Here is a 288,358-nt window from a genome sequence, read left to right as displayed (position 1 = left end):
TTTTAATGCGACCTTTTATTTATATACAGGGCCAATACGTGGCAGGGATTTTTCCCTTATAAAAACACAGCGGACGATGGATATAAAACATTAGCACCGGTAGATTCTTTCAAACAAGGATCCCTCGGATTGCACAACATTATTGGTAATCTTTGGGAATGGACTAACGATTTCTGGACCACGAAGCATTCCAAAAAGTTGCAAATTAACCCTGTAAGTATATCACTATTTCGCTCGTAATTTCACCCTTGTTGAATTGCGGTAATCATTATTGGTGGTTTGTTTTACAGCAAGGACCTAAAAATAGCACCGATAAAGTGAAAAAAGGTGGCTCTTTTATGTGTCATAAAGATTACTGTTTCCGATTCCGATGTGCAGCTCGCAGTCAAAACACACCGGATTCTTCTTCGGTTAATATCGGCTTCAGATGTGCTAAATCAATCTCTACGTAGTTTGTGATTTATTGTTGTTGTTTTTGTTTTTTTTTTTCGTATGCGTATTTTATAAAACTTTGGTATTTTTTTTATAGATGAGTGATATTTTGCCATTTGCCTATTTTATTTTAACATTAAGGGGTTTTTCGAATTTTTGGGTATTTTATTATTATTAATTTGTATTCCATGTTTTATTTTTGTGCTCTTTTGAGCTTTTCAATCTCTTTTGTATATTTTTATAAGTTATTAGTACGAACGTGATTTAGTTTATTACTTATTTTACCATTTTTTTTCTCGTGTTCCTCTTTTGTTTGTGAATAATTATGTCGATTAAATTTTATGTATCGTTTTCATCTCATTTCAACTTCGAGTCTTATTTTTATATTTTTATTTTTTTCACCAATGCCTTTTTGAGAAAAATTGCCACTTCATAGCTATTTAGACGAAAAATGAGACTTTTTGTGCAAATTTGGCAAATGAAAAATTACCCCAATTGACAATTATTGACAAAAATTGACACTTTCTGACTTTGGACTTTTTTTGAGACTTTTGAGAATATCGCTCTTCTCGACAACTTTGGCAAAAATTAGGACCTTTGGCTTTTGGCCATGTTAACAAATAGTGAGACTTCCTGACATTCTATGCAAGGAATTAGGACTTTTTGACGATTTATGCAATAAAATGAAATTTTTATACAATGTAGGTTAATAAAAAAAACAGGACTTTTTTAGTTATTTCGGTAAAAATTAGATGCTTTTACAATCTTTACAAAAATTAGAACTTTTAGACTTTTTTGACAAGAAAACAGGACTTTTTTTTTGACAATTTTGCCAAAAAGATCACTATTTTAACAATGTTGGAAAAACTTGTCATTATTTGACAATTTTGGAAAAACAACGGAATTTTTAAAAAAATGTTGGTTGAAAAAAGAAAAAACAGAAAAAAACAGGGCCTCTGTGGTTATTTTAGTAGAAATTAGACTCTCACAATTTCGATAAAAATCAGGATTTTCTGACAAGAAAACAGGATTTTTTTTGACAATTTTGCCAAAAGTCACTTTTTTAGTTTGTTGGAAAAAACAAAAATTTAAAATTTACCACTTTTATGACAATTTTGCCAAAAAATGTCACTTTTATTATATATATATGTAATGTTAAAAAATCTTGGCACTTTTTGAAGTTTTTGACTATTATGGCGGTAAGTTGAGACTTGATGACCCTTTTTGACAAAAAAGTGGGACTTTATAATTGATATTTTGTGGAGCTTGTTTACATGTAACGTCACTTGTCTTAGACCTGTATTATTTTTCATTTTTTTTAAAGGTTTCCCGTTTCCCGCCATTTTTTGAGAAGACAAGAACACTTGAGTGAATCGAAGTTCAAACTTCAGAATTCAGATCAGAATCACAAAATTCAGATTATTATTATATGTGAAGAATTGAACCATTTTCGCTGATCAGATTTTGAAACCGGTTCATTAATTTGCAACCAAAAATCAAAAATCACCCAAAAATTGTAGATAGAGAAAAAAGCTTGAAACAAAAGTTGCAGAGCGTAAAAAATTACACAATTCTGTCTAATCACATTTTGAAACCGGTTCATTGGTTAGCATTTAGCAACCAGTTTTTGACAATCACCTAAAAATTGGAGATAAATAAAAAAACTTGAAACAAAAATTTATTGTAGAGCGCGAAAAATTGAACTATTTTTGCTGATTGGATTTTGAAACCGGTTCATTAATTTGCAACCAATTGAAAAAAATACCCAAAAATTGTAGATAGAGAAAAAAGCTTGAAACAAAAGTTGTAGAGCGTGAAAAACTACACAATTCTGTCGAATCAGATTTTGAAACTGGTTCATTGGTTCGCATTTAGCAACCAGTTTTTAACAATCAACTAAAAATTCGAGAAAGAGAAAAAAAATTGAAACAAAAGTTGTAGGGTGTGAAATATTGAACCATTTTCGCTGATCAGATTTTGAAACCGGTTCATTAATTTGCAACCAGTTATCAAAAATTACCTAAAAATTGGAGATCGAGAAAAAAGCTTGAAACAAAAGTTGTAGGACGTGAAAAATCACACAATTCTGTCCAACCACATTTTGAAACCGGTTCATTGGTTTGCATTTAGCAACCAGTTTTTGAAAATCAAATAAAAATTGGAGATAGAGAACAAAGCTTCAAACAAAAGTTGTAGGGCGTGAAAAATCACACGTAATGCTGGCTAATCACATTTTGAAACCGGTTCATTGGTTCGCATTTAGCAACCGGTTTTTGACAATCAACTAAAAATTGGAGATAAAGAAAAAAAAACTTGAAATAAAAATTGTAGAGCGCGAAAAATTGAACTATTTTTGCTGATTGGATTTTGAAACCGGTTCATTAATTTGCAACCAGTTGAAAAAAAATACCCAAAAATTGTAGATAGAGAAAAAAGCTTGAAACAAAAGTTGCAGAGCGTGAAAAATTACACAATTTTGTCCAATCATATTTTGAAACCGGTTCATTGCAATGAACCAGTTTCAAAATATGGTTCGCATTTAGCAACCAGTTTTTGACAATCAACTAAAAATTGGAGAAAGAGAAAAAAGCTTGAAACAAAAGTTATGAAGCGTGAAAACTTGAACCATTTTTGCTGATCAGATTTTGAAACCGGTTCACTAATTTGCAGCCAGTTATTAAAAATTTCTCAAAAATGGTGGATATTGAAAAAAGCTTGAAACAGAAGTTGTAGAGTGTGAAAAATAACACAATTTTGTGTAATCACATTTTGAAACCGGTTCATTGGTTTGCATTTAGCAACCAGTTTTTGACAATCACCTAAAAATTTAAGATAGAAAAAAAAAATTGAAACAAAAGTTGTAGGGTGTGAAAAATTGAACTATTTTTGCAGCTCAGATTTTGAAAATGGCTAGTTAATTTGCACCCAGGTAACTTTTGATGGCTTGCTGCGAATAAATGAACTGGTTTCAAGATCTGATTAGCGAAAATAGTTCAATTTTTCACACACTACAACTTATGTTTCATTTTTTTCTCTATCTTTGATTTTGAGGTGATTGTCAAAAACTGGTTGCTAAATGCGAACCAGTGAACCGGTTTCAAAATGTGATTGAGAATAGAATTGTGTAATTTTTCACGCTCTACAACTTTTGTTCCAAGCTTTTTTCTGTACCTACAATTTTTAAGTATTTTTTTTCAACTGGTTGCAAATTAATGAACCGGTTTCAAAAATTCATATCACGTTTTTGTCGCCTTAGTGTGTAGAATACATCGCGCCAATAAAAACCGGTTTGAATTTTTTGACCAAACCGGGTTTTAAATTTGTGGACACCCTGTGCATGGGCCTGAAATTTTAAAGGTCGTTTTTGAAAGCCCTTATTTTTTCCTACTCAATGCCACTTCATTCATCTCTCTAGCTATTTCCACTCAAAAATAAAAGCCATCCCGAGCACTACTTTTGTGTCATACTGTACAGTATACTATTTAGTTCCTTACAGTATACTACACTGGTTTTCAGCTTATGGTGAATTTTCAATCTCTTGTTTCAAATATTAAAGTCAAAAGTGAATAGTTTTGATTTTATGGTAATTTTATGAACCATTGATGATTAAAAAATGGCCGAGTTTATACCAATAATAACTTTAGAACCTATGCTAAACCATTAGTTTTCGAAATAAAAGCACGAATTTTATAGAGCATCGTTTATCTAAGAGATATAACATGATGAACTCAGATAGGCATAAAAACATGAATCACCGCTCGTTATGAGTAATCCAGCAGATAAAAAGTTGATCCACGAGTAAACCTGAACTCAATAAAAACCGAACACTTTGAAAAATATTTAATCTAAAATAGAAACTTGTCCACAAAATCCGCAGTCTATTCGATAGCCAGGTAAGGTACATTTTAACATACAAAGAGAAAAAAAACTGAAATAACACGCTAATAAAAGACAAATTTTTATTCAACGGTAACCATAAAAATAATTCCTTGTATTTATCGTAAAAATTCATTACAATGATTGATGCGTTGTACTAAATTTTTTATAAACGACACACGCGAAATGTAGGTAGGTAGATACTTGATCATACTATATAACAAATATAAAAACTTTTCCAAACGTACATAGACATACATGTTTTTTAAAAAATAAATAAATAAATAAACCTAAAAACAAAATAGGTAATATGAAAAAAAGAAACTAAAAAATACACAATATATCACTCGATAAAGAAGTTATAAATGAGATTTTAAAATAATCTTGGTCTTCATCGTACAGCGATCAGTTTCCATCTGAGGAAGATGAAAGCTGCTATTCTTAGTACTAAGAAAATAATTATCAAAGCGATGATATCTAATTCGAATTTCGAGTCAACCATGTCCAATTCTTTCAACGTGGTCGTCGGATTACGGAAATGACAATATTGCTAAAAAAAAATACCCATATCAATCAACAATAAATTCCAAAATTAGAACACAAGAAATTTTTTTTCCCAGTACCTGGAAGCAGTTCAGTTTTGTTCTATTGTATCCATAGGTGGCTATCGCAGTACCCTCGAAACCGTATCTAATATAACTGAGATATGTTATCCACCGCAGATACACTGGAATTGCATCGAAACTGACGAAGAATCCGGAGAAGAGTAAGAACGGAACCGACATAACTGGTGCCAAAAATACTCCATTCTATAAACATATACAGAAAAGAATGTGTATAAGTATAAAGTGAAATTTTGCCAATTATTTCAACAACTTCATCGCACACATTGCCTTATGTGTGACTCAAACTTACTTGTACGTTCATGGCAGCTCCAACCACCAATCCAACACTTTGAGCGACGAACGATATGAGTAAACAAGCGGATATGAACATACCGAATCTGAACATTTCCATTGGTTGAGAAGTCAGCCAGTAAACTATACTTGCATACATCACACAAAATATAGCCTATAACATTAAAAAAAAAAAGATGAATTAGAACGTGAGAAATTTCTTCAATTTTTTTTCTGTGATGAGGAGGAGGGGAGGGAGGAGTTTTAATACTTACTTGGAACGGTATGTCAGAAATGGTGATAGCCAAATAGTAAGCTCTTAACGAGTACCATCTGTTGAAATGCTCTTTTACTAAAACCGGCATTTCCAAAGGAACTAGAAAAAAAAAATCACAAAATTTAATTCGGCTCTGTAATTTCTCAGGGAAACTAAATTTCAAAAAAAAAAAAAAATAGCAAATTGAGAATCACTTACAAGATAAAATCGTGATTGTCATGGAGGTGTACATTAAAAATAACATATTGAAAAACAGGAATCCTAAATTACTGAGAACCTTCGCACCATCGTTACCAATATCGTAGTAAAGAGCTCCGATTAAAAATCCGACCAAAATGTGAGCAAATAATCGCAAGTACATAAGCGTCTGAAAAATAAGAGAAAAAAAATTAATCATCTGCATTTGAACCTCCGAGAGTTGCACGAAAAACACCTTAAATTTTTCCTTAATCATGGAAGGGGAAGAACAAGTTTTTTTTTCAATTTTTCAATTTTTATCAAATGTGCCCAACTTTGATAGAATCTTTTGAAGTATATTGAGTTGAGATTATTCATGAAAATCTCAGGAAAAGTTTTCAAGTCCTCATTTGAAAATTTGTAAGAGAACTTAATTTACTAATTCTATTACAGGAGTAAGAGACCAAGATTTTTGGAAAGAGTATGGCCTGACTCCTCCCCCCTCCCTCAAATTTCTGCTGATTTTTTGGCAAATTTCTAAAAATCTAAAATAAAACATTTTTTTTTGAATTCATGTTTTTTTTAAAACTTACTAAACTTATTACAAATGATTGGAATTAGTCCTGAAGTATTGAATATCAATTTCTCCGAGTCAAATTTCATTAGGTAGTTCAAACCATTTTGGAGCCTCCAGACTGGTTTCTGATTTTTTTTTAGAATCTTTGGATTTCTCCAGAAGGCTTTTAAATTCATTTGGGCTTATTCTCGAATTGTTAAACGAGTTTATCTACGTTTGAGTCGATTTCTAGGTGGACTTTAAGGGTGTTTTTTTTTACCAAAATATTAAGCAAAAAATTCAAAAAAAAATTCTATTCGGAGGAAAATTTATAGGAAATTTGGACGAATGGCTGTATTTTTTCTATGACCTCCCCCCCCCCCACTTTCACAGGTCCCGATATAAATTTTACCATTTCCGGCCATTCTGGAGCCTCCAACACGATTTTCAATTCCTCCAGAAAGCATTCAGAGGTCTCCAGCTCAATTTTCGATTTCTTCGGTATTTTTTAATTTCTCCAGAAGGAGAAGAAATCAATTACGGGCGACTGAAAATTGAGTTCAGGCTTATTCTCATCGATCAAATTAAGACGTTTATCTACATTTGGGTCAATTTCCAGACGGAGACCTCGAGATGTGTCCAAATGTAGATAAACTCGTTAAACAACTCAAGAATAAGCTACAACTTGATAATTAGCAGCCCAAATTTCATTTTCGCACCTTCTGGAGAAATATTCAAAAATTCTGGAGAAATCGAAAATCAAGCTAGAGGCTCTAAAAATGGCGGGAAATGGTGATTTTCATAATTTTTATTGAATAAAAATACAATAATATCAAAAATCGTCGAAAATGATCAATTTGGGTTTCTCAAAAATTCGTAAAAAATCTAAAAATCGATTTGGGCAACTGAAATTCTGATGGAGGAAGTTTCAGACAATCCTATTTCCAAAAATCGCGTTCCTGCACAAATCTGAGGGGAACACCTCGAGTTGAGTCCAATAGTCGGGGGGCCCGCTTAAGGATCACTTGCACCCCCCTGTCAATCCTCCGGGACAACTTTTTTCTTAAGGGGGGAGTCCTAAGGAACATTTCTAGGCCTTGTCTTCAAAAAAAAAGTGGCCCTACTTACAAAATGGCGGCCATTTTGAGTGACAAGTCAGCCAAAATCGCAGATTTTGCGTTCCAACATAGGACTAGCATAAAAAATTATAAACCGTATAAAGGTGGATCGAAAGAGCAGGCAAAAATTCATCACCTGTCAAAACTTCAAGTGCTAAAGTGCCTTCTTCGATTTTTGGTGAATTTTCAAAAATCAAATTTTGGACAAAATGTGAGAAAAAAATCAACAATTTACCAAATTGACCTAGAAAGCTGAAATTTGGGATATACACTATTTTCGACCTGCCAAATCGATTGGAAACTGTTTCAAACCGTTTTGAGCAGTTCTGGAGCCTCCAGCAGATTTTTGAAAGTCGAAATTCCCATAAAATTTCATCAAATGGAGGTGGAAAGCCAAAATTAATTTTGCAAACTAATTTCAATACGCTGTGAAGTCGACTGCAGGTGAATTTCGAGTCGATTAGGAGCCTCCAGCAATTTTTTGATTGAAAATTACTGTAGCCTCCAGTAAATTTCTGAAACTTGAAATTTCCCCAAAATTTTAAGTAGCTGGAAGCTTCAAAACCACTTGAAACCACCATGCAGTTGACTTCATATTATTGTATTAAAATTATTTTGCAGAAAAAATCTACTAGAGGCTCCAGTTATTTTCAAAAAATTGCTGGAGACTCCAAATCGACTTGAAATTTACCTGCAGTCGACTTCATAGCGTATTGAAATAAGTTTGCAAAATTAATTTCGGCTTCCAACTTCATTTGATGAAATTTTGTGGGGATTTCGAGTTTCAAAAATCTACTGGAGGCTCCAGTAATTCTCAAAAAATCGATGGAGGCTCCAAAACGACTTGAAATACACATGCAGTCGACTTCGTAGCGTATTGAAATTAGTTTACAAAATTAATTTCGGCTTTCCAATTTCATTTGAAGAAATTTTGTGAGAATTTCGAGTTTCAAAAATCTGCTGGAGGCTCCAGAACTGCTCAAAACGGTTTGAAACAGTTTCAATCGATTTGGCACGTCGAAAATAGGGTATATCCCAAATTTCAGCTTTCTAGGTCAATTCGGTACATTGTTGATTTTTTTTCTCACATTTTGTCCAAAATTTGATTTTTGAAAATTTACCAAAAATCTAAAAAGGCACTTTAGCATTTGAAGTTTTGACAGGTGATGAATGTTTGCCTGCTCTTTCGATATACCTTCGTCTAGGGTACTGAAATAGGGGGTATGCTGATAGGCCGGCCATGTTTGTTTCTTGAAACAAAGTTTTCGGGTGGAAACGTCGAGGGGGGGGAATGTGAATTTAGAAAATCAACATCCCCCCCCCCGACGTCTTCACCCGAAAACTTCGTTTCGAGAAACAAACATGGCCGGCCCATCAGCATACCCCCTATTTCAGTACCCTACCTTCGTCCCTCTCCCTCTCCCTCCCCCCCCCCCCCCTCCCTCCATCCTATCACAGAAAAACAATGAAGGTTTGCCCATCAGCAGGCAGTTTTTTTGGATGAAACAAAAAAAATTGGAGAGCATATTAAAACACATCACCAAATAATTGGGATAGAAAACTTGAATTTGGTTTGAAAGTACACCTTTTTGATCTCCCAAAATGATTTACGATTGTTTCGAACCCTATTAGACCTTGCAGCATATTTTTGGATGCTGAAATCTATCAAAAAATCTACTCGAGGCTTCAAAGAGTAGCAAAATTACCACTAATCGATTCGATGAAACGAAAATAGAAAAGGGGCCAATTTTCAGCTTTCTTTTTTGATCCTCGTTACAAAAAACAGACACTAGAATTAGTATTTTTCAAAAATTCGCTAAAAATCGTAAAATAAAATTCAATTTGTAAAATTTTATTTTACTTGGAAATGTACGTATTTTTGAATGTTCTTTCAATTTTTCTTCTTCATTTCGTTCAAAAAAATTTCCATCTGTGCTGAAAATTTATTCGAAAAATGAGCGAATAAAAATTTGAACCCTAAAATCAAAAAAAAGATTAGAAGTTGAGAGCTGATGCCCTCTTTTTAAATTTTAGTGCGAATAACTCCTTCAATTTCAAGGATTAATTATGAAAATAAGATTATAAAATTCATTTTTTTTTCGCTATTTTTAGGAATTGAGAATATTTTGCACAATTAATTTCCAAAGTCGACGTTTCAAAAAAAAAAAAAATCCGAGATAAAGAATGCAGTATTTTTACGACTCGAAAAAACTAATTAGACAGACTAACATCTTGATCAAGATCAAACATGTACATACATTAAAATATTAAAATCAAATGCAACAATCCTTCGTACGTTTGCTTTATGAAAACGTACCCCAAAATCTTATCTGCTGTTTTAAAACCAAGACCATACCAACCATAACAACGAACAAAAAAAATATTCTATTTAAAAAATATTACTCACCCAATCACGACGACTGAATAGTAAAGCTCTTTTTAAAACAATCCACATCTGAGTCAATTCGGACGTAGCGTATCTTCTTTTAACACCAGATTGTGTTTTAAGTAACGATTGATTAGCTTTGTCTTTCTGTTTTTGTTCTTTTTTCTGTTGTTTCTCAAATTCTTTCTGTTCTTTTTTCAGTATTTTATCGCCATTTTTCGTCGAATCAATAGTGATTGAAACATCCTTTTCGTTAGCTAAATGAAAAAAAAAAAAATCGATATTACCTACTGTTTAAACAGAATGGGAAATGTTTTGAATAAGTAAGTATACGATGAATAAGAATACGTACCTTTGTCATTATGAACTTTGACAAGTTCGCCTGAAACAAAAATAAAACAATAATTTCATTAATTTACTACTTCAAAGTACAAGCTACCGACAATTTTCCCCAACTTTTAAAATAGAAATTGAACCCTAGTTTTTACCTCCTCACACATACCTAATCATGTTTTTTGATTCATTAAATAAATTTATACCTATTGATCATTTTTTAGATCAAGCACCGAATTTCATTCAAAAAAAAAATCCAAATAGAAATTCCAAGAACTCGATTTATAATTACTCCAATATTAGGTAGGTATACTCGTAGATCTCTCATTACTTTAAAACGTCTACGTAACGTAACCATACTAACAAGTTGTTCGAGCTCGTACATCGTAATTTACAAAGAAAATCAACGTTAATAACATCTAATTTCGCGACTTGGCATTGAGCAGTTGAAAGAAAGAAAAAAAACTACTGACAAAATCACCGGGTAGGTAAGTCTAAGTACTACGTAAGTAGCACTTATAGCAGTTAAATCATCTATATAGAAGATGGTTTCGTTTCGTTTATAAAGGAAAAATATTTACCATTATTTGGAACAGTATCGTTGGCAATTTGATTATTTAAGGGTTGTGCGTTCGAATCTTCGTTCGGGAACGGTTTATTATTTTGAACGTTATGTTTACCATTATCAATCGCAGTTACTAACGTTTTAACATTATCTCCGTATTCTCCGCAGGCCACTTCGATTACTACACAAAAAAATCAGGAAATTAATTCGAGAACCGAGCTTTATATTTAAAGATTATAGTTCGTCGATTTCGAAGCAACAGATATGAGTAGGTACTTACAAAATGAAGCAGGGTTATGGTAACTCGGACATTTCAGTCCCAAAGTACCCAAAAATGGTACCAATTGTTGGATCGAGCCTTGATACACGCATTGGCCTTCGGCTAAGGTGTACAAATGGTCGAACATTTCGAATAAACGAGCACTAGGCTGGTGAATGGTACAAATAATGGTACGTCCACCGCAGCTAAGAGATTTCAGTAATGAGATACATTGAAAACACGATGAACTATCTAAACCACTGTAAAATAAAACCGTATTAGTTTAGAATTAGTAAATTCTCCGTTACTAGTTACATTGGGAAGAAAATTCTCAAAAACCGTACCTAGTTGGCTCATCGAAAAACATAATAGGAGGATTATTTACTAGCTCCAAAGCGATCGATAAACGTTTTTTCTGACCTCCCGACAGATTACTAGTTAGCGTTTTTTTATGATCTTGTAGCCCCAAAGTTTCCAATATCTCTTGTATCTGGAAGAAGAGCAAAAAGCAAAATGAAAGTTGGTTTATTTTTTAACACGAGAAATAATTACTCGATATGATTTATGATTTCAGTAATAATATTTGAGTCTGTTCGAGTTCGACGCAGGTACAACTACAATAATACAACATCATTTACGATGATTACATCGCAAATAATGAGTCTTAAACCTTCATTACTCGTTATATGTAGACTAAATATATTGGCACTTCGTAATACCAACTACAAAAGTGAAATGTAAATAAATGTACATTAGATGAAGAGCGCAAAAAAGAGAGATACTTACAACTTCTTCTTTATGTGTTTTCGACAAAGTTGAACTAAGCTTAAGAGATGTGGCAACTTTCATGGCTTCTTCAACGGTCAAGTTTCCATGTAATTGATTATCTTGCATGATGTAGCACGATAATTTTCTGAAATGGCTTAAATTCCTTTCGAATCCATTAATCGTTATAGATCCTTCCATGCCAGAGGTTCTGAAAATCACAATTCGCGTTTAGTTTTTTTATTCGTTGAAAATTTTTGAATCGTATGTAAAATTGAACACGATCGAGTTCCAGAAATACAGCGAGGAGAATTATTCTCATTCTTTACTGGTGATAGTTCAAAAAATCATCGATTACAGAATTAAAATTATTTAAAAAAATGAACTAGGTAAAGATGCATCGAATATTTATTTTCTAGATTCGATTTCGATTTCAAAACGGAGCAGTTTGATTGGGAGGGGGAAGGAGGAGGTGAGATCTGATATTAAACAAAAAAAATGTTCTACTCGAGATTTCCTACAAAAAAGGTTCCATTCAAGATTCAGGTAAGGACGCGAACTTTTGCACTTTGAGCCCAGCCCCTTCAAAGACTCAAGTTGAACTTTTCAAACTCATTATCCCATATTGAAAATTCAAATGGTACTGATATGTAGTTGGAGGCTCAAGCGATGGCATAAAATTAAAATCAAATCTTTCAAACCAAATCTAGACTAACCCCTCGAAACTGGGCGTAAAAATCCTGGCAATTATACACGCCCAGTATAAAAAAAATGTCAAAAAAAAAAAAACCTGTTTAGAAAAATGGCGCGAAAATTCGCTTTTTTGCAGCTAAAAAGAGACGTAGAGAGGATGAAATGTGGAAACACTCAAAAGTCAAATTTAGTGTTACCCTCCAGAAATAGGTAATAATGTAAAATTTCAATCTCCCAAGTCAATTAAGAGGGGTAGAGGCGCGACACAAATTCTTCAAAGTACAAAAAAAATTAAAAAATCAGAATACATCATTTAACTTTAGATTTTGAGATTTTTTTATTTCCGATTTTAAACTTTTGGATTTTGAGATTGAAGATTTTGATACTTACTTCAGATTTTGAGTTTTGGAATTTGAGATTTGAGATTAACAGATTTCAGATTTTGAGATTTGAGCGAAAATTTGAGATATTGATATTTCATCTTTTGAGCTTTTGAATTTGAGATTATGAGATTTAGGTTTTTGAGATTTGAGATTTTAAGCTTTTGGATTTTGAGATTTCGTAGTATGAAATTCAGATTTTGAACTTTTGGATTTTAATATTTCGGATTACCTATGAGATTTTAGATTTTGAGATTTGAGTGAAAATTTGAGATATTGATATTTCATCTTTTGAGCTTTTGAATTTGAGATTATGAGATTTTGGTTTTTGAGATTTGAGATTTGAGATTTTAAGCTTTTGGATTTTGAGATTTCGTAGTATGAAATTCAGATTTTGAACTTTTGGATTTTAATATTACGGATTATGAGATTTCAGATTTTGAGATTTCAGATTATAAGAATTCAAAATTTTAGATTTCAGATTTTGAACTTTTGGATTTTGAGATTTAGGATTATGAGATTTGAGATTTTGAGATTGAAGATTTTGATACTTATTTCAGATTTTGAGATTTTGAGATTTGAGAGAGGATTTAAGATATCAAGATTTCATATTTTGAGCTTTTAAATTTGAGATTTCAGATTTTGCACTTTTGGATTTTAATATGTATTTCGGATTATGAGATTTCAGATTTTGAGATTTTGGTTTTTGAGGTTTGAGATTTTTAGATTTCAGATTTTGAGATTTCAGATTATAAGATTTCAATATTTGAGATTTCAGATATTCAGATTTGAGATTTTGAAATTTGAGATTGAAGATTTTGATACTTTTTTCAGATTTTGAGCTTTTGAATTTGAGATTTCAGATATTCAAATTTCAGATTTTAAACTTTTGGATTTTGAGATTTAGGATTATGAGATTTGAGATTTTGAGATTGAAGATTTTGATACTTATTTAAGACTTTGAGCTTTTGAATTTGAGATTTGAGATAATGAGATTTCAGATATTCAGATTTCAGATTTTGAGATTTGAGATTTTCAGATGTGAGATTTTAAACTTTTGGATTTTGGGATTTCAGAATATGAAATTTCAGATTTTGAGATTTTGGATTATAAGGTTTCTGAATTTGAGAGTTCAGATTTTCCAAATTCAGATTTTGAACTTTTGGATTTTAATATTTCCGATTATTAGATTTCAGATTTTGAGATTTGAGATATTGAGATTTCATATTTTGAGCTTTTGAATTCGAGATCTGAGATTATGAGATTTCAGATATTCAGATTTTGAGATTTTGGTTTTTGAGATTCGAAATTTTGAGATTTCAGATTTTAAACGTTTGGATTTTGAGATTTCGGAGTATGAAATTTCAGATTTTGTGATTTTGGATTATAAGGTTTCAGAATTTGAGAGTTCGGATTTAGCAAATTTAGATTTTGAAATTTCAGATTTTGAACTTTTGGATTTTAATATTTTGGATTATGAGATTTTAAGATTTTGAGATTTTGGTTTTTGAGGTTCGAGATATTCAGATGTCAGATTTTGAGATTTTGGTTTTTGAGATTTGAGATTCTAAACTTTTGGATTTTGAGGTTTTGGAGTATGAAAATTCAGATTTTGAGATTTTGGATTACAAGATTTCAGAATTTGAGAGTTCAGATTTTCCAATTTCAGATTTTGAACTTTTGGATTTTGAGATTGAAGATCTTGATACTTATTTCAGACTTTAAGATTTTGAGATTTGAGAGAAGATTGGAGATATTGAGATATTATATTTTGAGCTTCTGAATTTGAGATTTCAGATTTTGAACTTTTGGATTTTAATATTTTGGATTATGAGATTTCAGATTTTGGTTTTTGAGGTTTGAGATTTTTAGATTTCAGATTTTGAGATTTCAGATTATAAGATTTCAAAATTTCAGATTTCAGATATTCAGATTTGAGATTTTGAGATTTGAGATTTTGAGATTGAAGATTTTGATACTTATTTCAGATTTTGAGCTTTTGAATTTGAGATTTCAGATATTCATATTTCAGATTTTGAACTTTTGGGTTTTGAGATTTGAGATTTTAAACTTTTGGATTTTGAGGTTTTGGAGTATGAAATTTCAGATTTTGAGATTTTGGATTATAAGATTTCAGAATTTGAGAGTTCAGATTTTCCAATTTCAGATTTTGAACTTTTGGATTTTGAGATTGAAGATTTTGATACTTATTTCAGATTTTAAGATTTTGAGATTTGAGAGAAGATTCGAGATATCGAGATATTATATTTTGAGCTTCTGAATTTGAGATTTCAGATTTTGAACTTTTGGATTTTAATATTTCGGATTATGAGATTTCAGATTTGAGATTTTTAGATTTCAGATTTTGAGATTTCAGATTATAAGATTTCAAAATTTCAGATTTCAGATATTCAGATTTGAGATTTTGAGACTTTGAGATTGAAGATTTTGATACTTATTTCAGATTTTGAGCTTTTGAGTTTGAGATTTCAGATATTCATATTTCAGATTTTGAACTTTTGGGTTTTGAGATTTAGGATTATGAGATTTGAGATTTTGAGATTGAAGATTTTGATACTTATTTCAGATTTTGAGCTTTTGAATTTGAGATTTGAGATTATGAGATTTCAGATATTCAGATTTCAGATTTTGAGATATTGGTTTTTGAAATTTGAGATTTTCAGATTTTCAGATTTTCAAATTTGAGATTTTAAACGTTTGGATTTTGAAATTTCGGAGTATGAAATTTCAGATTTTGAGATTTTAGATTATAAGATTTCAGAATTTGAGAGTTCAGATTTTGAGATTTCAGATTTTGAACTTTTGGTTTTTGAGGCTTGAGATTTTTATATTTCAGATTTTGAGATTTGAGAGAAGATTTGAGATATTGAAGTTTTTCTTTCAAAAAATTGACCATGATGTTAATTTTTAAAATAAATCCGGTAAAAAAATCATTTTTCAAAATTTCCTATTTTCTCTCAAAATTGTCTTCTCGAAAAATGTGAAATAATTATTACAGACTTTGACACGGATGATTTTTTTGAAACACGAACTCAATTTTTCGAAATGCTTTCAATATCTGCTGATGACATTCGAACATCATGATACAAAAACGTGATCTTATAATTATCATGATTTTTTTTAAATTTCAAATGAAATTTCATTATTTTACAGGAAAATTCAGAAACTCATTCTTAGAATACCTCAATTTATAATATGAGAATCAAGTTGACCAATATTTTTTCTGAAAATCACTGTTCGAGTTTTCAATTATGCCCCTTGCAATTAGATGAAATTTCCGAAAAATCTATATAAATTCGCCCACTCTAACATGTACGTATTTCAATAAGTTAATCTAATCAGCCAAAAAATGATTCATTTTATTCATCAAAAACCTCGGCTCAAAAAAACATCCACCTTTCTTTTACTCTTATAAACCTCGTTATTTTATTTTTCGCATTCGAATTCAGCAAAATACGATTTCGTCGCAGAAAAACACCACATTTTTCGATTAACGTCACGCCGCCGAAGAATTTCATCAATGGTCCTTAAACCATATTCCCTTATCAGTATCAAGATCATCGTCATGCATCCATTTCACACGTTTTTCTCGCAAGTACATACATACGATGAGATATGAAATTCTTTGGCCTAAACCTTATCATATTCGTCATCGTTTAAGAAACCTTAACGTATAAGTACATACAAAAATAGTCAGTTTTTTTTTAAAGAACCTTTTCCGATGATCGAGCGTTTCAAGGTAATAATGAAATTTCATCGTAAATTGTAATGAGGTCCAAAGTCTCTATACTTGTACGAAGAACAGCATCGTTGTTCAAATATGTACACTTATATAATATCAAGTACATCACAACTTGACAAAGAAAAATATGTACTATTTTTCATATTGTATAAATGTACTCGATATTTTTGTATACTTTTTCGAACTTTAAACCTATTTTTTCCAATGGCGGAGAAAACAACGTGCTTTTCCAACTTGTACTGTATGTAGTTGATAACTACACCTAATTTACATACAGTAGGTAGGCTAACCTAAGTATGTACACTGATACATTCGTACAAATGTACCTAAACCTATTTCCTTCTCAAACTCATCCAACAGGTTACATTGCGACAATTTTATGTGAACACATAGGTGCTATAGTACTTTGAGACACGAATACGTAAAAAAAAAGTAGTCAATGTCATTGAATTCGCAATCCTGCGACGATTAAATTTAACAAGAATCTTCGCAATGCGAGAGGGAAAAAAGTAGTCTTAGTTTATATAGTGCCTGCTACCTACCTACTTGATAAATATACACTATACAGATTTTCATATAGATATTTTTAAATAAGGAAATACACATTCGATAGGTAGTATAAGTGCGTATACATTCAACAGGTATTCAGGTACACGCAGGGAAATATTAACAAGTACGACAACTTTTCAAAACCGATATGCATTTTTATCATTAAATCAAACGTCTGAATAATTACGAATACGAAGACCTTCCCAAGTAGGTACTAGGTGTAGGTACAGTGATAACAAAATTTTCAAGACAGTTTCGTATTCGTATCCATAAACCTATAGTACACGTTGGTTAGATTCTCGTACAGGTGGTAGATATATCGTATAGTATTTTTGGGTCATTGAATTTTTATACTAACTTATTTAATCGGGTCAATGTTAGTGGAAAAAATACACCGCTAAGTACACAAACACACGTCCGTGTTTATCCTCATCGCCAAATCATTATCAATAGAGATCTAATTACCCCCGATGCAAGGTTGTATAAGACGAGACGTCGCAAAACGTTTCTATAAATTATTATTATTTCACGACGATCCAACGTGGCTCAGGTTTCCTTCTTCCATTCCAACTTCCAAGTGAGTAGGTATTAGTCCGGCATATGACAATAGGAGTAATTGCACCCCCCCCCCGCCGATCCTCCAGGACAACTTTTTTCTTAAAGGGGACATCCTAAGGAACATATTAAAGCAAACTTGCCAAAAAAAAAGTTGGCCTTACTTACAAAATGGCGGCCATTTTGAGTGACAGGTCAGCCGAAATCGCAGATTTTGCGTTTTAACATAGGACTTGCACGAACTTTTTCAAACTTTACAAAGTTAGATCGAAAGATCATGCAAAAATTTATCACCTGTCAAAATTTCAAGTGCTAAAGTGCATTTTTCGATTTTTGGCGAATTTTTGAAAATCGAATTTAGGCCAAAAATGGGGGAAAAAATTAAAATTTTACCAAATTGACCAAGAAAGCTGAAATTTTGTATATACCCTATTTTCGACATGCCAAATCGATTGGAAACGGTTTCAACTCGTTTTGAGCAGTTCTGGAGCCTCCAGCAGATTTTTGAAACTCGAAATTCCCACAAAATTCCATCAAATTGGAGTTGTAAAGCTAAAATTTATTCTAAAAACTAATTTCAATACGCTACGAAGTACTGCAGGTAAATTTTAAGTCGTTTTGGATCCTCCAGCCACTTTTTGAAAATTCCTAAAGCCTCCAGCAGATTTTTGAAACTTTAACTTTTCACAAAATTTCATCAAATGAAGATGGAAAGCTGAAATTAACTCTACACTCCAATTTTAACACCCTCTAAAGACGACTTCAGGTGGGTTCAAGTCATTTTAGAGCCTCCAACGACTTTTTTGAAAATTACTGGAGCTTCCAGTAGATTTTTGAAACTTTAAATTTTCACAAAATTTCATCAAACCAAGATGGAGAGTCGAAATTCATTCTGCAAACTAATTTCAATACGCTACGAATTTGACTGCTGGTGAATTTCAAGTCGTTTTGGAGCCTCCAGCAACTTTTTGAAAGGTTGAACGACGTTTTTTTGTAAAATTGAAATTTCCTTAAAGTAGCTGGAAGCTTCAAAATCATTTTAAACCACCATGTAGTCTGCGAAGTAAATGTCAGCTTGCCAACTCTATTTGATAAATTAATGTTGGGGAAATTTCAAGTTTCAAAAATCTATTGGAGGCTCCAGTAATTTTCAAAAAAGTCACTGGAGGCCCTAAAATTACTTGAACCCACCTGAAATCGTCTTCAAGGGTGTTAAAATTGGAGTGTAGAATAAATTTCAGATTTCCATCCCCATTTGATGAAATTTTGTGAAAATTTAAAGTTTCAAAAATCTACTGGAAGCTCCAGTAATTTTCAAAAAAGTCGTTGGAGGCTCTAAAATGACTTGAACCCACCTGAAGTCGTCTTTAGAGGGTGTTAAAATTGGAGTGTAGAGTTAATTTCAGCTTTCCATCTTCATTTGATGAAATTTTGTGAAAAGTTAAAGTTTCAAAAATCTGCTGGAGGCTTTAGGAATTTTCAAAAAGTGGCTGGAGGATCCAAAACGACTTAAAATTTACCTGCAGTACTTCGTAGCGTATTGAAATTAGTTTTTAGAATAAATTTTAGCTTTACAACTCCAATTTGATGGAATTTTGTGGGAATTTCGAGTTTCAAAAATCTGCTGGAGGCTCCAGAACTGCTCAAAACGAGTTGAAACCGTTTCCAATCGATTTGGCATGTCGAAAATAGGGTATATCCCAAATTTCAGCTTTTTTGGTCAATTTGGTAAAATTTTAATTTTTTCCCCCATTTTTGGCCTAAATTCAATTTTCAAAAATTCGCCAAAAATCAAAAAATGCACTTTAGCACTTGAAATTTTGACAGGTGATAAATTTTTGCATGATCTTTCGATCTAACTTTGTAAAGTTTGAAAAAGTTCGTGCAAGTCCTATGTTAAAACGCAAAATCTGCGATTTCGGCTGACCTGTCAATCAAAATGGCCGCCATTTTGTAAGTAAGGCCAACTTTTTTTTGGCAAGTTTGCTTTAAAATGTTCCTTAGGATGTCCCCTTTAAGAAAAAAGTTGTCCCAGAGGATCGGCGGGGGGGGGGTGCAATTACTCCTACTGTCATATGCCGGACTATATAGGTACTTTTATGCATGATGGGATTTTTCACCCGATTTTTTTTTTGCTGCCACCTCCTCAAGTTGTAAGCTCGAGTGAGAAAAGTGAAAAATATGTGGCGCCAGTGAACCCTCACAATTTTACCTTAAACATGAAAAAAAAAATCAAAATATTGGACAAAATTTTTCAAATTGAAATTTTTTAAGTTTCAGTATTTCGTTTGATCTCTACCAAGATAAAATCAACTCATCTATCAATTTTAGCCCCTTTCCCCACCCATGACCAACAAGTGAACAAAAATAATTTTTAGAAACATATTAAATGATCACAAAAAAAAATATATATATAGATATATCCATTCTTGTGAATTTCCTCATGCTCTCATGCCCTAAAGTGAATAGCTTTTATGAAAAATTTTTAGAAGGTAAAATTCAAAGTCTCGTCGAAAAGCCCCTCCAACTTGACCCTCCCAGCTCTCAAAATATAAGAAAAATGAAAAAATGAAATTGTCACGTTTTCATATTTCATTCTTGAATTTGGTTCATCTTCATTATAAAAGCACAATTCAACGACGTCCCCCCACTTCCACCATCTAAAAGATGAAAGAATCAAACTTGACCTCAAAATTTTAAAAAAAATGTATCTTCATTTTTAAAATTTTAAAATTTATAATTTTTCTCAAAATTTCAAAATGAAAAAACAGGATTTTTGGAAGGACATTTTTCAAAAATTTTATGATTTTTTTGAAAAGGGAAAAGGGAACGTTCAAAATTTCACACTAAATTTTTTACTTTTAAAATGGGTTTGGACATTCAATTTTTTTTTTTTGAGAAAAGAGTGTCAAAGATACCTTTATCATTTCAATATTTCATTGGCAGAGTATTCTACAAACACTTCGTGACTTTTTTTTGGAGGGGAGGAAGGTCATAAATTCACATGTCAATACGTCAATTTTTTGTTTTACCAACGTTTTTGGATATTCCAAGTTTTTTTGGGAGGGGATGTCAACAATACACAGACTATTTCAATTTTTGGTTTTTAAAATTTTTAAAATTCTTTTGGACATTTTCAATGACATTTTTATATACTGTAATAGCTACTCGTAGGTACATTTTCAACGTACTTATTTGTTTTTGAAAAAATGCAAATCAATTCTCTGGAAGTTGATTTTTTTTTAAAAAGAGAAGCGAGGCTGGAATATTTTTTTAATTTTTGTAATTTTTCACTTGCTAAACTTGAAATTTTAAAAAATTGACAAATTTTGAATTTGGAGTTTCAAGTTGGCAAATGAGAATTTCGCAGCGAAATTTTCCCAAAATTTTACAAAGGAGGGTATATGAATTGAAAAATTCAACGTTTGATTAGAAAAAAAAAAAGGAAAGCAGGATTTTTTGATAAACACCAGGACAAAAACAGGATTAGTAGGAATGTTGAATTAACCTCAGTCATTTCATAACTTGATGAATTAGGGTAATAAAAATTTTATAGGGAGACTGAGGGAGGTTTTTTTCTCGAAAAATGGGCAATATTCGAATCAACTGTAAAACAGAAAATTAAATTTGAAAACAATTACAAATTTCATTGCATTTAATTTTTTTGATTTTTTGCAACTTTAGAAGCCCATAAAAAAAAGATGCAACATTGCAAGGAAAAAAAAGACGTATTCAAAAGGGCAGTAATCAGAAACGAGAAACTTTGTAAAATTTTTCGGACTTCAATTTTGTACCTATTTTTGGATTTTTTCCAACTCGAGGCTTCTATTTAAAAAAAGACCAACATTGAAAGAATCCACCCATAGTTGAAAATTTTACAAATGTAGTTTTATATCTTTTATTTTTTCCACATATTTTCCACTTGAAGGGGGTTCATACAAGAGGATCAAAATTATACGGGAGTCGATGAAATTTTCTACTCGAAAAAATGAGGGTATTTAGAAAAATTCTGACACAGAATAGGAATTTTCAAAAAACTTTTATCTTTGATTTATGTATTGTATTCCATTTTTTGATTTTTTTTTTTCAAACACCGCCCCTATATAAAAAAGTTTCCTGGAAAAAAGGGTGTTACTCAGAAATGTTTTGACCAGAAATGGAAAATTTTTCAAACATTTTTACAGATTTTCATTTTTTATTGATTTTTTTTAAAATTTTGAGGGTCTCTAAAATGAAGTAGTCACATTGTTCGGATTGGGAGGCCGAGAGGGCTCCTTGAAAAGGGTGTTACTCAGAAATGTTTTGACCAAAAATGGAAAATTTTTCAAACATTTTTACAGATTTTCATTTTTTATTGATTTTTTTTAAAATTTTGAGGGTCTCTAAAATGAAGTAGTCACATTGTTCGGATTGGAAGACCTAGAGGGCTCCTTGAAAAGCGTGTTACTCAGAAATGTTTTGACCAGAAATGGAAAATTTTCAAAACATTTTTACAGATTTTCATTTTTTATTGATTTTTTTCAAAATTTTGAGGGTCTCTAAATGAAGTGGGCACATTGTTCGGATTGGGAGACCGAGAGGGCTCCTTGAAAAGTGTGTTACTCAGAAATGTTTTGACCAGAAATGGAAAATTTTCAAAACATTTTTACAGATTTTCATTTTTTTATTGATTTTTTTTTAAATTTTGAGGGTCTCTAAATGAAGTAGTCACATTGTTCGGATTGGGAGACCGAGAGGGCTCCTTGAAAAGGATGTTACTCAGAAATGTTTTGACCAGAAATGGAAAATTTTCAAAACATTTTCACAGATTTTCATTTTTTTATCGATTTTTTGAAATTTTGAGAGCCCCTATACATATAAAGGGATCACATTGTTGAGAGGTCGAGGGAGTTCCTTGAAAATGTACTTCTGAAACATTTTTAAAAATTTTCCTTCGAGTTTTCAATTTTTTCCAGCTTTAAGGGGCTCCAAGTAAGGCGTTCAAAATAATGGAGGGGGGAGGAAAAATTTTTACTGCACAAGGGTTATTCAAAAGAATCGTGAAACAAGTTTTTTTTTCTAGAAAAGGGGATTATGTATTTAGAAAAATTCTGACGTAAAAATGTGGAATTTTAAGTACCTAAATCCGGTTTCTTTCATTTTTTGATAATTTTTTTCAATTTGGGAGGTGATGACCATGTTCAGTAGGTACCTATAGACTTTCATTTCGAGTGGAAACTCGCTCAACATTTTTTTTAGCCCCGGAGGTGTTCCTGGAAGGAAGATATGAGTCCTTAAATAGGCGGTATTTTCAAAAAATCATGACTTGGAACGCAGTGTTGCCACTTTTTTGGTAATAATGTTTCTCCAGTTTCAGAAATGATATCTTATGAAATATTTTGGGAGGAAAAATTTTACAAAACACGAATTTACCCAAAAATAAGCGATTTTCAAATTTTCAATAGCTTAGTGGAACCCTAAAAGAGGTCTTGAATTTATAATATGTTTAGGAACTGGACCATTTTTCCCAAAATAGGTTGAGAAAGGGATAGAAAGCTAAAAAACTGCGATTTTCTTGAAAATACCATCACTTTAGGGACCCATATCTCCACTTTAGGAGCACAAACCTCCGAGGAAAAAATTTTCTCTGAGTGACTTTCAACTCAAAATAAATATTTGCAGCGAATTTGGTCAAAATCCTTCAACATTCTTCTTTCTTGATCCACCCTAGTGTTGTATGGAACATCATAGTCCATAGATAGGGTGCTCAAAAATATTGAGTATCTCACAGCAAAGTTCTTTTCTAAAAATTTAAATTGGCAATCGTGGCATAGACAGCCACATACGAATTGTTATCGCATCAATCATGACTCATGAGTCACCATTCCTACCATGCATTCATTATTACCTACCAATTTACATTTTCACACAAAGAAATTGTTTTAACGACGCTCGATATTTCTGAACACCCTGTAGTAACATCAATTTATTCCAATATTTTGTAAATACTTCGATACTACAATTTTTTTTTTCAAAAAAAGCTGGGATTTTTCAACATAATAAATGCGTTTAATTTCTCGAGCGATAATGTGTTTCAAACACCAACACAACTCATGCCAAAATAATTTCAAACTTCGTTAACATTCTGATTAATTATTCAGGAACTCGAACGTGTATTGAATACGTCTACGTCTATGAAAACCTATTAGATTATAAGACCTACGTCATAGATTCGATTAGTAAAACTCACTTGTATCCAGTAAGAATATTCAACAAGGTGGATTTTCCGGCTCCGGAAGGACCCATAATGGCGGTCAATTCGCCGGAGCGTAAACGACCGCTGACAGACTTGAGGATAGTTTTTTGTCCTGCGAAAAAAAATCAAACAAAAAAAATAATTAAAATGAGCAAATAGGTACGCTTTATCACGTCGAAATAGGTAGTGTTAAAATATTCTCGTACGGTGAAAACATAATAATAAATTTTCTTGATTTTCCATCGAATTAGCAAGTTCATTCATTACGTAGGTATTTACAGTGTTTTGCCATATAGCCATTAACGTTCCATAACAAGAATACTACATAGAGCGACGTGTGTCAGCAAAAACCTAAAATTCCATTCTCCACTTACAATTAGTTAGCACCGTAGTGTGAGACGACATTGATTACGTAATAACAATATTCCGTCGAGATGTTCGGTTTTATCAAAACAAGTGTCCCAGCCCAGCCACTCAGCCAGTTAGCTACCACATTAACAACTGTGTCAACAACCTAGTTTATTAATTTATTTGCCTCTCGCTAATACAAGACAACTTCGAGATACTCGAACAATGTAATTATATGTGGAATAAAACGGCGAAGAAACTGGAAAATGGTCCCAAAATAACCGATATCGACAGTGTCTCTGTATACGAGTTTAAAAATACCATGGATACAAACGAGACACACGTCGGATCAATACCCAGCATAATTTTTAAAAAATTCATACCCATATCCAGAAATACACTCTAATATACTCGAATACAAAATAATCCATCATCAACTTAATCCCCTTTCTTTAATAATTTTCCACAAAAAAAAAAGATGAAGCTCGCAGCCAGCTCAACTGGCTCGAAGCATAAATGGAATTTTCAATTCAAGCTGACATGACGTTTTCATCATCATTTTTTAAATTTAATCGTTCGTCCGCCGCAAAAAGAAGTCGACCTTGTTGCGAATAATAACCAGTTGTTTTCACTCGGTTTGAAAAAAAAAAATACCGGTTTATCTATTAAAGATGGCGGTCATGAAAATGCTATAACAGCTTTAATGTTTGGCTGCAGTACGAGTACGAGTACAATTTTACGTACAAAACTCCATGGTAGATGCCTTGGGACTCGGAGTTTTACGTCAATATATAATGTCTGATGCGTGAATTTGCTTGAATTTTATAATTAACAAGAGAGCAAGACGCCAGCAAAGCCAAAGCTAACACAAATTGTACGTACTATGTACCCATACCAAGACACTTACGAGTAGGTAAATTGCGGAAATGTGTGTTTTTTCCAGCTTAATAAAATTCTGTTTCTTTTTTTTTTACAACTTATTCGAGAATTCGACGGTCGAGCATGACCAAGATCTATCCGCATTTTTGGAATTACAACGTTGATTTTATTTCAGTCAATGATCAAGAGAGCTTGTTATTGCGCCAGGAGAGAAGAATTCGAGAAGAAATTCTTGCCAAATACAAGTACTTACACAAACTAACGCCATTTTTTCTGGCTGAAAATCGTTTGAATTGGGTGTTTGAAAAATTCAACCAATGCATTGATCATTAATCGTTGCATAAGATTTTATCGAAGATCGAAGTATTTCGATATTATGCATTTTTTTTTCTACTCGCAATGAGGAAATACACAGAAATATTTCAAAACGAGAAAGCTGGAAACAAATTCAAAATCTTTACCACGTCGATGAAAAAGAACACACAAAGAAGGTCCTCGTAAAATAATTTTCTATGAGGATGAAAGTCCATGAACAACTGTCTATATACATATGAAAGAAAGCAGCTCGGGATAATTTTTATTCAAAAATTAGGTAGATTGATCAATTTTTGAATACTTTTTGCTCAATTTTGATAAAACTTCTTCTCTCGAAAGATTTTTTTTTTATTTTAATATTTTAAAAAAAAATGTTTTTATATCATTTTAGGAAGTTTTTGACACTTCGTCAGCACATTTTGTCAACTTTTATTAAAAATTTATCAATTTTGGAGCTTGATTAAGATTTTTAAGTAATTTGAAATATGTTTAAAACCGTTTTGGCTGCATTTTGTTTTTACATCATTTTATTAGTAATACGTTTTTCAACTCTTTTTCATGCATTAAAATATCAGAAAAATGTAGTTGAATTTTCTCAATTTTTTGGCGATTTGCAGTTTAGAAGTTTCAGCGATGTTCTGTGCAATTCTTGCTCAATTTTGTCATATTTTTGGCAAGTTTCAACATAATTTAAGGGATTTTGATTTTTTTAAGGGTTTTTACAACATATTAACACGTTATTCAATACTTTTTCAACTATTTTCGACTAATTACTTTTGGGTAATTTTCATGATTTTGGATCTTTTTGACATTTTGTACCTATTTGATTAAAATTTGCAAGTTCAGCCAGATTGAGGGAAAAATGCAACAAATTATGGCAAAAAGTAGAAAAAATTCTGAATTTTTCATGCAAAAATTTCCACAGCTAAGTATATCTTTGCACGTTCATGTTGATTTTTAGAATTTTAGACCATCCATAAAAAAATTGTTGATCTTTTCACTCGCACATTTTATTATGGCTGGAACCTGTTCTAATCAACAAAATAAGGTCAAACTTGGGAAATGGGGTTCTTTTGGGAGCTAGAGTTGACCCTTGCAGTGGAGAGAGTCAAAGTTGAAAATTACAGAAAGGTCATTTTTTGGAGGGGCATAATATCTATCTACCAGCTACCTATCGTCCCAAATGGATGAAAAAGGTCCAAAATCATACCATTGGTCAGTACCCCCATTGTGATCAACATATCCAAATTTCAGCTTCCTAGGTCATCCCCACCCCATTTAAGGTGGGAAAAACCACATTTGACCCCTATTTTTGACCCCTCCCCCCACCAAATTGTTCTAGAGGGTTCAAATTTTCAACATACAATGGGAGGATGCTACATGAGTGATTATTGCAGGTTTCAACCTTCCAACCCTATTTGACCTCTCTCCAGGGTTAAAAAAGGTGGATTTTTGGTCTATTTTACGTGTTTTTCGACGTTTAGGAGAAACCCTACAGCCCCTCCAAATTGACCTAGAGGGTTCAAATTTTCACAGTGCAATGAGAGGATGTATCCGAAGTGCCTTTTGCAGGTTTCAACCTTCCAACCCTATTTGACCTCTATCTCGGGTCAAATGTGTTTTTTGACGTTTAGGAAATCCTACAGACCCTCCAAATTGGCCAAGAGGGTCCAAATTTTCACAGTACAATGAGATGATGTACCCAAAGTGCCTTTTGCAGGTTTAAACCTTCCAACCCTATTTCACCCTTTTCTGGATCAAAAAAGGTTTGTTCACATAGTTTTTTGAAGGGGGAAGAAGAGTGTTGGGCAAAGTCCGGAATTCCATTAATCTTTAATGGCAAAAACATGGGTACAGTTTTTCTTGTCCAAGGAAAATATGCGATGAGAATAGTTACTTGGCAGGCTAGGGTTATTTGGGCAACATTTTGAGCACTTTTCATATTTTTACTCATTTTTAAAGATAGGTACTAGTGGTCTGTGCGGGTTGGGCAAGCCTGCGGGCTTACCCAACCCGAAAGCCCGAAACAAGCCCGACGGGCCCGAGCCCGACCCAACAATGATTTTTCAACACTTCTGATAAATTTTGTTGAAACGTTGGTGTGATGCGACGAGATGGTTTTCCCAACAATAGGCATTGTTGTGACGTGAACATGGTGCTACACTTCTTTATTTACGAGTACTCACAGCGCATGCGTTGAGTACCAGTTACTTACTGAAACCCAAGCCCGAGAAAGCCAGACAAGCCAGCCCGACCCGACCTGACTTTTATCGGGCTCGGCCCGCGGGTGCAGACCACTAATAGGTACATGTCATCCCACAAAAATTGCAGAATACTCATGTACCTCGTTACTTATTTGATATTATCAAATCATTCTTATCAGTTATCACTTATCAGACTGTTACTTCCAGATTCGCATCAACAATTCACTTTTGGACCCTGAACCTATCTTCAGAGGCATACCTCAAGAAGCTGTAAGCCCTACGCTTTTCAACATCCACTGCAACGACATCACAACTTCATCAAATGCTAAAATTCTTCAATTTGCAGATGATACCTGCCCAATCTCGGAAAATCTCAGAAAATACTGTTTTGATTCTGTTTCATAGAGGAGAAAAGCTACTGTATTGATACCAACAATTTATTTTGGTTTCAAAACTGTTTTGAAACAGTCTTGAAACAGTTTTGAAACGGTCTTGAAACAGTCTTGAAACATAATTACCTTGAAGCACAGCGTTTTCCAACCATTTTAATACCAAATGTGTGTTTCAAATATGGTATCAAAACTAAACTGTTTCAATACTGTAGTTTTTTTCCTCTGTGAAACGGTTTCATTATAGTTTCATAAAATACTGTTTTGATATTGTTTCATAGAGGAAAAAAACTACTGTATTGATACCAACAATTTGTATTGGTTTCAAAACTGTTTTGATACGGTCTTGAAACAGTCATGAAACTCAAATACGTTATCAAAACTGTTTCAATACTGTAGTTTTTCTCCTCTGTGAAACGGTTTCATTATAGTTTCATTTTCCAAGATCAGGTGTATATGCACTCAAAGTAATAATCTCTCCGGTGCGATCGACGAGCTCGAACAAAGTATCAACACCACTAACTCCTGGCTAAAATCCTGGAAACTTGCACTCAATCCAAACAAAACAGTTACAAAAATCTTCATGCTGAGACATCACTGTAAACTGTAACCCTGCCAGAAACATTAATATCGAAAACACTACAATAGAATGGAGTGATGATGCCGTTAAATATCATGGAGTATTCCTTGACAAAGGACTCACTTTCACAAGTCACATCTCACAGAAAATGAAAGCTACCTACTTCAAACTCAAAACACTTTTCCCAATAATCAACAGAAGTTCGCACTTGAAAATCCAAATAGCATTACTGATCTACAAGACTATTCTTTGTCCTACATTTACATATGCGGCTTCAGTATTGTACATATGGTACCTCCAAAACAAACAAGAAAAAACTTCAAATATTCCAAAATAAATTTTGTCGAATCGCCACTAACGCTCCATGGTTTTGCCGGAATACCCAAATACAACGGGAGCTCAAAATTGAAACGATCGACGACTTTCTGAAAACTGTAACTGAAAAATACCTGAACAAATTATCTGAAAACACTCTCGCTTGCTGCTTCGATATCAGCCCTGACTTCTTTTCTTTCTCAAGTTTTTTTTTCAAGTATCCTATTTGTAGAATTCGTGAATAGCGATAAATTGTGCTGAACCGAATAATAATAAAACTTTCATTCATTCATTCATTCATAAAGATAGGTACAAAATGTTTTGATCAATTCTATTTCAATTTGTAGGTACTAAGCACTGCAAGATTCATTTATTTTCATGAAATTTCAAAAACTGTGCCAAGAAAATATTCTATTTGTGTTTTCATCATTTTCAACGATTTTTCAATCATTTCGCTGAAATTTTATCGACCTAAATTCTGTTGGGTAGCAGTTTTTTCGACTTTACAATCAATTTTGCAACATTGAGCAAAATTTTTATTTTCAAAATTTTATTTTAATTCATAATTTCCAGACCATATTTCCAACATTTTTTTAGTGGGTAGAATTTTAGACAATTTTATACAATTTTGAACTATTTTCAATTCCGAAAAAAGTAAGTACCTAATCTTAATTGGAAAATAATCAAAATATTTTTCAACGAAAACTCCGGTAAAGTGCACAACACAAAACAAAACACATCAAGGTTGAAAACACATGCATCAGAAGAATGTCCTTAGCACTCCACAATCCATTCAATTATTCACCATCATCATCGTCATCATCGATATGCGTAATTTCGTAATTTTTCAAATACTCGTTCGTACAATATACTACATACATAGTAAGTCAAATTTTACTTCAATGTTTCGTTCCGCGTTCATTTTTCAAATTCGACCCTGACCATGGGACATTTTATATTAATCTCAATTTATCAAATAGAAAATTTATGATCCATCAAAAAATCGCTACTACCCACCATGAACTTTGGTTTCACCTCATAAAGGTTATTTCACTGCAAACGAGCCAGCTTTAAAGGTTATAAAACGACGTTCTTAGTACTCGTATTACACAGATAAAAATGGATGAGCTATAACGTAATAATAATACATACACTACATAAGTATAATCAGCAATCAGCGAGAAATTGCATTTTACAGATAATCTAATCAACTTCGTGTAACGGTGAATAAAAATTTTCATGTATGAGAAATACATAAACGAGTTCGGAGATTTTTTTTACGAACAAAGAGAATGACTCGTCTTTGTTTATTTCTACACCTGCATAAGTATCCAAGCACTTAATTACCATTCATTTTTAATCAAATAATATTATCCAGGTAATCTTTCGGTTGCCTCGTTTTATTCGACTAGTTAAATCACGTCAGTTTCAATTGCCCATCATCTTTAAAAAAATCTAAAATACTCCATAGTAGGTAAGCAAGAATACGAGTCATACGTAATTCGATAAGCACTAAGCAGCCATGAAAAACATGTTTTACATATCGAGAGTACACAAGCGGTGTATTTTAAATTGCAAATATCATTCGACGAATTGAAATGTGTCATTTTTGGTTGATTAGGTATCACGTCTGTCGTCTTAGGTACCTATAGGGCCTATGTAAGATACACAAACTGATAACTGGAGCATCAAAATCTCAATATGAAGTTCCATTTGACTGGAATTCAACGAAAAAAAATTCACAACGTATTTCTATAAGCTCAGATCCAACATAATACCTTCTTTTAGGCAACAACTGAAAAGAAAAACTCCCTAGTGACGTGAAAATGACGCACATCCCAACACCTTACAATTATCATCAAAATGAGAGTCTATAATACATATGCAGCGAACAATTTTTAATTTATCGAATTAAAACACGAATAGATACGTCGTGTAATTAAAATAAAAATGCAATAAGAAGATTATAGGAAGGTAATAAATTAACATTTTTATACGCGGTCTTTCTAAAGCATATGAATTAGCTATATAGCTATCGCCATTATTACGTTTCGTCCATAATTATTCGACTGAAGACGTATTAGAGCCTACTTATAATATAATTTCAACAATGACTCGTTCCACTAACATCACTACGTCGAAGAACGCTGTGTGATCAAGATAATAACGCTTTATTGCTAACAGACCATAAGACCCGATTCATTTAATAATTTCACCGCCAATATACGTACAGGTGATTTGCGAAAAGAGCAATTTTTCCGAGCATATCGCGAAAACCTTGGTAGCCATAGCCACTATAGCCACAGACAGATTCAAGTTATCTGATAAAGCTTATTTCGAATAGAACGTACTTGTACTCAAATTAGTAATCATTTGCGACATGTGTCGAGAGAAAGAGGCCTTTTATCACGTTTTTATATTTCGATGTTTATTTTTCCCAAGTCGATACGAATATGTGTAATCTCAGCAATGAACTTTACATATACGAAGTGATAATAATCGAGGTTTGTTTGTTACACAACAAGTACATATTTCTCTCCCTCATCACCCTGGTTAAGATTGCAAGAATAATGAAAAAATCTGCTGCACGAGTACCTTTGATTTGTCCAAAGACGTCATCGTGTCGAAAGCTGATAACACACGAGTGAATATAATTGATGTCTCATAATCGCAAAAGTACTTACGTAGACATACAAAAATAAAACTCCGCTGTCCGGATTATAAGTAGTAATTTTCCGTCCAAGATTTGTTTTACGTGTACTAAAATTCGAAGAATTGGATCGAAATTTGACCTTTTGATTTGCTTCAGGAATAAAACGACTCTCGGAGTTTTCTTTTTTCAAATGTCAAAATCAATTTTCTTTCAAAGTTACATACTTTAATTTGTTACTCTTTTTAGGTCATGGCCAAGAAATTGGTAAAATTATTTCATGGATTTTCCTATTTTTGTGAAAAAATTCAAAGACGATAAGGAATCGCCCCAGAGATTGGATAGTGACAAAAGTAAGCAATTACTACCTATCTTTGGGAAGAACCAAAGATCTTACAATATTGCTAAGAAGTACATAATTTCTTCCCACTGGAGCTGTGTGCAAAATGCTTTGAGACGTTGAAATATATTTCTGGATTAGTTCATAAATCTCGTCAGAATTTAAATTCCAAAAATTTGCTATACACTTTTTATAGATGCCAGAACCATGTTTTCCAAAAATCTGGAGCTGCTTCGAATAAATTTTAAAGTAAGGGGGGGGGGAGTCAAAAATAGACAGCATGCGAATCTCAATCCAAAATTGTTTTTCAAAATTCTCAGTAAAATTCAGAAAATGAATTTTGGGATCTAAAGTAGGTGTCCAGGTGTCCACTATTTTGAAAAATTATTTTCCCTATGACTTTTACCAGGTTTTCTGGCCTAATTTTTCCTATGTATTCCAGACACTTTAAAAATATCAACTACACTCAAATAGGACGTAGAAGAGGGAGGGGGGGGTAACATTTTTCAAATCTGCGAGTGGCAATAATTGATAAACAAGTACTACAAGATGTTTAACAAATAGGACAACATGTATAAAAGAAACACAGAAGCAGGACTTTCGCAGAAGATGTTTTCAAATGTTTCAATTTGGCGGGGGGGGGGAGAGAAAAGCTACAATTTATTCGTGACAGAATTTTTTGGGTTCAAAATGTTTCCATTTTTAGAGAGAACTAGAGAATTTTTTTTTCAATCTGAAAAAATAAAATGGGCATGTTTTGCTGACTCTAGCTTAGGTGACTGTGAGGAGACTAAAAGATCGACATCTGGCATTCTAATTAGAGTATATGGCGATTTAGTGTACTGGAGTAGTAAGAGGCAGTCCACTGTTGCCATATCTACTTGCAATGCAGAATATAATGCCATGAATGCGGCTACTGTTGAAGCAATAGTCTTGAATGAATTTGTTAGAAAATGTACTGAAATCGATTACAAACCGATTGAAATAAGATGTGATAATACATCAGCGATTGAGTGTGCTGCTAAGCCAGGTTGTGGAAAATTGAAATATTTGACAGATAAAAGGCACTTTGTGTTGGAGTGTAATTTGAATGGATTGATTAACATAAAATATGTGCATTCTAAAGAAAATGAAGCAGACATTTTCACAAAACCACTGGCTAAGCCAGAATTCGAATACTTGAGATCTAAATTAATCTAAACTGTTTTGGATTGATAATTTTGTTTTCAAAGATGTGATAATACATCAGCGATTGAGTGTGCTGCTAAGCCAGGTTGTGGAAAATTGAAATATTTGACAGATATTAAAAGGCACTTTGTGTTGGAGTGTAATTTGAATGGATTGATTAACATAAAATATGTGCCTTCGAAAGAAAATGAAGCAGACATTTTCACAAAACCACTGGCTAAGCCAGAATTCGAATACTTGAGATCTAAATTAATCTAAACTGTTTTGGATTGATGATTTTGTTTTCAGATATCGAAAGAAGTGTCGAAGAAATAATCATGAAAGTGAAATCGTCGGTTTTGGGAGATGGAGATGAAGAGATGGACACAGATGAATAATAATTATGATTTACAAATAATTTTTATTTTCAGAAACCTCCTGTGAAGACACTTGATAAATGAATAAAATTGATTTTGATAATAATGATGTTTTCTTTTCAGAAATTTGGTTTTGTTTGATGGTAGATATTATAATGTTGTCTTTTGCAGGTTTTGCTGTAAATTTGGAGGGAGTGTTAAAGTATGGTGACTAAATTTACACCAAACCATCTCGACATCGTGCGTATATAGCAATGTGGCATTTCTTTGACGCGCGTCTAGAGTCTGACGGGCTACGAAACGTTCCCGCCAATCACAGCGCAGAGGGGCGGTTCTATGGACTTGCAAATTTTTTCAGTTTTTATTTTTCGTTGAAAATACGATATAATAAAGAGCTTTTGCGATTTTACTAATTAAAACAGAAAATTAAACGACTTTTTTCTTCAAATTGGTTGGTAATCTAATCTTTAACCTACGTACGACAGTACTGTAACTTTACATTTACAACTTTACTGAATGAATACCAAAAAGGAAAAGTCATTCTTGTTTTCATTTCAAATCCATCATAATTTACGATAATTACATCAATAAAAGCAATCGAGATCGATAACTTCAAAAAGAAATACTTTGCAGTTGGAGCTAGTGAAAATGAATGTACAGATTAGCTAGCTGCATAACTAGCGTGAGCCTACGTATCTCTAGACTCTATCTATTTAGATACCAGATTTTACTCATTGATTTTCATTTTTCTCCGCTGAAATGTCAAGTATTGAATTTACTGATGAGATCTTATTAATTTGTAAAAATAGTAAAAATACATGAGTGTGTGATAATTGATAGTTCTTTCTTATCAGATTACTTCATTCTTGCCAGGGAATGCCGCCTGCCGGTGCTGAATGATAAAGTTAATCTGAATAGCTAGTTAGCTACCTAGGACTTGTACGTACTTTATTTCTGCATTGCGACAGTGTTTTATTTAAAATAATATGCAAAACGTCCATTTACACCTAAATTACTTTGTTTTTTCAATATTGTGAGAATGAATACAACACTTGAACGTCAGTGATAACGGTGATAAACATAACCCTGCGCTGTGATTGGCGGGAACGTTTCGTAGCCCGTCAGACTCTAGACGCGCGTTTTCTTTGACAATATTTTATTACCTATTCATGGTTAGCCGGGACAAGGTTTTTCCTATTGTCGGCAGTGATAGGTTTTTTAGCCCAGTCTCAACCAAGCCATCATATACTCGCGATGTGTTGTATGTGTGGATCTAGAGATCCTGTGTACCTAACTATAGTACTGTCATGTATAAAGAACAATACATTTGGTTTTCGTTTTCGATCATATTGGTGTTTTAATTAATTAATTGAGTATCTACGAATTGAGAAATGCATCAACGAATAATTTATCAGGGCACTTGAATGAAAAATTACAAGGTTTGATTGAAGACATGAAAAAAAAAGAAAAACTAGCAATGTTGGCAAAAACAGGACTTTTAATGACAATCGATTTAAAAATGGGACTATTTGACAATTTTTGCAAAAAACGAGCTTTTTTTCATTTGGCATGTAATACAAATCAATTTTGGATAATAACAATACACAAAAGAAAAGTCAACACTCTTAAATTTTAAATAATCTTTTTCTTTATTTTAACAAGAAAACAGCAGACACCTATTCTGGAAATTTTGGTAAAAATTAGGACCTTTTTGACGATTTTAGCAACACATAGTCTTTCTGCAATTTGTGACAAAAAGGGGCCATTTTTGGGAAATTTTGGCAAAAAAAAAACGTAACCTTTGAAGCAATTTTTTTTGAAAAAAAAAAGGATTTTTGTTTGTCAATTTTGGAACAGAAAGAGGTTGTTTTTGGCAGATCTTCCCAAAACCAAATGCTTTTTGAATATTTTGACAAAAAGGATGGAATTTTTTCAGCAATTTCAGCAAAAATTATGACTAACATAAGTCAACATTTTTATTAAAAAATGGCTTTCTGATAATTTTAACCAAAAAATGTAGAGAATATTTTCGATAATTTTGGCAACCAAAAAAACACTATTTTTCGGAAATTTAGGAAGAAAACTGGAATTTTATGGACAGCAGAACTTTTTGATAGCTTTGCAAAAAATGAGACTTACGGCCAATTTTGGAGAAAATGGTACTTTCTGACGATTTTGATAAAAAATGTCGGACTTTTTTTGACACTTTGGGCTTCTGGCAATTTTGGCAAGAAAATATAACTTTTTAAAGCAATTGCCAAAAAGCAAGATTTTTGGGCAATTTAAAAAAAAAAAAAAGATGTAAAAATCAATTCTGTTTGGATGTTTTGGCCAAAAAACAAGTAAATGAGGAAAACAGTTTTAAAACATTCTCGAAATAGGGAATTTTAATTCAAGTTCAACGCATTCAGACACTTTACCAGGTTAGAGGGAAGAGGGGGGAGGAGTCGCTTTACCATTTTATTGCGTGGCCAAAAAATAATGATGAAAATTCATTCTTGTATGATTTAGCTATGTTTGGAGCCAAAATTTTCGCCTGTTCGAGCATTTTTTTTGTCTACAGGATGTCTAAAAACAAAATCTCAAAACCAAAAAAACGACCTTGAAAGGACCTTTAGAAGTACACACACTTACATTCTCAAAATGAAAAATGTGCAAAATATTACGCCCTCCCTCCCCCCTTCCAACACACAATTTAAAAAATCACTAAAACAAATTTTTGAAAATTCATAATTTTTAAAAAAATATTATTTTTTTCAATTTTTCCCATTTTAACGTTTTAAAAATGAACACAGAGATTTTTCAAGGCACAATCATTGATTAAAAATGACGATTTGGAAATTCTGAAAAAAGTGGGGCTTATTCCTGACCTTTTTGATCCTATTTCTATAAATAATCATTTTGTAAATTTTCATCGTGAATTTTCCAATTTCCAACAATACACATAAAAAAGCTGTAAAAAGTTTTAAAAAAATGTCAATAGTTTGAAGGTTCGATTTTTGTGTTGTACGTTTTATGACAAATCGATAAAGGACGCCAGAAATTTACCCAGTTTTAGCCCAATTTTGACGTTTCAATTTATTATTCTTGCGTCAATTGAAGTTGTCCAAAAATAAATTAAATTCGATATTTCGAGGCATTAATTAATGTACCCTTTGCGAGACCTGGAGGAATTTAGGGAGGGTGGGGGAGATTGGCATTTCAAATTATTGTACCGATAAATTTTGACTTTTCTATTCGGTTGGAATTTTTTCAAGTTTAGTTTTGGAAGTTCACATATAATCATTTGAACCCCTCGATCTCCGAAATGAACAATGGTTCAAATTTTTTTGACAAAAATAAATCACAATGTACGTTTCTTGTGGAGAAAATTCTCGAAGTTGAGATGTTGGTGAATTTTCCCCAATCGCATAAAAGCTCACCAGATGCAAATTATCAATAATTTCACACTTCTCCTTCAATAACATTGCTTTGTTTTTGTTTAGGAAAAGGTTCAAGTAACTTCTCCCTCCCCTCCCATCAACAAAAAAAATGTCTTTTGCCCTTCATCTTCTCAAGGTTTCACGTCGTCGAGTAAGTAAGTACTCGTAAAAATAAACTCGCAAAGTCCCGATTCCTAGAGCAAGAGGCTGAACAAGAGGTGAGGTCTACGAGGAAGGTAGTTGACCTCTGATACGAGTGTAATTTCCATATCATTAAATGATTTCATCATGTACCTACATAAATACCAACGTTTCTAAAAGAATTCACAATAATTTTTATCTTATAGATTAGGTCGATTTAAATTCATTTATACCTATATGTATTTTTAAACACCGTGCCGATGCACTTTCAAGTAGGTACCTATACGGAGGATTATCTTCAAAAATAATAACGCAAGTTTTAAATCATCTTCGAAAGGAAGGAATGAATCTTGTTTGAAAAATATAAGCCTAAAGGGTCGGAAATGAATAATTTTTAGGTCATCACTCCATCCATAACTATACCTTCATTATTCATATATCTTTAGCTTTATTATTTATGGCTACCATACATGACTAAATTCAAGGAGACCAAGGACCAAGCAAAGACAACTTTTCATCCAAATCGTGTACTCGAGATGAGAACTTGAGCCTCAAATAATCACTCATTCTTCTCGTCTGTATCTCGACCTACAACGAGATTCGAATTAAAACGTGATTTTTGCACGTCCATTCGATTAGACACCTCTATAAATGTGTGTAGCAAAATTAACTGGAGGAAAAACCGTAAAATCTACATTACGTCACCAACCGGACAGGCACAAGCCACACTCACATTCACCAAAATACCTGCAGGGTACGTCATTTCCACGGTGGCAGAGAATGAATAAAAGTGCAAAAATGCGAATGCATCGAGGTCCATAAATAACCATATCATTTAATCTCAAAGATTAAGTACACATAAACGAATTATGTTTATAAGCACTTTGAAAAGCATACGAATCAAATTCTCTGATAAAAATCATGGTAAACAGGGGATAACAGAACATCTACTATAAGTACTTTGCACCGAGCATTGTTTTGATGAAAAATTCACAACCTTTTAATCGTACCTTACTCGTAATTATTACAAGGAAAAATTTCGTCAAAGGCTGATGACGTCTCCTCTTATAACCTTCTCATTTCTGCAACTCGAGAATACCCATACGTTCAATTTACCTAAGTATAGATTGATTAAACTTGTCCTAGGGCTATACAGTATGACACAAAAGTAAGTCTCGGTGGCTTTTATTTCTGAGTGGAAATGAGCTAGAGAGATGAATGAAGCGACGTTGAGTAGAAAAAAATAAGGGCTTTCAAAAGCGACCTTGAAAATTTCAGGCCCATGCACAGGGTGTTCACAAATTTAAAAACCGGTTTGGTCAAAAAATTCAAACTGGTTTTTATTGGTGCGATGTATTCTACACATTAAGGCGACAAAAACGTGATATGAATTTTTTGAAACCGGTTCATTAATTTGCAACCAGTTGGAAAAAAAATACCCAAAAATTGTAGATAGAGAAAAAAGATTGAAACAAAAATTGTAGAGCGTGAAAAATTACACAATTCTATTCAATCACATTTTGAAACCGGTTCACTGGTTCGCATTTAGCAACCAGTTTTTGACAATCGACTAAAAATTGGAGAGAGAGAAAAAAGCTCGAAACATAAGTTGTAGAGTGTGAAAAATTGAACTATTTTCACCAATCAGATTTTGAAACCAGTTCATTAATTCGCAGCAAGCCATCAAAAGTTACCCGGGTGCAAATTAACTAGCCAGTTTCAAAATCTGATCTGCACAAATGGTTCAATTTTTCACACCCTACAACTTTTGTTTAAATTTTTTTTCTGTTATCTCCAATTTTTAGGTCAAAAATGTGATTACACAAAATTGTGTTATTTTTCACACGCTACAACTTTTGTTTCAAGCTTTTTCAATATCCACAATTTTTGGGAAATTTCAATAACTGGCTGCAAATTAGTGAACTGGTTTCAAAATCCAATCAGCAAAAATTGTTCAATTTTTCACGCTCTACAATTTTTGTTTCAAGTTTTTTTTCTTTATCTTCAATTTTTAGTTGATTGTCAAAAATCAGTTGCTAAATGCGAACCAATGAACCGGTTTCAAAATGTGATTAGACAGAATTGTGTGATTTTTCACGCCCCACAACTTTTGTTCTAAGCCTTTTTTCTCGATCTCCAATTTTTAGGTAATATTTGATAACTGGTTGAAAATTAATGAACCGGTTTCAAAATCCGATCAGCGAAAATGGTTCAATTTTTCATGCTCTACAACTTTTGTTTCAAGCTTGTAATATTCTGGCTAGATTTCAGCATTTTCATCCACTAACTTTAATTGCTCACTAATCAATTCAATTCGTTCATCCCCTAATTCAATTAAAACTCTAAATCAAAATATTTACTCACGCTTTCAAAGTTCATTAAGTGTTGTAAATTTAAAAATCAAAACACTTACCCACAGTTTTCGAGCCAATTAATTAACATTAAAAATTTATAGCTGTGGGTTCTTTGATTCCCACAGCCAACCCGATTCAAATGATAATTTGGTTCTCATTTATGGCTTCGGGCTCACATTTTTGCCCTCACACTCACAACCATTTTCAATATGATAAAACCAAAATTTGAATAACATTAATATTTCTCATATAAAAAGTTGACATAATTGATAATTTGTACAAGAGCTAATGAGCTCTGGTACTTTTTAAACCCCTTTAAAATTAACCACAAGTACATTCAAAACATTGACATGAAATTTATGACTTTTTTATCACTTACTAATTATTCAGAATTGTAACCCTTTTTCATTTGTCACATGCACTCACCCTCCAAATTGAAATTTTACGATGTCATAAATGTCACTCTCATTTTGAAATCACACATCCTTTTTGATCCTTTCCCAAAATAAATTTAAATCAAACTGTCTTACCAATTTGCCCAATTCGAAGCCCTCCCTCTCAAAAATGAACCAAATTTTATTATAAATACAATTAGGGTGAGTTTACAAATCCTCAGTTGTTTTTCAGACTTCCAAATAGATACTTCAAGTTCTGTTTAACAGTTCGTTTCTCGACTACTTTGCAATTTTAAGTTCATTATTGAATTATCGAGTTCGCGGTTTTTATTTATTTTGTTCATTAATTTTCAAGTATCATTTTTTTGGAGATGCACTGAATTTATTAGCATATTAATTCATTGGTCAATTAATTTTTTTATCCTTGAATTAATAAACATTTTTTATCGCACATTTTATATTTTTTTGCGAGATCATTTGAGAATTTTGATTTTTGGTTCGCAAATCCATTTTACGGGACTAGAGATTTCCTGTATATTTTACTAGTTCAATTTATTCAACAGTTGAGGGGTAGAGAGTCAAAGTGGGAACTGTGCGACGAGCACTTTTTTTCAGGAACCACAAAAAACTGTGGCGAAGCCGCGTGTGGACCGAATGAGTCGAATATGCCTTTAGGTTGTTCACTGATACAAGCTCTATCAGACCCCCCAGAAATTTCCACCTCCCCTCCCCCCAATCAAAAGTTACAAGCATTTTAATTTTGGATAATTCTGGTTTTCATTCTACTTTTTTTTCGCTTATTTTGGATAGTTCTATACGGTTTGGAAGACTGACACAGTGCGCAATGTATTTTTCAAACGATTTTACATTAGGAGGTACCCTTTTTTTCAAAAAAATTCATAACAGGTAGGTTTTTGGAAAATTTTTGTACTAAAAAACTGCAAATTTCATGAAATTGTTAAAAAAAAAGCTGAGTGGAATGATTCGAAAATAGAAAAATTATTTATTATGAATACACAATTGAAATCACTTCTTCAGTACTCAATGTGCACTATTTACATTATCAGTCACATTGAGTGCAAAGGTTGAGTCAAACCCATGCGGATAATGTCGTATATGACTCCACCTACCATCGTTGGACGCCCCTAACTATATCAGTTAAATAGGTAGGTAAATTCTGTTTACACCATTCAATGTGCCTACCTTAACTGTACCCAAAACCATCAAAACCTCATTTTTCATTTTCATGGCACAGGTCCCACTTTGACTCTCTACCCCTCAATTGGTAAGTCTCCTTTTAGAGTTTTATTTATTTATTTATTTAAATTTTACTTAGTTTATTTTTCCTTACTTTGCCTAAACTTAATTTCAAATGTTTGTAAATAACGATTTAAACATTTTCTGAATTTAATTGTAAATTTAGATTTTTATATACCTACTTAATTAAATTTTTAATAGATATTTTTATCCAAAATTTTGTAAATTTTTATCTTGAATTAATCAAATTAAATTTTGAAACTTGAATTTTCAATTTTATTAAATTAAAGTTTAACCAGCTCTTTTCTTTATCTCCAATTTTTAGTTGATTGTCAAAAACCAGTTGCTAAATGCGAACCAATGAATCGGTTTCAAAATGTGATTACACAGAATTGTGCTATTTTTCACACTTTACAACTTTTGTTGCAAGCTTATTTCTCTATCTACAATTTTTGGGTATTTTTTGTTAACTGGTTGCAAATTAATGAACCGGTTTCAAAAATTCATATCACGTTTTTGTCGCCTTAGTATGTAGAATACATTGCGCCAATAAAAACCAGTTTGAATTTTTTGACCAAACTGGTTTTACAATTTGTGGACACCCTGTCCATGGGCCTAAAATTTTTCAGGTCGCTCTCATTTCCACTTACAAGAAATAAAAGCCACCGAGCTTTACTTTTGTGTCATACTGTAGGTGTATACTTTGCACCGAGCATCGTTCTGATGAAAAATTCACAACCTTTTAATCCCACCTACTTAAATTATTACAAGGAAAAATTTCGTCAAAGGCTGACGTCTCATCTTATAATAACCTTCTCTCATTTCCGCAACTCGAAAATACCCATCCGTTAAATTTACCTATAGATTGATTAAACTTGTCCTATGATCCCGAAATGAGCCTCGAGAAATTTATCGATTAAATCATGGAAATACCTAATCATATAGTATTCGCACAGCTGCTCTTTTATACGTCGTTATTAATAAAAAATACCACACTTGGAACATTTATATAGGTATAGGTAGGTATTATAGGTATAGGAATCGTACCTACAGTATATCAAAGCCAGACATATTACATCGTGTAATTTCTCTTCGGTGGTCAATTTATAATGTACATTTATACAACCTAATTTGTTATCGTTCCAAACAATCGAATAACGTCATAACAAAACCTAACACGTTATAATGTCACACACAGTGAGAATAATCAGAGCGAGAATACACTTCGTGGTGTGTACACTGCAGTTGACCAATTTATCAAAACAAGAAAATAACACCATCTTCCCGAATCTCGAAACTTCGACATCATTATTAAATAATATGTATCTGGCGCGTTAAGAGATTTGTCAACGACCTTCGTCGAAATGATAATTATAACTACATTAGGTTTCCTATATTATAGTACCTATGTTATTCTAATTATCTAAAAAAAAAAAATAATGATATATGTAAAATAAACTCCAAACTTACGTTTTTTGCGTCCTTCTGCGACCGTGTATTTGAGATCCGAGAAGGCGATGTCTACCGGGGGCCTTTTTGGCAGATGGGTCAACGTCTTCGGTTGACATGGTGTAATAGTGATCTTGACCGAACTGCCCCTGGAACCAACGGTATTCGACAATAAGTTGACGCTCGAGGTATCTTTATTAACGTTGTTCTGCATTTCTAAGACCATTTTTCTGACTCGATTTGTGCATAAATAGGGTACGAAAAAAGAAACTTAGATCTTCGAAAGGATGAATAACCGTACAAGGAAACCGTAATAATCACTCCGTAATTAAAAGATAAAAAAAACTCAAAATTTCGGTAGTGTACCAAATAAATAAATAAATAAATAATACGAAAATTAAACAAACTAAACGCTACATCACGGTAATCGTTCGCCTGTCGGAGCTAGACTAAATGATTTCTAATCAACGAGCTACTAGCTAACCAGGAAGGTAGCAAATTCTAGCGTTTGTAGAGTTGATCTTGAAAAATGACCGCGAAAAAACAACTATTACTTATGGAAAACCTCGTATAGTATGTACGATATGTACAACGATAGGGAAAAAATTATTAATCGCGAAGAAGCTGCTATCCTTGCGTCTTCCTATACTCGCACATTTTCTGTATAATACGACACCGACGATTCAACATTTTCGAACAAATGCAGCAAAAAAATTGCCAGTAATCGAACGAACTTACAATAGAACAGTGATCGTGTTGCGTTTTGAATTCGAGATTGTTGTGTTCGAGCTTTTCAAAAATGGACTATGCCCAGGTATCAAAAGTGAGAAAAAAACGTCAATTTGTAATTCAGTTCGTCGAAAGGTAAGTAAGATAAATGAATTCGCGTAATACATGCTTTCCTGCTTTCGTCATCGTAGCATTAATGAAGGTACACGAAACAATAATGATAAACATTCAAGTAGTTGGTAATTTGTGACAGTTTTTTTGTTTTAAATTTAAATTTTTAAGGTCAGGTTTGATTATTATGCCAAATGTAACGAAATATTTTTCAATTTCCTATAGGCATATTTATATTATAGGAACTAAAATTGCATTAAATTCGACGAAATATTTTGTTCCTTTATTTGATATTCGAAAAAACGCGAGTAATTTTTGAAACTATACGGGTTCTATAATCTGAATATGTACTTAATGATTAATGGTTCGACAAAAACCTTGCACATGGAAATCTATTTAGGAAGCATTTCCGCACAGTCATTTGCTAATTTCGCTTAACCACAGATTTTATATGGTGTTTATTTGATTAGGATTACATTACAAACCAAAACGTATCGCAAATTGCAGAGTTCTTTCGATGAAAATTGCTTAGGTATTTATTGCAGTTATTAGATAGCTCACAGCAGTTTAGAGATGGCGAATATGAATGAAATATCGCGTTCAGAATGTAATGGGAATGGGCGATGACCTATAGGATCGTTAGAGTGCCATAGTCAGGTTTTTTTTCTGGTCACTCATTAGTCGATGGAATTTATGGATGAGAAAAACACTTTGGATAGGTCATGAATTTTGGTTCAATGATGTCTCAAAAAGAGTCTCGCTCATTGATAGTAGCTCACACTAGCGATCCTTGTTTACAATCAGTTTCAGTGCATGTGCATTAGAGCGCACCTCGTTTATTCTTGATGGATTTTTTTTTTCGCTCCTACTCTCTTTTATAGTCGGGGGGGGGGGGGGCAGCATTGCGTTCCAACGTAGGACTTGCACGAAATTTTTTAAACCATACAAAGGTAAATCGAAAGAGCAGGCACAAATTTAAGTATCCCTTGTCAAAATTTCAAGTGCTAAGGTACTTGTTTCGATTTTTGGTGAAATTTCAAAAAAAAAATTTTTACCAAAATCAAAATTTTACCAAATTGGCCTGGAAAGCTGAAATTTGGGATATACCCAATTATTGACCTGTCAAGTCGATTGAAAACTGTTTCAAATCGTTTTGAGCAGTTCTGGAGCCTCCAGCAGATTTTTAAAACACCAAATTCCCACAAAATTTCATCAAATTAGGAACATTGAAATTTCCAAAAAGTAGCTGGAAGCTTCAAAACCACACTTCATATTGTATTGAAATTGGTTTGCAGAGTATATTTCGGCTTGCTAACCCCTTTAATAAAATTTTGTGAAAATTTCAAGTTTCAAAAATCTGCTGGAGACTCCGGTAAACTTCAAAAATTCGCTGGATACTCCAAAACGACTTGAAATTCACCTGCAGTCGACTTCGTAGTGAATTAAAATTAGTTTGCAGAATTAGTCCAGTAACTTTAGCATTGAATAGTGAATCTCTAGGTGGCAAGCTGATTTTTGGTATACTGGTCCATTTTGATGTCCTGAAAACGAATCCGAGGAGTCCCCTACTGTGCCGGGTGAGCTTTCCCCCAAATTGTGGATTTTAGCCCCCCAAAATAGGTTTTTGGCCAATATATCGAAAAATATCGACTCTAGCGCAAAAATGATTGAAAAATGTTGTTCTACGTTAAATTTCCGATCTATTGATATATCAACTGTCTTTCTCCCCAGGGGGGTGGAACTACAACCATTCAAAAAAAGGGGGTTTCCTGAAAAATACATAAAGGATATAAGCGCCTGAGGGGGGTGAAATGGTCCCCGAAAGCGTTCGAGTTGATATCAGCATGGAAGGTGGGTCCCATTGAGAAACTTCCGCGTGAAAAATTTCAGATCGGCACCACCTCCCCTTTTTGGGGAACCCCCCTTTTCTGTAATTTCAATGGCACTTTTCTCAGCCCCATTTCAACCGATTTTGAAAATTTTTCAGTATGTTATGTATATCCTTAGTAGGTATCCCCATACAAATTTTCAACCCCCTCCCCTCATATTTACCCCTCAAAATAGCGTTTTTCAACTTATTTCAAATAGTATAAATTGAGGGGACTATGTGCTGTGGAGAGGGCTAGATGAGTGTAGCAAAAAATCTGACGTCATATTCGTGCTCAGCGGTATCGAATCATAAGAAAACGACACCCTACTCATTAATACTTAGTTGTTTTCCCCGAAATTTCCATTTTACCCCCAACCCTCCCCAAGGTACATTTTCACACCATTTTGAGGGGTAAATATGAGGGGAGGGGATTGAAAATTTTTGTGGGGATACCTACTAAGGATATACATAACATACTGAAAAATTTTCAAAATCGGTTGAAATGGGGCTGAGAAAATTGGTATTGAAATTACAGAAAAGGGAGGTTCCCCAAAAAGGGGAGGTGGTGCCGATCTGAAATTTTTCAAGCGGAAGTTTCTCAATGGGACCCACCTTCCATGCTGATATCAACTCGAACGCTTTCGGGGACCATTTCACCCATCTCAGGCGCTTATATCCTTTATGTATTTTTCAGGAAACCCCCCTTTTTTGAATGGTTGTAGTTCCACCCCCCATTGGGGGGGAGAAAGACAGTTGATATATCAATAGATCGGAAATTTAACGTAGAACAACATTTTTCAATCATTTTTGCGCTAGAGCCGATATTTTTCGATATATTGACCAAAAACCTATTTTGGGGGGCTAAAATCCACAATTTGGGGGAAAGCTCACCCGGCACAGTAGGGGACTCCTCGGATTCGTTTTCAGGACATCAAAATGGACCAGTATACCAAAAATCAGCTTGCCACCTAGAGATTCACTATAGCCTCTATTTTTTTGCTAAAGTTACTGGACTAAATGATTTTCGGCTTTCCAACTCCATTTTGATTAAATTTTGTGGAAATTTCGAGTTTCAAAAATCTGCTGGAGGCTCCAGAACTGCTCAAAACGGTTTGAAACAGTTTCCAATCGATTTGGCAGGTCGAAAATAGGGTATATTCCAAATTTCAGCGTTTTAGGTCAATGTGTCACGTTTTTAAAATTGAAAATTTCTAGTTCCAGCACCCTTGTTGGTTCCTACTTGGGTAAAACCGATTCATATGTCAATTTTGCTCTCCTCTCTCCTCCTTCTCACCCATGATGAACACATGAGCTAACACTAGGACAACAACTCTTATCTTTCTTTATTCGTGAAAAAAATGATTGAGATTTTTCTGGCTTTCACACCTTAAAAGATGTTAGTTTTGATGAAAAAAAATCAGGATTTTTTCAGTAGGTTATTGCTAAAAATGGAAAATTTTTAAAAAGTGTTCACAAATGAGTATAACTTTGTTAAGCAGATTTTTAAAAAAATTGAGGTTTACTCAAAATTTCGTTTTGAAATTTGAGGAAATGCTCAAAATGGGCATTTTTTCTATCCTAATTTCCAAAATAAATTTTCGATCTAGGGATACGAAAAGTTTCTCTAGGTAATATCAACGTAAAAATCAAAAAATTTTGAATAATACTAGACTTATGTCAAAAATTTTTGAAGCCAAAATCCAAAATTTTAAGAAAAAAATGAAAAATGGTTTTTTGCACACGTTGAGATAATTACAAATGCGTTAGTGACATCATTTTCAAATCGAAAAATTTTTTGGTCAAAAATAAAAAGATTGATGGTGGAGATTTTTATTTTTTCTTTAAATTTGAAAATTGAGTTTCAAGGTTTATTATGAAAAATGTAATTTTTTTCCATCATGAAAAATGTAATTTTTTGTAAAACTTTTCAAGGTCATCAAAAATTTAATCTTTCTACTATTCAATACCAAGAAAATGTGGCAAAAATAAACTAAAGTTGTTCCTTTAAGACTCCGCAGAATTGATTTTTCACAGGCTTAAATTTTTTTACAGGATTTGATTTTCTCAATCTTTTTGAGGGCTATATAAAGGATATTGTTGAAAGCATTAAGGGAGGGGCGAGGGAATGAGTATTCTTTAGAGTGTCATTCAAAATAGATTTGACAGGAATAAAAATGTTCAAAAAATTCACATGGTTCAATTTTTTATTCATTTTTTGATTTTCAAAATTGTTTTTGAAGCCTTTGAAAATAGAAAAATAAAAGGACCAGCATTTTTTAGAAGACCAAGGGGGAGTTTTTCTTGACAAAGGTGTACTTTAGAATTTCAGATTTTCACAGGTTTAAATTTCTTACAAAGTTTTGATTTTCTCATTTTTTTAAAAGAGCCTCTCAACAACTTGGTTAGTTACTTGGGGGTGGGGAAGCGAGGGCGTTTGTTTCTTGAAAATGGAGCTATTCAAGAAGATTTTGACACAGAATTACAAATTTTAAAAAATGGTGATCGACTTTGATTTAATTCATTTTTCTTGATTTTTTTTCAATTTTAGGAGGCTCCGTTATAAAGGCTGGACGTGGCTTGAAGGCTTGAGGGAAGTTTCTTTTTAAAATTGGACTTTTTTGATGAATTTTTCAATTTTGGAAGATGGGAAATGAATTGAAAAAATTCAGCTAGAATTTGCACACCGTTCTTTGATATCTTCTGTACAAATTTCGGAAAATTTACAGAAAAATTTCCAGAAAATTTCCATCGGAAATTTCTTATCATCTCTAATTACATAAAATTTTCATACCTAATTTATTTGATGAACGAGAACTCGTAAAATTTAAAAAAAGTTGAGATCAGAGAGATCACCTTTGTACCTACATCAAATTGAAAAAGCATCCTCCAAAAGGCAATAAAAATAAATATTTCTCAATTTTCGGTAAAAAGTTTGAACAATATAATATATACCTCATATTCAACAATTCCAAACCTCCTTAGTCCCCAATCATTTTCATTCAAAATACCAGCCCCATAAAAAAGTGTTCAAGCAAAACATTTTTTTTTCAACACCTGATCTACATACAATTTCAGTTAGGTACTATGAAAATTCATTTTAAAACAGCATCCAATCCCTCCCCCCTCTCAAAATAAGGAATAATAGGCTGACTTATGCCTCAAAAATGATTATATTTTCTGTCTGAAAGTCGCATCAAGATTCACAGGTAACGACCTTGTATAATCTCATCATCTCTTGTTTCAAGTTTCAAACAACAGCCAGGTCAATGACATTGTGGTCTTTTTTTAGATTTCTTTGGATTCAATTTTTTCATCCAGTTTGGCAACTGGGCCTATAAAAATTTCCTCGTTATGAATAGACGAGAGTCTTAAAATTTGAAAATGTTGTTCAAAATGAGTATAGGTAAGTTGTCTACTCTTGGAAATGAGAGATAAATTCCAAATAATTGTTAGATAGGAATATACCAACTGGAACTACAGGCAATTTTTTTTGAAAAGATTAACAAATTACTGAAAATTTGCAAAGAGAAAGTTGACTCTTTCTTCCTCATAATAGGTATAGGTAATTACAGGGGTTCAATTGCCTCCACTTACCACAATGCCACTTGGCTATGTGGTAAGCTTACATATACATACATATCATTAAATGCAAGATGTTTATCTTACAGGCATACAAAAATGGCATCAACATCAATACTGTCGAGCTATAGCTTTAATTCTAAAAAGGAACAGAAAAGAGAATTGCCCACGGACTCCAACTTCAAATCAAGACTCGGTAGAATATTTGATGCATCCAATCACAATCATATCATCAGGAACAGTGAGTAATATCCAAGCTTCAATAGTTACATTTTCTAATTAATATTTTAAATTCAAAAAAAAAAAAACAAATTTCAAAATTAAAGACCCTGCAACCTCTCACTGCAAGAGTTTTTTGATTTTTTGGCTGTCTTATTAATTTGAATTTTTCCAATTGGACTTTCAACTTCAGTATCAGAAAACTGGTCTCAAATAATGAGAACTTGGAATAGAGATCAATACTTTCTAAATCAATAAAATCTAAATGTTCATTTTTGAGTGATTTGAAACGAGTGCTCATAATAGAACTTCTAATCGGGATACGTAACGTTTCATTCTGACAAAATTGTCCAGAGACCTTTAAATAAGTAATAGGAAGAATTAAACAAATTTTAAATGCCAAAAGTGAGATTTTTGAACAAATTGCCGAAATTTTCAAAGTTTCAATGGTCATTTTCGAAACAAGAAGTCTATTCTTTGATGATGAAAAAATTCGTGAGGAAAAAAGAGTAATACACGATACTTCCTCATTCCCAAACAAGCAAATTAATCTCAGAAAAATACGATCACAGCTTGAGTTTTTTTCTGTCCTTATACACTGTCTTATCAGCATGATAAAGAAATTGCACTCGCACACATTCAGTTTAAGTGAAATGAGCTGAAGTGAATGGAAACATTAACCTGTAAAGGAATATCTACCATTTTATTTTTACCGCGTGCATACGGTCAATTAATATCGCAATAATAAAGTCACCTTTCTTGTTTTATTGCTCAATCAAAGCTCAGACGGTCATTGTGATTCATCAGATTTCAATGAAAAAAGATTTTATATATTTTAGTCGAGATAAACGTGATTTTATACTAAGGCTGTTTTCTTCATATGGAAAATCTACGTGCAGAATCAACCCTATGGGAGCAAAAATCAAATTTGAGCTGGACAATTTTCAAAAGTCATCACTGTACGGAAGGAGAACTGGGAAAAAGTTTAACTCGAGTTCAAAAAATGAGGAAATTTGGGTTTCAAGTAGGGAAATCAAGGCACACGATTAATACCCAATATGAAATAATTTACAGACATGAAATCCACTATTTAATTTTTTTTAGTGACTTTAATGACTGAAAAATAGCAAAAAAGTGACCAAAATTTTCAGAAATGTGAGCAAAGTATATATTATGTTAGTCGGGGAGCCCGCATGAGGATCTATTGAACCCCCCCCCCCCCACAAGTCGATCCTCCGGGACATCTTTTTTTCTTAAAAGAAGAGTCCTAAGGAACATTTCTAGCCCTTATCCTCAAAAAAAAGTGGTCCTACTTACAATATGGCGGCCATTTTGATTGACAGGTCAGCCAAAATCGCAGATTTTGCGTTCCAACATAGGACTTGCACGAAATTTTTCAAACCGTACAAAGGTAGATCGAAAGATCAGGCAGAAATTCATCACCTGTCAAAATTTTAAATGCTCAAATGCCTTTCTCGATTTTTGGTGAATTTTTAAAAATCAAGTTTAGGCCAAAAATGAGGCAAAAAATTAAAATTTTACCAAATTGACCAAGACAGCTGAAATTTGGGATATACCCTATTTTCGACACGTCAAATCGATTGGAAACTGTTTCTACCCATTTTGAGCAGTAGTTCTGGAGCCCCCAGCAGATTTTTGAAACTCGAAATTCCCACCAAAATTCCATCAAATGGAGTTGGAAAATTGAAATTTACTTCGCAAACTAATTTCAATACGACATGAAGTCGACTCCATGGTGGTTTCAAATGGTTTTGAAGCTTCCAGCTACTTTTTGAATTTCAATTTTCCAAAAAACGCCGTACAACCTTTCAAAAAGTCGCTGGAGGCTCCAAAACGACTAGAAATCCACCAGCAGTCGACTTCGTAGCGTATTGAAATTAGTTTGCAAAATAAATTTCGGCTTTCCATCTCCATTTGATGAAATTTTGAGAAATTTCAAGTTTCAAAAATCTACTGGAGGCTCCAGTAATTTTCAAAAAGTCACTGGAGGCTCCAAAACGACTTAAAATCCACCTGCAGTCGACTTCGTAGCGTATTGAAATTAGTTTGCAGAGTAAATTTAAGCTATCCAACTCCATTTGATAAAATTATGTGAGAATTTCGAGTTTCAAAAATCTGCTGGAGGCTCCAAAACGATCACTTGAAATCCACCTGTAATTGACTTCCCAGCGTATTGAAATTAGTTTGCAGAGTAAATTTCGCCTTTCCAACTCTATTTGATGAAATTTTGTGGGAATTTCGAGTTTCAAAAATCTACTGGAGGCTCCAGTAATTTTCAAAAAGTCGCTGGAGGCTCCAAAACGACTTGATATCCACCTGTAGTTGACTTACAAACGTATTGAAATTAGTTTGCAGAGTAAATTTCGGCTTTCCAACTCCATTTGATGAAATTTTGTGGGAATTTCGAGTTCCAAAAATCTGCTGGAGGCTCCAGAACTGCTCAAAACAGTTTGAAATCGTTTCCAATCGATTTGGCATGTCGAAAATAGGGTATATCCCAAATTTCAGCTTTTTTGATCAATTTGGTAAAATGTTGATTTTTTCCTCATTTTTGGCCACATTTGATTTTCAAAAATTCACCAAAAATCGAAAAAGGCACTTTAGCACTTGAAATTTTGACATGTGATAAATTGTTGCCTGATCTTTCGATCTACCTTTGTACGGTTTAGAAAATATCGGTTTTATCCAATCACATCGTCTTACATTTTTAATGTTGAACAGTTGATTTTTAATTTTTTTTTAATGTTATGATGATTCTGAAGGATTTTTACGAAGAATATTGATCATTTCCTAAAGTAAGTCACTTTTGAAGTGACAGAATTTCATGCCTGTAATTTACCCTTCTGGTAATTTTCCCATACGGTTTGACTCTACAATTAAAACTCTGAAAACTTCTTTTAAAAATTGGCACCTTGGATAATGCGAAAATTGAGGCAGTTGATTGACGTCAGCAACAGTCATTATCCTACCTTCCATTACCAAACAAGAATAAATTGGTAGGTATAATAATATACCTAACCTACCTATATGTACACAAAATTGCTCTCATGTTCAACAATCAATACTCTAGAATATCGATACAGATTTTGAATTCAAATTTTGAAGCCTGAATAAATAATTCTGATCTTTAGAGGAGTTTTATTATCAGAAAAGAAAATTGGTGCTCCCCTTCATCCCAAAGGACTTTTTCAAAATATTCCAAGGTACATCTAAGTATTTTCTCGTGTCTGAAAATTTTATTTTTCGTTCGCCAATCGAGAAATGATTCGCTTCGTAACCATCGACGAATTCTTATCACAGCATTTTTTAGTATGTATACGTAAAGATGTTGTAATTATTCCAGCCAAGTGTGTAGAGAGTATTACGGAACTGGTTTCGACTACATGTCTTGAACCTTACGAAATCCAACATCAACCATCGTTACATAAAACATGCGAATGCCTTCTACAACAACTCAACGTAATACTTTCTACGACTACTACAGAGTCCACTTTTTTACTCATAGCGAAAGTAAATACGCTCTATTGGTTATTAAAAAAATGTTTTATGGTTATGGATTTTGTACATATATATCGGCATGATTTACTTCAAAGAGCTGATGATTCGATTGACGGAGGAATTGGGATTAAAATTCGCCACTCAAAACGAACAATATAATTTTCGCGAAAAATAATTTCCTCATATTTTTTGCAGATTAAGAACGTAGGTATTCTTGTTTATAATCGATGCGAAAAACGAGCTGTGTTACAATATCTTCTGTGTAGTTTCAAATGGATATCAACATCGACCTTTATAACACTAATCAAAGGGCAATCGAAATGAAATTATCTCTCATCCCACACCTACATATTAAAACAATCTAAAATGTTATCAAGTTGTGTAAATGGATGATTTGAAGTTGAAATCACGTGAGGAATATGCTTCCGAATTGAACAATTCGTAGAAATTGTTTTCCTGTATCGATTAAAAAATCCAGAAATTATGTCATGAAGAAATTATACAGCCAACTACAGGGTGCCCAGAAATATCGTGAACCCTTAAGAAAGTTTTTAAATTAAAAATATAGGTTGGCAACGTGAAATAGATGCATATGATTGGTGGAATGTTATCATCTCAGTCTAACAACCAATCATGTGCTATCGTTATCATCATTCACTGTGACCAACCGAAATATTTAGCAGGAAACTTTGTTAGGGGTTCACAATATTTCTGGGCACCCTGTAGAAGGAATATTGTCGATGTTCGTTCACGTCTTTCACATGTTACAATATTTTAGAACACATTCATTATCAAATCCAAGGTGGAAATTTCAATTTGGAAATTACTTTCTGCTGGCTGAAGAAATTTTGGTGATCGTAGATGCTCGAAGAAGTTTTCGAAGTTGATTTTTTTCGTATCAATATCGCAAGTCCATGACTAATACTAGGAACATTAATAACTCTGCAGTCATTAAAATTATCAATTCGATAATTGGTAATTGGAGTGGCATAGTTCAAGATAGGTTAATGACCTGAATCTTCAACAACAACAACAACAACAACAACCAACAAGTGGCACTTGGTACTTATCACAGAGCCACATCTATTCAGTTGTTTTTTCTCAATATATAAAACATTCATTCATGAGCTACCAATGAATAGCTTTCTTTACCCTAATTCCAATTTAAAAATACTCAATACAGTGTCACAAATGATTAAGTAGGTAACTTTTAACTACCTATCGAAGTCAGAATGGTCATCACAAACACATTGATAAGAAGATATTCTATTGACAAAGTGAAACTGTAAAACACTTACTTATTGTTATTCAAAAGAAAAGAATCCATGATTAGGTATAAGACTGCTTCACGTTAATGGGAAATCACCCAGCAATTAACCATTAATATTCAATTCCAAGTTATCCCAAATTCAACCAATGTAAACGAGCTCATGTAGCAGGAAAAAAATGTTCTTATTCGTCCAAAAAATTAGATTCAATTCGGCGGAAACATTAGACGAAAATGCACCACAGTCACGATATAATTATCTATTTACGAAAATGTTTTTCATTAGTAAAATCACAATTAGTCCAGCACAAAGTTTAACACAATCAACTTCACTCAACAACCACCAAAACAGTAATAATTTTATCTTCAAAATCCATTGTTTTGTTGATCGTTTGCTCATTCGTCCTACTTTTGAGAAAATTGTGTGTTTGAGGGAGAAAGGGGTGAAGGAGGGAAGCCGGGAAATATTTGGAAACACTGCAGTGTTTCCTAAATTCGTCGATGGCACGCTATCTGTTGATTTTTATTTGCACTTTGATGAACTTTTTTATTGTTTTTTTCATTATGGGTGTTTGATGGCGATAATTAAATATTTAGAGTATTATTTGAGTTATTCATTAGTATTTTAACGTACGAAATCTATATTCATTAATTTTTAATTTGTTTTTCCTAAAAAAATGATAATTTGAAGAAATTGAACAAAGTAATACTGACTCCTGACTTGGACCTGAAAGTACAATTTATCAATAAAATTCTATTGTTGATTATTTTAATATTTTTTGATTTTTTTTTCAACAAAAAGCAAGAAAATTTGATCGAACTCGAAGTTTTGTGATTTCATTTCAACTAATTAGAGTAATTAGTTCGATTAATATTGTATTTAACATCTTCAATTATTCAACTGTCTCTTCGCAGGTTTCCATTTAGTAACCCTGCTGAAAAATTATCATCATGCAAGCTAATCCGGTTCAACAGCAGCAGCAAGAGAGAGTCGATAACATAGCCAAAGTAAAAATGCTCACATCTCAACTGAGAGATATTTTATCTGTAAGTAATTCTAGTACATAATTTAAAGTTTTAAACGCTAATTACTCAACTAAGTATGAATTGAAACTTGGTAATGATTTGTTGATACTTTACAGAGTACCCTGAGAACAGCTGCTCAAACGATTCATGCCAACAACTTGATTGATTCGGGATCTTTGTACGTTGATTATACACCGGTATTCCGGTACCATTTGAATTCACTTTTCGATCATTGCATACTAACATTTAGTTTATGTATTTTAGGAAAGCGAACGATGCTCAGATACCTCGTCTTGATAAATCTATCGAAGAATTCTTCGCTGTTTGCGATCAAATTGAAGACAACTTGGTAAAATTCAATGATCAAGTAGTTATATGTACTTAGATTTGATAAGAGAATTGACGACTAATCTATCGTATTCGATTGCAGAAAACAGCTATGGAATGCTATCAACAAAGTGCAAGTAGTCAACGTTATTTGCCCCTGCCGGTGGCTCCTAATAGATTCGAACCACATCCTCAGGAAAACAACGCATTGGCGTATCCGCAATATTTAACTGCAGTACGATCTCAGATTTCTTATTTGAAAGAAGTTCATGATTTGCTTTTGAATGCTTCTCAAAATATTGGTCCTAATGAATAGGGTGAAATATTGAAGATAATTATTAATCGGTCGTGTATATTCGGCGTATTTCTGTGATATTTTTTTTGTATTGTAGGGTGTTTCTTTGTATTTTTTTTTTGTACATACTTATAATTATACGAGTATCAAATGTAGTGCGCATTCTAAATCGTTATTCCTCAATTATTTTATTTATTTTTTTTTTTTGAAATAAATTGAAAATAAGCTTGCAAAAAAATTGTAGAGCTTCGCAAATGATAAATAATAATTTGATCAAAAATAAATTTGATAAAACTAATGGTTCGCTTTCTGATTGTTCGAGTTTTTGAATTTACATTACGTATTGTGGGAAGTGCATTTATGAGGACTTGAGCTCAAGTTCAAAAAAATAATTCAAGTTTAGCAATGTGTTGAATGTCTTTGATTTTTTGAATAAAATTCTTCAGAATTGATATTTTGTCATTGGAAAATGACTTGAGTTGATCATGCGAAACCACATTAATGAAAATTCCGAACAAAATACTTTCTAGTTTCTGTCACCGAAGCTCTACTGTCAAGTCTACAATTTTACTTCACGTAAAGAAGAAAATAAAAATGATATTACAATTTTCTCAGAGGCTCTGAATCTGATTGAAATTGGGAGCAAATAAATTCAATCAGAATGGCAGATCGATGATTCAAAATATTTTGGGATTCAATGTAGGTACATACTTTTTAGATCATTCGTTAATCATTTAGTAATTTTCAGGGAGGAAAATTAAAATACCTGGGATCTGACTTGAAATTTACAGATTTCGAATGAGACTTTGAAAAAAAAAACAATTTTTGAAACATTTTCAAAGAGAAGATGCCTCTTTTCGTTTTCATCAAATCAACCAACATTAAAAAACGTATGTAATTTGAAAAAAAAAATTCTCAAGATAAAAACAAAATTATTCAACATGATAATTAATAATTATGTAATTTTTTTCAGTTGTTTATGGTATTTAAGCCCAATTTTTGAAAGTTTTCTCAACTATATCTACATCTTTAAAAATAATTTTCAATCAATTCAAAAACCTTTTTTATCCTTCAAAATCATTTAAGGTAAATTTCGTGATGCTTCAAGTCACCTTTCAACATTTCGAATAACGTTTTCTAGTATTATTTTGCAATTTTTTCCCCATAATTTTATATTGATTCATTAACTGATACATTTTTCAAAATCACTTACATTTTTTTTCAACATTTTTTCGAAATTTTAACACAATTATTTAAGGAATTTCTCTGGTTCTACAGTTTTAGAAATGATTTTAAATAAATTTTACACATTTTTCAGCATTTAAAATCATTTAAGATGAATTACATACTGTTTCATGGGCTTTCCAAATTCCAACCAGTTTGAGAAATCAATATAACGTCAAGTTAACAACCTTTTTTATACATTTTTAAAAATTTGAATATTTTCAACTATTTTTGAAATTTTTGCATCTTACTGTAAGTATATTTTTCTTACAGGCTGTCTACAGGAACTTATTGACCAAAAATCAATACTTTTCACTACCTTAAAAAGAAAAAAAAATATCGCCTTCCAAATTTTTCTCAATCACCCCCCCCCCCCCCGGCATGAAATCAACTATATTTAATTTTCTAGACGCTGCTGAACAGCCCATATCACCACCAATCAATTCGGGTGGTTAAAAATAGAGAGTAGCTTTCGCTAAGTTTCAACTTTCTGCCTTAATCTGATCAAAATTCGAGTTTTTCATGGCAAATGGATCAAATTTGTATTTTCAAAAATGACTTGAGACGTACTTTTGGACGCTGTTTCGATTTTTCTCTGTTCAATGCAAAAAAATTTCTGGTGAGTGGGACATCTCTCCCATGAGAGTGGAGAGATTCAATTTTCTTCAAAATAAATAAATTAAATATTTGAAGAAAATTAATTTGAAAAAAAGGTTGGATATTCAAACTGAGGAATCGTCTCAATTTCAATTTAAAGGGGTTCAAATCTACATATTAAATTTTTAATTTAAGTTCATCAGCTTTTTCCTACATACAAAATACTTGAATAATTCATTTTTTTTGTATTTTTCAAAATAAGTAGGTATTTTCCGAGAATACTTTGTTGTTTTGTTTCCATTTTTAAATGAAAATACATAATATTGAAATTTAGTTTTCCATCTGATATCAAGTTCTTATTTTAGTTTTTAAAAAATGTTTTCAAATTGTCTCACATTCTTTAAAACTTTATCGTTTTAAAAATTTTACCTATATACTTTCATTTCTTTTGAAATACAACATTAAAATAATTTTATTGATATTTCTTTCAATTAAGTACATAATTATGTATTTTAATTTTTTCAATTTTTATTTTGAATATTTCGTCAAATAGAAGTAAAAATCATTCTCGATATTTTGGATGAAGTGTAAAAAAATTGATTAAAATGTAGTTAAAATTATTGTTTTGATTTTCATTCGATTTTTTACATGACTTTGGGGGAAGGGGGTGGTGATGGCAAATGGCGAGTTCCTGATTTCCTGGTGAACCAGAAAAACAATAATTGCGAGGTGAATACTGAAATGAACGAAGTAAATTAACATAAAACTTTGAATATCGTATTTCAATTTGATATGAGTTTGAAAAAATATTTTCAGAAACCCAGAATAATATGAAAAATTGAATTTTAATGTTTTAATTAAAATTGGAAATTGAAATCGTAGCAAAGTATACCTACTTACTTGGGAAAAAATTACAATAAACTGCAGAAAAAGTACAAAGCCCAATCGCACGAATTTTTGCTGGTTTAATATACAAAATACATAATATTTAAACAACTCCTCGAATTTTTTTTAAAAAAGTAATAGGTAACTTTTCCATGATTTTATTTTTATTTTTAGGAGCAGAAGTCGAATGACGGTATTGATTTTATCAATGAGTGACGTTTCGTTCTCAAAGGCTCTAAAATGATTGAAATTCGGGGGAAATAAATTCAATTATACTGGGAGATCAAAGATTCAAAATATTCCGGGGTTCATTATACTTTTTACTACATGTTTTGAATGTTAAACGTAAGTTTGATAAATAGATTTTTATTCAGTAAGACACAAAAGTAGTGCTTGGTGGCTTTATTTCCAAGTGGAAAGAGTTAGCGAGATGAATGAAGCGCCGTTGAGTAGGGAAAAATAAGGGCTTTCAAAAGCTGCTTTGAAAATTTCAGGCCCATGCACAGGGTGTCCACAAATAGTAAAACCGGTTTGGTCACGAAATTCAAACTGGTTTTTATTGGCGCAATGTTTCTACATACTAAGGCGACAAAAACGTGATATGAATTTTTTGAAACCGGTTCATTAATTTACAACCAATTGAAAAAAATACCCAAAAATTGTACATAGAGAAAAAAGCTTGACACAAAAGTTGTAGAGTGTGAAAAATTACACAATTCTATTCAATCACATTTTGAAACCGGTTCAGTGGTTCGCATTTCGCAACCAGTTTTTGACAATCACCTAAAAATTAAAGATAGAGAAAAAAAATGAAACATGAGTTGTAGAGTGTGAAAAATTGAACTATTTTCGCTAATCAGATCTTGAAACCGGTTCATTAATTTGCAACCAGTTATCAAAAATAACCTAAAAATTGAAGATCGAGAAAAAAAGCTTAAAACAAAAGTTGTGAGGCGTGAAAAATCACACAATTCTGTCTAATCACATTTTGAAACTGGTTCATTGATTCGCATTTAGCAACCAGTTTTTGACAATCAACTAAATAAAATTGGAGATAAAGAAAAAAACTTGAAACGAAAATTGTGGAGCGCGAAAAATTGAACTATTTTTTGCTGATTGGATTTTGAAACCGGTTCACTAATTTGTAGCCAGTTATTGAAAATTACCCAAAAAGTGTGGATATTGAAAAAAGCTTGAAACAAAAGTTGTAGAATGTGAAAAATAGCAAAATTTTGTGTAATCATATTTTGAAACCGGTTCATTGGTTTGCATTTAGCAACCAGTTTTTGACAATCACCTAAAAATTGAAGATAGAGAACAAAGCTTCAAACAAAAGTTGCAGGGCGTAAAAAATCACACAATTCTGTCTAATCACATTTTGAAACCGGTTCATTGGTTAGCATTTAGCAACCAGTTTTTGACAAAAAAATTTGAAACAAAAATTGTAGAGCGCGAGAAATTGAACTATTTTTGCTGATTGGATTTTGAAACTGGTTCACCAATTTGCAGCCAATTATTGAAAATTTCACAAAAATTGTGGATATTGAAAAAAGCTTGAAACAAAAGTTGTAGAGTGTGAAAAATAACACAATTTTGTGTAATCACATTTTGAAACCGGTTCAGTGGTTCGCATTTAGCAACCAGTTTTTGAGAATCACCTAAAAATTGAAGATAAAGAAAAAAAAATTGAAACAAAAGTTGTAGGGTGTGAAAAATTAAACCATTTTCGCTGAACGGATTTTGAAACCGGTTCAACAATTTGCAACCAGTTATCAAAAATTACCTAAAAATTGGAGATCGAGATTAAAGCCTAAAACAAAAGTTGTGTGGCGTGAAAAATCACACAATTCTGCCTAATCACATTTTGAAACCGGTTCATTTGTTCGCATTTAGCAACCAGTTTTTTTAACAATCACCCAAAGATTGGAGGTAAAGAAAAAAACTTGAAACAAAAATTGTGGATCGCGAAAAATTGAACTATTTTTGCTGATTGGATTTTGAAACCGGTTCACCAATTTGCAGCCAATTATTGAAAATTTCCCAAAAATTGTGGATATTGAAAAAAGCTTGGAACAAAAGTTGTAGAGTGTGAAAAATAACACAATTTTGTGTAATCACATTTTGAAACTGGTTCATTGGTTCGCATTTAACAACCAGTTTTTGACAATCTCCTAAAAATTGAAGATAGAGAAAAAAATTCAAACAAAAGTTGTAAGGTGTGCAAAATTGAACCATTTTTGCAGATCAGATTTTGAAAATGGCTAGTTAATTTGCACCCAGGTAACTTTCGATGGCTTTCTGCGAATTAATGAACTGGTTTCAAGATCCGATTAGCGAAAATAGTTCAATTATTCACACTCTACAACCTATGTTTAATTTCTTTGTTCTCTATCTTTAATTTTTAGGTGATTGTCAAAAACTGGTTGCTAAATGTGAACCAGTGAACCGGTTTCAAAATGTGATTAGACAGAATTGTGTAGTTTTTCACGTTCTACAACTTTTGTTTCAAGCTTTTTTCTCTATCTACAATTTTTGGGTATTTTTTTTCAACTGGTTGCAAATTAATGAACCGGTTTCAAAAAATTCATATCACGTTTTTGTCGCCTTAGTGTATAGAATACATCGCGCCAATAAAAACCAGTTTGAATTTTTTTACCAAACCAGTTTTTAAATTTGTGAACACCCTGTGCATGGGCCTGAAATTATTTTCAAGGTCGCTTTTGAAAGCCCTTATTTTTTCCTACTCAACGCCGCTTCATTCATCTCTCTAGCTCTTTCCACTTGAAAATAAAAGCCACCGAGCACTACTTTTGTGTCATACTGTATACTCATTTCAATGCTTAAAATAAATGTTTTTAAGTTTGCATTTTCTAAAAGGAAAACAAATTATTTGAGGAATTGTTTTGATTTATATTTCAATTTACTTCATCATTACAATAACTGGGATTTGTCCAGCCAGAGCAACATTTCTGTTCCATGTTTGATGAATCTTTACCCAACAAACGTTTATTTCTATACCAACTCGACGTTATCAATTCGTCAATATTCCAAACAGGCCAATTTACTCTCTTTTGTCGAATATCCATGATTAATTCAAACGTTAATATTTTTATTTGAACTTGTCCAATTCCAATTACTCTTACCTGGGTTCATTTACATGGTTCAACAATCAATTCCACTTTTAATTAGAACCGTCAACAAATGTTTTTTTTTGTTTGCAAATTTTGCAACATCAATGAAAGATATCTACATAAACCTTGTCAAACGTTACACATTTGTGATTTTTGTTTCATTCATTTCCATTCGACGAATTTCTCAATTAAAACCATTTTCATGTATACCTATTAATTCAAGTTCCTACAGAACAAATAAAATCTTTTTCAACTCATCTCATCTCCAACCTGAATCATCCAGTTCGATGGAAAATTCTCAACTTCCTCACACAAGTAGGTATACAATTTACAAGACCAATTAAAACAACCGTACTCTTAGAACTTTTATTAATAAACGCAGAAATAGGCTACATTTACTCTTAAACATGAAAAAAGAAACTCAAAACGTTTATAATAATAAATACAAATCTGTATTAAAAATGATTAATAGTACAAAAAAAAAAAAAAAACGTATTCAATTTGTAAAAATACAAAACTACAAGCTTTTTCTACGTAACTTTTCAGTTTATACAACAGATTTTTATAGAAAACCCTGTATTATGAATATGACATTAATAACATTTCGACACAACGCTTCAACGCATCGTGCTTTTTTTAAAAAAAATTACACAAAAAAAAACACTCGATCGAGATGGTTACAGGTATTATGTATTTATACTTTGTACTTGTGAAAGTTTGTTTTTTTTTTTTAGAAAAAAATATTGCTTTTTCAATCCGAAACGTAGGTATCATTCCATTTCTTTTTTTTTTCTTTATGGAAATAAAAGAAAAAAAAACAAAGACAAAAAAAACACATAATCTTAACAAGCGTATAAGCTATTACCTTATAACATTAACGAGACCATACAAAATGAGGAATTTATTCGCCATAAAAACAGTCTATTCGGTATATATTTTGTAACACACATATGAGCAAATTTCATACATCAATTTTTTTCAGTTTGCTACACACACATTGACATTTTGCACACTACAAACACAATACTACAAGAAGTACACTACACGCCGATGATTTATCTAACTATAGAAAATTAGTTATTAAAAAAACCATTCTTGGTACCATTTAAACACCTGAGATGAGACATTTGAGCATAATTATAAAGTTAATCTTTTCAGTACCAATCTATTTCGTAAAAAAAAAAATAAATAAAAAAATAAAAACTGTAAAATTAAAAAAAAAAAAAAAAAGTATTAAAAGAGAGACAAACGTGCCTAAATTACCACAACACACAGAGTTACATCACCATACTCGTAGCACGTTAATCCTACACATATTAACGAATTGAACACAGATTGGATTTCACGATGAGGTATTCATTTTGAGAATTTCAGACAAAAAAAATTCCGAACGGACGAAGGTAATGTAAGTACACAAAATTTTGATTTTATCATAGCATTTTGAATGAAAATTCTGACGTCGACTAGTCGAAAGCGTATTTCATCGATTGTGCATACTCCAAAACAAAACTAAAAAAAAGAAAAAAAAAACTACACAAAAAAATTGATTATCTTATAAATTTCACTAGTTAAAAATGGTTAAAGAAAAATAATTATCTATAAGACGAGTCAGCTTTAAAAGCAAATCTCGTCTAATAAATTCGTCATACGAAAATTACTCTCATAATGGTTGCTATATACTCGAGGAGGAATTTTTTTGAAACCATTTTATAGTTTCGTTTCGTTTCTCGGTTACACTTACTCCGGTACTATGCTTTCTCTATTAAAAAATTTGTAATACAAAATAGACGTCGAAGGAAAAAGCCAATACAGAAAAATATAAACCTCGCTAAGGGTAAATTCAGTACATTCACCCTGAAGAAAAAAAAAGGAAGATTAAATTTTACAAAGCCTTAACAAATATTCTTATAAAATAATATTCTCAAGACCCAAGAGTTATTGCTAGTACAGTTGATTAAATAATTATAGTAAAAATTTAAAGTTTTAGTAAGCAGATTTTTTCAGGAATGTTTGTTCTTTCAGACACCAGTTAAAAATTAAGGTAAATGCAAAATGGCGGATGGTTGGCGGGGTAATACTCTATATAAAAATATTAGAAACAATACAACAAATTTAACGACTTATGATGTGAGCTAGACCAATGGTATCGTTAAGCTCAACCATGTGTCTAAATGTTATAACAAATAAAAAAAAAAAAGAACTAATGCTTTTAGCATTTTTACTCCTGTCATTTTTTTAAAACCATTTATCATCGAAAGGGAACGAGTTAATTACTACAGATACTCTATTCTATTGATATACTACCTATTGCATTGGGCTACACTTATATTCTAAGCCAATGGCGATATATCGCCTGAAATAATTAAAAATAGGGGCAAACAGCCGAACACTTTTACATACAATTCAATGGTTAAATAATTACATTAAACCATAATACACCTAATTGTAATTAAAAACCTATCTTTAGAGAGAGATAGAAAAAAAAAAGAAACTCACTACAAGGTAAGTAAACAAAATAAAAAATTAGCTAAAATTTTTAGTACAGGAAAACGAAAAACTCACAAATCAATATTACTCAAGCGGAATTCTATAAGAAGCTACACGACGAACGAAGGTATATCTTAAAGCATAAAAAATTATCAGTCTTAGCTACCAAAAACAAAAGAAAAAAAGGTAAAAGGCAATGCATTGATTGAAACTTTTTTTTAAAAACAAAAAAAAAATCAAAGGAAAGTAACTAAACAGCGTAAACGCGATCAGAGATAGTTGTTTTCGTAGAGAGATACATACTACGTAGAAATTATTTAATAAAATCAGTCTTCATTATACAGTCTTACTTGTTACTATAAAGTCTTAATATTGTTTATAATTTATTTACAGTAATATTGACTTTTGATAAACAGGCGGTAGAAAGTTTTTCAATTTAAAAAAAAAAAAATACACACAAGAATAATAAAAAAAAAAACATAACTAACCAACGAATGAAAAAAAAATAGTAATAATAAAACACTCACAAACGATAAACAAAACAAGGAAAAGCAACTACCTACCGATAACAGAGCAAAAATTATTGCCAATTCCGTAGAGAAATGTCAACTCGATAGATTTCGAATTAGGTAGATGAAATGGGCTGGAATGTTATAAAAAAAAATGGTGTAAAAAAACATCCGTAATTATGATGAAGGGGGGGGGAGGGAGGGAGATCGAATACGTTGTTTTTAAAATGCTCGAAAATATTCAACAGTTTGCAGACATTTGAGAAAATCCGATGACTCGATTTGAAAAATACGCAGAAAATGCGATAAATGCGACGTTGCCAATGCTTGAAATTCAACAAAATCAGTACTAAACTCAACTCAAACTGGATAAGAAGGGGGAAGGGGGTTCAAATCCATTATTTTTCAGAATATTTGAAAATAATACTCAACAGACACGCAAACAATTTTTGTTAAAAGAACAGAGAAAAACTCCGAATGCGACGTTGCCAAATATTGAAATTGAACTAAATTACTAATTAGCACCGAATTTGAACTCAAGAGGGGGGGGGAAGTAGAATTAAAATCAATTTACGATTTTTCTGCATCTGAAGCTGCCTAAAAAAATGTTAGACAAGTAAGTTGGAATTTTTCAGTACATACCGAAGAAAATTTTTAAATGCGACGTTGCCATAAAAGGTATTGAAAAGGAGATCAAATTCAAATCCATTACTTTTTGAAAAAAAATCTCCTCTGGGTAACTTAAACTTGACAAACACATTAGCAAGTTTTCTTTCCTTCTGAATTCAGAGAGAAAGGTTTCAATGCGACGTTGCCAAAGATTGATATTGGAACAGGAGCCGGAGGGTGTGAGGGGTGAGGGGAAATAAAAAAGGTAATTTCTGATTCGAAAGCTACCTAAAAAAATATCAGGCAAGCAAGCTTAACTTTTTCAATGCCGAAGTAAAATTTTACTTTACCAACGTTGCCAAATTTTAGAAATTATTCATAATTTGTATCAAGTGTTCTTTTTTTTTTTTCAAAAAAAAACCAATTCATAATAATTGATTACTTACACAATAATGTGATAATTTGAAAGAGCAAATGAAACCAAAAAAAAAAATCTTGATTTTTGGATGCTGTGTTGCCAAATATCATAGAAATACATTTCAGGGTAATTGATCAAAAGTGACCTTCTCCCCCATTTCTCCATTCGAGAGTTTCTATAACGCAAATGTTCAAAGTTCAAATTTTTCTGTACCAAAATAAAATTTTACTCCACCAACGTTGCCAAATTTCAGAAATTGATCATAATTTGTACCAAGTATTTAAAAAAAAAAAAAATTACAATAATTGATTGCACAATATGATAATTTGAAAGAGCAAACGAAAGCAAAAAAAAAAATCTTGATTTTTTTTTGGATGCTGTGTTGCCAAATGTCATAGAAATACATTTCAGTCATTGATCAAAAATGACCCCCCCTCCCTCATTTCTCCATTCGAGAGTTTCTAAAATGCAAATGTTTAAATTTTTCAGTACCAAAATAAAATTCCACTTCACCAACGTTGCCAAATTTCAGAAATTTATCATAATTTGTACCAAATATTTAAAAAACAAAAAAAAATTACAATAATTGATTGCACAATATAATAATTTGAAAGAGCAAACGAAACCAAAAAAAAATCTTGATTTTTTGGATGCTGTGTTGCCAAATATCATGAATATACATTTCAGGGTAATTGATCAAAAGTGATCTTCTTACCCATTTTTCCATTCGAGAGTTTCTGAAATGCAAATGTTTAAATTTTTCAGTACCAAAAATAAAATAAATTTTCTTCACCAACGTTGCCAAATTTCAAAAATTGATCATAATTTGTACCAAGTATTTAAAAAACAAAAAAAAATTCACAATAATTGATTGCACAATATGATAATTTGAAAGAGAAAACGAAACCAAAGAATCTTGATTTTTGGACGCTGTGTTGCCAAATATCACAGAAATACAAATATCAGGGTCATGGATCAAAAGTGATCTTCCCCATTTCTCAAACCAAAAAAAATTTCACAATAACTGATTACACATTATGATAATTTGAAAGAGAAAAGGAAAAAAGAAAAGAGAAAACGAAACCAAAGAATCTTGATTTTTAGATGCTGTGTTGCCAAATATCATAGAAATAGATTTCAGGGTCATTGATCAAAAGTGACTACCCCCACCAATTCTCCATTCCGAGACTTCGAGAGTTTCTAAAATGCAAATGTTCAAATTTTTGAAATTTTTCAGAACCAAAATAAAATTTTACTTCACCAACGCAACGTTGCCAAATTTCAGAAATTGATCATTATTTGTACCAAGAATTTAAAAAAAAAAAAATATGTACAATAGTTGATTAATGATTACACAATACGATAATTTGAAAGAGCAAACAAAACCAAAAAAACTTGATTTTTGGATGCTGTGTTGCCAAATATCATAGAAATACATTTCAGGGTCATTGATCAAAAGTGACCTTCTCCCGCATTTCTCCATTCCAGAGTTTCTAAAATGTAAATGTTTAAATTTTTCAGTACCAAAAATAAAATAAAATTTTCTTCACCGTTGCGTACCAAGTATTTAAAAAGCAAAAAAAAATTCACATGAATAATTGATCACACAATATTATGATAATTTGAAAGAGAAAACGAAACCAAAAGAATCTTGATTTTTGGATGCTGTGTTGCCAAATATCATAGAAATACATTTCAGGGGCATTGATAAAAAAAAAGTGACCCTCCTCCCTCAATTCTTTATTCGAGAGTTTCTAAAATACAAATGTGGATTATTGATCATGAGTTTCGAAGAAAATCGTCCACACTCTCGATTTTTAATCAGCGAAAAAACACAAAAATTCAGTTCAAAAATGCAGTTCAGAAAAAAAAACAATAAAACTAGCTGGATAAAAAGTCCAGATTTTTTTTTACAAAAAAATATTTCGATACTTTTCCACATTAATTTTCTGCTGAGACTTCGGTAAATTTTCTCACCATTTTTTTTTTTTTTTTGCTGCAATCTCTGAATATTATTAATGTTTTTTCAGCTCCACGGATTCAAATTACAAAACAAGAAAGAGTGAAGCACTAAGGACCCATTCAGCAGCCGAATCAGCACCATCTGCCTTTCTACAGCGTAGCCAAATGTCAAAATTTCGAAATCAATAATCACAACTGAAATCAGACCCCAAAATTTATATCACATGGAAAAATTTCACAACCCACGTAACTCTCAAAACTCATCATCAATTCAGCATCGAAAATTTCTCATACAAAATGAGACACAAACCCACGTGTATCATGAAAAAAAACCACCATATGCCACTTTAAGAACACAATTTCTATTCATTCTCACATAAGGTTCGAAAAAAAAAAAAAAAACACAACCCATTCTTTATCACACTTGGCATTTTACGAGTACAATCTAAATTCAGAATCAGATCCACATGTACGAGTATTGCAATCATTAGATATTTCAGATTATCACACACAATTATTCCCAGCCGTATGTAAAAAACTAAACATACACGTAGATCATAATCTCGCACTAAAACGACTCATTCCTACTACGACGTCTTAGAAATGAAAAAAAAAAAAATGAACCAACAACGTGTTAAAGTTTGGGCAATAAGTCTCCCTTAACTCCTCCCTATCGTCTATCGCCATATACGAGTAACACTATTCGTTGACATTTCTCTTTGCTACAAAAAAAATAATAAATAAACCCAAATTAAAAAAAGATAAAAAATTAAATTCCGGCCAACATAATCAATTCGTCGTCTCAGACCCCCCAAAAAAGGGCACGAAAAACAAATTGCACGAAATTAAATCTAAATAAACATACTAATCGCTTAAATAGGTACTCTTAAAGAATAACTTTTGATACTATTAATTTCTAGATTCATTATTATGGCACAAGCGCACTATAACTAACTCGATAAATAAGAAGTAACGTCGTAATTAAGACGAGAAATGGAAACAAAAAAAAAAAAAGATAAAATTATATAGGAAAAAGATCTAACTAAATTCGTAATAGTACAATATGCCCCAAAAATTTCACAAATCGTTACGTTATTTATATTGATTATCAATACGTATCAATGTAAAGTAAGTTTATAACTTCGTACTATTAAAACAAAAACGAACGAATCCGGGGACATTTTTATTTTTTTTAAAAAAAAAAGGTCAACAAAATTATTAAACCGTTAAAGAGGAGATTTTTTCAAAAAATTGCACGACGTTTTCACTTTTCAACAACACAATGTCACGAAAGAGAGATTTTCGACCAATGTCAATAACAAAAAAATAATAATGAAAAAAAAAACAAAAAAATAATCTCAACGTCGCAAATATTGAAATATCGAATCGTACCATATGATTGAGAAAATGGTACAGTTTTTTTTTTTTTTGAAAAAAAATTACTAAATAGTAAAATTGGGTATTTAATGATAATAATAAAATAATAAAGATAATAAATGCATTATTTGCGCATTTTTTTGTCTCGTTAGATAAAAATAAAATAATTTAATGATTCACTTAAGCAAATCGATAGGATTGCCTTCTCACAAAAATTTTCAATAAAGTACAATTAATAAAGACGTGGACACCGCGAAATTAAATAATTAAATAGAAGAAGAGAAAAAAAACTATACGCTTTATCACTGATTATTATTAATTTAAAATCAAGTTTGCCGCAACGGCATCTTTGTCGATCACATAAAAATTACTATACTGATAAGTATAAAAAAAAATAGAACGAAGAGGAGGGCAAGGCAGGGGGATCAAACGTTACATCATCGTCGTTACATTATCGTAGATATTTTTCAAAAAAATTTAAACAAGAGACGAACCGATTAGAATTAGAATATCTGAATTCTATGATTACCGAAATCGACTACGACGATTTTGCCATCCGGAGTCAGGGCGATTCCACTCGGTCTATCAAACTGTCCCAGTTCCTTTCCGGCCACACCGAACGATCCGATCAATTCTCCAGCACGTGAAAACACTTGTATCCGGTTATTGCGACAATCGGCGACTAGTACGTTACCATCTGCATCCATGGCTAGCCCTTGAGGTCTGAATAATTCGCATCGTTTATAGTTATCTGCGTTCAAAAGCTTCGGTGTCTTTTCGATATCGATTTCGTATAATCTATGATTATTGAAATCCGTCACCATGATCGTGTTATCCGGAGTAAAGCACAGACCTCGAGGAGAGTCGAAGAATTTCCACATGTTCGACATGCTCTCGAAGCCGAACTTCTTCAAGAACATTCCGTTACCGGTGAATAGCTGTATGCGATGATTACGAGTATCAGAGATGGCGATTAATCCGGCCGAGTTTACGTCTACGTCCCAAGGATAGTGGAATTTGCCATTGCTTTGGCCACGTTCGCCGAACGCGAATACGAACTTGCCTTCCATTGTGAACACTTGGACTCGATGGTTATCTTTATCAGTGACTACGATGCGACCGTAGTAATCGATGGCTACTCCTGCAGGACGATTGAATTCGCCTTCTTCGGTTCCTTGTTGGCCGAATTTACGTACGTGAGATCCGTCCGATCGGAAGATCTGTATACGGTTGTTGCTTCGATCGGCTATGATGATATGGCCGTTGTTATCGCAGCAGACTCCCCAAGGTCTGCATAGGTCGTAGTCTCCGCTGCCTTCTTTACCGAACACGGTGACCGGTTTCTTGATCCGGGCGTAGTTCCTTCTGGTATGGAAGCTGACCGGAAACATGTTCATATCCGAAGATATCGTGTTCAAAGGACTAATACAATTAGGAACTGGATCCTTTCGCAATGGTTTGCCAATAAATGGTAACACGTTCGGGTTCGTAGTCAACGACGTCAGAGGGCAATCGATTCCGGCCATCGCTGCGTTCGAATTAGACGTAATGGTCGTCGAAGACGTAGGGAACAAGGTATTCGTCTGCTGTTGCTGTTGCTGCAGCTGTTGTTGTTGCTGTTGCTGTTGCTGCTGCTGCTGCTGTTGCTGTTGTTGTTGCTGGACCAGAGTCTGCGAAGGTGTCGTGAACAGGGGAGATCTAGGCTGAGGAGGTCCGAATGGTTGGAAGGGATGGAACGTAGGTCCATTGTCGAAGATCGGATTACCACCTCCACCACCTCCACCTCCGTTATTGCCCAAGCTGTTGCCATTGGTCATCGTCGTCGCAGTGGTCGTAAGACTACCATTTCCATTGACGTTGGTCATCGTTGAACCGATTCCGATACCGTTGGTACGACTTCCATTAATTCCAGAGGTACCATTATGAGTATTAGTACCCATATTCCGCATATTGTTGCAGGTAACCGAAGCCACGTAACTAGGACACGTAATCGTACCCAATTCTTTCAATCCGACGCTGCACGGATCATCCGGAGGTATAAAAACTATATCTTCATCCGGCTGCTGGGCGTTCCTCTGCAGACTCCTCAGCACTTCCAAGTGTTTCTTGGCGAATCTGCACTCGTGCACAGCTGCCTCGATATTACCAATACGCAAGTAATCCTGTATCGTATCCATTAGCTGCTGATTGCCATTCATAGCGCTCTGATTCTCTTTCAGTTTCTGGTCCAATATACGAGCTCGGCATTCGGCTATGTAGCCCACATCGTTCAGCAACTCGGTCTCCTTGGTATCGACTAGTTCGCGAAACTTATGGAAAAAAGCTTTTATATTGCCGGCGGCGATCATCTTCTTGTAATGTAGCGTATTGATTTGTTTCTCGATGGTCATGATGTTATCGCGGACCATGTTGCGGGCTCGTTCGGTCTCTTCGAATAGCTCTTTACACGATAGTCCTGGGTACAGGTAGTGCTCGTTGTGTTGGGTTTTGATGCATTCGACGCATACTTCGTATACGCAGTCGTAGCAGAAGTAGTCTTTACACAAATGGTGATCGTCGCACATTGGTAAGTCTTCGAAGATGGACGAGCTTTCGGAAGTTTTACGAGACAAGGATGAAGGCGGTTCGTCGGAGCGGCACAATTTGTCTATTTCATAGCGCATATCGTTTAGCAACGTATGGTCTGAGTCTAGTATGGTTCGATCGCGGATGCTGCTGTTGTGGCTAATACTACCGATCGAATACGGCGATAGTCTGTCATCTACGCTGCTGCTGGTGCTGCTGTGACGACTACTGTGACGGCTGTTTTGCGACGACGATGACATGCGCATATCTGACGAAGACGTCGACGGCGGTCTGTGGACAGAAAAGTACAATGTTTGATTAGGTTCGTCGACATTTTTCAAGTCTAATAAATGAAACACGTGAGAAAGATAGTAAATATTTGGAGAGAGATGTGTAAATTGAGAGAAATGTTCTCCCCTCTCTGACTTGTCCACCCAAACACACAGATTAGAATTTGGCGACGATAGAAACTAAAAACTTTGAAAAAATCAGGTTAATATCAATGAACTTGGTGAATTTTGAGAAAACAGCAAATTTTTGTAGCTTAGAAATGACCATAAACACCCCCCCCCCCCCCCCCACAAAAAAAACTATTGATCATTAGATTGATTTTGAAATAAAATTGGTACGTTGACCTCGTCTGAAAATTAGTCCTCTGAGGGAGGCGACAAGCTTAAAATTTGCAGATTTCGAATCAGACTTTGAAAAAAAAACAATTTTTGGAAAAATTATGTAATTTGAAAAAAAAAATTAAAAACAAAAAAATTATTCAACATGATACCTAATTAATAGGTAATTAAGAAATGAGTAATTTTTGTAATTTTTTTCAGTAGTTTATGGTATTTAAGCCCAATTTTTGAAAGTTTTCACAACTACACCTACGTCTTTAAAAATAATTTCCAATCAATTCAAAACCCTTTTTTATCCTTCAAAATCATTTTAGGTCAATTTCGTGATGCTTCAAGTCACCTTTCAACCAACGTTTTCTAGTATGTATTATTTTACAATTTTTTTCGCAATTTTATAATACATACGACATATGTAATTCATCAACTGATACATTTTTCAAAATCACTTAAACTTTTTTCAAGCATTTCAAACAGTTTTGGTGTTGTTGTCTATATTTTTTTGAAATTTTGATACAATTATTAAAGGAATTTCTCCGGTTCTACAGTTTTAGAAATGATTTTAAATCAATTTTACACCATTTTTCAGCATTTAAAGCAATTTAAGCGGAATTTCATAATATTTCATGGACTTTCCATTCGGTTTAAAAAATCATTTCAACGTTCAGTCAACAACCTTTTTCATAAATTTTCAAAAATTTGGATATTTTCAACTATTTTTGAAATCATTTTTGCACCGTATTGTGTATTTTTCTCACAGGGTGTCTTCAGGAATTTGTTGACCGAAAATCACAACCTTTTCACTACATTTTCACTACCTTTCAAAAAAGAAAAAAATCACATTCAAAATATTTTCACCCCCCCCCCCCCCAAGATCGACACATTCTTTTTTTCAGGGTATCTACATACAACAAAAAATAAATAAAAATCAAAACTTCAGCAGGAATTTTAACAGGACGTTTTTCAAACACTTGGGATTTTTTAAGAGAAGGAGGAGGGGGTGGGAGAGGAAAAATTTTACATCCAATTTTTTAGCTTTTCAGGCATGAAATCCACTACCTATTTAAATTTTTTATGTGACTCTAGTAACTGAAAAATACCAAAACAGTGAAAAAAACTTTCGAGAAAAGGTGACCCAAAATTTTGAGAAATGAGGGCAAAGTATATATTATGATAGTAGTGGAGCCCGCATAAGGGTCTATTGCACCCCCCCCCCCCTTGGCCAAAAATGAGGGGAAAAATCAAAATTTTACCAAATTCACCGAGAAAGCTGAAATTTGGGATAAATACCCTATTTTCGACATGCCAAATCGATTGGAAACTGTTTCAAACAGCTTTGAGCAGTTCTGGAGCCTCCAGAAGATTTTTGGAACTCGAAATTTTCACAAAATTTCATCAAATGGAGTTGTAAAGCCGAAATTTGTTCTGCAAACTAATTTCAAAACGCCACGAAGTCGACTGCTGGTGGATTTTAAGTCGTTTTGGAGCCTACAGCGACTTTTTGAGAATTACTGGAGCCTCCAGTAGATTTTTGAGACTCGAATGGAGATGGAAAGCCGAAATTCATTCCGCAAACTAATTTCGATACGCTACGAAGTCGACAGCAGGTGAATTTCAAGTCGTTTTGGAGCCTCCAGCGACTTTTTGAAAATTATTGGAGCCTCCAGTAGATTTCTGAAACTTTAAATTTCCCAAAATTTCATCAAATGGAGATGGAAAGCTGAAATTCATTCTGTAAACTACTTTCAATACGCTACGAAGTTGACTGCTGGTGGGCTTAAAGTCTTTTTGGAGCCGGTTGTATGGCGTTTTTTGGAAAATTGAAATTTCCAAAAAGATAGCTGGAAGTTTCAAAACCATTTGAATCCTCCATGCAGTCGACTTCATATCGTGTTGAAATTAGTTTGCGAAGTAAATTTCCATTTGATAAAATGTTGCGAGAATTTCAATATTTTTCAAAAATCTGATGACTCCAGTAATTTTCAAAAAGTCACTGGAGGCTTCAAAAAACTACTTGAAATCCGCCTGCAGTCGACTTCGTAGCGTATTGAAATTTGTTCGCGGAATGAATTTCGGCTTTCCATCTCTAGTTTGATAAAATTTTGGGAAAATTTCAGTTTGAAAAATCTGCTGGAGGCTCCAGAACTGCTCAAACCGGATTGAAACAGTTTCCAATCGATTTGGCATGTCGAAAATAGGGTATATCCCAAATTTCAGCCTTCTTGGTGAATTTGGTAAAATTTTGATTTTTTCCCTCATTTTTGGCCTGAATTTGATTTTCAAAAATTCACTAAAAATCGAAAAAGGCACTTTAGCACTTGAAATTTTGACAGGTGATAAATTTTTGCTTGATCTTTCGATCTACCTTTTACGGTTTAGAAAACATTTCTCTGGTTCTACAGTTTTAGAAATGATTTTAAATCAATTTTACACCTTTTTCAGCAATTAAAATCATTCAAGATGAATTTCATACTCTTTCATGGGCTTTCCAACCGGTTCGAGAAATCAATTTAATGTCAAGTTAACAACCTTTTTTATACATTTTTGAAAGTTTGGTTATTTTCAACCATTTTTGAAATTTTTGCACCTTATTGTATATTTTTCTTACAGACTTTCTACAGGAACTTATTGACCAAAAACCACAACTTTTTCGCTACCTTTCAAAAAAAAAAAAGAAGCATCGCCTTCCGAAATATTTTCGACCCCCCCCCCCTATCACCCAGAACGATCTTTTTTTCGGGGTATCTACAACAAAATAAAAAAATCAAGACTTCAGCAGGACTTCTGCAGGACGTTTTTCAAACACTTGGCAACATTTTACATCCAAATTTTTCGCTTTTCTAATCATCTTTAAGCACCCCAAGATTTTTTTCAAGCAAACAGCAAACGGGGACGTCGGAAATACAATTTAATTATTTCAATTCTTTATTTTATTTTCACTTTCAAGGTTCTTTGCTAAATGTACCTAATGAAATTGAGCGAAAAAAATCCCTTTTTACAACATAACAAATTTTTAAACAATATACAAAAATTCAATGCAAAATTTGAACAATTTTTGTGAAATTTTTTTCCAATTTTTCGAAATAAAACGTCGAGTTTTAAAGTAAAATAACAATTTTGTCATTCGAAAAGTATCATTCTGCCTAATTTAATTTTAGCAATTTTTAAAAACTGTTTCATAATGTTTTATTATCAACTTTGGTCTGCTTTGAATCTCAGAATTGAAAATAACTTTTGTGATATTTTTTAATTATAAATTTTGGCTCAAATATTGAGTACCTATTTTCCTTTGCTTTTGCAACTTTTGAAAAAAAAAAAAAATGGAACAACTTTTTCTAGCACATATTGTTTTGTTTTTTTTTTTGCTGTTTTCTGACGTTTCATAAATTTTTATGCTAATTTTGAACAATTTTTTAAAATAATTTTTGTGATAGGTAGGTACATATTTTCAAAACACTTTGAAATTTTGATTAAAACATCGGATATCGCCCTTTTTAGCATTTTGAATGATTTTTTCGCAATTTCGTCATGATTGATGTTTAATCAACATTTACATTGTTTAAAAAAATTTTATTTAAATTTCAATCCAACACTCATTTTTGTTGTTTTTTTTTTGAACAATACTGGATATTTTTTTGCTCGTTTGTCTTTTAAAATAGTAAATATTTACAAACTTTTAGTGGTGTCGATTAAAATCGATTTAATCGAACATCGATAAAATCAGCCTCAAATAGTCGATTTTTGGTCGATTTTTTCGATATCAATTTTACTTTTACAAGAATCGATTATTTCGATTTTTTTCAAAAAATACGAGAAAATTTGTGGAAAATGAACTAAAAAAAGACAAAAATCGTGAAATACTGTAAAAAATTTTGAAAAAATTGATAAATTGGCACTAGAAATTGCAGTTTTTTCATTAATCTAAATTCATAGTTGGAAAATCTATACATTTCAAAATATAATCGTTCAAGAAATCATTTCAAAAAATGAAAATTGAAAAAAAATCGATTATGTTTGGGCCAATTTTTTTTAAAAAATCGAAAATCGATTTACCAAATCGACCTTTTTTTTTCAAATAATTGACACCACTACAAACTTTAATCAATCCTATCAACATTTACCTGTTTTAAAAAAATAATTTTAGCGTTTATTCAACAATTTTTTTCAATTTTTCAAGAAATTTTTGTGATATTATTTTGCAATTTTTTGCAATTTTGTTCAATTTACTGCACCGAAATGATGAGTTTTATCGACTCGACCAATTTAATAACGTTTCCCCACATTTTAAACAAATTTTAGCGATGTTTTCAATAACTTTTGAAATGTTTGTTAAAATATTGGCATATTTCTCAGCTTTCACAACTTATGGTAAAAGTCCAATTTTACCAAATTTCGTCAAATTTCAATCATGTGTGAAATGACTTTAATGCCAATTAAAGAACTGCTTTCAGGATTTCAAACATTTTTCAAATGCTTTTAACGTGTTTTTTTTTTTTTTTTTCAAAAGCTACCTACTAATATTTCCACGAATGATCATTCTCATCCTTTGAGACTCCATGTTACCCTTGAGTCATTCCACGTCAATTAGACCAAGAAGTGGTAGGGGGGTTCGGCGATTTTCTCGAAATTTTTCCTGTGGAAAGAGCTTTCGAAGGGATGACCAATGGCGCAAATCGAAGCCCTCTAGCCCATTTTTAGGGTGTCAAAGTTTTCAGTGAACCTGAAATATTATCCATTTCAGCAGTGGATTACTCGATAACCGCGATACCTACCAAAAAGGGACATTTTCCCATAGTTAGGGGTTTTGAAAGGCTTTTTGGTGATATCATAAAAATCAGTGTTGCCACTTTTTTTCATACAAAAAATTAGCTCAAAAATTTTCGAAACGTAGTTTTCATATCGTTCCTACTCTCAAAAATTCTGAAAAAAATATATTATGGATAACTTTACATGCTGAACAACATATTAAAAAATTGGGATGGTACCATGTTGCAAAGTTGATTTTAAAAAATTTAAAGTTTGCGAAAAAATGGGATTTTTTGATTTAAAACATGAAAAAAAGTTTTGATAGGCGAAGTTGACCCATTTGACCCTTATTTTTACGTATCTGTAGAAAAAGTTGAAAAAACCCTTTCACTCGATGAAATGAACTCCTCACAAAAAAATCAAAATTCAAAAAAATTCAATTTTCAATTTCAAACATCAAAAAAAGTTTTTTATTCAGTTGTCTTATTTTGACTCCTTTTTGACGTAATATTTCATGAAAAAGTTTTTAAAAATTACACTCACAACAAAAAAATAAAAATTCGTTCATTATTTGAATTTTTTCGAATTTTGATTTTTTTGTTAGGAGTTCATGTCATCGAGTGAAAGGGGTTTTTCAACAGATACGTAAAAATAGGGGTCAAATGGGTCAACTTAACTTATCAAAACTTTTTTTTACGTTTTAAATAAAAAAATCGCATTTTCTCGCAAACTTTGAATTTTTTTAAAGCAACTTTGCAACATGTTACCATCCCAATTTTTAATATGTTGTTCAGCATGAAAAGTTGTCCTTAATATATTTTTTTCAGAATTTTAGAGAGTCTGAACGATATGAAAACTACGTTTCGAAACTTTTTGAGGTAATTTTTTGTACGAAAAAAAGTGACAACACTGATTTTTATGATATCACCAAAAAGCCTTTCAAAACCCTTAACTATGGGAAAGTGTTCCATTTTGGTAGGTATCGCGGTTATTGAGTAATCCACTGCTGAAATGGATGATATTTCAGGTTCACTGAAAACTTTGACACCCCCTGGCTGCCTTTAAAAATAGGCTAGAGGGCTGCGATTCGCGCCATTGGTCATCCCTTCAAAAGGTCTTTCCACAGGAAAAATTTCAAAAAAATCGCCGAACTCTCTACCTCTTCTTGGTCGAATTGACGTGGAATGATCCCCTTACTGACATTTATAACACCTACAATGTCAAGAAATACCAACCCATAGTGCCCAGCTTGGTATGGAAATTTCATTGTCATCGGTCATAATATTCTAGACCATTAATCAAATACTTAAATTAGCCCTCCTAAATCAATTCGTCAATATCTCGTATCGTAAAAATAGATAGGTACAAAGGTGCGTAATCCTACCTTACTGTACTTTACGTTTACATTATTATCGAGTTCGATTCTTATCTCAGATTCGTTTGTTTACACCACGATGTGAAAACGTTATCAGAAACTTGATACATGAGTGGTAATTTACAACGAAAACAAAACGTTGATAACGTCCGTCCCATAGGATGGACGAAGATCCGGTCTAGGTCTTCTTCTACTTCTACAGCACACATACAACATGACACGTTTCATTTACCAGGTCGAGAGATTTTTCCAACACGTAATACGTAGTTTAACTTCTCTGGACCTTCGTTTATACAGTTTACTAATAGAAAGAGATACTTTGTTTCTTAATTTCGCGTTTGTTAGAAGCCAATAGGTACCACCGACCAACTTCTCCAGTTGTGTATGGAGGGAATGCCCATCACAGTCTTATGTCTAGGCTGCTTATTACGAACAGGTACCTCACTATACTACCTGTACCTATGGTTCTTCTCACCTGCGTATTGCTTATATCTTGGTGTGTTTTTTTGCTTATCTATCTTCGAAAGGGGAATTAAGAAAAATAATAAAGGGGAGTAGACCAGGTAACAAGATCTACCGTCGTCGTCGTCGATGTACTTTATTATATTGTGAGTATACGATCGCGACGCATTTACAACATCGTAATGTCTAAACTAAATGGTCTGAGTCTCAGTGAATTCCTGCTAAGATGAGTCATATAGAAATATACCTATCTACCTATGATGAGAGCACTTCTTTATGTGTATTATTAAATTAGATATCGGTGGTACCTGAGCCTACATGAGAGTGCTGGAGATCGGATGCGAGACGACAAAAAAGGTCATCAAACTTTACATTACTCATACGTATGTACTGGGTTCTGTGTATTTTGATTGGAATAATATATAATATGGTACCTATGTTCTTGAATTACTTAGAATACCTATTGGTTTGGTCTTCGTATCTTCCTATTAATCGTATTTTATCGATAAAGGGTTCTGTGCGGTGTAACACTAAAGGTACACATAAAGAGAAAGAGACAAACCACAATCAAAAGTACTTACAATGTACATTACATACACTTTACTTCGGTGAAACGAAAGGGGTTTTTTTTTAAAAAAAAAAGTGGTATTACTCAAAGGCAACGGTGAAGGGATGAACGCGCGCCCATGATTCATTAAAACACACGACAACGACGCCGACGACGTTCATCAAGTCCCCCTCTATCTATCTGTTTCACTCTGACGCCTTTTTTTCATTATTTTTTCCACGTGGTTTACTTGTGCTATACACATTTGTAAATGGACTCGAGTGTACATAACGAGAGTAACATATATTATAAATGTACATACACACGTAGTAATTATTATAAGTGATCTGTCTGCTCTCTCACTGTGTCGTACCTCTCTGCTCACCTCGTTTCACCTTAGCTTACTCTAACCCTATCGTGAACCCTTGTTGTACACCTTTCGTTGCATCATTATGAGACTCCCTCAGAGGGTCGGATAAATTAATTTTACTGTTATTATGTACTGTATTAGGTAGCTTACTTTTACCTATCGTTTTCTGCGCAGAAGCGTTGCTTGGTGGAGTAGGAGATGGTTTTTAGTAAATTAATTTTTTTGGATGAATTTTATCTTCTTGAAAAAAGTGCATCAGTTTTGAAAAAAATTTGTATCTAGCTGAACAGTGTTGCATTTTTAATTGGAAATTCAAACATAGTCAAAATAAATGACACTACACAGCTCAAATTTTCTCATTTTTTTTTCAGTGTAGGTAAAGAATTGGAAAAAAAGATGCAAAACTTTGAAAATATTCCCCATGAGGGAGAGAAGAGAATCGATGTATTTCGACGGAAAAGCTGCTAAAATTTTGCTATTGTAAAAATTTTTTCAGATTTTCATAATCAGTTCCTCACTTTTGAAAAATGAGACGATGGAAACCTATTTTCATAGAAAAATCGAATGCACGTAAAAAATAAATTGGTACTCTGCTCACGACGATTGTTTTCAAATCACTTTTCGATACAAAAGCAAAGGAAAAGATTATCCACATAATACTGGAAAAGAAAAAAAAAACCACTTCTGTATACTCATGATATTATGGTAGTCGATGGAAGTTCGTAATGCGGTCATCGTAATAAGAAAAAATAAAAATAAAACTAAATCAACAACACAACAATAACGAAACGAAATAATACCAGTTCGTTAACTCGGCGTGTAGTTGGTTAAATTGCGTTAATTGCATCTGAGAAAATTGAATTTCGAGTTTTATATTTTTAATGCGTCGAAGCAACGCTACTACATTAGATTATTGTGCAGCTATAGCATGAAGTATAGAATACAGTGGAAGAAAGTCAGACAGAGGGGAGAGGGGCACAAGCGAAGGTTATTCGATTGAACCGAAATGAGAAAGAAATTGAGACGAAGAAAGTGGAAAATTTATTACGATTGATTTTTACGAGCTCGAGTATTCGTAAAACGATTTCAGAAATTGAGAAATCGCCAAGATTTGGAAAATTTTTCCACCAACCATGGATTATACACATACAAACGATGAGGCGCGCGTGAAGAATCGAGTATAAAATTTTTATCAATTTTTTACGAGCTGGGCTATAAAAATACGGAAATTTCAGAATGTACGTGAGCGAATTTGCGATATTCCAAAAATTAATGTACCGTCGACGAAGATTTTTTTCCCCCATGTTTGGAAAATGGGTTCAATTTATGGTCCGAAGTTTAAATTTTTTCTATAGTGGTTTCCTTTCCTTTCGTTCGTACTGAGATGATTTTTCAGCTGCGAGGTTGAAAATATTGTAATCGGATGAATTATTTTAATTGAAAAAAGGCTTCTGTTTTGTATTGAAGTTTTTTCGCTTAATGCTTTGAACGATGGAAATAGAATAGAGCTGAGTAGTATTTTTTTATGTTTATTTTAAATGAATCAATTTTTAATGTTTTGATGTTCGAGAAATGTTCAGGCATGAAATCCACTATTTAATTTTTTTTTAGTGAATTTAGTGACTGAAAAATAGCAAAAAAGTGACCAAAATTTTTAGAAATGAGAGCAAAGTATATATTCTGTTAGTCAGGGAGCCCGCAAAAGGATCTATTGCACCCCTCCCCCCGGGCGATCCTCCAGGACAACTTTTTTTCTCACAGATGGAGTCCTAAGGAACATTTCTAGCCCCTGTCCTCAAAAAAAAGTGGCCCTACTTTCAAAATGGCGGCCATTTTGATTGACAGGTCAGCCAAAATCGCAGATTTTGCGTTCCAACATAGGACTTGCAAGACATTTTTTAAACCGTACAACGGTAGATCGAAAGATAAGGCAAAAATTCATCACCTGTCAAAATTTCAAGTGCTAAAATGCCTTTTTCGATTTTTGGTGAATTTTTGAAAATCAAATTTAGGCCAAAAATGAGGGAAAAAATCAAAATTTTACCAAATTGACCAAGAAGGCTGAAATTTGGGATTTACCCTATTTTCGACACGCCAAATCGATTGGAAACTGTTTGAATCCATTTTGAGCAGTTCTGAAGCCTCCAGCAGATTTTTGAAACTCGAAATTCCCACAAAATTTCATCAAATGGAGTTGGAAAGCCGAAATTCATTCCGCAAACTAATTTCAATACGCTACGAAGTCGACTGCAGGTGGATTTCAAGTCGTTTTGGAGCTTCCAGCGACTTTTTAAAAATTACTGGAGCCTCCAGTAGATTTTTGAAACTTGAAATTTCAATGGAGATGGAAAGCCGAAATTAATTCAGTAAACTAATTTCAATACGCTACGAAGTCGACTGTAGGTGGATTTCAAGTCGTTTTGGAGCCTCCAGCGAATTTTTGAAAATTACTGGAGCCTTGTGTAGATTTCTGAAACTTGAAATTTTCCAAAATTCCATCAAAAGGAGATGGAAAGCCGAAATTCATTCAGTAAACTAATTTCAATACGCTACGAAGTCGACTGCTGGTGGGTTTAAAGTCGTTTTGGTGCCTCCAGCGACTTTTTGAAAATTACTGGAGCCTCCAGTAGATTTTTGAAACTCGAAATTTCCCAAAATTTCTTCAAATGGCGATTGAAAGCCGAAATTCCTTCCGCAAATTAATTTCGATACGCCACAAAGTCGACTGCTGGTGGGTTTGAAGCTGTTTTGGAGCCTCCAGTGACTTTTTGAAAGGTTGTATGGCGTTTTTGGAAAATTGAAATTTCCAAAAAGTAGTTGGAAGCTTCAAAATTATTTAAAACCATTTGAAACCAAATTAGTTTGCGAAGTAAATTTCAGCTTGCCAACTCCATTTGGTAAAATGTTGCGGAAATTTCTAGTTTCAAAAATCTACTGGAGGCTCCAGTAATTTTTAAAGAGCCGCTGGAGGCTCCAAATCGACTTAAAAGCTACCTGCAGTCGACTTCGTAGCGTATTGAAATTAGTTCGCCGAATGAATTTCGGCTTTCCATCTCCATTTGATAAGATTTTGGGAAATTTCGAGCTTCAAAAATCTGCTGGAGGCTCCAGAACTGCTCAAAACGAATTGAAACAGTTTTCAATCAATTTGGTTGGTCGAAAATAGGGTACATCCCAATTTTCAGCTTTCTTGGTTAATTTGGTAAAATTTCAATTTTTTGTCTCATTTAAAATGTTGATAATTTCCCCATTTTTGGCTTTCTGATTTTCAAAAATCGCCAAAAATCGAAAAATGCACATGATCAGCTGAAATTTTGGATGGTGATGCATTTTTATATGTTCTTTCAATTCAACTTATTATTTGGTTCAAATTTTTTTTCGTCAATTGGGATACTTTCCTAGTTAATATTTCCCAAAAGTAAAGAACAAAATCGATAATCAACTAAAATATTGGATCTATTAGCTTTTGCTCAAATTATGCTATCTCAATCTTCAGATTTGTTTCTCTTCATTTTTTCAAAAAATCGATGTTTTGTCATGAAAAAACACTAAATTTAAAGCCTCGTAAAATTAAAATGAACCAAACTCCACGAAAGGAAATTTTACGCCCCTCTCACGATATAATTTTCGTTTTTTCTCAATACTCAATTTTTCGTAAGACAAGAATTGGAAAAAATAAAATGATTCACTCGAATTATCTCAACAACAAAACCTTCAAAAAAAAATAAAACAGGCTGCGCTGGTGAGAAATTTCAAGCTCTAAAATTTGATTTCTCTCTATTTCTATCATTATAGTTGTTGTTAAATTTTTCTCAAAAATTGCTCTTTTAGGACAACTTTGGAATTTTTTTCAATCTTGCTATCACAAAAAGCTGAATTCTCGAAAAAACTACTTAACGTGTCTATGAAAAAATTTAAGAAAAACAAAATGGCACAGCATAAAATTTCCCACCAGCAGTGAAAGATGATTGTTTTTTTTTTCTAGAAAACTTTGCTATTGAGATATTTTGAGGGGAAAAATTAGAACCCTCGAACGATTTCCCCTTTCAGAAGGGCCATTCCACGTCAATTGGACCAAGAAGTGGTAGGCGGGTTCGGCGATTTTTTTGACATTTTTCCTGTGGAAAGACCTTCCGAACTGAAGGGATGACCAATGGCGCAAATCGCAGCCCTCTAGCCCATTTTTAACGGCAGCCAGGGGGTGTCAAAGTTTTCAGTGAACCTAAAATATCATCCATTTCAGCAATGGATTACTCGATAACCGCGATACCTATCAAAATGGAACTTTTTCCTATAGTTACAGGTTTTGAAAGGCTTTTTGGTGATATCATAAAAATCAGTGTTGCCACTTTTTTTAGTACGAAAAATTAGCTCAAAAAGTTTCAAAACGTAGTTTTTATATTGTTCTGACTCTCAAAAATTCCGAAATAAATATATTATAGACAATTGTTCATGCTGAACAACATAAATTAAAAAATTAGGATGGTAACTTGTCGCAAAGTCGATTTAAAAAAATTTAAACTTTGCAAAAAATGCGATTTTTTGATTTAAAACATTAAAAAAGTTTTGATAGGTAAAGTTGACCCATTTGACCCCTATTTTTACGTATCCGTTGAAAAATCTCCTTCACTCGACGAAATAAACTCATCAAAATTTGAAAAAATTCAATTTTCAATTCCAAACATCAAAAAAAAATTAATTTAGTCAGTTGTCTTATTTTGACCTCTTTCTAACGTATTTCATGAAAAAGTTGTTAAAAATTACACTCGCGAAAAAAAAATAAAAATTCGTTCATTTTTTGAATCTTTTCGAACTTTGATTTTTTTTGTGAGGAGTTCATTTCATCTAGTGAAAGGGTTTTTTCAACTTTTTCAACAGATACGTACAAATAGGGGTCAAATGGGTCAACTTTACCTATCAAAACTTTTTTTAATGTTTTAAATCAAAAAATCGCATTTTTTGCAAAGTTTAAATGTTTTTAAATCGACTTTGCGACAAGTTACCATCCTAATTTTTTAATTTATGTTGTTCAGCATGAACAATTGTCTATAATATATTTATTTCGGAATTTTTGAGAGTCGGAACAATATAAAAACTACGTTTTGAAACTTTTTGAGCTAATTTTTCGTACTAAAAAAAGTGGCAACACTGATTTTTATGATATCACCAAAAAGCCATTCAAAACCTGTAACTATAGGAAAAAGTTCCATTTAGGTAGGTATCGCGGTTATCGAGTAATCCACTGCTGAAATTGATGATATTTTAGGTTCACTGAAAACTTTGACACCCCCTGGCTGCCGTTAAAAATGGGCTAGAGGGCTGCAATTTGCGCCATTGGTCATCCCTTCGGAAGGTCTTTCCACAGGAAAAATTTCAAAAAAATCGCCGAAATCACCTACCACTTCTTGGTTCAATTGACGTGGAATGACCCAGAACCTTACTAATGGGACACCCTGTATAACATTCCAACTGATATGATACCAAGTAATAACAATTAAGAACAAAACAACATAGCATTTCTGTAATAAGCAAAAAAGCCATTTGTGAAACATCTGGCAGTACTTCGCAGAACTCTGATTATTTTCGGTTAGATTTCGTGACTGTTTAAGATTTTTGCTAACAAAACATAATCACTTTGATAAGAAGCTCGTTTTAAAAAAGATGTTTATCTGGAATAACTATTTTTCGATTTTCACTACAGATAAACAAACGATGATGAAACAAATGGTCAAAATACTTCACCTCTCGAGCCTTTTCACAGCCTAAATTTCAACTTCACGAAAGAAAAAACACCCAGAATTATTCTCACAGCAGCGTATAATCGAGTCAATTTTTCAGAACGTTTATTTTTCAATAAAATTCCAGTTCATCCACAGACAACGTCGAAATAATCTACACACTTTGCAAAATTGCTTCCCCAAAATGGAACATTTTTCCACCAAATTTCCATCTCACAATCCTTCATTCACAACCCCCCTCTCTCTTCACCTACCTCGAAACCTAAATTTACGAGCCTAAAAACCCAACTAAACATCAAACCATGGCCAAAAACTTTTCTCAAAGGAGAAAAAAAGATCCCATAAGCACAACTACGTATTACGCCTTCGCTTTTAACTTTTGAGAGAATCATACGTGGTTTTTAAAAACTCTCTGGTACATATTATACTACGTATACACAGAGTACGTACAACTGCCAAGTAAATAAATTACTATATATACACGTCTTCTAAGCAATAAATTGTTATCGCCAGAATTGAGAAATGTGTATAAGACAGCGCGAGCACAACATCGCGTACAGTAAGAAAGCGTACAAAGATGTGATAAGAGAAGCCCAAACTGGGAAAATTTCCCCTCTTTAATGTATAAACGTACTATACGTATAAATAGTTCTCAACCATGGTGTATCTACAAATAATACTATAACTGATACACTAATGTACCACCGAATACGTATATAGGTAGGTAGTTTATCGTGTAATAAATGGGCTATAGATATGTAGAATAATTTAGGAAACTCTACTTTATATCATATCATGGTAGGTATAGGCAGTTAGGTGATATTATCAGTAGAAAATATAGGTATTCGATTGGTACAATTAATTCGTAAACAAAAACAAACCCACCCATCTCCAGTATTATCAATGTATCATTTTGATAACAAATCCCAAAGTTCATCGAGTTTTACATCATCTCATGTTTCGAATAAATTCCTACCTAACCTAACTCGAAAAAAATTACAAAAAATAAGTACCACAATTAAAATAAAAATTAATTCAAAATTTACCATTTTAATATCAGGATGAAAAAAAAAACTTTTCACGAATTTCGAAACCGGTTTCGATCAAAATATTATTATCAAAAAACGCGATTACGTTGATATAATTTTGTAGTTCAAAAAACACCCAACAGAATCAAAACAAAAACACAAGAATGTCGAACACTACAGATACACAGAACACACTGAATGAGTAAGAAGTAAACTGAACTACCGATGACAAGCTGCGATGAGCAACAATCAAATATTATGTCGTCGTAGTAAGTATAGTGCTCGCGGTCGCGGTCGCGATCCCAATCCTCACTCTCTAACAACTACTTTAACACACAAACTCCACCATCCAATATCCATTTAACCAGCACAACCAAAGGCGCTAGTAGCGCTATGCAGTGCACTGATTTTCTAGGCAAAACAACCTGTTTCCCATATGGAAACTTTTTCAAAAAAAAAAAAAAAATACGACATGTACCATATATATTCTTCAGCACCTTAAAAAGGTTCAACCCTCCCCCACCATCCCCTCGTTCATCCTGCCTGCATTTTGTATACAATTAAATGTGCGTGGTTGTGTTGTTATAATATGTATTATTCTTTTGTACAGCAGGTAGTCTGTCTTTTTTCTGTGTTCGACAATTCGTGGCTCCCTTAGTCTTGGCTGGCTCTGGCGATGCTGTTAGGGTAGATTTCTTTCGTTTCGGTCTTGTTCGCTAAAACCCTCCTTCACCTCGCATAGTTTCACTATATTTTACCCGAAATGTAGAAAAAATAAAGGACCAAGGATTGTATGTATCTTTGTGTATTATGTGCAATGTTGCCAGTTTAGCGTGTGGTGTATTTTTTCGGATGATGAGTTAGATTTTCGTACATGTTGTGAAATACACACAGAAGACAGAACACAGATCGACGGAATCAGCATCATATTCGACATCGTTTGGACCTAGGTCTAGTGCACAGCAGGTCTAACAATAAAGCATGAATCTTAGGGGTCAAAGTAAAGAGAGACTCATACGTACTTATAGACATAATATTGTACTCGTAGATTGTACCAAATACCAATCTAATTGGTCAATGACAATTTTGAAACATACACGATTTCCCTCTCAATTATTGTTCTTCTTCAAGGGTTGTAAAACATCAATAAAATACTTAGAAAAGAAGCAATTATTTTTTAATCCTTTGAAGACTGAAAGTACTTAGATAATCAAATCATTCAGAGGATGAATTTTAAAAAATTTCACCAAACAGGGGAGGAAGGAATAATCAAAACAAACGTCGAGTGAGTAAATTCAGTAACAATACAATATAATTTTGCCAGGTGATGAAATGTACACATACTTTGCAAATTTTTCATTTAAAAAATTCAGCAGGCATGAAATCTACTAGGTATTTAATATTTTTTAGTGACTTTAGTGACTGAAAAATAGGGAAAAAAGTGACCAAAATTTTGAGAAATGAGAGCAGGAAAAGTAAGTCGAGGAGCCCTCATAAGGATCTATTGCACACCCCCCCCCTCACCGTCGATCCTCCGGGACAAATTTTTTCTTAAAATGGTATTTCTAATCCTTCTCCTCAAAAAAAGGTCCTATTTACAAAATGGCGGCCATTTTGATTGATAGGTCAGCAAAAATCGCAGATTTTGCGTAGGACTTGAGACGAAATTTTTTTAACCGTACAAAGGTAGATCGAAAGATTCAGGCAAAAATTTCACCTGTCAAAATTTCAAGTGCTAAAGTGCCTTTTTAGATTTTTGGTGAATTTTTGAAAATCAAATTTAGACCAAAAATGAGGGAAAAAATCAAAATGCTACCAAATTGACCAAGAAAGCTAAAATTTGGGAGATACTCTATTTTCGACACGCCAAATCGATTGGAAACTGTTTCAACCTGTTTTGATCAGTTCTGGAGCCTCCAGGAAAATTTTTGTAACTCGAAATTCCCACAAAATTTCATCAAATGGAGTTGGAATGCCGAAATTCATTCGGTAAAATAATTTCGATACGCCACGAAGTCGACTGCAGGTGGATTTCAAATCGTTTTGGAGCCTCCAGCAACTATTTGAAAATTACTGGAGCCTCCAGTAGATTATTGGAACTCTTTCGATACACCACGAAGTCGCCTGCAGGTGGATTTCAAATCGTTTTGGAGCCTCCAGCAACTCTTTGAAAATTACTGGAGACTCCAGTAGATTTTTGAAACTTGAAATTCCCCAAAATTTCATCAAATGAAAATGGGAAGCCGAAATTCATTCTGTAAACTAATTTCGATACACCACGAAGTCGACTGCAGGTGGATTTCAAATCGTTTTGGAGCCTCCAGCAACTCTTTGAAAATTACTGGAGCCTCCAGTACATTTTTGAAACTTGAAATTTCCCAAAATTTCATCAACTGAAGATGGAAAGCCGAAATTCATTCTGTAAACTAATTTCAATACGCTACGAAGTCGACTGCTGGTGGGTTTAAAATCGTTTTGGAGCCTCCAGCGACTTTTTGAAAAGTTGTATATCGTACTGAAATTATTTTGCGAAGTAAATTTCAGCTTGCTAACTCCATTTGATAAAATATTGTGGGAATTTCAATCTGGTGACTCCAGTAATTTTCAAAAAGTCGCTGGAGGCTCCAAAACGACTTGAAATCCACCTGCAGTCGACTTCGTACTGTATTTAAATTAGTTCTCAGAATGAATTTCGGCTTTCCATCTCCATTTGATGAAATTTTGGGAAATTTCAAATTTCAAAAACCTGCTGGAAGCTCCAGAACTGCTCAAAACGGGTTGAAACAGTTTCCAATCGATTTGGCGTGTCGAAAATAGGGTATATCCCAAATTTCAGCTTTCTTGGTCAATTTGGTAAAATTTTGATTTTTCCCCTCATTTTTGGCCTAAATATGATTTTTAAAAATTCACCAAAAATCGAAAAAGACACTTTAGCACTTGAAATTCTGACAAGTGATAAATTTTTGCCTGATCTTTCGATCTACCTTTGCACGGTTTGGAAAATATCGGCTTTATCCAGTCACCTCGTCTTACATTTTTAATGTTAAACAGTTGATTTTAAATTTTTTTTTGAAATGATGATTCTGAAAGATTTTCATGAAAAATATTCATGATTTACTAGAATTTTGTCCTTTTTCTTTTTTATATGACAAATCTTTAAAAAATAGTGACCAAAGTCACTTTTTTTTGGTCATTTTTGCAGAAATAGTGACAAAAGTGACTTGCAAGTGAAGTGTTGAAGTGCAATTTTCTCGAAATCAAAAAACAAGGTATCTTACAAAACTCCCTGACAAAAAATCATGACTTTTTCATGACTTATTTTTCACATTTTTACCGCATGAAAATCCCCTCCCCCTTCCCCCAAAAATTAAATAACTTGAAACTGCGAGAAAATTTTTTTTCAATTTGTAGGCAAATAAGTAAATAAGTATTTCAGTTTTTTCATTTTTCTGATTTTTTGAACAAATTTTGATTTTTCGATTTTTTCCCTTCATTTTATGGACTTTTATGTATGACTTTTTAAAGTGACTTTTCATGACTTTCATGACCGTTAGACACCCTAAAAACCACGAGATAGATTTTTCCACTTTCGTTCAAAATTCACCAGTAAAATACCAAAGTATATAAAAAAAATCTCAAAATATTTTCAATTTTTAAAACGAGAAACTTCGAAACGAAACTAGAGTCTCAGAGTACATTGCCAAAACCTTTATTCATTTGTTCATTTCGAAGATCGTTAAACTTTTTTTTGATTTTTTTTTTTCAATTGCCAAAGTTTTTTTTATTTAACCGAAATAAACTTTTTTCCAATTTCAATCAAACTTTACCCTTTGACTTTGATTTTCAAACGAAATTTCCGAAAATTCGTCCTTTGAATTGATCACGTTTAAGCTTCAAAGATTCAAGACATCGTCGCAATAAAACCTCTGAAACGTGAGTTTGACAAAAGATAATACAAATCATCGATTATCTAAAAACACTTCTCATAAATTCAATGAATTCTACGTATGTACCTCACATTATTCCAAATTCTTGGCAACGATACCATTATCTCCGTTTCTCCCCAGTCTAGTCTATAACCAACAGCAAGCTACATATTCGTGTAGATACATAATACTCGTATTATGCAATCCCCTTGTCAAAAATGTTCACAATACGTCATCGATTCGAGACGAATTTTTCTATCGCTCGTCACCGATTGTTGGCGAGACTTTTAAATTGATGTGATGAGTATTTTACGTCTTCGTAGACGAACAAATTTCAAACGATATGGATGAAATATAAAAACTGAAAGAATGATACCTCGTTTTTGATCTCCTTTTCCAACCCTTTTTCGATTCCATTAGCCATCAGACCAATTTAAAGTTCAAGTTCACGTTCGAAAAGATAGAAAGATAATTTTTATGCAAAGTCGCAATTCAAAAAATTTCTAAAACCATTGACTCACTTAATATATTCTTATAGAACTTACGTGGCTGCATATTTTATTATAGTCTATTACTCTTGAGACGAAAATTTAAACTCACCTGAAACAAAAAAAAATACAATCTAAATTAGCTTACGATCAATATTTATAGATTCATAAATCGTAAGTATAAAATTGAACAGTAAATTCGTACATATTTTGTAATAAGCTGCAAAAAATTCGATCAATTTTTTCCCTCGAGCATCGAAGCAGTGAAAAAGTAAAGAGGGAAGGGGGGGGGGGGGGGTTCAAATAACAGACTAATAATTGGAATACTGAGATTTGAAAATGAGAAAAATAAGCAGAAAACAAAAAGGAGAATCGTGCAGGAATTATGAGAAAGGACATATTTTGTCCTAAAATATCAAAATTTGCGAGAAAAATTGGCGAAAAAGAATTTTTTAATTCTAAAAGAACAAATTCTTACTCCATCTATCCCATTCTAGACTAATGAATTAAAAAATTGGTAGGTAATATCACCAAAGTGACAGGTTTTATCTGAGTCTGAGACGAAGATTTGAAACCTGCCTTCCCCCCTCCCTCCACTTTTCTGGGCCACTTGTTCAGTTACCATTTACACGAAGTCGATAATTATTTTATTTTCATATTATGTATTTGGAGAAAAATATGATTTAAAATATGCGTTTCAGGTGCACTCAAAATATAGAAGGGTAAAGTAGGTGCTCGAAAAGATCTCAAAATCAAATCGTAAGAAACAATGAGAAAATTGAGTCGAACTCTAAACGTTTGAAAGGTATGGAGGAGAGTGGTAGAGGGCAAATTGACGAAAAAAATTTCTTCTTCGGATTTTCAAAACTTGGTATTTAAAAAATGATGTAATAGTTGAAAAAACTATAAATATTCCAAGCCAAGCAAGAAATCGAGAGAAAATTAGAAAAATTTTAAATTCTGATCAGATGGAAAAAATATTCAATCTTTTGCAAAATAATTTTTCTAGAGCTTTCAACTTCACAAATATCATAATTTTTGAGCTCATACGAAGTGAATAGGGAGAGGGGGAGGGCGATTTGATGAAAAAATAAACGTTTTTTCTCACACAAACATGTTGCAATATGGGGTGGAGGGGGGCTAATATATGCTTTGAGCTAGTTTTAGCTGCCGACAGGGGGTTGCCCACATAAGGATCACTTGCACCCCCCTTCCGATCCTCCGGGACAACTTTTTTCTCAAAGGGGGAGCATTTCTAGCCCTTGTCCTAAAAAAAAGTGGCCCTACTCACAAAATGGCGGCCATTTTGATTGACACTGACAGGCCGTACAAAGGTACATCGAAAGAGCAGGCAAAAATTCATTACCTGTCAAAATTTCAAGTGCTAAAGTGCCTTTCTCGATTTTTGGTGAATTTTAAAAAATCAAATTTTGGCAAAAAGGTGAGAAAAAAATCAAAATTTTACCAAATTGACCTAGAAAGCTGAAATTTAGGATACACCCTATTTTTGACCTGCCAAATCGATTGGAAACTGTTACAAACCGTTTTGAGCAGTTCTGGAGCCTCCAGCAGATTTTTGAAACTCAAAATCCTCACAAAATTCCATCAAATGGAGTTGGAAAGCCGAAATTTACTCTGCAAACTAATTTCAATACGCTAGAAAGTCAACTACAGGTGGATTTCAAGTCGTTTTGGAGCCTTCAGCGACTTTTTGAAAATTACTGGAGACTCCAGCAGATTTTTGAAACTTGAAATTCCCACAAAATTTCATCAAATGGAGTTGGAAAGCCGAAATTAATTCTGCAAACTAATTTCAATACGATATGAAGTCGACAGCAGCTGAATTCAAGTCGTTTTGGAGACTCCAGCGATTTTTTGAAAATTACTGGAGCCTCCAGTAGATTTTTGAAACTTCATCAAATCGGGTTAGCAAGTCGAAATTTACTCTGCAAACTAATTTCAATACAATAATATGAAGTCGACCGCATGGTGGTTTCAAGTTGTTTTGAAGCTTCCAGCAGCTTTTTGGAAATTTCTCACTGGAGGCTCCAAAACTACTTGAACCCAACTGAAGTCGTATTCAGGTGGTGTTAAAATTGGAGTGCAGAGTTGATTTTAGCTTTCCATCTCCATTTGATGAAGTTTCGGGGAAATTTCATGTTTCAAAAATCTACTGGAGCCTCCAGTAATTTTCAAAAAATCGCTGGAGGCTCCAAAACGACTTGAAATTCACCTGCAGTCGACTTCATAGCATATTGAAACTAGTTTGCAGAATTAATTTCGGCTTTCTAACTCCATTTGATAAAATTTTGTGGGAATTTCGAGTTTTTAAAATCTGCTGGAGGCTCCAGAACTTCTCAAAACGGTTTGAAACAGTTTTCAATCGACTTGGCATGTCAAAAATAGGGTATACCTCAAATTTCAGCTTTCTAGGTCAATTTGGTAAAATTTTGATTTTTTCCCACATTTTGATCAAAATTTGATTTTTGAAAATTCACCAAAAATCGAAAAAGGCACAATTTTGACAGGTGATGAATTTTAGCCTGCTCTTTCGATTTACCTTTGTATGGTTTAAAAAATTTCGTGCAAGTCCTATGTTGATGGATATACGTATTATTGCATTTTTTTTTCAATTTCCTTCAACTTTTTCGATTAAAAAATGAAAAAAAAATAACGACCTGAACAATCATGGCAAAATACTCTTTGAAAGCACAAAATGAGCCAATTTTCAAACGTTCGCGAAACATTTTTTCATTATTAACTTCCAAAAAATACAATTAACCGAAACGTTCATCCAGAGAAAAAAAAATTTCAATAAAAATCAATCATCCCCATCGTTCAAAAAAAAAACCTAATAAATTGCAAAAATACCTTCTCTTTCATCGAGCATCATCTAAATTAATAATTTCACTATTGAAACAGAAAAGAATCTAGACCTAACTTCATCATCCTTTATTAAACTTTGTTATACGCGGAGAAAAAAAAAAGTTAATAAACCCAATTTGAACAAAGTTCACGAGCATATCGGTTTATTTCGCATCATTTCCCTCACGATATTGGTAAAACTCGTCAAAATAATATACTACATATTACCAGCAACACTTTCAATCTCAATGTGTATATCGAATACACTCGATAACGCAATTCAATCTATCGTGACCCTTCTACTATAAGTAAATACATACGTACGAGTAGGTATCTCAATCAATTTCTCATCTTATACCAGTACACTTAGTTAGTTACCTACTAATTTTTTTCCTCAATCATTTCTCTCACTTGCTACAAGAAAATCTACCTTCATAATATTATCCTGAAATTTGGCTATTCACATACGAGTACAAGCTATACTCGTACAACAAAAAACCCACCCCTTGGCCCTCACCCTCTTGAATCAGGTCATATCCACAGCCTCTCAGTCCGACACATCGACACACCGACAATGACACACCAGTCTGTAGAAAGCGACCAACTAACTTGGAAAAAAAATAATCCCTCATCGTTAATTATATCGTTGGCTCCATTGTCACATGTCAATACATCTCGAATAGTAATTCCTCGAACTACATCACTAGGTATTCATCGTTTCATCGAGAAAAATCCACGACACCCCCATACCAACGTCTCGATCTCGAAATCCAAAACAAAGCCAAACGAGTGCAACGAACCGAGTCGTAAAAATGCGAAGGAAAAAAAACACCACAATACTATTTTCGTAGAATTGCACAGCACTAGTAATGGGCAAGTCGCCATCGCCAATGACCCACATGTCAATACACAGCAAAACAAAACAAAACAAAAAATTCTTCAAGGGCGAAACCTACTAAATACCTACGGAATTAAGAAAAAAAAATCCTGGAAACTTTATCATTAGACACATTATTGCAATACCAAGTCATCCTCATCCTACAGTACAAGATTCAATATACAGAATAGAGCCAGCGTAGGGTTTTACGATGTGTTCAAATAAAAATACACAATACCAGAGCAGAGCAGAGTACAGCACAGTATAGAGAGTTGGGCAGGTTAAAAAATGCATCCTAAATGACAGCTGTTAACAATAACGCACCATAACTTATCTATTGCCTTCGAATAAAAACTGGTTTCACAGTTTACATTGTCTGAGCTGTACGTTAAACGTTCTGTAAGGAAAATAAATCGAACATCGAACTACGTCACACTCTAACATCGTCGTGAAGAAGCATCGCAATGAGATATTTTTTGCTCCGAATAGGTCTAGGGTGGAAAGAACTTGCCCTTAATCGACATACTCAGACAACTGGTTGCCATGTTAATTTTCATACAAAAAATCTGACGAAAAAATCGATCATTCTAACTCACACATTAACACGATCATTTACCTATTAAAAAAATTATCTAATTGGCAACACTGCTTTCTCGACTGTGGGCTTTTTATAAATAGACGAAATTAACGTTTTAAAGCATCCTATTGATAAACCGAGTAAATGGTTAATGACTTCGAATCATGCAGTAGTGTTTAGAAAAAACGAGAAAAAAAATCGATTACTTTTAGAAGGTCGATATAAACATACTCGGTGTTGAAAAATTTGTATTTTTTCCTATTTTTATTTCCAGACTAAACCAATTGAGATTTCGATCGAGTGATCGATCTATTCGGGGGTGGGGGGGGGGGGTTAAAATAGACAAATCAAATACGAGCTCGTCGAGTAAAAATATACCATCGAAGCTTCCTCTTTACTTTCAGTTTCCCCTCCTAGAGAATTTGATTTCGCTGACAGAAACGAAACCATCAGAACCATAGAATTCAAACTAATAAGCACTATTTCAATTTTTCACCATAAAAATACTATTCTTCGTAGTCTTATAGATTAATTTTACAGGCTGTTGCGTAGTTTTAGATTCGATAACGAAAGGCAGTACCTATTCTGGCCAATATGCTGAATTGGTTCAATTTTCGTAAACGTCATCACGAAAAACCTCACAACAGAATGAGAATATCATAAACATACTTGGTCAAAAAAAAATATCCACTCGATAAGCAGCAGACAAGAACTTCGATAAATACGAATGTAAAAATATATCGCGATGGTTTAATAATAATATAGGTAGGTACCCCAATCTGATATTTTAATTACTTCTGCCTCCTTAACGACGACCAGCGAATATTCGACCCTCTCATTGATTATATTATACTTAGGAACAATATTCGATCCGGTCAATGAGGCAATTAATGGTGTGATTTGGCGAGTAGATTGAATTAATAAAACCCAAGTATTATAATCTGCCTCGTAGAACGTAATTATAGGTCAGATTATATCCTCGTGGAGTATACCGAACACTGAGTATAAAATAGCCAAGTATTAAACGAGCGACGACGACCAATCGATGAAATGATATCGAATTTCAGTCGTTTATATATTTAATACACAAAAACCCATAAATAAATACTATACAGTACGTAGAATGGTCGAAAAAAAAAACTCCATACTTAGTACCCCCATTCGATTAATTAAACGAATAATTCGAACGAATGCCATGTTTCACGTGTAAGTTTGTCACGTTATATGAGACAAATTACACATCGACAGTCGACACAGAATGATCGGTTTTTATACACAATAAGTGGATAAAAGATACCTCAGGCATTCTCTCTTTTATTTTCACCTTTTCTAATGATAACTTACTTTTCAATTCTACGTATAAGGTTAGGTAAGTTCGAATAGACACATTTTAGATACCCATTGACATCGAGTCTCTGTCTCTATAGTGATTGGAAATTCGTAATTGTGGATTTAAAAAAAAAATTTGAAAGGTAGAACTGGCCCATCAGTCACATGATAGTAAATAATAAAACTGATTAAACGAGATTTTTCTCAGTTACGTCATCTAGACATAAAAATTTTTCCAGCAATATTCAGAAATTTTTCCGAATTGTATACTCTTCATTAATTAATCCTATGCCCTGTCCCTCTTCTCCTTTTCTTTCTTTTTCAACCAAAACAAGAAAAAATATTTGCACATCAATTTTGAACAATTAATTTTGTTCGAATAAATATGTAATTAAGAAGAGAAAAATTTGACAAAATCGGTTGATTTTTAAAAAAATTGCAAAATTTTAAACTATTTCGGTCCAACTTCAACAATTTTTAATTATTTTAAATATTTTGATGATGTTTTATATTACAAAGATTTTTTTTTAGGTGGATTTAAACAACTCTTCGCATTAATTTCAACGATTTTTAAAGGCATTTGAAATCATTCAACAGGAAATTTAAGACGATTTTGATGGTGAAAAATAGATTAATTCTTCTGTAGAATTCAAATACCCTACAAATTACTTTCAGTTTCATAACATTTTTTAATAACTTTTAAACCTACTGAATTTTTTCGAAAAAATTTTTTATAATGTTATTTCAGGTTTTTACGTTATTTTTGAATTTCTTTTGCAGGGTTTTCCAAAACGTGCAATAACACAAAAAAGTGAAAAATGACGATTTTTATCAACTTTCATTTTTCAATTTAAAATACAAATTGTTCAAATTTTCTCACAAAAAATTAAAATGTAGGCACTAAAAATTTTTAAAAAATTCGAGCACCATTGAAAATTTTAGATTTTTTTTTGAAAAATCTGTGAAAGAAGCTTCTAGAACATAGTTTTAGAAAAACTTTAGACCTTAAATTTTACGATTTTCTCAACTTAAGTGAACTGGAAATTCCGACATGAAAAGATCAGGAAACTTTCTTTTTTTGAGAGGAAAATTCTAAAGAAACACAATTTTATTTTGACCTCATAAAAACCTTTATTTTGAGTTGGAATTTGCAAGTCGCCTGAAAAAAATCGTGGTCTAGGAGACGTCCGTGTCCGTGAAAAAAAATTATGGCCTAATGATCCCTAAAATTTGAGGTATTTTTGCAAAAAATCGTGGTTTTTCCTCCTACCCTTTCGCAATCAGCTTTGGGCTTTTTGAGGAAAAAGGTTCGAGCTTTCAAAGTATCGTAGGTACATATTTGAGATTTTGCATTGACCTAAAAAGGCCATTATTGGGGCCAAAACCACTTTCAAGGGTTCTTTCACAGGTGCTTGAAAATTTACAAGAATCGTCGATTTTTGGGGATTTTCTAGTTTTAAAAATATTTTTTTCAAGGATAAATGCAATTATCAGTTCTGAAGCTAAGAAAATATTTTGGAAAACAGTGGAACCAATGTCATGGTCTCAATTAACAATTCCAAAAAATTTTGAAAAAATATTGAGGGTTTTCAAGGAGTGTAACAAACAGTAGGACGAAAACATTAATTCTATAAGAGCAGATTTTTCAAATGTTTCAACGGGGGGGGGGGGGAGGGATCGGGTTAAAATTTATTCAAGAAACATTTTTTTGCTACTCGACGTTTTTCTATTCTTCATAAAACTGCAAAACATGAAAAAATGTTGGAAATTCTGAAAGAAAAATCACAGCTTTTGGCGGGAAAATTTCTCAGCTGTTTCATTTATGAGGATTTTTTTCTATTTTCAAAAAGTACTACAAAAAATGAAAGTGCGAGTTAAAACTTTAAAGGGGAAGAATAAATCGAAAATTGCAAAGTTTTGTTTGAAAAAAAAAATATATATGGAAAAAACTTTCTTTAAATATTATGATTTATTTTGGGAGGAAGAGGAGAGAAGAGGGGGGGGGGGTAATGGTCAAAATTCTTGGTTTTTAAAGAGAACCAAAGAGAACACGAGGAAAAATTTAATGTGATTGAAAAAAACAGAGAACTTAGGGCTGTTTAGCAAGACGACTTTAAAAATGTTTCAATGTAGAGGAAGGGGTCAAATTTTTTTCAATACAAATATTTTTGTTTTTCAAAGTGACCAAGAAAAAATGAGAACGAAATTCTGAAAGAAGAAAATAGATGAATAATTTTGATGTTTACCTGGGGGGAGGGGGATGGGGAAAAGTAGAACTTTGATTGGGGAATTTTTTCAATTTTACCATTTTCACCGAAAAATATTATGGGGAAACATTAAAAATTCTGAAAGGAAAAAAGAATAATTTTGACATACGCATAATAAGGGGGGGATGAGGAGACAATCGAGGCCTTTTTCGTAAACGGGCTTTAAAAAAAAAACATTACAAAAGTGAGTTAGCAGGTCGAAAAAGGGGAAAGCAGGATATAAGCAAAACTACTGAACATCCTATGATTTTTCAAAAATGACAATGAGATGATTACAATTGATAGGTTTAGGTATCATTCTGTATTCAAAAATATTATCTGGTTTCAGGAATCATTTTTTCCCACAATAGATTAGGTAATAAGAGTAATAAGAGTCAAAAAATTCCAATTTATTCGAAAATGTTTTTTTTTTTTTTTTTTAGATTCTGCAGCGTTTTAGACTTTAGAGACATCTCTGAGGGTAAACTTTTCATTTCCATGCGACTTTCAACTCAAAATGATCTCCATGAAATTTGGTCTTTCAAACTTTTTTTCACAAACCATCCCGATAATCGCAGCAAATAAATTTTCGCGAGAAAAAAAACAGAAAATTGTTTCGTAGAATTTTTTAAAAATGTGAAACTTTGAGCTAACCCTTGATGGGGGGAGGGGGATATGAACTTCAAAGTCTAAAACACGTTGCAAAATTGTAAGCAAAACCACCCTTATAGTTTTTACCAAACAGGATACAGCTCGTCCCCCCCCCCCAAAAAAAAATCTGTATCAAAAAAGATCCTTCTTCTGACAGGGGGGAAGCGGGGCCAAATCAGAAAAAATACAGTTTGAAAAGAAAATTTTTCAAATCAACGAAACCGTACACCTAATTTACGTCATTGCAAAACACAGATTTTTCAAACGTTTCAACTGGGGGAGGAGGGAGGGGGAAGGGATCGGGTCAAAATTGATTCAAGAAACATTTTTTTGCTACTCGACATTTTTCTATTTTTCATAAAAACTGCCAACATGAAAAATGTTCGAAATTCTGAGAGAAAAATCACAGCTTTTGGTGGGAAAATTTCTCAGCTGTTATAAAGGGGGGGTTTTTCAAATTATCTTTTTTCTATTTTCAAAAAGTACTACAAAAAATGAAAGTACGAGTTGGAACTTGAAAAGGAAAGAATAGATCGAAAATTGCAAAGTTTTGTTTGAAAAGGAAAAAAAATTCTTCAAATATCATAGGTAATTATTTTGGGAGGGAGAAGGGAAGGGGAGGGGGAGGGGAGGTAAAGGTCAACATTTTTTGTTTTTAAAGAGAACCAGAAAACATGAAGAAACAATTACAATGATTGAAAAAAATAGAAAACTTGGAGCTTTTTAGTAAGACGACTTTTCAAGTGTTTCAATGTAGAGGAGGGAGTCAAATTTTTTTCAATTCAAATATTTTTGGTTATGAGAATGAAATTCTGAAAGAAGAAAATGCATTTAGACAGAAAATGTTGATGTTGACCTGAAGAAAAAAAATGGGAAAAAGTAGAACTTTGATTGGGAAATTGTTTCAATTTTACCATTTTCACCCAAAAACATGGGAAAAAATTTGAAAATTCTGAAAAAAAGTGAATAATTCTAAAGTAAGTATAATAGAAAAAAAAAGGAAAAAATCGGGTTAAAAAAACAATAAAAAAGAATGGCCATTTTTCGTGATTTTTCAAAAATGATTGATAGATATCAAACTGTATTCAAAAATATTCTCTGATCTCGAGAAGCATTTTTTTCCACAATAGATTCAGTGATAATAAGAGTGAGAAAAGTCCAATTTATTCGAAACTGAGTTTTTTTTTTTTTTTGGTGTTCTGCAGCATTTTAGGGACATCTTCGAGGGTAAACGTTTCATTTCCATGCGACTTTCAACTCGAAATGATCTCCATGAAATTTGGTTAAAATCTCAGAAAATTGTTTCGTAGAATTTTCAAACCTTTAGGGTGAAGGGTAGGGATATGAATTTCAAAGTCTAAAACACGTCACAAAATTCTGAACCAAACCACCCTAGTTTTTAGCAGACAGGATACACCCTGTTTTTTTTTTTCAAAAAGCTGTGGTCATTCCATGTCAACTCAACCAACGTTTTCGAGCCATGTCTTTCGATTTCGCTCAAATTTTTTTTACAATATATACCCACCCAGTAAGTAAGAACACCGCAATTAGTTTGGTTCCAGCCCCCTCTGGGGGCGGGTGGGGGGCTTCCATTATTTTCACATTGTCTCGAGGTACTCAACTTCAGCAGCCCATTCCTCCAAAACTATGATACTTTGATCAAAACTGATTTCACAGTTCGAAAGGGCATTGCATTTAGAAATTTTTAAGCATTTTGAAATTTTCAAAAGTTGAAAGTTGAACTTTCAAATTGAAAGTTTAAATTTCAAAATGGCGCTGCAAGTGGGAGCTACCATTTAAAATTTTGAAAAAATTTCCATAGATTCACCTTTCGATGCTTTTTTGAAATATTCAAGTTTCGAGATGGGATCTCTCAATGAAGGGGGAGCACCCTCCCCCCAATTTTGGGCGAAACTTTCGAAAGAAAATCTGGGGCATGTGATATATCGAATTCTATGTTTTTGGTGACGTGGAACACGAATATGAGGTCAGATTTTTGATAGGACCGCATCCACGGCCCCCAGCACCTCCCCAAAGGGGGTAAAAGTTCAAAAAAACGTTTTGTTCGTGTGACACATGGAATAGTATGTTTTTGGTGACGCTGAACACGAATATGACGTCAGATGTTTGATTGGACCCGTCCACGGCCCCCAGCACCTCCCCAAAGGGGGTGACCCCCGCCCCAATAGTATGTTTTCGATATCGCTGAACACGAATATTGTCTTAGTTTTTCGAATCGACTTCACCCATCGCCCCCAGAACCTCCCCCAGTAGGTAAAAGTCCAAAAAAATTGTTGGGGGCCGTGGGGGGGAGTCAAATCACCAGTTTGAAAATAACATTTTCCAAATCAACGAAACCGTACACTTAATTTACGTCATTTCAAAACACGAGGATATCAATTTCCTCGATAATATTTACCCATTCACATCGTCTCCTTCTACCTAAATACATAATAAAATCTGCTCCAAAATCCACGCTTTCCTTCCCCCTCCCCTCCTCAGACCACTTTAATCAATTACCGACATTGTTAGTAAACAAAATAATACACAGGTAGAATAGTGATATCGAGTTTACATAATATATTAAAACTGTACGTTGGAAAAAAAAGGGATGAAACCCTCACAATTTAATTTTTTCAGTGTTTTTTTTCAGTTTAAGTAAACTACCATAAAACGAACCGGGGCTATGTTTAAAGAGCGGCTAAGGAATTAAAGTAGGTTTAATAATGCACCTAAAGGAGGAACACACAGGGCACAGGGCTGATTAGAATGTTACATCGTCGTGATGTTTGTTTACATTTTGATAGTAGATAGATGGCGCTGGCGCTGCTGCTATGTTTACTCTTTTTTTTTTCGTATAAATTTCATTTCAGTATTTTACATAAGTAGGTAGTAGGTAAGGTACATATTTTTAGGTACTTTTTTTTCCCCAACCAGAGTGATGTAATTATAACAAACGCTACACGAACGATAACAGTGAATTAAGTAGCAAGTCCTATCAACGTGATGATGAGTCATTTTTGAAGGGGGGGAAGGGGTATGAAAAGAAATCAGCGAGTACGTCTAGATACGTACGTATTACGTATACCTATTTATATCAGGGGGATTTTATTTTTCACTCGTTATCACTCGAAAATACAACTACGATGAAGTAGGCATTGATATCAGCTTTAATAATAATTCTTACGAGATAAAAATAAGTGATAATATTTTCCTCATTATACCTACACCTAGTAATGTTTTTCTACTCTTAATACCAGCATAAATTCTAATAAAAAAAAAAAAAAAATAGGTAAATTACACGATCTAACAAATTATACAATTCCATAGACAAACTCATAAGTCGTCGGTCGTCTCATCATAAACGAGTATGTACTTTCTCATTCATTCGAAAAAAATCTTTTTCTACAACAAGATTACAAAATACTCGCCATCGTACCTATTCGGTTTGTCCTTTTATCTCTCGCAGCATCTCTTACAAATCTCTAAACTCGTAGGCCGATGATCCGGACAGGTAACAAACACAGACAAACTTGTCTAGGTGTTTGTATCACGTAGATTTGAACTTATTCACACAGCTTCAGTCAGTAGGTAATAGGTGAACATATTCTTACAAGTTATACTCGTGTAAATGGGCGAATTATTCGAATATTCCTATTTTAGCAACACGTATCGTCAATTTTATCCCAAAATTTATCATTTTCGCAGTCAATATACGAGTAGCAACAAACAAGAGTCCATCACACACCATTTTCGATCAAAAAAATCATTCACTTTGATAAAAATTGACCATTTTTTATACCTAAGACACGTTCTCGAGTCCCTGGACCATTTCTCCATCCATTCATACGACCATGAAAACTCTCCGATCCCAGCACGTGCCCAAGCCCAATCTTCACAAACCATTCAACTCATTCAAAACCCCAAAATGCATTCTAACACATGTCACATACACGTAAAGAAAAAAAAAACACCAATAAAAAAAAATCATCCCTTACCTATTCCATGGCTATTCTTCGAATCGGGCCTCATACGTTCGTACTATTTAACACTCTTACGAAGTAAAAAAAAAAACAAAAAAACTAAAAAAATACCCTTCGAGATGCCGAAAGCACGAAACCGAGAATAAAAAATAAACGCTTCTACGATACAGAAAAGAACGAAAATACGCTGTATTGTTCCTCGCGATACTGAAACCCAAATCGACGGTCGTCGGTCGAGAACACAAACACTATGCGGAAACAAGTCTTTCCACCACCGTTTTCTGCTTCTTGCTTCTCTCTTTCGACTCATGCACCGCGTTCATAGTCATCGTACTATTACTATATTATACTATACAGTACAGTGTACACTTTACCCAACACAGTATAAATACTCTCTCTGCTGTCTCTAATTTACACACACATTTTTCGTACAACTACACACACACAGCATTCCAAAAATATACAAAATCTTCTCTTATTAGCTTCTTTCGAGACATCGTATTATACATTGAGATGAGAAAGAAAATCGTTTAATAATTTATGTAGATTATCACTATACTGTCTTACTATCGAGCCAGATTAAATCGCCAGTCGTAGAAGCAATTTATATGTAAAATGAAAAAAAAAATAAAATCTATGGCTCGATCTTCGAACAATAAGGTAATTCAAAGTCAGCGTAATTTACACCGACGACGACGACGTTGTCATCGAGCTCGTATTCCAGACGATAATTAAATTAAATCCATTCCAGCACATCCCATCACCATTTCCCATATGAGCCATGAGCTGGCTCAGCATTCAGCAAGCACGTGGATCAAATCCACCACGTGACAAAACGAAAGAGGCGGTAAAATTTCCTATAGAATTTTGCAAGCGCGCCTCGCGACTAAATTCTACAACAACAACGTATCTACTCCGTAGTACTACTCGAGCTGCAAGAATGAATGAAAATCTACCTACGTAGAAAAAGAAAAGCTATACGCCGGTTTTGTATTAGCGGCGCAGGCAGGCAGTGAAAGTTTACTACGGAAGAAAGGGGGGAGGGGGAGGGGGGAATTACTCTACGAGGGTGTGGCATGGCATTCGTATGTACGCGCAATTTTCACACTGGAGGCCGTTCAAGCTCGCCGCGCCGGCCGCCGAAAAAGTTTATAATATATCGTACTGTGTGTGTACTGTGTATAGTGTACTATTAGGGGTGAAAAACGTTGAAGCTCGGATCCTCTTTCTATGTGTGGTGTGCCGATGCTGAACGACGACGCAGCAAAGGAAAGGCAAGGGTCCCGTCCCGGCTCAGACCGGGATGAATGAAGGGTTGCATAAAAATCAATGTTGCCAATGTACAGTACACTACAACGATGCGTACAGTACATTAACCTTTGCACAGCCATCTGTTTACGTTCGCTTTCCACTTTTCTCGTTGCTTTTGCTTTTTCTTTTTTTTTTTTACAGGAGTGCCGCGAGGTTTTCTTTTTTAATTTAGCTCATTTTAGGATATTCAGACTGACTACAACATAAATGAGCAGCTTTGAGGTAATTGTCGCGTAATAACTGTGTAGGTACTTGGGTAATTAACGTGTATTTTGTGTATGAACACGATGCACTAACTGAATATGCATTTATGCAGTCGATACTGTATTTTAAATCTGGTCTGCTATATTCGTAGGTGTATGAGAAAGTACAAACATCAGTGATCCGGGTAGAAGAGGTGTCTCAAAAGGCGAAGAGGTCCCATAGCAACGAACATAAGATTGCTACCCTGTTTCAAACTCCCCAACCGCTTTCCCTTGCGGTAACGAAACGACCTTCGGTTTTTCAAATTTGACTTTGCTTCTCATAAATGTAGGTACCTACCTAATTTTTCAAATCATAATGGTAAAGAATTGGATCAGATAAATCATTCCAGCCCGATTTACCTCAAAAAACTCATAGACGGGTGAAGTCGTTTTGGAGCTTATAGCGACTTTTTGAAAATTACTGGAGCGTCCAGTAGATTTTTGAAACTCAAAATTTCGCAAAATTTCATCACAAAATGGAGATGAAAAGCCCAAATTCATTCCGCAAACCAATTTCGATACGCCACGAAGTCAAGTGCAGGTGGATTTCAAGTCGTTTTGGAGCCTCCAGCGACTTTTAGAAAATTACTGGAGCCTCCAGCACATTTTTGAAACTTAATTTCTTCGGCTTTCCATCTCCATTTGATGACATTTTGAGAAATTTAAAATTTTATCTACTGGAGGCTCCAGTAAAATTTTCAAAAAGTGACTGGAGGCTCCAAAACGACTTGAAATCCACCTGCAGTCGACTGCGTGGCGTATCGAAATTAGTTTGCGGAATGAATTTCGGCTTTCCATCTCCAATTGATGAAATTTTGGGAAATTTCGAGTTTCAAAAATCTACTGGAGGCTCCAGTAATTTTCAAAAAGTCGCTGTATTCTCCAAAACGACTTGAAATCCACTTGCAGTCGACTTCGTAGCGTATTGAATTTAGTTTGCAGAATGAATTTCGGCTATCCAACTCCATTTTATGAAATTTTGTAGGAATTTCGAGTCACTAAAATTTTGCTGGAGGCTCCAGAACTGCTCAAAACAGGTTGAAACAGTTTCCAATCGATTTGGCGTGTCGAAAATAGGATATCTTCCAAATTTTAGCTTTCTTGGTCAAATCGGTGAAATTTTGATTTTTTTCCTCATTTTTTTATTGTAAATTTGATTTTCAAAAATTCACCAAAAATCGAAAAAGGCACTTTGACACTTGAAATTTTGACAAGTGAAAATATCATTAAATGGAGTTGGAAAGCCAAAATTCATTCTGCAAACTAAATTCAATACGCTACGAAGTCGACTGCAAGTGAATTTTAAGTCATTTTGGAGCATACAGCGACTTTTTGAAAATTACTGGAGCCTCCAGTAGATTTTTGAAACTCGAAATTTCCCAAAATTTCATCAAATGGAGATGGAAAGCCGAAATTCATTCAGTAAACTAATTTTAATACGCTACGAAGTCGACTGCTGGTGGATTTAAAGCTGTTTTGGAGCATCCAGTAGATTTTTGATACTTGAATGATATTTCCCAAAATTTCATCAAATGGAGATGGAAAGCCGAAATTCATTCAGTAAACTAATTTCAATACGCTACGAAGTCGACTGCTGGTGGGTTTAAAGGCGTTTTGGAGCCTCCAGCGATTTTTTGAAAGGGTTTATGGCGTTTTTTGGAAAATTGAAATTTCCAAAAAGTATCTGGAAGCTTCAAAACTATTTGAAACCACCATGCAGTGGACTTCATATCGTATTGAAATTAGTTTGCGATGAAAATTTCAGCTTGCTTAATCCATTTGATAAAATGTTGTGGGAACTTCAAGTTTCAAAAATCTGGTGTATCCAGGAATTTTCAAAAAGTCGCTGGTGACTCCAAAACGACTTGAAATTCACCTGCAGTCGACTTCGTAGCGTATTAAAATTAGTTTACTGAATAAATTTCGGCTTTCCATCTCCATTGGATGAAATTTTGGTAAATTCAAAGTTTCAAAAATTTACTGGAGGCTCGAGTAATTTTCAAAAAGTCGCGGGAGGCTCCAAGACGACTTGAAACCCACCAGCAGTCGACTTCGTAGCGTATTAACGTATTAAAATTAGTTTACTGAATAAATTTCCGCTTTCCATCTCCATTTGAAGAAATTTTGGAAAATTTCAAGTTTCAAAAATCTACTGGAGGCTCCAGTCATTTTCAAAAAGTCGCTGCAGGCTCCAAAACGACTTGAAATCCCCCTGCAGTCGACTTCGTGGCGTATCGAAATTAGTCCGCAGAATTAATTTCGGCTTTCCATCTCCATTTGATGAAATTTTGGGAAATTTCGAGTTTCAAAAATCTGCTGGAGGCTCCAGAACTGCTCAAAACGGGTTGAAACAGTTTCCAATGGATTTGGCATGTCGAAAATAGAGTTTATCCCAAATTTCAGCCTGCTGGGTCAATTTGGTAAAATTTTGATTTTTCCCCTCATTTTTGGCCTGAACTTGGATTTTCAAAAATTCACCAAAAATCGAAAAAGGCACTTTAGCACTTGAAATTCCGACAGGTGATACATGTTTGCCTGATCTTTCGATCTACTTTCGTACGGTTTAGAAAATATCGGCTCTATCCAATCACATCGTCTTACATTTTAATGCTGACCAGTTGATTTTTAATACGAAAAAAAACTAGGTTTCCAATAAAGCTCACACCTTTTCTGGGAGGAGGGGGAGTTTTTGGAAAACTTTAATAGTTTCCATGTGACATAACAAAATGAATGAGATACATACTCTAAGAACATAGCATGAATTTTAGCGAATCCGGGGTAAATTGCCCTCTTTGTCCCCCCCTTCGACGGTTCTGCTTCTCCAGCAATGCAACAATAATTTCCACAAAATTATAAGTAAATGGCCCGAACGAAGTGAGAGCAAAAAAAGCACTCGAAAGACGAAAATTCACAATTCCTCAGAAGTGAAAAAACATCATTTTTGATGTGAGAAGTCAATTTTTCTACCTTCAAGACTCAACTTCGGGTAAAAAAAAAAAAAAACAATATGCCCGGGCGAAGAGAGGGCGAAAGCTTTTGAAAGGTTGAATTTTTATGGTTATTTAAAATGCTAATTTGACATTTGACAGTAGCACTGCCATTGAGGTATTGAATAATGAAACGAGAAGTTTTTTTAATTTCGAATCTGGACAATTTTTCGCCACTTTATGGTGATTTTTATAAGTAAAAATCGCGGCTTTTTCGACCTGCTAGACACCCTATTAGGTCAACTATCCAAAAAATGAATGATCAACGTTTTTGCCAAATTTCAGGAAATTCAAATATTTTATGAAAAAAATGGATATAACCAAAGTTGAAGAGCTGAAATTTCCTGTCAACTGAAAACACTTTACTTTTTTCAGTGTGGCTAACAAGAAAATGGTTGAGAGTCATCAGATTTATTGAAGACGTGCCTAACCTGAAAATTGATGGGGAAAGTGTCCTTTGCATTATTCATGGCTCAATTTTTTCCTTTAAAAATTTAAAAAAAAAAAAACAACAAAAAAACTTGAAAAAAATAACCAAAAATCAACATGGTATCAAACGGAATCTGAAAAAATCACTACTTTTTCACAACTTTTTTTCAAACAAATTTTCAGAAAGCCCTCAACTCAACCCACATCCCCTCCTCTTACACACAAAAAAATTAACGGAGTTGAATTTTTCACAGGAAAATTTTCAAAAAAATTGAAATTGGGAGAAAAATTGCATACGAAGTATTTTTTAATTTCAATAAAAATTACTTTTAAAAAAAAAATAAATAAATAAATAAATAAATAAATAAAACTTTTAAAAAAAAATTGTACATTTTAAATTTGAAAAGTTTGACTACTTTGCAACTTTTTAGTGAAAAAGCGAAACTTTTAGGCAATTTTTGTCAACAAAATGAGAATTTCTGTAATTCTTGGCGAAAACAATTTGGCAAAGAGAGAGACTTTTGGACAATTTTTGAAAAAAGTGTGACTTTTTGGAGTTATTTTTGCAAAAAAAGGGCAAAATTTTTAGTATCATTGCTAAAACGCAAACATTTTTTGGTTATTTTTGAAAATTTCTACAAGATACAGACCTATTTGGAATTATTATAGTAAAAAAGTGATAAGTACTCTATGGCAATTTATGGCAAAAAAGCAAGGCTTTTGAAGATTTCTCGAGAAAAAAGTGAAATTTTTGTCGAAAATTTCTTTATAGTACTTACTTGAAAAAGAAGTTTTTGGTGATTAGTACTTTTTGCAATTTTTGTCGAAAAATCAAGACTTTTGGCAATTTCTTCTTCAGGTAAAAAAATCGAACTTTTGTGTAATTTTTTTTGGGGTCGGGGGGGGGGGGTGATTTTTTAAATTAATTTCTCTAAAAAGCGAGGATTTTCATCGGTTTTTGGTAAAAAGCAATACTTCGCCAATTTGAGTTGAACGCAGGATTTTATGGAAAATTATTAAGTAAGTAGCAAAAAAAGTCACTTTATCTAGATTTTTGTCGAAAAAATCGACACTTCCCCTTTTTGGTGGAAAAGCGAAACTTTTTGGAAATTTTGACAATTACGAGATTTTTTGCCATTTTTGACAGAAAGCAAAACTTTGATGCTCTTTTGATCCAGTCTAAACAAATTTTGGAATTTTTTGAAAATGTTCCTAAAATCAATTTACATAGTTGGAATTTTGATTTAGAGAATTTAAAAACATGGAATTTATTTTGCAAACTGATCCAAAAAAAAGAGAGAAACTTTCCTTTTTGCTTCTTCCTTCATGAAAAGAAACATTGGAATGATTGCAGCAATTTCTAACAATATCATTTTAGGCAAAAAAAAATCCAATTGAGAAACACGATTTCAAATCATTCATTCGAGTATAAATTTTTTTTACAATTCCTAGGTCCATTGATTCAAAAAAAAAATTTCATTCAAAAATATGATGATTGAATCTAAAACAATCGGGGGCCATTGTATTAGGAGAAGGTTAATGGGGAAGGGAAAGGGGGAAGGTTACTTTTCAAATGTTTTTCTAGACAATTTAAAATCGAGCAAATCATTGTCAAATTAACCTACACTTTTTCCCTCCCCCTCCCCTGAACACGGTAAACATTCTCGCCCAGAAACTACATGAAATAATGATAAATTACTCTCAGAGTTAAATATGTACACCAACATGTCACCAAACGACGTTAGAAAATACATATATAGAGATGAAAGAGAATCTGGAAAATCATCTCGATATCGAGCAACGCCCAACTTTTACTTCAATTTCCACGAAATTACGGTTATTTCGCGACGAATGAATCGTGTTTCCTCGAATTCCGCGATGTAATTTGAAATCTCACTATTCCGACGTTATGAAGTGGAAAAATGCTATTTTATCGCTAGATTTATCGCTACATTATTTTTTTGCAGAAAAGTAACGAACTCGAGCGATAAATCATCTCTACTCGTAGTTTCGTATGTAGTCCTGTTTGCATATTCACTAGACTAGATTTGTTCAAGTTGTGATGCTGGGACCTTTCTTGATAGACGGAAGAAAAAGGGTGATGGGAAATCCAAGAAAAGGATAAAAAATGGGGGAAAAAGTACACCATATATTTCCTCAAATTGAACGTTGAAAAAAAGTAAGCAAATATATAAAAAGATGAAAGAGAGGAAGCAAAAAATTTAAATAAAAAAATTCTAATCTCGTCATAGTCGAAAAAATTCTAATTTTGTCTCTCTTTCTTTCTCTTCAAAAAGAATTCGAGTAAGATATTCACCTGGTCAAAATTCAGATCAAAATCTATAAAATGCATCTTAATAATCACACGTATCACATCAACGAAGAACGGTTGGAGAAAAAGAAGAAACAAAGGTCATCATAATCTCAGACACTCAATCTCATCCACAACAACAGCCTCAGCATCTCTCACACAAAAAAAAACTCGAGGTGTATACTCAAAACATAAACAAAGTATATATTATACAATTTGCCCCTTAATTTATATCTAACCCCTGCAGCTCAAAGCAATACCTACAGCTACACCTACCAAAGGGATGAAGCTCGCATCATCATTGCCAAGCATCGATTTTTCACGCGCGCCTTCGTCAAGGGTGAGGGCAAAAAAGACGCAACACTCACAGCGTGTAAAGTAAAATCTTCGCTGAGAAAAATACGTGCACATCGTTGTGGTATCCTCCCTTTTACTCGTCGTAGACTATCCTTTTACGTACAATTTGGCACCTTGTTCTATATTTAGCCGCTCGTCATCGCGATAAAAGTGATGCTTATGTAGTGGCACTTGGAAGGCGGAAAGTTCAAAAGCTTGCTTTTTCTGTTTAAATTTCAACGACCCTTTATAAGAGGCAAAAAAGTACCATTTAGGTGGTAAAGAAAACCGTTTTCTTTTCTTCTTTTTTCTGTGTTGCTTGTTTGTGTACTTGTGTAATGTGTGTAGCAACAAGCTTAATTTAAACTTAAAGCTCGAAAGTACATACACGATACGGCGTGTTCTTTTTAACACACGATGGCAAAGGAGAAGAGTGAAGAGAGCTTGGAGACTGGGCACAGAAGGGAAGGTTGGATTGATAAATGTACTCGGGAAGTATTTCAGAAGATTTTGAATCAAGAAATATGAGCTATGAAACTTGGGTTTTACTGCATTTTTTTTTTTTTTTTTTTTTTTAGCAATCGTAGAAGGATATGAGACTCGAAAAATACCGCAGCAACTTTAATATGCAAAATAGACAGAACTTGAATACACATAAACATGTTTTAAAAAGTCAACTAGATCTCTACCTGCTACGTCGAAGGTGTTACCACGTTTGTTAATTTTATGGCATAACATAAAAAATGTACGAGTACTTAGGTTATTTCAAGTAGAATCTCATCAAATACGAAATGTTTATGGAATCTCGCCTGTTTCTGAAAACGAAGACGTTCGAGTTAGCTTTCAAGAGATCAAATGTGTCCAAAAAATGAGTGATGGATGCCGCAAAAATCTCAAAATGAAGTTTTTTTGGTTAGAAAGTTGTCGACGATATATTTCAAAAACGAGCACTTCAAATAAGTATTTACATAATGAAATCTACCTATTGTTTGTTTTATCACGAGTAGGCAGGTTTATTTTAGCCTGGTTCTCGAAGATTTTCGTCGTTTCTTATCAATGTTCATGTTTACACTTTCAATACCTATATGCACGAAAACTAACCTACCTGTATCTCAAGCACGAATTCATAAACTCCTATTGAAGAAAAATGGGGAGTTGTAATATCTTGAAGAATGATTTTTTTCAATTAGGACATACGATATACAGTATTTTATTAAATTTGAATTCTCTAATTCATTCTTTTCATAAATTCAAAATGCTCAGATTCCAGAGAGATATTTTCAATTTCTCTGGCAAGGGAACTTTTGGGTCACTTGGTGACCGATTTTGCTCATTTTTTTTAGCAGAGCTTGAGAACCCAAAGGACAATCCCCAAGAAAATTTTAGAAGATTGGTTCTCAGAACTGTCCATAGTTGTCCAATCGCACATTTCGAAATTTTAGAGGATTTTTTTCTAAAAAAAAAATTGAACCCAAAGATACACTTATTCTCACTAATATCGAAAATCACCCTCAAAACACATTGGTGAGTGAGGAAATGACATGGAAAAAAGATTCCTGGAGATGTATCCGCTCAATCAAACTACAGTTCAAAATTTTAGGGTATTCTTTTGAAAAAACTATACCAAAAATGATTTTTAATTTGGACAGCTGTTCATCTTGGGTCGGGAGCTGTCCTAGTTTACGAATTGCATTCCATTGCTATCCTGCCATTTTGGGAAAATTTCTGGATGATTTTTGTTCAAGATTCCATTAAAATTCACATTCATGAGGTTTCAATAAAATTCAGACCACATTTCCAAAATTTTAAAATCCAAGTTCAAAGCTATGATTTTTGGTGAATTTTTGAAAATTTGAAATTTTACGTTTAAAAACACTCCTTGAAGAAATTTTGAAACGTTCGATTGACATGCACATTTCGAATTTTTTGGTTTTTGAAAACTTGCCAAAAATCAAAAATTGGAACTTTGAAACTTGGGAATTTGCAAATAAGGTTCTTTCGAAACATCTTGGTTACAATCGATTTGGTTTCTTTGGAATTTAGTGGTTCAGTCGTCACAACATTTTGGAAAAATGGATCTCGCCTCGTTTTCGCGGGCATTTTTACTCGTAAAATGAAAATTTTCAATAATTTCACAGAAATTTGATACCCTGAAGAATGATGAAGCACCTCAACTTGAGCAAGAAAAGAAAACCGTTCTTGTCATTTGAAATGTTCCAAAGTTGTACATACTTCGTTCTGAAGAATGAATTTCAAAAATTTCATGTTTCCAATATTTCTAATTATTTTATTACGTAGTTCCTCTTTTCTACATCAATCTCATAAAATTTTTTTCAGGCAGGTAGGTATAAGTAATTAAGTAGATACCTATAAAAAAATGTTATAGAAATTTTGCAAAAATCATGCCAAGACCACATATGAAATCCACTAAGTATTCAATTTTTTTTTTAGTGACATTAGTGACAGAAAAATAGCAAAAAAGTGACCAAAAATTTTAGAAAAAAATGACCAAAATTTTGAGAAATAAGAGCAAAGTATCGTGTTAGTCGGAAAGCCCGCAAAAGGATCTATTGCACCCCCCGGTAAATCCTCCGGGACAAATTTTTTCTCAAAGGGGGAGTCTTAAGAAACATTTCTAGCCCTTGTGACAGGTCAGCCAAAATCGCAGATTTTGGACTTGCACGAAATTTTTTAAACCGTATACAAAGGTAGATCGAAAGATCAGGTAAAAATTTCAAGTGCTAAAGTGCCTTTTTCGATTTTTGGTGAATTTTTGAAAATTAAATTTAGGCCAACAATGAGGGAAAAAATCAAAATTTTACCAAATCGACCAAGAAAGCTAAAATTTGGAATATACCCTATTTTCCACACGCCAAATCGATTGGAAACTGTTTCAACCCGTTATGAGCAGTTCTGGAGCCTCCAGCAGATTTTTGAAACCCGAAATTCCCACAAAAATTGATCAAATCGAGTTTGAACGCCGAAATTCACTCTGCAAATTAATTTCAATATGCTACAAAGTCGACTGCAGGTGGATTTCAAGTCGTTTAGGAGCCTCCAGCAAGATTTTAAAATTACTGGAGCCTCCAGTAGATTTTTGAAACTTGAAATGGAGATGGAAAGTCAAAATTTATTCTGCAAACTAATTTTAATATGCTACGAAGTCGATTGCTGCCTCCAGCGACTTTTTGAAAGGTTATTTGGCGTTTTTTGGAAAATTGAAATTTCCAAAAATCTACTGGAGGCTCCAAAATGATTTGAACCCACCTGAAGTCGTCTTCAGAGGGTGTTAAAAATTGAGTGTATAGTAAATTTCAGCTTTCCATCTCCATTTGATGAAATTTTGTGAATATTTGAAGTTTCCAAAATGTGATGGAGGCTCTAGGAATTTTCAAAAAGTCGCCGGAGGCTCCAAAACGACTTGAAATTCACCTGCAGTACTTCGCAGGGCATTGAAATTAGTTTTTAGAATAAATTTCAGCTTTCCGACTCCATGTTGGTGAATTTTGTGGGGATTTCCAGTTTCAAACATCTGCTGGAGGCTCCAGAACTGCTCAAAACGGGATGGAACAGTTTCCAATCGATTTGGCGTGCCGAAAACTGGGTATATCCCAAATTTCAGCTTTCTTGGTCAATTTGGTAAAATTTTGATTTTTCCCCTAATTTTTGGCCTGAATTTGATTTTTAAAAATTCACCAAAAATCGAAAAAGGCACTTTAGCACTCGAAATTCCGGCAGGTGATAAATTTTTGCCTGATCTTTCGATCTACATACCTTTTTTACGGTTTAGAAAATATCAGCTCTATCCAATCACATCGTCTTACATTTTTAATGTTGAACAGTTGATTTTTAAGAAGTATTTTCATGAAAAATATTAATCAGTTCCTAAAATTTTGCACTTTTTCTTTTTTACACGACAAATCTTTAAAATGTTGGCAATTTTCGCCGAAATAGTGACAAAAGTGATTGGCAAGTGAAATTGGTGACTGAGTCATTTTTTAAGTGACCGAATTTCACGCCTGTAAGACTCAAAAAAATTTCAACGTAAGTAATTATTCGAATTTTCGAAAAAATTTTCCACGCATTTCGAACATTTCTGACCTCATTTTCATGAACTTTTTGTACCAAAATTGAAATAGCTACAGAAAAATTCAGTAAAAATGATTGAAATAAATTATAGTCTTAAAACTATAATATCTGCAACTATATTTCGAACCAAATTTCATCATTTTGGAGTCTCCGAGAACTCAATTTTCAAAATCCAAATTAATTTCCGATCCTTCTAGAGAACTCGAGAAACGCTCTGGAGGCTCCAGAATGATCCGAAATCATATTTTTTTCTCTCGATTAAATCGACACATGATCTTAGGTACATTTATGATTTTCGCATAGATGAGAAATATTTTGTTTCTGAATTTTTTAAACGTTTGGAGAGTAATTTGAAAAAATTGTGTAATGACTACGACGTAAAGGACTGAAAATTTTGGGTCTTTGACAGAGTAACTGACATTTCCTCGTCATGGTTTCAAAATTTTAAATCCCAAGAAAAAATGAAAAATGTAATAATTTAAACGAAAAAAATTAACGATGCATATTATTTTTTATTATTGAATATTCGCATAACTTCCATTCGAATTTCTCCTCTCCCCCCCCTTTTAATTAGCAGAGTTACCTTCATTATAATAATTCCTTCTGTGATGATTGATGAATATAGTGAGGATTCCCTCGCATGATACCACTTGAAGAAAATATTGTAATTTATTGTTAAATTCATCTGCTCACTTCGGAAAACTTTCAGATTACCATTTGATAAAATAAAAATGGGGTACCTATCTTTTAGTTTCCATCAACAGGAAAAGGATACACGTCATAGATATATCATAACATACTGACTCTTTAATTGCAGATAAAATCATAAAATTCAATATCAGAAAAAGGTAATAGATCACGTAGGTACAAGTGTAAATATCTGTGCTTTTTGAAAAAACTGCTATCGAAATTTTCGAAAGTTTTTTGGTTGCCACTTTTTTTTACATCAACATTTTTTTGGTTACTTAAGTTACTTTTTTTGAGAAAAATTTGAGTACAATCCCTCCAATTTTAAAAATTTTTAGTAATTATTATTTTTTTATGTTAATAACTTTTTTTCTTCAAAAATGTTGAATATTTTTTTCCAGCATTTTTTTCAATTTCGAATATCTTTTTGAAAAATTTTGAATAATTTTACCTACTCATTTTTATGAAAAATTTATAAGTTTTTATGCCCATGTCCTCTCCCTCTTCCTGCTTTTGCCATAATTCATGCTGTCCTATTTTATGATGAAATTTCATCTGGATCTTGAAAAAAAAAAAGATTTTTCGAGTAGATTTCTATTCGAAACAGTAGGTAAGTACAATAAATAATTACGCATAGATTTTTACAATTTTACCCTTCCCCCTCCCTCCGATGGTAGTCTTCTCAATCAATGGGAAATGGGAATATTCATCGCTCGAAACATGAAAAATTATACTAAATCTCTTTCACAAACATTATATAATCACTCTGAAACGTCTGAAGATTCCTCTCCCTTCCCTCGAGCAGAATTGCCGTTTTAAGCGGACCAAATTAAATAAAACAATGGCTTATGCTCGAAAATCATCGTTGTGCGATGTTATGTTTTTCTTTTACGACGTATCGCTTAATTTCATCTGACCTCCGCGAATTGGTAATATTTTTTGGAGAATTTCGGGTCGAGGCTGCATTCCAGTCGTTTCCCGCGCTGCCCTCTTCTCGCACCCTTATTATCTTAGTTCTACGCTTCGGCTTCGTCACGACCAACGGGAAGCGAAAACTTTGCGAAAATTACGTGACAAATCTCGTTATAAATTCTCGACCAAAATGCTCTTCTACTGTATCTTCTGCGCTGTAGGTCTACTCTACAGTGTACCAGATACACCTCTTAATAAAAATCTGACGGTCGTTACAGATGGTTTAATTTCTAGTCCAGAAAGCAGGCCGAAACGAAAACGAAAGCGAAAACGAGTCTGAGTCACTAGCGAACGTTAAAAAATTAATTTACGAATTGCGAATGCGAATATACCGATTTGTTCAGCTCACGCGAGAGTAAAATTCGCATTCTGTTGGCGCACGTTCAAAAAATTTTAGCGCGCGAGTAATTTTTTGCACATGCGACGAACGTAGAATGTACTCGTACATTTATACAGCGAAGGACGACGACACGTCTTGTTAAAAGGATACCATTCTCGGGGGACAGACGAGAGGGGGCGGGGGTGGGGGTCGCGTCGCGGAAAATCGTAAATGACATGAGAATGAAATCGGGTTAAAATTGAATCGACGATATATTAATACGAGCGGACGAGGGTTTATTGTAAATCGAGCCGGGTACGAGGCGATGGCCGTTAAAACCCATAAGTATAAAGTATAAAGAATGGCGCGAAACGCAGCAGCTCGTCCTCGTCGAAAGAGCACGCCGCATTTTGCACGTTTTTCTCTGGCTCGACAATCGATAATGTCGGTGGTTTCAGCAGCCCTTTTTGCCAAAAGTTCATTGACTCGACTGGCGCGCAGATTGCAGTGTGGTGCAGCTATGTGTTCACGAAAAGGGCGAAATAGTACTACGTACGTATAGTATTCGGTATCGCGGGCTTTTGCACCGTCGAACTCAACGTACAGCTTGCAGGAGGGATCTGGCGATGGCAAAGAGCACGTAGCTTTTGATTCAGTCTCGAAATGATTCCACCCAAAGGTATATCTAGGGTGAAAAGAACCATCTCCGAACTTCGACCATGGATTCCAGTTCATTTTTCCAATTCGTGAAAATTGTGTGTGCGAAAAAATCAGCATCGAAAATTACGTAATGTGAGTCTTGGTCTCTGTATCGACTCCTTCCTACCCTCTCAGCCACCCTCTTCGAACGTATACGTAATTTAATAAGTGGCGCATGACGATGCCAATTAATGAACAATGTAAACACCATGCCGAGAGCCCGCTCATCATCATCATCATCATCATCAACATCAGCAAAATACCCGCAGCATCGCCGACTTATTTATCGTACTGAAATCTATACCCCTTCTCCCTACCCTTTGCCTTACTCTTATTCGCCGATACGAGGCAATTAACAATATGTCAAATCTGCCTCCATTGTGTGATCGTATATACCTACAGCGTAGATCACCGTAGGTGATAATGGGCTGTAAGCTGTAATCGTTTTTAATATTTGTAATTTGGGCAATGGGAAAAAGAGTAATAAAACCAGCCCAATATACGAGTAGCCTACTATATGGTTTTTAATTTATTAAAAATAGGGGTTCGAATTGTCCTATTTCTAATCCCCCTCCTCCTCCTCCTCCTCACCGTATGTTTTTTTCACGTATTCGACCCTCTTCATTACACCGCAGTTACCTTGGCTTGTTCTAGGTTGGTTATCTTCGATCGTTTTGTTGCCAATTGTGCGAGTAAAATGTGATGTTGAACAGCTTTTTATAGAGTGATTCGAATGAAATTTCCAAGTTGTTTCCTTTTTTCTTATCCCCAAGTTGGGTTTTTCGTGTATTTAGTTAGGTTTTGACATAGCCTAGTACTACCTAGTGAAAAAGATTCGAGATTTTTTGCAACCCAACCGATGGAAAACAAAATGTAATTTGGAAAAGAGAAAAGTTTATTTATCGATTTGGTTCTTGTTTCTCGGTTGTTTTGACTTTAACTTTTGATGAAATATAGCTCGTATATTTTTTTCCTCATTTTCGAAATGTAACCTGGAAAAAGAGAAATAAAAATTGTGTCGAAGATGAAAAAAAAACAAAAACGAAACTATCCAACTTCGTGTATTTTAGGGTGTCTAAAAGTCCAGGCAAGTCCTGCAGTTGTCCTGCTTTTTCACAATTTTATTGAAACGAAAAGTCCTTTTTTTTATCAGACTTAATTTATTTCTCTTGTTTTTGGAATTTTGAAAAAAATTCGTTATTTTCTCCACCTGAATAAATTTTTTGCCCACGCAAAAAAGCTCGAAAAAAATACGAGAAAACAAAGAAAAGAGAAAATTTTTGATTTTTGATTAGGTATCAATTCTGAATTTTTTTCTTCCATTGAATTAAACTACCGAAGTTTTCAATTTTTTTTTTAGAATATTCTTGAGAGTAAGTACTTCGATTCGTACATTTTTTTATGCCTGGTTGGAACTGTTAAAAGTTGATCATTTCAAAACCTACTGAAAAAAAAATATGTGAAAAAGTGTATCTAAACTTCATCAGGAAACTTGATTTATTTCATTTAAAAAATTATGGAGGAGAGGGGTGTGCTAAAAAAAGTCGTGAAAAAAGTTTGCTCTAACATCTCCTCCGAAAAAATCTTGAAATGTACAAAGACACTTGAAAAACGAGTAAATTGGCGTGTAAAATATTGACACCTCCCTCTCCCCCTTCAGTAGTTGTAAAGTGACTGTTTGAAAAATGTCCTGCCAAGAGTCCGCTAAAGTCCTGCTTTTTTCATTTTGAAATTTTGTTAAGCACTTCGGTGTAGGTCCTTGGATTCGAGAAACATAATCGAAAAATGTGTTCAACTACTGAAAAAAATTGCAAAATTGACAGAAGAGGGGGAAGTCTACCGAAACAGGGAGGAATGAAATTTAATCTTCTATTCAAAATCATTTGAAAAAATGTAAAATAGCAGAAATATTGCCATGAGCGAGGATTTGATGAAAAAAAAATTATTCGAGTACTGAGAAATAATGAACAATAATTTGTGAAAAAATTCCATAAATAAGAAGAATCATTTTAGAACAGGTGACTTATTAATAAAATCAACAGGGAAGGGTGGTGGGGAAGGGGGCCGAGAGATAGCGATTCAAATTTGTAAAAAAAGTGATTTGTGAAAATCTTTTAAAAATTTGAATACAAAAAAATGTACTTACCTCGGTTCAAAAAGAAAAAAAATCCTCCATCGAGGCATCGACTGTCAAAAATTGACTCGATTCAAAAAAAATGAAAAAAAGGCGACAAAATTACTTTGAAATTAACAGAAAATGATCAAAACAGGAAGCAGAGCAAAGATCAAGATCTGGAGAGGGGAAAAAATAGTCAAAAAATAATGTTGAAAAATCTCTTTGTGATCTTCGTTCAATAAATCAAAATCATAAGTGGCACTAATTCCAAAACTGTCAAATTTTCGTTAAAGAGACTTTTGTTAAAATTTAAAAAGTTGAAAAAAAAGAAAAAAACTCACGAAATTCAACGATAAAATTGCGAAAACTTCTCAAAAATTTAGACACAAAAGGAAACACAAAAATTCAGAGGAAATCGTCGAAAAATTGGAAAATGAAGTCTATGAGAATTCAAAAGAATAAAACTTTTAAAAAAATATCAATCAAGAAATCCTCAAAAAAATTCTAAATAAAACCATCAAGTCTCAAAGTCCAAAAAACCCTCAAAAACTCGAAAATAATCTATAAACAAGGGAAATTCCTCAAAAATTAAAGCAGAAAAAATTACTAAAATTTGGGGCTGAATTAGGAGAAATTTTATTAAGAATATCGAGAATTCAAGAAAAAGGTTCCGCCGAAATTAAGAACAAAAATTTAGGTAGAAAAACGAATCAATAAAATTCATAACAAAATTATGGAAATGATTAAAATGGAGAACTCTCGAAAATTCAGTTCACCAAAAATCATCAAGAATTCAGAACAGAGAACTCGCGATAATTAAAATTAGGTATAAATTCGGAAATGAATCAAAATTTTTTTTTAGAAAAATCATCGAAACAGTTCTACCAAAACTCCGGAGGATTCAACAAAGAAAAATAATTCGAAAAAATCATACCTGTCAGAATAGGGAAAAATCTACAAAAATTCAAAAGAAAACTCATCACCAAATCGGCGAAGAAAAAAATAAACAAAATTCAAAAAAAAAACATCAAATCGAAATAAGGAATAATCCCGACTATTTGAGCAATAAAATCACACAAGCTCGAAGGAAAATAATTATTTATGAAAAAAATCACCAGAATTCAAGGTGATAAAAATCATCAAAATTCAGGAGCCTACAATTTTAGAAAAATACATAATTTTTTGATTTTTAGTTTTTTTGGCTTTCTTTTAGTTTTTGTTTTCCATTTCATGTCTTTTTTTTTCGTTTACAATTTTTCGTGGTCGTTTTATTTTTCTGGTGAAGGGGGCAAAGATTTGCAACTCTGAAATTTTTTTGAGGAACATTCAAAATTTTATTCAAGAGGCCGTTTTTTTTTGGCGAAGATATGTTATTCCAAAATTGTCTCTCTGTACAATTTTTACTCAAAAACGTAGGTACAGTGGGACGCATATAACATTTTTTACATTTTTTTCAAAGCTATTGAAAAATTGGTGAAAGTTTGGAAAATAATTTTGACAAAATGCTAATTTGCGAGTTCTAAAAACATGTTTTAATATGAACTCTATTTTTCATTTCTCCCTTTTTCTTCAAGGCAGCGATACTTCTACACTCATTAAATTCAAAATACATACATATAAAATGAGAAAGATGATATTTTGAGAACGCCTTCAAAATATAGCAAGGGGTGAAAAAATCGTGTTTAGTAATTTTTTCAAACAACAATCAAAAATATTGTCACAGAATCTTTTTTTTTTAAATTCTCAAAAAAGTGGTAATTTTGCATCTGAAGGGGATTTTGAACTCCACAACATTAAAACATAAAACCAAACGTACTGACAAAAAATTCTCCTCTCCAATACATAATACAATGCCCCTTCCGCACCGTCACCTAATTCATCATGATCAAATTTCAAATGTTGCTTTTCAAACCTGGAAATTAAATAAACAGGAGAAGAAAAACCTACAAAATCATCGTCCAAAAATCTTGGCCCATAAACCACAAAACAAAACCAAATCTACATAAACCCGAAACCAAACACACAAAAAAAAACACAATTTCATGCATAAATGGATTACTCGAGCAAAAAAACAAAAAAAAAAAATACCACAAAATGCACTTCATACGAAACAATCAACTGCTCTGGAATAAATCCTCTTCAAAGTACCTTTCAAATTCTTCTCAACGTATAAAAAAAAAACACGAAACTAAAAGGGGTGAAAATATGAAAAGACGAAAATAAACACTCGGAGAAATTCTTAACATTTATTCTTACTTTGTAAGATAAATGACACAGTACTTACTTAGAAGAAGAAAAAAAATAACTTAATCGTAAGTACCAAAGAAAAAAAAGAACAACAATGAAAGTCTCACAAACTTAAACTACGTACAAAATACTATTAAGATTTATACGTATTAACCAATTTTATACTTGGTCAGGAAACATCGAATTAACTGTCGAAACCTAAAAATTAGGCTAATCGTAAAAATAAAATTTTTAAAAGTAAAAGTATTGAACAAGAGGTCGTCATAATTTATATAAAAAAAATAATAAGCGTCATTTGTTTAAATGTTTAAGCAAAACTTGTAAAAATTATTTTAAAAAATTTTAAAATAAAAAAGTAAAAATGGGAATTTTTAAAAATTTTGTATTTCATCGATTAAAAAACACGTTCATTTATTCGAAAAGGGAAAAAACATAATCCACATCATCAAAAACAAATTCAAGAACAACCCCCCCAACCAATCTAATAGTTCCAAAAATCGCACAAAAATAAATGATATATTTTTTTAAATGCAAATTTTCAGCAACCGTTACAAATTACACCCTCACCTCCCCCCTCTTGAAACCCACAACAAATATCCAGCTGGTCATAGCAAAATTTTACCCTCTGCTCGTTTCAATAAATCACTTTTACGTCAATTTTCACAACACAATACAGACTATCTTAATAACGAAACCTGTCCAAAGATCACACACTTAAATTCAAAATAAATAATATTAATTTGTGCAAGAAATCGCGTAGGTACAATTAAAAACAGAATATTTTCATGAAATTTTACATTCCATTTTGTAATAAGAATAGGTACTCTCGTGAAACAGACAAATAAAAGTATAAACGTGGACATCGATTTATATATATCTTATACGAATAATTCAAGAATAAATCTTTGGAAGAATAAAGTCAATGTTAAACATACAAAAATCGGAGTATTGAAAAAAAAAAAGAAAAAAATTGCGGTAGGTAAACGCTCGATCATAGATAAAGAATAAAATGCGCTTATGGCACGACGAAGAAATAAAACTCATCTTCAAAATTACATTCTGAAATACTCCTTTAAATATGGTAACATTTATTACATTTCAAGCAACCAGTTCCTTTTTTTTTTCTTCACTTCACCGAAAATCTAAATTCAAAACTTAACGTAAAATCCCCCCCCCCTCAAATTAAGAAAATGAGAAGTGAAATCAGCTACAAATCTACAAATTCAACAACTACGTATAATAAAATCATTAAAAAGTAATTTTTTGGAAAATTTTCGGGTAACTTCGGTTATAAACGTCAGAATTCTGGTACATATTAACGAAAAAAAAAAAACTGAAATTTCTTTTTCAATAATTCCATCTTTCTAATCTGATAACAATAAATAACACAGGTGAAAAGATGATCAAACTAAAATAATGAAATTCGACAACTTTCGAATGTTTTCGTGACCATTCGTTTTTTTTCGGTTAATGTCGTTTAAATTCGACAATTTCCGGGAATCAGCGGGTAAATTCGTAAAATTTAAATTTTAACTGTTATTTACCATTGATTTTCACTTCTCATTTTTTTTTACATAAAATTCACCGATACAATGCTAACGAAAAAAAAAACACAATTTGGAACATCAAGCTCCTTACAAATTTCTACGACCATGGAACGCTAACGCCATTTTGGAATCATAAATAAATATCTTAAACTATACGAAGTAATCTAAAATTTTATAAATACAACAGACCACACATTATAAAAAAAAAAAAGGAAACATTACGATAAACTAGAAAAATGAAAAAAAAAAAGAACAAACAAATAAACAAACCCTTAGATAAAAAATTCTTTGGAAATACACACAAAACACACGTAAAATTTCCAGGAAAAAACTTACAAAAAATGAGGTCTAAGATTATATACTTAAGACTTAAAAAAAACACAAGGCACATCGATTAAACCCTTTTTTTAGGCAGGTATACCATGAACTCTAAATCTATACAAACAGGTGTAATCCATTTTACCATGATTGGATAATATTTTCAATTCGACTATCTGATACGGTTCTGCTAAACGAACAGCTTCGAAGTACTGAACACTGTAGCCGAAATCATCGAACCTAAACTGACCTAGGAACTTGGGCTCGGGATCAGATTCCCATTGCAGAGCCCATACACTAAAGTCTTTGGGAGCCGAATCGATGACACCGTTGGCTGATAACGATCTAGGAATATGCTCGATGGTGAACCCTGTAATGATAATTCTTTCAGAAAGTTGAATCACGAGGTACCCGGTGGATCCGGGGAAAGCCCAACATTCGCCTGGATGTACCCCGGGCTGTATTACTGTTCTGGGGCTTCGAGTAGCGTGCCATAGAGGTATACCGAATATGGAAAACTGAGCGTTGGCGGTTTTAGTCTCGGTACATCTCGTGCTCAGGATAATACCACCTTGAGATTCCAGAGCGAAATCTGGTTTGCCTGTTTTATCAGCGTCGTAGATCTCTAGAGCTTTTCGGATCGCTTCGGTGACGTAGTTTTCGGCCAAGTCGATTTTCTCTGATTTGACTGTTCGGTCGACGGTTACGGTTTGCCTCCATTCTTGTAATCTCTTCGCCACCATGTCTTCCACGGTTGCTTTCAAGTTGTAGAGTAATTCTTCTCTGAGTCGATCGTTGGCTTGTGGGTTTTCGGTGGCGTTTTTCGAGTAAATATCGAAATCGGCGGTTAGTTTGTTGATCTTGATACTGGCGTCTTCGAGTAGATCGAAAATCGACGCGAATTTTCGTCTAAGATCATCGTCCGAAGACTTCGAGCCGACTAACGAAGCGAGCACGACGACGATTTCTCTCTGGACCAGGTTCTCGTTCAGTTTGATTTGTTCTTTAACCTCGCGTATACGTTGTTCGAGCAATTGGCTATCTTCGGATCTCCACTGGGATACTTTTTGCTCCAGGTTTTTGAATTTTTCACCGATTCGGGTATTATCGAAATTATAACTCTGTAAAAAGTTCTCGAACTTGGTTTGCTGGGTTTGCTCGTGATTGCGAAACCTTTCGTTGATGAAATTCACGAAATCGTTACTGTCGACCATTTTCTTAGCGATGTTGTCGAGGTTCTCGTCGAACCATTTTCGTATGACCGAATCGATATCGAGTGAATCGGGTGGTGCTGAGGAATCGGATCGAACAGAGTTCGATTTAGGACGATAATCGCTGGATACCAGCAATACCAGCAGTCTAAAGATAGGAGCGAACACAAAAGTATTAGCGGCCTGAGCCCCGTTACTCATACAGCTAGAGATCAACGACATTAAGAAAGTTGTACTAGACCAAGTTAGATCGTACAAATAAAAGACTAGATTTCTACACGATAAGAATAAATTTACAAAAGGATTCCAAAGCGTATACGAATCGATGGTTTTTGGAAGCAGCAAATACGCCAGCAAAGCTAACAAAGCTAATAACATACAATTAAATAGGAAGTTGCCACCGCTGGAGGATCTGCTGGAGGAATTGGACGTCATCGACGAGTACGTACGGACAGTATTCACGTAAACCCTTCGTACCACCGTCCTGACGATGGTTCTAGTAACATGGGTAATCTGCCTGAGCACTCTTATCCTCGACATGGATTCTTTTTCACGTTGCAGCCTCCTACGTTCATCGTATTCGTAATTTTTCGCTAAATACGTATTCATCTCGTTCTGCTGCAATTCGCCGTTCACGCTCATCTTCCAGATATTCCTACGCGACATATTCGGTATAATTGGTATATTTCCGTTGATTTTTTTCGTATAAAACTGCGACATGGGCGAATACGTGTAGTCAGTTTTAGGCAGCACGTTCTGCCATTCTCCTAGACTTTTATAATAATCGGATACCTCTTCGGGAGTAACGTTGCTGAAATTTTTCGCATTCGTATCGACGATATTGATACCGCGACTTTGAAACTCGATATCGTCGCTATCGCTCGAACCATTTACCGGAGTTATTCTCGAAGGCATATCATCGTACCCATCTCCTCCGTCATCTTTGACCATATTTTGCTGCACGTTATTATTAATTGACGGTGTGGTGGCGACGAAATCGGGGGCCGGGGCCGTTGTCGTTGTCATCGTGGTCGCTGCATAACGATGGCTGGTCCGTAAAAGGCGTTTTTTACTTTCGACGCTTTCCATCGTCCGGCAACTGCTATTTTAACGCAGTGATGGTTGTTTTTGGTGGGATACGTTCTCGCAATTTTTATGTATCTAACAATCACACACACCACCGACGATGATGCTGCTGAGAACAAACAAAACAAACAATAAATTCGCGCGTTAAAACGCCGCCCAACATAACCACACCGTCAACTAACAGTATTATAATGGGGCACGTTTTTGTCTTTTTTTTTCGCCTTATACTCTCGTAATAATTCGGTTTTACTGCGATGTTATGGTTTCGAAATTCGTATATTACACGTACATTTGTTGCGTTATTTTTTATTTTGGGAGGGAAAAGTAAATAAATACGCTGCGTTGGTACGATTACAGGGTCATTTAGGTGCATTCAAAACATGATATTTTCATCACAAATTATTCTTTGAAACATCATGTACCCTCATTTTAATTCAATGTGGCATGACATGGCATAAAAACTAAGTAGCCAGAGATTGAAATTTTTTTTCTATTTGATTTTATAAAACACCGAATAAAGCGCGAAAAGACCTGAAACTTTCTATAACTTTGGAACCAAAATTACTTTTTTGGAATGTGAATCGTTCGTGAATTGAATTAAAAGAACATTCGGTGAGAAAATGGTACGTGAAGATTACTACAAAGTTGTTCGAATCGTTCATCAATTACCAGTCCATGTTCGATTTCAATTATTGGTACGCCACCCCCCCCCGTGTCTTGGATGGCGAAAAAAGGCGCGCATGACGTTTTATAACAAAACTACGACCAGGAGGGGGGCACAGTGGGCTGTGAGCACCCTCAAAACGTCTGTAATTCAAAAACGTTCAATGAATCCTAAAACAATGGTACAGTGATATCCTCCCTCATGTTTTTGGGGTCGCAGAATACGAATTTGACAATATTTTTTTGTAGGAGTGGGGGTGAGGGGGGTAGAAACTTCAAAATTTGACAATGATGATGTGTGATATGTCGAAATGTAGGTATGTTTTTGAGGGTGTAGATCACGAATCTGACAATATTTTTTTCGTAGGGGTGAATGGTGGGGGGTAAAGGGAGTAAAAACGGTGAAAAATTCAAAATTTGACTACATATAATGATGTGTGATATGTCGAAATGTACCAAGTATGAATAATTCAACTGAAAGTAAGTACTTTTCATCAATTTACTCAATTTTAGTTTTTATAAAGTGATTATAGAGGTATAATTTATGTTGAAATCCCCTTTTTTTCCTACTCTGTTGCATAAATTGGAATAATAGAACAAATTTTTGCACGTATATGCACGGGAAATTCCAGTGGCTGGTCAGCGGTGGCAGCCTAGATTTTGCCTGAGTGTAGCGAAACTGGGGTTTGTTGAAAGAAAAAAGTGCCGATTTTTTCTGGGTGTAGCAAAAATTTTTTGAGGTCCTTAAACTGATTAAAAAAGAACAAAAAATAGAGATTTTTCACTGTTTATCAACTTTTACCACAAAAATTGTGTCTGTGTAAGTAGCCAACTAGTGAAAAACGAACAAAACGAATAGTTATAGCTAAAAACTTGAGTTATAACAACGTAAAATTAGAGAATAATTTTTTATGAGTGTAGCGAATTTTTTCTGGGTGTAGTGAACTGTTTTTCTGGGTGTAGCAGCTTGCTACACCCGCTATACAAAGGCTGCCACCGCTGTGGCTGGTAATACTTAAGATAGTGTATTTCAAGATGTTAATTGCCATTTTTGCCCCAAAGTGCCCCCGCGACCTCCACAGTCGATTATAGTGAAAAATCTTAGTGAATTTCGTTAAAATGTGACAAATTTTCTCTTACTGGGACTTTAACGGGCTCAACAGAAAATTCTTCATCCCCCACCCTTCACCCCTTCTACACTTTCGAAAACGTACATTTTGACATATCACACATCATTACAGTCAAATTTTGAATTTTTCACCGTTTTTACCCCCTTCATCCCCTACCATTCACCCCTACGAAAAAAATATTGTCAGATTCGTGATCTACATCCTCAAAAACATACATTTCGACATATCACACATCATTATGGTCAAATTTTGATTTTTTCACCCCCTTCATCCCCCACTATTCACCCCTACGAAAAAAATACTGTCAAATTCGTGATCTACACCCTCGAAAACATACATTTCGACATATCACACATCATTATGGTCAAATTTTGAATTTTTCACCCCCTTCATCCCCCACCATTCACCCCTACGAAAAAAATATTGTCAAATTCGTGATCTACAACCTCGAAAACATACATTTCGACATATCACACGTCATTATGGTCAAATTTTGAATTTTTCACCGTTTTTACCCCCTTCATCCCCCACCCCTGCAAAAAAATACTGTCAAATTCGTATTCTGCGACCCCAAAAAACATAAGGGAGGATATCATTGCACCATTGTTTTAGGGGTCATTGTAAGTTTTTGAATTTCAGACATTTTGAGGGTGCTCACAGCCCCCCCCCCATCCACAAAAAAGAATGTTTGCAGAATCTTACTTATAATATTTCCAAAAACATACACGAACGGTTTCAGAATATGATCAACAAAAATGTTGACAGCAGTGAAACGAATCGTTCGAGAAAAAACTCTACCTACACATGAAACGAATCAGTTGTTCGCGAAACAACCTGGTGAAGAAATGGACAAGTGATGGAGAAAACTTCAACTGAATTTAGATTAGAATTTAAAAAAGAATTATTTTCTTTAAAATTCTGAACATTTTTATTTTTTCAAATGAATAAGTTTCAATCAGAAATGAACGAAAAACGAACCAAATTATTCGTGCAGAATTCACTTTGAACAATTTCACCGTCTGAAAAGAATTCAGGAACAAAAATCAACGGAAACGGAAACGCCACCTTCAGAAAAAAATTAATTCGATTTCGATAATTCGTTCGCGAACGACTTGACATGGTTTGCAGCGAAAGCATTCCCAAAACAATGGACAACAAAACGGTAACCATTCGAAATATTTGAGTAGAAAATGAAAAAAAAGGTTGATTTTATCAATGATCACACGGAATTGAACAAATCGTTCGCGAACGAATGACTAGGAAAATCATTCAATCTTATATGAGCGAGTAAAAAACCGAGAATTGGAATAGAAAAGGGTATAGGAGGATAAGGTACGGTTTTGGGCCCAGAAATGGATTTCGACGAAATTCACACCAAAGGTTACCCATGATGAGAAGATACGCTCAAAAAAATTTCAGACCCCCAGACCTTTTTTTCAGGGGGGGAGGGGCCAAAATGTGTTTTTTAAACTTTATTTTCCAGTGTTTCGCCAAAAGTAGATAAAAATTTCGCGTTTTTTTGTATCGATTCTTAAGGGTGAGAGGAAGCCCCTGAAATTTTTTCAAAATTTTTCGGACCATTTTTCACCAAATTGTGGCGTTTTGAAAATTTTGAGCGGCCATTTTGTAAAGAAGTTGCGGAGGTACAGTCGCCATTTTTTTTCCTAAAATACGTTATTTAGTCAAGATTATACCATAAAAGTTTCAACGAGTTTGAGTTGGTGCAACATTGTCAAAAAAAATAAAAACTGACCACGCGTCATATTTGCCGGGGGTTGGGCATGATAGTCCACGGCGCTATCGTGGGAAGTTACGTAGCGTTCGCGCGCGTTACTGTTGTTCGTGGTTGTCTCATAGTCCAGTCAAATAGGGGGGAAAAATGGGTGAACCACATACTCGTTATTCCAATCAAATATTTTTTGGTGAATATTGTCAAGAGTAGTGTGGTGAACAACATATTAAAATCCCCCCGACCCCTCCCACAGTGGATCACACCCCTTCAAAATCAGATTTTCGTTAAAAACTTCTAAAATATCAACTTTCGAGTAGAATGAGCTTTGTGATCATTTTATGTCCTCTCAAATACCTATCGAATGATCTATCAACCAACTCCCTAGCCCCAAGGGGGTGGCGCTACGATCCCTCGAAGTGACGTAATTTTTAGAAATGGGCTCCGTGAGCTTTTGGATTGATATTTGCATGTTAGGTAGGTAGGTACTAGGTAGGTAAAGGTACTTAACGAGGAACTTCCGCATTGAAAGTTTCAGATCTCCAGACCCCCTCATCCCATTTTTGAAAAACACCCTTTTTCTGTAATGGAATAAAAATTATTTTCTCAGCCCCATGTGAACCGATTTTTCTCATTTTTAAGTACGTGTAAACATTTGTAAGGGGTGTACCCATAAGAAATTTCAACCCCTCCCTTCATATTTACCCCCTCATAATGACGTTATGATACTGGTGTCGTTCGAACCTCCCAAGCGCAAATGTTGCGTCAGATTTTGTTTTACACTTACCCGGCCCCTGTAGAAGCTCCGGAGGGGCTGGGTGCGAGTAAAACGAAATCTGACGTTTGTATTTCCATTCGGGTAGTTCGGTTCACTTGAAAACTACACCAATATTATAAAAGTAGTTCCGTTTAAAAAACAGTAGAAATTGAGGAGGGGACTGAGGCCCTGGAGAGGCCAGGTAGGTGCAAAACAAAATCTGACATAAAATTTGTGCTCCGTAGGTTTGAAACATATGAAAACACCAATATCATCAAAATAACTATATTTCAAAAATATTAAAAATTGAGGAGGAGGCTGAAGGAGTGAAGACACTTGGGGGGGGGGCTTGATGAGTGCAGCAGAAAATCTGACGTCATATTCGTGCTTAGTGGTATCGAATCATGCGGAAACGACACCTCACTCATTAATAGTTAATTCTTCCAAAATACTCATTTTACCCCCTCTAAGACTCGTTTTTTCAAATTTTCACCATGACGGACCTGCCAAAACAAAAATTTCGAAAAAATATATGATATTGAGGGGTCGTAAATACATCCAAAAAACATGTTTAGAAAATTGTTCCTCGCAATTTTCATTGTTAAAAAACATGAAATAAGACGAAAAAACGCCATTTCGAGGGGTATATATGAAGGGAGGGGGTTGACATTTCTGACAATATTCACCAAAAAATATTTGATTGGAATAACGAGTATGTGGTTCACCCATTTTTCCCCCCTATTTGACTGGACTATGAGACAACCACGAACGACAGTAACGCGCGCGAACGCTACGTAACTTCCCACGATAGCGCCGTGGACTATCATGCCCAACCCCCGGCAAATATGACGCGTGGTCAGTTTTTATTTTTTTTGACAATGTTGCACCAACTCAAACTCGTTGAAACTTTTATGGTATAATCTTGACTAAATAACGTATTTTAGGAAAAAAAATGGCGACTGTACCTCCGCAACTTCTTTACAAAATGGCCGCTCAAAATTTTCAAAACGCCACAATTTGGTGAAAAATGGTCCGAAAAATTTTGAAAAAATTTCAGGGGCTTCCTCTCACCCTTAAGAATCGATACAAAAAAACGCGAAATTTTTATCTACTTTTGGCGAAACACTGGAAAATAAAGTTTAAAAAACACATTTTGGCCCCTCCCCCCCTGAAAAAAAGGTCTGGGGGTCTGAAATTTTTTTGAGCGTATCTTCTCATCATGGGTAACCTTTGGTGTGAATTTCGTCGAAATCCATTTCTGGGCCCAAAACCGTACCTTATCCTCCTATACCCTTTATCAAAGTGATGAATGTAGATGATGAACCATTCAAGAACGATTTAATGTCTTTTGAACGAATCGTTCGCGAACGAATATCAAAATGAATAAAAACTGGAATCGCTTTGACTCCACAATAGAATAGAATAGGAAAACAATTTATCAAAATGATGAATAATTTAGATGATAAACCGTTCAAGAACGATCTGATGTCTTTTAAACGAATCGTTCGCGAACGAATATCAAAATGAATAAAAATTGAAATTGATTTCACAATAGAATAGAAAAACAAATTATTAGAAATTATAACGATTGGAAAATTTGGAACGTTCTCGAATGATTCACTTTAAAAAATTGATCATTCGTGGAACACAAATGATTCCATACGTTACGAGCAAATCGTTCACGAACGTTTAAAAATCTTGAAACTTTGACTCGAACATTCCGAGATTATTTTTGAGACTATTCTTTTCGTTGTGATTTTTTTCGTGTCACGAATTAGAGTAGAACAAAAGTCGTTCACGAACGATTCACTCCGGAAAACAGTATTTCATCGTTCCGGAACGATCAGTTAATTTAAGAAATCGACCGGATAATCCACTTCCACTCACAAAAAAAATGCCCTTTTAATGAATAAATGCCCTTTTTCATGAAGACATGCCCTTTTTATGAAAAAAAATCCCTTTTTATGGAAAAATGCCCTTTTTATGAAGAAATGCCCTTTTTAAGAAGAAATGACCTTTTTTATGAAGAAACGCCCTTTTTATGAAAAAAAACTGATTTTTGAATAAACGAGTCGTTCGCGAACGATTCATATTTTTTTCAACTTAATACTGGCAGCTTTAAAAAAATAATCATTAGAGCTTCTTAAATACTGAATGATGATTCGGGTCAATTTGCGCCCATTTTTCTTCCATCGTTGAATTACGAAGCTCTGGTCAAATCAAAAATCGTTCACGAACGATTCACTTTGAACGAAGATTCCATTGTTTCGAAACGATTTGTCAATTTGGAAAATCAATAAATTCATTTTTGACAAATATTTTGATTATTTATAAAAAAAAAATATATCAAACGATCTTGAAAAAAAACCTAGTCGTTCGTGAACGATTCGATTCATTAGTTTAATTAGTTGCTAACGTTTTTTTAAAAGTAATTAAAAGAGAATTTCTAAAATAAAATATTATTCTGACTCAATTTGATATAATTATTTTTAGTCGTGAATCCGTATATGAATCATTTGTCCAAAGCGAAAGTTGTTCACGAACGATTTGCTCGCAAAACGAAAATCCCATCGATCGGAATGATTCAATAATTTGGAAAATCAAATAAATTAATTTACAATAAATATTTACGAAAACCAAACAATCTCGTAAAATGAACGATTCGCTCATTTCTTTTCAAATATTACTTGAAAATTTCCTTAAAAAATAATGTTTGGCGTCGATTTTTATGATTATTGATTAAGTACGTCAAATTACCACTCATCGAAGTAAAAATAATTCATCGAACAATTCAATTCGCGAACGATTCGTTTGCTTGCCTTATCTATGACGTATATCTCATCAAATAATAAAATCTCGCTCGAACGATAGTCCACGAATCATTGGACCGGACATTCCATCAATTTACAAACTATTTTTAAAATAATCGTTTCAAAAATCAAACATCACGTCCTTTCTGATCGTTTCAACACTACGTAATCGTTGTATATCTATCGTTTAATCAATTATCATCGATGCAATTTGACTGTAATAATTCACTAACAATTCTCAATCGCAGATAATTCTACCGTTCGCGAACGATTCACACACTTTATAAACGTTTGGAGCCCCCTAACCCTCCCAAATAAATCGAAACCAGCATATTATATATTTTAAAAATCAAGGCTACCATTCAAGATTTACTCCAAAACTCGACGAAAATATTCATATTTTTACAATAGTCGTAAAAAAGAGGCGCGTCATGAACGAACAAAAACTTCCTCATTATCACCAAGTATCAATATAGACACTTACACAGGAACATAATTGTACAAAAATACTACATGGAAACTGTTTTAGCGAATTTTATGCACATACAGTATAATAAGTACAAAATAACACACGAATCTTACATAAGGAGAATAAATCATTTCGTTCGAAATCGTAGGTATTTTACGATCTTTACGAAACACATTCATGACAAAGTCGAGTCGGTATACCTAATTTAGTAGAAAACACCGCAGATAAGAATCATCCAAATCATATAAACAGACAGCTGATTATTTCGATGATTTTTTGGTCCAGTGATTAGATTTTTAGCCCTCGAAAAGACACCTCGTCTCGATTCGTAGTAACCAAGAAGGACGTGTAAATTGGAAATTAATTAATCGTAAAAAAAGAGCATACTAAACGTATCAGGACCAGGTCACCTATGACGAAATAGGTACAGTACTCCGGTACAAATAGTAAAACACCCGTTAAATATTACCTCGATAATTCAACTTGGGTAATTACCGGTGATCTCGAGGTCAACTAACTCGCGTATAGATTTTCGCACACAAAACGCACCATTCATAAGCCTCCAGTCTCGAATCGATATTCTACATATCACATAAGAGACTCGAGGGGAAGATTTAACAAAAAAAAAAAAAACCATATGCCTCGAAGATAGCCCCACACACACACAGGTGGATATCTCAAGTTCCCAAGGTTCTATCAAAAAGTACACGAGTAGGATTGCAAAAAACCCCATCTTAATCCACTTCATCGATCACCCACGTAATTTTCTCACGATTTGATCGTGTTTCAAAGACTGTTCTGGTAAAATCAACACACCATGGGTATAAAAAGAAGCCGAAATCAAACCCCTAAGATACATACCGCGACTTCATAGTTTTGTAGATATCGTTCGTTATCTCTGCCAAAAGAAGTACCGCACTGAACAATCTAAACGCGAGATTCCGATTTGATTAACCTTGAGTAATCGTCAAACAATCCAGCACTTATGATAGTGAATGACTGAAAAAAACACACGCATTACCGCATCACAACCAATCTCACCTTAGCGCAAGAGACACGTCCAACATACTAATTTTTCGTCACCTCAGCAGTCCAAACTTTTTCATTACCTATTCAATATACTATGTACAACGATCGTGCTTCGAGTAACCATATACTGGCTGTAATTACTCGTACTATACTCGAGTTTTTTCCTCTTAGGCTGGGTCGCCTTAACAAAAGCCAAGCTACCACCAAACACTCCTCTATAACCTCGAATCTCCTTCATCAATAGGTTGGAATTGTAAAACTTACGTTAGTATTTTGTATAAACGGAAACAGATGGATATGACGATGCTCGAAGCACACACAGTCCTCAAAATGCAACAAGTGTATTGCTCGCCTAGTAAACCATGCACAGTGTACAGCTACACGTACCTCGTAGACGAACCGAAGAGAAAAAACGCAATATTGTCAAATAACAAAACCCATAGTACAACCTGCATTACTGTTAGATGCTTACAGCAGCGACCAAGCATAGAGAAATCAGAACCCAGCGTGACACCCTGCTGCACAAACACCCTAAAGACCTAACAACTCTACAAATAACATCACCGCGGAGAAGCCCTGGCTTGCCTCGATCCAATATACCAAATATTGCTTTCATTACTGTTCCTTTTATTATACGTATAGTAAGCTTGTATGTATTTAAATCGAACCAAGGTTTATATAAGTCGAATTATAACATTTTTCCAGGCTATGAAATTCACGACGAAACGAACGTAATCGAGAGAGAAATGCATCGACTGGATCGATGATATTCATAGCGGAAAATCGATCCTTTCTCTCTCTAACCTGTCCTGTTATCCATTCCATTACCTACTTCACAATCAGTACCTTTCGATTCATGATCAGGTAGAAAATTCGGTTTCGTGGGCAGACATTACCCTAAAAATAAGTGGTATCTAAATCACATCAAAGCGAAGTCTGGATTACACAAAAAAAACCACTCGTTTATTTGAAAGTAATTTATTTTGCACCTGATTTTCGATACAAAGCATTGAAATGAGAATTTTTGTGACGGGGGGGGGGAGGTGCCCACTTTTTTATTTCGAGGGTTCGTATCGAATTCCCCCCCCCAAAAAAAAAAAACTTTAGTAACCAAAAAAGCTCGAAAAAGTGACAGTAAAAAAACACTTATAAAACGTGGCAAAATATTATTTAATTCAGAAAAAAATCAAAAAAATATGAAAATGGAAGGGGGCGGGGGGGGGTAAAAGTATGTCCAATGCAAGGGAAATTTTGGCTCATGGATATGTTTTTTGCTTCATGTCAAAAATTAGGTACCTAATTGCAATTTTTTCACGTTTCTAAAAGTCTGATATAATCTTGAGAAATCATTTGGATTTTTTCCAAGTTTTTAAAAGTCAGGCAAAAGACTATTAGAAAGTCTGACATAATATTGAAATAATGAGAATTGGTCATTTTTTCAGTTTTTAAAAGTCTAACATAATTTTTAAAATTTCTAAATTCATGAAAATTTCTTCCAAGTTTTCAAAAATTTGACATAATGTGAAGAATTCAAAAAAACATGTTCATGTCAAAAAACTTTTCAACTGAATTTAATGCAAAAAAAATTACGAAACAAAGGTTACAATTGAAATTTTGATTATGAAGTTCGATTTAAACTTCGATATTGAGCTTTTTTGGGCCAAATTCTGAGATTTTACTTCGTTGAAATCATGAAAACGTTAACGTTTTTTCGAAGAGTAAAATCTCAGAATTTGGCCCAAAAAAGCTCAATATCGAAAGTTACCAGTAAAATCGAGTGAAAAATTATCGAGCTCTTGCTAGTGTATTCCAAATGTAAATTCTTCAATTTATTTGAAAAAATATGCATAATCGCCTCTTTCAGGGGTGCCCAAAGTGGAGGGCTCTAAAAAAAGGGTTCAAAATTACGAATATACAGGAAGCTTAATTAAACTTTTTCACCGGGGTAATTGAATATATGCCTCAAAACGTTACGTTTGGCGCAAATCGCAGGTTTCCAGCTATCCAGGGGTTCCCAAAAAATCCAAATTACGAAAAATTGGAAATTTGGATTTTTGAGTACCAGCGAAAAATTTTATTGAGCTCAAAATTTGGTAGGATGGAGGTCTTTCAGATACTAATAAACTGTAAAAAGCTTTTTAGGGGGGGTTCAAAGGGGTAGGTTCAAAATAGTGGTTCCAAAATTTTTCAAAAATGAAAACCCCCCCAATTTCTGCCCCTGAGGGTCGAAAATGGAAAAATTGTCTCGTGTAATGTTTACAGGGTTCAAACAGATATTTTACGTTGAAAAAGTTTTTGAAAATAATACTCGGTGGTTCCAAAAATTATTTTTTTATTCGCAACTTTGGGGACCCCTGGAGCCCAAAAAATTGTCATTTTGGGTCAACTAACCACGGATTCATATTTGGGGCATTTATTACAACAATTTAAGAGTGGTTCAGTCGATAACTGTCTGGGGCCAAAAAATGGCCTTATCGATACTCCTCCTTTGATGCGTGATCATGACTCATGACTCATGACAATTTCAGCATTTGGCAACATAGTCAATTAGTCATGGTATCTAACGGATTTTTTTTGTTGAAAAAATCACTACTTTTTCACTACTTTTTTCACTACCTTATTAAACCAAATTTTCAGAATGCTATCCACTCGCCCCCCCCCCCGCCAAATACACAAAAAAATGAACAGAGTCAAATTTTTCACAGGAAAATTTTAAAAAAAATGAAATTGGAAGAAAATTTGGGTACAAAGTATTTTTTAGTTTCAATCAAAATTATTTTTAAAAAAACAATACAAATGAGCTCATTGCAAACGTTTTATAAGACAAGGTGTCTAAGAAAATTTCAAAATAAAAAATCAGGACTTTAGCAGAACATTTTATTTAAAAAAAGGGTGCCGGGGAGAAAAAATTTTGCATTAGAATTTTTTGCTTTTCCAATGTCTTCAAAAATCCCAAGATTTTTTTCAAGCAAGCGGATGTCGAAAATAAAATTTCATTATTTCAATTTTTGATTTCATTTTCACCTTTAAGGTTCTTGCTAATGTGATGAAATTGGACAAATGAAAAACTTTACTCAACGTAACAAATTTTTTAAAAATGTGCAAAAAATTTAATGGAAAATTTGAACGACATTTGCGAAAAAAATATACCTATCAATATTTCGAAATGGGTCAAAATTTTTCAAAAAATCGTGTTTTGAGAAGTGAAAAAAAATTATTTCTGCAGAGAGGAGTTTATTTTTCTGATTCAAACTTCAAACATTTCTAGAAGTTGAACAAATAGCCCTCAAAAATGTGCAATTTCAGCTCTAAAAAAGTCGACAAATGCATGAGCTCTTTTCTACGGAATAAAGACCGAGAAAAAGGAAGAATTTGAATTTTTTCATTTTTTTCACTACTTTTTCACTACTTTCACTACCCATTTTAAAAATCACTACTTTTTCCCTACTTTCACTACCTGTTAGCTGATAGTAAAACGTTTCAGCAATAATTTTTCGTAATTTTTGGTTGAAAAGCAACATTTTCAGAAATTTTGGAAATACTTATCAAAAATTTTTTCAATTTTTGGAAAAAACAGAAATTTTTGGTAAAAAATTATGTTTTTTATTGAATTTTTTCAGTAAAGCGAAACTTTATCAAAACTACCTAAAAATAGATTTTCAGACAGTTTTTGGCAAAAAGTAAACATTTGGAATTTTCCGACAAAAAAGTACAAGTTTTTTTTAGCTTTTTTGACAAACAGCTAAACTTATTTGCAATTGCTGACAAAAAAAAAGTCTCGAATAATTTAAATTTTTGAATTTTTCTTTTAAAAAAATTTATTCAATAAAAACTTCAAAATTGCAGAGTGCTACCAAAATCCAGAAAGCCAAATTCGCGGTTTTTTTGTACTTCCAAAATGAAATTTCGTACCACCTCAACGTCGTCAACCTTACCTATACCCCCCCCCCCCGAAAGAATTGGATATTTTTCTCCATGAATGTACTACGTAAGATTTCAAGATTCACACTCGTCTCCCTGCCCCTCACATCACCTCCATTTCCTTCCCATCATTTTATTCAAAAGAACGAGAGAATTATCAAAAAAAAACTTCACGCAATCTCTCAACAAGGTTCGTATACTTCATTGAAACCCAAAGTCAAGACATAAAACAGTTTATAGTTTTCAAATAATTACTTACCTGAAAAATTCACGAGTTGAATCCAACGAAAGTATATAGAGTGATTTATACTTCACGAGCGAAAAAAAAATGTCTTCGATAGTAAAAGATAAATCAAAAGGTTGCTAATTAATGACTTCAAATTACCCACTAAATATGAGAAAAACTTTTTTAAATAAATTAGAAAGTATTTAATTTTTAATAAGTTTTCACAAAAAATGAGACAAAATTTGATACCGTTCCCTTCACTTTTTTAAAGGAAAAAGCAAAGAATAACAACACATTAAAATTGATACACGACATCCAACTCATTCCCTGCCTTATGGGAGTAAGCATCTCGAAATTCTACGATTCTTTTTCTTCTTCCAGAAAACGTCAACTTTTTGTTACGAGAACACTAAATTTAAATACATTCGATTCGACTCGTACAACAACCGAGAAAAATAATATAATGAATCGTATCCGAACCTAAAAACGACAAATAGAGGTCGATTCGAAATACAAAGATTTTAACCTTATCTTCACTGGCCATCATCATCGTTCAAAGTCTAAATAATTGTACCCAGTACTCATCTGAAACCATGAAACAAGAAAGATCCATACCTATAGCCTGCCCATGCCTGGCCAACTAAAAGGGAACCTTCAACACCAAAACACAATCTTTATTCCCTGCTCGGTGCACTTTACCAATAATTCATTCAATCTTGTCATTCATTTACGTTTTACCAAACATAACAAAAGAATACTACAGGCAGTAGATCTATAAGGTACGCGAAGCAAAGTGAAATGAAATTAGATTCTTCATACACGAGGGTTCAGTTCTTCGTTTCTGCTTTTTGGTGTGGTTCGTCGTATTTATTCTACGTATTATAAGAGACGTTGACGTCGTACAGCGTACCATGTACCAAGTATCGGTATCTTTCTTTTCCTAGGTAGAGAAAAGATACTGCTTTCCAAAGCAGTAAAAAGCACCTGATACCGTAACGTTTTAATTTATCCTGCTCTTCGTCGTGTTCGGTGTTATGGGCCAAAAGAGTCGAATTTCATTTTCGCGTGTCTGTCTCCGTGTCCCGAAACGAACACGACAACGTTTTCTTTCACTTTTATCTCGCTACACCATTGCTTTATTTACGAAGAAAAGTGCCAAAAAGTCTACACGCAATTAGTTTTATATGTTTTTGAAAAAAAAGACCAAAAAAAAAAAAAAGGTTTGCCCAGATAGAATTACGTCTTGTTTATTTCTACGCCATGAATAGCGCTTATTTACTTTCCTCTAATTTGAAAACATCGTCGTCGAGATCTCATTTCAGATTATAATGAAAATTTCACTAAAATCTGCAAAGGAACTTCTCAAGAATAGGGGTGAAGAGTTGTGAGATTTACGTGAGTCACCTGTCTGCCTCGCAAGTATCAGATTTTGGACATGTGAGGAATAAAATACGGTTTCAACTAATTCGAAATTAATTCAACCTTTCGAGTTGGTTCGCAAGAATGATTTTTGGATCATTTTTGAAATATGAAATTTCGAGGCTGGGAAGACTGAATGATTACTTCATCAAAAATAGAAAATAATTGAAGTGGACTCATCAAATTTTACAATTTTTCCGCATCAGAGGGAAAGGAGAAAAGAGTATCATCAGAATCACAACAGAACCATTGAAAATTAATATCAATAAAACTTTTTGCCCCCCCCCCAATCAAAAATCAAAATTTATATTTTTGAACAGGAAAGCAAAAATTTAAAATCTTCAAAAAGAGTATTTACTTCGAAAAAAATTCAATTTTGTGTGATTTTCTCAAAAGAGATCTCGAAATCGAATTTGCATAAATTTCATCTGACGAAGGAGAAGGAAAAGGAGGGAGAAATCATTGAACTCTCTCTCAGAAAAAAAAAAAAGGTCAAAATTATTCTATGCACCATCAAACTTTTTGCCCCCCCCCCATCAAAAACCAAAATTTATATTTTTGAACAGGAAAGCAAAAATTTAAAATCTTCAAAAAGAGTATTTACTTCGAAAAAAATTCAATTTTGTGTGATTTTCTCAAAAGAGATCTCGAAATCGAATTTGCATAAATTTCATCTGACGAAGGAGAAGGAAAAGGAGGGAGAAATCATTGAACTCTCTCTCTCTCAAAAAAAAAAAAAAAGTCAAAATTATTCTATGCACCTTCAAACTTTTTGTCAGCCCCCCCCCCCCTCAAAAACCAAAATTTATATTTTTGAATAGGAAAGCAAAGATTTTAAATCTTCAAAAAGAGTATTTACTTCGAAAAAAATTCAATTTTGTATTTTTTTCAAAAGAGATCTCGAAATCGAATTTGCATAAATTTCATCTGACGAAGGAAAAGGAAAAGGAGGGAAAAATCATTGAACTCTCTCTCAGAAAAAAAAAGGTCAAAATTATTCTATGCACCATCAAACTTTTTGCCACCCCCCCCCCATCAAAAACCAAAATTTATATTTTTGAATAGGAAAGCAAAGATTTTAAATCTTCAAAAAGAGTATTTACTTCGAAAAAAATTCAATTTTGTGTGCTTTTTTCAAAAGAGATCTCGAAATCGAATTTACATATTTGATCTGACGAAGGAGAAGATAAAGGAGGGGGAAAAAACAAAAAGAAAGTCAAAATTATTCTATGCACCAAGACACGTTGACAATGAGAAAATCATAGAATAAAATTCAAAATTCACTGCTCTAAGCCCAGGTGGACTTTGATTTCGAAAAATTTAAGCGATTCAATTTTTCTCTAACAATGGTGTATTTTAATTTTGAAAAATTTTCATCCACAATTTTAGTGGAATTTTCATTTAAACAAAAAATTAAAGATTTTGTGTTTATTTTTGTTTTTTTTTGTATTTTTCTTCAATTTTATAATTTTTTACTACGTGTTTTAATGATAATTCACGACAAGATGTCTAGAAAGTAGGACAACATGCTAAAGTAAGATTTTCAACACGTAATTTTTCCAAACGTTTCAATTCGTGGGAGGAGAAATTCAAGCCAGAAATTATTTGGGTCAAAATTTTTCTGTTTTCAAAGAGAACTAGAAAAAAATTGAAATTTTGAAAACAAAAGAGAATGAAAGAAAAATTTCAAACCTTGATTTAAAAAATGGAAAAAGTAGTGCACTTGATTTACTTTCAAATTTGGCCAAATTGTAGGACTTTTAGATAATTTTGCCAAGAAATGCGACTTTTTTTATGAAAATTTTGGATAAAACGGGACCCCCTAAACAATTTTAGCAAAAAAAAGACTTCAGGTGATTTTAACTTTTCGGCCAAATGCAAAAAACGGGATTTTTTGGAAATTTTGAGAGAAATTTGGAACTTTTTTGACAATTTTGATAAATACCGGACTTTTCTTTGGCAAAGAGCCTTTCAGGATAAGATAGTGAAATCTGCCCTTTCTCCAATATTGACGAAACTCACCCAAAATGTTAATATGGATGTAAAACCACCCCGAAACAATTTTTGAGCCGACCCCCCCCCCATCCCAACCCAAGAAATGTCACCATATGTATTAAGAATTCAAAATTCTCGTTCTCCGGGGGGGGTGGTGCAAAATTTTTGAAACTTTCACAGAAAATAATCACTAGGTAGGTACATATGTGTGTGAAATTTTTTTCAAAATTTTTTTTTCATATTTGGAGGGTTTTGGGGGGAGGGTTGAAAATTCTAATATTTGGTCTTACAAGGTCAAAATTTTTGGAAAAGGTAAAATTTCAAGCAAAATACGTAAATATACACAAAAATGACAATTTTTCGTTTTTGAGCTTCAATAAACGTAGGTAGGTAGAAACAAGTGGCAAACAACAAGTGAACTGCATTTTATGATAGCAGCATGAAATTTTGCTTGATGCACATTTGCACAAGGACTCCAAAACAAAATTTTCAAGCACGGGAGACATTCGCCAAACCTCATAGAAAGGGTGTAGTTATCAAAGGGGGGGGGGGGTTAGCCCCCATCAATTTTTTAAAATTTTGTTATCTGACCGTTTTTGGGGTCACTCAGATTCAAGATTTTTCCACTAAGAATTTGGACTTATTTTTCGGATGAGATTTTTGTGGCGATTTTCGGATTCTACAGGTCAAGTTTGATATATTGTGAGGTTGGGACTCATTGCAGCCACCTAATTCTTTACCCTGAAGGACAAGTGGGATGAAAAAATTGTCAGAAATTTATACTATTCATATTTTCATCATTTTCACAGAATTTAATGGTTTTTTTTATCCCATTTCGAATATGTTATTAATTTTACGATTTGAGCCAACGGTGAGGACTCCGCACATGTGAGTCTTTTTTCAAGTCCGAGTTTTAATTTGAGCCTTTATACGAACAAAAATCGAAAAAATTTGATAAGTTTTCAGTCATTATTCTCAAATTTTTGAAATTAGCAATGCGAAAAATAAGCACCACTGTGTTCCAAAATACATTATTTCATTTTTTTTTTTTTTTTTTTAAAATGACATCTTTGAATATTTTGACAAGATTAATGTAAAATGTTTGAGAAGAAAAAATTTTCAAAACACGAATTCATTCAAAAATGAGCGATTTGCATATTTTTAGCTACTCAGTGGCACCCTAAAATTGATTTTGAATTTTGGCCTAGACTTATAAGACCTATTAGTCCGGCATATGACAATAGGAGTAATTGCACCCCTCCGCCGATCCTCCGGGACACTTTTTTTCTTAAAGGGGACATCCTAAGGAGCATTTTAATTTTTAAAGCAAAGTTGCCAAAAAAAAAAGTTGGCCTTACTTACAAAATGACGGTCATTTTGATTGACAGGTCAGCCGAAATCGCAGATTTTGCGTTTTAATATAGGACTTGCACGAACTTTTTCAAATTTTACAAAGGTAGATCGAAAGATCATGCAAAAATTTATCACCTGTCAAAATTTCAAGTGCTAAAGTGCGTTTTTCGATTTTTGGTGAATTTTTGAAAATCGAATTTAGGCCAAAAATGAGGGAAAAAATCAAAATTTCACCAAATTGACCAAGAGAGCTGAAATTTGGGATATACCCTATTTTCGACATGCCAAATCGATTGGAAAGGGTTTCAACCCGTTTTGAGCAGTTTTGGAGCCTCTAGCAGATTTTTGAAACTCGAAATTCCCACAAAATTCCATCAAATTGGAGTTGTAAAGCTGAAATTTATTCTAAAAACTAATTTCAATACGCTACGAAGTACTGCAGGTGAATTTCAAGTCGTTTTGGAGCCTCCAGCGACTTTTTGAAAATTCCTGAAACCTCCAGCAGATTTTTGAAACTTTAAATTTTCACAAAATTTCATCAAAAATGGAGATGGAAAGCTGAAATTTACTCTATACTCCATTTTTAACAGCCTCTGAAGACGACTTCAGGTGGATTTCAAGTCATTTTAGACCCTCCAACAACTTTTTTGAAAATTACTGGAGTCTCCAGTAGAGTTTTGAAACTTTAAATTTTCATAAAATTTCATCAAAAGGAGATGGAAAGCTGAAATTTACTCTACAACCCAATTTTAACACCCTCTGAAGACGACTTCAGGTGGGTTCAAGTCATTTTAGGGCCTCCAGCGACTTTTTTGAAAATTACTGGAGCCTCCAGTAGATTTTTTAAACTTGAAAATTCCCCAACATTAATTTATCAAATGGAGTTAGCAAGCTGAAATTTACTTCGCAGACTACATGGCGGTTTCAATAGTTTTGAAGCTTCCAGCTATTTTTGGGAAATTTCAATTTTCCAAAAAAACGTCATACAACCTTTCAAAAAGTTGCTGGGGGCTCCAAAACGACTTGAAATTCTCCTGCAGTATTTCGTAGCGTATTGAAATTTAGTTTTTAGAATAAATTTCAGCTTTACAACTCCAATTTGATGGAATTTTGTGGGAATTTCGAGTTTCAAAAATCTGCTGGAGGCTCCAGAACTGCTGAAAACGGGTTGCAACCGTTTCCAATCGATTTGGCATGTCGAAAATAGGGTATATCCCAAATTTCAGCTCTCTTGGTCAATTTGGTATTTCGGCTGACCTGTCAATCAAAATGGCCGCCATTTTGTAAGTAAGGCCAACCTTTTTTTTGGCAACTTTGCTTTAAAATGTTCCTTAGGATGTCCCCTTAAAGAAAAAAAGTGTCCCGGAGGATCGGCGGGGGGGGGGGTGCAATTACTCATATTGTCATATGTCGGACTATATTGAACACCGATCAAGGAATAAAGAGAAATTCAAGGTCACAGAGCCAAAATAAATTTGACGTACACAAAATTTCTTAAATGCAGTCGAAAGAAAATTATTAAATAAGATCGAGACAAAAGAGCAGGATATAAAGGAAGGTCAAAAATCTCGATATTTCGACAAAAGATAGAATTAATTTATTCGAAACATAATAAGTATTCGACTAAAATCAACAACATTTAAAAAAATGAAAAATTACGCAAACAGTCCGGTAACTTCAACTCGTTTATAAATTCTCATCAATTCAAAGTCTCAAACGTTGAATAATTTCCATTACAATACCGTTCGCCATATACTCGTGGGTCTGTAAAACAAACCTAAACTCGACACACTTGGAAAAATTTCAACAGCTCTAACACAAAACAGACACTCCACCATTCAATTACTGGAATTAGTATTTACCCAAGTGTATTTGCACTAGTAAAAAAAAAAAAAAATACCCATCGATATACGAATAATACGAAACGAACGAAATCCTTCAAATATTTCAATTTTTTCGTGTATCTCATTACGGTTAATTAAGACTAATCGTATCGTATACGTCGACGTTGCCAAATATATGTACTATTATGTACGTGTTGTAGTGTATAAAAGACGATTCGTTAACGGCTCATTTCCGAGATCCCATTCATTAGAATAAATTCTAGTAAACTGCCATGCCATATAGCGATACCGATACCGCCGCCAAGACTCTCGTACAGAGTATCTTGGTATTTATGTATCTACATTTCTACAATATAATCATCATGTAGGCGTATCCAGTCTCTCAGAAACACTATATACAGTATACTGTTCTCAGATCCAATAGTTTACAACACCCGAAAACACACACGGAAGCAGAAGTAATTAACTGTCCAGCTCGTTACAAGGTGCACCTGCTTCTCTTCACTATGCACAAATACACATACTCCACTTTTCGAGAACCAGATTCCATTACACCAACAGTTCGCCTGGACCAGAGAAAAATTCGTACCCATATAATATATCGCACCCTCCGAAGTCATGAGTCATCTATAATCGACTCCTTCGAAATATCCTGTTTAATATCTCTCCAACAACTTGTAAACTACCGAACTGGTGAAAAGAAGGCTGGAGAATTAGAAAAATACGAGTATACTCGGCGCGGTCGAGAACACGTACATCAAGGACATTTACCAGATGTACAAATCTGTCAAACTCCATTAGTAGTACATAGTGACTTTTTCCTCTTCTTTTTCTTTTTTATAAAAACACACGAACGCGAGACAGAAATTTAAGTATCTTTCTATTCAAAGTCACGCACATACAAAAGCTTAGAATAAAAAAATACCTATACAGATAAACCATATAGAAAAATAATTAACAAAAGATCTCTCTAGTCTCTCTGCCCAACTTATACAACTCGAACAATACGTATCGGCCATAAAATGGCGACAATGTTCAACCGTAAAGCAATAAATATTCCGTTCTTTCCGTTTTCCATTTCCAACTCTGACTCGATATAACTTTATTATTAAAAACAGACCCAGAACAAAAAAAAATAAGGGATACCCATTTCGATGATACCGTTACACCGACCATAAGACGATGGGACAATTAAATGTGTAAGATCAGACCGATGATCGAAAAGAATTTCTATCTAATAAATTATACCTACAGAAAACGCATTCCAAATGTTGAAATAAAAAATACACTTTATCGAACAACCCCACGATTAATAAATTCAACGCGATAATTACACGGTTAATTATTGTTTAATTTAATGCGTTATGTTTATAATACATAGTGAAGATACCCTTAGGATACCATACCATACCAAGCATCCCTTTTCTTTTCAGCCACTTGCACGCTATCTACTTCAAAAGGGATGAAATTCCAACCCCTAGTAATAGAACGTAGTTCGCCCTCTGGCGGGAAACACTTCATGTGCTACTTAACGCAAGATATAATAGACTAACACAAGAACATCAATTTTACACGTCTTTTCCACCATTATAATTTATAATTCGATATTCGAAAGCGTATAAACAACTAAGTACTCTTTCTAAACTAACGCAAAGGCATGCAATTTCTTCAACACGGTCCCCAGCACCAAACCATTTAACACGCCATTTAGGTAAACACAAAAGCTAATCTATAATACATCGTTCCCAACGGACTGGTAAAGATAACACGACTTCAATCATTGATAATAAATGAATAATCAGTAGTGGGAATTTCAAAATTATTCAAAAAGGAGCGAAGTTCGTTCGCAATCTACGGTAAGTAATAACCCCAGAAAAAAGGACAGAGAGTTTGAAACACGTAAAACCGAATTTTCGAAAGCTCATGCGAAATACTTCAAATAATAAAAATAGCGAAATACGTAAAATAACACATACGTAATGAAGCGATGAATTATTGAATTTCGGTTTTTTTCGAAATAATGATGTAGGATTAGAGTAGGAGGGTCAGCTTGAAAAATTGTGTCTTGATTACAAATATGTACTACTAGGTATGTAAACATTTTGATCCTTCACTTGGTCAATGTTTAGCTGCACCATATACTGCTCTCAAATTTCAAAAAATTATCAAACTTTCAGAATTTGAGAATGAAAAATAATATTCGAACTAATATTCATTTTAGATAGATCTGCGGAACATCTGCAAAATAATGTTTTTGGATGAATTCAAAAGAGTTTCTTGCGAATTTACAATTATCAAAACAAACATCTGATTTTTCCTCTCTAGAAACCAGTAACAGTAATTTTCAAATTTAATGTATCACCCTTCGAAATAGTAGATTTTTGATTTTCAATGTTTAACCTTGTTGTTACAGAAAAAAACCACCCAAAGAGCATAATTATGCCAATGAAAAATCTGTTTGTTGTCAAAATCATCAAAATGACTGTTTTTTTTCTTTATCAGAATAGCCAAAAAGTTATGTTACTCGTATTTGACAAAATTGCAGAAATTTTTTCAAAAAAGGTTTCCTAGATAGTAATTGAAACACTTCACTTTTTTTATTTTGACAAAATTGCAAAAAATCCTATTTTTTTCAGAAAACTACAAAAAAGACTCATGTTTTGTAAAAATTAAAAAAATCAGTTTCAATTCATTTAAAATTACTAAAAATTCTTATTTTTTTTTCAAAATTACAAAAAAATCCTTCTTTTTTCAAAAATTAGAAAAAAAATCAAATTTTTTGTAAAAATAAGTAGCATAAGACCCCATTTTTTTGTGAAAATTGTCAACGTTTTTTTTTTTTTTGGATCAAAACTGCCAGAAAGTCTATTTTTTGGCCAAAATTCCAAATTCTTCGTCAAAATAGCAGGAAAGACTTGCATCAAAATTTGAGAAAAAAACTTCATTCAAATAAAAATTTACAGACAGTCATTGTCGAAAAAAAATTGTTTTTTAGCCAAAATTACCAAAAATAGGTCATTTTTTTCTATCAAATCATCAAAAAATCTTACTTTTTCTGCAAAATAGTACAAAATTATTTTTTTGGTAAAAAATGTAACAAAGACCCACTGTATACTGAAATTTTGAAAAAAAACTGTTTTATGGTCAAAATTGCAAATATAAAAGTTCAGTTTTTTTGTAAAAGTTGCTAAAAATTTTTTAAAAAAGGTTTTCTAGGTAGCAATTAAAAAATTTTACTTTTTTAATTTGACAAAATTGCAAAAAATCCTATTTTTTCAAAAAACTACAAAAAAGACTCATGTTTTGTCAAAATTAAAAAAATCAGTTCCAATTCATCAGACTTACTAAAAATTCTATTTTTTTTTCAAAATCACAAAAAAATCCTTCTTTTTTCAAAGATTAAAAAAATCAACTTTTTTGTAAAAATAAGTATAAAACCCCATTTTTTTGTAAAAGTTGTCAACGTTTTTTTTTTTGGATCAAAACAGCCAGAAAGTCTATTTTTTTTTAGCAAAAATCCTAAATTCTTCATCAAAATACGCGTAGCAGGAAAGACTTTCATCAAAATTTGAGAAAAAAACTCCTCCAGAAAGTCTTTGTCGAAAAAAAAATTGTTTTTTAGTCAAAATTACCAAAAAAAGGTCATTTTTTTCTATCAAATCATCTAGAAACCTTACTTTTCCCTGCAAAATGGTAAAAAATTATTTTTTTGGTAAAAAAATATAAAAAAGACCCACTTTGAGTCAACATTTTCAAAAAAAAACATTTTTTTGGTCAAAATAAATTGCAAAAATTCCACACCTGTGATAAAAATTTTCAAAGTCCAGCTTTTTTATAAAAATTGCAAAATTTTTTAAAAAAGGTTGTCCTAGATAGCAATTAAAAAACTTTACTTTTTTTATTCTGACAAAATTGCAAAAATCCTATTTTTTTAGAAAACTACTTGCAAAGTTTTGTCAAAATTGAAAAAAAGCAGTTTCAATTCATTTAAAATTACTAAAAATTCTTATTTTTTTCAAAACCACAAAAAATCCTTCTTTTTTTAAAAATTCTGGCAGAAAGTCTGTTTCATCAAGATAGCAGGAAAAACTTTCATCAAAATTTGAGAAAAAGACTCCTCCAGAAAGTCTTTGTCCAAAAAAAAATTGTTTTTTAGTCAAAATTACCAATAAAAGGTCATTTTTTTAAATCAAATGATCAATAAATCTTACTTTTCCCTGCAAAATAGTAAAAAATATTTTTTTTTGTAAAAAATGTAAAAAAGACCCACTGTCGAAATTTTCAAAAAAAAAACAGTTTTTTGGTCAAAATTGCAAATAATCCAGACCATATGTGATCAAAATTTTCAAGAAGTCCAGCTTTTTTGTAAAAATCGCAAAAATTTTTTAAAAAAGGTTTCCTAGATAGCAATTGAAAAACTTTACTTTTTTCATTTTGACAAAATTGCAAAAAGTCCTATTTTTTCAGAAAACTACAAAAAAGACTCATGTGTTGTCAAAATTTAAAAGAATCAGTCTCAATCAGTTAAAATTACTAAAAATTCTAAATTCTCATTTTTTTCAAAACCACAAAAAATCCTTTTTTTGCAAAAATTTAAAAAAAATCAACTTTTTTGTAAAAATAAGTAGCATAAGACCCCATTTTTTTTGGATCAAAACTGCCAGAAGTCTGTTTTTTGGCCAAAATCTCAAATTCTTTATCAAAATAGCAGGAAAAACTTTCATCAAAATTTGAGAAAAAGACTCCTCCAGAAAGTCTTTGTCGAAAAAAACATTGTTTTTTAGTCAAAATTACCAAAAAAAAAAGGTCTTTTTTTCCTATTAAATGATCAAAAAATCTTACTTTTCCCTGCAAAATAGTAAAAAAAAATTTTTTGTTGAAAATGTAAAAAAAAACCACTGTAGAGTATGTCGAAATTTCAAAAAAAAAAAAAAACCAGTTTTTTGGTCAAAATTGCAAATAATCCACACCTGTGATCAAAATTTTCAATAAGTCCACTTTTTTTGTAAAAATTGCAAAAATTTTCTCAAAAAGGTTTCCTAGATTGCAATTAAAAAACTTTACTTACTTTTTTTATTTTGATAAAATTGCAAAAATCCTATTTTTTCAAAAAACTACAAAGAAGACTCGTGTTTTGTCAAAATTAAAAAAATCAGTTTCAATTCATTTAAAATTACTAAAAATTCTCATTTTTTTCAAAACCACAAAAAATCCTTCTTTTTTCAAAAATTTTTAAAAAATCAACTTTTTTGTAAAAAATTTTTATTTTTTGGCCAAAATCCCAAATTCTTTATCAAAGATTAAGATTTTCATCAAAATTTGAGAAAAAAAACTCCTTTCCAGTAAAAATTTCCAGAAAGTCTTTGTCGAGAAAGAAATTGTTTTTTAGTCAAAATTACCAAAAAAAGGTCATTTTTTTCTATCAAAAAATCTTACTTTTCCTGCCAAATAGTAAAAAATTCTTTTTCTGTAAAAATTGTAAAAAAGATCAACTTTATGTCAAAATTTCCAAAAAAAAACAACCAAAATCTGTTTGTTGGTCAAAATTGCCAGGAAGTTTGTTTTCTTGCAAAAATGCTAAAAAGTCCTGTTATCATCTTGTCATGATTTGTCTACAAGTCGAACTTTTTGTTAGTCAAAATTGCAGAAAAATCCAACCCTTTTAACAAAATTGCATAAACAATTTTTTTTTTGTCAAAAAATTCTCGCATTTAGAATACCCAGTCAACAAAATTGTGATAATTTGACAACAAGTAATTTTAGGCGACTTGAAAATGAAAAATATTGACACAGAGAGCTAAAGCACACTTCGAAGTTCAAACACGATGCTTTGCAATTGCAATATTCAGACACAATTTTTATAACTAACCTCCAACAGACATTTCGAAAAAAACTAAAATAATTCTATTCACCGTCATAATAACAAACTAGGTATTTCTTCTAGTTAAAAATATTACTTACTTTTTGACTTTTTCATTTAGAGCATGTTAAGTTAAGTGTGTTTTGACCTGGAGTATCAAGACGTGATATACTGAAACAACATAAACGTTAGAAAATTGATGAGATTTGTTCGAAAATTTGTTACTTTGCTGAATAAACGAATCAAAATTTCAATATCTAAAGCTACAAAGCTCTAATGGTTACTGGGTCTTAAAAAAAATTAAAGTAAATATAATAAAATAATTAAAATAGACGTTATAAAAAGTTCAAGTTATCACCCAAAATAATTTTTCAAAAAAATAAAATTCATAAATCACCAAAAGTTCAGAAAAAATTCATCACAAAATTCAAACTGTATCACGAATCGCGTAAAACAGTAGTAATTACCGGAATTACGCGGTAATGACTGTGTACAGTAATTTGCACGTAATTACGACGTTCAACGTCAACGGTGATTTGAATAATTAATTACGTTTACGTACGATCGTAATAATTATGTAATCTTCGTATTCTCATTATAATGTATTATTACACCTACAATGATCGAAAAAACGAGTTATCATCTCGTAAAAAGATGAAATTATTCGGTCACGGTCACCTATAAAACAAAACACCATAAAAATGATACAATTTCGTTCGTTACAAAGCGCTAGAAAGCAAAGTACCTAACCAAATTAACGACTTTTTTTTCGAAAATTCTGACAGATAACACGAACGAAAGTACGAAAAAACTTGATCAGAACGAATAGGTGTTAGTAGTTTTACAGAATCCATCTCCAATATATTCCCCTTTCACCTCGTATGTACTTGATTCACATAGTTAATGGGTAACAGATACATTCACATCACAAGTAAGAGTAGAGTACACATAAACACACAAACAATTTACATTATCCTGAGCCAAAATTTCAACATTTTACGACGGATGTGGCATCTACACATCCCAAAATATTACTTCACACAGTTCACACTGGAATGTGAATTATCGATATCTATAATAGTTTCACATCGTTCGGCGTTAGTCGAATATTTCCAACGAGTAACGAATAATGAGTAAAAATATCATCGACGTTGCTCGAGATGCCATATACCTTGAAACGAGTGAAGCTAGAGAGTTTAACCTTATACGAGAAAATATATTCATAAGTAAACAAAACAATAGCTTTGTTCGGCATATAAATCTGATCAAGAACAACTTTCGATCAAGTGAAAGAACCACACACGTACATTGTTGCACTGGTCGCAGCTAATCTCATTTCATGTCCAATATCAACGTACGGACTTGTCTAGTATATTCGCTGTATTCAAAACTATACCGGTAAAAAGTTGATGGCTGGTTCGATCGGATCATAATTTCGATACATCTTGATTGATAAAAACACCGCTTTTATTCGATCATCACACAAAACAATCACTTCTTGGGGATTGAGAGATACACGAGCAATTTCAACTCTGATACGATGATCATTTCGATCCAAAATCAATCAAATTAACGAATTCTAACAAGTTGAATATCGTAAACAGACGCTCGAATAGATTTCGTTGATAATTTACGAAGTAGACCCACATTTAGCACATGCATTGAAGTAATAAGAACTCGAATTACCTGATGGCGAATGCGTTTAAGTAATTCATAATTGATTTCCGGCGGTGCACACAATATCACTGATTAACTTTACACTTTTAAAACCATCGTAATTAAACAATATTTCGGTTACACAATTGTTGAAAAAAATTTTATACCACCGCTATCACGTCGTACGTTTGTAATCTAATGGACAGACATAGACATAGAGCAGCAGACAACAGACAATACAACTTGAGTCTTGAACATAGAGCCAAAACAACGTAGGAGATGTGATGGTGGGTTTACATCGCAGTCGACAACAATGTTTCGAAAACAAAGTTGGAAAACAAAATGTTTAGGAAACAATGTTTGAAACATGATTGATTTACACCAAATTTTAAAACAGCAACATTTTTATCAGCATTTCTCTTCACGATTTTCTGATTAATTAATTCTCTTCATATTGAATATTTTTACTTTCTGATTTAAATCCTATGCAATGCAGTCTGTTCACTCACCTCTTTCTGGTACTTATATATCAAAAATTGTGTTTTGTTTGTTCGTTATATGCTTATCAGTAACCATTGCAAAAAAATGATATTGCTGCTGTATTTAGTAGAAAAGTAGCAATAGAAGCATTCCTGACATGATTTTTCAGCTTTTTAATGAAAAATAATACACCTCACAATAAAAAATATAAGGAAAACACACTTAAATTACTGTTCATCTTTCATACCAATACCCTTAACCACAAATGTTTCTAAACATTGTTTCAAGTCGCCGGAAATTTCGGCGACCTGAAACATTGTTTACAACACGTTGTAAACACAGGTTTCGAAACATTTGGTGTAAATGAAAAACTGAAACTTGGTTGTAAACATGAATTTGTTTCTGAAACACTGTTGTCGACTGCGGTGTAAACCCACCATGAAAATGGAAGGGTACGCTGTAAAGTCGATCGCTGATTGGCTGAAACGTTATCTCATAAGTTCGGATCTTTCTTTTCATTGTACGTTACTTGTACGTAGCTCAACGTTGAATAACGAATTATTCATTACATTTACGTGAGTCTTTTTTGTTATAAATAATATGACGACATTGACGACGTAAAATTATTACGTTAGCCTTTGGAAGTAAAGTGGAGATGAATATGAAAGGGGACTGGAAACGTTTAAAATAGAATAACCTTCCTGTTAGATTTTGAAATTGGGTAGGTAGCTTACTGCCATTGCGTAAGGCAAGGGCAAGGGCTGCAAGTAATTACATGAAATAAAAAGAATGAATAATAAAACAATAAAAATATTGTTGAAAAATTCTAAATTCGAAATAATGCCAACTTGGACTACATAGATATTAAATAAAATGGTCTGGAAGGAAATGAGCAAAGTATTTTTTTTGCTCCCTAGAAATGTTTTCCGGATTTCAAATTTCAGTCAGATTCTAATGGTCCCTTCTCTGAGTCAAAAACCCACTGTATACTTTTCAGTGCTGTGAGAACGCGGAAGTGCTCGTTCCCGTTCCCGTTCTTCGTTCTCACTATAAAGAACGCCGTTCGTTGTTCCTTATTGTTCCTAAATGCAACACCTCGATCCTGTTCCTAGTTCTTCTGCTCCATAAGCAGAAGCGTTCCCGTTCCCGTTCTCGTTCTCGAAAAAATTTCCAGAATTCACGTTCCTGTGTTCCCCTTCCCGTTCTCAATAGCGTTCTGTGGTACAAGCCAAGCAATTTTTGGTGGAAATTTTTTCATTTTCTTCAATTGTACCATAAAACAACTAAAAGTTTGTGGAAAAATCTTATTTTTCCCTATTTTTCAGAATTTTGGGAGGTAATTAGAGGACCCTGAAAGAACATCTGAGAACGCCAAATTAGCACTCCGTTCCCGTTCCCGTTCCGTTCTCGCAATTTTATTGTCACCGTTCTTGAGTAAGAACGTTCTTCAAGAAGATTTGTGTGATTGTCCGTTCGTTCTTTGAAGGAAATTTAAAAAGTAGCGTTCTTTAGGCGTTCCTGTTCCCGTTTTCGTTCGTTCTCACAGCACTGATACTTTTCACAAAAAAAAATAAGATTCCTCCAGATCACATTCTCAACTTCAAAGGACTCTCTTTAGAATTCAAAACCACTACTAAATTTCTTGCACTTAACTTTTAATAGAAAACAAAATTGGACTCCTCATTTCCTAAAAAAGTAAAATCAGATATCATGAAACACCTAAATCTGTTGAAAATAATCAAAAATTCCAACTGTAGGCTAATCCATCTCGCAAACTCCTACTTCACTTGAATAAATCTCTAATTTGCAGAAAAATTGAGTATGGAAGCCCATGTTTTGCAAATATCTCAAATAAAACTTCTAATATCCTGAAAACAATTCAAAATTCAGCCCTAAGGATCTGTATAGGAGCCCTCTATTCCTCTCCAATAGATAGCATTTATTATGAAGCAGCAGAATTACCCCCAGATTTTAGAAGAACTCTCATAACAAACAAATTCATCTCAAATACACCCACCAACCCTTCCCACCCACTCCAAAACTTAATTAACCCACCCAACCCCCAACATTTTGATCATATAGAAGGACCTACTTCTAATTTCATCACAATGTTGAATGATCTTCAAATAAATCCTATATCACTCATCCAAAAACCAATTATTATATCCCCCTTGGCTCCTCAGGCCTCCTCAAGTCAATACACAACTTAATTACCTACCCAAAAAATAGCCACTCTCCGCTAGTAATAAAACAAAACTATCTTGAACTCTTATCAGAATACAAAAAATTCAATCTCTGCTTTACAGATGGATCAAAAATACCAACACTTCATTCAGGGTATGCCTACTCTATTAATGATAAAATTTCAAATTTTAAAATCCATAACTGCTCTTCAATCTACACTGTCGAACTCGCAGCTATTTTCCACTGCCTCTGTGATATATTCACTTATGAAACAGAAAATAAGTCTTTCTTAATTCAGAGTGACTCCCTCAGCTCACTAACTGCTATCCAAAATCTATTTTCTGACCACCCCTTAATTCAAAATTTTCATAAAACTCTATTTGATTTACAAAATTCAAACTTCTCCATCCAGTTTATGTATGTACCCAGCCATGTTGGAATCACAGGAAATGAAATTGTAGATAAAAATGCAAAATCCACCACTACTCTTTCTCCTCTCACATTTATCACAGCTGATGACCTTAAATCTATCTTTACCCAAAACACACTCAAGAAATGGCAACACTTTTGGTCCCTCCAAACACCAAACAAGCTCTTTCACCACAAAAAAACTACTCAGCCTTGGAAAAACCTATCTCAACTTCTCAAAACTACTCAGCCTTGGAAAAACCTATCTCAACTTCTCAACTAAAGACTTGAAGAAATCATTATAACCAGATTGAGAATTGGCCACACAAAAATCACCCACAATCACCTCTATGAAAAGGCCCAAAAACCCACATGTCAGTTCTCTGCCTGTCAGAAGTTATATCTGTCCAACACTTACTATTTCACTGTCTCCCTTGCATCAGCACAGACTATCCCTACAAATAGATGAAAGATCCCTATTCATACCAGACGACCCTTCCGAAATTAAGAAATTCTTAGACCTAATTAAAACACTTGACCTTAACAACTCGATTTAAATCTCACACAATGAGTGTATTAATCATCAAGTAATTACAAACACCCCCCCCCCCAAAATTCTAGGTTTGATAACTGAACTGAAAATGCCAATGCCTAAGGAATAAGGGTTAAGGGCTAAGCAGGTAAATGAAAAATAACCCACGTTGCTATAATTTATCATAGATCATTGATTTTCTCGTAGGATTAGAGATGTTATTACCTTATTATTTTATTTGAAACAGTAAAATACTATAGAGAACATTCTCTATCCTTGATGAATTTGTTTTTGCAAACAACGTTTGCCTTACAATGAAGTTTTTTTTTCAAATAAAGTCGTTGACAGAAAATAAATAGAACGAAAATAACGACACATCAATTTATCTTGTCATAATACTTACATCTTGTGAATGAAATTCTACATCTTTAGTTGATTGGGTACTTATGCACCGTACCCACGATTTCGAGAAAAAAATACACATTTTAATGCATTACTTATGACAACCATTCAGATTTACATTGAATGTGAAGACCATTTATTTAAAATTTGGTGGTTTTATGAGCTGGTGTTCCATTTGAGAGCTTAAAAATTTGAAAAAATCATTGAAATTAATGTAAAATTACGTCTAGGTAATTACTAAGTATCCGAAAAAAATATGCATGCACGAATGTAGGTTGCTGATGCATAAGATGCTAACCGAAGTCTTCCCCAAGAATCATATTAAAACTATACCTGATGTTATGTACTTGATGAGAGAATTTACAACTTACGGTAATAGTAATTATTCAACTAACCAGTACAAATCTATTTTAAATATTAGAAATTTTGAATGCTCACCTTGCTTGAAAGTTGTACCAAAACAACACCTCTTCTTCCTAACACACTTTGTTTAACGGTAACCTAGGAAACATCAGCTCAGTCTAACGTTGTTTTCATTTTTCTATTTTCATTCTTCTATTATCAGTATACAAATATGTAGGTTAATAAAAATTTATCAAAAATGCCTACTCAAACATTACTGAAAAAGGTTTCGGGAAAACCGGTGAGCTATTATTGTATTTTAATTTATCATCGTACAATATATTATAAAACATTTTTCTCATATTAACTTAGTGTAGGTTCCTGTACTAAAGTCGAGAGTTTCAACACGACAATTCAGATTATCCAAAGATGGAGCTGAAGAAACATCTTCTTCAGATTTACAACAATGGCTTAAAAGAAAACAATCCGTTTGGCAAGCTGATACTCAAAATCCATTCCACGATAAAGTAAATTAATATCTAGCTGATACGTATTTGTGCATACAAAATTTTTAATAAAGAAAATGAATTACTAGGATAAAAATTTAATTTTAAGGATCAATCGGAAGAAATCAATCAAATTCTTGTGGCTGAAAATCCTCAATTACCGGATAATTTGGTAGAATTCAGTTTCAAAGATAAAAACTACGTTTCTGTAGTTCATCAAGATCACAATATCACATTATTGGAAGTAGAAGGAACTAGTTTACATATTGATTCTCAAGAAGCTAAAGATCAACTCGAAGGAATTGGTTCAGGTGTACCTACCGATCAATAATATTATAAATTAATTTGCAAATACATATTGTGTTGAAAATACTCCCACTAAGTTGACGAAATAAATTTAAAAATATTTTACAGCTGAAAAAAATGAAGAAATTCCAGAAACAATTGAATCAATTAAAGAAGAAGAAATCGAATCTATCAAAGAAGTTGAAGAAGAAGAACCTGTGGAAGATGAAATCGAAGATGAAGAAGCTAAAGATGTTAAAGAAGAAAAGGAAGATGATTTATTACAGCAGGAATCATCGGGGAAAGCGAAAAAATTAATGAATCAGTTTAATTTTTGTGAACGAGCTACGATTACTTATGAAAATGCTGTTAAGGTGAGTAATTTTTTATTTTTTTAAAAAGTACACATCTTTATTCAAATTAGGTATTGTAAAATGTAAAACGTCTTATGTATACAATGTAAATTAAATTTTTGTCATTTCAGAATACTGGAACTCAAACCAAACCTCCAACGAGAGCTAAATTCTCTGATTATGCCACTCAGTGGATTATTTACGATTCGTATCAAGAAGATTATGAAATGCAAGAAAAGGAAAAAGATCGTGGAAAAAAAGAAAAACCTCAGTCAGCTTCTCATCGTAAATTAGATTTTAGAAGGAAATCTGTTACAGAAAGAAGCGATTTTCTTGGACCTAATTTTGTGAAAAAAGGATTGATTTTGGAACGAATGATCAATCAGAACATGTTTGATGATATTTTACAAGGTTTTTGTATACCATACATATTCTCAAAAATGATGTTCAGTGCGTAAGACCATCACTAAAAGCTTTTTTTGTAAATTTATAGATTTTCGGTACTACGAAGACCCGTCAGATGAATTTCGCAACAGTGAAGGAACTTTACTACCTTTATGGAAGTTTCAATTCAACGAAACCAAAAAATTATGCGTAACCGATGTGAAATGGAATCCAAAATATTTCGACTTATTCGCTGTATCATTCGGTTGCTGTAAGTTACTTATATTTTTTAATAAAACGAATCGAAATAATTTATTAAATATCGAACTACTTTAAAATTGCAGTCGATTTTCAAAAACAGTCTTCCAAAGGATGCTTTTGCTTATGGTCTTTGAAAAATCCATCATATCCCGAATACGTTGTACATACTGAAAGTGGAATTATGACTTTGGATTTCCATCCATCTAGACCATATCTAGTAGTAGTTGGTTTGAATGATGGTATAGTTGCCGTATACGATTCCAGATTGCCAACTAAGACTCCGATATATCAAAGCACTCATGTCGATAATAAACATACTGGTATAGTTTGGCAGGTATACTTAACGTTGTTTTTATATTTAAAAGATTGTTTGTTTTGTTTCAAGTTTCATTAGACCGGTATTTTGATAATTATTTTTTCAGGTAGTTTGGGGAGAAGATTTAGCTGAGGGTGAATTAATGTTTTATTCGGTTTCATCTGATGGAAATGTGTACAGTTGGATTCTTATACAAAATCAACTTTCACAGACGTTAGTAATCAGCTTATCCATTGGACTTGATACCATTTGTTGCAGCGATAGTCATGAGAGAAAATTCAAAGGTTAATTTTCCTTTACTATTTACTCACACAAAAAGATATAGTAAAACATGAGTAAATTTAATTAAATAATGTTTTTTTTTTAAATTTCAGGTTCTGGAACATGTATTGCTCTACATCCTACAGACAGGTCGATATTTTTAATTGGAACTGAGGAGGGTTACATATACAAATGCAGCACAGCTTACCTTTCAATGTATTTATACGCGTATGAAGCTCATCATATGCCAGTACATCGCTTAGACTATAATAAATATTCTCCCGAAATATTCGCTTCTTGCAGCGCCGATTGGAGTATAAAAATATGGGAAGATAGTCGAAAGTAAGAGAAATAATATCGTAAGAATCTAAGTACAGTACCTGCCTACAATGTGGAAACACTAATTAATAAAATTTTTCATTTCACAGAGAGCCATTATTTGTTTTCGATACTGTCAGCGCAATTGGTGATGTAAAATGGTCTCCATATTCGAGTACTGTGCTCGCTGCTGTCACATTGGACTGCAAAGCTTATGTGTTTGATTTAAATGTAGACAAATACAAAGCTATTTGCGTTCAGACAATTGCTTCTAAAAAAATACATAAATTAACCAGACTGTCGTTTAATTGGAAATTACCTATTTTAATCGTAGGCGATGACAAGTAAGAAATAATTGTGCTCGGTGTTTACGTGTCCATATAGGTACATATATTTTTTTTAAATTTAATTTATTCATTTTTCATTTACAGAGGAACTTCGCAAGTATTAAAGTTATCACCTAATTTGAGAATAAGACCCAAGATACCTAAAAAACAACAAGGAATCGATCCCCGAGAATTGGAAGTATTAAAACTTGAAAAGTTATTATCGTTGATTCGAGAACCGACAGAATTGTCTAAAACTAACATTGTTCAAAGTTCGGATTCCTCTTCACTTTAATTCATTTCGTATTTGATAACCATATTTTTTATATGCACTTAGTTTTCGAATTGAATCATCATATTGTGCATATCATTTATCAATGGATTTAATTACAGATACTCGACACAATAAATTAATGTTATAAATTGATGAATATGATTCATCTTTGAAAACTTCGTCGATATTTTGTATATTTGTTTTGAATTAAAACTAAGTATGTGTTTTATGTTGTTTCAAGTTTCAACTTGAAAAGATCTTGATTGAAAAAAAAAAAGTTGCGTTATGTAGAATTGTAGATGTGATTCATATTGTTAAATTTAATGAAGTTATGACTCAATGTTGATGAAATTATTAGATAAATATTGTTTTTATGGTTTTATGGTTCATTTTTTTTTGTTAATTATTGTTTCACTGATAACAAATTGTGAAAAAATTTCTTTCGCGTTTTGAGTTACAGTATATGGGCTAAAAAATAAAAAAAAATAAAAAAAAAATAAAAATGTTAGGTAGGTACCAAGTTTACCAAGAAAGCTTAAATTTTGTATAAACCTTATTTTTGACTCTCTGAATTGAATAAAAACGTTTTCGATTTGCAAAATATGGGCTTCCATATTCAATTTTACTGCGAATTAGAGATTTATACAAGTGAAGTAGGAGTTTGCGAGATGGATTATACTTAGCATTATTGATTATTTTCAACAGATTTAGGCGTTTCATGAGATCTGATTTTACTTTTAGGAAACGAGGAGTCCAATTTAGTTTTCTATCAAAAGTTAAGCCAAGAAATTTAGTAGTGGTTTTGAATTCTAAACAGTGTCCTTTGAAGTTGAGAATGAGATCTGGAGGAATCTTATTTTTTTTGGTGAAAAGTATCCAGTGGGTTTTTGACTCTGAGAAGGTTAGACTATTGGAATCTGCCCATGATTCAATTTTTTCAAGGGTTTCTTGGATTAGGTACTTGAAGAGCTAGTTGAATATTATTATTGAACGTAAGGAAATGTTTATATCATCAGCAAAGATTCTCAGAGAAATGGGTCTAGAAACAACATAGGAAATGTCATCAATCAAAAGTATAAATAAAACTGTGCTATAAGAACTGAACCTAGGAGGACTCCATTTTCAATTTCAAAAAATTCTGAGTAGGCATGTATTGTTGACTCTCACGGGTCATTCCATGTCAACTCAACCAACGTTTTTGAGTCATGTCTTTCGATTTCGTTCAAATTTTTTTTACAACATATACCCACCCAGTAAGTAAGAACCCCGTAATTAGTTTGATCCCAGTCCCCTCAGGGGGCGGGTGGGGGGGCTCCCATTATTTTCACGTTGTCTCAAAGGTACTCAACTTCAGCAGCCCATTCCTCAAAAACTATGATACTTTGTGATTTCACAGTTCGAAAAGGCATTGCATTTAGAACTTTTCAAGAATTTTGAAATTTTCAAAAGTTGAAAGTTGAACTTTCAAATTGAAAGTTTAAATTTCAAAATGACGCTGTAAGTGGGAGCCTCCATTTAAAATTTTGAAAAAATTTCCATAGGTGTACCTCTTGATGCTTTTTCGAAATATTCAAGTTTCGAGATGGGATCTCTTGATGGAGGGGGAGCACCCCACCACCAATTTTGGGCAAAACTTTCGAAAAGAAATACATCAAATTGTATGTTTTTGGTGACGCTGAATACGAATATGACGTCAGATCTTTGATAGGACGCCATACATGGCCCCCAGCACCTCCCCAAAGGGGGTAAAAGTTCAAAAAAGTGTTTTGTTCGTGCGACACATGAAAAAGTATGTTTTTGGTGACGCTGAACACGAATGTGACGTCATATTTTTTATTGGACCCGTCCACGGCCCCCAGCACCTCTCCAAAGGGGGTAACCCCCCAAAAAAATGATTACATTCGTGTGACACATGAAATAGTATGTTTTCGATATCGCTGAACACGAATATAACCATAGTTTTTTAAATCGACCTCACCCATGGCCCCCTCGAACCTCCCCCAATAGGTAAAAGTCAAAAAAAAATTGTTGGGGGCCGTGGATGGGGTCCAATAAAAAATCTGACGTCATATTCGTGTTCAGCGCCACCAAAAACATACTATTCCATGTGTCGCACGAACAAAACACTTTTTTGAACTTTTACCCCCTTTGGGGAGGTGCTGGGGGCCATGGATGGGATCTTATCAAAAATCTGATTTCATATTCGTGTTCAGCGTTACCAAAAACATGCAATTTGATATATCACATGTCCCAGATTTTCTTTCAAAAGTTTCGCCCAAAATTTGGGGTGGGGGTGCTCCTTATCCATTAAGAGATCCCATCTCGAAACTTAAATATTTCGAAAAAGCATCAAAAGGTACATCTATGGAAATTTTTTCAAAATTTTAAATAGTAGCTCCCACTTACAGCGCTATTTTGAAATTTGAACTTTCAATTTGAAAGTTCAACTTTCAACTTTTGAAAATTTCAAAATGCTTAAAAAGTTCTAAATGCAATACCCTTCTGGAATGTGTAATCAGTTTTGATCATAGTATCATAGTTTTGGAGGAATGGGCTGCTGAAGTTGAGTACCTCGAGACAATGTAAAAATAATGGAAGCCCTCCCACCCGCCTCCTGAGGGGGCTGGGACCAAACTAATTGCGGGGTTCTTACTTACTGGGTGGGTATATATTGTAAAAAAATTTGAGCGAAATCGAAAGACATGACTCTCAAAATCGCATTTTTTTGGTCGAATTGACATGGAATGACCATTTTGGATTGTTTGCACTTTCTAAATGTGCACCCTCACCCTTGTAGTCCGGCATATGACAATAGGAGTAATTGCACCCCCACCCGCCGATCCTCCGGGACAACTTTTTTCTTAAGGGGGACATCCTAAAGAACATTTTAAAGCAAAGTTGCCAAAAAAAAGTTGGCCTTACTCACAAAATGGCGGCCATTTTGATTGACAGGTCAGCCGAAATCGCAGATTTTGCGTTTCAACATAGGACTTGCACGAAATTTTTCAAATTTTACAAAGGTAGATCGATAGATCATGCAAAAATTCATCAACTGTCAAAATTTCAAGTGCTAAAGTGCGTTTTTCGATTTTTGGTGAATTTTTGAAAATCGAATTTAGGACAAAAATGAGGGAAAAAATCAAAATTTTACCAAATTGACCAAGAAAGCTGAAATTTGGGATATACCCTATTTTCGACATGCCAAATCGATTGGAAATGGTTTCAACCCGTTTTGAGCAGTTCTGGAGCCTCTAGCAGATTTTTTAAACTTCAAATTTTCACAAAATTTCATCAATTTGGAGATGGAAAGCTGAAATTTACTCTACACTCCAATTTTAACACCCTCTGAAAACGACTTCTGGTAAATTTCAAGTCATTTTAGAGCCTCTAATGATTTTTTGAAAATTACTGGAGCCTCCAGTAGATTTTTGAAACTTGAAATTTTCCCAAAATTTCATCAAACTAAGATGGAGAGTCAAAATTCATTCTGCAAACTAATTTCAATACGCTACGAAGTTGACTGCTGGTGAATTTCAAGTCGTTTTGGAGCCTCCAGCAACTTTTTGAAATGTTGTATGACGTTTTTTTGGAAAATTAAAATTTCCTATAAAAGTAGCTGGAAGCTTCAAAACCATATTTTGAAACCACCATATAGTCTGCGAAGTAAATTTCAGCTGGCCAACTCCATTTGATAAATTAATGTTGGGGAAATTTCAAGTTTCAGAAATCTACTGGAGGCTCCAGTAATTTTCAAAAAAGTCTCTGGAGGCCCTAAATGACTTGAACCCACCTAAAGTCGTCTTCAGAGGGTGTTAAAATTGGAGTGTAGAGTAAATTTCAGCTTTTCATCTCCATTTGATGAAATTTTGTGAAAATTTAAAGATTCAAAAATCTGCTGGAGCCTCCAGCAATTTTCAAAAAAAGTCGCTGGAGGCCCTAAAATGACTAGAACTCACCTGAAGTCGTCTTCAGAGGGTGTTAAAATTGAAGTGTAGAGTATATTTCAGCTTTCCATCTCCATTTGATGAAATTTTCTGAAAATTTAAAGTTTCAAAAATCTGCTGGAGGCTTCAGGAATTTTAAAAAAGTCGATGGAGGATCCAAAACGACTTGAAATTCACCTGCAGTACTTCGTAGCGTATTGAAATTAGTTTTTAGAATAAATTTTAGCTTTACAACTCCAATTTGATGGAATTTTGTGGGAATTTCGAGATTCAAAAATCTGCTGGAGGCTCCAGAACTGCTCAAAACGGGTTGAAACCGTTTCCAATCGATTTGGCATGTCGAAAATAGGGTATATCCCAAATTTCAGCTTTCTTGGTCAATTTGGTAAAATTTTGATTTTTTCCCTCATTTTTGGCCTAAATTCGATTTTCAAAAATTCACCAAAAATCGAAAAACGCACTTTAGCACTTGAAATTTGGACAGGTGATAAATTTTTGCATGATCTTTCGATCTACCTTTGTAAAGTTTGAAAAAGTTCGTGCAAGTCCTATGTTAAAACGCAAAATCTGCGATTTTGGCTGACCTGTCAATCAAAATGGCCGCCATTTTGTGAGTAAGGCCAACTTTTTTTTGGCAACTTTGCTTTAAAATGTTCTTTAGGATGTCCCCCTTAAGAAAAAAGTTGTCCCGGAGGATCGGCGGTGGGGTGCAATTACTCTTATTGTCATATGCCGGACTCTTGGGCAAAAATTTCACCTTCTGAAATTTCACTCGAAAATGTAATTTATTTTTACAAAAAAAAAGGTGTTCGAAAGATGCGAGAAATTCTCTCTACTTTCGATTGATGTGCATTTTGAAGTCACTACAATATGTGATCTATGGCCACACTTGGCCCTTGGGTACTTTACTTTATCTAATTTTGACAGCTGATGAGCTGCAATGAAATCTTTCTCATCCTCAGATGATGCTGATGAGGTCATGATGTCATGAATAGCAATTAGCAATGGACTCAAAATAGGTTTATAACTTCATAACATTATGAGAATAATTATTTGATTGCTACAATGTTTGCTGAGCACTCACAGTAAATAAATAGAATCAATCAACATCAAGATACATTACTCTCATTACTATCAAGTGAGTGACTGATACTCATTACTCAGCATCATTTAAAATTTCTATCACATTTACCTACTTACTCGATTTACTCAAGTCTCATTTTGATAAAAATAATAGGCATTTCGTGGCAAGATGATTGCTCCGAATCTGATAAAATTAAAAGTGTTTCCGGTGAGAAAATGATTTCACTTTTTATGTTCGTAGAAATTTGTAATTTTCCATTTTTATTATCTATTTCAAAAAGGCAATTCCTTTCGATTGTATAATTATCCAATTCCTATCCCTATCGCAGGTAATTATTCGTGTTCTTTACAGACACCTAGTTGAAACTTGAACCATATTATACACTGTTCGTAACACGAACGTAATTCTGCTTTCTTGACAGGAATATTCAATCGACTCGAAAATCCCAACTGAAATCGTGATTTATCGTGAAAAATATGGTATTATTTTCACAGTACCATCGAAAAAATCAACCTCGATCGACGAATAATAAAATGCAATAGATATTACAACCACCACCCCACCACCATACCCAATCGTCACACCGTGTTAGAAACACACTCACACAAACGCAACCAACGCAACACTGATTAGAAAATATCGTACGGATGCGCGCGCACGCACTAAAACGCCGGCTGCTTTGTAATTTTCCCTCTCGATACGCAGGGACTCGGTCTCGTCTTCGTCTCACATTTACCATTTACCATTTCTCTTGTGTCGCGTGTTTTTGTACGTACAATACCAAAGCAACTGGTGCCATTGCGGAATTAGTATCTCGAGTTGTGTTTTTAACTGCTAAAAAAGAAAAACGTTCGATCGGTTCGGAACATTTGTTTTTTTTTTCTAATCGTTCTAATACTACGTTAAATTCTAATCTACAAAATGGTTGAAATCGTCGACGAGAAGAAACCCGAACAACAAAACGAAACCCCCAAGGAAGCGGAAAAAGCTGAAAATAATGCCGAAAAAACACCCGAAGAACCTCCGAAAGAAATGAGATCTGTTGTATTGACGAGTTTCGGAGGATTAAAATCGGTGAAAATATTGAAAAAGCCAGAACCAGCGATCGGAGCCGATGATGTTTTGATTCGAGTTAAAGCTTGGTAAGTCAACAAATGATTAATAATTCGCTAACATATGGTACGCTAAAGGACTACGTTAACGTCAGTTTTACCGGTTATTCGATTTATATACCGGCGTATTATTACATCTTAGCGCCAAATTGGTCATTATTTCGAATATTTTCATCAGTTTATTTACCAGCATATGGAATATGGATACCGTACTGTGTACGTGAAACATTCGCTAGCTTTGACCGGTCAATTAAATCGTTTAAAATTCAATTTGTTACGCTAATTAGTATAAATTGAACGAATTTATCGTCTAGTGATGCTGGCAAACGACTTACGTATTATTTATCGTGATAAAAAAAATTCCATTCGATAATAATTAAGTAGAGAATTGTTGCAAGAATCAACCAGCCTTGCTTTTGTAGATACACCGCCTTTTGGTGGTCTACGGTTACCAGAGTCAACAACGAATTTCGTCATACTATCGAAAGACGAAATTCTAATTCTATGTAGTAAAATTACCAGTAAAAATGTGTATACTTTGACGAATGAAGATCATTTTTATAGTGTTTTAATGCCTCTTCTATGTAGGTACAGGGTGCCCAGAAATATCGAGTACCCCAACGAAAGTTTTTCATTAAAAATATAAGTAGGTTGGCAACGTGAAATAGATGCATATGATTGGTGGAATGTTATCTCTCCAGTCCAACAACCAATCATGTGCTATCATTATTATCATTCAGTGTGACCAACCCAAGTATTTTAGTAGAAAACTTTTTTAGGGGTACTCGATATTTCTGGACACCCTGTAGAATATATTCGTCGTATTGTAGATTTATATTCCAAGCTAGAACTGGTTTCAGGATTTTTAAAGTCCCGCATGCATTTATATGTATTATTGTGTATTTGATATCGAACCTCGTCGAACGTTGAACGTTGAAAATTGGGCGAGCTTGTAATGTCCTATCCTACCCTACCCACTTTGTACATTGAACCAGTTCATTTCATGGTCGTGATTGGACGATATTTTTTCTCGTTCATGTCCGAGTCTGTTTCTGTTATCAGCTGTTGAAATCGAATTACAGTTTAAATAATCCGAACACATATTGTACCTTTTTGATAGAAAGTTTCGAAGGAAAAATTCTGCACGTTTATGCATCTCGTAAACTTTTGTACAGAGCCATCGTGTATGATACTCGTACAATGGAAAAGAGATAGGGTTTATTGCATGTCTTGTCTTGATCCATTACATATGTATAGGTCTAATCTGCATTGGATTTAGGTGTGGTTCGAGCGAGAAAATGGTTAGTAATTGACGAGTCAACTTTATCAACAGGTGAACTTTACTGCAGGGTTTTGCTTGTACGATTCGAGATTTATTTTGTACAAGTCTGGCTCTGGTTAGGTTACGAGCAAATCAAAACGTTATAGCAAGTTTAATCGACGTAATAAGGATTCTTTTGACTGGGAAATTTCATTTGTTTAATTGCTTTCGACTCGACTCGATGCGAATAACATAAAAGCTTCGACATCTCCTCTCCTCCTCCCCTGCCCATTGCCAACCACTCAGAGACAATCCAAAGGTGTTTCTTCGACAATGTGTTTTTTTTCTTTCTTGGCGATCTCTCGTCGTCGACTGGAGGAGTGAGGGGAGGGGGGGGTGATGGTGGTGGTTGTTATTATTTTGATACCGTTTCAACACGGTTGGGTTGGTTCCGGATTCGCGTATACCGACTTGTTGAGCTTACCACATAAGAAGGGGGTTGGTTCGAGTGGTTGGAATTTTTTATGGAAAATTTAACGCTATGGTCGGGAAAACTGACGCTTAGGCGTGGTCCAATCAATAAGTCGTTACGCGCAACACTTTACGCAACAGTGTGGCATGTGCGTGGGTGTATAAGTCGCCGACATATACGTATTCATCCGGCTTGCCTTAAGTTAGGTTTATCAACCCTCTATTAACGAACGTGGAAGGTTCTACCGCAGAATGGATGCGTTTTACTCTCTACTACGAGTATGTGCGGTTATAGCTTGGTGATTCTTGGTTTTGGTCTCGTACTCGTAGGTACGTTTGAAAAATATGTCTATAATACCTTGTTGTGCTGTGCATCTGTTGCATTCGCAGCAGTCGCAGGTATCTGTACTATAAAGAAGACGTTTACGGTTTACTACGATGCAGTTGTGTATACAAAAGAGAGCTTCGAGTGGTGCTGGAGCCTGCAGTAGGAGTAGGAGAAGGAGCAGGATGAAACATTCCTGTTTTTATTATTGTATGTAGATGTTTTGTTGAATGAAAAACACCTAAAAATAGAGGTTTATTATTTCAATAAAAGGTGAAGTGAGTGATGCGTTGAATTTTTTTTTTTTTTTGAAAATTTTGTGTTCGAGGTTTTTGAAGGGAGGTGTTTTTTTGAGATCGAGATTCGTGATTTATAGATTTGCAAAATTGAATGAGAATTTTGTGAAAAATTTGTCAGTTTGGATCACGTTTGAATACTTGACGAATTTCATCGTTGAGATTGACTGTGGAAAATTGTTCTCGATCGGAAATTGGGGAGGGGGGTGTGACTCGTTTTGACGTGAAGTAGGTATTAAATTGGGTCAAATTTTGAGGGGGACGTTTGAAATTTTATATTTTCTCTTTCATCGAAGAAATTGAGACGGAAATTATATTGCGAAGTGGACTGGAAAGTGATGATTTTTTTTTCTTTCAAGTTTGAATGCAAAGAAAGAAAATGGAGAAATGGTGAAGGTTGGAAATTTTCAACGCATTTTTTTTCGAGTAGTTGATCGGGTATGTAGTGTGTCACTGTAACACACGACTGGCTTCTCCTCCCCTCCTCTGCCATGAGCCAATGTACGTAACTGTAACTACGTATACTTAGATGGATTATTATTCTCGTGTATTAGGATTCAGCTCTGTTGCTCAATTGTGAACTACTCTTCAAGCCCTTTTTTTTTTTTTTTTTTTTTAAGCAAGATTCAAATTTTATTTATGAATTTGACTAAGGCGAATGACAATTTTTCTAGTGGGGGGGGGGCCGCATAAGTATCACTTGCACCCCCCTGCTGATCCTCCGGGACTACTTTTTTCTTAGGGGGGGGGGTCCTAAGGAACATTTCTAGCCCTTGTCCTCAAAAAAAAAAGTGACCCTACTTACAAAATGGCGACCATTTTGATTGACAGGTCAGACGAAATCGCAGATTTTGCGTTCCAACATAGGACTAGCATAAAAAATTTTTAAACCGTACAAAGGTAGATCGAAAGAGCAGGCAAAAATTCATCACTTGTCAAAACATCAAGTGCTAAAGTGCCTTTTTCGATTTTTGGGGAATTTTCAAAAATCAAATTTTGGCCAAAATGTGAGAAAAAAATCAACATTTTACCAAATTGACCTAGAAAGCTGAAATTTGGGATATACCCTATTTTCGACCTGCCAAATCGACTGGAAACTGCTTCAAACAGTTTTGAGCAGTTCTGGAGCCTCCGGCAGAGTTTTGAAACTCGAAATTCCCACAAAATTTCATCAAATGGAGTTGGAAAGCCGAAATTAATTCTGCAAACTAATTTCAATACGCTGTGAAGTCGACAGCAGGTAACTTTCAAGTCGTTTCTGAGCCTCCAGCAATTTTTTGAAAATTACTGGAGCCTCCAGTAAATTTTTGAAACTTGAATTTTTATTTGTGTTTTTTTTTTCAATATCGTATTTCTTCTTTCTTCTGAAAAATAACTAACCTGATGAAATGGTTCCCAATAAAAAATTCATTCCTAGTTACTTATTCATTTTTCGATGTACCTAGATGTTCTATTTTACAAATTTTTAAAATACCATTCCCCTTCCACACCTAAAAAGAACGAACTGTTGTCTAAAAATTTTGTGACTGTAACAAATTAAACAATTTTGATTTTTTGTCCTGAATTTTGCTTGTACGTCGTAATTTCCTGCTTTTATTATAATTTTTATCAAATAATCCTACTTTTCATGTTTTTTTTTTTCAAAAAGTTTTATTGCATACCCTAATCCTCAATTGTAATTTTTTTTTAAATCTTTCCAATTTAGCAAATGAATAATTACAACAATTTTCACGAAACACATGAATTTTTAATAACTCGAACCTAATTTTTGACACCTTATCTCCATCATACTTGAAAAAAAACCTTAGAAAGAATCGCATCGAAAAAAAAACAAACAATTGACGATCATAATTTTGAGCCCCCTCCCCCTTCCCTCCTTTAATGAATATCGTCAAGTTTTCGAAAAATATTCTGGCTGAAGTCGGTGGCGTAGCAAGGATTTTCTAAAGGAGAGGGCAAAACCAATTTTCGCTCGCAAAGGGGGGGTAATTGCCCCTTCGCCCCCTTGGCTACATCACTGTAAAGTCCTTGCTTTTCTATTTTAAAAGTTATGTTGGGCACCTTCATTGAAAGAAAAATTGAAAGCAAAAAGGTTATTTTTTCAATTTGTATCTTTTTTCGTATTTTTCTCATAATATTTTCGATGAGGCAAATATTAGTTCCAAAATATTTTTTTCTGATAAAATTTGAAAAAAAATTCATTGAAATTCACTTTTGTGGAATTTGAAGAAAAATTCTACCTAAAAGTTCTCCCTTTGTTTAACACTTTTTTTGATGTTTTTCACTCTTGCAGAAATGAATTAAAAATGTAACAAAATAAATTTCAATTTTGAAAAAAGAGACTGTGTTACGGTCTTGCAAATCCTGCAAATGTTATTTTTGTCCTGAATTTTACTTGTACGTTGTAATTTCCTGTTTTTATTATAATTTTTATCAAAGAATCCTACTTTTTTTTATCTTCTTTTCAAAAAGTCTTATTGCAATATCCTCAATTGTAATTTTTTTAAATCTTTGAAATTTGTGCTTTTCAGAACTGTGCATTTTTTTGCGGATTTTTTAATCAATTTTTATATTTTTTCTGCTTATTATTATTTTTTTTGGATCAATTCCATATTTTTATTTGTTTTTTTTTCAATAACATATTTCCTCTTTCTTATAAAAATCAACTAACCTGATGAAATGGTTTCCAAAAAAAAATAATATTTCATTCCTAGTTACTTATTCATTTTTCGATGTAGATGTTCAATTTTACAAATTTTCAAAATACCCCCCCCCCCCCCAAAAGAACAAACTGTTGTCTAAAAATTTTGACTGAAACAAAATTAATTTTAATTTTGAAAAACGAGACTGTCTGACGGTCTTGCAAATCCTGCAAATGTTATTTTTGTCCTGCATTTTGCTTGTACATTGTAATGTCCTGCTTTTATTATAATTTTTATCAAAGAATCCTACTTTTTATGTTTTTTTTTTTTTTTTCAAAAAGTTTCATTACAAAATCCTCAATTATAATTTTTTTAAATCTTTTCAATTTAGCAAATGAATAATTACAACAATTTTGACACCTGTGAAACACATACACTTTAAATGATGAATTGATGAACCTAATTTTTGACACCTTATCTCCATCATAAAAAAAAACCTTGGAAAGAATCGCATTGGGAATAAAACAAAAAATCGACGTTCATAATTTTGAGCATTCCCCCTCCTTTAAAGAATACCGTCAAAGGGGGGGGGGGGCAATGGCCCCATTCGGCCCTCTCTCCTTGGCTACACCACTGTAAATTCTTTGTTTTTCTATTTTGAAATTATGTTGGGCACCCTCAACCCTCATTGAAAAAAAGAATTTTGAAAACAAAAAGGTTATTTTTTCAATTTTTATTATCTCTTTTCGTATATTTCTCATATTATTTCTTCGATGAGGCAGATATTAGCTCCAAAAATTGTGATCTGTGTCACGAGAAAACCAGGTTAGTGTCCAAAATGTAAATTTTACAGGACGGATCTATGATTCGTAGACCCGTGAAACTTGGACCACTTTTGACCACCAGGGGTGCCAACATAACCTGACATTTTTTTTCAAAATCAGGGTTGCCAAAGGCCGATAATCAAAATTTCCCTAAATCGATTTTTTCGTTTTTTTTTTTAATTTCGCACCAAAAATTTCGCGAAAACTACTAAGAATGAATTATTAATATAAAATAAAGTTATTTATTGAGTTTTTCAATTTTTTCAAAAAACTTATTCAAGATGTAAAGAGTTGATTTTTCCAGCTTGATCCTCATTCGAATTTCAATAAAATGGCACTAATCCTCCAAATGTGGGCCGATTGCCCCAAAAATTCGCATATCGACTCCCCAGAACATACTTTTCAAGAAAATCACAGAAAAAACAATTTTCAAGCTTTTTTTGTAGTTGCTCTATTTTTTTAACCTTGAATTTAGGGTCAAAAGAATCGTTCGCGAACGTTTTTACCGCCTATGGCAGATTCTGCACCCTGAGTAGGTACTACCAATATTCATCAAAAAAAAAATCGATTTTTTGGACACTAACCTGGTTTTCTCGTGACAGATCACAAATATTTTCTCCTGATGAAATTTGAAAAAAATTTCGTTGAAATTCATTTTTGTGGAATTTGATTTTAAAAAAAGTTGAACTAAATGTTCTCCCTTTGTTTATCCCTTTTTTTTGATGTTTTACAGTCTTGCAGAAATGAATTATTCTCCGTATTTTTATACCTTTCTTCCCACTTTTCATTTTAAATTCTGAGCTTACTTTTGATAAAGTGATGTTATTTTATCATTTTTGATTAGGAAATTGATGAAATCGTTAAGGTCACTGAAAAGAAAAACAATTTTTATTTTTTTAAATTGAATGATTCCTTTCTTTTATGAATTTTTTCTCATTTAATTTAGCGATCCAAGTCTGATTTCCATTTTTTTGGGGGGGGGGAGGGTTGACTTACTACTTCCCATCAGCAGACCCTTATATGGAGAGCCAATCTCGTCCTATTTTGATTTGAAAATCATTTCCCTGAACTTTAAATTAAATTGCGAGCTTTTAGCTGATTGTATTGTTTGGTAAAGAGTAAAATTTCGTATTCAAATTTGTAAACGGCCTCTTGGGATATTCCACCTGGAAATCGTAGTTGTTTATCTCCGTTTTATCTGCGAAATTACCAAGTAACTATATGAGCTAACTACTCATACGTCTACGTAAATTGATAAGAACACCGCTGTAACGATGATAAACATTCGTTATACAAGTTGCGGGTTCTTCGTTTATATTTTTAATATTACAGTTTATCGACCTCGAATATGTACTATACTGTTGTCGAATCGAGTTCCCTGTTCTTCTATCAACCGTAGACCGTGTAAATATAGGAAAAACTGCGCAAATCGACGCGAAAATGAACTTAGTCGTTGTTGAAATTTCGCTTCCATTAAGACATTACATTAAGTACGTCTGGTTGGGGCCCGAAGCTCGAACGAAGGATAATGTAAGACATATAGTTGAGCAGGAATTTGGCGACGAAATACGAGTATTAAGTATTACGCCATTCCAAGGTTTCATTAATATAATATCGAGAATGATTCAAACTGAAATGACTCATATAAGTAGTACGGTTGTATTTGGTTGCGAATTCTTAATTATTGCAAGTTTAAAACGCGCCATGATATTATCGCTTGTATTGTTGTAAAAAAAAAAAAAAAACGCCTGTATTGGCCAGCGATTCCAGCCTGTATAGCCTTGAACTTGGCCATCTCACGTTTTTGTATGTGCATATTGTGGCCCTCTCTAATCTGTTGTTGTGATGTTGTTGCTGTAACAGTATTACGATTACGAATAGTACAAAATGCCGAATGTAGCGATGTGTTGAAAAATTCACTCTCTCGATGGTTAATGTAATGTTTTTTTCGGCAATGAACTTGCTAGTTGGTTGGAAGTTGGAACAGACAGACGTATATGTGAGGCAGAAGCGCGACGGTGGTACTTTGGGTGATGAATGGTACAAATAAAAACGACAGATTATGTACAGTTGCGTCGACTAAAACAAATATAGGATTAGTGGGTTTTTAATTTTCAAGGATTTATTCGGCTGTGATTTAATTTTAGCGGATTAAGTCGAGTCAGTGCGGATCTGCGATGGCAGAAGCCACAGCTCAGTATTGCGGTTGATGCTACTTATATTATATTGTACGTATATAGGAGGAGGATTCGTATCGTACATATTATGATATTGGAAAAATACTACTTATCTAATGTAACATATGGGTCTGACCGACCCTCTTCGTGTACCTTGGTAATTTATGGCAGTCCAGATCACATATTACGTTACCGGTTTGCCGAAGAAGAATATAATTAAATGGCAGAGGGCAGACTGTGCGTATAGTCATCGTAGAACTATGTGCACGTTTCGTTTCAGTGGCCTATGTTGCGATTTCGATTTCGTAGCTGCAGCATTCAGAGATGCCAAATGGCTCATAGGATATAGACAGATACAGGTTTTCATCGCACATGTGATATAGTCCGGCATGTGACAATAGGAGTAATTGCACCCCTCCCCCCGCCGATCCTCCGGGACAACATTTTTCTTAAAGGGGACATCCTAAGGAACATTTTAATGCAAAGTTGCCAAAAAAAAGTTGGCCTTACTTACAAAATGGCGGCCATTTTGATTGACAGGTCAGCCGAAATCGCAGATTTTGCGTTTTAACATAGGACTTGCACAAACTTTTTCAAACTTTACAAAGGTAGATCGAAAGATCATGCAAAAATTTATCACCTGTCCAAATTTTAAGTGCTAAAGTGCGTTTTTCGATTTTTGGTGAATTTTTGAAAATCGAATTTAGGCCAAAAATGAGGGAAAAAATCAAAATTTTACCAAATTGACCAAGAAAGCTGAAATTTGGGATATACCCTATTTTCGCCATGCCAAATCGACTGGAAACGGTTTCAACCCGTTTTCAGCAGTTCTGGAGCCTCCAGCAGATTTTTGAAACTCGAAATTCCCACAAAATTCCATCAAATTGGAGTTGTAAAGCTAAAATTCATTCTGAAAACTAGTTTCAATACGCTACGAAGTACTGCAGGTGAATTTCAAGTTGTTTTGGAGCCTCCAGTGACTTTTTGAAAATTCCTGAAGCCTCCAGCAGATTTTTGAAACTTTAAATTTTCACAAAATTTTATCAAATAGAGATGGAAAGCTGACATTTACTCTACATTCCAATTTTAACACCCTCTGAAAACGACTTCTGGTGGATTTCAAGTCATTTTAGAGCCTTCAACGACTTTTTTGAAAATTACTGGAGCCTCCAGTAGATTTTTGAAACTTGAAATTCCCCCAAAATGTTATCAAATGGAGATGGAAAGCTGAAATTTATTCCACACTTCAATTTTAACACCCTCTGAAGACGATTTCAGGTGGGTTCAAGCCATTTTAGGGCCTCCAGCGACTTTTTTGAAAATTACTGGAGCCTCCAATAGATTTTTGAAACTTGAAATTTCCCCAACATTAATTTATCAAATGGAGTTTGCAAGCTGAAATTTACTTCGCAGACTACATGGTGGTTTCAAATGGTTTTGAAGCTTCCAGCTACTTTTAGGAAATTTCAATTTTCCAAAAAAACGTCATACAACCTTTCAAAAAGTTGCTGGAGGCTCCAAAAAGACTTGAAATTCACCAGCAGTCAACTTCGTAGCGGATTGAAATTAGTGTGCAGAATGAATTTCGACTCTCCATCTTGGTTTGATAAAATTTTGTGAAAATTTAAAGTTTCAAAAATCTGCTGGAGGCTTCAGGAATTTTCAAAAAGTCACTGGAGGCTCCAAAACAACTTGAAATTCACCTGCAGTACTTCGTAGCGTATTGAAACTAGTTTTTAGAATGAATTTTAGCTTTACAACTCCAATTTGATGGAATTTTGGGGAAATTTCAAGTTTCAAAAATCTACTGGAGGCTCCAGTAATTTTCAAAAAAGTCGTTGAAGGCTCTAAAATGACTTGAAATCCACCAGAAGTCGTTTTCAGAGGGTGTTAAAATTGGAGTGTAGAGTAAATGTCAGCTTTCCATCTCTATTTGATAAAATTTTGTGAAAATTTAAAGTTTCAAAAATCTGCTGGAGGCTTTAGGAATTTTCAAAAAGTCACTGGAGGCTCCAAAACAACTTGAAATTCACCTGCAGTACTTCGTAGCGCATTGAAACTAGTTTTTAGAATGAATTTTAGCTTTACAACTCCAATTTGATGGAATTTTGGGGAAATTTCGAGTTTCAAAAATCTGCCGGAGGCTCCAGAACTGCTCAAAACGGGTTGAAATCGTTTCCAGTCGATTTGGCATGTCGAAAATAGGGTATATCCCAAATTTCAGCTTTCTTGGTCAATTTGGTAAAATTTTGATTTTTTCCCTCATTTTTGGCCTAAATTCGATTTTCAAAAATTCACCAAAAATCGAAAAACGCACTTTAGCACTTGAAATTTGGACAGGTGATAAATTTTTGCATGATCTTTCGATCTACCTTTGTAAAGTTTGAAAAAGTTTGTGCAAGTCCTATGTTAAAACGCAGAATCTGCGATTTCGGCTGACCTGTCAATCAAAATGGTCGCCATTTTGTAAGTAAGGCCAACTTTTTTTTTGGCAACTTTGCATTAAAATGTTCCTTAGGATGTCCCCTTTAAGAAAAATGTTGTCCCGGCTGATCGGCGGGGGGGGGGGGGGGTGCAATTACTCCTATTGTCATATGCCGGACTAATACGTGGTTTTTTATTTATATTTACCCATCCTCTCAGTCTCGTGTCTTATGCACTAGGATATTTGTACAAGACGCCGAAGAAGGGGGAAAAAATGTAAATATTTATCCGGCGGAAAAAATTCCTCTGTTTTAATCCGATGGAAAAATATGTACGAGTATTATTGACCTAATTATGCCGCCGAAGAAGACGATACATGAATGGAAAACGTTTCGTTTGGATGGAACAGCGTGTGCTCATCTGTTAAATATCTACTTAGCCTTTTCAAAGCACGCCAATCTCGATCTATAAGCGTGGAATTAATCGAATACGACGACGAGTCTGTATAGTAATTAATTAAATATAAATCAACCAACCACGAGAGATGGGATGCGTTCGATTGGAAGTGGAAAATGGAAGTGGAAGCTGCGCTGCTGTGTTTAAAAAGCAATCAACTCGAAGAAAGAAAACAGTCGACCCGAAGCAATTTATTAATTAGCCGTGTGAATGCGATGTAATGTTACCACCAGCCACATTCACAATTGTCCGAAACACCGAGTACTTCGCATCGATTCCAATTCGGCAGCTTTGTGCCAATTTGTATGTACTAAAGTTTATATACGAGTACTCGGAAGAGGCTGAGAGGTTAATGATTTTTTTTCCCTTCGTGTATCTACCTGGTTCACGATGATGAGTTGAGATTTTTATGCGAGTATTAAAAGAGCATTGGACGTGGGAATATTTTCGATTTGTTTTTGTGTTTTGTCCTGAGTATTGGTCGAGTTTTTTTTTGACTTTTTATTGATCTGAACAGAGATTGTTTCTGAGGTTTGGTTTGAGTATGAAGGTGGAGCAAATTGGGGAAACTTGTATATTGACGAAAGGTTGTCAAAATTGCGTAACGTTATTGCCCATTTTGAATTTATATGGCTTATGTTTCGGAAATGATTTTTCATATTACGTTACACGCTGATATATATTTTTTAATACGAGTTTTTCCTCGGAATCGGTCGTTTGCGAATTTTTATAATTAATGTTTGACGAGGGGAGGAGTGTTGAGGTTAAGAAAATCACGATTAAATTGCATAATTTGCTCGGGAGTTTTTCCAATATATTTTATCGAATGAATTTTTAATTTGTTTTCAATGACGTAGAGTTGGCGTTTTTTACGACGACGAAACAGTTAGAGACGAGAGAAAGAGAGAAGGAAGGGAATTTTTGAAAAATGTGCAATGAAAATACAAAATTGAAATACTCGTAGTAACGTTTAATTTACAATGGTGTAATTTTTTTGTCGCTCAAATGATTTTATAGGTGTTTTAAAATAATTGAATTGACTTGGAAAATGAATATTAGGTCTTGAGCGGGATGAGGGGGGGGGGGGGTGAGCGAGGAAAACGTCAGAGGTGGCTCAAGTGGAAATAAAAATCTATTAATTGAACTCGAAAAATTGATCAAGTTCTTCTTAGAAAGCGGATTCTTTGATCTGGCATAAAATTTGGTCAGTTAAAAAGTGACTTAGTCACTATTTCGGCGAAAATGGTCAAAAAAGTGACTGGTCGTCGTTTTTTTTAAAGATCTGTCGTGTAAAAAAGAGAAAGTTCAAAATTTTAAGAAATGATCAATACTTTTCATGAAAATCCTTCAGAATCATAACTAAAAAAAAATTAAAAATCAACTGGGCAAAATTTTATCTCCTGTAAGAATTTTAATTGCTAAAGTGCCTCTTTCAATTTTTGGTGAATTTTTAAAAATCAAAAGGCCAAAAATGAGGGGAAAAAAATCGAAATTTTACCAAATTGACCAAGAAAGCTGAAATTTGGGATATACCCTATTTTCGACCTGCCAAATCGATTGGAAACAGTTTCAACCCGTTTTGAGAAGTTCTGGAGCCTCCAGCAGATTTTTGAAACTCGAAATTTCTCAACATTTCATCAAATGGAGATGGAAACCTAAAATTCATCCTGCGAATCAATTTCAATACGCTACGAAGTCGACTGCAGTTGGATTTCAAGTCGTTTTGGAGCCTCCAGCGACTTTTTGAAAATTACTGGAGTCACCAGATTTTTGAAAATTGAAATTCCCACAACATAATATTAACAAATGGAGTTAGCAATGCTGAAATTTACTTCGCAAACTAATTTCAATACGAGATGAAGTCGACTGCATGGTGGTTTCAAATGGTTTTGAAGCTTCCAACTACTTTTTGGAAATTTCAATTTTCCAAAAAATGCTATACAACCTTACAAAAAATCGCTGGAGGCTCCAAAACGACTTTAAATCCACCTGCAGTCGACTCCGTAGCGTATTGAAATTAGTTTACAGAATGAATTTTGGCTTTCTATCTCCATTTGATGAAATTTTGGGAAATTTCAAGTTTCAAAAATGTACTGGAGGCTCCAGTAATTTTCAAGAGGTCGATGTAGGCTCCAAAACGACTTTAAATCCACCTGCAGGCGACTCCGCAGCGTATTCAAATTAGTTTACAGAATGAATTTTGGCTTTCCATCTCCATTTCAAGTTTCAAAAATGTACTGGAGGCTCCAGTAATTTTCAAAAAGTCGCTGTAGGCTCCAAAACGACTTTAAATCGACCTGCAGGTGACTCTGTAGCGTATTGAAATTAGTTTACAGAATGAATTTTGGCTTTCCATCTTCATTTCAAGTTTCAAAAATGTACTGGAGGCTCCAGTAATTTTCAAAAAGTCGCTGTAGGCTCCAAAACGACTTTAAATCCACCTGCAGTCGACTCCGCAGCGTTTTGAAATTAGTTTACTGAATGAATTTTGGCTTTCCATCTCCATTTGATGATTTTTTGGGAAATTTCAAGTTTCAAAAATGTACTGGAGGCTCCAGTAATTACTAAACAGTTTCTGTAGGCTCCAAAATGATTTCAAATCCACCTGCAATCGACTTCGTAGCGTATTGAAATATTAGGTTTGCAGAATGAATTTCGGCTTTCGAACTCTATCAAATTTCAAAAATGTACTGGAGGCTCCAGTAATTTTCAAAAAGTCGCTGTAGGCTCCGAAACGACTTTAAATCCACCTGCAGGCGACTCCGCAGCGTATTGAAATTAGTTTACAGAATGAATTTTGGCTTTCCATCTCCATTTCAAGTTTCAAAAATGTACTGGAGGCTCCAGTAATTTTCAAAAAGTCGCTGTAGGCTCCAAAACGACTTCAAATTCACCTGCAGTCGACTTCGTAGCGTATTGAAATTAGGTTTGCAGAATGAATTTCGGCTTTCCAACTCTATTGATGAAATTTTGTGGGAATTTCGAGTTTCAATAATCTGCTGGAGGCTTCAGAACTGCTCAAAATGGGTCGAAACAGCTTCCAATCGATTTGGCGTTTCTAAAATAGTGTATAATATCTTAAATTTCAACTTTCTTGATCAATTTGGTAAAATTTTGATTTTTTCCCTCATTTTTGACCAAAATGTGATTTTCAAAAATTCACCAAAAATCGAAAAAGGCACTTTAGCACTTGAAATTTTGACAGGTGATAAATTTTTGCTTGATCTTTTGATCTACCATTGTACGGTTTGAAAAATTTTGTACAAGTCCTACGTCGTTGGAACGCCAAATCTGCGATTTCGGCTGACCTGTCAATCAAAATGGCCGCCATTTTGTAAGTAGGGCCACTTTTTTTTGAGTACAAGGGTTAGACATTTTCTTAGGACTCTCCCTTTAGGGAAAAAGTTGTCCCGGATGATCGACCTGGAGGGGGTGGGGGTGCAATAGATCCTTAAGCGGGCTCCCCGACTATAGAGGAATTCAAAAAAAAATCGTGGGCGAAGTCAAAAGCCCATGGGAAAATTTTGGGTATATGACTCAAAATTAAAAATCTTCACTCCGTGTTCATTCAATGTTTTTGTTATGTAAGGCTTTTTGAATTAATTGCATTTCAAGATCCTTTTCCAACTTTTGTGCTATTTTTTCCAATTTTTACGCTTTTTTGTTCAATTTGAACTGATTCTGTCACAAAGTATGATAAAATCACTGAAACATTCTTCAAGTGAAAATTGATTGATTAATCAGTCATTTTTTTGCTTATTGGGCCTTAAAACATTATTTCTTCAGTAACTCAATTTTGTTCAGACCTTAATCACTGAATCAATGGATTGTAAAATTCTACCTGCTGATTTAATTTTAAATAAATTTTCATTTATTTTGGCAAAATGATACCTACCCAAGTTTTTGATGATTTTCTTGATATTTTGAAAAATTGAAAGTTCTGCATTTTAAGTAGGTACGTGTTTATGACGTAATCAGAGTATTGTATGTTCATCGAATCCATTATCAACACTTTCTACTATTTTTTGTTGATTTTAGTGATATTTCAAATAGTTTGACAGTATTCTCGTCAATTTTTATGAAAATTTCTCGTGTTCTCATGATTTTTTCAAATATTTTTACATAATTTTCACATTTTTTTGATATTCATTTCAAATGTTTTCATGTATTATTATATAGTTTTTATTTTTTACGAATATTTTCCCAATAATATGTAATGTTGTATATCTCCATGTTCAACAATCAACTAATCAAAAATTTATTTTGTTTCTTTGTTTTAGGTGAGTACCGAATTTATTACAATAAAAGTTGTGGAAGGATGGCAATAAGTAAGTTAGCTTATCACTTGATATCTATTCGTTATTGTTTGCTGCTTATCAATCCCTCCCTCCCTCGCAAAAAATATCAACAAATTTAAAATTTGTGTTCAAACATTTTCTGAATTCATCGTTGATAAAAATGAAGATGGCAGCATCATTTCCTGTACGTGTGTTCGTCATTCTTCTGGGTATTTACATGAAATTAAGTGGTTTAAATCCGTAATTCTCGGAACGGTCTGGTTTTCTTCATAAGTAGAGCCACTTTTTTTTTGAGGACAAGGGCTAGAATTGTAATTTTGGTCTCTTTTTCTCAAATTGTTGGTCACTTTTTTGCTATTTTTCAGTCACTAAAGTCACTAAAAAAAAAAAATTAAATAGTGGATTTCACGTCTGTTTTATGTTTGATTTAGATCTTAGGGTGTGATTGATGTTTTCAAAGATTATTTGGAAGTCGGGGGGGGGGGGGGATCTTGAAAAATATCGTGCTCGAGGTGTTCGAAAGTTCTAAATTTTGATCGTGAAGTAGGCATCGGAAGTATATGTAGAATATTTTAGAGTACATAAGGAGGGAGACGGCAGCAAGAGTGAAATTCGAAAGATACTCATACGAGTATTTTGAAATTAAATTTCTTGAAGTAAAAAGGGGGATTTAAATCTGTCTCTGTGCTCTAGCTCCTATAAAATTTTTGAAAAAATCCACGAAAGGCGTACATTTCGATTTAAAAATATTGTTTAACAGCTTGTTTTCTCGTTATCGGAATGGGTTCACTTCAGGGATTCATCGTATGAGTCAAAAGTCGAATGTGTAATAATTCAAGATAATGCGACTACACTTCGAAAGGTCATACCCTCAGTAACATTCCATCATCCTCGCCTCTGTGGAAGTGAATTTGTACAATTTGTTATCTCTTCGAGAATTGAATTACACCCTCGCCTGGAATGCACTTGCTGCAAAAGATCGATGAAAGTGCACATCCACGTCCGTAAACTTCTTCTAACGAATAATTATGCATTTATGTAGAAGTGATGATTGTGTAGACACGATTATTGCATGCAGGAAAAGACGTATCCGGTAATAGAGCCGGTATATATTGGGTACAATACGTGCTGGTGTTAGTGGCAGACGACGGTAAAAAGAACCGCGATGATAAGAGCAGACCGAAACAATCACGTTTATATCGCGTATATTGACATTGGCAATGGCAAATGCACGCGACTATGTACTTTACTGATTGGATTATAATAATAATAATAATAATAATCCTTTATTAGCGAAGTAATGATATAAAATTCTTAGAACTAGGTTTACAAAAGATCGAGTAACTATAATTAAATAGAACCCAACTCCGCTAGGCCCAGAACTGGGCATAGGATTCTTGCAGTCTCTCCCACTCAATTCTATCTTGTGCAACTCTATGGAACAGTTTATGAGTTAAAAACTCATCAAGCTCATCTGTCCACCTAGCCTTCTGTTTTCCTCTTTTTCGTACTTTGTGCCCCAAAAACCAAAAAGTTGTTTTATATGTCCACCTATTGTCAGTCATCCTACTCACATGCCCTGCCCATTTCCATTTATTTCTTCTGACCCAATGTTTGAAATTTAAATTATTTTTTAGTTTTTTCTTAATTGTTCTTATTCTTATTTTGTCATATTTCTTAAAATTTAGCATGGACCTTTCTATAGAGTTTTGGGTTGTCTCAATTTTTTTGATAATTTTTCTTGTTAAAGTCCATGTTTGAGATCCATAAGCCAATGTAGGAAGTATGCATGCATTAAAAATCTGACTTTTTAGGTGGTTTTGAAAAGGTCCTTTAAAAATATTTCGAAGTGACCAGTATTTTTTCCAAGTTAGAGTTATTCGTCTGTTTACCTCCCTTTTTGTACTGTTTTCAAAAGATATAATCTGACCAAGATATATTGTTTCCCTTACTATTTCTATATTTTGATCTTCAATTTTTATTTCTTTTTCAGCACCTTTTGATAGAATTTTGGTTTTGTTATAGTTAATTTTCAACCCTGCAGTTTCTGCCGACTTGCTCAATTCTATAATCATTTGTTCAAGTTCTTCCATGCTATTGGCAAACAGTACTACATCATCCGCAAATCTTAGGTGACTTAGACGTTCCCCATTGATTATAATTCCCTTATCCTTCCAGTCATTTAGACCAAAAACTCTTTCTAGCCCAGAATTGAAAAGGATTGCAGAGAGGGGGTCTCCCTGCTTTACACCTCTCTCTATATCGAAATACTCCCCTACTACATCAGTAATTATTCTTGCCTTTAGATTTTTATACATTTCCTTGATTATTTTAACCATAGACTCTGGGACACCCTGTTCAAGGAGAGCTTTTTGCAGGAAGTTGTGTCTCAAGGAGTCAAAGGCCTTGGCAAAATCTATGAAGGCCAGGTGGATGTTGAGTTGGTATTCGTTGCTTTTTTGGATTATCATATTAACTGCATGTAGATGATCGATTGTCGAGAAATTTCTTCTAAAACCTGCCTGTTCGCGTTTTTGCTGTTGATTTAGTACATTTCTTATTCTGTTTTCTATGGCTTTTGAGAAAATTTTTGACATTGTAGTACTCAGAGATATTGGTCTATAGTTATTTACATCGTGTTTATCGCCTTTTTTATACAGAAGAATAATGTCAGAAAGTTTGAAGTCTACTGGTATGGTCTGGGTTTCTAGAATATTGTTGAAGTATTCTGTTAGCTTATTAGCCAAAATTTTCCCCCCAAATTTGAAATGTTCGTTAGATATTTGATCATGACCAGTTGCTTTTTTGTTTTTTAAATCTTTGATAATTTTTTCAATTTCTTCCACCATAAACTCTGGTTCTTTTTCACTTGGAACCCAAATGATTGTCTCTTCTTTTTCTGTTTTGTCCGAGTATAGCTGCCTATAAAAATCTGTTGCAATTTCGTTTATTTTCCTTCTATTGTACTGTTTTGAACCATTTTTATCAGTTAGAAAAATTGTCCATGTTTTACCCAACATTAGACTTTTTTTGATTGTTTTTGTACTTTTTGTTGATTCCAAAATACTGCTTATTAAATCAATTTTTTTCTTATAGTTGTATTCTCTTATGGATTTTTTAATTAATTTACAGAGTACATTTAGTTCTATTTTATCTTGGAGTGTTTTCTTCCTTATACATTTCATTTTTTCTCTGTTTTTGATCATTTCTTTGATAGTTGTTGGTAATCCCTTATTGCTTTGGTTCTTTGGTTCTTGGATCATATTCTTGCTTACATTTTGGATAATTTCTGTAATATTTTTTGTAGGGTTATTGAGTATTTGAGTGTTTATTTCCGTTTGGTAAGCCGAAGCATTTTCATTTGTTACTTTATAATTTCGTTTAGGATTACAACGTTTAAATTTTTTTGTTTTTTGTAGTTTCAGTGTACAGGTAACTACTCTGTGGTCTGAGTAGCAACTAAAATTTTTTGCCTCGCAATTCGTTATGTAATTAATATCATTTGTGGTTAAAATGTAATCAATCTGAGCTTTGAACTCTTGATTAGGCGACATCCAGGTCCACAAGCGCCCTTCTCTTTTTTTGTAGAAAGTGTTCATTATTTTTAAATTGAATTCTTCACAGAACCTCAACAACCTCCATCCCCTCTTATTTCTTTTACCATACCCATATCTTCCAATTACACATTTGTCTTCGTTTTTGCCCTTACCTACCTGACTGTTGAAGTCACCCATAACAAAAATATCTTTCAAAAATTCCCCTTGTTGCATTAATAGTTCGCTTAATTTTTCATAGAAAAGTTCAGAATCTGATTCTGTTGGATTATATAATCCTTTGAAAAGATGCGCGCCACAGACACCATATTGCATCTCATCTTATATAATCGCAGTATCACATCAGCATAATTCGGTTCGGATCGAATTAAAAAATGTCTGATGCACGTACCTACTTTATGTAGATTGGGATTTTTTTAAAAAAAAAACCTTTATTTTTGAGTTTAGAAAATTTTGTGAGAGGTTTAAAAATTTACGTGAGAGTCGTGTTTACGTGATGTTTCAGCAGGGTGTTCTATTATAAGTGTGGTCTAGAAATTTCACATTCTAGTCTATAGATGTTCTTTGATTTTTGAGTGGCGAGAGAGAAGGGTTCAAGAAAATTGTGTTTGCTCATTTTAGGTGAATTTTTTTATCCCTCCCATCCCTTTCAATACTGTTTGGTTGAGAAAAATCGAGATCACTCTGAAATAAAATTTCGTCCAAAAATCATCGATAATTGTATCATAATGAATTTTTGACCTTAAAATTCGACCATATTTCTGAAATTTGTTTTGAGAGCTGCTCCATAAATCCTCATGCTTTGTCAAAAAAGAGAGCAAACTCTGTAAGTGGTTGAGAGGCCCCTTGAGAGGTAAAGACGATTTTTCAACAAAATCTGCAGTGAAAAATACAAGATTTTTGAGTCAAGTGCAAGACTTTTTCATAACTTGCACCTCTTGCAGGACTTGTTGATCACTGAAGGGTCATTCCACCTCAATTCGACCAACGTTTTCGAGTCATGTCCTTCGATTATGCTCATTTTTTTTTTACAATGTTTACCCATCCAATAAGTAAGAAACACGCAATCAGTTTGGTAGGTACCAGCCCTCTCAGGGGGCGGGTGGGGGGCTTCAATTATTCTTACATTGTCTCGAGGTACTCAACTTTAGCAGCGCATACCTCCAAAGCTATGATACTTTGATCAAAACTGATTTCACAGTTCGAAACGTCATCGAATTTTGAACTTTTTAATCATTTTAAAATTTTCAAAAGTTGAAAGTTTGAACTTTTAAATTGAAAGTTCAAATTTCAAAATGACGCACAGTGGGACCTGAGCAGAATTTAGGAGGAAAAAAGTCAAATTGACGGATGCACCCGAAACCACTGTTTTCTACTTGAAAATACTTTAGAGTAACACATACAATCATTAAAAACTCGCCCCACCCACTTTTCCTGGAATTACAGATAGAGGAACTTCAATTTTCTAGGAATGTGAAAAATAGTGATGGTAATGTTGATAAGTGCGCGGTGTTGTACATTTCAAGTTTGCGTGAGTTAAATAGTAGGTAGGAAAATTCTGAAACATGGAAATGAAAGCTGAAGGGATGTAGATTCTATTAATGTACTTAATTTTGAATTTACAATTATTTATAATGTAATTATAAGCTGTTGAAGTTGGAGAAAAAATTTGTAATTTTGAAATTTTCAAAAAAATGGTAAACTGGGCTTTCAAAAATTGGGGTGTAAGTTGAAAAAATTTCAAATGCAAGAAAATGTGACACCAAGTGTAGACTTTTGAAAGAATCGAGAATTTTTTGCAACTGAGCTTTAGTTGGTTTGCAGGTTTTGGTTTTAGCAGCCAAAAACGTTGACATTTTGCAAAAAAAACTGTTATATTTAGTCATTTTTTTTTCTATCTAAACATTTTTTCAGAAAAATGGTTTTGGGCTCCAAAGACGCGAAATTTCATGGAAGGGGTGTAATGATTTTGGTTTTGAAAGAGGCTAAATTTGATACCTTCTCATAATTTGTTTCAACCAATGAGATAAGTTTGCAACTTCTCCCCCTATGGTGGAATCAGAATGAAATGGAGGGGGCAGGAAACCTTTTTCTATGGTAATCCCGCTTTTGAGGGATTCATGTCCGATTTGAAACATCGTACCCCTAAAGTAGTGAACCGCCACCCCCCCGCCCCTTTATGATCCAAAATCGAAAAAAAATTTAAATACCATGTGACGTATCGTTTGTTATGTTTTTGGGGACGCTGAATCCGAATATCGACTTCGTTTTTCGATCTGGCCTTCTCTACCCTTTCCACCCCCTCCCCCACCCTTTATGATCCAAAATTGAAAAAAATAATACCATGTGGCATATCGTTTGTTATGTTTTTGGAGATGCTGAGTCCGAATATGCGCTTAGTTTTTTGATCTGGCCTTCGCTACCCTTTCCACCCCCTCCCCCACTTTTTATGATCCAAAATTGAAAAAAAATAATACCATGTGACGTATCGTTTGTTATGTTTTTGGGGACGGTGAATCCGAATATGGGCTAAGTTTTTCGATCTGGGCTTCTCTATCCGTTCCACCTCCTCCCTTGCCCCTTCTTCAGCCAAAATTCAAAAAAAAATTATAAAACCATTGGACATCCGATTACTATGGACAATACCTAATAATGGATTCGGATTCAGCGCCTCAAAAAACGTATATGAGGATACCCATATTGGTTTATAAACCCATTTTATGATTTTACCCCTTTCCTCCCCCCTTTCCCCACCCTTAGATGACCATAGCCAAAAAACTAATATTGGATTCGGATTCAGCGCCTCAAAAAACATATATGAGAATACCCATATTCGTTTTTAAGCCTATTTTCATGATTTTACCCCCTCCCTCCTCCTCTTCCGCACCCCCTGATGGCCATAGATAAAAACTACCATCGAATTCGGATTCAGCGTCTCAAAAAACATACATGAGAATACCCATATTCGTTTTTAAGTCTATTTTCATGATTTTACCCCCTCCCTCCCCCTCTCCCCCACCCCCTGATGACAATAGATAAAAACAATCATCGAGAATTCGGATTCAGCGCCTCAAAAAACATACATGAGGATACCCATATTGGTTTTTAAGCCTATTTTTATGATTTTACCCCCTCCCCTCACCCCCCTAATGCCCATAGTCAAAAATTGATATCATATTCAGATTCAGCGCTAAAAAATACTTCTAGTCAGACATATTCCAAAATTACTTCATCCAAAGGGACTTTTTTCCTCCTAAATTCTGCTCAGGTCCCACTGTGTGACGTTGTAAGTGGGAGTTGCCATTTAAAATTCAGAAAAAATTTCTATAGTGGTACCTTTTGATGGTTTTCGAAATATTCAATTTTCGAGATGGGATCTTTTAATGGAGGGGGAGCACCCCCTCCTCCAAATTTGGGCAAAACTTTCAAAAAAGAATCTGGGGCATGTGATATATCGAATTGTATGTTTATGGTGACGCTGAACACGAATATGACGTCAGATTTTTGATTGGACCCCATCCACGGCCCCTAGCACCTCCCCATATAGGGTAAAAGTTCAAAAAAGTGTTTTGTTCGTGCGACACATGAAATAGTATGTTTTTGGCGACGCTGAATACGAATATGACGCCAGATTTTGGATTGGACCTCATCCACGGTCCCCAGCACCTTCCCAAAAGGGGTAAAAATCAAAAAAATGGTTTTATTCGTGTTACACATGAAATACATATGTTTTGGATATCGCTAAACACGAATATGGCCTTAGTTTTTTAAATTTACCTCATCTATGGCCCCCAGAATCTCCACAAATAGGTAAAAGTCCAACAAATAGGTAATGATTTCCATTTATGGGGCACAATCAAAAATATGACGTCATTTCCGTGTTCGACGTCACCAAAAACATATTATTTAACGTGTCACACGAATGAAACAATTTTTTTTGACTTTAACCCCACTAGGGGAGGTGCTGGAAAATTTCATTTTTTTGGGGAAAATTTGGCATTTTTGGGGGTGGAGGGGGGACTACCCGACGAAGTAGAAAGAACGAAAAATTCTTAAAAATTGTCTTCGTTTCGTTACAACCCTTCTTCTTTACCCTCCTATAAAAACATCCAAATTCAAAATACACGCTCGCATGGCCAAACTCAAATTCCGCTAGCTTCACCTTCGCATACCTAGAATACCAAACCAATAAACGTGAATCACTACTCTTCGCCGTCACCTCGTCTCAATAATAGCATCAGCATCACCAATGAACACATCATACCTCGTACAAAGGTACTGGTATAGTTGGAAAAATTCATCAATGTCTCCGTTATGAAGCATAGGGCCTTCGCGTTTCTCTACATTTACATCATTATCACTCCAGTCGAGGTACCTGGGATACCTCCACTCGTCTGCATAGTAAGTAATAGACTGATGCTAGAGTGTACGTACAGTACAATATCGTTATTTACAGGTGATGAACTCAAAACTCGTGCGACACGAGCATTCCAGCTATATGGACTTCCGTTCTACGTACATCTACATTACGTAAATTGGTAAAGTAGATGTTCCATGTACATTACAATGTACATCTACAACATACCTTGAACAGGCTCGTGTATATGCAGAAATACGTACACACGCGTAAAATCCGTTAGATTAATTCTCTCATTAATGCAACAATGTAAATACACCTTAATATACAGGATACCTATACCTATATAGCGTGTGTATCGATTAAATAAAGATTTGTGTACACATAAGAGAACCCTACCCTGCCTTATAATTAACTTCGCCGAACTAAGAAAGAAAAAAAAACACCACACCATACCGCGTATACCGTTATTACCATAAAGTAAAGGACGATGAAAAAAAGTTCGCGCGTTATTGATAAATAGAAAAAAATTCTTTTCAATTGTTAAGAACGCAGAGCCAAGTGTATATTAATTACATTCCATCGTCTCTTCTTCAGCTAGTTCTCGCTCTTCACACACGTATATGAGTAACTTGGCCCCGTGTATCGTAATTTATCGAGCATAATTCGTCTTTTATCTGGCATTCTGTTTCATTATCAATTCGCTTTTAAGTATAGATACTTCCGTTTTACACGAGTCCTTTCGTCTTTTTAATTGAACCTTCTCCCCTGCTGTCCTCCTATATACTCGTATATGATGATGCTGGGGCTTTTACGACGAAAATAGCACGCATACGTAAGTATACCGCGTTCACCGTTCGTCATTAATTGATCGAACCCCTCCCTCCCCCTCGCACTCTTATATAGTCATCTTTCCTCTCTATCCCTCGCACTTATATGGCCGGATCGTAATTTTAATAGCATAAATAGGTAATTATTCCGGTACATTTCTTCATCCATCGAGCGCGATATCAACCGAGTGAACAAATTTATTAATCGCGCAATAATGAATGTACATACACGACTCGTATATAAGAGAGATGCTTATCACTGACGCAGTATATCGAGCTTATAATCGCTTGTTTACAATACTAGGTACTTCTTGTAACTCACGTATACATACACGCCGGAGTATTTATAATTCCGACAATTTTTCCATTATTTGTTTTCCCCTGCCTGCCCCCTCTCGCCCCAGCACATCATTGATCTACACTGTATATAGTGTATACAGCCTGTTAGATGTATTAAAATTTCTCACCGTTCGTTAAATCGAATTAAATTCAGACAGCGTGAGCGGCTGGACAATGTCCAAAGCGGTGTACAATACGCAGATGTAACTCGATTTCATTATCATTCACTTTTCAGTGGCTGTTGCTTCTAATTCAGTTCTTCCTCTGTACAGCTATGTTGGAGCTGGGATGACGACAGTTGAGCAGAACTTTTGATTCAATTCTTGCGGAGCTGGATGAATCATAATTGAGCAGAATTTGAATCTAATTCGAGACTCGAGGCTATAATACCTAGAATTGTACAATTTTCATTGAAAAAGTGGGTGTTTTCTTTCGATTTTCATTCACCCACCTCCCACTACATAATTTCTCGAGTATATTTCACAGAACACCGCTCTCTCATCACAATTCGTGTACCAATTTGAAACTTTCTTCGCGTCAAATCTGTTTTTTTCCCATTTTTAACAACTTCCTCTCTCTCTCTCTCAATTTATTATGCTCTTTTTGATTCAGTGATGAGATATGGCATCATTGTCTGGGGGGGGCAGCTGATATGCACCTCAAGCCAATAGTTATACTGCAAAAATGACAATTAGAAATATTGTGGGCCTAGAAGGAAGAGATTCTACAGTAGGTGAATTTAAAAGATTAAAAATATCTACTGTTTTTGAGTTCGAAATTTTAAGCTAATTTCCGAAAATTTAAGTTGTGATGATTTGTAATATTTTTAATTTTTTCCACGAGTGAATTTCGTTTTTTGCTAGAAAAAAAGTGTCCTCAGTCACAAGAAATTCAAAATATCTCCTATCTACTTACCTTCTGATATCCTCTTTCACCTTCGCCCTTCCTTCTCATTTCCATTCAGAAGTGGTGTAATTCCACTTCATATTGATTGACGAAACCTTACAAGGAAACCTCTTGAGGTGTCACACTCCAATTTGAACGGGACTGCGATTTTTGGAAAGAGCATAGTCTAAAACCCCCTAAACCAAATTTTCAGCTGTCCAAGATCATTTTTCGATTTTTGGCGAATTTTTGAAAATTCAAAATTGACTGTTTTTGGCGATTTATGCTATTTTTTAAAAGTACGTACTTGATCAGTAAAAATGACCAAAATTAAGTCCCAAAACTAGTACTGATCACCCAAATCCAAATTTCACCATTTCCAGTCATTCTGGAGCCTCCAGCGCGATTTTTCAATTTCTCCAGAATTTTGAATTTGCTCCAGAAGGCGTGAATATGAAGCTGGGCAGCTAAAAATCGAGTTGTATATTACACTCGACCTGTTTAACGAGTTTATCCACATTTGAGCCGATTTTGAGAATGACACCTCAAGAGTGGCTTTTTGACCAGCTTTTTTCTAAATTAAAAAATCAAAAAAATCAAAAGTTTCCCGTTTGTTAGGAAATGTTTGAAATTCACGCGAATCACTGTATTTTGTCCAAAACTAACCCCCCCAAATCCAAATTTCACAATTTCCAGCCATTCTGGATCCTCCAGCGCGATTTTTCAATTTCTCCAGAATTTTGAATTTGCTCCAGAAGGCGTGAATATGAAGTTGGGCAGCTAAAAATCGAGTTGTATATTACACTCGACCTGTTCAACGAGTTTATTCACATTTGAGCCGATTTTGGGAGGGACACCTCAAGAGTGGTTTTTTGACCAGCCTTTTTTCAAAATAAAAATATTCAAAAATCAAAAATTTCCCGTTTGCGAGGAACTTTTCGAAATTTGCACGAATCGCTGTATTTCGAACACAACAAACCCTCTGAGGCCGAGTTCCGCCATTTCCAGCCATTCTGGAGCATCCAGTGCAATTTTTAAATTTCTCCAGAATTTTCAATTTGCTCCAGAAGGCGTGAATATGAAGTTGGGCAGCTAAAAATCCACTTGTGTGTTATGCTCAAACTGTTTAATGAATTTATTCACATTTGAGCCAATTCTGGAGGGGACACCTCAAGAGTGGTTTTTTTACCAGCCTTTTTTCAAAATAAAAATATTCAAAAATCAAAAATTTCCCGTTTACGAGAAAATTTTTGAAATTTGCGCGAATCGCAGTATTTTGTCATGATTTAATCTCAAGAGGGCGAATTTCGCTATTTCCAGCCATTCTGGAGGCTCCAGCGCGATTTTTCAATTTCTCCAGAATTTTGAATTTGCTCCAGAAGGCGTGAATATGAAGTTGGGCAGCTAAAAATCGAGTTGTATATTACACTCGACCTGTTCAACGAGTTTATCCACATTTGAGCCGATTTTGGGAGGGACACCTCAAGAGTGGTTTTTTGACCAGCTTTTTTCAAAATTAAAAAATCCAAAAAATCAAAAGTTTCTCGTTTGTGTGGAAATTTTTGAAATTTGTGCTAATCGCTGTATTTCTTTAAGAACTAACCCCCGGAGCGCACATTCTACCATTTCCAGCCGTTTTGGAGCGAGAGTGACACCTCAAAAAACCACTCTTCAGGTGTCACTCTCAAAATCGGCTGAAATGTGGATAAACTCGTTAAACAGGTCGAGTGTAATATACAACTCGATTTTTAGCTGCCCAACTTCATATTCTCGCCTTCTGGAGCAAATTCAAAATTCTGGAGAAATTTAAAAATCGCGCTGGAGGCTCCAGAATGGCTGGAAATGGTGAAATTTGGATTTGGGTGATCAATATTAGTTTTGGGACTCAATTTTGGTCATTTTTACTGATCAAGTACGTACTTTAAAAAAAAACATAAATCGCCAAAAACAGTCCATTTTGAATTTTCAAAAATTTTCCAAAAATCGAAAAATGAACTTGGGCAGCTAAAAATTTGGTTTTGGGGGTTTTAGACTATGCTCTTTCCAAAAATCGCAGTCCCGTTCAAATCGGAGTGTGACACCTCAAGAGGTTCCCTTGTTAGGTTTAGATTACATTGTTTATCATGTTACTACGTAAATCGCGACATTCATCATCAACCCCCCCCCCCCCTCCCTCCTTCCTTCTGGTCAACGAGATAATTATAATGTATATACAAAAATTTCAATTTTTCATTTCGAAAAAGTTAACATTTTCGTTCTTAGTGATCCGTCAAGCAATCTGTAAAGGGAACGAGAAGGTAAGCAAATCACGAAGTAAAGATCTAGAAAACAAATGAGATGTCCAAATTGGCTATACGAATGCTTATTAATTTAGAATCTCTCTCTCTCTCTCTCTCTCTGCTCGAGATGCCATTTATTTCCGCAATTGTCGCTTTTTCAACACGATACACGGCTCATTTACTCACCATTAGGTTGAATTACGAGTATACGAGAACCGGAGAATGCGAACGCGTACACGAGTAATATATGATCGCGGGTTTTGGAAAAAAAAGCACCGTGTATTCTGATTTTTCGTCTGCCAAGAGCATAGATTAATTTTCGTCGAATAATTCGAGCGAATCGCCCGTGAAACAAAATGCAGCACGTGGTTGTTAGCGAAGGAAATTTTCTAATTTATTCGAAGCGATTAGAATTTTTTCGGGCGTGTTGTAAAATCGATATTTTTGGCAAGCGCCCGCACCCGTTTACTATCATTCGTCTGTTTGTTGCTGATGTAAGAAAATACCATGTATGTACAGTACAGAGTATACGTGGTACGTGTTTCGGTGTAATTTAGTCTATTTTTAATGCATTAAAATGGTATACGTACATATAGACGTGCATGGATGGATACGAAATACATAGAATGATGAGGAGATAGAACATTTATTGTGTAATGTAATGTAGTAGGGGTATGATTGTGTATGAACAAATGCGATGTGATATGATACGAGCAAACGTGTAAATGGTTTCCTGGGTTTTTGAGAAAAAGACTCGAAACAACGTTCAGATATTGTAAGAAAGAAAAAGTACACGAATCGTACACCTGAAGTGAAGCAGCTTATCGACTCTTTTTCTGTTTCGAAGACTCATTTCTGAGGTATGTGTATAGGTCTTGCACAGAAGCAGTCTTCGATCCATCATCATCGTTCGTCGTAAAAACACGGTTGTAATTGTACTTGACTCGAGTTGAAAATATGTAAGGCACGAGAGGGTGGAAAAGTGATGACGAGGGTTAAAAGAGAAGAAATCGCACCTGTAATCTCGTATAATACACGTTGACGAGATTAACACGTTTAAGCTTCTTCCTACGGGAACTCGTTCGTCATATTAACGAGAAGTGTCGTCGTCGTTTCGAAAACATTCGAGCGGAATGCGCGGAGAAGGAGAGCTGAAGGGTAGGTATATAGGGTTGTCCACATTTACACAGCAAAACTTTTTTTGTTAGATATTCACTGTCTCACCCACTCATTTTTTTCCTTTAGGTGTAGGTAGTTCACAAAAAAAATTTCAGCCAAATCCGTGAAGATTAACCCGTGCCCCGGGGCCACTCAATGTCCTTATGGGAATTAACATAGGATTGTACCTGTAAAAAACACAAAACTTCAGTTTTGACCGATTTTCTTTGAAATTGATGGTTTGGACCTTAAAAAGCAATAGTGTAAACAACTTTAAAGTGTTTTGACGAATTTTCATTTCCGAGGGGTCCATTATTGAGGAGCCACAAACCCCCAAATATTGTGAAAATTGCGGTTTTTGGCGTTTTTTGGGGGTTTGTGGCTCCTCAATAATGGACCCCTCGGAGTTGAAAATTCGTCAAAACACTTTAAAGTTGTTTACACTATTGCTTTTTATGGTCCAAACCATCAATTTCAAAGAAAATCGGTCAAAACTGAAGTTTTGTGTTTTTTACAGGTACAATCCTATGTTAATTCCCATAAGGACATTGAGTGGCCCCGGGGCACGGGTTAATCTTCACGGATTTGGCTGAAATTTTTTTTGTGAACTACCTACACCTAAAGGAAAAAAATGAGTGGGTGAGACAGTGAATATCTAACAAAAAAAGTTTTGCTGTGTAAATGTGGACAACCCTAGTAGGTAATCTGCGATGGTCGAATGAGTCTTAAATTACTCGATGGTAATGGATTTATGTGTGTGAAAATAGTTCACTTCAAGGCAAATTGGTTGGTTTACATAAATCAGGCTTAATGTTGGAATGGTCATTGGTCAGAAGTGATGGTGGTCGCCGAAGGGGTTGGATTTTCAAATTTATTGAAAGTGCTCTTTTTTTTGGGGTTTGTTCGAGCAATTTTTTGAGGCGAATAGAACATATTGTATTGCATCGTTATTCTCTGAAGCCGTTAAGGAGGGTTGAGGATGGCGAGCTGAATTCTCGAATGAGAAGATACGATGAGGGGAAAGAGGAGAGAACTTACTCCGGCGTATGAAAATATGAGTAATTGCACCCCCTCCCTCCCCCCCTCCGAACCTCCGGGACAACTTTTTTCTTAAAGGGGACATCCTAAGGAACATTTTAAAGCAAACTTGCCCAAAAAAAGTTGGCCTTACTTACAAAATGGCGGCTATTTTGATTGACAGGTCAGTCGAAATCGCAGATTTTGCGTTTCAACATAGAACTTACACGAAATTTTTCAAACCTTACAAAGGTAGATCGAAAGGTCAAGCAAAAATTTATCACCCGTCAAAATTTCAAGTGCTAAAGTGCGTTTTTCGATTTTTGGTGAATTTTTGAAAATCCAATTTAAGCCAAAAATGAGAGAAAAAATCAAAATTTTACCAAATTGACCAAGAAAACTGAAATTTGGGATATACCCTATTTTCGAGATGCCAAATCAATTGGCAACGGTTTCAACTCGTTTTGAGTAGTTCTGGAGCCTCCAGCAGATTTTTGAAACTTGAAATCCCCACAAAGTTCCATCAAATTGGAGTTGTGAAGCTAAAAATGTAATCTGAAAACTAATTTCAATACGCTACAAAGTACCGCAGGTGGATTTCAAGTCGTTTTGGAGCCTCCAGCGACTTTCTGAAAATTCCTGGAGCCTCCAGCAGATTTTTGAAACTTTAAAAGCTGAAATTTACTCTACTTACACTCCAATTTTAACACCCGTTGAAGACGACTTCAGGTGGGTTCAAGTCATTTTTGAACCTCCAGCGACTTTTTTAAAATTACTGGAGCCTCCAGTAGATTTTTGAAACTTGAAATTCCCGCAACATTAATTTATGAAATGGAGTTGGCAAGCTGAAATTTACTTCACAGACTACATGGTGGTTTCAAATGGTTTTGCAGCTTTCAGCTACTTTTAGGAAATTTCAATTTACAACCTTTCAAAAAGTCGCTGGAGGCTCCAAAACGACTTGAAATTCACCTGCAGTACTTTGTAGCGTATTGAAATTAGTTTTCAGACTACATTTTTAGCTTCACAACTCCAATTTGATGGAACTTTGTGGGGATTTCAAGTTTCAAAAATCTGCTGGAGGCTCCAGTGTTTTTAAAAAAGTCGCTGGAGGCTCCAAAACAACTTGAACCCACCTGAAGTCGTCTTCAGAGGGTGTTAAAATTGGAGTGAACAGTAAATTTCAGCTTTACATCTCCATTTTGATGAAATTTTGTGAAAATTTAAAGTTTCAAAAATCTGCTGGAGGCTCCAGGAATTTTCAGAAAGTCGCTGGAGGCTCCAAAACGACTTGAAATCCACCTGCGGTACTTTGTAGCGTATTGAAATTAGTCTTCAGATTACATTTTTAGCTTCAAAACTCCAATTTGATGGAATTTTGAAGGGATTTCGAGTTTCAAAAATCTGCTGGAGGCTCCAGAACTACTCAAAACGAGTTGAAACCGTTGCCAATTGATTTGGCATCTCGAAAATAGGGTATATCCCAAATTTCAGTTTTCTTGGTCAATTTGGTAAAATTTTGATTTTTTCTCTCATTTTTGGCTTAAATTGGATTTTCAAAAATTCACCAAAAATCGAAAAACGCACTTTAGCACTTGAAATTTTGACGGGTGATAAATTTTTGCTTGACCTTTCGATCTACCTTTGTAAGGTTTGAAAAATTTCATGTAAGTTCTATGTTGAAACGCAAAATCTGCGATTTCGACTGACCTGTCAATCAAACTGGCCGCCATTTTGTAAGTAAGGCCAACTTTTTTTGGGCAAGTTTGCTTTAAAATGTTCCTTAGGATGTCCCCTTTAAGAAAAAAATCATCTCGGAGGATCGGCAGGGGGGTGCAATTACTCTTTTTGTCATATGCCGGACTATAACCAATGACGAGTGTAATTGAATAATTGTGAATTCAAAAATTATTGGTGGTTGAAAAAGGTCCAAAAAATGTACTCGAATTTTCAAAGTGCACTTTTTTAAGAGGGAGAGAACTTAATATCTTGCAGAAATTTTAAAAAATCCTCGCAAAAGTACTGAATTTCGAGTTGAGATGTCCAATAAGCTGGCGAGTGGAAGCTGCTCGAAGATCGACTGAAGAATTTGTCTTCGTAAAAGTGAAAGTGACCCTTTTTCAAAGAATTCTACCCCATTTTCTGGCTTACGAACTAGGTAAGTAGTAGGTACTAGGTAGTAGATAGATACGTCTTCTTGCATCATACGGTTCAGAGAAAACTCGTTTGAACCCTTTGGCGGCTCGTTGCCTTTGGAGAAGCGTAGGACAATGAGATGTAATTTGATAAGGCGCGATGTTAGACTAACGGATCGATTATTAGGAGGTATACGTATACTCGACGAGTCAACGATGATGACGACTATGGCCGGAAATAAAACATAAAAATCGTATAGCCTATGTATACATAACATACACGTATATTGTGTATACGATTACACGAACAAACAGGGTAGGACGAGGTAGTCGGCTGGAGGGTGTCAGAGGGAGAATAATTATACAAGAGTTTCTATTTCAGTCCAGAACGTGCGCCTTGTTGTAGGCGAGCGAGCCGAAGGAAAGGCAGCCTGACAACGTTTACGAATTATTTTTACCCCGATCGTAAAGGCAAATGCATACGGTGACGTCATCGGGGTTGGGTGCCGAAGAATGATTACTGGAGGCATTTTTGCTGCGCTGGATGTGACTCATGTCAGTCGACCGCTCTTCGGCAGCTTCGACTGTGTCCTCTAGCTCTAGCTCACTTTTCTTCTGACTCTGTGTAATGTACAATACAAGAGACATGGCATCGGTATAGTAGTCGTCGTATGAGTTTCTTCTTTCGGCGGCGTAATGTTTTTCCCGCCTCGATGATAACAATAGAGAAGGTCGACAGTTAGTCACGCTTTTGCACCGAAGGGGAGGATTACCCTTTAAGCGATTATTCGCGTTAAAATTTAAATTATTGTTATTATTATGATCGATCTCGTATGTACATAGTACTACATGTGAGGCTGCCTCCTCGGTGACCTCTTCCCGAAATAAGCATTTGCATTTTTTTGAAACCGAGTAGTCGAAATTTAGGATCAGGAGGTTGTTATTGCCATTGCGTGTATTTTTTTGATGCTGATTATGTAACGGATTTATTGTAGGACCAAATGAGATGAATAAATTATTCGTCGTGTTTGTTTTCGAAGGTTTTAGTTTCATTTTTTAACGTGTCTAATTTGACGAGCATAAGTCAATTTTAGACTTGGATTGTGGCGGTGTTCGAGTGTTGAATAGCTGGACGGATGGTGCGGGTAATTAGAGGAGGGGGAAGACCGAAGAGTTGTAATGTATTGGAATGATAATGATTTCGATTAGATTGTGATGAAGAGGAAGAAAAGGCTACCGAACTGATTCATCATATGAGGGCTATTTACCAATAGGTGGAGGGGGGGGGGGAGGCTTCGAGTGTCCTTGTAGTGAATCTCTTCTAAAATGTAATTTAAATCTGAAAGTTTTTTTTTGGTTAAAATTCTAAAAAAAGAAATGATCAAATTTTACACTATTGTTTCGAAATATGCGACTGAATGATTTTCGATTTCGTGATCAAATTTCACCCTCTCATTCGCTCGTTATCGAGTTTCTGTGACCATGAAATTATTATACTCTATTGTAATGTGTACCCTGTCTAACAGTAAGCTCTAGGAAAAAGGGAGGTAGGGCACTTTTGAGATCTATTAATAAAATAAAATTTGCGATTAGGAAAATATTTCAAGACTACTCTACTCGTATCTTGAAAGGAAACGAAATCTTAGTGTGTTGATATCAGATGATTAAATCAATTTTAAATGGATTGGAAAATGATTCTAAATATTTTGATGAGTTTTACTGACACGATTCCGGTTTATTTTACGAACATATTTTGACCTCAAGTTCTCGGGCGAAATTGTTGGATTTTTTGGATCGAGAACTCTGCTGAGATGAACATCATTCTCTCAAAACAATTCGATGTCTTTATTAAGGGAAATGCTTTCGAAGTTCGTTTTTTTTTTTTGTAAAAAATTGCAAAATTTGCTCGAGTCAACTTTTTTCAAATAATTTAGTCAAATTTTGAGAAAGTTGTTCGAGTGTAAGATCGTTTAATTGGAAAATTACCCGTAGAAATTATGGTAGTTTGATAGCCTCAATAAAAACGAGATCTCGTTTTATGGGAAATTAATTGCTTTCGTGTCCCACATCACGTTCGAATCGACGTGCCTGTATATTTTTTCAGTTATCCCAATTTATTCTCGATATTTTTCACGCGAAATTCGAATAAGGGAAACTTGAAGATACGTTGTCTCGTTCACAGCGGAAAACATCGAACAGAACTTGAAGATAAGATAATACTCAGACGTCATCTCCTTCTGTGTAATCATCGAAATCGATATCTTTTTTCTATTTCGAGAGAAACAGGCCGGATCAGGGGATGATAGCGAGAAAAAAAAAACGAAACTAATTTCTGCTCAGATTTTGCAACTTTATTTTCTGTATGCGAAATCTTATATTATTATACTTACTGTCGTAGCATTTTTTTTTCTTTCATATCTGCCTGAATCTTTTCGTTATTGTAGAAATAATACGGCGACGTGATATACTCCAGCGGGAGGCCATTTTTTGCCTACATTTGTTATACGTGTATAAGTAAGTGAAGAATCGAGAAACTGAAAGGGGGTTGAAAATTGTGCGCTTTACGTACCCTTATTAAAGGTTCATTCTTTCGATTCCCTTATCGCATATCTCTGGGGCTAATGCTCAGCTTGGAATACCAAGCATTTTTATCTGTTCTTCGTCGAAATTATATATGTACTTGTAAAAAAGTAAAACGATGCGAAGAATAACTGTGTGAAAAGAAGCTGAGAAAAATTCATCTTGTTATCTTATTAAGTGATCGAGAGTTCGACCATCTTGATCGTGCAGAAGATAAGCGATGTGAAACATGTACGTACTACGTACATTGCTAAAATACGTTTTTATGGTCTGAAAAATAATTATCGATATGCTGAGATAGAAATTCTTTTGTCTCTCCTCTCTCTTTCTCTCTTCCCTTTTATAAGTATTTTCTTCGCCGCCGCATTGTCTGTCTCGAGAGATTTCAATAAACAATGAGTCGTAATGTTTCAAATAGTATCAGTTTATGGTTGCAATTTTTGCTGTGTCGGTGATGATTTTTCGAACAAATTGTATATTTCCCGATTTATGAAACATTTTGAGCTGAAGTTTCAAGTAATCAATTAGAATTAGGATGGCTTGGAAAGCGTCGTGTTGTACTTGGAAAAATTGAAAAAAAAAATATTAAAATGGAAGTGAGTTTGTGGTGACTTTAAAAGTTCTGGCGGAGGAGGGGGGGGGGAGGGAAATAGGGTGCCAAAAATATTGTAGAAAAATTGCTTCCTGTTAGGATTTATTGTTTTTTGTTTTCAAAATCAGTAAAAATCAGTCTTATAAGGAACATTTCTATCCCTTGTACTCAAAAAAAGTGGCCCTACTTACAAAATGAGACCATTTTGATTGCCAGGTCAGCCAAAATCGCAGATTTTGCGTTCCAACATAGGACTTGCACGAAAATTTTCAAACTGTACAAAGGTAGATAGAAAAATCAAGCAAAAATTTATCACCTGTTGAAATTTCAAGTGCTAAAGTGCGTTTTTCGATTTTTGGTGAATTTTTGAAAATCAAATTTAGGCCAAAAATGAGGGGAAAAATCACAATTTTACCAAATTGACAAAGAAAGCTGAAATTTGGGATACACCGTAATTTCGACATGCCAAATCGAGTGGAAACTGTTTCAAACCGTTTTGAGCACTTCTGGAGCCTCCAGCAGATTTTTGAGAGGTCGTATAGTGTTTTTTGGAAAATTGAAATTTCCAAAAAGTAGCTGGAAGCTTCAAAATCATTCAAAACCATTTGAAACCACCATGTAGTCGACTTCACATCGTTTTGAAATAGTTTGCGAAGTCAATTTCAGCTTGCCAACTCCATTTGGTAAAATGCTGCGGGAATTTCAAGTTTCAAAAATCAACTAGAGGCTCCAGCAATTTTCAAAAAGTCGCCGGAGGCTCCAAAACGACTTGAAATTCACCTGCAGTACTTCGTAGCGCATTGAAATTAGTTTGCAAAATACATTTCAGCTTTCCAACTCCATTTTGGTAAAATTTTGTGGGAATTTCGAGTTTTAAAAGTTTGCTGGAGGCTCCAGAACTGATCAAAACGGTTTGAAACAGTTTCCATTCGATTTGGCATGTCGAAAATACGGTGTATCCCAAATTTCAGCTTTCTTTGTCAATTTGGTATAATTTTGATTTTTTCTTTCATTTTTGGCCTAAATTTGATTTTCAAAAATTCACCAAAAATCGAAAAACGCACTTTAGCACTTGAAATTTTGACAGGTGATGAATTTTTGCTTGATCTTTTGATCTACCTTTGTACGGTTTTAAAAATTTTGTACGAGTCCTATGTTGGAACGCAAAATCTGCGATTTCGGCTGACCTGTCAATCAAAATGGCCACCACTTTGTAAGTAGGGCCACTTTTTTTGAGTACAAGGGCTAGAAATTTTCTTAGGACTCTCCCATTAAGAATTAAGAAAAAAGTTGTCCCGGTAGATAGACCGGGAGGGGGGGGGGTGCAATAGATCCTTGAACGGGCTCTTCGACCTTAGAGGGATTCAAAAAAAAAAATCGTGGGCGAAGTCAAAAGCCCATGGGAAAATTTTGGGTATATGACTCTAAAATTAAAAATCTTCACTCCGTGTTCATTCAATGTTTTTGTTATGTAAGGCTTTTTGAATTAATTGCATTTCAAGATCCTTTTCCAACTTTTGTGCTATTTTTTTCCAATTTTTATGGTTTTTTGTTCAATTTGAACTGATTCTGTCACAAAGTATTATAAAATCACTGAAACATCTCAAGTGAAAATTGATCGATTAATCGGCCATTTTTAGTGTGCGTAGCACACTGGTTTCGCTTTGAGAAATTGAAATTTCAATTACAATGAATGTTCTCTTAAGCTATCCAACCGTTTTTCGTACCTATTGGACACCATTTGAGAATCATTAAGGCGGAGGGAATAGATTAATTTTCATTCAATTCGGATGGGTAATTGCTGAGTAATTGCAATTTTAGTTCATTATTTTAATGCATTAAATCCTAAAAAAGGGAAAAGGGGACTTGTAGAACACCTGCCGCTCATTGTACCCTGCTATACCCCCAGTCTATTCCATCACCAGCTGTGTTTCACTGTACCCTGTTACACCCCCAGTCTGTTAGCTGTAAATTCCAAGTGGGCGTGGTTTGGTGGGGCGTTTACCAAACAAATATATTATTTTAATGCCCTAACCCTCGTAGCAAAGTTGTGGCTGAGTGGATAGGGCATGTAGGTAGGAATAGGAAATTTAGGGACCCAGGTTCGAATCCCTGTGAGGTAAGTAGGTAGGTGACGGATTTTTCATAGGAAAATTGGATAGGTAAATGCTTTGGAGTTACTATGTAGTACATGGTAATGGGGCAAAAATTATGCTGAAACTGAGTTATGAATTATGATATCATTTGCTAACTAAAAATTCATTTCATTAATTTTTTGTCTACCTATAGCCATAAGTATAAAGTAAGAATTACCTTGACATGAATAATTTTTAACTTTTTACTTATATGTAATTTAAAAATTACTTCAAAATGAGAAATTAAACTAATTTTTGTACAATTGAAACATGTAATTTTTATTATCATGATTTAGTAAAAATTATTAAAACAAAATGATTTTTACTATTGGTACCTATAGCAAAATTTATTAAAATGATAAGTTTTACTATACGATTACAGTAAAAATTATTGAATGGGATCTGGTACTTAATTGTGCTAAATACCAGTATTTAGTTAAATTTTTTTGTAAAAATTACCCATATTTTTTTCGTGTAATTTAGAGGCAATGTAAATTCTTAACATATTTTATAAGATTTAATTCTTAATTTAGAATAAAAAGCAAGTTCTGAAAATTGGTTTGAAAATTTATAAATTTGAAGACAATGGAAATTCTAAAAAAAATAATATGAAAATTTGTATTTAGAGACGCTGAGAATTCCAAAAATTGATTAAAAGTTCTGTAAGTTGCAGATAATGTGAACTTGAAAATTATATGAAATAAGTATTGTAATATTTATGAAGAAGATGAGAATTCTGAAAAATTGGAGGCAATGTGAATTCCAAAAATTGAGTAAACGTTTTACAATTTGTGGACAATATGAACTTGAAAATTGAATTTGAAATTTTTTAATTTAAAGACAATAAGAATTTTAAAAAATTATTCAAAATTTGACTATTTAGAGGCAATGTGAATTCTAAAAATTGATTGCAAATTTCCTAACTCAGCAGCAATGCAAAATTCTGAAAATTTATTGAAAACTTTATGAAATTGTAGCGATGGGGAATTCGGGAAATCGATTTGAAATTTTGTAAATTTTAAAACAATGCAAACTATGAAAAACAACTAGAAATTTCTTAATTTAGAAGCAATACAAGCTTATACAGGGTGTCTAACACTCCTATTTATCCTATATATCCTATAAAAGTCCTTTTATTTGCCTATGACACCTTTTTGTCCTTTTAGTGTCCTATTTTTCAACAATTTTATCCAAAAGTCCTATTTTTTTCCAATATGACTTTTTCAAATTTTCAATTTTCCCCCCTTTCTTTCCGGAATTTTGAACTTGTAGAAAAGAGATGATTTGTCGACTTTTGTAGAACTTGAATCACACATTTTTGAGAGCTTCTGCCCTCACTTCGCTCGAGCTATTTGCTTTTACTTTTCTCAATATGTAACTTATTGTTCAAATTCAAGAAATGTTCAAAGTTTGAATCAGAAAGATAAACTCCTCCTTCTTTACCAAATTACCGATTTCTTTTTACTTCTCAGCAAAACATGAATTTTTTGAAAACTTTTAGCTTAGCCTTGCTTCACTCAGGTTTGTTTGCTTTTCTTTTTCAAGTTTGAATTTTTCTTTTCTTTTTGTTGAATTGGGGTGTTGAATCATCATTTAAATTTTAAGATTTTGTAGCAAAACAATATAAGTAACTTATCACTCAAAAAACATCGTTTTTATACCTCTCAAAATACTGAATTTCTAAAGCTTTTGCCCTCGCTTCGCTCGGGCCCGTTAGCTTTTCTTTTCCAATTTTAAATTTTCAACAAAAATCATAATTTAAATTTCAAAATTCTGAAGCAAAACATTCGAAAAATTTGTGCTTTTTTCCAAATTTTCCATTAATTTTTTTACATTTTTTAAAAATTTGTTATTTTGAAACAAGTTTTTTATTCACCAAATTTCATTACATTGACAAGAACCTAAATACATCAAAAATTGTAATGATAAAATTACCTTTTCGACGTACGCTTGCTTGAAAATAATCTTGGGATGTTTGAAGACATTGGATAAGCGAAAAATTTGAATGTTAAGTTTTGCCTCGCCCACTGCATGCCTCCCCCTCTTGAAAAATACCAAGTGTTCAAAAACTGTCCTGTTGAAAGTTCTGCTAAAATTCCTGTCGCTAAAAACTTGAATATAAATTTTGACACCCCCCCCCCATACATTACAAAATTCCACAGTAATGCTGGAAAAATGACCTGCTGAAAGTCCTGCTAGAAGTCCTATAAAAGTCCTATTTTTTCATTTTGAAATTTTGTTAGACACCCTGTTATACATTATTCTGAAATACCTATTGTAATTTGGAAAATATGAAAACACTGAAAAACAATTATTATTTTGAAGCAGTGAGACTTTCAAAAATTCTCATCACTGTGACATGGTTGATTCACTTATGCACTACCTAGATGTAATAACGGTTATAGCTGTAGAAAAGGCAGCTAGCTACGCACACTTTGCAGCTAAGCTAAGTTTTGATTGCTGATTAGGCCTTAAAACATTATTTCTTCAGTAACTCAATTTTGTTCAGACCTTAGTCACTTAATCGGTGGATTGTGAAATTCTACCTGCTGATTTTATTTTAAATAGATTTTTCATTTATTTTGGCAAATGATACCCACGTTTTTGATGATTTTCTTGATATTTTGAAAAATTGAAGTGAAAAATTGAAAGTTCTGCATTTTAAGTAGGTACCTACGTGTTTATGAGGTAATCAGAGTTTTTTATGTTCATCGAATCCCTTATCAACACTTTCTACAATTTTTTGTTGATTTTAGTGATATTTCAAATAGTTTGACAGTATTCTCGTCAATTTTTATGAAAATTTCTCGTGTTTTCATTATTTTTTCAAATGTTTTAAAATAATTGTCATATTTTTTTGATATTCATTTCAAATGTTTTCATGTTTTATTATACCTGTAGTTTTTCAATATTTCCTACGAATATTTTTCCAATAATATGTAATGTTGTATGTCCATGTTAAGCAATCAACTAATCAAAAATTTATTTTGTTTCTTTGTTTTAGGTGAGTACCGAATTTATTACAATAAAAGTAGTGAAAGATGGAAATAAGTAAGTTAGCTTATCACTTGATATCTATTCGTTTTTGTTTGCTGCTTGTCAAGCTCTCCCATCCTCGCAAAAAATATCAAAAAAATGAAAAATTTGTGTTCAAACATTTTCTGAATTCTTCGTTGATAAAAATGAAGATGGCAGTATCATTTCCTGTACGTGTGTTCGTCGTTTTTCTGGGTATTTACACGAAATTAAGTGGTTTAAATCCGTAATTCTCGGAACGGTCTGGTTTTCTTCAATCTCGTACATTTAACCTATAACATGCTCTTCGTCGAATTTCGCTCATAGTCATGAAGGTAGAAGTAAAAATGAAAAGAAACGTTCACGACTATACAACATCTAACGTTAACAATTAAATTTCAAACACGTATTCGTCCGGTCGAACCGTAAGGGATGGTGGTCTAGTATATGGACAATTGGGGTGGAAATACAATGGCTGGATGTAGGCAGGTTTTTTTTCGCTCGTTCGCCATTGTACGTAGAGAAGAACGCCGGGTTTAATTAGAATAAAAGGCAAAGGCGATGAAGGCGATGGTGAGTTGGTGAAAGAACTAGTTGTGCACGAGGATATGGGAATGAAATTCGAAAAATGCCAACAATTCGTGACATTTTGTTGTATAAGAGACGGAGATAGAGAGAGAGATGGGTGGGTAAAAAGTGCAGAACGGAGGAGCTAGTTGTCAAAATATTTTACGTATTAATTTAAATAAATTATCGATGCGGTGTGAACTCGACTGCCTACTTGAGTGTATTGAACTGGCGGCGGCGCTCTTATTGCTTTACCACGAGTCATATGTACGATGTATAAGATGAGAAGTGGTTGCAATAGAGAGGTTTTAATTGCGTTAATGATCATAATACGTGTACTAGTATGCCATGTGAGAAGAACAGAGAGAGAGATTTGAATGATGGAAGGGTATATTGTGTGTAGTGGCGCGAGCCATTAACTAAAACAGTGTCGATTATACCAGAGCGTGTGTGCAGATACATGATGGAGAGTAAAGGAGTAACACTCCGGATGAGTTGAGGTGGCGATGGCGCCGTGAACGAGGAGTTGAGCGAGCGGGGGGGAGGAGGGGAATAATTAATCTTCATTTATAGCGCGTACGCTTGTAAATAGATAATAATAGGGTGTCGATTAGCCAGTGTGTGTGCTGCAGAAGAGCTGCGCTATGTGCTCCTCTGAGCTGCGGGTATATTGTGCGCGATGATGAGAAACTTGGACGTTAATTAAAATTACGCACTGAGGAATTTTAAATTAACTAATTAACTGGATGCTGAGAGAGACGATAAAATGTGTGGCGTCTTCTCATCATCATCGCATCGGTGGAAAAAAAAACCACGAATTGAGGGATGCTGATGGTTGAACTTGATACTGGTGGATACACACGCGCGATAAATGGCGAATTATTGCCGATGAAAAGGAAAGGAAACGGAAAAGGATTACGAAGGCGACGATATGTTTGGCATTTCCGGAGAAGCTGGCGCGTGTATCGTTGTCTATGGTTTACCTACACTAACTGGTATTACGAGTACATGAGAAATATTTCACCGATTGACTGGATTGGGCTGGACGAACGTGGCTATATGGCCATCGTATATATTGATGGGAAATATGTGTTAACAGGTAAAAATATCCGAAGGGAAAAGGAGTGGTTGGGGTTTTGCAGGTAGCTATAGAAGTTATTCGAGTTGTCGATTTCTCGCTGTAATGGTCCTATAATAATAAAGTGCATTTTCTTTCGCCTCCGCCGCCGCCGCCGCAGCTGAAAAGAATGTGTTACGGTGATTTTGACGCGAGCCAAGGTACACGATGCGTGCAAAGAAAAACGCGAGCAATCGCAGAAATGGCGAAAGTACCCCGATGTATTTACTCTATTGTTATATAGTCGAATGATAGAACGACGACGGTGAACCGTTAACACCGAGTATCTACGGTTTCGGTTTCGGTCTAATTTATTACGTAATTTGCTAAGTGCTCTCGATTCACTTTTTACCAAAACAAGTACTACACGGTATCATGGGTAAGAATACCTACCTGAGATAGGCAAATCGAACGAATCTTACACCGTGTAATGTGCGTTGTCGACTATCAAGATGGATTACGTACAACGATTGCCATGCCATGTCTACTACTGCAGGAGATGTGTGAAAAGATGGAAATTAAGATGAGCTCGAGTGAAGAAAGTGGATAGGTTGGGATTTGAAGGGTTGTGCTGGAAAAGTACATGATGTAAAGGGTTGAATAAAGAGGAACGGAATTTAGTCGTTTGAGCCTTTTTGAAATGTAGATAGTATCGCACCTTGGGAGTAATAAGGTTACATCTCAAAAAAGTGAAATTTTACAGGAGAGTGATTTTCTTTTTTTAAAACCTTGATTCATTATTTTTATCAACTTATCATTAATTGTGAGGAATGAATAGCACCTCATTTTAAAGATCTGGTATCCTACCTTCATTTAGCATAAGAACATTTTGAAAAATAAAATCTTAAAGAGGAAATATTTTCAATGTTTGGAAAACATTTTGAGTTATAACCTTTCATTAAAATTGATGTGGAGGTGAAAGGAAGCGCCCAAAAAAATTTCCTGTTGACATAGTTGTAGAGAATTAAATTTCCAATCGACATTATGTCGTTAGTTTTTTTCTGGAGTGCTTAGTTTTTGAGTTTTTCTCAAAAAACCAAAATTTCATTCTATGTGCAAATTCATTTTTCTGAAAAGTGATCCAATTTAAAAATTTTTTTCCATTCGGTACAAACCAATAAAAAATGCCCTTCTTGTGACTATTTCTATCTGACAAACATTCAAAACAATCAAAACTGTTTGTTAACACTTTGTATGTACAAAATTTGCTCAAAAAAGGTGGAGCTTTTTGAGATGTACCCTTATAACTCCAAACAACTTGCAATGTTGTTAGGATTTTGAGTTAGGCCATTTGCATTTTTTACAAGTTCTAAATAATGTACCCAACTCAAACTGTTTTTTTGGTTGAGGGGGGTCATACAAACCCCAAAAATGCAAAAATGTCAAAATCAATTTTTTTTGAGATGTAACCTTATTACTCCCAAGGTGGGTATGTACTTTTTTTAATGAATGAATGAAAATTTTATTATTACTAGATAACCCGTTCTTCGCGCATACTGCGCTCCTCTTCTAGACGTGAATTGTTCATTTTGAAAATTTTGAAAGTATCTTTTTTCGCCTATAATTCCCAAAAAGTCTTGCTTTTTGCTAACATTGTTATTGTTGCTTTTTGCCGGAAATTGTGAAAGTTTATGGCTGTTTTAATAATTGACAGAAAAAAAAATTGTTTCAAAGCAAAAATTCCAATAATTGTTACTTTTTCATCAAAAATAACCCAAAGCGTAAATTGTTCTCTAAAATATCCTGAAAAGCATCACTCTGTCATCGCTTTATCATTCATTAAAATAATGTCCTACTTTTCTACAAAAATTGAAAAAAAGTATCAGCTTTCTTATAACAATTGCCTGAAAAGTCATGGTTTCATTTAAAGTTGGCAAAAATTTCAAGTTTTAGGTAAAATTGCAAATTAGGCTACCTACTTATCACTTTTTTAGCAGAAGTTGCTGAAAAATTCCAAAAATACTTGTTTTTTTTTCCTACAGTTGAAATTAAACTAACACATCGGATTGGATCTAATACCACATAACTGAAAATTTCAAAGTTTCACTTAACTTTGACCTGGAACTTTTTTAAGCTTTCTTCAAAACTGCGAATGTGTCAAAATGTATTTTATGGCAAGCTTTTTCTAAGCAGACTATGAGTACTCTAAATATTGGTTCGGTACTGGAGAATACTTCAATAAAATACTTACTTGACACAATTTTAGAAATATTCCAAGATTTCCGAGTCAAAAATGCAATTAGGAATTTCCTTAAAACGTGATTCTAATTTTGTCAAGGACTCACAAAAAAAATTCAACCCCTCAGTTGAAAAATCTAAACTCCTACATATAACGGTAGAGATTTTCCCAAATAGTCCGAAACTTGCATAAGTTGATGAAAAAGTGAGATGCTAGATATAACCACTCCAGAACTCAAAAAAATGAAACCATGGTTCCAGGATTAATTTTGATACCCAATGTGCTAAAAACAGCACTTTTTCATGTGTACATCAACACCGTTGTTTTTCTGTTTTGAGCAATTTAAAAACTTTTTAAAGCTCCCTTCAGAAACTTTTCAACTTTTGATAAAAACCATCACAACTCAAGTTTAAAAGCTATTTTCAAATTGAAATATTATTGAGTAGTAGAGAATACTGATTGTATGAAGCTTTTTCATGTTTTTTAAGCTTTAGGATTTCATTTAAGCTTTCTTCAAAACTGCGAATGTGTCAAAATGTATTTTATGGCAAGCTTTTTCTAAGTAGACTATGAGTACTCTAAATTGGTTCGGTACTGGAGAATACTAATTTTTTATGTCATATCTGAAGCTTTCTAAAAAATTTTCAGCTTTAAGCTTTCTTCAAAATTTCACGAATATGGTCAAAAAGTATTTTTTGGCAAGCTCGATATAGGTAGACCATACATACTTTAAAATATTCATTGGGCACTGGAGTATTCTAATTTTTACATCATATCTGAAGCTTTTTGAACTTTTTTCAGCTTTAAGCTTCCTTCAGAATTTTGCGAATATGGTCAAAAAGTATTTTTTGGGGAGCTCTTTTTAGGGAGACTATACATACTTAAAATATTCATTGGACATTGGAGAATTTTAATTGTTCTTATGAAGTATGACGCTTTTTGAACTTTTTAAAGCTTTAAGCTCCTCCATGACTCACCCCACAACCTCACCAAAAAAATAACTCCAGATTCGAACTCTACGACCTCGAAAACATATCAATCGACATATCACACAATAATATAAGAAACATTTGACATTTGAGCTTTTTTGAACTTTAAACTTTTTTCAAAACTTTACGAATATGGTCAAAAAGTATTTTTGGCAAGCACATTGTAGGTAGACCATACATACATTAAAATAGTTATTGCGTACTGAAAAATTCTAATTGTTTATGTCATGTATAACGTTTTTTGAACTTTTTCGAGCTTTGAACTTTTTCCAAAATTCTACAAATATGGTCAAAAAACATTTTTTGGCAAGCTCTTTCTAGGTACACTATACGTACTTGCGCGTATACATCGACACAGTCATTTATACTGCCTTGAACTTTTTGAGCTTTTTGAAGCTTTTCAAAGCTTTAATCAGAACTTTCCAAAGTTTTGATACCACAACCCCACCAAAAAACTGACTCCAGATTCGAACTCTACGACCTCGAAAACATATCAATCGACATATTACACATTATAATATAAGGAAAATTTGACATTTGAGCTTTTTTGAGCTTTAAGCTTTTTTCAAAACTTTACGAATATGGCCAAAAAGTAGTTTTTGGCAAGCACTTTCTGGGTGGACCTCTTACGTAATTTAAAATGTTTATGGGGTATTGAAGAATTCTAATTGTTTACGTCATGTACAAAGCTTTTTCAACTTTTTCGAGCTTTAAGCTTTTTATAAAACTTAACAAATATGGTCAAAAAGTATTTTTTGGCAAGCTCTTTCTAGGTGGACCATACGTACTTTCGCGTATACATCGTCACGCTTGTTTATACTGTATCAATTTTTGAGCTTTTTGAATCTTTTGAAAGCTTTTTTCAAAACTTTTTGAACTTTTGACCAAAACCTGCACATCTACGGGTCAAAAGCTTTTTTTTTGAGACATCGTCGAACAGAATCGGTTCGGCGGTTCTTCCAAACGAACGATCACAAAAAAAACACCTTGCTATTAATATATAGATATTGAGCTTTTTTTGAGTTTTAAAACACAAATTTTTTGTGAATTTTTTTCTTCAATATTTGACTTTTTTAGATGCTCTTTCAAGGTATAATATACGTACTACTGTGAATACTTGACATATGCTACATATATGCTAAAATCAATTATTGAGCTTTTTTGAGCTTTATGGCACAACTTTTTTGTAAACTTTTTTTTTGACATTGGACTTCTTTCAATGCTCTTTCAAGGTATAATATACATATTTCTCTATATATGTCGAATGCACTACGTATAGGCTAAAATCAATTATTGAGCTTTTTTGAGCTTTAAGGCACAACTTTTTTGTGAACTTTTTTCTTCAACATTTGACTTTTTTAGATGCTCTTTTAAGGTATAATATACGTACTACTGTGTATACGTTGAATGCGCTACGTATGGACAAAAATCAATTATTGAGCTTTTTTGAGCTTTACGGCGCAACTTTTTGAACTTTTGATTAAAACCTGCACATCTACGGGTTAAAAGCTTTTTTTTGAGACTTCGTCGATCAAAATCGGTTCAGCCGTCCCTGAGATCTCGCTGTCACAAGAATCCGGTCATAATCTTAATATAGAAGATATAGAATCAATTGTTGAGCTTTTCTGAGCTTATGACAAAAAATTTTTGTAAGCTTTTTCTTTGACATTCAACTTTTTTTTATGCTCTTTCAAGGTATAATATATGTACTACTGTGTATACATCGAATGCGCTACGTATAGGCTAAAATCAATTATTGAGCTTTTTTGAGCTTTATGGCGCAACTTTTTTATGAACTTTTTTCTTTGACATTTGACTTCTTTTGATGCTCTTTCAAGGTATAATATACGTACTTCTCTGTATACCTCAAGTTGGCTACGTATACAGGAGTCTCTCGATTATCCGACCTAATTGGGGGGGTAAGGTGGGTCGGATACCAAAAAAGTCGGATAATCCGACATGAAATTTTTTGCGTAGAAATGAAGTGCATAAGCTTGAGAAGGCAATTTGTCATCCATAAAATCAAGTTTTGGCTCAAAATAGGAACAATGAATTGAAAAAACCACGAACAAACAAAAATAATGTACTTTTGTACATGACTGAAAATTAAATACAGACTCAAATTTATAATTTGTCTAGGTAAATTGAGTCGATTTCAAAGAAAATAATACTGTTAGAATACAAAACGTCGCATACTGCATATTTTTACACCTTTCAAAATCAAAAATTGGGGTGTTTATTTAAAATTTTGGATTATCCGACCTTGATGGGTCGGATAATGCGAAATGGAAGTCGGATAAATTTGTACAGGATAACCCGAAAGTCGGATAATTCGGAGTCGGATAATCGAGAGCCTCCTGTAGACAAAAATCAATTATTGAGCTTTTTTGAGCTTTAAGGCACAACTTTTTTGTGAATTTTTTTCTTCAACATTTGACATTCTTAGATGCTCTTTCAAGGTATAATATACGTGCTACTGTGTATACGTCGAATGCGCTACGTATGGACAAAAATCAATTATTGAGCTTTTTTGAGCTTTACGGCGCAACTTTTTGAACTTTTGATTAAAACCTGCACATCTACGGGTCAAAAGCTTTTTTTTGAGACTTCGTCGATCAAAATCGGTTCAGCCGTTCCTGAGATCTCGCTGTCACAAGAATCCGGTCATAATTTTAATATATAGATTCGGTTCAGCACAATTTGGTGGTATTCACAAATTTTACAAATAGGATTTTTTAAAACTTGAGAAAGAAAAGAGTTAGGGCTAAGAGACCTAAAAGAAATTTTGTTGCCCGATATCAAAGAAGCAAGTAAGGGTGTTTTCAGATAACTTGTTCAGGTATTTTCCAGTTACAGTTTTCAGGAAGTCTTTGATCGTTTCAATTTTGAGCTCGCGTTGTATTTCCGTATTTTGGGAAACCATGGAGCGTTAGTGTGCGATTCGACAAAATTTGTTTTGGAGGTACCGTACCACACTGGAGCCGCATATGTAAATGTAGGAGGAAGAGTCTTGTAGATTAGTAATGCTGTTTGGATTTTCAAGTGTGAACTTCTGTTGATTAGCGAGAAAAGTGTTTTGAGTTTGAAGTAGGTAGCTTTCATTTTCTGTGAGATGTGACTTGTGAAAGTGAGTCATTTGTCAAGGAATACTCGAAGATATTCAACGGCATCATCACTCCATTCTATTGTAGTGTTTTCAATATTAATGTTTCTGGCAGAGTTGCAGTGATGTCTCAGTATGAAGATTTTTGTAACTGTTTTGTTTGGATTGAGTTCAAGTTTTCAAGATTTTAGCCAGGAGTTGATGGTATTGATACTTTGTTCGAGTTTGTTGATTGCACTGGAGAGATTATTACTTTGGGTGCATAAGCGGGTATCATCTGCAAATTGAAGAATTTTAGCATTTGATGAAGTTGTGATGTCGTTGCAGTAGATGTTGAAAAGCGTAGGGCTTAGAACAGCTCCTTGAGGTATTCGGACCCCCACGTTCCCCAGAGTGCACTAGCATCACGGTACGTGATTGACTAGTGAGATTGTGCTCTTAGGTGTTTATTCTCAAAACAGGACTTTTCTTATCACGAAATTGGCGTTTTCAAATTTGATGTTATATTTCCATTAATTCACATTAAATAAAACTAAATTTATTTGTGTAGTGAAATGTTTTGTCATTGTGCTATTGAGCAAATGTTCTGGTGAGTTAAAATAACACTTGCGAAAAACGTTAAATTCATTTAATCGTGCAACTTTGTTTCATCCTTCTAAGCTCACTAAAACAGCGTAACTCGAGGTAATATTCATTATTCACAACGTATCACAATATTAGAAGTCATAAATTAATCAAAAACACTAAAAAACACCATGAAAGTTACGAAATTATCAAAATATCATTGAAGAAATGAAATCGCATCGAATCGCTGAAGTTCGTGATAAGAAAAGTCCTGTATATTGAAAGTAAACAACGAAGGAACAGAATATCACTGACCAATCACGTGCCAGGAATGCTAGCGCGCTCTGGGGAACATGGAGGTCCGAATGCCTCTGAAGATAGGTTTAGGGTCAGAAAGTGAATCATTTATGCGAATCTGGAAGTACAGTCGGCCCCGCTTATTATGGATCTGCTTAATAAAATCACCCGTTTAATGTAATCAAATGGCCTGGTCCCGATTGTTTGTACCTAATTACACAGAAAATCACTCGTTTAATGTAATCAAACTCCCCGCTTAGCAGAATCATTTTGTGAAAATATTGAGGTATTTTTGGGAAAATGGCTTGTTTTTTCATACTTTAAATCAAAAATTTTGGAATTTTTCACTTATTATTCTCTTATTTTTAAATTTTGATTTCTAACAACTTTCTCTCTAGTGATGATAAAAGGAAAAAGGTCTAAACATTTGAAAAATAGATATGTTATGTACCTAAATCGCGAATTCGGGAGTACCTATTGTAATTTTAATCCATCTTTTTAGTATGCATGTACATTGTGAAGTTGTAGTAAATTTTTTTATGTGAAAATTGTGTTTTTTTCAAAGGTTCGCTTTATAAAATCACCCGCTTAATAAAATCAATTTGCCTCGGACAAATGCGACCATAATAAGCGGGGCCGACTGTATTGGTCTGATAAGAACGATTTGATGATATCAAATAAGTAACGAGGTACTTGAGTATTCTGCAATTTTTGTGGGAGACTGGAATGCCATATAGAGTCGTAAGCTTGTTTAATGTTGAGAAACGCTGTAGCGGTGTATTGTTTATTCAAAACCTTGGTGGATAATTTCGGTAAGACGATGGAGTTTATGTGTTGTTGCTGTACCTATGTTTTCGAAAGCTAAACTGAAACTGTGGCAATATTTTGTGTCTGTTGGTGTGATCAGCTGGATGGATTCAAGAGACTGAAAACATTTCTTAGAATGTCTCATAGTTTCTAAAAATTTCAAACTTTTCAGTTTCAAGTCTGAAATGTTGTGACTGTGTTCACTTTTTAAGCGTAGAATTTTCAAAATTTTCAATTGTAACTGGCCTCAAACTGAAAACTTACATTTCAAAATCAAAACCATTGTTTGCGATCTTTTCCTGGGGGGAGGGGGGGATTTGACGGTTTGACATGATGCCAAAGAACCAAGATGCAAATTTTGAACCTTCTTGTTTGAGGATTTTCAAATTTTCAAAAATCACAGAAGTGTAAAATAGTACGACTCATTATTGCCAAAAAAATTGCAGGGTATCTAACAGGTAGTGAATGTAGTGAATGTAGTGAAAAAGTAGTGATTTTAAAAATGGATAGTGAAAGTAGTGATTTTAAAAATGGATAGTGAAATGATTTGTAGCAGCTTAAGAGTTGATTTTCACGCCCTCTAAAGAAGTTAAACAATTCTGGAGACACTTAAAATCGAGCTGGAAGTTACAGAATGGCTTGAAACTATGAAAGTCTGATTCAGAGGGGGAAAGAGGGACTGGTTTCACACAAGAGAAAGCCATTCGTGTGAATTTCAATACTTTTCCTTATGGACAAGTAAACCCTGAATCAAAATTATATCATCCATGATCGTTGAACTTTTCAAGTTCGAATTAACAACTCAATTTTTCATAAATTTATAAAATTTTAAATTTTCTAGTAAGAATGTTCGAACTTTTCATTCTTTGCTATTACGACTTTCTCATCTTATTCGATTCAAAATTAGACATTTTTACACGATTTTTTAAGCAAGTAAAAATAATGATTTTGCAAAATAACCACCGACGCATTTCTGATCCTACTCAACGTCTTACTGAGTCAAAAATTCGTCCACGATAATTTAATACCTACTTCAATCGGGTGAGAAAAATACCATTCTTGTATATTTCACTTTCATAGAGTAGGTACCTAACAACACTCGAAGAAATCGAGCAATAAAAATTGAAAAAACAATCGAACGTCAAAACAAATCGTAACTTTCTCGCAGAAAAGATGCTGATGCTGGGATGATGGCCAAAATTATTCCAACACAATACACACGATCATACACATAAATCGCAACTACAACATGGCAATTACTCAGCTCACACTCATTACCGCCAATTCGAATATCATCGATGGAAGAACAAACGAAACAGTCTAAAGAAGAAATTCTATATCAAATGCCTCTATTATACTATTACTTTCTGTCGTGTCGGTTTAATTGCCATCGAACGAGCAAAAGAGACGTGCGATTTACGATTAATAAATCGAGCGTTAAGGCGATTACGACACGCAGCAGTAGGATTTTTATTTGTCGCCGATATGGGAGATTGATTTGTCGCGAAGGCGTGAAATGGTGTTACACGACAGAGACGAAACACAATGATGAAGAGCAGAGGGGATGGGGGGAGGGAAAAAAGCAAAAGTAACTCTACCGAACCAAGTGCAGCGTTAACGGGTGCTGAATCGTCTCGATCTATAAATAATAACGCCGCATAGGGAATTCCCAGACTAGAAAACACCCTAGGGTTATTTTAATCGTAACACGCTCCCCAGTTTCCACCCTACCACCTTTCGCATCTTCAGCGTCGTCGTCGTCAAAACGTATGTACCTACTATTCGTATACACGGATGAAAAATCCAAATTGGACCCCCATGTTTCATCTATAGTATTGTTCTTATTTGAGAAATTTTCATCGTCATTGTGTCATTTTCAAAGGGCAATGTGGCGTGTGTGAATAAAAAAAACACCACCTCTGAAACCAGCCATCTAAAGTGTTGATTTACGACCTCATCGCGAAGCGAGATGAAAATTTATTCGAGGAGAAATTTCTAGCTCTTTTCGCAGCTTATCCTTCTATATCCGCGGACTGGTTCTATATTTAAAAATCTACTTTTATTCTTTCGTCTTTCTCTTCATATTTTTTTTTTACTAAATAAATATCACGTCTCATCCTATGTACATGGGTGGATTAGGCACCTACTACCCTAAGCGTGTTACGAAGCAAGGTAATTTACCACTTGAATGTTGTTGTATGTACACGAGTATTAGTCTCCTGTTCCCTTTTTCTTTTTACCGTTCGTTTGCAGAGCACGTAGTACAATCTGGTCGGGGTGTGGATGGTCGGATGGTGATGTGGACGTGCATATGGACATGGGGAAATTGCACGTTATACGCTATAGCGTAGTAGATGCTGCTTATGTGGTGCTCGTCCTTGTGGAAAGGATTTTGATTTATTAATTAAAGGCTCGACGCACGGATTTTCAGACCAGACTGCTAATTATGGCAACGGCGCGGTGGCGTTTCCGCGACTATTTTAGTAATCAAGTATAATACGGCTGGGGTGTTTACATCTTCGTACATCGAGTCTGTGGTAGGTAATTGAAACGCTTATACTGCGATATTCGGAAATCTATTGGCAACACACGTGAATTGATCAATTGACCAGCACGTAAATAGTACATAAATGATTACGTTTTATGCGTAGCCTCCTGCAACCCCCTCCCTCACTGACAGTTGAATGCGATTTGGATTTTAAGAACCGAAACTGGTTCGTACAACTTGGGGCAATATTCAATGTGTAGGACAACTCTTGAAAAATCAAAATCAGGCTACTTTTAAAACTTCAAAAATTTTCAAATTTCAATTATCAATAGGAGAGAACAGATTCTGCAAAATTCTCAAAATTGAATTTTCTAGCTGAATTTTGAGGGTGATTATTTTATAAAACATTCAGCAGATGAAAAATAAGCGGAGGGTTCTGAAAATTTCATTTAAAATAATTTGCGAATGCAACAAAAAATTTATCATTTTCTTTTTAAAAAAAAGTACGAAAACTCTGAGAAATATCACTTAAAAAAATTGACCATCAACTTTGTTGTTATCGTACACTCCCAAGAATTTTTTTATAGGAGGAGGTGTCAGAAATACCCTTAAATTCAGATTTTTGATAACAGGACAGAGGACATGTTTCAAAAATTTTACAGATACGAGTGTTTTGAGGTGGGGGAGGGGCGTAACCACACTTTCCAGTCCAATTCTTCGCTTTTCCAACGCTTTCGAACATTCCAAGATTTCACGATAACGTTTAAAAAATATTCAGAAAGCTATCCACTAGACACACCCCCCCCCCCACCACCCGCAAACACAAAAATATAACAAAGTCAGATTTTCACAGGAAATTTTTCAAAAAAAAAAAAAAATGAAATTGGAAGAAAATTTGTAAGTATGCAAAGTATTTTCCAATTTCAATCAAAATTATTTTTAAAAAAAATACAAATGAACGCATTACTGAATTTTTTCATTTTTTTCACTACCTACCTTTTTGACTAAATTCACTACTTTTTCAATACTTACTTTCACTACACTGAAATTGATTCACGACTGTCAATTGATCATTAGTAGGGCAACCCAAAATATGCTCTCATTCAAGGTAAAATATTCAATATATATTCGATTTTTTGGGGTAAAATATTCGACAAAAATATTCGATTACCCCCAAAATATTCGAAAATATTCGAAATCAAATTTGGTATCGTTTCACTCGCCTTTACAAGCATATTACAAAAATGGTTACATCGTTGGGTTTCGTTTCCTAAATCACATGCACTATTCGCAATTTCGCAAAATGGAACAAAATTGTTGAATTAAAATTCTATTTTGATCCTCGAAAAAAGAAAAAAAAATCGAAGCTTAATTTAAAATTCAATCTTCATCATCATTTCATCAATCATCAATATCATCATCATTGAAAAGAGCCATTTTTTTCATCTTCAACATTCTGTGAAAATGATGTTTCCTATGTTGCGATTCTCAAAATGCAAAAATTTCAAAAATATTCAAAAATATTCAAAAATATTCGAAAAATTGCGAAATATGTGGTAATTTTAGACACAAATATTCAAATAGCAATCAAATATGTGAAAATATTCATTTTAAGGCAAAATATTCGAAAATATTCGAAATGAAGTAGGTCTTTAATGAAAGGCAATTTTCTGAAACGTAAAATGATTTTGTTACATTTGTAATCGGAGTGCAACAAAAAAACATTCAAAAAAATATATTGGGTTGCCCTAATCATTAGTAACCCCTCCCAAAAACAGTGAAAACACCCAAAAATTCAAAAAAAAAAACTTCAAAATTGAGAAAAAATTGAAAGCAATTTTTTTAAAAATTTTTCCAGATAAAAAGAACTGCTACTTGATAATTAACAGAACAAGTCAGAGAAGCAGAATTATCAGCCGAAATTTCTGAGTCCGAGGGAGGGGGTTTGGAGGAGGTCAACAATTTATCCAAGTTTGAATTTGATGGACAAAAAGAATTCCATATCAAAACAGAAAATTTTTTGAAAAAATTACAATTCAGGGAGACAAAACAAATAGATGGAATTAAAATTCATCAAAGTTAATTTTTTTCCTAATTTTTACAGAGAACCAAAAAAAGTGAAGTAATAAAGCAGGAACTTTTCGTCAATTTTGAAAAAAAAAAATCAAGACAAATGCAGGTATAGATGCAGGAAAAGCAAGACCCAGGACTTTTATACAGCTAAATACCCTTTTGTGCATCCTGGTTTCTGTACTTTTGTCTTGAAAATTTCCAAAAAGTTTTGATTTTTTTTTTATGAAACTTGAAAAAAAGCTCTTCTTGTTTATATTTGTATGTTTCTCTCAATCGATTCATTTCTTTTTTCCTTCTGAGTTTTGATTTTTATTCGTGATTTTCAAGATCTATTTGAACACAGAAAAAATTAAACTTCGTGATATCTAACAACATTTTTTTTTTTTTTTTTTTTGTTGAAAAATCGTTACTTTTTTCAACCTAACTTTCAGAAAGTTCTTCACTCGAATCCCTCCCCGCCCCCTCACTCAAAAAATAAACGATTTTTCACGAGGAATTTTCAAAAAAATTTAAATTGGATTTGTGGACAATTTTTTTTCAAATTTCATCAAAAATGAACTTTTTTAAAGTCGTGGCTTATTTTCAGCCCGTTCAACGAATTTATCCATACTTATTTGAGCCATATCCAAGTTGACTAGATAACCCGTTTTTCGCGCATACTGCGCTCCTCTTCTATACGTGAATTGTTCATTTTGAAAATTTTGAAAGTATCTTTTTTCGCCTATAATTCCCAAAAAGTCTTGCTTTTTGCTAACATTGTTATTGTTGCTTTTTGCCGGAAATTGTGAAAGTTTATGGCTGTTTTAATAATTGACAGAAAAAAAAATTGTTTCAAAGCAAAAATTCCAATAATTCTTACTTTTTCATCAAAAATAACCCAAAGCGTAAATTGTTCTCTAAAATATCCTGAAAAGCATTACTCTGTCATCGCTTTATCATTCATTAAAATAATGTCCTACTTTTCTACAAAAATTGAAAAAAAGTATCAGCTTTCTTATAACAATTGCCTGAAAAGTCATGGTTTCATTTAAAGTTGGCAAAAATTTCAAGTTTTAGGCAAAATTGCAAATTAGGCTACCTACTTATCACTTTTTTAGCAGAATTTGCTGAAAAATTCCAAAAATACTTGTTTTTTTTTCCTACAGTTGAAATGAAACTAACACATCGGATTGGATCTAATACCACATAACTGAAAATTTCAAAGTTTCACTTAACTTTGACCTGGAACTTTTTTAAGCTTTCTTCAAAACTGCGAATGTGTCAAAATGTATTTTATGGCAAGCTTTTTCTAAGCAGACTATGAGTACTCTAAATATTGGTTCGGTACTGGAGAATACTTCAATAAAATACTTACTTAACACAATTTTAGAAATATTCCAAGATTTCCGAGTCAAAAATGCAATTAGGAATTTCCTTAAAACGTGATTCTAATTTTGTCAAGGACTCACAAAAAAAATTCAACCCCTCAGTTGAAAAATCTAAACTCCTACATATAACAGTAGAGATTTTCCCAAATAGTGCGAAACTTGCATAAGTTGATGAAAAAGTAAAAAGTGAGATGCTAGATATAACCACTCCAGAACTCAAAAAAATGAAACCATGGTTCCAGGATTAATTTTGATACCCAATGTGCTAAAAATAGCACTTTCTCATGTGTACATCAACACCGTTGTTTTTCTGTTTTGAGCTATTTAAAAACTTTTTAAAGCTCCCTTCAGAAACTTTTCAACTTTTGATAAAAACCATCACAACTAAAGTTTAAAAGCTATTTTCAAATTAAAATATTATTGAGTAGTAGAGAATACTGATTGTATGAAGCTTTTTCATGTTTTTTAAGCTTTAGGATTTCATTTAAGCTTTCTTCAAAACTGCGAATGTGTCAAAATGTATTTTATGGCAAGCTTTTTCTAAGTAGACTATGAGTACTCTAAAGTGGTTCGGTACTGAAGAATACTAATTTTTTATGTCATATCTGAAGCTTTCTAAAAAATTTTCAGCTTTAAGCTTTCTTCAAAATTTCACGAATATGGTCAAAAAGTATTTTTTGGCAAGCTCGATATAGGTAGACTATACATACTTTAAAATATTCATGGGGCACTGGAGTATTCTAATTTTTACATCATATCTGAAGCTTTTTGAACTTTTTTCAGCTTTAAGCTTCCTTTAGAATTTTGCGAATATGGTCAAAAACTATTTTTTGGGGAGCTCTTTTTAGGGAGACTATACATACTTGAAATATTCATTGGACACTGGAGAATTTTAATTGTTCTTATGAAGTATGACGCTTTTTGAACTTTTTAAAGCTTTAAGCTCCTCCATGACTCACCCCACAACCTCACCAAAAAAAATAACTCCAGATTCGAACTCTACGACCTCGAAAACATATCAATCGACATATCACACAATAATATAAGAAACATTTGACATTTGAGCTTTTTTGAACTTTAAGCTTTTTTCAAAACTTTACGAATGTGGTCAAAAAGTATTTTTGGCAAGCACATTCTAGGTAGGCCATACATACATTAAAATAGTTATTGGGCACTGAAAAATTCTAATTGTTTATGTCATGTATAACGTTTTTTGAACTTTTTCGAGCTTTGAACTTTTTCCAAAATTCTACAAATATGGTCAAAAAATATTTTTTGGCAAGCTCTTTCTAGGTACACTATACGTACTTGCGCGTATACATCGACACAGTCATTTATACTGCCTTGAACTTTTTGAGCTTTTTGAAGCTTTTCAAAGCTTTAATCAGAACTTTCCAAAGTTTTGATACCACAACCCCACCAAAAAACTGACTCCAGATTCGAACTCTACGACCTCGAAAACATATCAATCGACATATTACACAATATAATATAAGGAAAATTTGACATTTGAGCTTTTTTGAGCTTTAAGCTTTTTTCAAAACTTTACGAATATGGCCAAAAAGTAGTTTTTGGCAAGCACTTTCTGGGTGGACCTCTTACGTAATTTAAAATGTTTATGGGGTATTGAAGAATTCTAATTGTTTACGTCATGTACAAAGCTTTTTCAACTTTTTAGAGCTTTAAGCTTTTTATAAAACTTAACAAATATGGTCAAAAAGTATTTTTTTGCAAGCTCTTTCTAGGTGGACCATACATACTTTCGCATATACATCGTCACGCTTGTTTATACTGTATCAATTTTTGAGCTTTTTGAATCTTTTGAAAGCTTTTTTCAAAACTTTTTGAACTTTTGACCAAAACCTGCACATCTACGGGTCAAAAGCTTTTTTTTGAGACATCGTCGGACAAAATCGGTTCGGCGGTTCTTCCAAACGAACGATCACAAAAAAAAACACCTTGCTATTAATATACAGGGGTCGGCGTAAGTTAGTATTCGTATTCGAAAACTGATGCATTCTTTTTAACACCCTGTTGTGTGTAATGAGCAGATAGAAGGTCTTGTAGGTAGTGCGTTGTGTTCGTGGAAGTCCCACCAACACTTTGGTAATAATAGTTTTTTTCCCCGCTACGTCATTTCAGAAAAAAAATTAATTTTCATTTGAAAAAATTTTCGTTTGTGCAAATCGGAATACTAACTTATGCCGACCCCTGTAGATATTGAGCTTTTTTTGAGTTTTAAAGCACAAATTTTTTGTGAACTTTTTTCTTCAACATTTGACTTTTTTAGATGCTCTTTCAAGGTATAATATACGTACTACTGTGAATACGTGACATATGCTACATATAGGCTAAAATCAATTATTGAGCTTTTTTGAGCTTTATGGCACAACTTTTTTGAAAACTTTTTTTTTGACATTGGACTTCTTTCGATGCTCTTTCAAGGTATAATATACATATTTCTCTATATATGTCGAATGTACTACGTATAGGCTAAAATCAATTATTGAGCTTTTTTGAGCTTTAAGGCACAACTTTTTTGTGAACTTTTTTCTTCAACATTTGACTTTTTTAGATGCTCTTTCAAGGTATAATATACGTACTACTGTGTATACGTCGAATGCGCTACGTATGGACAAAAATCAATTATTGAGCTTTTTTGAGCATTATGGCGCAACTTTTTGAACTTTTGATTAAAACCTGCACATCTACGGGTTAAAAGCTTTTTTTTGAGACTTCGTCGATCAAAATATAATATACATATTTCTCTATATATGTCGAATGCACTACATATAGGCTAAAATCAATTATTGAGCTTTTTTGAGCTTTATGGCGCAACTTTTTTATGAACTTTTTTCTTCGACATTTGACTTCTTTTGATGCTCTTTCAAGGTATAATATACGTACTTCTCTGTATACCTCAAGTTGGCTACGTATAGACAAAAATCAATTATTGAGCTTTTTTGAGCTTTAAGGCACAACTTTTTTGTGAACTTTTTTCTTCAACATTTGACTTTTTTAGATGCTCTTTCAAGGTATAATATACGTACTACTGTGTATACGTCGAATGCGCTACGTATGGACAAAAATCAATTATTGAGCTTTTTTGAGCTTTACGGCGCAACTTTTTGAACTTTTGATTAAAACCTGCACATCTACGGGTCAAAAGCTTTTTTTTGAGACTTCGTCGATCAAAATCGGTTCAGCCGTTCCTGAGATCTCGCTGTCACAAGAATCCGGTCATAATTTTAATATATAGTATAGATATCTTGAGTGAGTTTTTATACTAATTGAAAAAAAAATCAAAAAATTTAGAATTTCCTGTTCGCGGGGAAACTATTGAAATCATAGGAATGGTTGTCTCTAGTTTGAATCCGGACACCCCCCTTCGCCTGAATTTCGTGATTTCAAGCCATTCTGGAACCTTCAGTTTGATTTTAAATTTCTTCAGATGGCGTGATAATGAACTTGGGCCACTAAAAATTAAAATTGTGGTTCATTTTCGACCAGTTAATAAATCTATTCAAATTTGGGCGATTTCCAGATGGTTCGAGATAGTTGGTAACAACGAGATTGGCCTATAAGATTTTATATCATCAGTAAGTTTGTCAGGAGTCTGTTTTTTTACCAACTGGAAAAAATTCAAAAAGTCAGAAAAATCTGTTTTTGGAAAATTTTTTGAAATTAGTACGAATGGTTGTATGTTTTCTAAAATCAACACCCCAATCTGAATTTGATCATTTCAAGCCTTTCAAGAGCCTCTAGTGTGATTTTAGATTTCTTCTGAATTTTTAAATTTCTTCGAAATGGTCCAAAACGGTGAAATTTTGATTTGGAGAGTTGATGTTAAGTATGAGTTTCACTATTGATTCCAACTGAATAGTCGAAAAAAGTTTTTTCAAAAATTTGTCAAAAGTCAAAAAAATTATTTGGGCAATTGAAATTTTGGTTATGGAGGTTTCATGTCGTGCTCTTTCCAAAAATCATGGTATCATTCAAATTGGGGTTGGAATCCTTGAGAGATTCCTTGCACAAAATTCTCATTTGTATTTTTGAAACTTTTTGGCATTTTTTGTTCGGTGTTTGGGGGTGGAGGAGTGCAACTATCAAATTTTGGAGAAAATTGATGATCGAAGAATGGATGTGTTGAGGACTGAGAAATTGTCATCTCAAGTATCTCCTTAGTAGGATTTTTGAGATTATTTCGACCAATTCACTCACACTTCATCACCATAAGACCTGTATCCTCTCCGAAGTGGCATACGCTCCCAGTGCACCCAACGTACAGAACCTGTTGATCTTGTTTTCGCGTCGCCGTCGTCGTTGTAAATTCATTCGAACAATTACCACGAGCTAAATATTGTAGTACTTGAATAAATGTACACGAATAGGAATATCAGTACTGTGAATCACGTTGATATTATAGTAGTACCTTGTACGGAATCTACGGAAGCCAGACACCACTCGCACGCTTCCTAACAACGTTTCTCAATCGGCAATCGGTCACCTAGTCACCATGATAACCGGTTCATTTTGTACGCAAATGATGCAATGTGAGGCTGCGAGTATCTTGTCTTCTTGTCTACCTATGTGTATCGTATCTTCCTTTTTCTTACGTGTGTTTAAAGCACGAATGAAATTTACGATCACGCGTCGCGCGTGGACTTTGAAAACACCTCTATATACTTACTTACTCTTGTGGTGTACGCATTTATATGTTTAATTGATGGTGTAATCTTGGAACAGAACAGAACGGAACGTATTCGACGTCCGTTATGCTTATGGTAATGGGGTGTATAAAAAAATATTTAACGGTTACGTAAATATGTTCTAGTCTATAGTATAGAGTACTTATTATCCATGATGTAAAAAAATAATACGAGATGAACGTTCGACTAAACAGTGGAAAATTTTCCAACTCGGTGTTTACCTTATGTTTTTTTTTCACGTACGTACAAATAGATGCGCTGGTGGTATACGTCGTATTGATATCTATTTGTATAGGTAGATATATAAGACGATCGCGGTACAGCAGGTAAATGAAATCGAAATGAATATTTTGATAGGTGAAGCGAAGCACGAGGGGTGAAGCGTTCGTTCGCCGTGCGAAATTCTTAATCGTCGTGGTATTTTAATTTCATAAACCGCGTTACTCGGCGAATCTATCGCTATCTCGATAGCATTTTAATCGTCGTATAGTTTAGTATATCGCTGCTGCTGTTTTCAGTTTCGTCGACACGATCGTCGTCGTCGTACCAAGCAACTCGATTAATGTGTTTTAAATTTAATGGTCCACGTGCGATATGGTGTACGTCTGTACGACCTACGAGTACATACGATGTCTTCGTGTCGGTGTCTGTCGGTGTCGATGTCAAATCTCTTTCGTATTACTGTGAAAATTTTATTTATAGTACGTACCTGAGAGGATATTTTTTCGTCTTCTAGGAGCACGTATGACCAGTATGTGGGTGTCAGCAGAGGGAAATGTGGACTTGAATGCGATGGGGGAGGAGAGAGGAATTTAAAAGAAAGATTCTCGAGGTCTTTGGTCGATTAAATGGGGTTTTTGGCCAAAAATTGTACGAAGAGTAATTTGATTGTCTGATAGTACAGGGAGGCACGACACGTGACTGGAGAAGTTTTTTCGAGAGAGGGGAGGGGGGAGGAAACGCCTCTTGACACGTACGGTTATTTATTATGAATATAGTCAATACAGAAGGAATGAGTGACTCATTCGTAAGGTTCTGAAAAAATTGATCTGTAAAATATCGAGCTCTCCAATTTATGCTCTAATTATTTCCCTTGCTCTTTAGGTATATACTTAAGAAGTTTATACTCTGCAAACTCGTTTTTTTTTTCAATTTCAATCATGGAACTCTTGAATTTTTCAAAAATATATGTATTTTTGTGATGAAGAAATATTGCAAAAAGTATATCAATTTTTGGAGAAAATCCAAGACCTTGCAGCCTTGTGCCGAGAAATGAAACGAAACAGAACTAGGGGAAATGGCCCAGTTTTTTTACCTTCCCCCCCCAAGAATTTTCTGAAAAATTAGCCATCAGTCATGAATCGATTTGAAAACCATATTAACATGTTTTGTGCTTCTTTTGGAACACAATGCCCTTGAAAAGCTGCATTTTCCATTCCATTCAATTTTCATAGTTCAGGAGATTTTGAAAAATGTGATGTGAATTTTAGTCGATTTTCTTAACAAAATTTTTAAAAAGTGAGCTTTGATTTTAACGATGGGTCGCACTAATTTCCATCAAAATGAATTCATGAGTACATCACTGAATTCTACACACTGTGATCTATTAAATGAGCTAGTCATTTTTCATCAAAATTGTTTTCTAAAAATTTTTAGGGTGCGGGGGGGGGGGGTAAAAAAATAGGGGACGAATCGAGCCCAGTTTTCAATTTTTTTTTACCGGGTAAAAAAATAGAAAATCCATATTAATTTTTTTTCTCTAATTTTTTTTACCCCCCGTCTCCTATTTTCAGAATTCTTGCTCGCCGACGACCGTTTAAAGGTGTGTGTGATATCAATTTTATGCATTTTTGGGGAAGTATTTGAATGTGCGGCTCTGAACTTTTGTAAATAGTATTGTCCAAAAAATACTTTCTACAGTTGATTACATACATCAATGTAAACAATCAACCAAAAAAATTGAATAAAAATGATTGGTACCCCTCTAATATAGGTTTTCTTTTCTATGAAAGCAAATGAAACAAAAACGGGTACAAAATTGAAGACTTTGAGTATAGTAGTAACATGAAAACAGAAAATTGGAGCAGGAACTTTCACAGCAATTTTTCACCACCTACATCCGCAAAAAATTTCCAAAAAATAGTTTCTTGTGAAAAACAATGTGTCCATCTGGTGGTCCAGGAATTTTAGAGTCCAAAAATACGTGTATTAAATTTTTTTGTTAAAAATTTGCACAAATAATCTTTATAAATTCTCAATTTTATTCTCAAATTATGTTTTCAAGCAATGAATACACTAATGTTAACGGAAAGAGCACTTTTTGGCATGATTAATTAATAATTTGTTAGGAAACGTTGAATCTATGCTGTTACTATTGAAAACACAGAAAAAATGGGGGGGGGGGGGTAAAAAAAATAGCAAATGGAGGTAAAAAAATTGCGAACTCGTTTTTTTTGCAAAAAAAAAAAAATTGGAGAACCTAATGAAATTAAACTTTTGACAAACACTGAATCTTGTCAACGAATGTTTGCTAATTTCAATGCGCTGTTCAGTTTTTCTCTAGCTTCATTGTGTCAAAAGAAATTTCAAGATATGTCCTGGGGGGGGGGAAATATAGGGCCGTTACCCCTATGGTGCATAAAATTTCACCAGTAGAAACATTTTGAGCAAAATTTGAAAATTTGAAGCTGAAATGATTGTTTGTAATGAAATCTTTTAGTTTTTTAACTGAAAAATATGAAGAGGAACAAAATGGTGGACCATGTTAAACTTTCGCCACCTAAAGAGTTTGATTAATTTTTTTCGTTTGCCTTTGAGGTATATTTTGAGCAGAAATTAGGAAGTTCAACTTGAATGGATTGCTGAAATTAAAAATTTGCCACGTTTCCATTTTTTTGGAAATTATTTTCGTGAGTTTCGGGAATAACTATAAAATGGGCTACGTCAGCTTAAGAATTTTGATCAAAAAAACTTAATTTTGTCATTTTTTGGGGTGGAAAAGGGCAGTAACTACGACTAATTTATTTAGCAGGTCATACGGTTCTTGGCAAAACTTCTTGAGAAGTCTCGAATTGGCTTGAAAATTCCTTATTTTTCATAAAAATGGTATTTTTCAAAGTACATAATTTACCTCCTAAAATTGAAAAAATAAGAAACAAGTGAAGTTTAAAAATTTTGACGGTTATTTTTGATGTTGTTCATTTTCGAACAAGGAAAAAAAGAGCGAGAAAATAAAAAACGACCCGTTGGACATTCTGCAAAAACTCTGAAAATTTTTTAAATTCGAAGTGAGAAATTTGGTCTGACCTCGTAAGGTATTCGTTATGATTCGGATCCAAAAAATAGTTGGGACTGGGTAAATAATCAGTCAGATGAATGAACTTTTGTGATCAAAAATTACAATTAACGTTATTTTTTTTGCCAATTTATTGATTTTGTAGACTCAAATTTGACCTTGAAGGATCTAAAATTCAAATTGCATTCGCTTCCATTAATATAGACGCATTTTTTGCACCGCAATTTTTCAAATTTGTTTTAGCTTTTCATCACAAGCAATCCATTTACGAGAATGAAAAAACCCAAAGGTCCCACGTGTGACGAAAAAAATTGAGAGAAACAAAATTGTGGAGCTTGAAGTTTTTCATCTTGTTTTTCAAGAATTTTGATCTGAAATTTAGAAATTAGTAATTTTAATGGATTTTTTGTTTTCGGTTTTGGGCTGCTGATGTGAACACTGATTTCGAAATGCTAAATTTTTATTCGAAAACTGATTGAATCCATTTCTACCCAAATGCTTATATTCATTACAATTTTCCACAAGAATGTAGACACCCCCCCCCCCCTCCATAAAAAAAAGAAAGTGGCTCGAGGTTTGGCGTTTTCAACAGATGAAGGCTATTGTTATTTACATAAGAGTGGAATTTTTATTTCTTTTTCAAAGTGCAGCCACAGCCTGAAAGTTTTTCATTGCACTACCTACCTATTGAATTTTTAAACGAACGGAATTCCGTTCACTTTTTTTGCTCCACAACAAAACTATACTGTTGCTGTAAACACTTGAAAAAAGTCACCCCTTTTGTAAAATACGTAGAACGCCGGAAAAACTTTCCAGCATTCGAGACCGAAGCATACGTATAATGTACGTTATATTTCACCTGTTGCTGTGTTTTCCTCACACAGACAGACCGACAACATTCCCCATCGGTAAAATATCGTAACTCGTGTATATACGAAAAATAATTAAACCACGATAAGCATCCAGGGGATCATGAAATGAATAAGATACAAAAGGCTGGCTCATGGCGAGAGCGTTCGACTCAACGGTGAACTATGGTTAATGGTACAGTATACAATTTGCCATTAAATTTAACCCTTTCTCCGGAGGGTTATTGTGTGTTTGATATTCGATGTGGCGGTGGCAGAGAAAGACTATGGTAAATATGTAAACGTGCACATAACGTATCTACTTTAACCTCTATAGGTACCTACCTACCTACATTACAATGTTTTTCCGAAAATGGATACTCTCAACGCGGTATTTGAGGAAATTAGAGAAAAAGCTAGGTACTCGTTGAATAATGGATTCGATGCGGCCGCCGAGCCACTTATCGATATTACACGCGGCCAGCAGCCTGCTGGTAAACGCGCAGCGATGTTTAACGCCGCAACATGCTTCTTTTTTTCCTTCGAACTGTTCCTCGATTCGTTCATTTGTTGTTTGGTTTCTCGTTGGATTGGTGGAAAACACGAGGATGAAATGTTGAGAAAATGTTGATTCTCGACATGTATGCGGTATAAACGTAGACGTTCAATGTTCATGTACGTATGTACGTGCCGGATACCGATGGGAATTCATTTTCACGTTTTATGACGGAATAGCTTCGGACACATTTGGATGCTTTCGGGGGTTTCCCTCTTTACCATGAAAACTCGAAGGAAAGCTATCTTCTTTGGGGGTTTTTTTTGGCGAGAGTGGGCCAATTAAAAAAGATTATTCGCTTCGATGCGTATAGAAATTCGTCCCTTTTTTTTCGTCCGAACGAGGAATCTCGTTTCGTTTTGAACGAATTTTCTCGTAATAGGCAGCTTTTTCATCGAGTCAGACTTTTTAATGCTTAAGTTGCACGTCGTGTCGGTCCCGTGCACTATAAAAGCTTTTTACCATCTGCGAAGTTGCTATATAAAGTGGGGGAATTTACGAGTATCTCGATTATATGGAGGAATTCCCACCTTCATTTCGGATCAATTCGACGCGTCTACTGCGACTTTGACCTTATCAATGAAGAAAAATTGAAGGACGGAGGTGACATCGTGTCTTTTGAAGTCACACTGTCTGCGCCATGTATGTATGTACTTTAGATCATAAGGGTACTGTACGATACGTATGTAGATTTTCCCACATCATATCTCAAACGTGTCGCGGCGTTTATTAACCTCCCTCTGCTCGCACCCATTGTGTACATTCTTGCTTAATCGATTCCTCGACAATCAATTAATTCTAAAACTACGTCGGATACTGGTTAAGCAAATTAAAATTCATCAATAAATCTCGTCCGTTGGTCGCACGAAGGGATCTGGTGCTCGAAGGCAGCAATGATTCATATTAGAAAAGGTTAAAAAGCCTCTGTTTCATTTCTTCTTTCTAATTCGAACTGGTGTTGGAATGGGTGCCAGCTTCGTTTAGTGATGGGAAGCTCTTTTGGTTTTTTTTATTTAATTACTTTATTTTTACTGCATCGCGTTGTGTTTTATCCGAATCAAATGATATTTACATCTAATCAAGATCAAATGCTTTGGAAATTTTTATATATTTTTACAAGTTTGGGAGGGGAAGAGGGGTGAGCTGCAAGGGTGAATATTGATAGGCACATATCTTCACGAATTCTCTCAATTAGCAGAGTAATTGGACTTTGGAGAGATGCTTGGTCTATGGAAATTGAAAATTAACAAAATCATTTATAGATGAGGTTGATGGCCCGGAATTTTCAAAAACTGCCATTATTTTTCCACTTAGAAAATGTTTTGGCTCAAAATCGAACTATTTAGGTACTTTTGAACCTCTCCCTTAAGGTACCGGCTGTCTCTAGATTATCCATTTCAATTTCTTATCGTTAGTCAAAAAAACTGTCGAATCAGGCGAATTTTTGCTATTTTTAAAATTGATCATTGGTGCTCAATGCTCATTAATTACTGCCTTAAATGGGCTTCGTAAGGTCAAAATTCTTCTTTGAGGTTTATTACATTTCATAAAATGTATTTTATTCTGGATTGAAAAGTCAGTTCAAAGATGAGTAAAATAGGTAGTAGGTACTAATTTTCAAAATTTTCAAGGTCTTTGACCTCCCTTCTTCTAAGTTTGACAGGACCCTAATAACCTAGATATTATTCGTCGTTGTTGTTTCCTTTTATGCGGTAGGCCTGTTGGCCTGTCTGCTATGGTGTGGAACTTGTTGAGGATGAGCCTGAGGTAAGTATCAGTGTGTTTCCTCCTTGGTCTCACTTTGCATCTTTTCCCCATTAGTGTATATTGGAGGACCTGTTTCAGCAATCTTGTTTTCTCCATCCTTTTTTTACACTTTTTTAAATCTTTTTCATGACTGGCTTCACTCAGAGATCTGCTGTTATGTTCTCGGATGGGACCCTGTCTCTGAGAGTCATCCCTGCCGTTCTCCTCATGAATTTCATCTCCGCTGCTGTTATTCTTCTTTTATCAGATTTCTTCAGTGCCCATACTGTGCTTCCATAAGTCATCATTGGTATTACGAGGGTATTATACACCTTCAATCCTTCTTAGGGTCCTATTTATCAGTCCAGTGACTCTGAGAAACTTTGCAATCTTTCCACCAACATCTACTTCTCCCTGGTATGATATTGTGTTTCCCAGGTATTTGAAATTATTAACCTATTTGATGATTTTTCCATTTATTACAACCTTGCTTCCTACTGGTTCTTTTCCTTTGAAAACCATTGTTTTTGTTTTCTGTGATGATATTCTCATATCATACTTTTCCGATGTCTTTAGTTGGATTGTACATTGATCTCTGTAGGTTATAGGGTGGTTCACGTAACATTTTTTTTGAAATCTTAAGGTCTTACCCCCTAATTTTGTTCCTTTTGATGAAAAAATGACACCATAAAAATTTTGTTGAAAAATGATAATATTTAGAGGTCGTGCACAAGCGTTGAATGTTGAGAGATACGAGCACGGAGCATGCTCAAGAACAACACTTCCCAAACGCAACGAAGCTCAACGGGGTTGATTCCACGCAACTGTACTGAGAGTGGCATCCCCACTACAACTTATTAAGTGGTACCAATTTTTCTTGGGTTTTTAAAACAACTACTCCAAAGTATTGATTATGATTTTTCGGCTGTAGAATTCATTTGAACCCGAATTATGGAATTTATACATCAAAAAATTTCATTTTTACTACGTAACAGCTCTAAAATTGATAGTAGTGGATAAAACATAAACTTGAAGTGCTGAATCTTATAAAATATTCATATTTCTACATAAATTTATCCTATAACTTTTTTCCCTTTGGTTTCCAAGTAGAATAGAATAATACAATCTCAAATTCATACTCATACTTTTTTCTTTACTTTTCAAATCTTTCATACATATGTATTTTCACTTTCAGTGATCTTTGGAATTGAAAAATTATCATTGACTCATCATTAATAACATCTTAAAAAGCCCTCCAAGGACTAGACTTACTTATCATGCATTGTAGAGGGGGGATAATGTGTTGTAATCTGCTTCGATCCAATGAGGGGACACAACGCTGCATTCCCCGGCACACAACCGTGGGAAGTTTTCGCTCAGCGCACTCATATACCTTCTCAACATTTAACTCTCATGTGCGACCTCTAAATATCATTTTTTTGACCTGAAATTTTTTGTCAAGTGTTTTCTGACCAAATGGAACACTTCTAAGGGGTATGCTCAAAAAATTAGAACGTAAAATTTTTTCTATTGTTCATTGACCCACCCTACTGTAGGTCATCCTCTTTTTTGGCTAGTACTGCTTGATCATCTGCAAATAGTACTGTTGATATTTCCTGTCTTTTTGCTTCAGTTTCTGCCATTCTTTTACCATGTAATCCATGTACATGTTAAATAAAACACAAGACAGTGGGCATCCCCGGCATACTCCTCTGTTTATTTCTGCTTGTTTTGAGAGTTTATTTCCAATTTGTACTCTTATTCTAGTGTTCTTATAATATATGCTGTTTATTACCTTTCGCATTTTATATGTTATCTCTTCATCATTTAGGACTGCAAACAGTTTTTTTCTATTGACCCTATCATATGTTTTTTCCATGTCTATAAAGCACGTGTGTGTTTCTAGGTTCTATTCGATCCTTTTTTGCATCAGTAGTTTCACTGTAATACTTGCATCAGTGCGTAAACTTCCTTTTCTAAATCCATTCTGACTTTCTGACATATTTTCTCCTGCATGTTCTGCCAGTTGTTTCACCAGCATTTTCGCATATAATCTTGTTGCAGGTGTTGAGTAGACTTATTCCTTGGTAGTTTTTCAAGTTTGACATATCACTTTTCTTGAACAGTGACACAATCGCTGTTTTGAATTCTTCAGGTACCTTTTCTTCTTGGTACATCCTATTTAGGAAATCCAGCACTCTTCTTTTAAATTCACCACTTTTGTATTTGTACAATTCTGTTGGTATGCCATCTTCTCCTGGAGCTTTTGCATTTTTCGCTGTTTTCAGAGCTTCTTAAATGATACTCCGTCTTCTGTTTCTCCGATTTCATTTTCTATTTTTGTATCTTGTGCATTTTCATCACTCCAGAGTTCTTCAAAATATTCCTTCGCAGCGTTGATTTTTATTTTTGGCAATTCCACTTTTTCATTAAAATTTATGTCAATTCTCCTTATGATCTTATAAATATTATTGGAGTACATTGTTATTTTCAATCTTTTACCCAAAAAAATTCTGGAAATGAAACGACGAAGGAATGATTCAGCTTTTGGGAATGATAAAATTCGACCTTCGGAATAAGAGCATACCTCTCTACTCCTTCTCCTAATTCTGGCTTTATAATTGTTCGGCGAAAGTCTGTAGATAAATTAATGTAACTTCTAAATTTAAATTAATTTATCCTTCTGTTTGGTTGAATTATGAAAGTTCTGGCAAATGTCTTTTTATGAGATTGTTTTGTAAAATTAAAACATCAAAGAGGGTGGAAAGAAGAGAGAAAAAAATTTCATACCATTTGAAGAAGTGATAATTGGTATTGATATTTGGGTCTTTGAAGACGCTGATTGTGATTCTGAAACTTGTATGACCCTGAAATCAAAAGTAGGCTCTCAAGAAGGGGAGGAGTTGGAGCTCAGATTTTTTAGACATGTACGAGTAATATGGGTTTCGAAATTGATTTGAGTCCTCCAGAGAGGGCCTGGGGCCCCAAAATTTTGACTGTGAAACCAAACGTATAATTTATAGTTTGAATTTTGAATACTTATTAGAAAATTGAGTCCCTACCTATTCGTTGATATTTTTACATCGTAATAACGCCTTTTTTCCCCTGCCCATCGATGTGCTGCGAAGTGCAAAGATATGATGAAAAATATAAGTACACTTTCTTTGAAGAAGGAGGTTGGTACATTTTTATTCGAAAGACACGTTATTCGCATTCGTCGTGATCAAAGTTTACGGTTATAACATTTTCATGATGTGTATTGGAAACCAACACCTTCTCTGCCACCTTTTTTTTTTTTCGTTTTTACTATTGTATGTGGCGGTTATAAAGTAAAAGTGTATTGCTGTGTATAACAATCACACCTCACGTCGTCGACTCGTCGTCGTATTACAATAGAAAAAAAATGGCCAAGAAACGGATTCAGTTGTGCACGCAAACTTACACATAAATGTAGGTAAACGTACTCCTAGTAGTAGTGAATATTTTGCACCTGCGCTGACACGCCACAGCTATGAAAATATAGCTATAGCTTAGATACTATTAAGAAGAACGAAAGAAAGAAATATCATATTATATATATGTTTGTAAAATGGAAGATTTAATTCCATAAATTATAGGTTTCATATTGTGGTGGGTAATGCATTTATACGCGAGGTGGTGGGGTGGAGTACACATCGATGATTCGTAGCATTGTAACCGTCTTGTCTACGTCTTTCTGGAGTGTTGAGTCTGGTAGACGACGTAGGTACGAGTAGGATAGACTTGTACCTGAATAATGCATACTGCTGCGGAGGATACCTGTAGAGTGGATGGAAACCGTTACGCGGTCTATTTAAGCCTGTGTGTGTGTGTATTTTTCGATATACTCGTATCGATACGGTTTATTATTATAATAGTGCACCAGAATGGCGAAATCCGATCGATCAAATTGATGTGGAAGGTTTTTTCGATTGATTCTGTTGAAGCGAATATGTATTTCATCTCGAGTATATTAAACTTCTTCAGTTCTTTATACACAGCTAAATTTTACAATGAAATGCATGTGAAGATTTGATCCTGTTTTGAATCTTTTTTATGCAATTTTTCAAAACCTGGAAAGCCAAAAAAAAAATCATTTGAGGCTCCGATCGATTTGAAAGATTGAAAATAGGTTACAAGCCAAAATTTCAGATTTTCATCTCATTTTAAGTTGAAAAGTACTTATTTTTCACGAGTCAAAGAGTTCGATAAAAAATCATCAAAATTTGACTACTGGAATTCAAGGTCTGATATTTTTCATAGTGCTTTATTTTTGGATGTTTTATGGACTTTTTTTGATCTCGATTCTCTGCATGTTGGAATACCTTCTTCAGGAAGTCGAAATCGTTATATTGAAAGAATTTACTGCTAAAATTAAAGTTGAAATTTTGTAACAAAATAATACATTTCACGTTCTCTTCTTAACCGAAGTGAAATTTTCTATATTCGAATATACGAGTCAAATTAGCCAAGTCTCGACGGAAGATGACGACGACGACGACGAGTTGAAATTTTATGCTTTTATTAAGGCTCGAGGTACGATCAAATTACACGCGAAACACCATCGCTGATGGCAGTGGGTAGAGACAGACGTCCTCGGTCCTTCCATTTCCCCTTTTCCCTTAATTTTCCTTTTCTGCAGGCGTTTTATATACCATAATATATATTGTCACGCGATACAGCGTTATGTACCCGAGACTCAAAAATAAGCCGCTTTGTGTCACTAGAACTGGAACGAAATTTACTAGATTTTTTTTAAGCACCCTGCGTTCCAATTCTTCTTCGGCAGTCTACCTGTAATTCGGTGAGAAGAAAATTCACATGCATCGGGGGTCGGGGTGATGAAGAGGACGGTGTAATGGAATAGATGACGTCATTGTTATGCTGTTTGAAAAAACTGAGGACCAGTGTTGAGGGAAAATAGTGAACAATTTAGAAATAGATGGAAGGGTGAGGGAAGCAGTACAGGGTAAAACAGCGACATTATTTTATTGCTTGGTTCACCTCTTGGCGCTTATTTTTTCTTCACGTGGGTGGTATTGTATTAAAAAAAGTACCGATGTAAGTATATGTACTATGTATACGCATGTAATGGTGTGTTTGCCTTCCCCCCTCGACTTTTCTTTTCCCTCTTGTTGCTCGGTATGGGTCTTGGATTACATTTTGCTCATGTACTTGTGTGTAGTTCCGCATCGAAACGACCAAACATTTATTTCACTTTCGAGTTGTTTTACTGTGTTTATTTCGGATGCTTCACAAAGAATACCAATGGAGAGGATAAATCCTTTCTTATGGCGGTGGCGTGTGCTTTTTCCCTGCATGAAGTCGCGATGTAATATATAAGTATAAATGAAAAGAGATGGTGGGAGGATTTGCTGAAAAAGACGAATGAGAGGACTTTTCGTAGAGACGAGTCTGAGAGTGAGTTGATTTCGGGATATACTTGTTGTGGATTGATCTTATGCGGGGTCACATAGGAAGGGCAAGGGAGGGCAAATGGATAATTGGAGGAGGAGACAGGAGAGCTCGAGATCAATAGCAAAAAAATCAAAGTTTCAAAATTTATTTAAAAATTTTGATATGCTGAAGAAATTGATCGGCTTTCATCTCCATTTCACTACTGGAGGCTCCAGTAATTTTCAAAAAGTCGCTGGAGGCACCAAAATGACTTGAACCCGCCAGCAGTCGACTTAATAACGCGTTGAAATTGCAGTGCAGCGTGAATTTTGGCTTTCCAACTCTGCTTGGTCAAATTTTATGGAAATTTCAAACTTTGAAAATCTGCTGGAGGCTCCAGTAATTTCTGAAAAGTCGCTGGAGGCTCCAGAATGACTTGAAACCTACCTGCAGTCGACTTTATAACTTTATTTGATGGCATTTTTTTGGAATTTCAAGTTTCAAAAATCTACCGGAGGCTCCAAAAATTTTCAAAAACCCGCTGAAGTCTCCAAAATGACTTAAACCTACGAGCAGTCGATTTCATAGCGTGTTTAAGTTGGAGTGCAGCGTGAATTTTGGCTTTCCAACTCTGTTTGGTCAAATTTTATGGAAATTTCAAACCTTGAAAATCTGCTGGAGGCTCCAGTAATTTCCAAAAAGTCGCTGGAGGCTTCAAAATAACTTGAAATCCACCTGGAGTCGACTTCATAACTTTATTTTGATGAAATTTTGTGGATTTTTATGTTTCAAAAATCTACTGGAGGCTTCAAAAATTTTCGAAAAGCCGCTGAAGGCGCCAAAACGACTTGAAATCCACCTGCAGCCGACTTCTTAGCGGATGGACATGAGTTTACAGAATAAATTTCGGCTTTCCAACTCCATTTGATGAAATTTTGTGGAATTTCAAGTTTCAAAAATCTACTGGAGGCTTCAAAAATTTTCGAAAAGTCGCTGGATGGAGTTTCCAAAATGACTTAAAACCACCAGCAGTCGACTTAATAATGAGTTGAAATTAAAGTGCAGGGTGAATTTTGGCTTTTTAACTCTGTTTGGAAACTTTGAAAATCTGCTGGAGGCTCCAGTAACTTCCAAAAAGTCGCTGGAGGCTCCAAAATGACTTGAAATCTACCTGCAGTCGACTTCATCACTGTATTTGATGAAATTTTGTGGAATTTCAAATTTCAAAAATCTGCTGGAGGCTCCAAAAATTTTTCAAAAAGTCGCCGGAGGCTCAAAAATGACTTGAACCTACCACCAGTCGACTTGATAGGGTGCTTAAGTTAGAGTGCAGCGTGAATTTCAGAATTCCAACTTCATCTGATGAAATTTTGGGAAATCTCGAGTTTCAAAAATCTGCTGGAGGCTTCAGAACTGCTCGAAACGGGTTGAAACAGTTTCCAATCGATTTGGCGTGTCGATAATAAGGTACATATATCCCAAATTTCAGCTTTCTTGGTCATTTTGGTAAAATTTTGATTTTTTCCCTCATTTTTGCCCCAAATTTGATTTTCAAAAATTCACCAAAAATCGAAAAAGGCACTTTAGCACTTGAAATTTTGACAGGTGAAATTTTCGCCTGATCTTTCGATCAACCTTTGTACGGTTGAAAAAATTTCGTGCAAGTCCCATGTTGGAACGCAAAATTTGCGATTTCGGCTGAAAATGGCCGCCATTTTGTAAGTAGAGCCACTTTTTTTTAGTAAAAAGACTAGAAATGTTCCTTAGGACTCCCTCTTTTAGAAAAAAGTTGTCCCGGAGGATCGACTTGAGGAGGGGGGGGGGGGGTGCAATAGATCCTTATGCGGGCTCCCCGACTAACAATATATTATACTTTGCTCTCATTTCTCAAAATTGTGGTCACTTTTTCTCAAATTTTTGGTCACTTTTTTGCTGTTAGTCACTAAAAAAAATTAAATAGTGGATTTCATGCGTGGTTTCATCAATTTTAGCAGAACAGTAAAACTTTGTGGTAATTTTGGCAAAGAATCCTCTCATTTTTCAGATTTTCTTTTTTTGGCAAAAAAGTGACTTTTTGGAAATCTTGGGAAAACTGCGAAACTTTTTGACTCTTTTCGCTGAAAAAAAACAAAGTGTTTTAATAATAATTTTGACAAAACAATGTGCTCTTTTGATTCAACTGGGTGTCATTCAAATTTGAGATGCGAGTTTATAATGGGCGTATAATAATTTTTCTACATGCAATTTTTTTGGAGGGTGAGAGTAAAAATTCAGGTTTTTTGGCTTAAGGGTAGAGGAGATGAACATGGAACAATGTAAAGGTGAGTTGAAAAAAAAAACGATTTTCTTAAGAATTTGAAGTGACACCTAATCTTTTCGAATAATTTGAATAATTTTTCTTCGTAGAGGAGATGAAAAGAGAAGTACTAACGCAGCGAAGAAATGCGTTGGAATTTTGCCGAAAATGAAGAATTTCCCGCCTCTAGAGAAAATAATATTGAATTAAAGAATTTTGCGTGGGTCATAGATACTCTGACAGAAGACGAAGAGGGGGAGGGGATCGAATAAAAACCTTTCGAGGGAGGAAGGGATTCGATTTCCAGTCAAGTTTAAACCAAAAAGCTAATGTAAGTTGCACGAGCTAGCTATACTATACCGCCATGAGAAATATTTTCTTCATTCCGCCTGCATATGCCCTTTAAAATATTTCAGCCTCGGCCTCGGCTTCCCCGCCTATGTAGATTGGGATTCCGATGCCGGCCGCGTGTTCATTATAGCGACGTCGTCGCCACCGCGTTGATATAAAACCGAGTCCTTGAACGTGAACTGTCACTCAATTTGGTCATTTTGACCGATCGATAAGGGCTCACTTTATTACTCGTATATAAACTTATATAGTGTGGTTCCATTTTAAAAGGCAGTGACGCGTCGCCGGTCGTCGATAAAATTCGGGTCAATTTTTTTTTTTCATTACAATTTTTCGACTTGGCCTTTTTCCCCCTTGGGTAGAAAAATTTCGAAATTCGTTTGCGAAGAAGTTGTACGAGTAGTTGAATTATTATAGTGTGATGTTGTCGGAGGAGAAATTGTTCGTGAAAAAGTACATATGAGAAATGAGAATTTGGAATCGATATGTCAAAGTTTGAAAATCACCTGTGGTAAGGTGCGAGTTAGTATAGCTTAACTTTTCTCCCTTGTCGACGAATCGAGTTATACACGCTGACGCTGCGAAAGACGTAACGTCTCTGATTCGTGGTGCGTGGTGCGACTTTTCGTAGATTTTCTTCATTCTTGTAGCGTATTTATATGTAAAAGTTCGTCGCCGATAGAAAGAGAAAGAAAAGCTGGAAAATCGAGGATGACGCGTGCTTTATTTTGTTTTCTTCGTGTTGGTTCGACTTGGAGCTTCAGCTTTCGACGGTAATTTAATCATCGCTATGTAAGATAATAACACGGCGAACATTTTAATACGCCGCTCGCGAAGGAGACGACGACGCCGACGGACGCTGTCGTCAAAAGAATTCTAACACGCGCTCATTTATCATGCTGTCAATGTGTTGTTAAACTGCTGTTAATGGAAATTTGGCCGGCTCCCGCTCTGCCCCTTCTCCATCCCGTATATTATTGGATGTCCCAGCTACGGGTTAAAATTACGTACTGCGTAACATACGTACGAGTATAATATATTGTATACGCTTTTTCGTTTACGTGGACGTGAAATTGTTATTTTGCTGAATAAAATTAACCATCATCGGCGTATATACGAGTCAATTTATCGTAGCCTGGCGTGAAAATGCTCTCGTAAAATATGATAGTAGGTAGATGAAAAATGGAGGATGGGCGATGGGCTCGTTCGTGTGAGGTACGATTTTCCTACGGCTTAAAATGCGTCAGCTTTCGTTCGCAGAGCACGTGGCCGGTGAAGAATGAAAGGGTTGGTAATCCGTGAAAGATAAAATACGCGATGTGAAAAATCATAACACCGCGAAGTGTGAGAGAGCTTTCTTTTTGAGCGAATTAGTCGTGTGGAAAAGCTTAAGGCTACTGTAGGGGTTAGTTTGGGGTGAGGTTTGGTTGTGCTTGTGGGTATCCCTGATTTTGGAGGAAACTGCCAACTGGCCGAAATTTTTTTTTGAATCGGATGCAGCTAAATTGTAAGAGCAAGTAAAATACATCACTAGTCAAAATTTGAGGCGCTGAAGTGCGTTTTTAGATTTTTGACGAAATTTTGGAAATTAAATTTGGATCAAATATGAAAATTTAATTGGAGGTGGTTTTAAGTCGTTCTGGATCTTCTAGCTATGTTTTGGAAATTCCCATAAAAGCGGTCCAAATTAACTTTTTGCCAGTTGGAATATCTCCTGTGAGTATTGTTGGACCATTTCAATTTTACTTTTTTTATGCCCCCCCCCTTTGGTTCGAAATGCTTGATTTTTGCAAATGAACATTCTAATGAGCCCTTCGCAGGGTGTTTGTTCCGTTGCGTTGCCAAAATCTGTCAAACATGGCAAAAAAGTTCTGCTTTTTGCCAACTATTGCACCACTTTTTTTTCAATCAAACTTTGAAATTTTCCATGTAGGTATTCTCTTTTAGAATTTTGAAGTTTTTTTTTTCATTTTTCTGGTTCTTTTTGAAAATAGAATAAATTTAACTTGAACAAATTTTGACTTCCCTCACATCCTTCTAATTGAAACATTTGAAAAAATTTCCATCAAAAGTCTGAATAAGTTCTCAGTTTTTATCCAAAATTTAAAAATTTTTCATTCATTTTTTTCATTTGTTCTAGTTTTGCTTAAAAATTGGAAAATTTTAGTTCAATACCTCCCCTCGCCGAAATCAACCGGATCTATTGCACCCCTCCCCCATCGATCCTCTGGGATCAACTTTTTTCTTAAAAGGGGAGTCCTAAGGAACATTTCTAGCCCTTGTACTAAAAAAAAGTGGCCCTACAACTTACAAAATGGCGGCCAGTTTGATTGACAGGTCAGCCAAAATCGCAGATTTTGCGTTCCAACAACGTAGGACTTGCACGAAATTTTCTAAACCGTACAAAGGTTGATCGAATGATCAAGCAAAAACTCGCCTGTTAAAATTTCAAGTGCTAAAATGCCTTTTTCGATTTTTGGTGAATTTTTGAAAATCAAATTTAGACCAAAAATGTGGGGAAAAAATCAAAATTTTACCAAATTGGCCAAGAAAGCAGAAATTTGAGATATACCCTATTTTCGACACGCCAAATCGATTGGAAACTGTTTCAATCCGTTTCGAGCAGTTCTGAAGCCTCCAGCAGATTTTTGAAACTTGAGATTTCCCAAAATTTCATCAGATGAATTTGGAATTCTGAAATTCACGCTGCACTCCAACTTGTGCACCCTATCAAATCGACTGACGGTAGGTTCAAGTCATTTTTGAGCCTCCAGCGACTTTTTGAAAATTTTTGGAGCTTCCAGTAGATTTTTGAAACTTGAAATTCCACAAAATTTCATCAAATAAAGTTATGAAGTCGACTGCAGGTAGATTTCAAGTCATTTTGGAGCCTCCAGCGACTTTTTGGAGGTTACTGGAGCCTCCAGCAGATTTCAGAATTTTCCAAACAGAGTTAGAAAGCCGAAATTCACTCCGAACTTCAAGTTCAACTCGTTATTAAGTCGACAGCTGGTGGGTTTGAGTCATTTTGGAGACTCCAGCGACTTTTCGAAAATTTTTGAAGCCTCCAGTAGATTTTTGAAACTTGATATTCCACAAAATTTCATCGAATGCAGTCAGAAAGCCGAAATTTATTCTTTAAACTCATTTCCATACGCTAAAAAGTCGGCTGCAGATGGATTTCAAGCCATTTTTGAGCCTTCAGCAACTTTTTGGAAGTTACTGAAGCCTCCAGTAGATTTTCAAAAGTTTGAAATTTCCATAAAATTTGACCAAACAGAGTTGGAAAGTCAAAATTCACGCTGCAGTCCAACATAAACACGCTATGAAATCGACTGCTGGTAGGTTCAAGTCATTTTGGAGACTTCAGTGGCTTTTTGAAAATTTTTGGAGCCTCCAGTAGATTTTTGAAACTTGAAATTCCAAAAAAATTTCATCAAATAAAGTTATGAAGTCGACTGCAGGTAGATTTCAAGTCATTTTGGAGCCTCCAGCGATTTTTTGGTAATTACTGGAGTCTGCAGCAGATTTTCAAAGTTTGAGATTTCCATAAAATTTTACCAAACAGAGTTGGAAAGCCGAAATTCATCCTGCACTTCAATTTCAACTCGTTATTAAGTCGACTGCTGGCGGGTTTAAGTCATTTTGGAGACTCCAGCGACTTTTCGAAAATTTTTAAAGCCTCCAGTAGATTTTCAAAATTTGAAATTTCCATAAAATTTTACCAAACAAGAGTTAGAAAGCCGAAATTCATCCTGCACTTCAATTTCAACTCGTTATGAAGTCGACTGCAGGTAGATTTCAAGTCATTTTGGAGCTTCCAGCGACTTTTTGGAAATTACTGGAGCCTCCAGCGGATTTTTGAAACTTGAAATTTTCCAAAATTTCATCAAATTGAGATAGAAAGCCCAAATTCATTCTGTAAACTAATTTCATTACGATATGAAGTGGTTTTGAAGCTTGCAGCTACTTTTTGAAATTTCAATTTTCAAATAGTCGCTGGAGGCTCCAAAACAACTTAAAACCCACGCAGTCGACTTCGTAGCGTATTGAAATTAGTTTACAGAATGAATTTCGGCTTACATCTCCTCTCCATTGAGTTTCAAAAATCTGCTGGAGGCTCCAGTAATTTTCAAAAAGTCGCTGTAGGCTCCAAAACGACTTGAAAACCCACCTGTAGGTAGTCGACTTCGTAAGTAGTTGTTCCGGAGGATCGACGGGGGGGGGGGGGCAATAGATCCTTATGCGGATTCCCCGACTATATTGAAAACTTTTTCAAAAAATGATGAGAAATCCAACTGAAAAAGCATCGCAGCGGAACTTTTATTCCTATCCTGCGACACGAATGGATGACAAGTGAAAGGGGTTACGACGAGTATATCTCATTTGATTATAAAAAAATCTCATCGTAATGATAATGACGTTCAGTTCGGCTCACTTTCGCTTTGAAAAACGTCCGGCGCAGCGCGAATCAGCACGCTCTAGTCGCAAGCCGCGGCGGCAATCGTGTCCAGAAAGGAAAACAGCTATATTAAGCGGGTGCTAGGGTGAAGGGAGGGGAAGGGGGAGAAAAGCGAGCAGCGAATGTCGATTAGCATTTTAATTAAAATCCCGGCGCGACGTCGTCGTCGTCACGATGCGAATCGTTCGCGAACTTTTTGTTTTTTTTTTGTGTTGTAAATAATGAATGTAGCGCGAGCGTGAGTATAGTGATACAAGGCGGCGGGGGAAGAAGATGGTAAATTTTTATATCGGTTGTAAAAATTTTGCAGTAGTTGTGCCCCCTGCGAAAATGGAATTTAGGGGTACAGAGGGTGGCGGCGAAGTTCTTTTTTTTTCGTCAGCGCTGCGTTATTTTTAATGGACGGTTCGCGTGTGTATTGTGAATACGACGTCGATGGACGGACGCTTGCGGCGAGGGGAGTTGGCACGACAGACGCGACGCGACGGTCGGTAGCGCGAGTTATGTATTCTTTATTCATTAAATACGTTTGAATTGGCGTCTGAACGTCTTACGACCCAGACTGAAAGGCGTCTGCGGATATAAAGGCGCCACTGAAATTTACCCTTTACCTTGCACCTCGTGCCCCGAAAGTCGTAACTTTTTTTTTCGGATACCGTGTTGCTGTGCATAGCGTGCCATGCCATGCCATCCCTTTGCCCCGATCCGGCTTCGGCCTTTGCCCGTTTTCGATGGCGGTGGTGGCGGCGGTGAAGTATAATTTAGGTTACTAGAAACACCTGCCTGACTGCCTGACTGACTCGATGATGTGTCATCCTTGAAACAGGACAGGTCGGTTGCGGGCAAAGTGGTTGAATTTTTTCAAGTGGAATGCGATTTTGCGGCCGGCGAGCACAGCGCGTTTGTCCGTAAGGCGGAAAATATAGTATAATGAGAAATACTCGTAGAAGGGAGCATTTGAAATTGTAAACTTCCACCCCTTGAATTGTGCGTTCTACGTCGAGTAGAGGTATCTTGTGCCGGCAGAATGTCAAACAGAAAAGCCCTGCTTTCTTTACGAGTTATACGAACAAACTCGTGTTTCTGTAGGGTGGCCGGGGCGGGGGCGGGGGGAAGAGGTGGCTGCCACGGTGGTGTTATTTGCGTGCGAAATGAGAATCGTGCTGCCACCCCCTCCCCTGCACCAGCCATAGCCAGCTTCACGCCGAACGAAATATCTTTAGACCGCTTGTTTGAAAGTTTTGTATCGTCTCGCTCTGACTGCGGGCCGAGGGTTTTCCCAAAAGACGACCACGACCCCACCCTGCGTTGTGTAAGTTTTCACAACTCGAACAAAGGTGAATTTGAATTTTTCTTGTCACAAGTTGCGCTTGCTAGCTTACTTACTTACTTGTAATGTACAAAAGGCTACAACGGAGATGTGTTTTATCTGTTTCAGCGGCTTGAATTTCCAAGATTTAATGGTACGACAAGGAGCCATCGATTCATTACCAAAAACTCCGATCATATTGGGTTTCGAATGCTCCGGTGATATCGAGCAAGTTGGCGAAAATGTTAAAGATTTTAAAGTAAGTGTTTGGCTTATTATATATCTTCGATAGTATTATATTGGTTAGATCACGCACATATAAAACCACCTGTACTCGATATGAGTATTAAGAGTCTATGTATGTGATTAAGGATGATATACAGGGTGTCCCATAAAATGTCTGCGATACTTCGGATGCCAAGTAGGTGTCGCATAGACAAATAAAATGTGTCCATTTTGACGTTTGAAAGGGCTACTGTACTGTAATTTTTTCAAAGAATTCGATTTTTTGAAATGTTGTCTGATTTTACGAGTATTCTTCATTTCTATCTTGCTGCTGAAAATAGCGATGTGCAGGGTTAGGTAATCTTCCTGGAAATTTAAAGTCCTATAAGTTTTCCAACTTTTTGAAATGAATATTTCTATGCTGATTTTACCGGGGGGGGAGGGGGGTAAATTTGAAAGTCTGTTTAAAGAGCCTTTTGAAAGCCCACTTTTGGTTCGAGTACCTGAAAGGATATTTTTAGTTCAATTTTACTACCGACAAGGGAAATATTCCAATTTGCAGAAAAATGTTTAAATCGGAGACAATTCCTACCGCATTGTGAGAGTATGCAAAAATATGTCACCAGCCAAAATCTCAGTGCATTTTTGAAAATCAAATTCGAGCCAAAATTGATCAAATATCCAAATTTTACGAAATTGACCTAGAAATTTAAAAAATTTGGTGTGTATTATATTTCCGCATCCTCCCATTGATTGATTTGAAACGGTTTTGAATTTTTTTTCTGAGCAGTTCTAGAGCTTGCAGTCGATTTTTTGGAAAGATGACATTTTTTTACTGAACACCCTATAATTTCAACATGCTGAGCAGGGTGTTCATTATTTTGAAAAGTTGGAATTTTGTACCTCGCACCCCCCCCCCAAACATGACCTCAGGCGAGAAAATAATTCCCTATTTTTTATTTTTCTCCTATCTGTAAAGAAAGTGGTGTCAGTAGCCCCCTAAGTGAAAAAAAAATCAAAAAAAGTTCTATTCATGAAAATTTTTTTTTTCTGCGCCAGAATGTTTCTAAATAATCCCCTCTTCAAGAAAAAAATTTCCCCGGCCCTTCAATCCATATTGGCCCCCCAGTAAGGAGCCCCTCAAAGTTGAAAAAACTACAAAAAATGATAATAAATCAAAGTTATGGAAAATTTGATGAAAATAATCTCGTTTCCGCATTAAAATTGTTCTACATAACCCCCTTTTCTAGAAAAAGCCATTGTTGGACCCCCAAATGATTTTGGCTCTCTTGCATGAAGCCCCTCAAATTTGGGAAAAATAAAAAAAAATTATACATAAATTGATGTCTGCAGAAATTTTTTGAAAATTTTTTATCTATGTGCAGAATCTTTCTGAATAAGCACTTTTTCCAAGAACCCCCCCCCCCCCCGGTCTCCCAAATCATGTTGGTTACCTTTAAAGCCCCTCAAAGTTGAAAAAAATCAACAAAAAAATGAAAAATTCATATCTATACAAATTTTTTGATAATGTTTCATTTCTGAGCAGAGTACTTTTGATAACCACTCTTTGAAGAAAAGCACCCTTTTGTCTTCCAAATGATGGTGGTCCATTTTTATGAGACTCCCAAAATTGAAGAATATTGGGAAAGATGAAAATTGATGTCTATAGGTACTCGTAATTAGGTGAAAATTTTTCATCTCTGTGCAGAATGCTTCTACGAGTTCTTTTTTCCAGAAAACCCTTTTCTCAGTCCCCTCTACAATGCTCACCACCTACACAGATGATAGAGATCCACAAAGTTGAATTTTTTTTTGGAATGGAGGTGAAGCCTCCTCTTTTCTGGGGAAGGAGACATACACAAGTTCCACCTTTTCATCGTGTAGACAGGTCATAAAATATTTAACAGTATTTCTAATAAAAATGGACCAAATCCAAGGATTATGATGTGAAAAAAAAAGTAAAAATTTCAATTTTTCTGATTTCTTTTATATTTTGAGATGGGAGAGGGGGGAGAGGGGTGCTACCTAGCATGACTCATTTTTACTAACGTGATTGAAGAAGTTTTTCTCTTGAAACCCGACAACAATTTAGGGCGTCATTAAATATTTTTTTCACTAGTACATGTAGGCATAAATATGAGCTCTCCCCTCTAATCCACTGGTTAGTCTTGGGTGGAGATAGGGAGCTAAAATTGGTATATAGGTTGATTTTATGTAAGTAGGGACTTAACTGAGGTGTTAGAGCTAGAAAGTTCACAATTTTAAAAATGTTGCCTGATATTTCGATTTTTTTCATGTATAAGTATGGGAAAATTGGGGGGGCACCGGCACGACTTTTTTTTCACTTGGGGGGCTGAAATTTCCAGGGTGTTATTTTCTCACCCGTGGTCATGTTTTTGGGAGGGGGATGGGGACGAAAAAAAATCGAAAATTTTTTTTTCACCATACAAATAAGGAACACCCTAATGCTGAGTCAATTGTAGTTGATTTCAAACCCTTCTGGAGCCATATTTTGAAAATTAACGAAATAGTATATTACAATACAAGAAGCGAAAGTGAAGTATGTTTGGTCGAGTGCAATTTTACTCGCCGAGCCGAAGGCGAGGTGAGTTAAAGCACGAGACCAAACATTCTTCACGTCGCTTCTTGCATTGTAAGATATTTTTCATTATTCATGCTACGAAAATAAGTTTTACGCCCGTTTTTGGTTAAACTGATGAGTATGACTCCTTTTTTGCATAGTAAATATATCGAATACTAAGCCTCCTAGAAAAAAACTGAAGGCATTATGTCGATTGGAAATTTAATTCTCTACAATTTTCCTCGACTTCATTTTCCCGTAGAATGCTTTTTTCCGCCTCCAGAGCGCTTTAAAAGTAAAAAGATGTTCATTTTCGACCCGGGTAAACATGGAGCATTTTCGTAGCATGCACGGAGGGCGGAAAACTTATACTTTCGTAGCATGTATAATGAAAAAAAAATTACTGTTATTGTGTTTATTTGTGCTGAAGTTGATTTGAACGGTTTTTTGGCACTTTTTTGAAAATCTGGAATTTCCTAAAAACTACTGGAGACTCCAGAATGGTTTGAAACCACCTCCAATGGAGTCGGCATGTTGAAATTAAGGTATTTAGCTTACTCTTTAACTTCATCGGGCACAACTTCGTAAAAATTTCAACTTTAAAAGTGTGCTCACTAAATTTCAGTTTTCCTGGTTAATTTCTCGTGCATTTAATTTTTTCCATTTTTGATTTTTTGATTTCCAAAAATTCACCACAAATCGAAAAATGCACTTTTTGACCTTTTTTCTTTGGATTTGATTTTGTCTAGTTCAAAAAATTCAGGAATTGTCTTATTTTGAGAATTCGAAAATTTTGGGGTGCCCTGAATTTCGCGACCGGGAAATTGAAATTTTAGCTGGTGTAGACCATTTGGAAAGTGTTTTGTTTCGAAGAAAAATTCGTGATGGATGCTTTATCTGTTGCAGAAGATGGATCAGAGGTGTCCAGTCTCTGAAATTTCGCCATTTTTACTCCGCAATCAGGGAATTTTGTGATTTAAATCAACTACGTACCTAATTTTTTGAAAATTCTCGCGAGCTTTCGCATTCCCAGAAGTCAATTTTATGCAAATTACCGATTCAGTGATTCTGAATATGGAAATACGTAGTACTAAGTATTTAAGATTTGAAGTCAATAAGAAATGTTGCAAGTTTTTAATTTTTGTGTTTGGAATTTAAGGCATTTCTTGATGTTGTGCTTTGAATTTCTTTTGCATCCTCATTTTTCGCCCTCCCTGAATCTCCCGATATCAAAAAAAATATTTTTACGTTTTTTTTTACTCTTCGTTTATTTTCTATAAATCGATAAAAATTGCGCAGTCGACATTTATGGGACACCCTGTTAGTATCAAAATTCGCACAAAGGTTGTCCACGTCCGCGTCCTTGCAATAAATTTATATTTTCATCATAAGTATGACCTAATTTTTACGATTGGTATTGGGTAAATTGGTGACATCTAGGTAGGTACAAATACGACATGGCTAAAAAAAGAACTACGACGAGGTTTTCAGGGTCTTTTCTTTTGAACCGAGAAAAAAATAAAGGTACATGGAATTCTCCCAACATTTGATGGCATACGATTGATTGCATGACTGCGTGAAAGCACATACGTGGGCTTATTAGAGACAGTATACTCGTGGGCGTTGGGAAATTCGAGCTTTCCTCATGTGTATACGACGACGAAGCTTTGTATCGAGCTGGGGTGTAATGTAAATGTTGCTCTATTTGGGGGGGGGGATTTACATACTCGTAATAAGCTTTATGTTATTTGAAAAATTGAAAAAATCGTGGAAAATTTTGTTCCAAGTTAAAAAATTGAGATAATTGTGTTCTTCTAGTTGACTTTCCTTCCTCGTCGAAATTTCTCTTCAATTTTCTCCAATATTGAAAAGCGCAATCACCTGAAATATGAGTCAGGTTTCTCGTGCGTTGAAATTCCAACGCAATTGTATTGATTTAGTCTGCCTCTGCACTTCCCAAGGTAATACGAATATGACTCATGCAATAATAGTGGTGACTTATCGACAGTAGCCAAACATACTAAATTGTGAAAAACTTCGCTGCATTAAAATCAACTTCGATAAAGCGTTTTATGTTCAACGAATGAGTAATTCGATGATGATAACGACCAACGACACGGCGGCGATATACTAGAAGATGACGAAGAGTTGACATTTAAATTAAGAGCTATTAAGCGGCGATTTAAAGATGAAAGTTTATTACGTTGCTATGCCCGACCAAGGGGAAGGGAAGGGTGTTGAAGAATATGTCGCGTGTAGTCGCGATAAATTTACTCACTCTTGTTTTCGAGAGTCGAGAGAAGACAAAAGACGACGCAGTCACGTGGAAAATTTGGGGTAATAGCTGAGCCAGCATAGGGATTGATTTTATACGAACGAAGTTGAAATGAAAGAGAAAGGCTTTTTTTTCTCGACGAATACTACACATTAGGTACCTTCGTATGGTATAAAGTGGTAAATGTAGTTGTAGTTGTGTGGTGGTTTGATTATTTGCGAAACAAACGCGATGAAGGCGACATAAAGAGGGCGGGTTCGGGTATCGGGGATGAGAAAGCTCAACAGTTGGCGGGTCTTTATGCGATTCATACACACACACGTATACTGCAGGGGTAGCGAGCGCTTTATTTGATCGGTGAAAAGCTCACGCGGATAACGGTGTTTGGATAAGATTTTCGTATACACTGCCGAGTGCGCGAAGACCGACGAAAATGGAAGAGGGCCACGTAATATACGATGTATAGGTATATAAAGGAAAAGATACAATTTGAAATTCGAAGACGCGATGCGATTCAGCCAAATATTGGAAATCAGACTAGTAGGGTACGCGTGTGACCTTTCAATAAGAGTGTTAGACGATGATATATGAAGTGTGTTCGCATTTGCAATGTTTATCGTACGAATCGAAAGCAACGAACAGCTCAGCTGTGTTATTGAAAACATAGGAAATGTAGTGTATACGAGTACGTAGGTATAGTTTGATGATGGGGGGAACGATTGTCGAGTGTTTTTCCTCGAAATTTTCGCCGATTATTGTTATTTTGTCGGAATGAGTAATGGTGATTGAATGGATATGTTTGAGCAGAATGGTGAAAGGAAAAAGGAATGAGGGAGTCGTGGATGAATAGGGAATTTTAACTAGTCTTTTATGAAATTATTGAAAGTTTCTCGTGTTTATGGGAAAACACGGCGTATTTATTGAAAATTTGTCTCAAATTTTTGGTAACTTCTGAAGAAGATGACCATTGTACAAAAATAAAGGGGGTTAAAAAAATGATTCGAAAGTTGAGTGCATTTTAAACCAGAGAAGAAGTCCGGGAAATTCACTAAAAATTTGTTAAATTCCACGTGAGGTGGACATTGGATGACTATACTTTTTGGAATTTTCTGCAAAAAAAAAAATTAGCCCAGTAATTTTACTAAAAAATGTAGAAATAAAATTGTCAATTTTTGGCATAGAGCAAGATTTTGACAACTTTAGCAAAAAAATGGCCTTTTTGGAATTATTAGCAAAAGGTGGTGATTCGTTTTGACAATTCTGTACTCCGAAGCAAAAAGGATGGAAGTCCAAAACCCCAATTTTTAGGAGAGCAAAAACATCCTTTTAGCAATCATTTTGGTTTCATTTTCAAATCTGTGGAGGGAATAAATTTCAATATAAAATTGTCAGGGTATCTAACAGGTAGTGAAAGTAGTGAATTTAGTGAAAAAGTAATGATTTTAAAAATGGGCAGTGAAAGTAGTGAAAAAGTTGTGAATTTAGTCAAAAACGTAGTGAAAAAACAGAAAAATTTGAACGGGCAACAAAAACCTTCAAGTCATTTTTAAAAAAGTTCATTTTTGATGAAATTGAAAAAAAAATTTGTCCACAAATCCAATTTAATTTTTTTTGAAGATGTCTCGTGAAAAAGCGTTTATTTTTTGAGTGAGGGGGGAGGGGTTCGAGTGAAGAACTTTCTGAAAGTTAGGTTGAAAAAAGTAGTGATTTTTCACAAAAAAAAAAAAAATGTTGTTAGATACCACGAAGTCTAATTTTTTCAGTGTTCAAATAGAACTTGAAAACCACGAATAAAAATCAAAACTCAGAAGGAAAAAAAATCGTGGAAATGAATCGATTGAGAGAAACATACAAATATAAACAAGAAGAGCTTTTTTTCAAGTTTCATAAAAAAAATCAAAACTTTTTGGAAATTTTCAAGACTAAAGTACAGAAACCAGGATGCACAAAAGGGTATTTAGCTGTTTAAAAGTCCTGCGTCTTGCTTTTCCCGCATCTATACCTACATTTGTCTTGATTTTTTTTTCAAAATCGACGAAAAGTTCATGCTTTATTATTTCACTTTTTTTGGTTCTCTATAAAAATTAGGAAAAAAATTAACTTTGATGAATTTTAATTTCATCTATTTGTTTTGTTTCCCTGAATCTTGTTTTTTCAAAAAAATTTCTGTTTCAATGTGGAAATTTTTTTTGTCCATCAATAATTCAAATTTGGATAAATTGTTGACCTCCTTCACCTCCCCCCTCCCCCGGGACTCAGAGATTTCGGCTAATAATTCTGCTTCTCTGACTTGTTCAGTTAATTATCAAGTAGCAGTTCTTTTTCCCTGGAAAAAATTTTTAAAAAAATTTCTTTCAATTTTTTCTTATTTTTGAATTTTTGGGTGTTTTTGGGAGGAGTTACTAATGATTAATTGACAGTCGTGAACTCGTGAATCAGTTTCAGTGTAGTGAAAGTATTGAAAAAGTGGTGAATTTAGTCAAAAAGGTAGGTAGGTAGTGAGAAAATGAAAAAATTCAGTAATGCGTTCATTTTTATTTTATAAATTTGATTGAAATTGGAAAATACTTTGCATACAAATTTTCTTCCAATTTCATTTTTTTTTTTTGAAAATTTTCCTGTGAAAAATCTGATTTTGTTAAGTTTTTGTGTTTGAAGGTGTGGGGGGGGGTCTAGTGGATAGCTTTCTGAAAATTTGATTAAAAAGAGGTAGTGAAAAAAAGAAGTGAAAAAGTAGTGATTTTTTCAAAAATTATTCCGTTAGACACCATGATTGTATTTCGATTTCTTGATGTATTGGTAATTGATTTTGGCTTTTACAAATAATTGATCACCAGTCAATTATTTTTTAAATGAACTAATAAAAATAATTGAATGGACATCCATTTTTTTTCAAGTAAATATGCCCAAAAAAAAAAAGGCGGAAGTCCTATTCGAGAAAAAGAACATTTGGACTTCCATCCTTTTTCTTTCTTGTTTTTCCGGACTTCCATCTTTTTTGTTTTGACAACTTCTGTAATTCTCCACTTGGAGCGCTGATACGTACATCATTAGAGAGAGGTTTTCAAGAGCTTTCCAATGATGTAAAAATCTCAAAATCGTAAAAAATGGACTTCCATCCTTTTTGCTTTGGAGTACAGAATTACTGGAGAAAAAGCGAGACTTATGGGCAATTCTTGAGGAAATGAGTAGTGGGTTTTTAAGAAAGAGCACAACTTACAAAATTTTGGCATTTTTGTCACGTTAGCGGCATTTTTTGCAACTTTTTGTAAAAAAAAGGAGGGAGAGTGACTTTTGAGCAATTTTGATTAAAAAAAAGCGAAATTGTTCAAATTTTTGCAAAAAATCGAGAGAATTTTCACAATTTTTGAAAAAAAAAGCAAAGACTGACAATTCGAGTTGAACTTGAGAGCAGCACATAAGACCAATCAAGTTTACCATTTTTCGCCTATTTCACAACCTGTTACATATGACGAATGAAAAAATTCCACCATCAATTCAACCCTCTTTTCCAATACACGATGAACCTCGAAAATTCCGTTCATCTATTCGCAGCCCATTAAAATTCCCCGTATAAACTTTCCAACGTACGTGAATTTTCTTCATCTCCGGACAATTTTCTCGACGCCATTGAGTTTTCAACACGAATAATATTCTAATTCCCATTTCATCAAAAACGTATTATTTAACAATATAACTTTCACGTGCGACGATTCATATCTATACCCAGTACCTACCACTCACGATGTATAGGAGATCAAGGAAAGACGAACTTCGCGAAAACACAATTTCATCTCAACTTGGAAATTTTCCTCTAAAACTAATTTTTTTCGTCGAAAAGAAATTCAATATGGTGCGAAACACAGGCCAGGCCAGGCCATCAAAATAATACTCGTATAGTGTTCTCTTATACCCCCTAACACGGTGTTTTTTTCGCGTTATTCGTTCACTGGTTCGTGCCTTTCTCTCGTAATATCGCAGTCGACGCTGCCTATCCTCCACAGCTCTCGCATCCTGCTTTCCAAATCATTCGTATAAAACGCAGTAATTTCAATCTGGCTGATATCTTTTGTTGGGGAAAATTTCCACCAACGACGAGCGTAACCGTAAGCGCAAGTTACGATGGTTTTCTTCGTCTTCTGTTCGTGCAGTATCATCGAAACGTGAGAGGAGAGAGGAAAAAAAAGGGGCACCAACTTTTCGGCTAACTTTCGACGCGTCATCTTCGGAAACTTATTAATTGAAGAATCCTCGTTGGCGGCATATAAAAGCGAACTTACACGCTTTTTTTTCACTCCTCTTTTAACTTGTATAGTTCGAAACTTATTTATAACTTTTAATCGCGCGGCTGGCGCTTTTTCCTACATTCTGGCTCTCGTTCGTTTCGAATACGCAGTATGTAGTATTTTGTATGTATGAATATCGTAATACACGCACGTGCACTTACATCAACGCATCTTTTTCCCCCCAGCATCCTCCCTTCCTATCGCAGAGTACCAGTTATCATCGTCTCATTATGGGTCGTCGTTTTCGCACAACGACATCATCATCGTCGGGTCGTCTAAATGAAAGAAGGCAAGAGGCACGGGCACCGCCAACGCTTAAAAATCTTCGTAATTTTTCTCCATTTGCCAAATCTGTCTCGAGAGATCGTCGCTCGACTTTTTTTTTTACGCAATTCTCCAGTTACGTTCGTCGTTGTCGTCCAAACAAAACATTTCTCTCGACATTGTTTCATAAATCGTCTTCCCCGACCTCATCGCTCCTATTTTCAAAACTCATCTTTCAATTTTATCGCGAGGATGAGGGGAGATTTGTACGTATTTTTTTCATTTTTTTTAGGGTTTTTTCCACGTTTAGTACGAGCAAGCTCACCGTCAGATGAACTTTCCATTAGGAATCATATCGCACTTACAGTACCTTTCGATTCGAATGGTAACAAGTCTCGTAACACGCCACACTACGTAGTGGTAGGTAATAGGTAGTTAGACACCTCACCTGTTACCTTCCTATTACCTAGCAACCTATATAATTTCAAATCCCAACGCACTTAGAAAAATCATCCATTTCCCGTTAATGCGTTCAGTACATTACCGCCAATGCATCTTTTCAAATCATCCTTATTCCTCATACATTTTCAACGACCTAATACACTAGTATTGCCTAATACGTATACGAGAAAGATCCTCGACCACCAATTGACTCATCCATCGAATATAGCGTTATTTTCGTACGGTTACGCGGTAGCACCCCTTCGTCCCCCTCGTACTGGCCACTTTCCCTATCGATACGACGACGACGGTGTGGAAAATTCGTCGATATTTCACAGGCAAACGCGTAGGTTAGGTATCATTATAATGTGTTTCGTTGCGTTTTCCTTCCCTTTGCCCCCTCCTTCTCATTCATTTCCTATTTTACCGAAATTATTCGATAAAGAGACAGGTACCATATAACGTATTTATATACGTAGAAAGGAGTGAAACAAAGCTAAGCCGACGTCGTTGTCGTCGCCATCGTCCTAACGACGCGATTAATTATTTAACAAGCTCTATCAATATACCTGTATAATAGCACATCATCGCGCGATAAATTGTACACAAACTAAAACACATAATCGTTTTATGAAAATTACCAAAAATACATACCTCTTCGTAGTACTTAACTTACTACATTTATAATTTTCACTTTTCGATTCTAATTTATTTGGGTAGGTACTTCTTGATGAACGATAAATGACTGATAGTGAGTCATATGTACGCTGCCATTACTCGCTTTATTATACCGATGGACAGGGATGGGGACGTGGAGGTAGGAGGTGGTTTCTGATTCATTATTGGTGCATCACCTAATGCGCAAATCGTGTAGTAAAAATTGGGTTTGAGTCAAGTATAATAGATAATTTACACATTTAGAGTGGGGAGGGGGGGAGGGGGTCGAAATGTCCCAAAAATTAAAGAATCAGAACTTCACTGATTTTCAAAAAAAAAAAAAAAAATTGAAAAAAGTGGGAACGTCCAAATTTCTCTCTTGGCCCATTTCAAGTCACTCGTGCCCCAAATCAGAGTGTTCAGATATTTAAATTCGTGAATCGATGATTCTTGAATTAAGCAAATGTTCATCGTTTCCAAAAATTCTGAAGCACACAACTTCCTCTCCGAATTAGTCTTTATGAACGCAAAGTCATCCAATGTCCAATGTCCAATGTCCACCTCACATGGAATTTAACAAATTTTTATGGTGAAAAATGAGAAATTGTCGAAACGAATCACCACCTTTTGCTAATAGTTTCAAAATAAAGGCCATTTTTTGCTAAAGTTGTCAAAATCTTGCTCTATGCCAAAAATTGACGATTTTATTTCTACATAGTAAAATCACTGGGCTAATTTTTTTTTTTGCAGAAAATTCCAAAAAGTCTAATAGTAGGTTCATATTTTTCAAAAATTGTCCAGAAATCTCGCTTTTTTTGTCAGGCATTTCCATAAATAACCCTCTTTTTTCTGAAATTGTTGAAGTCTCGCTTCTGTTTTTAATGTTGTTGTTTTTTTTGCCAAAAATTTCTAAAATCCTCATTTTGTTGCCAAAAATTGCCAAAATATCTTGATTTTTTCCCCTAAAAATCGCCTAAATAATGCAACTTTTAAAAACTAAAAACCAGAAAACTCCAAAAAGTACTTGTATCACTACCTAGTACCTACATATTTTTCAAAAATTAACCAAAAATCTCTCTTTTTCGTCGGGAATTTCCAGAAAGCACCTCTTTTTTCTGAAATTGTCAAGTCTCGCTGAAATCCTCCTTTTGTTGCCAAAAATTGCGAAAAAAATCGCAAAATAATGTAACTTAAAAATTAAAAACCAGAAAATTTCAAAAAGTATCACTATTTACGCACGTATTTTTCAAAAATTTCCAAAATTCTGCTTTTTTGTCAGGAAAAGCCCCTCCTTTTCCCGAAATTGTTGAAGTCTCGCTTTTCTTTTTAATGTTGTTTTTTTTCTGCCAGGAATTGCTGAAATTCTCCTTTTGTTGCTGAAAATTGCCAAAAAAAATCGTAAAATAATGCAACTTTTAAAAATTAAAAACCAAAAAATTCCAAAAAGTATCACTGCCTACATAATATTTTTTTAAAAATTGTCCAAAAATCTTGCTTTTTCGTCAGGAATTGCCAAAAAGCTTCTCCTTAAGTTTCGCTTTTATTTTTATTGTTTTTTTTTGGCCAAGAATTGCTAAAATTCTCATTTTTGTTGCCAAAAAAATCTTGTTTTTTCCTCATAAAATCGCAAAATAATGCAACTTTTAAAAATTGAAAATCAGAAAAATTCCTAAAAGTATCACTATAGTATACATATTTTTCAAAGATTTCCCAAAAATATCGTTTTTCTTTTCAATGTAGGTTTTTTTATTGCCAGAAATTGCTGAAATCCTCATTTTGTCTCAGGAATTCCCAAAAGTCCCTCCTTAAGTTTCGCTTTTATTTTTATTGTATTTTTTTTTATTGTGAGGAATTGCCGAAATATCATCCTTTTATTGCCAAAAATTGCCCAAAAATTCTCGCTTTTTTCTCATAAAATCGCAAAATAATTCAACTTTTAAAAATTAAAAATCAGAAAAATTCCAAAAAGTATCACTATACATATTTTCCAAGAATTGACCAAAAATCTCGCTTTTCTTTTTAATGTTGTTTTTTTGCCAGAAATTGCTGAAATGCTCATTTTGTCTCCAAAAATTGCTAAACAATCTCGTCCCCCCCCTCCAAATCACAAAATAATGCAACCTTAAAAACCAGAAAATTCCAAAAAGTATCACTACGTAGTACGTATTTTCCAAAAATTGACCAAAGATCTCGCTTTTCTTTTTTAAAATTGTTTTTTTTTTTTGTCAGAAATTGCTAAAATCCTCATTTTGTTGCCTAAATCGCAAAATATGTAATGCAACCTTTGAAAGTTGAAACCAGAAAATTTCAGAGATGCTTCGTTTTTTTTTTGGTCAATTTTTTCAACATTAAAATGTTTTGCTCAAGTTGTGTCACTTTTTGGTTATTTTTTTCAAAGTTTTTGGTTCCCAATAAAGTATTTTTTTTTTCCGAAAAAAATTGAGTAGGTACGAGTTGTGAAATCAATTTTGCACGAGTTTAATTTGAGCATTCGTGATGAGAAAAAGTAATGACCGGGGGGGGGGTGGACAAGAGGATTTAATCTCATGTGGAGCGATAAATCTATTCCAAAAAAAATATCGATGGTGAGAACTGAGAAGTCAATCTCAGACAAGTATAATTTGAGTATTCTTGATGAGAAGAAAGGGAAGGGAGAAGAGACTTGGGGAGAATGTGACAATGTGTAGGGTGGAATTTTTTTTTTTTTTTTGAAAAAATGTAGATGGTGACAACTTGAAATCCTGTCTATTTTTTGCCTATTTTGATTTAAAAATCGAAAAAAAAGTTGAAAAAAATTTCAAATTGCAGGAAAGCTTTTAATTGAGGGGAGAATGCCATGTCAGTGCCTCGATAAATACGACTGAAATCTGATACTTGTCACGTCTGCAGATCACGAGGATCAAATATGTAATTCCAAGTCTAGTAAAATCGATCCTTGAAATCTGCGCAGTGTTTTTAGATCGGTTGGATCATAAATAGAAATCTATCTAGCTAATTTAATTGATCGATTGAACGAACAGAGATATTTCTAGTACGAAATGATTGATTTTAATTATCAACGGTTTTAGAAAATTTTAATCACTCGAAAACGTAGTATAAATAATCCTGTTTCCACATTGAGAAAAATTTCCCTCTGAAAATCAACAAGTATCGTCTAGAATCTCCTTCAATTTTTCAACGCGATCTCCCCCCACCCCCCGCCGTAAAAATAACTCGCTTCTCTGCGGTCATTCTACGTAAGCTGATGAAAAGAAGAGAAGCGTAAATAAGCAGGTTTTTGAAATGTCGTATAGAAAATCATTCGAAATGGTGAAAATAATGATAAAGCACGACGTGTAACGTGCTGTTTCACGTATTAAACGACTTTTTAAAAAATCCACTCCCCTCTGCTCACTTCCATTCTCTCTTCTCGCCAGCACCGAAGTTAAACAGAAAAGTAAAAGTCTCTAGCTTTATAGGATACGAGAAATAGAAATGGTGTAAGTGTGTATAAACAAGCTAAACAATTGGAGAAAAAAAATTACCCTCATTTCTCTCGAGTTCGTTTAAAATTCTCACGGCGATCTCGCAGTAGTCGGTGGAAAATTTTCAGTTTACTTCCTCCGACATTCTCCTCACCACCCTATATACAGTGAAACAGATTCACGTTGTTCTTTCGTTCGGTGAAACCTTCCCAGTTCGTGCTTGAGCGTTAATCCTGCCGACGAAAGCTTTTTTTCTACATGTTGATACGTGTGTCTCTCCCTCTGATATATTATACCTACTTTCAAAAAGTATATGGCTCGTAGAAACTAGAAAGGTGTATAGTATGGTACGTAGATGTACTCGTACAATACCGTGAGCACATTCTCTCGTGTTGAAATTGGTATGAAAAATGACTGTTTACGCACATCCACATCCATATCACTATCTACTCGTATCTCTATACCTACTCGTACATATACGATCAAGTATCTGCTTGTACAAAGGTACTACACATACATTACATATTATACGTATTCAATGCACTGTATGTGCTGTGTAATATACAACGTTGGAGCATGTCGTACCAGCGATCGACATCGACATTTGCCCTAGACAGGAGGGGGGGGGGCAGCAGAGGTGGCGTATAACCAAAGGCTTTTTTCGTTACGCTTTTAATCGCTCGTCTCGTGCTTGTAGCCGTCAAAAATATCATTAACGTTACATCCGCATTGGGAAAAAAAAAGAGTACCTATGAGTATATAGAAAAAATACGTACGTACATACGAAGTGAAAGAAATCATTCCATATAAAGTGCTTCCTCACGTATGTAGACACGTTACACGTTTCTCTCTCTATAATTAACCATCTCGTTGGTTGTTTTTTCCATGCTCCAAAGTCCAATCGGGGTGTTCTTCATTACGCCATTAATATAAGCGCGCGTATTCGTTTAGTAGAGAAACATCTTGGCTTTTAGAAGATGTAAGGCAGAATAGACAGAGAGAAAAAATAGGCATCTAAACTGGTTGCTCAATTATCTCTCGGTGTCTACTTTTTTTTTTTTTTTGATGGTAGGCATACGTGATGTACTCGCTTACTTTGGCCTGATTTTCATCAATCAAATGTACGAGTATATGCCGTGTGTTTTACGCCTCATTACGTCATTCGAGCTTAAACTAACAAACCCCCTTGATCTGCCCATGCCATGCCCATCGTGCATCTGCTTTTTACTACGAGGAATTTATTACGATAACAACGACGTTCTTTTTACTCTCGTTTCTCTCTCTCTCTCGCTCGCTCTCTCGGTTTCGAAGATTTTACCATTTATTGGAATCTGAGCTCTGGTGGATCTATACTTACGTGTACAATCTATACAATATACATTGTGTATATAATGTAAATATATATTGCCCAGTTGTAGAGGCTACGTGTGTTGTAGGCGATCGTAAAAAATGTAATTAATCGTTTTATATTATAAAGTTGAGTAAAAGTTTTTATGTGAATTGTGCATGTACGTCATTCGTGTTCAGGGTTTGTCTATAGCCTTGCCTTGCCTTGCCTAGCCTACGAAATTAAAAGACTGAACTTATAAAAGTTGGGTCCCACGTCAATTGGACCAAGAAGTGTTAGGGGGGTTCGACGATTTTTTTGAAATTTTTCCTGTGGAAAGACCTTCCGAAGGGATGACCAATGGCGCAAATCGCAGCCCTCTAGCCCATTTTTAAAGGCAGCCAGGGGGTGTCAAAGTTTTCAGTGAACCAAAAATATCATCCATTTGATCCATTTCAGCAGAGTGGATTACTCGATAACCGCGATACCTACCGAAATGGAACATTTTCCCATAGTTAGGGGTTTTGAAAGGCTTTTTGGTGATATCATAAAAATCAGCGTTGCCACTTTTTTTCGAACAAAAAATTAGCTCAAAAAGTTTCAAAACGTAGTTTTCATATCGTTCCGACTCTAAAAAATTCTGAAAAAAATATATTATGGACAAGTTTTCATGCTGAACAACATATTAAAAAATTGGGATGGTAACATGTTGCAAAGTTGATTTTGAAAAAATTTTAAATTTGCGAAAAAAATGCGATTTTTTGATTTAAAATATGAAAAAAAGTTTTGATAGGTGAAATTGACCCATTTAACTCCTATTTTTACGTATTTGTTGAAAAAGTTGAAAAACCCTTTCACTCGATGAAATAAACTCCTCACAAAAAAATCAAAATTCGAAAAAATTCAATTTTCAATTTCAAAGATCAAAAAAAGTTTAAAGTCGAGGAGTCCCGATAAGGCCACTTTTTGGCCCCAGGCCAGTTATCAACTCGACCACTCTTAAAATGTTGTAATAAATGTCCCAAATACGAATCCGTGGTTAGTTAACCCAAAATGACCCTTTTTTGGGCTCCAGGGGTTCCCAAAGTTGTGAATAAAAAAATAATTTTTGGGACCAGTGAGTACATATTATTTTCAAAAGCTTTTCTAGGGTAAAATATCTGTTTGAACTCGATAAACGTTATGCGAGGTGATTCCCCCATTTACGGGGGGGGGGGGTCGATTTTTGGAAAATTTTGGAACCACCATTTTGAACTTACCTCTTTGAACCCCCCCCCCCAGAAAGCTTTTTACAGTTTATTAGTATGTGAAGACCTCCATCCCACCGAATTTTGAGCTCAATAAAATTTTCCGCTGGTACTCGAAAATCCAATTTTCCAATTTTTCGTAATTTCGATATTTTGGGAATCCCTGGAAAGCTAGAAATCTGCGATTTGCGCCAAACGTAATGTTTTGAGGTATATATTCCATTATCTAGATGAAAAAGTTTAATTAAGCTCCCCGTATGTTTGTGATTTTGAACCCTTTTTTTAGAGCCCCCCCCCCTCCCCCCCACTTTAGGCACCCCTACAAAAAGGTGTTTAAGCACATTTTTTCAAATAAATTGAAGAATTTACATTTGAACCACGACTGGCAAGTGCTCGATGATTTTTCATTTGATTTTTCCTGTAACTTTCAAAATTGAGCATTTTTGGGTCAAATTCTGATATTTTACTCTTAAAAAAACGACAAAATCACTTTTTCACGATTTCAACGAAGTAAAATCTCAGAATTTGGTCCAAAAAAGCTTAATTTTGTAAAATTTGTTACCAATGGAGTTGAATCGATTTTTTCTAGAAAGATTTGTTTTTGAAATATTTTGACCAAAATTTTTAAAAGTTCAACTTTCTAATGAAAAATTCAAAGTAAAAAAATCTTCGATATAAATTGAAATAATACTTCGATTTGGGGCATGAAAGACTTGAAATAGATTGAGGAAAAGTGTTTAAAGTATGCTCTCAAATTTGTTCAACATTTTTGAGGTGCTGTAATATCCTTTTAGAGTTGAAAAAGTCAATGAAATGATTGAAAATGCGCGAATACGACTTTTTAAATTTTCGGAAATTTGAAACCCCACTCCCTCCTTGTTCATTTAATTGTCATGGATTCAAAATGTCCCTGCAGGTTTATTCGTTACAATTTTTGCTGAAAAAAATTACCTACGAATCAGTCAATTTTTCGCTGTTTTCATAAATTTTAGCGCTCATAAATCTTTTCAAATGAAGTTGGAAATTTCCAAAAATCAATGAAATGCTAATTTTTTTAAATTTCTAGGTCATTTATCCCCCTCCCCCCGTCCACCCTCTTCATTTCATCTCAAAATCCTGAACTGATTCCCCAAAAATGTGATTGGAGCAAAGTACTCTAGGGTGGATTGTTCTTGATTTTTTTTTTCCTTTAAATTTGATGGAGGCTGCTATATAAATGGCAATAAATTATGGTCAAATGACCTCGACGAAATGTTGGAAAAATTCCAAATTTTTAGGTCAATGATTGAACTCTTCTTCGACTAGAGATCGAGAAGTTTGAAAAATTTAATAGTTTTTCAAAAATTGGGAAACATTTTTGTTGGTTTATGTGATCTCTTGATGTCTGTAGTATTTCCATATTCATCACGTTTGAACTATTAAAAAAGCTCAGCCATTTATGTGTACGTATTATCGGACTTCAAAAAGATCATCTCGATCAAAAAATTGGGAATTTTTTTCTCCAAAACACGACGGATAGTAGAATTTTTAAAACTTCGATCTCTCTTGAGAGGTGAGGTGGGGGGGGGGAGGAGTTGAGCATGTGAGCATTGACTTAAAAATTTGAAACCATTTTCTACGTCATTTTGAGGTCATATTTAGTCATTATTTTTGTTCAAGTGTACCAAATTTTTTAAAAAAGTCACCCACCCTAGTACTTACTTATTTCAATTTTCCTATAAACTGTTTGGGGAAGATGAAATTCGATCAACTTTCAAAATTAGAGCAACCCTGCCCCCCCCTCTCCACCAATTCTAGTTTCGTGAACACGCGTCGTAGGAAAAGTTTGTTGATTAATTTATAGTTGAAATTAGTCGTCGATGGCTTTTGAAAAAATGTCCCCCCTTCTCGGAAAAAAATGATTTTTTTTTTTTAAATTGGACTTCCTATCGTTTTTCTCGATTTTTTTGAAAAAATCTTAAATTCGATATTCGATTACAATAGTCAATGATGAGTCACAGATGAGAAATATCTCGTCTGAATTGTAAGAAAAAATATGTATTGTTTGAAAAACCGATCGAATATTGAATTTACCCGAATAATTTTTGAATTCATAAGTGGACTTTGAGGGACAATTTTTTGAAAAAAAAAAATCATTACAAGATTTCGAAGTACGATTCTTTTTTTTTTGGTTCCAATTCTGACCACCCTGTGATATAATAGCCGGTAGGTCTTGACTTCAATTTCGAGTTCAGATTTTATTACTCCTGATTTTAACAACTCTGGAGTGAAAGTTGAACAAAATGAAAAATCTTGAATCAACAATTGAGGGGGGGATAAGGTGGGAGGGAGGGGGAGGAGGGTAATAATTGAAATCAGGTTCCGGAATCGTGTATTTTTCGATTCTTATTTTCAAAACACTTCTTGACTTGAAATTCGCTCCTGAGAGATGTTTTCCAATGAGTATGAGATACAACTAGAGGAAAGCTTCGGTATACACGAAAAAGAAAGATTAATGACTCTTCATCGACCCAAGAATAGCCATTGTTTTGAGAAATAGGAATTGTCGCCAGCTAAACCAGGAAATTATTCTCGGAAAAATCTTATTCATTGTGCTGCGAAGGATCGATGGATGTGCCAGTCAAATTGTTGAATAGCCAGGTTCCTAAAATTACTTAGAAAGTCGTGCTCGCTGGAAACAAAATCAAATAAAACGTGAGAAGGTTGCAGTCTGACTCTTCGTTGATGATTTTTTTTCAGCCTTTTACGATGAGCTTATCGAAAAATGAGAAATTGGCAGCTTCGACTCCGATGACGAATTGGTTATTTGTTTTTGTTTTTTTCAACATCTTATAATGAATTTTTATTTTTTTTACGATTCTCTCTGTCCCTATGATCAAAAACGAAAGAAAGAAATAAACGATAGCAAAGAACAGAAAAGGAACCTGCTATTGACAGTCGTATTGAATTCGATTTACCTTTACGTATTGTACTGTTGTACCTCTACATTTATACATTCGATCGTATTTCAAATCCTTGCAGCTTATAAATAAGTATACTAGTCTCCTGCAGAGGTAGATATGTAGGTAGAGGTACGTAAACTATAATGTATCGAAGATGGAGCCATAGGTAGGTACATATAAGCGTAGCCAAGAAAACGTGAGAGGTGAGCGAAAAAAAAGGACAATACCCGCGGACAGGAAACACTGACTGTGAATGGAATTGACGCGTTGAAGTGAAATTTCGACTGGGTTTGTCGCAGACATAGCACAGGATTCAGGATTAGGTAGCAAATATATGATGAGGGGATGAGGGAAGAGAAACGCGAATATTTGAATAACGGTCTAGAACCGATTTTTTTTTTCAACGAGGGTTTCGTTTTTATTTTTACTCCACACGATTGATATTATTGTTCGTCTACTAACCTATTTACATTTACACATATGTACTATAGACATTATGTAGAATGTGAATTTAGGTATTATTTGTTGCGTATATGTTTTTTTCCTTCTTTTTTTTTTTCTAAAAAGATATTTTTTTCTGTATTGTTGTAGGTCGGAGACAAAGTGGTAGCGTTACCAGAATTCAAAGCATGGGCCGAATTGGTGGTTGTTCCGTCCAAATACGTGTTTGCCGTTCCGTCCAACATGAGCTATCACGAGGCTGCCGCCATCACGATGAATTATATCGTCGCCTATATTTTGCTTTTCGAATTAGGACATTTATCTGAAGGCAAAAGCGTGCTTTTCCATTCGGCCGGCGGTGGCGTTGTAAGTATTCATCCTCGTCAACGTATCCTGCTTAATCTTTGTAAACTTAGAAATTACGTAGAAATACCTCTCTTAATGTTTGTGACGTGTGAGTACTCAAATGTTGAAAAAGTATTGAAAATGGGTATTTTATTTTTAATGCTGCATAGATATTTGTTTGAAATTTTAAGAAGTCAATTTGGAGAACAAGAGGTCAAATTTTGGCCGACCTTTTTTTAGAAGATTTGTCGTGTAAAAATGAAAAAGTGCAAAATTTTAGGAAATTATCAATATTTTTCATGAAAATCCTTCAGAATCATTACTTTGAAAAAAATTAAAAATCAACGGTTCAACATTAAAAATGTAAGACGATGTTATTGGATAGAGCCAATATTTTCTAAACCGTACAAAGGTAGATCGAAAGATCAGGCAAAAATTTCACCTGTCAAAATTTCAAGTGCTAAATACCTTATTCGATTTTTGGTTAATTTTTGAAAATCAAATTTAGGCCAAAAATGAGGGAAAAAATCAAAATGTTACCAAATTGACCAAGAAAGCTGAAATTTGGGATATGCCCTATTTTCGACACACCGAATCGATTTTCGCAATTTCCTACGTATCTGTTGTGAAATTTTGTGATGACTGTAACTTTTAAAAATCTGCTGGAGTCTCCAGGACTGCTCGAAAGTGTTTGAAACCGCGTTTCTATAATAAATCAATTTTAAAGGTTAAAAATAGGCTACGCATCAAATTTTAGCTTGATAGTTCAATTAAATAAAAAATTTTGATTTTTTCAACTTTTCTGGATTTGGCGATTTTTCAAAATTTGAGGTCAATTTTGAATGGAAAAAATTATTTTTAATTTCAATGCTACGTTGTGAAGTAACTCGATTTTTTTCGCCCTTTAATTTGGAATTTTTATCAGAACTTGATTGGGTAAAAAGTAGAGACGATAATTTTCATAAATTTGCTGGAGGCTACAGAATTTTTCAAATCGGCTCAAAACCAATTCCCATCGATCCCGGTGGTCAAAAATAGGTACGATATTGTTCCTATCCGATTTCAATTATCCAATTTTATTGCGTAAAATTTTGATTTTTTCAATTCAGGCTGAAAATGAGGGGGAAAAATCAAAATTTTACCAAATTGACCAAGAAAGCTTAAATTTGGAATATACCCTATTTTCGACGCGCCAAATCGATTGGAAACTGTTTCAACCCGTTTTGAGCAGTTCTGGAGCCTCCAGCAGATTTTTGAAACTCGAAATTCCTACAACATTTTATCAAATAAAGTTAGCAAGCTGAAATTTACTTCGCAAACTTATTTCAACACGATATGAAAGCGACTTCATGGTGGTTTCAAATGAGTTTGAAGCTTCCAGCTACTTTTTGGGAACTTCAATTTTCCAAAAACGCCATACAACCTTTCAAAAAGTCGCTGGAGGCTCCAAAACGACTTTAAATTAACCCACCTGCAGTCGACTTCGTACAGTATTGAAAATAGTTTACCGAATGAATTTCGGCTTTCCATTTCCTTTCGATGAAATTTCCGAAATTTCGAGTTTCAAAAATCTACTGAAGGCTCCAGTAATTTTCAAAAAATCGCTGGAGGCTCCAAAACGACTTGAAATCCACTAGCAGTCGACTTCGTTGCGTATCGAAATTAGTTTGCGGGATGAATTTTGGCTTTCCATCTCCATTTTGAGTTTCAAAAATCTACTGGAGGCTCCAGTAATTTTCAAAAAGTCGCTGGAGGCTCCGAAAGGACTTGAAATCCACTTGCAATCGACTTCGTTGAGTATCGAAATTAGTTTGCGGAATGAATTTCCGCTTTCCATCTCCATTTGATGAAATTTTGTGAAATTTCAAGTTTCAAAAATCTACTGGAGGCTCCAGTAATTTTCAAATAGTCGCTGGAGGCTCCAAAACGACGTGAAATCCACTTGCAGTCGACTTCGTTGAGTATCGAAATTAGTTTGCGGAATGAATTTCGGCTTTCCATCTCCATTTGATGAAATTTTGTGGGAATTTCGAGTTTCAAAAATCTGCTGGAGGCTCCAGAACTGCTCAAAACTAGTTGAAACCGTTTCCAATCGATTTGGCATGTCGAAAATAGGGTGTATCCCAAATTTCAGCTTTTTTGGTCAATTTGGTAAAATTTTGATTTTTTTCCTGATTTTTGGCCTAAATTTGATTTTCAAAAATTCACCAAAAATCGAAAAAGGCATTTTAGCACTTGAAATTTTGACTGGTGATGAATTTTTGCCTGATCTTTCGATCTACCTTTGTATAGTTTGAAAAATTTCGTGCACGTCGTACTTATGTAGGAACGCAAAATCTGCGATTTCGGCTGACCTGTCAATCTAAATGACCGCCATTTTGAAAGTAGGGCCACTTTTTTTTTGGAGGACAAGGGCTAGAAATGTTCCTTAGGACTCCACCCTTGAGAGAAATAGTTGTCGTGGAGGATCGACCGGGAGGGGGGTGGAATAGATGCGGGCTCCCTAACTAACTGAATTATATACTTTGCTCTCGTTTCTCAAAATTTTGGTCACTTTTTCTCAAATTTTTGGTCACTTTTCTGCTATTTTTCAGTCACTAAAGTCACTGAAAAAAATTAAATGGTGGATTTCATGCCTGACTTCAATTATTATGTACGGATGTTTGGGTTTTGGAACGGGTGAGATGATTAAATGGTGGAGAGAGGGGAGCTTAATACCTCAATATTTTGAAAATTAGGATTTCTTCCTTTTTCTAACATTTTGTTACGGGGTTGTCTTTTTTTTTAGATCGAAAACTGAATGGGAAGTTGGGTGGACCAGAATTTCTAAAAGATCTAAAAACTCTCCTAAATTGAAAAATCCTTTCTGTATTTTTTCAATATTTTTGAAACGTCGCACAACCCTTTTAAGGCTGAAAATATGAACGCGGTCTCAAAAAGTGTTTGAAGACCTTTTTCATCACAACACACCGCAGCCGAATAACCCTTATTTTTTGTCAAAATCCAATAAACTTCCAGAAAAAACAAATTTTTTCAATTTTTGAAAATTTCCTCGATACTCCTCAAAATACGATTTTTAAAAATTTTTTTCCATCATAAAAATCGAAAAGTCTTTTGAAAGCGATCTGAAATTGAACGAAAGATAAACGAGCGAAGAGAAAGACTTCGTGTACTTTTGTGTCCAAGACGTAGAAAATTTTGTAAAAAAAATTCCGTTGGACTCCTTGAAGAAGCCCTAAAGACCAAAAAGTCTGATTTCGAAACCAAAAAATCTATACAAAATGAATCAGAGATTTCTTCAGAGGACCTGTATTATTTTTTTTTCTTCTTGGATGCAAAGTCGTATTTTCGATACATTTCAATCTAACCCCCCCTCCCTTTCGGGTGTAATAATCTTGTGATTATAAACACCCCCCCCCCCCCCCCAAAAAAAAAAAACACCTTATCTTGCAAAATTATCAACAAGACGGAGGGGAATGAAAGTAAATAGAGTTTGAGAACGACGACGACGAGTATATCTCTTGTGGGGTAATGAAGTATGTATCATCATACTGTATTCAACAATTTGCCTCAATTAAGAGGAATCTTGTCGGGTAATAATTTGACCATTTTGAAAACCCTGCTGCTATATCATCCGTGTAATATTCGTATTTATGAGAGAGACTTGTCTGGAAAGTTTGCTCGGCTCGCTCTGCAATTAATTGATATTGAAAGCAACGTCATCAGTCGAGACGGTGATGGAAATCAGAATGGTGGGAGGGGGGGTCACGTTAGGAGTAAATTAAGAGGAATAATAAGGATGAGGTTTTGTGTTGTTTTTAATGGGAAATAAAATAAAACGATATAACGGTGGTTGGACCAGAGTGAGAGAGAACCCGGAAGAAGAGATGGCAGGGATGAGAATGGAGCGTCGACTTTTCGACGACTAGGACGACGACGACGACGACCTGTTAAGACGAAAAACAATGAGCAAAAGCAGCGGGACGAGCGAGAGGCTTGAGAATAGAGAAGAAGAAGTTGGCTTCTCGCGAATTCATAGTCTGTATAAGTGAAACAAAGACAAGTTATTATGTGGTAGTTTTCAAAGATGACAACAAAAACAACAATACGCGAGATGCAGGATAGAAGATTGGTTGGGGTGGGGGGGAGGGGGGAGAGAGGCGAAGGGTATGAAAGAAAAGGTCGCACGAACAATGGATTCCTGCAGCAGGAAAGAAAGTGCAGGCTCCAGAGTTGGAAAACGAGAAGAAGATGACTGGAGTGAAGCTAATTTTATTCGTGGAAGGTACTCGTGGTATCGAAAATCGATCCCCTTTATCGTGGTGAAGATTTCCTACTCACCCCCCCTCCTTCTTGTTCCGCTCGTTTTTACTCTAATGATTTAAATTTTAGTCCACGTGTTGTGTATATTGGTCACAAATTTGAGCTGGAGGCGAAGGGGGGAAGAGAGGAACATATCTTTGAAAATGATGATGAAGTTATACGTAGTGTTTTGATGCGGAAAAATACTACTCATTGTGAACGAAGGCGATGAAAAAACCGACATCAGGCATGCCTCGAATTACATAATTTAGCGAATTGTTGAGAAGCGAAGGTTTATTGGAAACGGGAAGGGACGTTTCTTTTGCTTTTGCTTTTGCTTTTTTTTTAACGCAGAAATTGGCGGAGAGAAAACAGTCATCATCGGTATCTGTTGTGGAGAATGGAAAGGAAAATTCGAGTGTTTACGTATTGATAGGCAAGTTAATGGTTTATAGGCCGCGAACTGATTATTTACGCTCTCACTTTTCCTCTCTCTGTTATTTTGTCACCCTCTCGTTCTGTTTTTGTCGTTTTGTCGAGTTTTCCTGTTTTCATATTTTTTTTTCCTCCGACTACCTATTCCGTTATCTTCCGGCTGCTGCTTGCGTTCGTACGTATTGTTGAAAGATTCGCAGTCACTATAGTCAGTGCGATGAAAATTGCCATGTCATGGGCTACGGGATGTTTATTATATCTATTAGTCCGGCATATGACAATAGGAGTAATTGCACCCTCCCCCCGCCGATCCTCCGGGACAACATTTTTCTTAAAGGGGACATCCTAAGGAACATTTTAATGCAAAGTTGCCAAAAAAAAGTTGGCCTTACTTACAAAATGGCGGACATTTTGATTGACAGGTCAGCCGAAATCGCAGATTTTGCGTTTTAACATAGGACGTGCATAAACTTTTTCAAACTTTACAAAGATAGATCGAAAGATCATGCAACAATTTATCACCTGTCCAAATTTCAAGTGCTAAAGTGCGTTTTTCGATTTTTGGTGAATTTTTGAAAATCGAATTTAGGCCAAAAATGAGGGAAAAAATCAAAATTTTACCAAATTAACCAAGAAAGCTGAAATTTGGGATATACCCTATTTTCGACATGCCAAATCGACTGGAAACGGTTTCAACCCGTTTTGAGCAGTTCTGGAGCCTCCAGCAGATTTTTGAAACTCGAAATTCCCACAAAATTCCATCAAATTGGAGTTGTAAAGCTAAAATTCATTCTAAAAACTAATTTCAGTACGCTACGAAGTACTGCAGGTGAATTTCAAGTCGTTTTGGAGCCTCCAGCGACTTTTTGAAAATTCCTGAAACCTCCAGCAGATTTTTGAAACTTTAAATTTTCACAAAATTTCATCAAATGGAGATGGAAAGCTGAAATTTACTCTACACTCCAATTTTAACACCCTCGGAAGACGACTTTAGGTGGGTTCAAGTAATTTTAGGGCCACTAGCGACTTTTTTTGAAAATTACTGGAGCCTCTAGCAGATTTTTGGAACTTTAAATTTTCACAAAATTTCATCAAATGGAGATGGAAAGCTGAAATTTATTCCACACTTCAATTTTAACACCCTCTGAAGACGATTTCAGGTGGGTTCAAGTCATTTTAGGGCCTCCAGCGACTTTTTTGAAAATTACTTGAGCCTCCAGCAGATTTTTGAAACTCGAAATTCCCACAAAATTCCATAAAATTGGAATTGTACAGTTGTAAAGCTAAAATTCATTCTAAAAACTAGTTTCAATACGCTACGAAGTACTGCAGGTGAATTTCAAGTTGTTTTGGAGCCTCCAGTGACTTTTTGAAAATTCCTGAAGCCTCCAGCAGATTTTTGAAACTTTAAATTTTCACAAAATTTCATCAAATGGAGATGGAAAGCTGAAATTTACTCTACACTCCAATTTTAACACCCTCTGAAGACGATTTCAGGTGGGTTCGAATCATTTTAGGGCCTCCAGCGACTTTTTTGAAAATTACTGGAGCCTCCAGTAGATTTTTGAAACTTGAAATTTCCCCAACATTGATTTATCAAATGGAGTTGGCCAGCTGAAATTTACTTCGCAGACTACATGGTGGTTTCAAATGGTTTTGAAGCTTCCAGCTACTTTTAGGAAATTTCAATTTTCCAAAAAAACGTCATACAAGCTTTCAAAAAGTTGCTGGAGGCTCCAAAAAGACTTGAAATTCACTAGCAGCCAACTTCGTAGCGTATTGAAATTAGTGTGCAGAATAAATTTGGACTCTCCATCTTGGTTTGATAACATTTCGGGGAAATTTCAAGTTTCAAAAATCTACTGGAGGCTCCAGTAATTTTCAAAAAAGTCGTTGAAGGCTCTAAAATGACTTGAAATCCACCAGAAGTCGTTTTCAGAGGGTGTTAAAGTTGGAGTGTAGAGTAAATGTCAGCTTTCCATCTCTATTTGATGAAATTTTGTGAAAATTTAAAGTTTCAAAAATCTGCTGGAGGCTTCAGGAATTTTCAAAAAGTCACTGGAGGCTCCAAAACAACTTGAAATTCACCTGCAGTACTTCGTAGCGTATTGAAACTAGTTTTTAGTATGAATTTTAGCTTTACAACTCCAATTTGATGGAATTTTGTTGGAATTTCGAGTTTCAAAAATCTGCTGGAGGCTCCAGAACTGCTCAAAATGGGTTGAAACCGTTTCCAATCGATTCGGCATGTCGAAAATAGGGTATATCCCAAATTTCAGCATTCTTGGTCAATTTGGTAAAATTTTGATTTTTCCCCTCATTTTTGGCCTAAATTCGATTTTCAAAAATTCACCAAAAATCGAGAAACGCACTTCAGCACTTGAAATTTGAACAGGTGATCAATTTTTGCATGATCTTTCGATCTACCTTTGTAAAGTTTGAAAAAGTTTGTGCAAGTCCTATGTTAAAACGATGTTCCTTAGGATGTCCCCTTTAAGAAAAATGTTGTCCCGGAGGATCGGCGGGGGGGGGGGGGGTGCAATTACTCCTATTGTCATATGCCGGACTATATTTATGTAAGTTGAAATTGGGCGATGTGTTTGCATAGTAGTTATGGAGTCGAAGGCTGTGTGAGGAGATATTTTCACCATCGTCGTGGAGATAGAAGAGTCAGGATACGAATACTCTGTATTTATGTAGTTAGTTTATGGAATTTTTTTAAGGAGTAAGTGGACCGATTGGTTCTTTCCTGTTTCTACAATCTTACGAGTAATAATGAATTGCTGTTTTTTTTTGTCGATTTATTTAGGGTCAAGCTTTGATACAATTGAGTAAAACTATACCAGATGTGAAGATCTTCGGAGTCGCGTCCAAGAATAAACACGAAGCGTTGCAGAATGTCGGAATTACTCATTTATTGGAAAGAGGCAACGATTACGTATCCGAAGTTCGCAAGTGAGTATTTTCAATATTTCAAGTTGATGGTAAAAATTGACCCCCCCCCCCCCACCTTCCTTTCTTACCTTATTCTCGAAGGGTGTGTACTGTGTACTGTTTAGTGAAAGGAAATGTCGATAGAGACGTTAATTAAGGTGTAGTTGAGTTTTAGAAATGCCGAGAACTTTTGACAGGCGTAGCCACAATTTATACGCCCACTAAGAGTATTTTGGACTTGAAATACGAGTTTTGAAGTGTCAATATTTTGTAGTGTGTTTTGAATGTGGTTATCGAAAATGGACTGCAGGAAAATGGTGGTTGAATTTTATCGAGATTACTTTTTTGGAATTTTTTTTCTAGTTTGGAAATGTGTAAATAATAATGGAGAGTTTTTGTTACTTACGTGATTTGCGTTTTTGAAAATTATTTTGAATGTACTCGTAGATTTTATAGAAATCATGAATGAGTTTTTTTTTTTTTTGGTTGATGTTTCGAGAAAGTTTACGATGCAGATATGGATTTTAACAGCTATTTAAATAGGTTAAAAATATTGGAAAATTTTCCCCGGCAGTGTTTTGCGTATTTTTTAAAGGAAATCTTATCTGTGTAAGTAGGTAATAGATTTTTTTTTCCTAGGAATAGAATAATTATCTACAGGGGTGCCCAAAAGTCAGTTTACGCCATCAAAAATTACATATAATTCATGAACTAAGCCTCCTAAAGAAAAACTAATCACATTGATCTGATAGGAAATTTTATCCTCTACAATTTTCTTCGATATCATTTTTCTCTAGGATGCACCGTTGGCCTGGAAAATCAACATTTATGTCAAAAAACGTGACATAAAAAAAAATAAAAAATAAAAAAAATAGGGGAAAAAAATTTAAAATTAATTCAGCAGTTAATTTCAGCTGTTTTTAACATGATTCCCATAATTTGATGAAATATAAATGATCTTTTCAAAAAAAAAACACACGTCAATTTTTTCTTCTTTTACAAAAATGCCAGACCGGAGGGGGGGGAGGAGGTGCTACCAAAATCAAATTTTGTAAAAATGAAGAAAAAATCGAGTGACATGTTAACATGTAGGTTTTTTGGGTCGAGAAACACTAATCTGAAGTCCTTTTTTCCCTCAAACCCTTCGAGGGCCATTGGGGAGGTGCTACCATAATCAAATTTTGTAAATTTCTAAACCGTACAAAGGTAGATCGAAAGATCAGGCAAAAATTCATCACCTGTCAAAATTTCAAGTGCTAGAATGCCTTTTTAGATTTTTGGTCAATTTTTGAAAATCAAATTTAGGCCAAAAATGAGGGAAAAAATCAAAATGTTACCAAATTGACCGAGAAAGCTGAAATTTGGAATATACACTATTTTCGACACGCCAAATCGATTGGAAACTATTTCAACCCGTTTTGAGCAGTTCTGGAGCCTCCAGCAGGTTTTTGAAATTCGAGATTTCCACAAAATTTCATTAAATGGAGTTGGAAAGCGGAAATTCGTTCTGCGAACTAATTTCAATACGCTACGAAGTCGACTGCAGGTAGATTTCAAGTCGTTTTGGACCCTCCAGCAACCTTTTGGAAATAAGTGGACTGGAGCTTCCAGCAGATTTTTCAGTGCTCGATATTTCCATAAAATTTTACCTAGCAGAGCTCGAACTCCAAAATTCACTCTGCACTAAAATTTCAACTCGTTATCAATAAGTCGACTGCAGGTGGGTTTACCTAAGTTTATTTTGGAGCCTCCAGAAAATTTTTGAAGATTCCTAGAGCCTCCAGGAGGTTTTTGAAACTTGAAATTTCCACAAAATTTCATCAAGTGGAGTTGAAAAATCCGAAATATACTCCGCAACCTAATTCCAATACCCTTCTGCCTCCGTTAGCGATAGAAAGATGATACAGACTATTTTTGACATAAATTTCAAGGTGGATAATTCGTTTTGGAGCCTCCAGCGGCGTTTTGGAAACTTGTGTTTTTCAAAAAATGCCAAAAAATCTGTCCGAATTAACTTCCAACTCCATTTGATAAAATTTTATAGAAATTTTAAATTTCAAAAAAATTATTGGAGGCTCCAGCAATTTCCAAAAAGGCTGTAGGCTTCAAAACGACTTGAAATCTATCTGGAAAAAATCAAAATTTTACCAAATTGACCAATAAAGCTGAAATTTGGGATATACCCTATTTTCGACACGCCAAATCGATTGGAAACTGTTTCCACCCATTTTTAGCAGTTCTGGAGCCTCCAGCAGATTTTTGAAACTGGAAATTTCCCAAAATTTCATCAAATGAAGATGGAATGTCGAAATTCATTCTGCGAACTCGCCTGCAGGTAGATTTCAAGTCGTTTTGGAGCCTCTAGCAAGTTTTTGAAAATTGCTGGAGTCTCCAGTAGATTTTTGAAACTTCAAAATTTTACCAAATTGACCAAGGAAGCTGAAATTTGAGATTTACCCTATTTTCGACACGCCAATTCGATTGGAAACGGTTTCAACCCGTTTGGAGCAGTTCTGGAGCCTCCAGCAGATTTTTGAAACTCGAAATTCCCACAAAATTCCATGAAATTGGAGACATTGGAGTTGTAAAGCTGAAATTTATTCTAAAAACTAAATAATACGCTACGAAGTACTGCAGGAGAATTTCAAGTCGTTTTGGAGCCTCCAGCGACTTTTTGAAAATTCCTGAAGGCTCCAGCAGATTTTTGAAACTTTAAATTTTCACAAAATTTCATCAAATGGAGATGAAAAGTTGAAATTTACTCTACACTACAATTGTAAAACCCTCTAAAGACGACTTCAGGCGGGTTCAAGTCATTTTAGAGCCTCCAGCAATTTTTTTGAAAGTTACTGGAGCCTCCAGTAAATTTTTGAAACTTGAAATTCCCGCAACATTAATTTATCATGGCAAGCAGAAATTTACTTCGCAGACTACATGGTGGTATCAAATGGTTTTGAAGCTTCCAGCTATTTTTAGGAAATTTTAATTTTCCAAAAAAACGCCACACAACCTTTCAAAAAATTGCTGGAGGCTCCAAAACGACTTAAAATCCACCAGCAATACTTCGTAGCGTATTGAAATTAGTTTACAGAATGAATTTCGACTCTCCATTTCAGTTTGATAAAATTTTGGGAAATTTCGAGTTTCAAAAATCTACTGGAGGCTCCAGTAATTTTCAAAAATTTGCTGGGGGCTCCAAAATGACTTGAAATCCATCTGCAGTCGACTTCGTAGCGTATTGAAATTAGTTTGCAGAACGAATTTCGGCTTTCCAACTCCATTTAATGAAATTGTATGGAAATCTTGAGTTTCGAAAATCTGCTGGAGGCTCCAGAACTGCTCTTGACGGGTTGAAACAGTTTCCAATCGATTTGGCCTAAATGTGATTTTAAAAAATTCACCAAAAATCAAAAAAGGGGTTTTAGCACTTGGAATTTTGATGGTGATGAATTTTTGCCTGATCTTTCGATCTACCTTTGTACGGTTTAAAAAATTTCACGCAAGTCCTATGTTGGAACGCAAAATCTGCGATTTCGGCTGATATGTCAATCAAAATGGCCGCCATTTTGAAAAGAGGGCCACTTTTTTTATGAGGACAAGGGCTAGAAATGTTCCTTAAGACTCCACCCTTGAGAAAAAAGTTGTCCCGGAGGATAGACCGGGGGGGGGGTGCAATAGATGCTTATGAGAGCTCCCCGACTAACATAATATTTACTTTGCTCTCATTTCTCAAAACTTTGGTCACTTTTTTGCTATTTTTCAGTCACTGAAGTTACTAAAAAAATTTGAATAGTGGATTTCATGTCTGTGTGTAGTGTTCATTAAAAAGTTGAGTAACATTTGAAAAAAAAAAAAATAGTTTTTTTATACTCGAAAATTGAAAAAAAATTGAAAATTAAAAATGGGGGGGGGGGACTAAAAAGTCTGTTTACAAAGAACAAAAAAAAATCAAAAAATATGTGTTTACTGGAAAATTTAAATTACAGGGTTGGGTATTTGGAAAATCGTGTCTCGAGTGTCCTCGTACTTTTTGGGCACCTTGTTCATTAAAAAGAGAGAAGAAAAGCGGTGGAAAAAATTTTTTACTCGAAAATTCCAAATTACAGGGTGGCTAAAAAATGTATTTGCATTTCAAATAGACTTTTTGGTTACGTGTGTTCATTATAAAGATGAATGAATAAAAAAAATCAAAAAACGGTTCAAAAAATGGGTTGCTAAAAAGTCTGTAGGTATTAAATATTGAAAAAAAAAAAAAAAAAAAATGCAAGTCGACTTTTTGGGTTATCTTGTCTATATATGTACTTAAGCAAAAGTGGGAAAAAAAAATCAAAGGCTGTTGAAAAAAATAGATTTTTTGTTCGAAAATAAATACAGGGTGGCTAAAAAATTTGTTTGCATTTTTTAGAAAAAAATCTGGTATTTAGACTTTTTGAACACCTTGTGTATTTGAAGAGAAGAAAAAATATGAAAAGCAATTGAATATTTTTTTCTTACCGAAAAATCCAAAAATACCGGGTGTCTGAAAAATCCGTATGCATTTTCTAATTATTCAAATGCAGGTAGACTTTTTGAGTACATTGCTCATCGGGAGGGAGGAGGGATGGAAAGAAGTTGAAAAAAAGATTGCGCAGTTTTATTGGAAATTTTGAGGGGAAAAAACAGTAAAAACTAAACAATAAACATCCTCGAATATTTGCTTATTTGACGTGTATTTATTCCCCTCTCCCTCCTGTTCCACTCTTTGAGGAACCTGATTTGCTTAAAATTGTAAAAATTAAAGACCAGAACACTTTATCCAAGTTAAATAATTGAGCTCATAATTGACAATTAAGGGACTGTGGTGTCTGGGTCTCATCTAGACCAGTTTATGCTCTACGTTTTAAAAAGGGAAATCTATTTGTATTGAACGATCTAATTCGAGTCCATAATAATTATAGGTTAGATAGTTCCAAGTCTTATTTTTTTACCTTTTTAAAAAATTTAAAACACTTATACATATTATGTGGTCATTTGTAAGCATAGATACCTTGTAATATGTACCTCGTATACGATTGTTAATTATTTCTGTTTTTTTGTTATTTTTCAATAGACTTGCACCAGAAGGTATTGATTTGGTATTGGATTGCCTTTGCGGCGAGGAATGCAACAGAGGGTATTCGTTATTGAAACCAATGGGAAAATACATCCTTTACGGTAAGATAAAAATATCTACGCTATTCAATCCTATAAGTACATATGTAAGTATATAAAACAAAGCAAAAGAAAACGAGAAAGGGAAGGGTTGAAGAAAAAAAAATTAATACACGCATACGAAAATACGAGTATATAAGATGAAAAAGATACATAGCATGTCGTCTAAATCGTCACGCGAATATACAAGTTGTTTTTTTTTCTTCTTCTGATGGTTAATTAAGGGACGGGGTTATTTTTAGAGTAGCGGAAGGTAGGTAAATGTGAAACGAAAGGGATGGCTGAAAACCGAGGGTATTTTTTTTCTTTCGATGTATGTACGAGTAGTTCTTTTTCATGTAGAGGTAGGTATATTTGTTTTCGTATGCGTATAATAATTTGATTCTGTGGCATCACGTACATATTTCGTCACCCAGATAGCACTAATTATACTTATATTACGTAACGTGTAAATTTTTAATTTACAGGATCAGCTAACGTAGTAACCGGAGAAACGAAGAGTATTTTCAGCGTGGCTAAATCGGTACGTACTCGTCGTATTTCGACTTTCGAGTTGGATTTTCTCGCCACCGTGTAGAAGGTTGAAAAAATTAACGTTTTGATAATATATGTACAATTATTTATTTGTGTCTTGTTTTGAATTTCGCAGTGGTGGCAAGTGGATAAAGTATCGCCGGTTAAATTATTCGAAGAGAACAAAACAATCGCCGGATTCAATTTGCGTCACTTGCTGTATCAGCAGAATAAGGCCGACTACGTGAAAGGCATATTGGATAAGGTTTTCGATTTATGGAAAGAGTCAAAAATCGCACCGATTATAGATTCGAAATGGGCTTTGGAAGATGTAAGTATCGTATAGTACATATTTTCATCATGATATGTACCTACTTTTTGCTTCGGTTTCTGGGTGTAGATTTTTTTTTTTTGTAAAGATGGGTCACATGTATTTTTGAATGGATAATACTAATCTTGTGTGTGTGTTATTTTACAGGTATCGGAAGCCATGCAGAAAATGCACGATCGCAAGAACGTCGGCAAATTAGTATTAGATCCTAGCTTGGAACCGAAACCCAAACCAGCCACGCCGTTGAAAACTAAAGGAAAAAGTATCGATAAAGAAGATAAAGATAAGAAAAAAGAAGAAGAAAATACTACCAACGGTACAACTTCGCCTCCGGGTTAGTAAATTTTTCCATTCTTGAATCGAGTTGATTTGTGAAACGAATCTAAAATATGTGGAGAAAGGAAAGACAAAGAATGAAAGGGGCAGAAAAGGAAAGGAAATGAATTAGATATAATTTTTCTTGAAAAAAAAAAAAAATTGAAAAAATGAAAGAAAAACAAGTTGATGAGGAATTTCTAAAGATTAGAATTTGGCTCATTCTCCGAGAAATAAATCAAAATTTAATCTGAATGAGGCTTGAAAACTTGAATGTGGTTTACTTATTTCTCATCCCCCCCCCCAAAAAAAAAAAACTAGTAGAAGTTTCATGTTGTTCTAGAATTAACCTTCAGTGGATTAAAAAAAAAAAAATTCTGTATGATATTCTGAACCAGAATTATATTTTTTAAAATTCCCAAAAAATCTAATTTTTTCCCAAAATTTTAAAAATTTCAAAAAATTTTTGTGTAAAAATAACAAAAAGACCCATTTTTATCAAAATTTAAAAAAACAAAGATTTTTTGTCAAATTGTTATAAAGTCTTGCTTTTTAGTCCCAAAAATCTACTTTCTGTGCCAAAATTGCAAAATTACCAAAACATCTCACATTTTTTCCAATATTTCTAAAATTCTAATTTTTTCTACATAATGTAACAAAGATCCATTTTGGTCAAAACATGCAAAAACCTGTTTTTTCGTCAAAATTTGTCAGAAAGTCTCGTTTCTTTGTCGCAAAAATCAGATTTCTGTTCCAAAGTTGAAAAATTACCAAAACGTCTCACTTTTTGATGAAATTTCAAGAAATCCCAATTCTTTGTATAAACTGTAACAAAGACCTACTTTTGTTAAAATCGCCAAAAAATCTGTTTTTCCGCCAAAATTGTTAAAAAGTCTAGTTTTTTTTTTGACAAGATCCCAAAAAGACCCGTTTGTAATTTTTTTTTGTCATATTTTGCCTAAAAGTATCACTTTTTGTTTGCCAAAATTTAAAAAAAAACAACTTCTGTATCAAAATTGCAGAGAAGACTTCTTTTTTTGTCAAAATTTCCGAAAAATTTGTTTGAAAAAGTATAATATAATAATTTTTGAGAATTTTTTCCTCTTAATCTTTCTACCACCCCCCCCTCTCCCTTCCTCCGACTAGGACGTTCAAAATTGGCCAAATCTGTAGATCAAAATTACACCCAATGATTTTCTACGTCGTAAATTCAATAATGTTTCAAAGAGTCTAACTGAAATCACCCTCCCCCCCCCTCGGCTCTTAGGACAAAACTCATTCGAAATGTTCGTCATGAAGTAAAACTATCTCGACTCCAATTTGAGTAAACGAGTTGTAAATAATCGTAATTCAATATTGACCATCTTTATAGAGGACATGGTCCAAAAATTTTGTTCAATATTTTTCAGGTTTTTTTGTCTTGAAAATTTTGAAAATTTTCCTTGAAAACAAGAATTGAGCAATACACAATTCTATTCAATCACGTTTTGAAACCGGTTCACTGGTTCGCATTTGGAAACCAGTTTTTGACAATCACCTAAAAATTAAAGATAGAGAAAAAAATAAAACATGAGTTGTTGTAGAGTGTGAAAAATTGAACTATTTTCGCTGATCAGATCTTGAAACCAGTTCATTAATTCGCAGCAAGCCATCGAAAGTTACCTGGGTGCAAATTAACGCCATTTTCAAAATCTGATCTGCAAAAATGGTTCACTTTTTCACACCCTACAACGTTTGTTTCAATTTTTTTTCTCTATCTTCAATTTTTAGGTGATTGTCAAAAACTGGTTGCTAAATGCGAACCAATGAACCGGTTTCATAATTTGATCAGTCAGAATTGTGTTATTTTTCACACTCTGCAACTTTTGTTTCAAGCTTTTTTCAATAGGTATCCGCAATTTTTGGGAAATTTCCAATAACTGGCTGCAAATTAGTGATCCGGTTTCAAAATCCAATCAGCAAAAATAGTTCAATTTTTAGTCGACTGTCAAAAACTGGTTGCTAAATGCGAACCAATGAACCGGTTTGAAAATGTGATTAGACAGAATTGTGTGATTTTTCACGCCCTACAAGTTTTGTTTTAAGCTTTTTTCTCGATCTCCAATTTTTAGGTAATTTTTGATAACTGGTTGCAAATTAATGAACCGGTTTCAAAATCTGATCAGCAAAAATGGTTCAATTTTTCACGCTCTACAACAACTGTTTTAAGCTTTTTTCTACATCTTCAACTTTTAGGTGATTGCCAAAAACTGGTTGCTAAATGTGAACCAATGAACCGGTTTCAAAATGTCATCACACAAAATTGTGTTATTTTTCACACTCTACAACTTTTGTTTCAAGATTTTTTCAATATCCACAATTTTTGGAAATTTTTAGTAACTGGCTGCAAATTAGTGAACCGGTTTCAAAATCTGATCAGCAAAAATGATTCAATTTTTCACACTCTACAACTTTTGTTCCAAGTTTTTTTCTTCATCTCCAATTTTTAATTGATTGTCAAAAACTGGTTGCTAAATGTGAACCAATGAACCGTTTTCAAAATGTGATTAGACAGAATTGTGTGATTCTTCACGCCCTACAACTTTTGTTTTAAGCTTTTTTCTCGATCTCCAATTTTTAGGTAATTTTTGATAACTGGTTGCCAGTTAATGAACCGGTTTCAAAATCTGATCAGCGAAAACGGTTCAATGTTTCATGCTCTACAACTTTTGTTCCAAGCTTTTTTCAATATTCACAATTTTTGAAAAATTTTCAATAAGTAACTGGCTGCAAATTAGTGAACCGGTTTCAAAATCTGATCAGCAAAAATGATTCAATTTTTCACACTCTACAACTTTTGTTCCAAGTTTTTTCTTCATCTCCAATTTTTAATTGATTGTCAAAAACTGGTTGCTAAATGTGAACCAATGAACCGGTTTCAAAATGTGATTAGACAGAATTGTGTGATTTTTCACGCCCTACAACTTTTGTTTTAAGCTTTTTTCTCGATCTCCAAATTTTTAGGTAATTTTTGATAACTGGTTGCAAATTAATGAACTGGTTTCAAAATCTGATCAGCGAAAATGGTTCAATGTTTCATGCTCTACAACTTTTGTTTCAAGCTTTTTTCAATATTCACAATTTTTGGAAAATTTTCAATAAGTAACTGGCTGCAAATTAGTGAACCGGTTTCAAAATCTGATCAGCAAAAATGAATCAATTTCACACTCTACAACTTTTGTTCCAAGTTTTTTTCTTCATCTCCAATTTTTAATTGTTTGTCAAAAACTGGTTGCTAAATGTGAACCAATGAACCGGTTTCAAAATGTGATTAGACAGAATTGTGTGATTTTTCACGCCCTACAACTTTTGTTTTAAGCTTTTTTCTCGATCTCCAAATTTTTAGGTAATTTTTGATAACTGGTTGCAAATTAATGAACCAGTTTCAAGATCTGTTCAGCAAAAATGGTTCAATTTTTCGCGTTCTACAATTTTTGTTTCAAGCTTTTTTCAATTTTTAGTTGATTGTGAAAAACTGGTTGCTAAATGTGAACCAATGAACCGGTTTTAAAATCTGATCGGCGAAAATGGTTCAATTTTTCACGCTCTACAACTTTTGTTTCAAGCTTTTTTCAATATCCACAATTTTTGGAACATTTTCATTAACTGGCTGCAAATTAGTGAACCGGTTTCAAAATCCAATCAGCAAAAATAGTTCAATTTTTCACGCTCTTTAACTTTTGTTTCAAGTTTTTTTCTCCATCTCCAATAAATTTTTAGTTGATTGTCAAAAACTGGTTGCTGAAGGCGAACCAATGAACCAGTTTCAAAATGTGATTAGACAAAATTGTGTAATTTTTCACGCTCTACAACTTTTGTTTCAAGCTTTTTTCTCTGTCTACAATTTGTGGGTATTTTTTGTTGACTGGTTGCAAATTAATGAACCGGTTTCAAAAAATTCATATCACGTTTTTGTTGCCTTAGTAAGTATGTAGAATACATTGCACCAATAAAAACCAGTTTGAATTTCGTGAACAAACCGGTTTTATAATTTGTGGACACCCTGTCCATGGGTCTGAAATTTTCAAGGTCGCTTTTGAAAGCCCTTATTTTTTCCTCTTCAACGCCGCTTCATTCATCTCTCTAGCTCTTTCCACTTGAAAATAAAAGCCACTGAGCACTACTTTTGTGTCATACTGTATAATAATTTCTGACGCGAGAATTGACCGAGTGTGGCAAGAAAGAGGACAGTCTGTGGAGGGGCGGGGGTTCATGATTCGAGTTATTGGTGTGAAAAAACCCGATTTGAATATTTCACAGTTTTCAAAGAAGAAATTTATCATTATTTTTGATAGTTAGTTACCTCATGAAAATATTCAAAAGTGTTGAAAAGTAGTCGAGGGGAAAGAGAGTCGATTACAGACCATTGGATGATTTAATCTTGAAATATTTCCTCGTTGATTAATTTTCATTTTGGAACAAATAACAAGTGTCGATGACCTTCCAAATGACTTTTTTTTTTTTTTTTTTTTTTTTTTTGAAAATGACAAATTCAAAAAATGTAGAATTAGGCTACCTATTCAAAATAAATATGTTGGTAACAATTTTTTGTCGACTGAAAAAGATGACAAAATTTTAAAATCTGAGAAAAATTAGGTATATTTTTTTAGCAGAAAAACATACATAAGATAATTTTATTACTTTCGAATATTTTAGGAGTTGACTTTTGGCGTTTCTTACATATTTATTAGAAAAAGGGAAAATGTTTAAAATTTTCTGATTCTGTTCGATGCTTGGTTCTTCTTAGTCGATTTTTTTTAAGTCTTCGAAAATTTTGAGACATTTTTTTGCAATTTTTAAATGAAAATTTGTATTTAACGATTTGAATGATTATTATTTTGTCAGTTCACGTTCATTTATATTGTGTGATGAATCAGTAGAATTTGTAATAAGATTTGATTTTTCTTTTTGTTTATGAGGGAGGGGGATAAATTATTTGAAATTTTTTTACATTTTTATGATTGCGAATTTTTAGAATTATTTGCGAGAATTTTCGAGACGATGTTCGTGTTTGGTAAATTTAAGGAAAGAGAGCGAACGGAGGGGAGAGGAGAGGAGAGTAAAAATATGAAAAATCGTACGAAAAATGGGGGAAAAAATCTGAAATAATGTTTTACTGAATTCTCGAGTGAAAAAAAAAATTAGTGAAAGTAGAAAAATTACAATAATTATTATGTTATTATTAAAAAAAATTACCAAAGTACTTGTAATTTTGTAAATTAATTTATATTACTTAAATTTTTATTATTTTTTGTTTACAGAAGCTAAAGAAGAAGAAAAGAAAACAGAGACCACTACCTCAAGCTAAGCACATCTGTTTATCGCATTTAAAAATTTTCCACCACCTTTAAAGAAAAAGAAAAAAAATGAAAAATAATGAAACAAAAATATACCTAATCATCGATTTATCTAAAACAAAACAAAAAAACGGTTGTTTACAGATCGCTTTATTTCATTATTTTATCGTTTCGTAAACGTGTTTTTACGCGCTATTAAATAATACCTAATTAATAAATTTCTAGAGAAAAACTTCGCGTTATAAACGTCTCCCTCCTATTTACCTCCCTCCCGCGTTTTATTACATATACTATAAATTATACCTACTATATTATCCAAATCGACTATTTTCTCGTTTGATTTTTTGTTAGTTCACAATTTATGTTTTTTTTTTTTTTGTGATTTTTATACGTAATAATTTTAATTTAATGAAAAAAAAACACGTTTGTTATCGCTATATGATTTTTATTATTTAAATGATTGTTTGTGTATAAGTTGCATTTAAATATCTAATTTTTAATACGTTATAAGTGAGTTTTGCTGTATGAATAATTTCTCCTGTTTTTTCTTTTCTTTTTTTTTCTCTCTTTCTTTCGAGTACCTCTCTCTCTATACTATTTTAAAACTTATATAAATATGTACGTTTTTAATCGATGAATAATTAACCAGACGATGTTTAAAAGTTTTCGAAAAGCTTTCAAATTAATAAATACCCTCTACGTACACTCCCCACCGTTAAGTGCCCAATCAAGTACATCGATGTGTTCACAATGTGTTTAAAAAATAAAAAATAATAATTCGAGATTCGCCGACTGATACCGTACGGTCAATTTATGTATACAAATTTTTTCAAACGATTCGTAAAGTTTAAATTTTTCGCAACGAATACCGGGTGTTTCGTGAAAATCGCGACGCGATGTTTTTTTTTTCTTTATTACTGTTTTGATAATGGGACCAGCGTCGTTGGTTAGTAGAGAATCGACGTGTGTAGCTTGCGCTTTTTTTTTTTGTTTTCGAGGGCTATTATAGATCATTTTTTTATATACTTTCGATTAAGTCACACCGATAATGTAATAAGCTTTTTATTTAATAACGTTTTAAATGGATGAAAACAAACCTAAATTATATTTTACGTGTTTATATAAATTAAAGCTGGCTTTTTTAAAGTACTGTATCATGCCGTTGTGTATATTTTTTGAATCATTGAATAAAATGTATTGCTAAGCTTAGTGCGATGTGGTTGTTTATTGAGTTTGGTGGATGAGGTGAAGGTTGGGTTTTTGGGATCTCGGACCATTTTCAGTTATTTAGATGGAAATGGAAAAATTGAAAAGAAATTCGTGTGAAATATGGATTATTTCGTTGACTATGATGTTTCTCAAAGTTTCCTTTTGTTTTTCATCTCTTTTAAGTTTTAATTTTTATTAAAATGAAATTTGAAAAAGAAAAGATCTTCTAT

General features: G+C 34.2%; 6 protein-coding genes across 11 annotated transcripts in view; 4 read left to right on the top strand and 2 right to left on the bottom strand.

Moving 5' to 3' along the window:
* Positions 1-792, top strand: part of LOC135834731 (formylglycine-generating enzyme-like) — a 1,906-nt gene extending 1,114 nt beyond the window's left edge. The window contains exons 3-4 of the mRNA XM_065348694.1: positions 30-213; positions 291-792. Coding sequence (XP_065204766.1) covers positions 30-213; positions 291-452 — 346 coding nt within the window. The 3' untranslated portion in view covers positions 453-792. The remainder of the gene's footprint in view (positions 1-29; positions 214-290) is intronic.
* A 3,585-nt stretch (positions 793-4,377) lies between these two features.
* On the bottom strand, positions 4,378-54,059 carry LOC135834735 (ATP-binding cassette sub-family G member 4-like). Of its 2 annotated transcripts, XM_065348703.1 has the most exons (14): positions 53,723-54,059; positions 42,419-42,546; positions 23,810-23,927; positions 11,662-11,851; positions 11,220-11,365; positions 10,897-11,135; positions 10,633-10,797; positions 10,071-10,100; positions 9,740-9,975; positions 5,680-5,848; positions 5,480-5,580; positions 5,224-5,379; positions 4,932-5,117; positions 4,378-4,858 (listed from the first exon to the last, which is right to left on the bottom strand). In XM_065348703.1, the coding sequence occupies exons 1-14, from the start codon at positions 53,749-53,751 to the stop codon at positions 4,700-4,702; spliced, it is 2,052 nt and encodes a 683-aa protein (XP_065204775.1). In that variant the 5' UTR covers positions 53,752-54,059; the 3' UTR covers positions 4,378-4,699. The 2 variants fall into 2 exon arrangements, with proteins under 2 accessions (XP_065204775.1, XP_065204774.1); XM_065348702.1 differs by lacking the exon at positions 53,723-54,059 and having other exon boundaries at positions 42,419-42,881.
* On the top strand, positions 43,065-55,494 carry LOC135834737 (mediator of RNA polymerase II transcription subunit 29-like). Its single transcript, XM_065348705.1, has 6 exons — positions 43,065-43,261; positions 48,776-48,927; positions 54,607-54,738; positions 54,834-54,895; positions 54,982-55,066; positions 55,148-55,494. The coding sequence occupies exons 3-6, from the start codon at positions 54,643-54,645 to the stop codon at positions 55,358-55,360; spliced, it is 456 nt and encodes a 151-aa protein (XP_065204777.1). The 5' UTR covers positions 43,065-43,261; positions 48,776-48,927; positions 54,607-54,642; the 3' UTR covers positions 55,361-55,494.
* Positions 55,495-61,528: 6,034 nt separating this feature from the next.
* On the bottom strand, positions 61,529-152,961 carry LOC135834734 (E3 ubiquitin-protein ligase TRIM71-like). 5 transcript variants are annotated; one of them, XM_065348697.1, is made up of 3 exons: positions 152,739-152,961; positions 151,154-151,223; positions 121,671-125,956 (listed from the first exon to the last, which is right to left on the bottom strand). In XM_065348697.1, exon 3 carries the CDS (start codon positions 125,848-125,850, stop codon positions 123,640-123,642), a length of 2,211 nt encoding a protein of 736 aa, XP_065204769.1. In that variant the 5' UTR covers positions 125,851-125,956; positions 151,154-151,223; positions 152,739-152,961; the 3' UTR covers positions 121,671-123,639. The 5 variants fall into 5 exon arrangements, with proteins under 5 accessions (XP_065204768.1, XP_065204769.1, XP_065204770.1 ...); XM_065348698.1 differs by having other exon boundaries at positions 121,671-125,953; XM_065348696.1 differs by lacking the exons at positions 121,671-125,956; positions 151,154-151,223 and adding an exon at positions 61,529-71,394 and having other exon boundaries at positions 152,739-152,959.
* A 4,300-nt stretch (positions 152,962-157,261) lies between these two features.
* Positions 157,262-160,506, top strand: LOC135834729 (dynein intermediate chain 2, ciliary). The gene is made up of 11 exons (XM_065348692.1): positions 157,262-157,357; positions 157,434-157,583; positions 157,672-157,873; positions 157,977-158,221; positions 158,332-158,611; positions 158,694-158,855; positions 158,929-159,179; positions 159,268-159,445; positions 159,536-159,764; positions 159,851-160,084; positions 160,172-160,506. The coding sequence occupies exons 1-11, from the start codon at positions 157,316-157,318 to the stop codon at positions 160,359-160,361; spliced, it is 2,163 nt and encodes a 720-aa protein (XP_065204764.1). The 5' UTR covers positions 157,262-157,315; the 3' UTR covers positions 160,362-160,506.
* A 5,575-nt stretch (positions 160,507-166,081) lies between these two features.
* LOC135834728 (synaptic vesicle membrane protein VAT-1 homolog-like) lies at positions 166,082-288,128 on the top strand. Its single transcript, XM_065348691.1, has 9 exons — positions 166,082-166,510; positions 247,198-247,327; positions 267,369-267,584; positions 275,110-275,255; positions 280,324-280,427; positions 280,892-280,947; positions 281,074-281,268; positions 281,416-281,602; positions 286,884-288,128. The coding sequence occupies exons 1-9, from the start codon at positions 166,290-166,292 to the stop codon at positions 286,928-286,930; spliced, it is 1,302 nt and encodes a 433-aa protein (XP_065204763.1). The 5' UTR covers positions 166,082-166,289; the 3' UTR covers positions 286,931-288,128.
* The last annotated feature ends 230 nt before the right edge of the window (positions 288,129-288,358 follow it).

Source organism: Planococcus citri, chromosome 2 (genome assembly GCF_950023065.1).
Source record: "Planococcus citri chromosome 2, ihPlaCitr1.1, whole genome shotgun sequence".
Taxonomy (NCBI): domain Eukaryota; kingdom Metazoa; phylum Arthropoda; class Insecta; order Hemiptera; family Pseudococcidae; genus Planococcus; species Planococcus citri.
The sequence above is the reverse complement of the archived record's forward strand: the minus strand, read 5'-3'. Positions and strand labels throughout refer to the sequence as shown.

Excerpts from the sequence above, each read along its gene's own strand:
- LOC135834734 (XM_065348696.1), bottom strand. The coding sequence starts at position 152,767 with ATGAATTACTTAAACGCATTCGCCATCAG. Across the intron at positions 71,395-152,738 it reads TTAAACGCATTCGCCATCAG|ACCGCCGTCGACGTCTTCGT; the intron begins GTAATTCGAGTT and ends TTCTGTCCACAG.
- LOC135834735 (XM_065348702.1), bottom strand. The coding sequence starts at position 42,623 with ATGGTCTTAGAAATGCAGAACAACGTTAATAAAGATACCTCGAGCGTC. Across the intron at positions 11,366-11,661 it reads AAACACATAAAGAAGAAGTT|ATACAAGAGATATTGGAAAC; the intron begins GTAAGTATCTCT and ends CTCTTCTTCCAG. Across the intron at positions 11,136-11,219 it reads TTTTTCGATGAGCCAACTAG|TGGTTTAGATAGTTCATCGT; the intron begins GTACGGTTTTTG and ends TTTATTTTACAG.
- LOC135834729 (XM_065348692.1), top strand. The coding sequence starts at position 157,316 with ATGCCTACTCAAACATTACTGAAAAAGGTTTCGGGAAAACCG. Across the intron at positions 157,358-157,433 it reads AAAAGGTTTCGGGAAAACCG|GTTCCTGTACTAAAGTCGAG; the intron begins GTGAGCTATTAT and ends AACTTAGTGTAG. Across the intron at positions 157,584-157,671 it reads AAAATCCATTCCACGATAAA|GATCAATCGGAAGAAATCAA; the intron begins GTAAATTAATAT and ends TTTAATTTTAAG.
- LOC135834737 (XM_065348705.1), top strand. The coding sequence starts at position 54,643 with ATGCAAGCTAATCCGGTTCAACAGCAGCAGCAAGAGAGAGTCGATAAC. Across the intron at positions 54,739-54,833 it reads AACTGAGAGATATTTTATCT|AGTACCCTGAGAACAGCTGC; the intron begins GTAAGTAATTCT and ends GATACTTTACAG. Across the intron at positions 55,067-55,147 it reads ATCAAATTGAAGACAACTTG|AAAACAGCTATGGAATGCTA; the intron begins GTAAAATTCAAT and ends ATTCGATTGCAG.
- LOC135834728 (XM_065348691.1), top strand. The coding sequence starts at position 166,290 with ATGGTTGAAATCGTCGACGAGAAGAAACCCGAACAACAAAACGAAACC. Across the intron at positions 267,585-275,109 it reads ATTCGGCCGGCGGTGGCGTT|GGTCAAGCTTTGATACAATT; the intron begins GTAAGTATTCAT and ends CGATTTATTTAG. Across the intron at positions 280,428-280,891 it reads GGGAAAATACATCCTTTACG|GATCAGCTAACGTAGTAACC; the intron begins GTAAGATAAAAA and ends TTTAATTTACAG.